General features: G+C 44.7%; 1 protein-coding gene and 1 pseudogene across 1 annotated transcript; one reads left to right on the top strand and one right to left on the bottom strand.

The window, feature by feature from the left end:
• Positions 1-57,036: 57,036 nt before the first annotated feature.
• LOC123446213 (lysosomal Pro-X carboxypeptidase-like) lies at positions 57,037-60,159 on the bottom strand. The gene is made up of 9 exons (XM_045122888.1): positions 59,627-60,159; positions 59,303-59,489; positions 58,866-58,999; positions 58,593-58,705; positions 58,370-58,490; positions 57,963-58,277; positions 57,702-57,781; positions 57,539-57,588; positions 57,037-57,401 (listed from the first exon to the last, which is right to left on the bottom strand). The coding sequence occupies exons 1-9, from the start codon at positions 60,026-60,028 to the stop codon at positions 57,268-57,270; spliced, it is 1,536 nt and encodes a 511-aa protein (XP_044978823.1). The 5' UTR covers positions 60,029-60,159; the 3' UTR covers positions 57,037-57,267.
• A 158,413-nt stretch (positions 60,160-218,572) lies between these two features.
• LOC123450142 lies at positions 218,573-219,127 on the top strand (annotated as a pseudogene).
• The last annotated feature ends 69,231 nt before the right edge of the window (positions 219,128-288,358 follow it).

Here is a 288,358-nt window from a genome sequence, read left to right as displayed (position 1 = left end):
CTTGACTTGATCCTCCCCGGCAACGGCGCCAGAAATTCTTCTGCTACGGCAACAAACGTTCTTCCCTGACAGTGGTGCCAGAAATCCTTCTGTCGTCTCTTGGGCTTGAGTTGGTTTTTCCCTTGAACAGGAAAGGGCGATGCAGCACAGGAGCAGTAAGTATTTCCCTCAGTTTGAGAACCAAGGTATCAATCCAGTAGGAGAATCTCGTCAAGTCCAGAGTACCTGCACAAACACAAAGAGCTTCACCCAACGCTATAAAGGGGTTGTCAATCCCTTCAAGATTGATTGCAAAGTGAGATATGAAGGCAGAAAGTGCAACGAAGTAAAAGTGTAAGGCTGAAAATATGGTGTGGAGTAGACCCGGGGGCCATAGTGTTCACTAGAGGCTTCTCTCAAAATAGCAAGTATTACGTTGGGTGAACAAATTACTGTCGAGCAATTGATAGAACGGCGCAAAGTCATGAGGATATCTAACGCAATGATCATACAAATAGGCATCACGTCCGAGACAAGTAGACCGATACTTTCTGCATCTACTACTATTACTCCACACATCGACCGCTATCCAACATGCATCTAGTGTATTGAGTTCATGACAAACAGAGTAACGCCTTAAGCAAGATGACATGATGTAGAGGGATAATCTCAAACCAATGATGAAAACCCCATCATTTTTCCCTTTATGGCAATAACATGATGCGTGCCTCGCTACCCCTTCTGCCACTGGGTGAGGTCACTGCACGGTATGAACCCAAAACCAAGCACTTCTCCCATTGCAAGAATCATAGATCTAGTTGGCCAAACAAAACCCACAACTCGAAGAGAATTACAAGGATATGATATCATGCATAAGAGAGATCAGAAGAAATTCAAATAAGATTCATAGATAATCTGATCATAAATACACAATTCATCGGATCTCGACAAACACACCGTAAAAGAAGATTACATCGGATAGATCTCCATGAAGATCATGCAGAACTTTGTATTGAAGATCCAAGAGAGAGAAGAAGCAATCTAGCTACTAGCTATGTACCCGTAAGTCTATGGTGAACTACTCACGCATCATCGGAGAGGTCATGGTGTTGATGAAGAAGCCCTCCGTATCCGAATCCCCCCTCCGGCAGGGCACCAAAACGTGCCCCAGATGGGATCTTGCGGAGACACAAGCTTGCGGCGACGAAAAAGTATTTTCGATGATCTCCTGATTTTTTCTGGGATTTCAGGAAATATATAGGCGCAAAACCTAGGGCAGAGGAGGTCCAGGGAGCCCACAAGCCAGGGAGGCCCGGCCTCCCCCCGTGGCTGGGGCTAGGGGGCTTGTGGGGTCCCTGGGGACCCCCTGCCTTGGGTCTCAAGTCTCTCGATCTTCTTTTGTTTCGGAAAGAAAATCTTTTCGGGGATTTTATTCCGTTTGGACTCCATTTCAAATCTTCCTCTGAAAAGGGTCAAAAACACGGAAAAAACAGGAACTGGCACTTGGCACTGAGTTAATAAGTTAGTCCCAAAAAAGATAAAAAGGCATACAAAACATCCAAAGTTTGACAAGATAATAGCATGGAACCATCAAAAATTATAGATACGTGGAGACGTATCAATAAGCTCGAACCCAAAGCTGATAAATGCATCTTCATAGGATATCCAAAACAGTTGGATACATCTCCTATCTCAGATCCGGAAGCAAAGTGTTTGTTTCTAGAAACGGGTCCTCTATCGCGGAAAGGTTTCTCTCAAAATAATTGAGTGGGAGGGTGTTGGAACTTGATAAGGTTAGTGAACCATCACTTCAACCAGTATGTAGCAGGGCACAGGAAGATGTTCCTGTGGCGCCTACACCAATTGAAGTGGAAACTGATGATGGTGATCATTGATCTTCGGATCAAGTTACTACAAACCTCGTAGGTCGACAAGGTCGCGTGCTGCTGTAGAGTGGTATGGTAACCCTATCTTGGATGTCATGTTGTTGAACAACAATGAACCTACGAGCTATGGAGAAGCAATGGTGGGCCCGGATTCCAACATATGGCTGGAGGCCATGAAATCCGAGAGAGGATCTATGTACGAAAACAAAGTGTAGGCTTTGGAAGAACTACTTGATGGTCGTAGGACTATTAAGTAAAGATGGATCTTTAAAAGGAAGACAGACGATGATGGTGAATATTCACCATTAAGAAAATCTCGACTTGTCGCAAAGATGTTTTCGACAAGATCAAAGAGTTGACTATGATGAGACTTTCTCACTCGTAGCGATGCTAAAAGTCTCTTGGAATTATGTTAGTAGTTGCTGCATTATTTATGAAATATTGCACATAGGATGTCAAAACATTGTTTCCTCGACAGTTTCCTTGAGGAAAGGTTGTATGTGATACAACCAGAAGGTTTTGTCGATCCTAAAGATACTAACAAGTATGCAAGCTTAAGCGATCCTTTTATGGACTCGTGCAAGCATCTCGGAGTTGGAATATAAACTTTGATGTGATGATCAAAGCTTTTGGGTTTGTGCAAGATTTATGAGAAACTTGTATTTCGAAAGAAGTGAGTGGGAGCACTATAGTATTTATGATAAAGTATATGTGGTTGACATATTGTTGATCGGAAGTAATGTAAAAAATTTGTGAAGCATAAAGGTTGTTTGAAAGGGTTTTTTCAAAGGAAGACCTGGATAGAACTACTTGAACATTGAGCATCAAGATGCTAAGCAGAACTTTCAAGTGAAATGCATGCCTTGACTAGTTTTTGAAGGAGTTCAGAATAGGTCAGCAAAAAAGAGTTCTTGGCTGTGTTGTAAGGTGTTAATTTGAGTAAGAATCAGAAGCCCGACCACGGTAGAAGAAAGAGAAAGGACGAAGGTCATCCCCTATGACTTAGCCATAGACTCTATAGTATGCCATGATGTGTACCGCACCTGATGTGTGCCTTGCTACAAGTCTGTTAAGAGGTACACAGAGTGATCCAAGATTGAATCATTGAACAGCGGTCAAAGTTATCCTTAGGAACTAATGGACTAAGGAATTTTTCTCGATTATGGAGGTGGTTAAATAGTTCATCGTAAAGGGTTACGTTGATGCAAGCTTTGACACTAATCCGAATAACTATGAGTGGTGAAACAGATTCATATAGTCGAGTAGATATTTGAAGTATTTTCGAATAGCACGTAGTAGCAGCATCTATAAGATGACATAAAGATTTGTAAAGCACACACGGATCTGAAAGTTTCAGAAACGTTGACTAAAACCTCTCTCACGAGAAAGACGTGATCAGACCCTAGAACTATATGGATGTTGGATTTGTTGAAATCACATGGTGATGTGAACTAGATAATTGACTCTAGTGGAAGTGGGAGACTGTTGGAAATATGCCCTAGAGGCAATAATAAATTAGTTATTATTATATTTCCTTGTTCATAATAATCGTTTATTATCCATGCTAGAATTGTATTAATTGGAAACTCAAATACATGTGTGGATACATAGACAACACACTGTCCCTAGTGAGCCTCTAGTTGACTAGTTCGTTGATCAAAGATGGTCAAGGTTTCTTGTCCATAGGCAAGTGTTGTCACTTGATAACGGGATCACATAATTAGGATAATCATGTGATGGACAAGACCCAAATTATATACGTAGCATATTGATCGTGTCATTTTATTGCTATTGTTTTCTGTGTGTCAAGTATTTATTCCTATGACCATGAGATCATATAACTCACTGGCACTGGAGGAATACCTTGAGTGTATCAAACGTCACAACGTAACTGGGTGACTATAAAGGTGCTCTACAGGTATCTCCAAAGGTGTCCGTTGAGTTAGTATGGATCAAGACTGGGATTTGTCACTCCGTGTGACGGAGAGGTATCTCGGGGCCCTCTCGGTAATACAACATCACACACAAGCCTTGCAAGCAATGTGACTAAGTGTAAGTCACAGGATCTTGTATTACGGAACAAGAAAAGAGACTTGCTCGTAACGAGATTGAAATAGGTATGCGGATACCGACTATCGAATCTCGGGCAAGTAACATACCGAAGGACAAAGGGAATGACATACGGGATTATATGAATCCTTGACACTCAGGTTCAACCAATAAGATCTTCGGAGAATATGTCGGATCCAATATGGGCATCCAGGTCCCGCTATTGGATATTGACCGAGGAGTACCTCGGGGCATGTCTACATAGTTCTCGAACCCGCAGGGTTTGCACACTTAAGGTTCGGCGATGTTTTAGTATAGTTGAGTTATATGCATGGTTACCGAATGTTTTAAGGAGTCCCGGATGAGATCACGGATGTCACAAAGGTTTCCGGAATGTTTCGGAGACGAAGATTGATATATTGGATGACTTCATTTGTTTACCGGAAAGTTTTCGGGCATTACCGGGAATATACCGGGAGTGACGAATGGGTTCCGGAAGTTCACCGGGAGGGGGGCAACCCTCCCGGGGGAAGCCCAAAGGACTTATGGGTGGCGCACCAGCCCTTAGTGGGTTGCTGGGATAGACCAATAAGGCCTATGCGCCATAGAGAAAAACCAAAGAAAGAAAAAAAAGGTGGGGAGGAAGGGAAGGACTCCACTTTCCAATCCTATTTTGAGTAGGATTGGAGTAGGAGTCCTACTCCTCCTCTTGGCCGGCGCACCTTGGGGCCTTGGCCCTCAAGGCAAGTCCTTCCCCTCCCTCCTATATATACTAGTGATTTGGGGCTGATTTGAGACAACTTTGCCACGTGTAACTCAGATCTAGACACCATAGTTTTACTTCTAGATCGGATTTCTGTGGAGATCGGGCGGAGCCGTGCAGGCGTAGATCCTTCACCACCACCGGAGCGCCGTCACGCTGCCGGAGAACTCATCTACTTCTCCCTCTTGCTTTCTAGATCAAGAAGGCCGAGATCATCGTCGATCTGTACGTGTGTTGAACGCGGAGGTGTCGTCCGTTCGGCACTAGATCGGAACGGATCGTGAGACGGATCGCAAGATGGTTCGTGCAACGGATCGCGAGAAGGTTCGTGGGATGGATCGCGGGACAGTTTGTGGGATGGATCACGGGACGGTTCGTGCAACGGTTCGCGGGGCGGATCGAGGGACGTGAGTACATTCCACTACATCAACCGCGTTTCTTAACGCTTCCTGCTGTGCGATCTACAAGGGTACGAAGATCCAAATCTCCTCTCGTAGATGGACATCACCATGATAGGTCTTCGTGTATGTAGGACAATTTTTGTTTCCCATGCAATGTTCCCCGACACAATCTCGTTACCGTAGTCTCTTTACTCGTTCCGTAATACAAGATCCCGTGACTTACACTTGAGTCACATTGCTTGCAATGCTTGTATGTGATGTTGTATTACCGAGTGGGCCCACAGATGCCTCTCTGTCACATGGAGTGTCAACTCTGAGTCTTGATCCATGCTAACTCAACGGACACCTTCGGAGATACCTATAGAGCACCTTTATAGTCACCCAGTAACGTTGTGACGTTTGATACACACAAGGTATTCCTCCAGTGTCAGTGAGTCACATGATCTCATGGTCATAGGAATGAATACTTGACACACAGAAAACAATAGCAACAAAATGACACGATCACATGTTACGTTTATAATTTGGGTCCTGTCCATCACATCATTCTCCTAATGATGTGATCCAGTTATCAAGTGACAACATTTGCATATGGTCAGAAAACCTTAACCATCCTTGATCAACTAGCTAGCCAACTAGAGGCTTACTAGGGATATTGTTTTGTCTATGTATCCACACATGTATCTATGCTTTCATTCAATACAATTGTAGCATGGATAATAAACGATTATCTTGAAACAGGAAATATAATAATAACTATTTTATCATTGCCTCTAGGGCATATTTCCAACAGAACGTCCCCGTCCCTCCCAGTTCCGTAGTTCATGCACTAGTCGGAGAGGCCTTCACCTGGAGCCGGGTGGACCACCCTATCGTAATGCCAAACCCCGGCAGCTACGCCCTCGTCCTCGACCCTAACTTTGCATCCGAAAGACTCACAGTCTGGTTCGTGCGAGTACTTGTCGACGACGGCAGCAACACCAACATCCCCTACCGCAACACCATGCTCAAGCTAGGCCTAGAGTAAAGCCACCTGCAACAAACCCGAATTGTATTCCACGGCATCGTGTCGGGGCAATCTTGCTCCCCCATCAGGAAGATCCACTTCGACATGCTCTTCGGCACCAAAGGTCACCTCCGCCGCGAGCCAATCTTGTTCGAAGTGGTGGACCTAAGCAACCCCTGTCACGCACTATTGGTTCGACCATCCCTGGCGAAGTTCATGGCGACCTCCCACTATGCCTACCTCAATATGAAGATGTTGAGCCCTAAGGGTATCATCACCCTCGATGGGGAGTATGAAAAGTCCATCAAATGCGCGCAAGCCCGTAGCCACCTGGTCGAGTCCCTCGCCATCACCGAAGAAAGGCGACAACTCGACCAGCTCGTGGCGCTGGTTGGGGCGCGGCCGGTAATCCTGGCTCCATCCAGCCAGCCGACCAATGAGGCGGTTTTCACTCCCTCCAAGGTCACCAAGCGGATCGTGCTTGATCTGGCCAACCCCAAGCAGTGCATCACCATCGACGCATACCTCACCAGCAAATAGGAATGCGAGCTTGTCGACTTCCTCCATGAGAATTGGGACATCTTTGCATGGTCCTCCAAGGACATGCCAGGTGTGCCGAGGAAGTACGCCGAGCACAAACTCCACGTGCGGTCGAATGCAAAGACAGTCAAGCGACCCCTCCACCACTTCTCGAAGAGAAGCGGTGGACCACATGCAAAGTAATCGCTCGGCTTCTCGCAGTCGGGTTCATCATGGAATGTTTTCATCAGGACTGCCTGGCCAACCAGTCCTGGTGCTGAAGAAGAAGAACACCTGGCGCATGTGCATCTACTACACCAGTCTCGATAAGGCATGCCACACGAATCATTTCGCTCTATCATGGATTGACCAGGTGATTGACTCCACCGCCGGCTATGATTTCTTGTCCTTTATGGATGCCTATTCTGGCTACCACCAGATCAAGGTGGATCCGGCGGACCAGCTCAAGACCTCCTTCATCACCCCTTTTGGGGCGTAGTGCTACATCACCATGTCGTTCGACCTGAAAAATGCCGATGCCACTTTCTAGCGCTATATGCAAAAATGCTTCATGCCCCCATTGGGAGGAATGTGCACGTCTACGTGGATGACAACATTGTTAAAACGAAGAAGCATTTCAGCCTCCTCGACGACCTCTAAGTAATCTTCGCTAACTTGCGTGAGTATGAGGTTTGGCTCAACCTGAAGAAGTGCGTGTTCGTCGTGCAAGCCGGCCAGCTCTATGTTTCTTCGTTTTTGCCCGTGGAATTAAAGGCAACCTGGACAAGATTAAAGCCATCGAGCACATGCATAAGCGGACCCAGCTGCGCGACGTCGAGAAGTTTGCCGGGTGCCTGGCGCCGCTCAGCTGGCTAGGCGAAAGGGCATTGCCCCTCTATCAGGTCATGAAGAAGACGACATCGTTCGAGTTGATGGAGTAGGCGGACCATGCTTTTCGCGACCTCGAGCGCGTGCACTCCACTGCGTCCGTCTTGGCTGTGTCGGATGAGAAAGAAGACATGCTCGTGTACATCACGGCAACCACACGCGTGGTCAGTGTCGTGTTGGTCATGGAGAGGCTAGAAGAGGGAAGGGTGTTGTCGGTCCAATGCCCCGTCTATTATCCGAGTGAGGTCCTCTCTAACTCCAAGCAAAACTACCCCCACTACCAGAAGATGTGTTACGGCGTGCACTTCGCCGCCAAGAAGCTAAAGCAATACTTCCAGGAGAACAACATCACCATGGTAAGCACGACACCGCTTTCAGAGATCATGGGTAACTGGTACGCCACCGGCCGAATCTCTAAGTGGGCCATGGCCCTTGCCGACCACGACATACAATACGAGCCCTGCATGACCATCAAGTCCCAAACACTGCCTATTTCCTCGTTGACTGGGTGGAGACCGAGTACGTGCCGCCGCCTCTGGTCTCGATGCACATGCGCATGTACTTCGACGGCTCGAAGATGCACACCGGCCTGGGAGCCAACATCATCCTGTGCTCTCCCAAGGTGGATCAGATCAAGTACGCACTGCAGATCCACTTCCCCGCCTCCAACAATATGGCCGAGTACGAGGCGCTCGTCCACGGCCTCCAGCTTACCAAGGAGATTGACATCTAGGGCATCCTTTGCTTCGGATACTTAGACCTCGCGGTGCATCAAGTCTTTGGTGAGTGGGACGCTAGGGATGCCAACATGGTAAGTTGCGGTTCCTTGTCCAGCAAATCACCGACTCCTTCGAGGCATGCGAGTTCCACCACATCCCGCGAGCGAACAACAAGGTGGCCGACACACTGGAAAATATTGGCTCCACCCGCGAGGCCATCCCATGAGGCGTCTCCCTTGAGCGGCTAGTAAAACCGTTGATCAAGCCCCCCTAGTCGGAGTCCATTTTCGTTCCTGCTGATCAAACCGCCGCCTTGGGCTGGGGGACACTGCTGGCACCCTCGACGACCCCCGGCTTCGACCCGGGGGTTGTCGGTGCACACCCAGGTGATGTCGGCTTCGGTCCGGCAACTGTCCTGGCCATGGGCGAGGTACCCCTGGCTCGCACGAACCCGGGGACTACCGGCTCAGGGATTATCGGCCCGGCTCCAGACTCTGTCGGCCCCTATGATGGATTGAGTGCCCTCTTGTGCTCAACCCAGCCTCGTGTTTCTCGCACATGGAGAGATCCCTTTCAACGAGGTTGCGGCCCGACAGGTGCAGCGCCGGGCTCCCGCCTACACCATCATCAACCGTGAACTCGTCAAGCGCGGCGCAACCGACATCTTCGAGCGTTGCATCGAGGCGGACAAGGGACGTGAGATCCTCAAAGATATCTACCAGGTCGAGTGCGGGCATCACGCCTCCTCGCGGGCACTGGTGGCCCAGGCATTCTGCCATGCTTTCTACTGGCCGACGGCGCTGGATGATGCCAAGGCGTTAGGGGACAAGTGCGAGGATTGCCAGCGTTTCAGCAATCAAAGCCACCTGCCGGTTGTGGTCCTCCGCACCATTCCAATCTCATGGCTTTCGACGTCTTGGGTCTCGATATGGTTGGACATTCAGAACCGCACGAGGTGGCATGATAGGTCTCGTGGTGGTCGTCGACATGTTCACCAAGTGGATCGAAGCCAAGGCCATCAACAAGTTGGACAACCCGACGTCCATCACATTTGTCAATAACACCATCATCGTTATGGCATCCCACACAACATTATCACCGACAATGACACCAACTTTACCAAGGGCGTGCTGGCTCATTTCTATTCTTCCCTGGGCATCAGGTTCGACCTCGCCTCGGTGGCCCACCCCCAGTCGAACGGTCAGGCGGAGAGGGCTAATGGCCTAATCCTCGACGGATTTAAGCCCCGGCTCATTTAACCGCTGGTACACTCGGTCGGTTGCTGGATCAATGAGCTTCCGACCATGCTATGGAGCCTGAGGACCACACCCAACCGAGCAACCGGCTACACTCCCTTTTTCCTTGTGTACGGGTCCAAGGCGGTCATCTCCGCCGACATCAAGTTCGACTCGCATCGTGTCACCCTCTACATGGAGATGGAGCCTAAGGAATCACGAGAAGATGGTGTCGACCTACTCAAAGAAGAACGAGAAATAGCACTCATCCGGTCGGCCAATTACCAGTCGAAGTTGCGACACTATCGCTACATGAAGATCTAGCCCCTCTCTTTCTGTGAGGGCGAATTTGTGCTCTGGCTGATCTAGCGGATGTTTGACCAGCACAAGTTGGTCTCCCCATGGTAAGGTCCCTTTATCATCAACAAGGCGCTAAAAACAACACATACCATCTCATAAACGTGCAAAAGCCACGGAAGCCCAAGAGGGACATCTCCGGTGAGGAGACGGAACGACTTTGTAACGCGACGCTCCTCTGTTCGTTTTACACCTAAAACCACTATATGAATTTACCCCCCACCTTTTGGGATTTATGAATGCAAAAGGTTCCCCACGAATCCCAGGGCTACCTTTTCACCATCTCTCTCGAGTATTTTTTACCGCCATTTCCCCTCATGGCACCCGAGTTTGGCTTGCCGGGCCTGGGGACACGTCCGCTAGCCCAAACCCCCCCCCCCCCAAACTGGCTGAGTAGCGTGCACGACGCCTAGGCCCACCCTTTTCCTGGGCACAAACTGGCTCCCGACTGTATGGTTGGCAAGAGTCCAAGACCTAGGATGCTACCATGCAAAAAATGACTGGAAGGGCCAACCGGCTCGGAGCCCACGACCCCAGCAATGTTATCCTTGATGTTCAATACCCACCGGCTACCCCAGCCGGCTCACCGCACGCTCTCCCTTTTACAAGTCCTAGGTCCTCAAGTATCATGATGCCTCCTTCGAAGTTGATGCCCTGTCCCAGTCGTAGACCAGCTGCTCGGCTGGCGCGGCGGAAACCGGCAAGAAGGACGTGTGAGAAAGAGGTGCAAAGACAAGGGCAACGGGCGAGACCATACACAATTCACTTATAGCAAACATGCATGCATATTTAAACACTAGCAAAAATGCCCGTGCGTTGCAACGGGAGAAAATAAATCAACCACCATACAAACACTCGATGACACCAAGAAATCATAAGAAATCTTTCACAATGCGCATATATAAAGGCGGGATGATTTTTTAAATAACTACAGTTGCATCGAGTTTATTAGACAACATAAATATCTACTTAGTTGCTGGTATCCATTCACGTCTTTGTGGTATTCCTTCTTAGTGATACCTAAAAATAATGTGTTGCCCGTAAATAAACTAAATAATGCATAAAATAGCAAAATTACACTTTAATATTCAATGGTAGCACGTGCATAAGCGAATTAGTTTTGCTTTGTTGATATGTGTGTTTGCAACTGTAATCCAAGGCAAGGCTTAATTTGCTTGCAATCATGTTAGATATCTTCATTGAAAACTATCAATCTGTAAGGACATGTATAACGAATAGGCATTTTGAAATACCCCATATGGAGAAAAGTGTTGATTAAGGGTGTAACATACAAGATAATATCATATCTGGAATGTATGCATTCTTTCAGTGTTTTCATACATAACTTTCTGAATTTCAAGTTAGAATTAGAAATATATGAATATTTTTTAAAATACTTGAATCTGCCTAAAAGGTTTAAGAAGAAAATGGGTGGGCCGAAATTGGGCAATTGCGTAGCCCAAGGGATAAGATGGCACTTGAACGAGGCCGTTCTATCTTGCGCTTGCATGTTGCATGCAATCAAGAGAAAATGGAGAAAATCGGGAGAACTTGGGATCGAACCCAGGTTTTGTGCCTGGGAGTGCACGTATCCAGCGTGCAGGCTGCTGGTGGGCTTGTGGTTTGTTGTGGGATAACATTATACAGGAGGAAGTACGATATAGCTTGTGGAGCGTGCAATTTACCGACGGTAACTTGAACTAACCCACAAACATGTGTGCTGCCCGCTCATCAGCGTCGTCTGTCGCCACAGCCATAGGCCACACCAACTCATCCATGCAGAAACCTCGATTATCTCTACAGACTACCGACCTAGCATGCCCGTGGTGCAGGGGGCAGAGGCATGCCGCACAGGCACCTGTTCGGATCGTAGCTCTCCGCCCCGTGCGCCGACATGAACCTCCCCGCCGGGATCTCGCCGCAGAGGCCGTTGTAGCTGACGTCGAAGTGCTCCAGCTTCACGTCCATCAGCGACTTGGCCACGCTCCCGTTGATCGGGTTATGGCTGAGGTCCAGGAACGTGAGGTGGTGCGGGAAACTGACTCCGGTCATGTCGAACTCGAGCTCGTTCCACGACAGGTCTACCTTGGCGACGGGCTTCGTGACGCCGAACAGGAACGGCGACGGGTCGCCGACGAGCCTGTCGCGGAAGAATAGCCGATTCAGGTAAAAAGGATATCGGGTTGAATAGACAAAAATCCAGGGGGTTTTGTGTAAGAACAAAACGTTTTCTCAAACATCCACTTAAAACAGGATTACGGGTTGAATACTCAGAAGCGGAGGGACTTTTGTGTAAAAGTGACGACGACGTACGGCAGATGCAGTCCCTGCTTTATTATTAGGGAAAGATAAGCAAAGAGGCCCGCGGCCATAGGTTCATTACATCAAATACACCCCCCCCAGTTGGTGGAACCATGCACTAACACACAAGAGTTCAAGGAAAAAACAATATTTTGCAAAGAACGGGAAAGATAAAGTCCCTAGGCGGCAGGCGCTCTAGCATCCTGCTCCGCGTGTTCGCTGGCCACCGTGGCCAGTTCAGACATCACGCTGGTGTCCAGGCCAGCAGCTGGTGGATCCGTGGCATCACCCACGATGCTCGAGCCGGTCCCTTCGATGACATCCTCAAGAGGAACACCGAACTGGTCCTCAAGGATCGGATCTCCGTCTTTGTCCATGCTAGGGATGTACGCGTCAAGGTTGACATACGACACCAACTCTCTTGCCCACATACCGATGGCCTTGTTGCGGGCTGCCAGATTAGTCACGGCACCCGAGTGCATGGTCGCAATCCGGTCGAAGTTCGTGCGAGGGTACCAGGACAAGACAAAAGTCAGGGCCATACGTGCGCCTGCCCGCGCTGTGGAGGCCTTCGAGGAATCAACGTGCCCCTCACTGTGTTCTAGCCACCTGGCCAGCCAGGAGCTGCGGATCAGTTCCGTCCATCTCGGCCAGAGAGCTTCGACGACTCCGATGTCGTGTAATGACTAAGATGCGGCACTTTTCTTATTTGGGGATGTGGCCTCAAAAGGAGAAAGGATCGCATATAAGCGTATCGCAAGCACGATAGCATTGTCATTACGTAAATAGAGCGATGAGTATAAGGTTCGGCTTACACTCGCCACATGCTAGATTACAATCCACACAAGCATTCTTTGTTCATACATAAGTTAGGGTCCGTCTACGGACAAGATAAACGGCAAAATCATGCTATCCCGCTTGCTAGTCCCATGATCACGATCATTCGTCTCTTGTCCTCGGGGTACATCACATACAGTCTGTCACTGTCTTCGTCGAACTCCCACCTCAGCTGGGTATCCTCAGGAACACCTGCATCTAGGATACCTATACGTGTGGTTGTTTGTAGTAAACTGTGAGCCACGAGGACTCAGCAATCTCATGACCTTGGTATCGAGTATAACTAAGTTAATGGGTGAGAGAGTATTAAGTGTTTGAGTTTGCAGGATTCTAAGCATAAATGATGGCTAACTTAGGAAGAACAGAAACGAAATATGGTGGTCTGCATAAGACGGTCGAAGACTAGGTTGATCACTAAGTGATCCTGAACACCTACTTACGCCATTCATAACCCTACCGTGTTCTCGATCAAAGAAGGAGCTCTGAAAGAAACTGTCACGGTTACGCACCCACTTGGCAAGTTTTATTTGAGTTACTTCAAGTTATATAGAACCGGATGTTAACAAAATATCCATGTTTGCTACATAACCGCGGGCACGGCTCTCCCAAAGATTTAACCATGCAGGGGTGCTCCAACTAGTCCATCACAAATTTCCATAGGCCTCATAGTAATCCTCTTCCACGAAACTCGTGATCTCGTCGGATTCCTTAGTAGAAAACCGCAACACCGAGAACCCAAAGTCTGACCGAAATCCCAATGCGTAAGATATTGCTAAGGTAAGACAAGTCCAGCAAGACCTCCCGACGTGTCGACGATCCCGATAGGAGCCGTTTATCTCGTTCTCAGGACACGACGGATGAGCACTACGTACAGTGGCCGGATAGAAATCCCCCGAGTTGCCCCGGGTGGCCCCGCAAGTGGCTCTAGTTTGGACCAACACTCATGAGGAGTACTAGACCGGGTTGTTGATTAAGTCCTCGGGGTAGCTATTCCCAATGTTTCTCATTAAGTTGTTAGTAGATTAACACCAAAGTTGGGTCTTGCCAGACAGGTCTTAACTCTAAATGATTTATCGAGGGGGTCCCCATAACAACCCCGAACGTGTTAGGAGCGCTCAGTTATGGAATAAAACACCGGTAGCTGAAACTAAGGCGGCAACAAGGGAACAAATCACCCGGCAAAAGGCTAGGCCTTCCGCTATTTACCAAGTATATAGGTGCACTAATTAAATAGCAATTAAATAAGATGATAACATATGCCCATGTTATCACATGGACCAGCTGACACCTGCAACTAGCAACGCTAACAATTAATGGTTGAGCAAGCCTAACTTAGCCAAACAATATTTCCTAGGAGGGGAGGTGTTTGAGGTTTCATGGCAATGTTTGATGGCTAATATATCATTTGGTAGGCAGCGGATATGTAACTAAAGAAACGTAGCACTAAGCATAACAAAGCTAGAAACGGTGTCAAGGTCACGATCATCTTTCCTGTGATTTCCTCAGAGTGGAACTGATCCTGATCTTCGTGCACGAACTCACCGGACACTTCGAACTCATTTCTGGCCCGAGTAGCTACCCAAAAGAAACAAGTAGGAAATAAATACCAGCAAAATGATGATGCCACAGACACAATGATGCATGCATACACAACTTCTAACCATGCACATAAACCACCCTACATAGATAAAACTAGTGCCACCTCACCACAAGGTGACTTTCTACAGAAATGCTCAAAACTAGATTCCAGTACCAACATTGGATTCCTTGGATTTTCAACCCCAAATCCATATATCGTATTGCCCATGTTGCATGCAGAAAAACAACACAAACAGTGTAAGAAAAATAGCACAGAATCAAACTACCTCTAGACAAGAACAGGAGTTGTTCTTGCATATGCCAGATTTGGCATATTCCTACTCTGGAAATATTCTAGATTTGGAAATACACAATTAACAGGGGACCCACTGGCCATATGCACCAGGACCCTAGAGTGTGTATGCAAGTGGGTCTTGACCCACCCACACACATACACACACTCATGCACATGGTGCACGCACACACACTCATGCACATGGTGCACACACACACACTGCCACAGCTGCACACACACATGCACTGTGCAATAAAAATTAAATACACACACACTCATGCACATGGTGCACGCACACACACTCATGCACATGGTGCACACACACACACACTGCCACAGCTGCACACACACATGCACTGTGCAATAAAAATAAAATAACAGAAAAGGTGTAGGAGAGGGGTTCAAACCCTCCACCTCCTACTCACACGCACACACAACCACAACTACGCTAGGCTCAGGGTTGCTGCTCTACTGGGGGAAGTAATTCCCTTACCTTGTCAACTCCGCGGGCAATAGAGGGAAAACCCAACAGAAGTGAAAACGGGGCGCACTGGGGGTCGAACCCACGCCGAAGCGCATCGCGGCTGGCTCTGTTACCAGTAGGCTAGGAGGGAATTCTGCTCTAAAGGGGAAGCCTCACTAGGTAAGCAAACGGAGGAGGGAGAACACTCTTCTCGCAGAGTGGCGCCGGAGACACTCGCGAGTGCAACACACGCATGCACGCGCCTGCAACTACACGGCTCTATGCGGGGAGGCTACACTGCACCGAGCCACATCTGCTACTGCTGCTGCTTCGCTGCTACCGAACCGAAGCCGCCACTGCTGCACACTGCATCTACTAAAGTTGTTGCTGCTCCGCGCGAGTAGAGCCACGGCAGCGACACTACATGGCGCGAGCGGGCCTACACAGCACGTCGGCTGCAGAAGGAAGGGGAGGAAGGAGAAGGAGCTGCGCTCACCCAACGCACGGTGAAGAGGAGGACGAGTGCAGAGGAGACGAAGAAGAGCTCGGGGGTGGCTCCGCGTGAAGCTTCTCTGCTCTAGCAACAGTGATGGCGGAGGTGATGCCAGAGAGAGGGATCCTCCCTCCTAGCGAGGGAATGGAACCAGCACCTCATCGGCATCCTCTTCCCCATCTTGGTCTCCACGGGGGAGCTGTCCGCAACGAGGGAGACGGCGGCGACGATCCTTTGCTCTCTCTCTCTCTCTAAACTTCTGTGAAGAATTACACAACCTCATCTGAGAGAGGGAAGAAGAGGGGGAAGAAGGAGATGGCGGCGGGGAAGGGAATGGCTCGCATCCCTAGATGTGTAGGGGCTACATATAGCCTCGGGGGCTCGCGCCAGGGCTGTCTGATGGAGGGTGGATGCACATCGGCGGTTGTCCCCTGGTCGTACAGGGTGACGTAGCATGAGGAGGATGAAGGGACACGCCCTGGGCTGGCTGGGCCGAACTGGTCTACAGGGCCTCCTCTCTCTCTCTCTCTCATAGAGAAATAAACACACGGGGTTCTTTTTAAATAAAACAAGCCTGGCTTTAATAATAACCCAGGGTTAAAAGAAAGGAAAAAAATAAAACCAAAAATAAATTGGGCTTCTAAAATGTTCCGCTTATTTATAAAAATAGGTGGGCCATTTTAGGTTAAAGTAAAATAATTTGTTTGATTTACAATTGGCTCTGTTTTAAATAGAAACAAAGGGAAAAATAAAACCAAATAAGAGAGTGTTGCCATCTACAATTAATAAAAGGATTTTTCACAGATGATGAACATTTTTAATTTGGCCAAAACTGAAACATTAAAACAGTCACAAAACAAATGGAAGAGAGGGGGGTTTATGGTCATGGTGCCACAAGGACTGAAGTGGCTCTTGTCGCACCCACCCTCCTGCCATGATCAACCCATTCACACATGCACTCTCATACACCATCAAGGTGACGCAACAACACAAGAATCAAAACAAAGAAGACAAGAATATGATGCTATGCATGATGAATGATGCACATGAAATGATGACACCACTAAGTCTCACATCCATCTCATTAACAATCCAAGGTTGCCAAACAACGAAGGAATTACAAAAGGGGAAGGAAAATGCATTGGGGTTGTCACAAGTCGGGTCTCAATGGAGAGCGACCAACCAGCGGCTTCGATCGTATCTTCTCCAAGCTAGGTTCGCCGGTTCACGACGGCCTGTCCCGCACGTTCCTGGGTCTTGGGAAAATGGCCTGGAGGAAAAGAGTAAAAGAAGAAGGGCAAGCAAGAAATCAAAACACCGAGAACCAAAAAAAGAAAGAAAACCAAAGGGACCAAACAAGGGTGCTCACCCTGGAAAGCGTCGTCAACCTCGACGGCAAAGTGGAGCGCCATCAATGTCACACCCTGTTTTTACTACAACTTCTCTGTAATGCAAAAATATGAGCTTCTTAAAACTTTTTCAAAACTAATGATGTGAGTGCCATGATTGTAATTGTATGCTTGTGTGTTTGATCATGTGATGATAAAAACCCCATTTCACAATATTAAATTATTTAAAAAAACCTTTACTTGTTTCTGATCAAGGTAAAACCCTACTTTGAGTTGCACTACATGCCCTTGATGGCAAGGAGTGTTTCTACCCAAAGTTGGTCATCTGATTTTAACTTCATTTTAGTGCTCCAGAACCACAAAATAATTATTTTTACAATTATTTTCCTAATTAAATTGCATGTCCATTTCTAAGGCCCGAATTGGTAATCCTACTTGGAAAAAAATACTTTTGTGCCTCAGAAAAATCTGATTAAATTTGCAGATGATCAGAAGGACATATATTTTCCATACATAAGATTGAGTAAAACCCTGAAAACCATTTCTGTCTGTTTTGACCTTTTGAAATATTTCCAAAGGAAATATTCTCAATTAAATCCTAGAAAATTCCAGTGGTATCCCAAAGCCATATTTGGTGTCCACATAAAGTTTCACCTTGATCAAAGGTGATTAAGGACCCCAAATAACCCTAAAACCCCATCTGTGTAGATTGGAGTTAGAGCAACTCTACATAGCAAAGTTTGTCCTATGATGCTGAAACTTTGCAGGAGTGCCTAATACCTCAAATAAGGGTTTCACACCAAAAATAGGATTTGTGGGACTTAGTTTGCCCACACTCTCTTTGGAAGAGACACATCTGTTGAAATGGTGGTGTTTTGAAGTTTACAAAGCTAAACTTGTCCAATGGTGCTCAAACTTGGTAAAACCCCATGTTTTAGCACCAAACCCAAACCTGTTAAGTTGCAGCACCAGTGGTGGGGTAAAAATGCCCCAAACCACTGTCGAACACGTTCTGACAGATGGGTAAAAGCCCCTTTAACCCATAGCTAAACCCAAACCCTTTGCTCCAAACTCTCAGATTAGGTGGCCAATATCAATGCCCAACCCTAGTCAACTGGCCCCTCACTGGTTCAAAGTGGAAATGACAAAAAACCCAATCTAAGCTTTAGTTCAAAGCTCACAGCACTAGTATTCCTTGTCTCCCTTGACCAGGCCAACCTCCCACAGGACCCCAATGGCTAGCCTCACTCCCAGCCAGTGCCAGGACATGCTAGACACATCCAAAGTGCCTCAGAGCGCACCAGCATGCCGTGGCATGCCAAAACCGCGCTCTGGGCGCGCTACAGGAAGCCACCAAGGTGGGGGCGACGCTCTCGGCCAGTTCGAGCCTCCCCCGAGGTGTCCAACATCTTCCCCGACAACCCCTCTGCATCGAGAAACCATGAGGGCCCCTCCACTCCTCCGCTAGAGCTCGTGCGACGCGTGCCCGCGCGCACCAGAACCGACCAAGGTTGTGCGGCCACGGATGCTCGACTCCTCTCTCTCCCCCTATATTGCAGATGGTTCTCGTAGTCCAAAATCACGTCCTGAGACCGTGGTTTTGACCCCAGCCCCAGCCCCTCTCTGCACCCCCATGCACGCCACGGTGAGTCACCGGCGCTCCCGAATTGGTTCACCGTCGCGGGCCTATAAACACCCCCTCTCTCCTCAACCCTGAGACAGCTTCGCCATGACCACTAGCACCCCCTAGCCATTCGAGCAAGCCAGTAGAGCCCCGGTGGTCGAGGTCGACCGAGGCCCCTCCGCCTCGGAGCTCCGATCGATCTGCGGCTACACGACGGCTCCTGTGTCCCTCGACCCACCAAACTGATCCCCTCGACCTCAGGAAGCTTTCCCCCATATTTCCCAAGCATTTCCGTGCCCCTAGCTACCCTCTCGACCACATCCCGAAACTCCTCCGCCGTGGCCTCCTCGTCGTCGGCAAACTCGTGCCTCTCCGTCGTTGTTCCGACCACGAGCAGGTAGGCGGCGATGAGCCGAACCCATTAATGTCCATGTTGGGGCTTGAGAACGTCGGCAGCCTCGCTGGCATGCTCCTCCTCCTCCTCTATGGCCAGAGGTAGGAGACGACCCCGACAGGTGAGCCCCACCTGTCGGTGGCCCAGCTCTCTCCCCCTCGCTGCCCGCAGCCACTGACCGCAGGGCCCCGCACGTCAGGTTCAAACCAGATGGCGCGCGCGCCTAGGCAAGCTGCCAGCTGGCCTTGGGCCGGCCCAGTTCTAGGCCGAGCCAGGCCAGGGACTTAGCCCATTTTTCTTTTGTTTTTAAAATCTGATTTCAAAGATTTTGAAAAAAATATTTAACCAGTGTAAAAATATAGTTTTTCAAGTGATATTCTTCTAAAAATATGTAGTATTTAATGAGACCATGGGATGAATTTTTCAGCAACTATTTGGTTTTACAATAATAAAAAGGACTAAATTGGAATAGTTTTGCTTCTGTTTGGTTGATTTTAAAAATGTTCCTTCATTGGAATCAGAGGCAAATATTTTTCAAAATAGCCACTTAGATTTATCAGTAATAAAGAACATTTTTAAAATGACTTTGTGATCTATTTTTGAGTGAGCTATTTCTTATTTATTCTTTTGACGACGATAGAAAATCCGTGTAACGAGGGAATCGGAGCGGAAGACCCCGGATACCTAGCTGACCAAGGCAAGAAGCCCTTTGACCATGACTGAGCATATGTTATATTGCATGCTAGAGTAGCAAATATTTATGTCGCATATGATCATAAGTGCCGGTAAATCATTGATGTGATGTTACCGATGGCTCCTCCGGAGCACATGCATTAAGCTTGATCCTACCACCTATGAGGGTCATGCTAATATCATGTTGACAAGTAAAGTTAGAATAGTATTAGCGTGAGCATGATGATGACATAAACCAAAGGTTTATTAAAACCCCGTCGGTTGCCACTAATGCCCGAAGGTGATGATGAGTTAGGTGGCCACTTTTGGTGAAGTGTTGCACCGGGTATTTGTGTGAGTATGGTTTCAGAAATGGGAATATATTTATGATGTGTCGATCGTCCCAACCATACATGTACGACCACATTACCCCTTTATGGGACGGGGCTTTGTTGATTACTCTTGTCGGTGCTAGCAAAGAGCCACATTACTAGTGGTGGGAGTGATATGTGGTTACTCTCGTGATGGGGTCGTGCCAGGTAGGGCCACTATGCCATTTTTATGAGTTCCAGGCACACCGTTGGTCCCCGCATGGTTGATACTGTCCAGAGTCGATGCTCGTAAGACGTACAACATGTGGGCTGGGTACCAACCGAGTGGACCTCTTTGTCTAGTATCGTCAGGGGAAAGGCATTGATCGGGTACTTACCTCGGGTATGTTATATACCGCGAGTGGTGGATGACACGGAAGTTTCCCGGATCTCGTGGGTCCAGCGTACTACCTCTGCAAAGTGTAAAACTATTCAAATAGTCGTGTCCACGGTGAAGAACAGTTGGGTAATCCTGCTTAAACTATGTCCAGTTGTTTCTGCATAAACCAAGTGTGTGTGAGATGTGATGAAAAGGAGTTATTATGAAAGTAATGATATGACCAAGTTCGGTGACTTGGCATATAGGGTGAACCCGGATGGTTCAGCCTTCGATAGATACGTTGATAGCTGTAACATGTTCTTCAAAAGTAGTTCTTTAACTTGATGCATATTCATGATCATTCCACCAAGATGAATTCCACCCAAGAAGCATGTTATTGTTATTCTTCACTTTCATTGTTCATATCATGGGCTGTTTGCGAGTACATTCAAAAGTACTCATGGGATTGCTACTGGTTGTATTATTGACCAGACAAGGAAGGACCGGAGTTTGGAGATGAGTACGTCTTCGGAGACGCCCCTGCGAACTAGGATGCTTCCGAGTCAGAATGCCTCTCGGTGTAGGCTTGATGGCATGGGCACCCGCTTAGCCCCTATGGTTTGCGCTATTAGTTGTATCAGTATGATTTGGCCTTAGGCCCAACCTTGTGAACTTGACTATTCGGTCACGTGATGTAGTAACTCAGTACTTGGATGTAGGAATCTTATTATTCAGTATTTGTGTGTTCGGTGAACATTGATCTCTAGGATCATTAAGCACGTTCATCCGACGATCTCGACTTGTAAGTCGGTGTCCCAACAGAGCTCGTATCAGAGCCATCCTGACTATAGGAAGCCTTAGGTAGCATGGACGATAGCCGAGACGACTAGTGCACTTAGACCTTAACCCAAGATTCTGCACCCACTAAAAACTTTCTAACCCTCTCCTCTACGCCTTGTAGATGGCCGCCGTACCTGAGATGCTTCTGGAGACGGGCTTTCCTCTACTTTTGAGTGGTAGCCTCGAGAAGTGCCAAGTACGCCGCACGCCCATCTTCCTCTACCACGAGAACTGGGTCAACGCCAACACCAAAGAATATCATGTGTACGTGATAGTGAAGGCTAATGACTCCCCGACTAGCTGGTTCTTGGAAGGACCACACATGGAGGATTCGATATTGGTAGTGGAGACAGCAGCACGAGAAGCGCTTGTGCGACTCCGCGACATCCTTCCCGAGATGGCTGACGAGCCAGCTACTCGTCACCTAACCTTTGTTAAGGATGGGATAGACGGGTGTTGGACACTTAACCCATCTCCCAAGGACGGGACGCCACTGAGGTTCCAGACCTACTTCAGTCTCTCCTCCGACACTTTGACGCACCTTTTGATCAAGGAGTCAACAAAGATTCGCCAAGAGCTGCACCAAGTCAAGGATCTACTTCGCATGGAGAAGATGAAGAATCGCAAGGTGAAGAAGGAAGGAGCACCCGAAGGAACACCTGGCATCGCTTTCCGAGGAGGAATACCACCGCTTCAGGCCACTCCTCTTTAGATTCGTCGCCTCACCGCGGAAGAGTACACCGAACTCTTCGCTACCTCACCAACCAAGACACGCCGCGATGGACCACTTCCTTCCCCTACTCCGTCCAAGAAGGGAAGCACTGATGAAGATGAAGATGAAGATGAAGACGAAGATCCCGCAACCCGCCTATGAGACCGTGCAGTCTGCCGCTTAGTATTATCGACGTAGGCAAGTAGGAGTTACTCCCCGAGCGTAGGAGTTCATGTATCGGTTCAGTGAACTATGAGTGTTGTGTAAGCATGTTGGATGCAAGTCGCATTCTGCCTTAGGCAGCTTGTGAGCGACTACATCGCTTGTTTCAATCTAATGCATCAGCTCTTTCAAAAACCTTTGGCTTAAAATTTTCACACTAGCACAGCACGAGACCCCCTTTTTACTAGAGCATCATCCTCGTGATTTCGGCCAGTTCGGCAAATTGGCATGTCTACTCCCCTGACATGATGGTGAATGCAACTCGCAACAGCACCTTCGGCAACCCCGACTCTGCCTCTTGAGGTCAGCAGCAGGGAACCGGAGGGGAAGCTCAAGCTGGAGATCACCACGAGCAGCAAGACGATGTTCCACCGCCACCGCCTCCTCTCGAAAGCTTGACTATGGCTCAGTTCCTTAAAGATCTTTGAGAGGAACGTCAAGCCAACAATGCCTCTATTCAGCAGCTGGCTCAAACCTTGGTGAACAACCCACCGCAAAACGAGAATGGCAATGGTCGCTCTACTCTCTCTGAGTTCATGCGAACTACGCCACCCATATTCACGGAGACGACTGAACCATTGGATGCCGATGACTGGATCTATACTATCGAAGACCTCCTCGCGCTAGTCAAATGCACTGATGATCGTGAGAAAGTCCTCTATGCTTCTCACTGTCTCGGAGGCACAGCCAGAGCTTGGTGGGATGGATTTCAGATCCTGCAAGAAGGGCAAGTCATCACTTGGGCTATGTTCAAAGATGGATTCCGCGCTGCTCATATTCCTCCTCGAATGATGACCATTAAGAAGCAGGAATTTCGAGCCTTGAGGCAAGGCAGTGGATCCGTCAAGGAGTATTTGCAGAAGTTCAACCTCCTGTCAAGATATGCACCAGAAGACGTCAACATTGAGGACGCCAAAGTGGAACGCTTTATGGAAGGACTGCAACAGTCACTCCAGTATCAGCTGGTTGTTTGTGAATGCCGGACCTTCAACGATTTGGTTAATAAGGTCCTTATGTTGAAGGATAAGCGTCATGCTATGGATGACACCTGTAAGTGCAAGCTAATGGGTAGTGGAGGACTGAGTAACCTGAAGCCACACCCATGGCAGTCAGCACCAGCAAGACCCAACTATCAACAGCAGCATTACAAGACTCTAACATTCTGCCAGAACTACCAGCCTCAAGAGCAAGTCGACACTAAGCCAACAATCAATCCACCGAACAACAGTGGAGTCAAGACCAATCTTCCAGCACAAGTTACCTGCTTTGGATGTGGGAAGACAGGGCACTATTCCAGGCAGTGTCCCAACAAGAAGCCCGACGCACCGCGCTCCAATGCATCAAATCAAGGCTAAGGAGCACCAGGCAGGAACCAAGCTCCCCGCAATCAGCAATATCACAGTAGGGGCGGATTAATCATATCTCCGCAGAAGAAGCACAAGTAGACCCAGACTGCATTCTGGGTATGTTCCTCGCCAACTCCACCCCAGCAACGGTATTGTTTGATTGTGGTGCTTCGCATTCTTTTGTTACACAAATATTTGCGGGAAAATGTGGTCTAAAACCTACTCTGCTTCATGGGCAGATGGCAGTTCAAACCCCGGGAGCAGTGTTGAGGACCAACCTAGGATGTAGGAAGGTCGGGACAGTTATCAATGGGACGAGCTTCTCAGCGGATCTCATTGTGCTTAAGTCGGAAGGCCTAGAAATAATTCTCGGCATGGACTGGTTGGCCAAGCATCAAACCATCTTAGACTGTGCCAACAGGGCCATTACCATGACAAGCGACCAAGGGGTCAAAGTCAAGTATGTCTCTGAGCCAGTACCCGCTCGAGTACCACGGGTCAACAGACTGTCAGAGGTAGAACTCGATCGAGTGCCAATAGTCTGTGAGTGCCCAGACGTCTTTCCTCATGAGCTACCAGGAATGCCTCCTGTCTGAGACATCGAGTTCCTCATTGAACTCATGCCCGCATCGAGGCCTATCTATAAGAAGCCTTACAGGATGGGATCCGAAGAGCTAGCAGAGCTGAAGAAGCAGCTGGATGAGAAACTCAGGAAAGGGTTAATTCGTCCAAGTGCGTCACCTTGGGGATCGCCTATTCTGTTCGTGTCCAAGAAGGATGGGACTATCAGACTCTGCATCAATTATCGTTCTCTCAATGAGGTCACGATCAAGAACAAGTATCCACTCCCCAAGATTGAAGACTTGTTTGATCAGCTAAATGGAGCTAAGGTATTTTCCAAGATCGATCTCCAGTCTGGATATTACCAACTGAAGATTCGACCTGAAGACATACCCAAGACTGCGTTCGTGAGCCGGTACAGTCTATACGAATGCACTGTCATGTCTTTCAGGTTGACTAACGCCCCAGCTTACTTCATGTACCTCATTAACAAGGTCTTCATGGAATACATGGACAAATTTGTCGTCGTATTCATCGATGACATATTAATCTTTTCCAAGTCCGAAGACGAGCATGAGCAACACTTGAGATTAGTGTTGGAAAAGCTTCGAGAGCATCAACTTTATGCCAAATTCAGCAAGTGCCAATTCTGGCTGAACGAAGTCGGATTCTTGGGTCATACCATGACAGCAAGTGGATTGACGGTTGATCCCTCCAAGATTACTATGGTAACCAACTGGGAGTCGCCAATTGATGTGAAGGAAGTGAGGAGCTTCCTCGGACTCGCGGGATATTACCGCAAGTTTGTAGAAGGATTCTCCCGCATCACTCGACCTATGACTCAGCTCTTGAAGAAAGTCAAGAAGTTTGAATGGACGCTGGAGTGTGAAGCAAGCTTCCAAGAATTGAAGAAGAGACTAACTACCGCCCCGGTATTGTTCACTCCAGATATCGACAAGGAGTTTGTGATATATTGTGATGCCCCCAGAACCGGGCTCGGTGGGGTTCTAATGCAAGACGACAGAGTTGTGGCATATCTATCACGACAATTGCGCCCGCATGAGGAGAATTATGCCACCGATGATCTCGAATTTGCGGCAGTAGTGCATGCCCTGAAGACATGGCGACATTACCTTCTGGGGAAACGATGTGAAATATACACTGACCACAAAAGTCTGAAGTATATTTTCACCCAAAGGGAATGGAATATGAGGCAATGAAGATGGTTAGAGTTAATTAAAGACTACGACCTCAACATTCAATATCACCCCGGTAAGGCCAATGTAGTTGCTGATGACTTAAACCGGAAGACCAGCACCTTGAACGTCATTCTCAAGGAAAGGCAACCTGCCTTGTATGAAGAATTGGAGAACTTCGGATTGGAGCTAGTAGAATCAGGATTCCTAGCTAACCTTGAAGTCAAACCAACGCTGGTTGATATATCAAGGAGGCCCAGAAGGGTCATAAGAGCATTAAAGGCATCAAGAAGAAGATTCAAGAAGGCAAGTCCCCAGGATTCTCGGTGGATGAACAATGAGTAGTGTGGTTTGGGAAACGTTTGTGCGTACTCAACAAGGCTGAACTCAAGGATTTGATCCTACAGGAAGCTCATGATACACCCTACTCTATTCACCTCGGTGGTACCAAGATGTATCAAGATCTTCGAGAAAGATTCTGGTGGCATGGCATGAAGAGGGAAATAGCGTTTTATGTTGCCAAATGCGACGTGTGCCGGCGAGTCAAGGCTGAGCATCAGCGACCTGCTGGATTCCTACAACCTCTCAAGGTGCCAGAATGGAAGTGGGACAAGATAGGCATGGACTTTGTTACCGGCTTACCAAGGTCTAGCAGAGGCCATGACTCTATATGGGTCATTGTCAACCATCTGACCAAGGTGGACCATTTCATTCTAGTCAACACCACTTATGATGGGGACAAGTTGGCTAGTCTCTATATTGAGCGTATTGTGAGCCTTCATGGAGTTCCCAAGGAGATTATATCTGATCGAGGCACGCAGTTCACCTCAAGATTTTGGAAGGACTTCCAAGAAGCCCTCAGAACAAAGCTCTCTTTCAGCCCCGCTTTTCATCCGGAAACGGGCGGACAAACGGAAAGGGTGAATCAGATATTTGAAGATATGCTCCGTGCTTGCGTCTTGGCACATGATGCCAAATGGGAAGACTTTCTGCCGTTCGCTGAGTTTTCATACAACAACACCTACTAGTCCAGCCTCCAAATGGCCCCATTTGAAGTGTTGTATGGACGAAAGTGTTGCACCTCACTCAAATGGTCCGAAACCGGTGAAGGTCTAATTTTTGGGCCGGAAGTTTAGCACAAGGAAGAAGAGAAGGTACAACTTGTCCAAGAAAATCTAAAGGCGGCCAAGTCGTGACAAAAGAGCTATGCGGATTCTCACCGTAGGGAATTGGAGTTTAACCTTGAAGACCAAGTGTACCTCCAAGTCACACCTCTCAAGGGAACCAAGCATTTCCATGTTAAAGGGAAACTCGCTCCAAGGTTCATTGGACCTTTTAAGATCACGGCAAGGCGTGGAGAAGTTGCTTATGAGTTGGAGCTACCTCTAGAATTTTCGGGTGTGCACAACGTATTCCACGTGTCACAACTCCGCAAGTGTCTTCAAGCGCCAAACCGTTCTTATATTTACAAGGACATTGATCATCACGCCATCGACCTTCATCCGGATCTCACCTACCGCGAGAAGCCGATCCGCATTCTGGATGAAGCTGAGCGTTGCACCAGAAGCCGCACCATCAAGTATTTCAAGGTTCAATGGAGCAACCACACCGAAGCCAAAGCATAATGGGAGCGTGAAGACTATCTCCGATATGAGTTTCCGAACCTTTTTAGCACCTAGCTTAGGAATCTTGGGGACGAGATTCTTGTAAGGGGGATAGGTTTGTCACACCATGTTTTTACTACCACTTCTCTCTAATGCAAAAATCTGAGCTTATTAAAACTTTTTCAAAACTAATGATGTGAGTGCCATGATTGTCATTGTATGCTTGTGTGTTTGATCATGTGATGATAAAAACCCCATTTCACAATATTAAATTATTTCCAAAAACCTTTACTTGTTTCTGATCAAGGTAAAACCCTACTTTGAGTTGCACTACATGCCCTTGATGGCAAGGAGTGTTTCTACCCAATGTTGGTGATCTGATTTTAACTTCATTTTAGTGCTCCAAAACCACAAAATAATTATTTTTAGAATTTGTTTCCTAATTAAATTGCATGTCCATTTCTAAGGCCGGAATTGGTATTCCTACTTGGAAAAATTCTTTTCTGCCTTAGAAAAATGTGATTAAATTTGGAGATGATTAGAAGGACATATATTTTCCATACATAATATTTTTAAATCCTATTAATATTATAATAATTTGAGTAAAACCCTGAACACCATTTATGTCTGTTTTGACCTTTCGAAATATTTCCGAAGGAAATATTCTCAATTAAATCCTAGAAAATTTCAGTGGTATCCCTAAGCCATATTTGGTGTCCACATAAAGTTTCACCTTGATCCAAGGTGATTAAGGACCCCAAATAACCCTAAAACCCCTTCTGTCCAGATTGGAGTTAGAGCAACTCTACATAGCAAAGTTTGTCCTATGATGCTAAAACTTTGCAGGAGTGCCTAATATCTCAAATAAGGGTACCACACCAAAAATAGGATTTGTGGGACTTAGTTTGCCCACACTCTCTTTGGAAGGGACAGATCTGGTCAAATGGTGGTGTTTTCAAGTTTACAAAGCTAAACTTGTCCAATGGTGCTTAAACTTGGTAAAACCCCATGTTTTAGCACCAAACCCAAACCTGTTAATTTGCAACACCAATGGTGGGGTGCAACTGCCCCAAACCACTGTTGAACACCTTCTGACAGATGGGCAAAAGCCCCTTTAACCCATAACTAAACCCCAAACCCTTTGCTCCAAACTCTCAGAGTAGGTGGCCAGTATCAATGCCCAACCCTAGTCAACTGGCCCCTCACTGTCTCAAAGTGGAAATGACAAAAACCCCAATCTAAGCTTTAGTTCAAAGCTGACAGCACCAGTATTCCTTGTCTCCCTTGACTAGCCGAAGCTCCCATGGGACCCCAACGGCTAGCCTCACTCCCAGCGAGTGCCAGGACATGCTAGACATGTCCAAAGTGCCTCAGAGCGCACCAGCATGTCGTGGCATGCGAAAACTGCACTCTGGGCGCACTACAGGAAGCCACCAAGGTGGGGGCGATGCTCTCGGCCAGTTCCAGCGTCCCCCGAGGTGTCCAACCTCTTCCCCAACAACCCCTCTACATGGAGCGACTATAAGGGCCCCTCCTCTCCCGCGCTAGAGCTCATGCAACGCTTGCCCGCGCGCACCAGAACCGGCCAAGGTTGCGCGGCCACGGATGCTCGACTCCTCTCTCTCTCCTCCTCTGTTGCAGATGGTTTTGGCAGTCCAAAACCATGTCCTGAGACCGTGGTTTCGACCCGAGCCCCTCTCTGCACCCCCATGCACGCCACGGTGAGTCACCGGCGCTCCCGAATTGGCTCACCGTCGCGGGCCTATAAATAGCCCTCCCCCTCGCTCCTGCACCCCTCAGACAGCTTCGCCACGACCACTAGCACCCCCCCTAGCCACCCCAGCAAGCCAGCAGAGCCCCGGTACTCGAGATCGACCGAGGCCCGTCCGCCTCGGAGCTCCGGTCGATCTCCGGCTACACGACGGCTTCTGCATCCCTCGACCCACCAAACTGATCCCCTCGACCTCAAGAAGCTTTCCCCCATCTTTCCCAAGCATTTCCGTGCCCCAAGCTACCCTCTCGACCACCTCCCGAAACTCCTCCGCCGCGGCCTCCTCGTCTCCGGCAAACCCATGCCTCTCCGTCGTTGTTCTGACCACCAGAAGGTAGGCAGCGACGAGCCGAACCCATTTTTGTAGACTCGCCGGCGTGCTCCTCCTCTCTGGCCAGAGGTAGGAGACGACCCCGACAGGTGTGCCCCACTGTCGGTGGCCCAGCTCTCTCCCCCTCGCTGCCCGCAGCCACTCACCGTAGGGCCCCGCACGTCAGGTTCAAACCTGACGGTGCGCATGCCTGGGCAGGCTGTCGGCTCGCCTTGGGCCGACCCAGTTCCAAGCCGAGCCATGCGAGGGACTTAGCCCATTTTTCTTTTGTTTTTAAAATCTGATTTCAAAGATTTTTATAAAAATAATTAACCAGTGTAAAAATATAATTTTCCCACTGATATTCTTCTAAAAATATGTAGTATTTAATGACACCATGGGATGAATTTTTCAGCAACTATTATGTTTTACAATAATAAAAAGGACTAAATTGGAATAGTTTTGCTTCTGTTTGGTTGATTTTAAAAATGTTCCTTCATTGGAATGAGAGGCAAATATTTTTCAAAATAGCCACTTAGATTTATCAGTAATAAAGAACATTTTTAAAATGCCTTTGTGATATGTTTTTGGGCGAGCTATTTCTTATTTATTGTTTTGACGATGATATAAAATCCGTGTGACGAGGGAATCGGAGCGGAAGACCTCGAAGACCCTGGATACCTAGCTGATCAAGGCAAGCAGCCCTTTGACCATGACTGAGCATATGTTATATTGCATGCTAGAGTAGCAAATATTTCCGTTGCATATGATCGTAAGTGCTGGTAAATCATTGATGTGATGTTACCGATGGCTCCTTTGGAGCACATGCATTAAGCTTGATCCTACCACCTATGAGGGTCATGCTAATATCATGTTGACAAATAAAGTTAGAATAGTATTAGCATGAGCATGATGATGACATAAATCAAAGGTTTATGAAAACCCCGTCGGGTGCCACTAATGCCCGAGGGTGAGGATGAGTTAGATGGCCAGTTTTGGTGAAGTGGTACACCGGGTATTTGTGTGATTATGGTTTCGGAAATGGGAATAGATTTATGATGTGTCGACCGTCCGAATGGGGCTTTGTTGATTACTCTGGTCGGTGCTAGCAAAGAGCCACATTACTAGTGGCGGGAGTGATATGTGGTCACTCTCGTGATGGGGTCATGCCAGGTAGGACGACTATGCCATTTTTATGAGTTCTAGGCACACCGTTGGTCCCCGCACGGTGGATACTGTCTAGAGTCGGTGCTCGTAAGACGTACAACATGTGGGCTGGGTATCAATCGAGTGGACCTCTTTGTCTAGTATCGTCAGGGGAAAGGCGTTGATCGGGTACTTACCTCGGGTATGTTATATACCGCTAGTCGTGGATGACATGGAAGTTTTTCGGATCTCGTGGGTCCAGCGTACTACCTCTTAGAGTGTAAAACTACTCGAATAGTCGTGTCCACGATCAAGGACAGTTGGATAATCCTGCTTAAACTACGTCCAGTTGTTTCCGCATAAACCAAGTGTGTGTGAGTTGTGATGAAAAGGAGTTATTATGAAAGTAATGATATGACCAAGTTCGGTGACTTGGCATATAGGGTGAGCCCGGATGGTTCAACCCTCGATAGATATGTTGATATCTGTAACCTGTTCTTCAAAAGTATTTCTTTAACTTGATGCATATTCATGATCATTGCACCAAGATGAATTCCACCCAAGAAGCATGTTATTGTTATTCTTCACTTTCATTGTTCATATCATGGGCTGTTTGCGAGTACATTCAAAAGTACTCATTGGCTTTCCATTGGTTATATTATCGACCACACACGGAAGGACCGGAGATTGGAGATGAGTACGTCTTCGGAGACGCCCCTGCGAACTAGGACGCTTCCGAGTCAGAATGCTTGTCGGTGTAGGCTTGATGGCATGGGCACCCGCTTAGCCCCTATGATTTCCTCTATTAGTTGTATCAGTATGATTTGGCCTTAGGCCCAACCTTGTGAACTTGACTATTCGGTCACGCGATGTAATAACTCGGTACTTGGATGTAAGACTCTTATTATTCAGTATATGTGTGTTCGGTGAGCATTGATCTCTAGGATCACTGAGCACGTTCATCCGGCGATCTTGACTTGTAAGTCGGGGTCCCCAAAATCGACTGCTTCTCCACTGCCAACTTCTCTGCTTGGACGCAAGCTGCCTCCTACTTTCGGAGCTCGTCTCCAAGCCGGGCCACCTCGCCCCGGAGTTGCACCACCTGTCGGCCTGCTTCATGGCATCCTCCTTTGCCGTCGTCTCCGCCTGCAAGGCGATGGTGTGGCGCTCGTGCGCGGACTGGCCATCAGCAACCAGCTGGCTCAGTCGGTCCTGGTCACCCATCTCTACCTCGAGGTCCTTGATTAGTCGATCCCTTTTGTCGTTGACATCGTCCCTCTTAAGCCGGACCTAGACCAAGGTGGCAATCTCTTATCCAAAATACAAGTGCCGTCAGTAAAACGGCTAGATGTCGCCAATAAAGATCTGGCTTGAGTGGGACTACACCCAGTGGGTCCGCTGGCGTGCCCCCATGGAAAAAAACATACCTCGCGTTTTCTTCAGCTCCTCCACGCTCTTATAGTAGGCGTTTTTAACGAGGCTATACATCGAGAGAGCTTTATTGAGGAGCGACTCCCGCCTGGCCTTTTTGAGCCTACCACGCAGTGGGAAGCAAAGGTGAGGGAACAAATTGCAAAAAGAAAAAGACCCGTCCCAGCATATGCGCGGTCGTGGAGCCATCCCGGTCTTGGGGACTACAACCAGTGCGTGCGTTGGCGCGCCCCCACTTCAAAGAAGAGAAAAAAGAAAAAAAATGAAAGCTCACCTTGATCGTCTCTTCCATGCGTTGGAAGTTGCTCTCCGCGGCCTTAGTGAACCAGGCGAGCCCGTCACGGCAGTGGGCCATGATCCGGGATGACTCGACCCGCACCAGAGTGTGCCCTCCCACCGGCTCATTCCGCATGGCCAGGCGGTCGGCCAGCTCCGCCCAATCCTTCTAGACGTCCAACATGCACCGCCTAGTCCGGTCTGACCAGCTAGCCGTCGGCCCCACCACACCGGCAACGGCTGAGCCGGGGCTCGCGGTAACAACAAGGGCCCGTGCGTGTGCCCCGGAATCCCTTAGCTCCATGCACAGGCGGTGTCGTCGCTGGTCGGCCTGCCTTGGCGCCCCTAGCGGCCGGCGTTCCTCCTCCTTCCTGCGCTGCCTCCGCCTTGGCCACAACGGGCCCGACCGAGGTTTCCCCAGCCATGGCCGGCTCACAGGGCTGGCCGGCCACGATTGGCTCAAGGTCTGGTCCACCCGCCGTCGGTTCCACGAACGGTTCAACAACCAGCTCCAACTCCGACACCCTGTCCAACTCAGCCTCCGTTGTTCGGGCCGGCTGCATCTCAGGCCTCGCAACACGCTTCGGCTCGTGTCGCTGCTTGGAGCGCTGCTCCGAAGGCGGTGCCGTTTACGCCAGCGTCCCCTTCGCCACCTGTCCTACAGCCTTCGCGGTGGCAAGTCGTTTCTTCTCCTCCCGCGCAGTTATCGTGTGTTCATGGAAGCAATCCGGTCGCGTATGTTATGCCCGGCTTGGGCAGCTCAATGGCGTCACTAAGGGGAATAAAGGGAGCACTCCATAAAAAAACGACTCGCCAATGAAGAAGAAAAGGCCCACAATGGAATAAGGACTTACCGACGGCCATTGGGATCTGGCGTCTGGCCCAAGGTGGCAAGACGACGGATGAATGCATCTTTTTCTCGGACGGTGGTTGTGCTCGTGGCTGCCTCGTGGCCGACCTCTTCTCACGCAAGTTCGCCTCAAGCGCCCGGCGTCCCGCCGGCTGCTCCTCGCTCCTCCCTTGCGGCTCCTTCCTTGTTATGGGGGAGGTGTGTCCAAGATCCGGACGTTATCGTCATCGTCATCATCATCATTCCAGCCCCTAATTGTGAGTTCAGGGTAGGAGTCACCAGCCGCCTAGGCCCTTGATGACCCACAAGTATAGGGGATCTATCGTAGTCCTTTTGATAAGTAAAAGTGTCGAACCCAACGAGGAGCAAAAGGATATGACAAGTGATTTCCAGCAAGGTAATATCTACAAACACTGAAATTATCGGTAAAAAGTAGTTGTGTGGCAAGATGATTCGTAGCAAGTAGCAAGTAACAAAAGTGACAACGATGCATAAAAGTGGCTCAATCCCTTTTGTAGCAAGGGACAAGCCTGGAGAAAGTCTTATAAGAGGTAAAACGCTCCCGAGGACACATGGGAATTTCTGTCAAGCTAGTTTTCATCATGTTCATATGATTCGCGTTCGCTACTTTCATAGTTTGATATGTGGGTGGACCGGCGCTTGAGTACTTCCCTTACTTGGACAAGCATCCCACTTATGATTAACCCCTCTCACAAGCATACGTAACTACGAAAGAAGAATTAATACAAAGTCTAACCATAGCATTAAACTTGTGGATCCAAATCAGCCCCTGACGAAGCAGCGCATAAACTAGGGTTTAAGCTTCTGTCACTCTAGCAACCTATCATCTACTTACTACTTCCCAATGCCTTCCTCTAGGCCCAAATAATGGTGAAGTTTTATGTAGTCGACGTTCACATAACACCACTAGAGGAAAAACAACATACAACACATCAAAATATCGAACGAATAACAAATTCACACGACTACTTATAGCATGACTTATCCCATGTCCTCAGGAACAAAAGTAACTGCTCACAAAGCATAATCATATTCATGACTAGAGAGGTAATGAATAGCATCAAAGATCTGAACATAAACTCTTCCACCAAGTAATCCAGCTAGCATCAACTACAAAGTGTAATTAACACTACTAGCAACCTTACAAGTGCCAATCGGAGTCGCGAGACAGAGATTGGTTACAAGTGATGAACTAGGGTTTGGAGATGAGATGGTGCTGATGAAGATGTTGATGGTGATGAGTCCCCTCCGATAATAGGAGTGTTGGTGATGAAGATGGCGACGATTTCCCCCTCCGGGAGGGAAGTTTCCCCGGCAGGATCGTCCTGCCGGAGCTCTAGATTGGTTCTGCTCAAGTTCCGCCTTGTGGCGGCGGCGAATCCTCCGAAAAGCCTCCTCTTGAATTTTTTCAGACCAAAACCCTTCTTGTAACAAAATGGGGGAGCCAGAGGACCAAATGAGAGCCCACAAGCCCCCTAGGCGCGACCAGGGGGAGGCCGCGCCTAGCAGGCTTGTGGCCTCCTGCTGGCGCCCCTCTGGTACTTCTTCGGCCCGGTATTTTTTATAAATCCCAAAAAAATCCTCGTTGATTTTCACGGCTTTTGGAGTTGCGCTGAATAGGTATCTCAAACTTGCTCCTTTTTTAGTCCAGAATTCCAGTTGCCGGTATTCTCCCTCTTCATGTAAACCTTGCAAAATAAGAGAGAAAAGGCATAAGTATTGTACCTTGAAGTGTAATTACAGCCCAAAAAACGATAAATATCAACATGAAAGCATGATGCAAAATGAACTTATCAGCCCTCCGGCTCCAGAGCCACCGGGGCGCGTCGTCGGGCCCGGCCTCCCGGTGGGACCCAACCTCTTTGTTGTCTGCCTCCCCCATCTCGAGGTCCAACGCGACGGACTCTGCGCGTTCCGTGGCAAAGATTTGTGGGTGCGGCCGGAGCCGGCACAACTCATAAATATGAGGATAAGGAAAGAATTCAAGAGCCATGGCTTGACGAAACATATCGTGAGCACATAATTGAACAGGTAGTACGGCGCCTTGCATTAGTGCCAAGTCATGTGGTCCAACTTGAAGTTGGTCATAAGGTTCACTAGTATGGCTACCTAGGCCAACGACACCTCGAAGGTGGTAAGCCGGCTAGGGTCCTGCCGGCCCCTGGTACGTCTCCATCGTATCTATAAGTTTTGATTGTTTCATGTCCATATTCTACAACTCTCATATACTTTTAGCAACATTTTATATCATTTTTGGGACTAACTTACTTATCTAGTGCCTAGTGTGAGTTCCTGTTTTTTGTGTGTGTTTTGTTTCATAGAAAATCCATATAAAGCAGAGTCCGAACACGATAAAAATTTACGAAGATGTTTTTGAAATATATGTGAATTTTAGGAAGAAGAATCAGTGCAATATGATGTGTGTGGGGACCACCATGCAATAGGGCACGGCTAGGGGGTTGGTCGTGCCTTGTCAACTCCTGGTCATGCCTTAAGTTGGTTGGGGCCCTTCTTTCGCTGCAAGAAAGGCATTTTTCTCACAATAATCCCCTCAAAGTTTCAGCGTGATCAGAGTTATGTTTCTCCGGATATTTAAGAAACGGTAAAGGGACTTAAAACAGCAGAAAAAAACAGGAGATAAACAGAGAGAAATCCAATCTCATAGGGGCTCTTGCCCTCCGAGAGCCATGGAGGCCATGCATGAGAGGATAAACCTCCTCCCATCTATGGTGGAGACCAAGGAAGAAGAAGAAGGAGGGGGCTCTCTCCCCCTCTCTCCCAATGGCGCCGAAGAATCACCAGGGCAACCATCTTGACGACGATCTACACCACCAACTTCGTCGTCGTCACCACCAACTCTCTCTTCACCTATGCAGTGGTACAAAACCTCTATTCCCTCCTATAGCCCCTACTTAAACACGATGCTTAATGCTATATATTATTATCCAATGATGTGTGGACATCCTATGATGTTTGAGTAGATTTATTTTTTCTTATGGGTTAATTGTGGTATGTTGTTATTTATATGAGTTTTATATTGATATGGTGTTGTCCTCACGTACCCTACGTGTCGCACACACGTGAGGGAATCCCGTTGGAGGGTTTGCAATATGTTCATGATTTACTTATAGTGGGTGGCTAGAGTGGTAGAACCTTACACCCGAGTAAGGGGAATGTTTGCGCATGGGAGTAAAGAGGACTTGATGTTTAATGGTATGGTTGGGTTTACCTTAATGCTTTCTAGTAGTTGTGATGCTTGCTAGAGGTGCAATCATAAGTGCATATGATCCAAATACGGAAAGTATGTTAGCATATGCCTCTCCCTCATTGCATACGACAAGTATTTATCATGTTATATTCAATTTCCTATGGACAGTCTTTCTCTTGTGTTACACAATTTTTTTTCTAGTAAACAACTAACTTAATTAATATGTATCTAAACAGCCCCTAAATTTTATTACTTGTTCTTTTTTACCTTGCAAACTTTTCTACTACACCTACTAAGTACTTCTAGTTTCCTCCCCGCAAAGTACATTCATACTTGTTCTAGGTAAAGTAAGCATTAGCGTGCGTACAGTTGTATTGCTAGTCGAGAGAACTCGAGAGAATATTAATTCTACCTATAGCTCCTTGTAGGGTTCGACACTCCTACTTATCGAAAAAGGCTACAAACAATGCCCTACACTTGTGGGTTATCAAGACCTTTTTTTGGCATCGTTGCCGGGGAGTAATAACGTAGCGGTAGATATTCTCATGTGTGCTTGTTTGCTTTATCATTGAGTAATTTTATTTTCTTCTCTAAATTTTTTATATCTTTAGTTATGGATATGTAACACGAAAGACAAAAAAAAATATTTGGACTTGCTACTCATGGAGATGGGGAACCTCCGAAAACCTTCTATGTTGGTTTTGTTACAAACATTAAATACTACTTTGATAATCTTGATAAATCCCCATTTAACTTGATAATGGGAGACATGTTGGATCAACGTGAGTACTTTAGGGATTATCACTTGTCTCAAAAGGGAGACACTTATAGGATTAAATTAAAGTATTCCGTTGGTATGCTTGGAATTTATGCTTGAGATTTGATTTTACTTGTTACTGTAAGATTAAGGGTCTACACCTTCCCTTTCAATGTTAATTTAATGATAATGAAACCTTGGATTCTTATATTAGTGGTATATATGATTACTATGATGTGGAATAATAGAAGAATTTGTTGCTTTCAAGGGTGCTTATGAAATTGAATTGTTCTTTGAAAAGTATGATAACTATGATGATGTTGCTTACAGACTTAAAAATTTAGCCATACTTAAATATTGTTTTCAGACTTATGAATACAATGTCGATATTAATTAATTTATTGAGAGAATGTCTGCTGCCTTGTAAGAGACTAATATTTTGCACGAATCTATGGAAGAGGAAATTGCTGAAACTCTGAGCTCATTAGTTGAAAAAGATGATGATGAGAGTGAAAAACAAAAGGAGGAAGACGAATTAGCTACTCGTGCCCACCTTCTAATGAGAGTAACTCTTCAACTCATACATTGTTTAATTACCCTTCATGCTTACCGAAGGATGAATGCTATGATGATTGATATGATACCTTGGGTTCATTTTAAATAACCCTTTTTGATGAAGTTGATGCTTGCTATGCTTGTAGCCATGATGCCAATATGAATTATGATTACAAAGATGAACTTGCTATATCTCCTTATGTTAAGCATGAATTTTTTTCTATTGCACCCACACATGATAGTCCTATTATCTTTCTTAATTTTCCCAACTACACCTTATCAGAAAAGTTTTCACTTATTACGTATTATATTTATGGGTTGTGTTTTACCATTAAACATTATCATTTTGATGAATATAATATGTATGTGCTTGCTTCTCCTACTTGCAATTATTATGAGAGGAACCAAATCTTCACCACTCTATGTTTCCAATATGATAATATTGCGAGAAACTGTTTATACTATGCATTGGCTTTACTTTGTCCAAATGAATTGTTCTTTTATGACATGCCAATGCATAGGAAGAGGGTTAGACTTTGTAGTCACATGATATATATCAATTTGTTCTCACTACTTAATTGCAAACCATTGGGATCCAGGTGGACCAATTACTTGAGCACTATATGCCTAGCTTAATGGCTTTAAATAAAGCGCTGCCAGGGAGTCAACCCGAAAGTTCTAGAGACTCATTGTATTCTATTGTGCGCTTTTCAAATAATTACAAACAAAAAAGCGAAGTGGGGAACCTAAAACGTTTAAAATAGTGAAAGTGAGAAGGACGAGCACCGTTGAAGTGGGGGCTAGCCTTGAACTTTGTTCATGCCCATGGAAACTTTGTGAAACTTCATTATAGAAACTTTTCAAAAAAAAACCCTTGTACAAATACACTTTATTATAAAAGTAGTGTGTCAAAATTTACCTTTAGGATGTTTAAATTGCTTGTTCGATATGTGTTGTGTAAAAAAGAAACTTTGGCTTTAGTGTTTGATTTTTTCTATTTTAATCATATGACAAAATATTCTACAATTTTTACACAATACTATTATGAAAAAAAATTACGACGTCCTAATTTTTCAGAATTTTCTGAGTTATGAAATTATATGTTTCATCTGCATCTTTACACGTTGTCCTATTTTCCACATATTGTTGTTATAGTTGCTTTATCTGCCTATGTTGGAGTTCTTGTTGAGCCCTCATATGTCCATTTTGCATCATGCTTTGATGTTGATATTTATTACTTTATGGGACGTTATATTACTTGTGGTACCATATTTATGCCTTTTTCTCTTATTTTGCGAGGTTTATTTGAAGAGGGAGAATTCAGGCAGCTGGAATTCTGGACTGGAAAAGGAGCAAATCTTAGTCCACTATTCTGCACATCTCCAAATGCCCTGAAAAGTTACGTGGAATTTTTGGGATTATATAAAAAATATTGGGAGAAAGAAGTACCAGAGGGGGGCCGCCAGGGTTCCACAAGCCCTGCCACCGCCACCCCCCCTGGTGGCGGAGGGCAAGCTTGTGGGCTGCCTGACAGCCCACTAGCTCCCCTCTTTTGCTATATGAAGGGTTTTGGTCCAGAAAAAAAATCTATCGGGAGCTTTTTCGTGGTTTCGCCGCCTCCACGAGGCGGAACTTGAGCAGATCCAATCTAGAGCTCCGGCAGGACGATCCTGCCGGGGAAACTTCCCTCCCGGAGGGGGAAATCGTCGCCATCGTCATCACCAACACTCCTCTCGTTGGAGGGGAGGCATCTTCATCAACATCTTCATAAGCACCATCTCCTCTCCAATCCCTAGTTCATCCTTTGTAATCAATCTCCATCTCACGACTCCGATTGGTACTTGTAAGGTTGCTAGTAGTGTTGATTACTCTTTGTAGTTGATGCTAGTTGGATTACTTGGTGGAAGAGTTTATGTTCAGATCCTTGATGCTATTCATTACACCTCTGATCCTGATTATGATTATGCTTTGTGAGTAGTTACTTTTGTTCCTGAGGACATGGGATAAGTCATGCTGATAATAGTCATGTGAATTTGATATTCGTTCGGTATTTTCATATGCAGTATGTTGTTTTTCCTCTAGTGGTGTTATGTGAACGTCGACTACATAACACTTCACCATATTTGGGCCTAGAGGAAGGCATTGGGGAGTAGTAAGTAGATGATGGGTTGCTGGAGTGACAGAAGCTTAAACCCCAGTCTATGTGTTCCTTCGTGAGGGGGTCATTTGGATCCACTAGTTTAATGCTATGGTTAGACTTTGTCTTAATTCTTCTTTTGTAGTTGCGGATGCTTGCGAGAGACATTAATCATAAGTGGGATGCTTGTCCAAGTAAGTGCAGTACCCAAGTGCCGGTCCACCCACATATCAAACTATCAAAGTAACGAACGCGAAACATATGAACATGATGAAACTAGCATGACAGAAATTCCCGTGTGTCCTCGGGAGCGTGTTTCCTCCTATAAGACTTTGTTCAGGCTTGTCCCTTGGTGCAAAAGGGATTGGTCCACTTGGTACTTTTTGCTTGCTACGTTTCACCTCACTACACAATCACTTGTTACCGCTCCTTTCAGTGCTTGCAGTTATTACCTTGCTGAAATTTGTTTATCAGAGCCTTCTGCTCCTCGTTGGGTTCGACACTCTTACTTATCGAAAGGACTACGATTAAATCCCCTATACTTGTGGGTCATCAAGACTCTTTTCTGGCGCTGTTGCCGGGGAGTGAAGCGCCTTTGGTAAGTGGAAATTGGTAAGGAAACATTTATATATTGTGCTGAAATTTATTGTCACTTGTCACTATGGAAACTGTTCCTTTGAGAAGTTTGTTCGGGGTATCTTCACCACGAACGGAAGCACGAGGAATTGTTGCTCGACCTGAGGTACCTACTGAAAATATCTTTATAAAATTCCTTCGGGTATCCTTGAGAAACTGCTGGCTAATCCTTTTACAGGAGATGGATCTTCACATCCACACTTGCGTCTAACCTATGTAGATGAAGTTTGTGATTTATTTAAGCTTGCAGGTTTGCCCGAGGATGAGGTAAAGAAGAAAGTCTTTCCTTTATCTTTGAAGGATAAGGTGTTGACATGGTATAGGCTATGTGATGATACTGGATCATGGGGCTACAATCGGTTGAAATTGGAATTTCATCAAAAGTTCTATCCTATGCATTTAGTACATCGTGATCGGAACTTTATTTGTAACTTTTGGCCTCGTGACAGGGAAAGCATAGCTCAAGCTTGGGGGAGGCTTAAATCAATGCTATATTCAGGCCCCAATCATGAGCTCTCGAGAGAAATCATCACTCAAAACTTTTATGCTCGGGTTTCTCACAAAGATCGTACCATGCTTGCACTTCTTGTACCGGTTCTTTTGTGAAGAAGGATATTGATCACAAGTGGAATTTATTGGAGAGAATCAAACGCAACTCTGAAGATTGGGAGCTGGAGGAAGGTAAGGAGTCAGGTATGAATTTCCAGTTTGATTGCGTTAAATCTTTTGTTGAGACAAACACTTTTAGAGATTTTAGCGCTAAGTATGGACTTGACTCTGAGACAGTAGCTTCTCTATGTGAATCTTTTGCTGCTCATGTTGATCTTCCCAAAGAGAAGTGGTTTAAATATCATCCTCCTGTAGAAAGCAACATAGCCAAAACCAATCTAGTTGAGGAGAAAATCATTGCTTTTAGTGATCCTGTTGTTCCTTGTGCTTACACTGAGAAACCACCATACCTGCTAGGATAAAGGATTATTCTAAAGCTCCAACTGTGATACGTAGGGGTTACATTAGACCACTTGCACCCCCTGAGGATATTAGAGTTGAACCTAGTGTTGCTATTACCAAAGATCTCTTAGCTGAAGACATAGTTGGGCATGTTATCAAATTCTGTGAGGACTCCGCTAGAATTGCTAAACCTCACGTGAAAGACAAATACGGACCTGCAGTTGGCTTGCCCGTTGTTTCTGTCAAGATAGGAGATCAATACCATGGTTTATGTGATATGGGAGCTAGTGTTAGTGCAATACCCCGTTCTCTATATGATGAAATCAAAGATGAGATTGCACATGCTGAGTTAGAACCCATTGATGTCACTATTACGCTAGCTAAGAGAGACACTATCTGCCCTCTGGGAATTGTGAGAGACGTAGAAGTCATGTGTGGTAAAACGAAGTATCGTACTGATTTCCTCATCCTTGGTACTGCGCAAGATAGCTTTTGTCCCATCATATTTGGTAGACCCTTTCTCAACACTGTCAATGCTCACATTGATTGCCTTAAGCAGACTGTCACAGTTAGTTTCGAGGGTGTGTCTCATGAATTTAACTTCTCCAAGTTCGGAAGACAACCCCATGAAAAAGAGTCGTCTGGTAGGGATGAAATCATTGTTCTTGCCTCTATTGCCGTACCTCCTACGGATCCTTTAGAGCAATATCTGCTTGAGCATGAAAATGATATGCATATGGAGGAGAGAGATGAGATAGATAAAATTGGCTTAGAACAATATCCTATTCTCAAGAATAATCTGCCTGTTGAACTGCTTGGGGATCCTCCCCCACCAAAGGGTGATCCTGTGTTCGAGCTTAAACAGTTGCCTGATACTCTTAAGTATGCCTATCTTGATGAGAAGGAGATATATCCTGTTATTATTAGTGCTCTCCTCTCAGAGCACGAAGAGAAGAAGTTACTAAGAACTCTGAGGAAGCACCATGGTGCTATTGGATATACTCTTGATGATCTTAAGGGTATTAGTCCTACTCTATGTCAGCACAAGATTAAAACCGATCCTGACTTTAAACCAGTTGCTGATCATCAAAGGATATTAAATCCTAAGATGAAAGAGGTCGTTAGAAAAGAAATATTAAAGCTTCTGGAAGCAGGAATCATTTGTCCTGTTGCTCATAGTGATTGGGTAAGTCCAGTACATTGCGTACCTAAGAAGGGAGGTATCACCGTCGTTCCTAATGATAAGGATGAACTAATCCCACAAAGGATCATTACCGGCTATAGGATGGTGATAGACTTCCGGAAACTGAACAAGGCAACCAGGAAAGATCATTATCCTTTGTCGTTTATCGACCAAATGCTAGAAAGGCTATCAAAACACACACACTTCGTTTTCTAGACGGTTATTCAGGTTTCTCGCAAATACCTGTTGCACAATATGATCAAGAGAAAACCACTTTCACCTGCCCCTTCGGTACCTTCGCCTATAGACGTTTGCCTTTTGGCTTATGCAATGCACCTGCCACCTTTCAAAGATGTATGATGGCTATATTCTCTGCCTTTGTGAAAAGATTGTCGAGGTTTTCATGGATGACTTCTCCATTTACGGGTCTTCCTTTGATGATTGCCTCAGCAACCTTGATCGAGTCTTATAGAGATGCGAAGATACCAATCTCGTCTTGAATTGGGAGAAGTGCCACTTTATGGTTAATGAAGGCATCGTCTTAGGACACAAAATTTATGAAAGAGGCATTGAAGTTGATAAGGCTAGGGTCGATGCAATTGAGAAAATGCCTTGTCCCACAGATATCAGGGGTATATGAAGTTTCCTAGGTCATGCTGGTTTCTATAGAAGGTTCATTAAAGACTTCTCTAAGATTTCTAGGCCTCTTACCAACCTCTTGCAGAAGGATGTTCCTTTTGTTTTTGATGAGGATTGTGAGGAAGCCTTCGAAATACTTAAGAAGGCTTTGATAACCGCACCTATTGTTCAACCACCTGACTGGAACTTGCCCTTTGAAATCATGTGTGATACTAGTGATTATGTTGTTGGTGTTGTTCTAGGACAAAGAGTTGATAAGAAGTTGAATGTTATTCACTACGCTAGTAAAACTCTAGATAGTGCCCAAAGAAACTATGCCACTACAGAAAAGGAGTTTTTAGCAGTCGTGTTTGCATGTGAAAAGTTCAGATCTTACATAGTTGACTCTAAAGTCACTATTCACTCTGATCATGCTGCTATTAAGTACCTTATGGAGAAGAAGGACGCTAAGCCTAGGCTGATCAGATGGGTTCTCCTTCTACAGGAATTTGATTTACACGTCGTTGACCGAAAGGGTTCTAATAACCCTGTAGCAGATAACTTGTCTAGGCTAGAGAATGTCCTTGATGACCCACTACCTATTGATGACAGCTTTCCTGATGAGCAATTAAATGTCATCCGCACATCACATAGTGCACCGTGGTATGCCGATTATGCAAACTATATTGTAGCCAAATACATACCACCTAGTTTCACCTATCAGCAAAAGAAGAAGTTCTTCTTTGATTTGAGACAATACTTTTGGGATGATCCTCACCTTTATTAGGAGGGAGTAGATGGTGTTATTAGATGTTGTGTACCTGAACATGAACAGGGACAGATCCTGCAGAAGTGTCATTCCGAAGCCTACGGAGGACACCACGCTGGAGATAGAACTGCCCATAAGGTATTGCAATCAGGTTTCTATTGGCCCACTCTCTTCAACGATGCCCGTAAGTTTGTCTTGTCTTGTGACGAATGCCAAAGAATAGGGAACATCAGTAAGCGTCAAGAAATGCCTATGAACTATTCACTTGTCATTGAACCATTTGATGTCTGGGGCTTTGATTATATGGGACCCTTCCTGAGTTCCAATGGGTACACTCACATCTTAGTTGTTGTGGATTACGTTACTAAGTGGGTAGAAGCTATCCCCACTAAAAATGCTGATCACCACACCTCTATTAAGATGCTTAAAGAAGTCATATTCCCAAGATTTGGAGTCCCTAGATATTTGATGACTGATGGAGGTTCACACTTCATTCATGGTGTTTTCCGCAAGATGCTAGCTAAGTATGATGTCAACCATAGAGTTGCATCTCCTTATCATCCTCAGTCTAGTGGTCAAGTGGAGTTGAGTAATAGGGAGATCAAATTGATCCTACAAAAGACCGTCAATAGATCTCGAAAGAATTGGTCTAGCAAACTTGACGATGCACTATGGGCTTATAGGACTGCTTATAAGAATCCCATGGGCATGTCGCCGTATAAAATGGTTTACGGTAAGGCTTGTCATTTACCTCTTGAGCTGGAACACAAAGCTTATTGGGCAATCAAAGAGCTCGACTTTGATTTCAAACTTGCCGGTGAGATGCGGTTGTTTGATATCAGCTCGTTAGATGAATAGAGGGCCCAGGCATATGAGAATGCCAAGCTGTTCAAGGAAAAGGTTAAGAGATGGCACGACAAATGAATACAGAAACGAGAGTTCAATGTAGGTGATTATGTCTTGCTATACAATTCTCGTTTGAGATTCTTTGCGGACAAGCTTCTCTCTAAATGGGAAGGTCCTTATGTTATCGAGGAAGTATATCACTCCGGTGCCATCAAAATCAATAACACGGAAGGAAATTTTCCTAGAGTGGTAAATGGGCAAAGAATCAAGCATTACATCTGTGGTACTCCCATAAATGTTGAGACCAATATCATCAATGTCATAACTCTAGAGGAGTACATAAGGGATGTTTATCAGCCTGTTTCAGACCCTGAAAACGAAGAGGTATCTGTTTCGGTAAGAAATTGGACTCCATTGCTATTCCAATAGGAAATTTCCTCCGTTTTGGAATTTTTGGAAAATTAGAAAAATAAAAAGCAGTCCGGAGAGCGCACGAGGCGGCCACAAGCTTGGACACCGCCCCAACCCCCTGGTGGCGGAGGGAGGGCTTTTGGGCACCTCGTGTGCCTCCCGGACTCTGTTTTCTTGCAAAGCACTCCTTCTGGTCCAGAAAAAATCAATATATACTCGCCCGAAGGTTTTGATCTCCGTATCGCGCAGTTTTCCTCTATTTTCGTTTCGAGCCTGTTGTCTGCAGCAGATCTAGGTCAAGATGTCTTCTCAGGATTCAGAGGGGGAGAGCTATGTGGCTGACTACCTTTCTAACCCCAAGGTCTATGGAGACTTGGAACCATATGGCTGGACCACTGATGAGGAAGAGGACTATGAGACCAAAGGGAAGGACCAAACGAGTTCCGATGAAGAGGAGGCTCCTCTACCTCAACCTGCAAACACCCATGTGGAGTTCAAGAAGTCAAGCCTCCCTGACCATAGGAAGAAGCCTAAGACCTTGTTTATCCCTTCTCGTTTCTTGCGGGAGAGTAAGCAGGAACTTTGCCATAGAGTGTTGAAACTTGAGGAAGAAAATGACGATCTAAGAGAGCAGAACTTTTTGCTCAAGTGGAAATTAGACAAGCTCAAGACTGCTCCAACAACACCACCATCACCACCAAAGGAAGACAACTAAGCATTGGTATGGGCAATCCCCTTGGCTTCTGCCAAGCTTGGGGGAGTTGCCCTGGTATCGTATCACCTTTATATCTTTTGCTTTTACCTTTGTTTTAGTTCTTTCCTTTTCAGTTTTTATTTCTTCTCTTAGAGGAATAAGTTTTAGTGTTTAGTTTGAGTCTTTTGCTTTTATCTCTCCCCCGATGTATGCGAGCTTACGAGCTATACAATAAAGAGTATCTTAGTCAAGGGCTTTGCTTTGTGCCATGATCAAAAGTATGAAAAGAACGATAGCATGAAAGATCATGAGACGATCTTATGGAAAGTGATAACTTCACTTATGACACGTATGATGATTGAAACTTGTTGAGAATAAATCAACATAGACCTCAGTCATTGTTGCAATTAATAAGAAGTAATAAGGAAAGAGAGGTTCACATATAAATATATCATCTTAGACACTTTTTACAATTGTGAGCACTCACCAAACTATTACATGCTTGGGAGTAGATGTTGGACAATGAAGACAACATAATGAATTGTGTTTGCTTGGTTCCAAATAATGTTATATGATTAGAGATCCCTTAGCATGTGACGATTGCTTCCACCTCATATTAGCCAAAACTCCCGCACCAAGTAGAGATACTACTTGTGCATCCATAAACCTTCAACCCAACTTTGCCATGAGAGTCCACCATACCTACCTATGGATTGAATAAGATCCTTCAAGTAAGTTGTCATCGGTGCATGCAATAAAAAATGCTCTCTAATATGTATGATCTATTAGTGTGTGGAAAATAAGCTTTGTACGAACCTGTGATGAGGAGGACATAAAAGCGACAGACTGCATAATAAAGTTCTTTATCACGGGAGGCAATATAAAGTGACGTTCCTCCGCACTAAGAGGACACGCATTCAAACCTCAAAAGCACATGACAACCTCTGCTTCCCTCTGCGAAGGGCCTATCTTGTACCTTTATTTTTTACCCTTGTAAGAGTCATGGTGATCTTCACCAATTCCCTATTTTTTCCTTTGTCTTGGCTACCGTCACATGCTTGGGAAAGATCTATATTCATATATCAACTTGGAGTTGAGTACTCATGCTTTATTATTGTTGACTTTACCCTTGAGGTAAATCGTTGGGAGGCAAAACTATAAGCCCCTATCTTCCTCTGTGTCCAGCTGAAACTTTGACACCATGAGTACCACGTGAGTTGTAACAATTGTGGAAAACAAAAGAGATGATTGAGTATGTGGGTTTGCCTTGCAAGCTATTATTTGACTCTTTCTGATGTTGTCATAAATTGCAATTGCTTCAATGACTATGTACTATTGTTGGTTACTTCTCAATAAGGTTTTTGCTTCATGCTTTGCTTTGTGAAGGAATTGTTACTTTCCCATAAGAATCTTTATGATGTATTGCTGTTCTATGTGCGATCATGATGCCCTCATGTCCATATTATGTTTTATCGACACCTTCGTCCCTAAACATGTGGACATGTTTATGGAACTTGGTTTTCGCTTGAGGACAAGCGAGGTCTAAGCTTGGGGGAGTTGATACGTCCATTTTGCATCATGCTTTCATGTTGATATTTATTGCTTTATGGGCTGTTATATTACTTGTGGTACCATATTTATGCCTTTCCTCTCTTATTTTGCAAGGTTTATTTGAAGAGGGAGAATTCTGGACTGGAAAAGGAGCAAATCTTAGTCCACTATCCTGCACATCTCCAAATGCCCTGAAAAGTTACGTGGAATCTTTTGGGATTATATAAAAAATATTGGAAGAAAGAAGTACCAGAGGGGGGCCACCAGGGCGCCACAAGCCCTGCCACCGCCACCCCCCTTGTGGCGGAGGGCAAGCTTGTGGGCTGCCTGACGGCCCACTAGCTCCCCTCTTTTTCTATACGAAGGGTTTTGGTCCAGAAAAAATCAATCGGGAGCTTTTTCGTGGTTTCGCCGCCGCCACGAGGCGGAACTTGAGCAGATCCAATCTAGAGCTCCGCCGGGACGATCCTGCCTGGGAAACTTCCCTCCCGGAGGGGGAAATCGTCGCCGTCGCCATCACCAACACTCCTCTTGTCGGAGGGGAGGCATCTTCATCAACATCTTCATAACCACCATCTCCTCTCCAATCCCTACTTCATCTTTTGTAATCAATCTCCGTCTCACGACTCCGATTGGTACTTGTAAGGTTGCTAGTAGTGTTGATTACTCTTTGTAGTTGATGCTAGTTGGATTACTTGGTGGAAGAGTTTATGTTCAGATCCTTGATGCTATTCATTACACGTCTGATCATGATTATGATTGTGCTTTGTGGGTAGTTACTTTTGTTCCTGAGGACATGGGATAAGTCATGCTGATAATAGTCATGTGAATTTGATATTGGTTCGATATGTTGTATGTTATTTTTCCTCTAGTGGTGTTATGTGAACGTCGACTACATAACACTTCACCATATTTGGGCCTATAGGAAGGCATTGGGGAGTAGTAAGTAGATGATGGGTTGCTGGAGTGACAGAAGCTTAAACCCCAGTCTATGCGTTGCTTCATGAGGGGCTGATTTGGATCCACTAGTTTAATGCTATGGTTAGACTTTGTCTTAATTCTTCTTTTGTAGTTGCGGATGCTTGCGAGAGAGGTTAATCATAAGTGGGATGATTGTCCAAGTAAGGGAAGTACCCAAGCGCCGGTCCACCCACATATCAAACTATCAAAGTAACGAACGCGAAACATATGAACATGATGAAACTAGCATGACAGAAATTCCCGTGTGTCCTCGGGAGCATTTTTCCTCCTATAAGACTTTGTTCAGGCTTGTCCCTTGCTGCAAAAGGGATTGGGCCACTTGCTGCACCGTTCTACTACTTGTTACTTGTTACTTTTTGCTTGCTACGTTTCACCTCGCTACACGATCACTTGTTACCGCTACTTTTAGTGCTTGCAGTTATTACCTTGCTGAAATCCGTTTATCAGAGCCTTGTGCTCCTCGTTGGGTTCGACACTCTTACTTATCGAAAGGACTACGATTGATCCCCTATACTTGTGGGTCATCAAGCCCCATTGACTTGGTAGCCATATAATTGTGATAGCATATATTAGGTAATGTTATATTATAATTGTACAATAATGTCATGGCAATAGATGATGGGATTTGATGTTATATGTACTAATCTTTCTAATGAAAGTTCTATTATGTTTTGTGTGGATGAAGTGTTCGAAGATCAAGGAGGTATCAATATGAGAAGAATAAGGAGAGCCAAGAGTTCAACCTTGGGGATGGCCAAGGCATCCCAACTAAATATTCAAGAAGACTCAAGCATCGAAGCTTGGGGATGCCCCGGAAGGCATCCCATCTTTCTTCTTCAACAATTATCGGTATGTCTTGATTTTGTTTTGTTCACATGATACTCGTAAATGCTTGGAGCATCCTGTGCCTTTTATTTTCCTTTTAGAAATTCACCATGCTCATATGGGAAATTCCATGGTTGATTTATATAATTCTCTTTGCACTTCACTTATGTCTTTTGAGTATGGCTTTAAAGAATGCTTCATGTGCTTCACTTATATAATTTGAAGTTAGATGCCTGTTTCTCTACATATAGAAAACTATTATTTGTAGAATGCTCTTTTGATTAACTTATATTTATTAGAGTGTGGTCTTTTTTAGAAACAAATAAACTCTCATGCTTCATTTAGAGAGTCAACAGGAATTGGTAATTTACATGGTTAGTCATAAAATCCTACATAAAACTTGTAGATCACTGAATATGATATGTTTGATTCCCTGCAACAGTTTTGCGATATTAAGATGGTAATATGTGGGGGTACTAGTGAATGATTGAGGTCTAGTAAAAATATTGATGTTAAGGTTTGTGATTCCCAAAGCATGCACGTATAGTCTCTAGTTATGCGATGAAGTTGGAGCGTAATTTATCCTTGATTGAAATTCTTTGTGCCGTTATAATAGGGGGGGGGTAGTTAACTCCTCCCAACCTCCTCCCTAGGACCATGCAAGAAGTACTTTTCTTCGAGAGAGATAATAAAACTTTGGAATAAGTATGTGAGTTATTTATAACTAATGTGAATCCATGGATGTACGCACTCTCACCACCTCATATTTGCTAGCCTCTTCGGTACCGTGCATCATCCATTCTCACCTCGAGGATCGGTGCAAACTTCACTGGTGCATCCAAACCTCTTGACATGATACGCTTTGTTGCATATAAGCCACCTTATATATTCCTCAAAACAGCCACCATGCCTACCTATCATGGCATTTCCATAGCCATTGCGAGATATATTGCCATGCAACTTCCATCTTCATCATATACATGACCTGATAATTCATTATCATATTGCTTTGCATGATCGTAAGATAGATAGCATGATATTTCCATGGCTTGTCCGTTTTTTGATATCTTTGCTATGCTAGTTCATTGCACATCCTTCTACACTGCCACATGCATTAATATAGATTCATATCATATCACCATTGAGTTATTATATCGATTCCCCCACAAGTCGGGATGAGACTCGAGATGAAGAATAAAAAAGGAGAAGAAAAAGAAAAAAAGAGGGGAAAGAAAGAAATAAAAAAATTAAGAAAGGGAGAAAAAGAATAAATAAATAAATAAAATGAGAGAATAGAGAGAAGGGGCGATGGTACTACCTCTTTTGACACACTTGTGCCTAAAAGTGGCACCATGATTTTCATATAGAGAGTCTCTTGCTTTGTCACTTTCACATGCTAGTGGGAATTTTTCATTATAGAACTTGGCTTTTATATTCCAATAACGGGCTTCCTCAAATGCTCGAGGTCTTCATGAGCAAGAAAGTTGGATGCACACCCACTTAGCTTCGGTCGAGATTTCATACACTTATAGCTCTAGTGCATCTTTTGCATGGCAAACCCTACTCCTCGCATTGATATCTATTCATGGGCATCTCCATAGCCCTTTGTTGCGTCTAGTTGATGCGAGACTTTCTTCTCCACTTTTAGTCCTTATAAACCTACCACCATACTCTATTCCACCTATATGCTATGTCCATTATTCACGCTCATGTATTGACTAAGTAATAAAAAGGTAAAATGCATTAAGAAGTACGATCCAATTGCTTGGTTTGACACTTAGGTGCTCATGATTTATACTTTATGCTAGGAAGACCAAGCATGACAGGCTATATGATTTTGTAGGGATAGCGTTCTTTAGCATTGTTATTTTGAAAGGACATGATTGTTTGTTTGTTAACCCCTGTATGGATGTATTTTTGTCAAATGATAGACGATTGACTTGAATCACTTGTATCTTAATATTCATGCCATGATTAGACATTTGTTCAAAAGATTATGTTAGGTAGCATTCCACATTAAAAATTATATTTTATCATTTACCTACTCGAGGAAGAGCAGGAATTAAGCTTGGGGATGCTAATATGTTTCCTCGTATCTATATTTTTTTGATTGTTTCATGCCAATATTCTGCAACTTTCATATACTTTTGGCAATATTTTATATTATATTCGAGACTAACATACTTATCCAGTGCCCAGTGCCAATTCGTGTTGTTTTTATGTTTTTTGTTTAACATAAAACTCATAACAAACGGGTACCAAACGTGATAAAAATGTACGAATATTTTATTGGGAATATATGTGAATTTTTGGAAGAAGAATCAACGCAATACGATGCCCGAGGGGAACCCCACGCAACAGGGCGCGGTCGCGCCCTGTTACTCGTGGTCACCCCATAAGTTTGTTGGGACCCTTCTTTCGCGACAAGGAAGATATGTTTTCGATAAAAATCCCCTCAAAATTTTAACCCGATCGGAGTTGCGGATCTTCAGTTGTTTAAATAACGGTGAAGGCCCAGAAAACAGTAGTGAAAACAGCAGAGAAACAGAGAGAGGGATCCAATCTCTGAGGGGCTCATGCCCTCTTGGAGCCATGGCAACCATGGAACATAGGAGAAACTCTCCTCTCATATAGGGTGGAGACCAAGGAGGAAGAATAATAAGAAGGCTTATCTCCCCCTCTCTCCCGGTGGTGCCGGAGCACCGCTCGGGACCCCATCGTGACGAAAATCTACACCAACAACTTAGTCGTTGTCACCACCAACTCTCTCCTCCTCTATGCAGCGGTTTAAAACCTCTCTTCCCTACTGTAATATCTACTTGAACGTGGTGCTTAATGCTATATATTATTATCCAATGATGTGTGGTTGTCCTATGATGTTTGAGTAGATTTCTTTTGTCCTATGGGTTAATTGTGGTATCATCTCATTGATATGATTTCTATGTTGATATGGTGCTCTCCAAATTAAGGTGCCCTACATGCCGCGCACACATGAAGGAATCCCGCTAGAGGGTTTGCAATATGTTCATGACTCGCTTATAGTGGGTGACTAGATTGACAGAAGCTTACACGAGATTAAGGGGATTGTTTGCGTATGGGAGTAAAGATGACTTGATATTTAATGCTATGGCTGGTTTTACCTAAATGATTACTATTAGTTGCGGATGCATGGTAGATATCCAATCATAAGTGCATATGATCCAAGTATGAAAAGTATGTTAGTGTATGCCTCTCCCTCATTGCATGTGACAATTATCTATCATGTTATATTCAATTGCCTATGAACAATCTTTCTCTTGCATTACGCAAAAAAACTTTCTACTAAACAACTAACTTAATTAATCTTTATCTAAACAGACCCTAACTTTTATTTACTTGTTCTTTTTTACCTTGCAAACCTATCTATTACACCAACTGAGTATTTCTAGTTTCCTTCCTGCAAAGTAGTTTCATACTTGTTTTAGGTAAAGTAAGAGTTAGCATGCATAGAGTTGTATCGGTGGTCGATAGAACTTGCGAGAATATTAATTCTACCTTTAGCTCCTCGTTGGGCTCGACACACTTACTTATCAAAAAAGGCAACAAATGACCTTCTACACTTGTGGGTTATCAACCCCCCCCCCATCCCGCACATCCTATCTGGCCGGTCCTGCAGTGGCGACACCCAACGGTAGATGGAGGTTGTCACCAGTTCCATGGAAACCAGCCTCTCACTGGCTCTCAAATCCTGCATCCAGCCAAGCATCCGGCTGAGTTCGTTATGTCTCTATTCATCGTCCAGTTGGTATCGATCGTAGGCATGTCAGTGAAGTCCGGCAGCTGGATGCAGTCCAGGGTCGGGTCGACGTTCTTCGCGTAGAAGAGCGACTTCTAGCACATCTTGACAGAATCAATAAGAGTGAGGTGTGGGTAGTACCCCCCCCCCCCCCCCGCACACATGAACACCACCGCCCCTACGCAAGCATACGACATGGTGTCGTTCTGCTGCCCCTTGAGGAAGAACAATTTCCTCCAAAGCTCGGGGAAGGGCAGAATTCCGAGGTTTCCTTCGCACAAAGCTATGAAGCCAGAGATCTGCAAGATAGAATTGGGCCCGAGATGGTGCGGCTGGAGCCCAAAGGTTTCAAGAAAGAGGCGGAAGAACGTGCTTGCCGGAAGGCCGAAACCTCGAAGATGTGTAAGGCGAAGACGACAAATTCCCCCTCATCGGGTTGTAGTACCTGCTCGGCGTCGGGGCCCGGACGGTGACACCATCCGTTACTGGGATCATCCCGGAGTGACGGAGGCTCTCGATGTCCTCCAGCGTGACGGAGGATCCCTCCCAACAAACGTGGGGAGGTCCGACCATCTTCTGGCTCAGCCGGCACAATGAGATGAGTACGGTGTGGAGAAGGGTCACGACAGTACCCATCGAGTCTTCGGCTGCCAACGCTGAGGGAGCACATAGGGAGGAGAGGTGGCGACAAGCACCGCGGGCGCAAGGAGGAAGAGGAGGTGATAGAATGTCGTCTAGGGTGCAATGCGAGGAATAAGACAAGAGTGGGAGGGCGAGTGCTAACTCCCTCATCCTCTCCTCCTCCCCTCCTATTTAAAGGGTAGGGAAGACGTGGGGGCGTGGGGATTAATTGCGCCCACGCCTCATCGTGGCTTGTGGCGCATGGGCACGATTGATAACCCACAAGTGTAGGGGATCGTTTGTAGCCTTTTTCGATAATAAGAGTGTCGAACCCAACGAGGAGCTAAAGGTAGAATTAATATTCTCTCAAGTTCTATTAACCACCGATACAACTCTACGCATGCTAATGCTTACTTTACCTACAACAAGTATGAAGCTATTTTGCGGGAACGAACTAGAAGTACTTAGTACGTGTAATAGGTAGGTTTGGAAGGTAAAAAAGAACATGGAAATAAGAGTTAGGTACTATTTTAATAAAGATTAATAAGTAAGTTGTTTAGTAGAAAACTTTTTGTGTGTCACAAGAGAAAGATTGTCCATAGGCAATTGAATATAATATGATAGATACTTATCATATGCAACGAGCGAGAGGCATATGCTAACACACTTTCCGTAATTGGATCATATGCACTTATGACTGGACCTCTAGCAAGCATCCACAACTACCAAAAATCATTGAGGTAAACCCAACCATAGCATTAAACATCAAATCCTCTTTACTCCCATACACACACAACTCCCTTATTCGGGTGTAAGAGCTTCTGTCACTCTAGCCACCCACTATAAGTGAATCATGAACATATTGCAAACCCTCCAGCATGAACCCTTCATGTGTCCACCTCACGGAAGGCACCTTAGGATAGCACCATATCAACACACAACTCATATCAATAACATCATATCACAATTAACTTGTAGGATAAAATAAATCTACTCAAACATCATAGGATAGCCACACATCATTGGGTAATAATACATAGCATTAAGAACCATGTTTAAGTAGATATTACAATAGGGAACAGTCGTTTTACCCCGTTGCATAGAGGGGGAGAGAGTTGGTGGTGATGGCGGCGAAGTTGTTGGTGTAGATCTCCGTCACGACGGTTACCCCGGCGGTGTTCCGGTGCCACTGAGAGAGAGGGAGAGAGAGCGCCCCTCTTTCTTCTTCTTCCTTGGCCTCCTCCCTAGGTGGGAGGAGAGTTCTCCCTCTGGTCCATGGCCGCCAAGGCTCCCGGAGGGCAGCAGCCCCTCCGATATTGGACTCTCTCTCTATTTATCTCCTGTTTTCGCTTGTGTTTTCTCACCCTTCACCGTTTCTTAAATATCCGGAGATCCATAAATCCAATCGGGCTGAAATTTGAGGGGATTTTTATCGGGAAAATATCTTTCTTGCGGCGGAAGGAGAGCATCAACCGACTTAAGGGCTGGCCACAAGCCATCTAGGCGCCCCCCAGGTCATGCACTGTTGACTTGTGGGACCCTCGGGCATCGTCTTGTGTTGATTCCGACTCCCAAAATTCACACATACTCCAAAGAAAATATTTGTAAATTTTTATCCCGTTTGGACTTCGTTTGATATGGAATTTCTGCAAAACAAAAAACACTCAAAAAATAGGAACTCGCACTGGGCACTGGATAAGTAAGTTAGTCCCAAAATATAATATAAAATGTTGCCAAAAGTATATGAAAGTTGTAGAATATTGGCATGCAACAATCAAAAATTATAGATACCATAGAGACGTATCAACATCGAATGCGGAATGCGGAGAGGACGCCAACCGTCGGTCCTCGCCAGGAAAGGATCCCGCTCGTGGACTGAGGCCTAGCGGGCTAGACCTGCGTCGCCGTTCTGTCGCGCGCATGGGGGTGGGGGCCGCCCCCTCCATGGGCCATGCGTGGCGCACCTTGGCTAATGTGAGAACCAAGGCAATGTTGCGCGGCTCTGGGGGTCAGCTGGCACGACGGCCCGCCTTCCTGGTTCGATCGACATTCTTCACCTACACGCGTATTTTCAAGAAAAGGGGCGAAGCCGCTGGCACACCTATGTCGAGAACCTCGGCCCCCATCAACTTCGGGGACAACTATTAGGGATATATCCCCAGGGTATACCAAAGCGATGGGGGTACCACTTCCAAAACAGTGGGCCCGACTGCCTTCTCTGTGTCGTCTGGTCACATGGTCGGCTGCCCACGTTGGCCGGCTCCCCAGACCACAGGCAGGCTAGCTGGTGCATGGCCCCTCCGTCCGGCTACAGCGGCAGCCGACGGGTTAGCACCCATCCCATCCGCTCGTAGCGACAAGCTATGACAAGACAAGACCCCGGCGAGGCCCGTGAGGCTACAGGGGTTGTTGACACAACATGAATGGGTACACAGCCTGCTGATGCGACCCGAACGGGGCAACAGTGTCGCGGGTACTGTCTGCCATGACCGAGTGTGCCGGTTCTGTAGCCAGCTTGCGCTCACCTACTCCATGACGCCGACCAAGCGTGGCTATAGTGGAGGCGGCCGTACCGCTGATCGGTGGCTACTCCGGTCGGGCGAGGTTGTGCGATGGCCGTGCGGTACGCTCTCCCGGTGGTGTCAAAGCACGCACCAATGAGCGCGACCAGCCAGGAGGCTGCCAGCCGGGGCCCGCTCCCAGTATACACGAATATTGTAAGCCGGGGGTTGGCCTATAAAACCCCCCGGTATCCCCCCATGCAGAGGGGTTGAGACATCTCGGCTTGGTCACCTTCAGTTGTATTCAGCCACATAGCTACACACTCGCACCAAAGAGGCGAAGAGGGCTAGCTAGACCCCTTCTTCCTCCTCCCAAATATAGCTCAAGGAGCACCATTGTTCCACTTTCCCACCACATACTAGATCAGGCGGGATTAGGTGTGTTACCTCCCACGGAGGGTGTACATCGTATGTCTCACACTACTTGTCCTCAATCCCGCTTCTGGAGCCCGACGACATCTTCTCGTCCCAACCACTCTCGATAAGCCACTCCATGTCATCTATTGTGACGAAACGACGACAACCCCCCCCCCCCATATCAACTGTATTCCTAGAAACGTTGTTATTGCTAAATAAACTGGAGCGGCTTTAGCCTAAAAATGTTTTTTTTTGAGAAACACATTGTATCACGTAGACACTCACAAGCAATTATATATACTCACCTCTATGAATGCATGTACCTACACCCTAGTTTTTTTTTTGACTCAAAGAGCTTTATTGATTAAATCATAGGATTACAATCATGCTGAAGTTCAGCATCAAGGAAGGGAAGGATGTAGTTTAGCACAAACATTTACGTCTACTCTGGCTCGCCTACATAGCAAAACAATGACATGTTATGTTAGCATCTCTTCCCATAAAGCTGAGTTGAAGATAGGTGGTATTCGAATACATCTCGCTGAAAACACATCGTACCCATATGAGTACGTCAGAAATAGTGAGCCATTGAGTATTGAGATTGACAAAGTTACGACACATACATCGCTATCGACGAAACTGTCACTTTCGATTGAAAGAATATCCGCATTTATATATAAGACACCAAAGCGTCCAACACGGAGTTTGATCCCTGGTGAGTCGAGGGTACTACTGCCTCCTAATCATCAACCACCATTTGGTTCTCTAACAGGTCATAACAAATTCGTATCATATATTTTTATTAGACCTTGCAGGAACTTCAATCTCCTTGGTGCGTGGCTCATCACATCGGACATACACATACACAGAATCACGACCAACGCGCAAGTTCCTATTGTTATTCTAATATAAGCTAGGATACATATGCTTGAAGAGATGATCTAAATATGTTATTAGTTTGTCCTTAATAATAACATAAAACAAATATAATGAAAAAAAGGATAACACAACATAAATTCCCTTTTTACACAAGGCATGCATGTGCACCTAGGACTTTATGGCTTCATCTTTGTAGTATTGATTGAGCCAATGCGCTATAATTCTGGTCTCCTTTTCCCTCACCTGCTTAAGCCAATGAGGGTCATCCTTGCTGGAGAATCTCAAGTCTACGTGATGTGAACCTGACCAACAATTCCAATAGCATTAGCGGAAGATAAAACGATTTGAAGATAAATGATAAAGTTAAAAAAACAATTTCCATTATGTTCAGTCCATGAGAAAATGAAGACTCAAATTAGTTTATGGTAAGATGACAAACCTTTTGGCTCAACCAGTGCAAGGATGCTTCTGGAGATGTCCTTCAGTACACTGTGCAGTATGTCCAACAAATACAAATTGTCAAGGCTTTAAAATGGACCAGCTGTGATAAACTCAATTAGTGAAATTCATCTCTACATATCTACATTAAATATTGTAATTACCCGCCACTGCTCCATGGATCCCGGAGCCCGTTGAAGAAGATGATGTTGCTAGCTGACCTCTTCAAAACATTCGCAATATCCTGAAACAGAAAGTAGTTTTTTTAGGGGGAAAACAAAGTTAGTAACTGGATCCGGCCTATGTATTTTCAGCCCAAAATCTGCCTTTATTAAGCCCAATATTTCAAAATAAAAATATTGAGACCAATTTGGAGAGAACCCAGCTGCCCAAAACAAGCTATTACTACAGTACAGTATACTTACGAATCCTCCGAACTCTGTGGGAATCCAGTATGGCCGCGGCGGAAGGCCGGTGGAGGCGCGGCAGCCGTCCAGGAGCTTTGTGAAGTTGAAGGGCTCCGGCGGGAGGACGCTGCGGTTGCGGACGCCGTAGCTCATGAGGATCATCTCCGTGCATGCCTGCCAGTCCCAGCCGTTGAACATGCCGTAGGGGTCGTCCTCGCTGGCGTCGCCGAAGCAATGAGCGTTGCCGGTGTAGTTGTAGTAGACCGTCAGGGCGTCCTTGATCCTCGAGAAGGTGTCCTTACCCGACTTGGGGTGGTCGATCGCGCGGCAGATCTGAATGAGGAGGACCAAATCAAGCAATCAATCAAATCCAAAACGTACGACGACATGAAAAGTTGAAGAGAGAGGTACGTATAACCACGAACCTCTTTGACGGGATAGGCCGGAAGGTGGGTGAGGAAGCCGGACTCCGTCGGGTAGTCCGTCATGGCGGAGTAGACGATGGCGGTGTCGAGCATATCCGGTATCGCTTCCACTGTACTACCTCTGCATGCGCCCGTACAGATAGATTCGTCAGCCGATCGATCGAAGAAACCAGCGATGATCATCCCGCGTCTCTAGGAGAGCATGCATGCATGCAACGCGTACCGGCACATCTTGAACGTTCTGTTGAGTTGCGCCCGGCCGGCGTCATTGGAGAGCGCGTTGTCCAGCTCTTTCCACGAGTTCATGAGTACGTCGTGGCAATTCTTGCTCTCGCTCTAATACATGCAAATCATGATGATCATATAACGTTACCAGCGAAATACAAAATGAGGGCTACGAGATTCTGCATATATATATATATATATATATATATATATATATATATATATATATATATATATATATATCCTAAATTTATGAGTTGCAGGTTATCACCTTGAAATCGTTCGAGATGATGTCGTAGAAGGCGTAGGGGTCGGCCATGCCGTAGAAGCCGAGGATTGGTGCCGACGACGCGACAGCGCCAATGACCACGTGCGGGTATTTCATCCTCATCCACGCCGCCAGCACTGTCCATCCGTAGAGTTCAGCGTCAGGAATGCATATACAATTTTGTAAAAATCCATGAGGCGATCATTGACACAATGACACTGCAACCACTTATTTTTCTGTCCTACGGATGCTATCGATTTTTTGTTTAGGTACAACAACTAGTAAAGAAAAAAAAAGGCTATTTGCGAAAATAACGCTGAAGTAACAAACTAAGATCCTTTCCGTTCGAAAAAATAACTAAAAAAGACATCCTTAAGGGTTTAGGTCTTGCATGCACATGCACGGTACTTGGTCAATGGTGATGCAATTAGTATACTTACTGCCGCCGTAGGAGCCGCCAAAGACGACGACGGGGGCGGCCGGTGCGCTGAGGTTGGCCTTGAGGCTTTGGACGAGCGTGGCGAAGTCGGCGACAGCCTGCGTCGTCGACAGGTACCCCATCGTGCTCGCGTTCTTGAATGCTGCCTCCTCGCTCCCGAACGGTACCGACCGCCCGTAGTACCGATGCTGCATGCATCGCAGAGACACATAAAAAAAAAACACACACACATCAACAATCATGCACGCGGGACGCAGCATCTCAATCTTATATAATCGTGCATCATGATCCGAAGAAAATCATCGACGGATGTAGTATGATTTACCTCGATGAAGACGAGCATGGCGCGGAAGCGGGGCGCGAGCTCCCACATGAAGCCAGTGTTGTTGGTGAAGAGCTCGATGCTGCCTTCGTTACCGGCGTACACGAACACCGGCGCCGTCTTGCCGCCCCAGTACGTACCGTTCACCAGGTAGCGCTGCGGGAACGTGCTGTAGCTCACCGGCGCCGCGTTGAAGTGGTCCAGCCGCTGTGTGTAGTACCGCGTCTCATAGCGCACCATAGCCGGCACCCTCGTGGCCGGCGCTGCCTCCGCCGTGATCACACGATGGCGACGCGACAGCGGCGACGAGTACCGTCGCTTGGCGGTGGCGCCGGCGGCGGATACATGGCACGAGAGGATGAGGCAGAGAAGTAGGGATAGGAGGACGATGATGTGTCTCTCCATGATCGAAGTTCGTCAGCGATGGAATTTGTAGAACAGTTGTTCGATATGCAGCACGCATATATATCTTGATCGATTAGTCGATTACAACAGTATATATCACAATCATGCAAAAAGTAACTAATTTTCAACCAACTCAGCTACAACCTAGCCAGCAACCGTGACTCCGTGAGACTAGGGCTAAGATATAATATAACGTGGACGTGATAACGCGGCTACAGAAGTATACAATGTTCTCTGTCATTAAGAGTCACAGCGGAAATCCGATGCCAGCTCTCTAAAAGAGTTCGTTGGGCTAGAGACCACCAGTGGAAAACGGGCTTTTGGCCGGGACTAGCCTCTGGATCGGGAATAAAGGTCCGGCCACGTCGCTTCAATTCTCAATGCCTCCCTCGAGGCTTTAGTCCCGGCCCGTAAGCAGCCTTTAGTCCCGGTTCGTGTTCCAAACCGAGACTAAAGGGCTACGCGGTGGGCAGTAGTGGTGGCTCAACCCGGGACTAAAGGACTAACACGTGGCTTGCCGTAGTGGTGGCGACCGTTGGTATACCTCTTTAGTCCCGGTTGGTGGCTCAACCCGGGACTAAAGACCCAAACGGTTTGCATCCCGCGTCGTTTCGGGTGATGAAAAGCACGAACCGAAGCGTACAGTCGCCATTTCTCTGTTTCTTCTTCTCTCTCGCTCTCCCTCTCTGTTCTTCTCCTCTCTTCTTCCCTTCTCTTCTTTCATCATGCCAACTAGCTTTCATGAGGTGCTCGCACATGGCACGACCAAGCTCCATGTCGTGTACACGAACCTGAGCAGGGAGGTGCCGTTTTTTCTTCAACAGTTGAAGGAACGATGGTTTGACAACGCAGTGGATCATGAGAAGTTCTTGGGGCTTGATCTAGAGTATACGGCCGATCAACGCGGTGTTGCCGTCATCCAACTATGCTTCGCACGCCATGTCTTGATCTTCCAATGGGCGAGGTAAGTTTTGAGGCTTTCTTTGATCCAAGATAATGACATTGTAAGTTTATTTGTTTCAATCATAGTTGGTTCCCTTCAAATAGTTGTAGTGAAACAATTTTGATTAGTTGAAGGGGAGCACAATCTAATTGGAATAGTGTTCCATAATCTGAAAAATCGTATTAGAATCAACTAGTGTTAATATGTTTCATTGGAATCATAGTTGGTTCCCTTCAAATAGTTGTAGTGAAACAATTTTGATTAGTTGAAGGGGAACACAATCTGATTGGAATAGTGTTCCATAATCTGAAAAATCGTATTAGAATCAACTAGTGTTTAATATGTTCCATTGGAATCATAGTTGGTTCGCTTTAAATAGTTGTAATGAAACAATTTTTATTAGTTGAAGGGAACACAATCTGATTGGAATAGTGTTCCACAATCTGAAAAATCTAATTGGTTTAATATGTTCCATTGAAATCATAGTTGTAGTGATACAATTTTATGCGGTGTTCTTTGATCCAAGGTTATGAAAATTGAATATAGCTAGTGATCTCTCTAGGTTCCATTGGATAGCAATATGATATGTCATAGTCATGAAAATTGCATATAGCTAGTGATCTCTCTAGGTTCCATTGGATAGCTATAGTGATCTCTCTAGGTTCCATTGCATATGTTCTATTTGAATCCTAAAGATAATTTTCTCTTTAGTTGTAGTGAAACATGTTTCCTTATTGCAGCAGTATGTAACATTTGTTCCATTTTAATTTGTTTCTATTGCAGGAGTGACAAGCATTGTCCAGAACTCATGGACTTCCTTCGCAGCGGCATCACTTTTGCTTCCGTTGACATAAGGAACGACAAGCTGAAGATGAGGCACAGCTTCGGTATTGAGATACCAGCTGGTTGCCTCGTTGATCTCCAAACGATATTCAGGCTTCGACATGACAGGACTTCGATGGCTCATATGGCAGTTGCCTTGATCGACGATTCATATGCTGATATGAAGACCAGTTTCCCAAAGTCTCAGCACAAACTTTGGGAGAAGGGCCCACTTGATGATATCAACATTGAGTATGCAGCAAAAGATGCATACGTTTCATACGAGTTGTACCGCAAGATTCGAGTCGTCCACTATGGACAGCGTCACCTCGAGGAAGGTGGACATTCTGATTTAGATGATTCAGACGAGTAGTGTTCTGAACGTCGAACACTTGTATATATATCTATGGTAGCTATTATTATGTACTGTTTGGACTAGTATCATGTACTTCTTGGACCAATTTATATATGTCTAGTTTCTGTTTGTGCAATTATAGTTTCCAAATTTGAATGGTTTAGCCCTTTCTAACTTCATTTGCTACTTTTGAATGGTTTAGCCCTTTCTAACTTCATGGTATCATGCATTTTGACCACATATATATACAAAAAGTCTTCAGTTCAAATAAGTTCAAAAAATAAAATCCCTTCTGTAACAGATCTGTTTTTGATTAAAACAGTCATTTAAAAATGAAAGACCATTAGTCCCACGTGGCGTGCAGCGGAACCACGTGGCGTGTCGTGGAACCACGTTTGTTGTGGGGGTCGCTTCTCCTTCTTCTCCTTGTGCTAGATATTGGTTATGCACTAAGGAAAGTAGGAGTAGCGACCATCATCGACGGTTGAAAAATCAGGTGAGCTAGTGTCCACCATATATGAGAGAAGAAGAATGTCGTCTCTTATTGTGGGGGTCGCTTCTACTTCGAGAGAGATTGTCCATTTTGTGATGTGCCTTTGAATGATGCATTTTGAACACACAAAAAGTATGGAGTTCAAATAAGTTCAAAAAAATGAAATCCCTTTGTAAGAGATGAGTTCTCGTTCGAAACCCTCCTACTTCGAGAGAGATTGTCCGTTTTGTACACGAACTGCATCCAGTTTTTGTCGTAGCCCTCTCAACTTTTTAACACATGCTATGTGGGTGAAATGATGATAGCATGCCAACTTTCAACATTTTCAGAGTTCATTTGTAGTGCTTTTCAATTTCAGGGTCAACTAGCTCAAAAAAATAAGCAAATGCACGAAGAATACCAAATGAAGTCACAAATTGTTGAAATTTTGTGATGTGCCTTTGAATGGTGCATTTTGAACACACAAAAAGTATGGAGTTCAAATAAGTTCAAACAAATGAAATCCCTTTGTAAGAGATGAGTTCTCGTTCGAAACCCTGCTACTTCGAGAGAGATTGTCCGTTTTGTACACGAACTGCATCCAGTTTTTGTCATAGCCCTCTCAACTTTTTAACACATGCTATGTGGGTGAAATGATTATAGCATGTCAACTTTCAACATTTTCAGAGTTCATTTGTAGTGCTTTTCATTATCATTCAATTTGAAACACTTTTCATTATCATAGTTTTGTCAAATTCTCAAATATGCAAAAAGAATTTTTAATAAACATAGTTTTTAATTGAAAATAACAAAATAGATAATAGTTTGGATAGTCAAAATTATTAATTATGAAAAAAAATAGTTTTGCATTATTTATTCAATTTGAAACACTTTTCATTATCATAGTTTTGTCAAATTCTCAAATATGCAAAAAGAATTTTTAATAAACATAGTTTTTAATTGAAAATAACAAAATAGATAATAGTTTAGATAGTCAAAATTATTAATTATGAAAATAAAAAATAGTTTTCCATTATTTATTCAATTTGAAACACTTTTCATTATCATAGTTTTGTCAAATTCTCAAATATGCAAAAAGAATTTTTAATAAACATAGTTTTTAATTGAAAATAAAAAAATAGATAATAGTTTGGATAGTGAAAATTATTAATTATGAAAATAAAAAATAGTTTTGCATTATTTATTCAATTTGAAACACTTTTCATTATCATAGTTTTGTCAAATTCTCAAATATGCAAAAAGAATTTTTAATAAACATAGTTTTTAATTAAAAATAACAAAATAGATATTAGTTTGGATAGTCAAAATTATTAATTATGAAAATAGAAAAAATTGAAACTATATTCAAAATCATAGAGAAAATTCAATCTAAATTCTCATTTGAATTTAGATTGAATTTTCCCTATAATTTCTAATATAGTTACAATTTTCAGTGAGTTTAGGCCCATAAGCCTGCTTTAGAGAGGAGCTCGATGAAGAAGCTGCGACGGGGCTTATAAACAAGTCTTAGTCCCCCTCGCTCGGCGAGGTGGGACTAAACTTATCGTACAGCCGAGGAGGGGCTTTAGTCCCGGGTGGAGCCACGCCCCGGGACTACAGACCCCCTTTAGTCCCGGTTGGAGCCACGCCCCGGGACTAAAGACCCCTTTTCGACAGGCGAGGAGGCGGGAAACGAGGGGCTTTAGTCCCGGGCTGTGGCTCCTACCGGGACTAAAGGGGGTCTTTAGTCCCGGTTCGAGCCACGCACCGGGACTAAAGATCCACCTATATAAGCGGGACTTCGAAAAATTCCAACCCAAATCGTCCATTTCTCTTCTTCTTCCTCTCGTTCTCTTGCCCGGCGCGGCACAGCGACGAACTCGACGACGCCGTCAGGCTGCCCGACGTCCTGCTCGCCGCCGCCAGCCGTCGCCGTCGTCCTCCTCGCCGTCGTCGTCCTCCTCGCCGCGCGCCGCCCTCCTCGCTGCGCGCCGTCGACACCTCCGGCCGGTAAGCCCCCCGGCCCCCTCCTCCCCAACACTCCCGCCAGTAGAAGAAAAGAAGAAAAAGGAGAAGAGAAGAAGAAAAAGGAGAAGAAAGGAAGAAAAAGGAGAAGAAAAGAAGAAAAAGGAGAAGAAAAGAAGAAAAAGAAAAAGATTTTTTTGTCATTTAATTCCTATTGTTATTAGGTTTGTGCTAGATTATTAGGGTTAGTAATATTTAGAATTAGGTTAGGGTTACAAGAAGAAGAAATATGAACACAAATAAGAAAATAAGATTAGGAAAAATGAAAATAAGAAGAGGAGGAGAAGAAAAGAAGAAAAAGGAGAATAAGAAGAGGAGGAGAGGAGAAGAAGAGGAAAAATAGAAGAAGAGGAGAAGTAGAAGAAGAGAAAAAATTAGAAGAGGAGGAGAGGAGAAGTAGAAGAATAGAAGAAGAGAAGTACTACAAGAAGAGGAGAAGTAGAAGTAGAAGAAGAAGTAGAAGAAGAGGAGAAATAGAAGAAGAGAAAAAAATAGTTTAGGGTTACAAGAAGAAGAAAAAATAATTGTCATTTAATTTTGCTATTGTATAGTGTATATGCTTAAGTGTTAATAGTGTTTCTTAGATTATTGCTTAATTTTGCTATTGTATATGCTTAAGTGTTAATAGTTTAATTTTGCTATTGTATATGCTTAAGTGTTAATAGTTTATTTTTAGCAAGAAAATTAATAGAACTAGTTTATTTTACGATGCCTATCCCGCATCCTCGTCGTCGTCTCGGCGGACGACACCTACTTGATCAGAGGGGCCCTGTCCGGGACTGGGCTCCGCCTGACTGGTATTGGGAGGTGCTACCTTCCGGGGGGCATAGGTTGGTGAGGAGCCAGCCCGTCGTTGACCCGATCCTTGTTTGGTGGCGGTCGCGTGGGCCAGTGAGGGTGCCGAGGCTTCCGGACACCGCGGAGGTGGTACGTCACCGTGTCAGCGAGGAGGATGAGCACGTCCGTCACTACATGGTTGCGTTGGAGGGCAGGTTCGAGCATACCTGGCAGGTTCTTTGGGGATCTCACTAGAGCTATGATCCTGTGATGGTTCCTTCTCTTTGGGTGTCCACCGCCCGCGCCGATACTCGTCGGGCGCTACGGTTCTAGATGTATGAGTGATGCTATATGTATGATAGTATTCGAAGAGTATTAGTGATAATATTCGACGATGTACGGACAAAAGTGATGATGTATTAGCTTATAATTGAATGCATGCTAATTTGAATACTACTTTATTTTACGATTTGGTTTTGCTTATTGAATGCTCAAATTGGAAAAGTACTCCTACTTTGAATACTATGTAGAAATCTAGGAGTCCCGGGTGGAGCCACGACCCGGGACTTAAGTTGTTTTGGAACGGAGTTCCTGATAGAATAATTCTTTTTTGGTACAAAGGTTAAGAGAATCCGTTTTTTGGAGAACTATGGATCCACATATCAGGAACCTCGAAGAGGAAGAACTTCTCGAAGATATAATCAACGACGGTCCCGACGTTGAACCAGCTGAATCTTCGTCGTCATATCTAAACCAGGACGTTGGAATGGAGGTCGAGCGACACGAAGATGAACTCGATGGGGCAGGAGATAGGTCCAATGACGGAGAAGGTGATAGCTCCACTGATGGAGAAGCCGGTGAAGAGGAGAAGTCCGGCGAGGTATACATATGAAGTTCGACAATCACTTGTAATATGTGAAAAATATTGGAGATAGCTCTATATTGTAAACATATACATTCATTTGACGAATGTTTCTCCCTCTTAGGCCTCCACATCGAGCAAAACTACGAAACGAGGCCCGACTAGAAATTTGGATGCACGGACGCATTACAGATTTGAGGTGATATTTCCTACAGGCGAACCCAAGCTTCCTAAGAATGCTGCTGACACATTCAAGAAGCAATGCAGAGTTCTCTTTAGGGATCACGTCCCGATCAGCGTTCGGAGTGGAACAAACGCAAAGGGGCAGCCGATAGTGACTATGTCGCCGAAAGGTACAAAGATAATCTTTGGAATGATCTCATGTCACATTTCAACCTGCCAGAATGTGAGAATGAAGACGCCGCAGACAAACTGAGGGCCAAAGTCAAGCAGTGGACTCTGAAGAAGATGGCCGAACTGTTCCGTAGCTGGAAGAAGAAGCTATGGAAAAACTATCTAAAGACAAAGAAAGTGCCAGTATTCGAGGGGTATCTAGCCAAGCAGGCGAATCACTGGAAGGAATTTCAAGAGTACAAGGAGTCAGAAGATGCCCAGGCATTATCAGAAAAGAACAAGATAAATGCCGACAAGAAGAAATATCACCACAAGCTGGGCCCAGGGGGCTATGAGACTGCCATCCCAAAGTGGGATAAGAAAGAGCAAGATCTGATAGATAAAGGCATCGTACCTAAACCACTCCGTGATGAGTGGGAATTGAGAGCAAGAAATTGGTTCCTTGCGCATGGTGGGTCGTACGACGAAACAACAGGGGACTTCATCTGCAATGACGATCTTAGGATACCCAGGGAGAATTGGAAAAGGATAGTGAAAGAAATTAAGGAGGGACAAAGAAAGTTCACTGCAGATAGAGATAAAGATTTGCTCACACTGGTCCTCGGCAATGACGAACATGGAGGACGAACGTGAGGCTTCGGTCCTTCTTACCCGTGGAGGCTTGGGTTTGCCAGGGACCAAGACACTTACAGAAGCCGAGAGAGAGCAAAGAAGCGGCAGCAGGATGAGGAGAATGACAAGTTCAACCAGTTGCTTCCCAGGATTAACGAGCAACAGAAGCAGATTGATGAGCTTAGAGGAGTACCGCGTCAGGAAGATCCTGCACTTGATATTACTGGCGCCCCATCTAAGCAGAAAAGCAGCGTGGCTGAATCTGAGGCCCCGCCCGACGATGAACGAAGAATGATAGAGGGTGGTCCCGGCTACCCCGTGGATGGAATCAAGGAGTCAACATCATGTGAACTCCATCAGAAATTCAAGAACATATCCATGAAGGTGGTCGTCGGACAAGCTTTACCTTCTGGCCCTGATGCACGCTGGCATGGCCGTGGGATTCCAGCTGGCTTTGCTAAAGTCGGGGTGGATGAAATCATGACGGGGTTTAATGATATGGAGCTCGACATAGCTGGACCCGAAGATGAGAGGACACTCGGAGAAGTACTCGGTGGAGTCATCCTATGGGACAAGAACTACATCAAACTTCCAGGCTCGGCCCCAAGGACAACACCGCCTCCGAGTCGTCGCAGGTCACCTACACCTCCATTACCTCCAAGCCCTCCACATGACGTCGGCCAGCACAACACTAGTCCATCTCGATCACCGCCGCCGAACTTGGATCATCTGTCTCCGCCGCCGCCCGCACATGATACTAAGCGGAAGCGTGCCAGCAAGAACGCTCCGTCGATGATTTCTAAGCGACGAAGCTCCCCAAAGCGCAAACTGTCGCCCCTCCCAAAGGTACCTCAGGCTAATCTTCCTATCAGACCTTATGATCGTAAACGCCAGGATAGCAAAGGAACAGCATGATGCGCAGATGAAAAAGAAGGAACCCGAGCCCCGCTCGGAATACACCGAGAAGCAAATAGCATGGGCAAAAGACTTCATAACCCTTTCATCACAGTATGACTTACACTATAAGCCTGATGACTATACACGCACATTGCAGAAGGAAGTGAAAAAGAGTAGATCACGTGCAAGTGCAAGTGGGATAAAATCAAGTTCAACTACAAGCAAGAAAAAATCAGACGTTCCTTAGCTTGGACAACAGGCCAAACAGTCGATCCCACCCCTCAAGGTGTTAACCGAGAATGTTCCCCCTCCGGTAGAGCAAAGGAGTTTGCGGCTGAATGTGGTATCTCGGTTGAAGAGTTGCTGGCTTCCCAAGACGACAGGATACCCAAGGCTGTGGTAGCCCCTAAGCCACAGTTTGTCATGGGAAGGCCTTTGGTCAGCAAAGATGATCTCCCAACAAATATGCGTTACTTGCATAAATGGTACTTAAGTGAATCAAAGAATGGGAGAACGATGATCGTGCTGAGTGTCCCACGGGAGTACTACGGCCGCTCTGAAGAAATCCATATCGACTTTGATGAACTCTTCCAGATGTACAATGGCGACGCCCTCGACAAATCGCTTATGAGTTGCTATTGTCTGTAAGTTTTTCAATTCGTTGTCTACATATAACTTGTTTAGTTATTTCAATTCATTGTCTATATATAACTTGTACTCTATTATGCAGAATGAAGATTCTGGATTGTAAAAGTAAGAGCATCCTAAATATTGGGTTTATTGACCCAGATAAAATACATATAGCGACGCTAACTGACAAACCCAAGGAGACGGAGGAAAACCTTCTAAGGTTTCTAATAGATCAAAATTTCTGTGACCACATACTGTTTCCATACAACTTCAGGTGAGGGTCTTTACTCTGTTGTGTCCATTCACTTATAAGTGTAATTGATAAGTTACTGACACACACACACACACACAGATATATATATATATATATATATATATATATATATATATATATATATATACACATGTGCAGCTTCCATTGGATTCTGTTGGACATTCAAACTGATAAGGAAGGAGTTGATGCCTTCGACCCATTATCGAGACCCTTGGAACAGTTCCAAAGCCTGCAGGACATGCTCCAAGGGTAATTTTAATCATTCTTGCGCTCTATCGGTCTCTTTCGATGATTTTCTGATATATCAATTAATGAAAAACTTAGCAAATCATTATCCTTGTCGGACAGGGTTTGGAAGCTGTTCAAGTGCGTGACTCCCGGTAACTTTCCTGAGAAGCTGACCTTTAGAGCGGCTCAGGTAAGTAGTAGTATGATATACTTCTATTATTTTTTAATACATTTATGATGCTAGATTATTATTTTGATTATATATATTCTATTCTCGTAAAGTGCGACTAGCAGCCACGGGGAACGCATCTATGCGGATACTATGTTTGCGAGACCATTCGCACGTTTACCTCTGAGTTCAAGGGTCACAGATTCGACGTAAGCAATGAACATTCACACCTCTATTTTTACCCGTCATTCTTTGTTATCATAATTGATATTCATATTCATCTCCTCTTCTTATATAGCACACGGCCATGAGGACGAAGGTCCTACCAGAGCAACGCGCGATTGCTGTTGTAGAGGAGCTTGCGGGATTTCTGAGGACGGGAGCTATAGAAGACAAATGACGATTTAGTGTAGCTAAGGGCCATTACTGATGTTCGTCCATGTAATCGAATAGACGGGCTCTAGTCCCGATAATTCAGTCCATATAATTGTATATATATGATCGCTTGTAAGATAAGTTAATCTTATATATATATATATATATATATATATATGCATAATTATTTCTATTTAAATTATATGAAAATAATTCCCGAACACCAAACGAGGCATCACGTTAATCTCCCGAACACCTAAACCCTAAAACCCTAAAACCCAAAAATAATTTCATTCAAAAAAAAACCCAAAAACCAGCAAAATCTGAAAATCTTTAGTCCCGATCCGTGTAACGAACCGGGACTAAAGGGCCTGCCCCTGGGGCGCTACGAGGCGCCCACGTGGAGCACCTTTAGTCCCGGCTTGTAAGAGGGCTGGGACGAAAGGTTAGGCCTTTAGTCCCGCCCCTTTAGTTCCGGTTGGTGAACCGGGACTAAAGCCCCTTACGGGCCGGGGCTAAATGCCCCGTCCCCACTAGTGGAGGTGCTTGTGGAAAAAGGCCAGTGCTAGGCGCCGGCGCGCCAGCCCGAAGGCTAGCGCCGGTCGTGTAGCAGCCGTTGGATCAGGGCCCCCTGACCGTCAGATCTGCTCGCGCGAGCCCCCAACGCCCCGTCCGCCTCGCCTGCGCCGACGCCCCAGCACGCGCCGACCGCCTCGCCTCCTCACCGCTGGTCGCTCTCACCGTCGGTCGCCGCCAGTCGTCGCCTCGGCCGCCCGTCGAAAGCACCATGGATGCAGCCCGTCGGTCTTCACCTCGTTTCGGTCGCATCTCACCTCCTGTGTTGCAAACGCTGGATAAAAAGTTTCAACCGTGTGTACAAAAAGCTTCAACCGTTAAAAAAAATCTTTAACGAAAAACTTCACGAGGGGAAGTTGCAAACGTTGACAGAAAAAGCTTCAACCGTGTATGAAAAAAGTTTCAAACGCCGCTCCGACTGCAGCATCTCGCGTGGTCACTCCTCAAAAAGTTTCAACCATGTATAGAAAAGCTTCAACCGTTAAAAAAAAGCTTCAACCAAAAACTTCACGAGGAAAAGTATGATTTGCCTTGCAGCTTTTTATATGTATGATTGCAACTTTTTTAATCAACGGTTGAAGCTTTTTTAAATAGTCGTTGCAGCAATTTTGATTGACGTTTTGTAAACACTTGTATACGTGCGCCCCGGCCATGGCGGGCAGACGACGAGGATGACGGGCGAAAGCTGGATCCGGTGATGCGGACGGTCGACGGTGGCGGGAACTGGCGATTCGGGCGGGCCGATGGGGGCAGGGACCGGCGCAACGACGGCGGCGGCGCAGGGGCGCGCGGATGATGCGGCGCAGCGCGCGAGCCGTTCGAGATGGGGAGGAAATCGCGGGCGTTCAGGATGAGGAGGAGCGCGTGAGATCCATGACGAAACGTTCCGCCGGGACACGGATGGTAAACGTTTACCGTGGCAAAATTACGACCAAACACCTTTTCTTTAGAAAAAACATTTTTTTTATTTTTTGAGAATAAAATCATTTATTTACTTGAGTTATATATATATAAGTTTGGTTTTTGTATTTTTGATTAAACTCCCGAATTTTTCTATTTTAAAGAGAAAACAATTCCTATTTTAAGTATTCTTTTTAAATGTAGATTTTTATTATAGATAGCATGGATAATTATTTTTTAATTAAAACATGACATTAGAAATGTTTTAGAAGAATAACATTTTTATTTCCATCATGGCAGTTTTTATCTTAAGATCATGATATTTTAATATTGCCAACATGACATTTTTATTAATAATGGGATGACAATTATATTATTAAGAACATGGCATTTTATCAATTAATAACATAGTATTTTATTAATTAATAACATGGTATTTTAATAATTAATAACATGTCATTTTTGTTAATAAGATGATGATGGTTTTATTATGAAGAATAAAGCATTTTGATAATTAATAACGTCACATTTTCTGATAGAATTAACATGACTGTTTTTATAACTTTTCGAACTATGTCCCATGGAAAATTTAATAGTTTTTTCTAAGGTTCACAAGTCAAGTTTGTTTTTGTACTTGGAATTTTTCTTATTAATAACATGTAGGAGTAGTTTTTTTATTAATAACAGGGATGTCAATTAATTATTGGGAGGCTATCCTTTTTTTACTTTATTGGCATGACATTTTTATAAATAATATTATTACATTACTATTATTGAGAGGATGGCATTTTAGAAGTCAAGGGGATGCCATTTTATTTTTAGTGGCATGACAGATTTCATTGGGTCTTATCCTGATAAAACTTGTTTTATTAAGTGGTTGGCAGTTTTAAAAATTAGCATGGCAATTTTCACATTTGTAGAGCATGGTATTTTATAAATTTCTCTGCATTTTTTGTTCATGACATTTTCTATCCAAAGGCTGGCATTTTTAACTATGTATAGATTTTTTTAGTTGAGCACCGTAATTTGTCATGTAGAACGTCCATGTTCGAGATGGAAGTTGTTTTCTGTGGCTTGTTAAGAATTTATTATTTTTGGGCCAAATGAGGTCGCGAGCGGAGGATCTATTTGACGTGGACGTGAAATCGTGGCTACAGACGTACGTATACAATGTTTTCAGACATTAAGAGTGGGAACTCCTACTTGCCGCTCGCTGCGGCAGGAAAATCACTATTCGTCGCACTCTGCGTTGAAATATTGAGAATTTGCACAGGGGCTCCCACGTAATGGGCTGGCCCATTTACATGCCAACACCACCGGTTTTGAGGTTTCCAGCCGGTTATTTCTGGTTTTGGGAACTTTTTAGAAGATCTCTTGAACCGGTTTTCTTTTCTTTTTTCTTTTTTCTTTTTGTTTCTGTTTCTGTTTTAAAAACATTCTGGATGTTCAAAAAATTTCCTAAATTTGAAAAAATGTTTCGAAATTCCAAAAAATGTTTTGGAATTTGAAAATTGTTTCGAAATTTCGAAAAATGTTTCAGAATTTAAAAAATGTTCAGGAATTTTAAAAAACTTATCCGAATTCGAATAATGTTCTGGATTTGAAAAAATGTTCCGAAATTGTAAAAAATGTTAGAAATTTGGAAATTTATTCCCGAATTTAGAAAAATGTTCCAAAATTTTAAAAAAATATTTTGTAATTTTAGAAAAATATTCTGATATTGTTACTGAAATGTTTCAGATTTTTCAACTGCTGGCCGCTAACTTCAGATTCTTTACTGGTCGCTATCTTGGGCCGGCCCAGTCGGGAAAACCCTGTGCGTCCGCTCGGCAGTTGCCACAACGAGCGGCGCATAGGAGGTCCCCTGCGGCAGGGTCGCTCCCACGCACAAGGAGCCGTCCTACTGGGCCGGCCTATCTTTTTTATATAAAAAACGAAATTTCCTCTTTTTCTGTTTTTTTTCCAATTTCTGCTTATTTATTTATTTTTGGCTCATGTTTCTTCCCGTTTCCCTTTTTTCCATTTTTTGTCAAAACGAACAAACGTTGAATTTCCCAATCATTTTGTGAAAACATAAATGATTTTTAAATCAGAGAACAAAAATAAGCATACTTTTTTTGGAAAAATCATGAGCAAATTTGGAAGCGCGGATAATTTCTTAAAGCACGAACGTTTTTTGAAGTTAGGCACAAATTAAAATTCGGAAGCGCGGACAAATATGCAGAGAGTGTCAAATAGGAAGCGCGGACAAATATGCAGAGAGCGGAAATCCGATGCCAAATCTCTAAAAGAGTTCGTTGGGTTAGAGAGGTGCTTTTGGAAAATTTACGCTCAAACGCCTTTTAAATATTTTTTGAAAAAACATTTATTATTTGACTTATATATATATATATGTTTGTTTTTTATTTATAAAAATCTGAAATTTTCAAAAATTTCCATTTTAAAAGAAAACAATCCCTATTTTTGAAGTATTATTTTTAAATTCACATTTTTTATTATAGATAGCAAAATTCGTTTAAATTAAAACCATGACATTAGTTTTCCCTTCAAATAATAGCATTTTTATTTCGCAGATGGCAGTTTTTATTGAAAGATCGTGCCTTTTTACTATTTCCAACATGGTCTTTTTTGATAATAGGTTCAAAAATTTATTATTAAGATCATAACATTTTAATCATTAACAACATGGTATTCTACTCCCTCTCTACCATAATATTTGTTGTTGGAGAGCTAGTTCTCTCCAACAACAAGTATTTAGGAACAGAGGTACTATTATTTAATAACATGTCATTTTTATTAATAAGATGATGATAGTTTTACAATTAGGAGCATGGCATTTTAATAATAAATAACATCACATTTTATAAAAGAATTAGTAGGGCAGTTTTTATAATTTTTTGAACTATGTCGAAATTTTAATCTTTTTTTAACGTTAACAAGTCAAGTTTGTTTTTGTACGTGGAGTTTTTCTTATTAATAACATATCATTTTTTAATAATATGGATGCCAATTAATTATTGGGAGGCTATGATTTTTAATTTTTAGTGGCATGTCATTTTTTTTAATAATAAGATGAGTTTTTTATTATTGAGAGGATGGCGTTTTAAATGTTGAGAGGATGCCATTTTGTTTTTAGTGGCTTGACAATTTTCGTTCGGTCTTATCCCGATACAACTTGTTTTATTAAGTGGTTGGCAGTTTTAAAAATTAGGACGACAATTTTCACATTTTCAAAGCATGGTATTTTATAAATTTGTGTTTCTTTGTTCATGACATTTTCTATTTAGAGAGTGGCAGTTTTAATTATGTATATATTTTTTTAGTAGAGTACTATACTTTTTCATGTAGAACGTCCATGTTCGAGATGAAATAGTTTTCTACGGCTTGTTAGAGCATCTACAAGTGAACGCCTCAAACAGTCTCTCATATCCACGCGGATGCGCCGAGTCAATGAGTGGACAAGAGGGAGAAGGAAAAAAGTGACCCAACCGGATCCCTGATATCATTCCTATATGTTCGGGCTATCCCCGGACCCTCATATTGAGGACAAAATATAGGGAGGATATAAGGGCTCGCGGACGCCCCCGGTCAGTCCGTCATGTAAGATGCGAGCCCACTTCGCGCAACCTTTTATTTTTCTTTATTCACTATTTTCTTTCTCTATTTTCCTCTCCATCAATCATGTGCAAGTGATCAGACATACAAGCAAGCAAACAAGGAGTGTGGTTGCGCGGACGGATAAATAGGGGTCTGATACGTCATTTGGCATCGTGATTTCTTATTGATATTTATGTTGTTCTTGGTCATTATTCCACTTTATGATACAATTCTAATGTATTTTCTCTCTTAATTTATAAGATCTATACAAAGAGGGAAATTACCAGAAATTGGAATTTTGGACCGGAAAGCCATGGAAAAAGCTGGAGGACTCCAAATGACGTGAAACTTCACAAAGTTTTTTTTATAAAATATATAAGAATTTTTTGGAATGAAGAAGTACCAGAGGGGGCCCACCTGTTGGTGCCAAGCCAACATGATGCGCCCACCCCCTCAGCATGCCCCAATGGTTGGCAGGCCCACGGGCGGCCTCCGACCCCCTCTTCTACTATATGATGGGTTTTGAGATAAAACAAAATCAAGAAGATACTTTCGTGATGAAGCGCCATCATCTCGAGGCGGAAATCTGGGCAGAGACCCTTTTGCTTTCCGACAAAATGATTATGCCGGGGAAACTTCCGTCCTAAAGGAGGAAATCGAAGACATTGTCATCACCAACGCTTCCTCCTTCATGGGAGGGCCAATCTTCATCAACACGCTCTCATCTCAAACCCTAGTTCATCTCTTGTATGCAATCTTTGTCTCAAAACCTCAGATTGGTACATCGGAGCTACTAGTAGTGTTGATTACATCTTGTAGTTGATGCTAGTTGGTTTACTTGGTAGAAGATAATATGTTCACATCCTTTATGATATTCATTATACCTATGATCTTGAACATGGTGATGATTTGTGAGTATTTGCTTTTGTTCTCGAGGACATGGGAGAAGTCTTATTATAAGTAATCATGTCAAGTTGGTATTCGTTTGATATTTTGATGATATGTATGTGGTTTGCTTCCTTTAGTGGCGCCACGTGAACGTCGACTACATGACACTTCATCATCGTGGGGCCTAGGGGAAGACATTGTAGAGTAATAAGTAGATGATGGGTTGTTAGAGTGACAGAAGCTTAAAATCTAGTTTATGTGTTATATGTAAGGGGCTGATTTGGATCCACATGTTTCATGCTATGGTTAGATTTATCTTAATTCTTCTTTTGTAATTGCGAATGCTTGCGAGAGGGGGTAATCATAAGTAAGTTAATTGTTCAAGTACGAACAACACCTAAGCACCGATCCACACACATATAAAATTATCAAAGTAACGAACGTGAATCAACTCAATATGATGAACATGACTAGAAGACAATTCCCACGTGTCCCCGAGGGCGCTTTACTTTATATAAGAGAACTTTCAGGCTTGTCCTTTGCTACAAAAAGGATTGGGCAAACTTGCTGCACATTTGCTACTATTGTTACTTGTTACTTGTTACGAATTATCTTGCTACAAAACTATCTATCATTGTTACTCACATCACACTACTACAGGATGGTTCAAACACGACACTACAATCAGAGACCTTTCGACGAAGCTGTGTGCAATGCATGAATCACAAATGGTATAGTTTAAGGTCCTTGGCCAATAACAAAAATTGTGTGCGATGGCGGATCGATCAAATACGATTGAGGAAAACGTTGCGTGTGTGATATAGGGTAGACAGTTAGTTCTAAGGAACTGTTTGCAATTAGCCAAGATAACAAAAACAGTTATAAAGATCGAGATGTGTGCGATGGAGGGCAGGCAGTTCACTATGAAAAATTGTGTGCGATGATACAGCAGAGCACACACGATTTAGCGTAACTATGCGTGTGTGATATGCAGCAAACATGTCAACAATCAGAGTCGTGTGGGAAGACAAATAATAACACAAACGAGTCATCCCAACAAACTATGTGTCTTGTGGGCAGACGGTTGCTGCCAAACAATTGTCACCGATTGATGAAAGCATTACCGACGCTATGTAGGGAAGTGTCATTTGCCCCTATTAATACCGTAGATGTTTTATTATTGTTACCCGTCTGACTCTGCATCACCCCCTCTTCCTCTCTCACGTCTTGTCCCCCGTTTTTGCCCAAGGACTCTAGTGCACTCATCGGCACCACACATGCGTTTCTTTTGACCACGCTCCCGCCCAGAACCGCGCAAGCTTCCCCATTGGTTTCCCGTCATAAGCAAATGAGCATAAGAGTCGGCGCGCCACACACACGGATGCACACCTAGTGTAGCCTAGCCCATCTACCAAGCATGCCAACCCGGCCATGTGTCACCTCTGCCATCAACCTCCTCGACAACAAAAATGATTCGGTGGACGCGCAACGGCCTGTCGAGGCCGCTGGTGTGCGTGGTGACGCGCCGGACAATGTTGTGATGCACGTCATGGCAATGGTTGAACAGACCCTTGGCACAGGGCGCGACAGCACCGCCGAGAAACATAGTCGCCTCACCGCCGAGAGGCTGCAGCACGCCGCACAAGAAGATCATCGATGGTGTTCCGTAGAGAAAAGCATGCTCGTCAACGCTTAGAGGGCAAGGCGCTGCCGAGCAAGAACGGCGGAGGGCCAGAGAGCGAGAGGCACGACGTACGGCAGAGCAAGAGCGGTTCCATACCTACTTGATTGCTATCCCACCCGACGTGACATTGTAGTTGTGTCCAAGGCACATCAGTAGCCCGATTACTCGCGAGGAATGGGGAGCAGCCTCATTCCGCCAGTGCCTAGCGGCCTCTGCCCACGGTCCTCCCGCGTCATGCCGCCACGCTGCCGTTCCTCACCTGCAACCCCGCGTTCCCAGCTATAAGGACAGATCAAGCCTCTGTTTTCTGATTTGTTCAGTCAGCGAGAGGTTTAGTTAGCACGCCACGAGCATAGGGACTTGGCTGCCTTCGGATGAAGCTGATTCCTTTTCGTTAGTTGAGCATATCGCCCAGGGATATGCTATTGAACTAAGAGATTGCTGGTGTTGTTTTATTTTGGTCACCGCCACACCGAGTTCCTCGGGGACCACCAAGACCGCGTGTAGCACTACCATCGCCGAAGACCCGTGTACCACTATGCCAAGTGTACGACTACCATCGACAAGATCGTGAGTACCACTACTTCCATGACGTCCATGACGACCCATGTACATCTACACCGCAACGAATCGACCCGCTCCGAGAGGAACGCTTCAGAGGTATACCGCAGAGACGATATCCGTGGATGAATGCATTGTTGTATGAGAGGTGATGTTGTCCGTTTCGTAGATGCCATGTTAGTTGCACATTGTCCCCCTTTTGCCGTGCCCGACACATGGGAACCCGGTAACCGGGATCACCCCATCATTCTTGGCATGACACGCACACGCTGCCAATTCGTGGCACCAGTACCTCATCGAGTTATCGGGACCGGAACGTTGCCGTGACATCGGTTCCGTTTTGCCGACATGGTTCCCTTTCGTTTGCCATGGCGACACATGCTTCATATCCTTCTTGCTAGTGTTTAATAAAATTTCAAGCATGCTGAATTCATGGCATAATATCCTATGTTGCCCGTATCTTTTAACCGTAGCTCTGTTCAATGTTCTTAGATGTTAACCGACTGGAATGCCATGTAGAATCACATGCTTCACCTCTTGCCATGTTAACCACATTTTAGAATTGCCTTGTACCTAAACGGGAGTGAACTAAATAATCCGTATGTGGGGTTTCGTCAATATGCAACTCGTTGCATATTGAGATTCACTTAATGTGTAGTGCTTGATTGTTGTGAATTGCCATGACATGCCTTGCATAATTGAAATGTACATGCATCATATTAGGTTGTGCATCTGATGACCCACAAGTATAGGGGATCTATCGTAGTCCTTTCGATAAGTAAGAGTGTCGAACCCAACTAGGAGCAGAAGGAAATGACAAGTGGTTTTCAGCAAGGTATTCTCTGCAAGCACTGAAATTACCGGTAACAGATAGTTGCGGGATAAGATAATTCGTAACGGGTAACAAGTAAAAATAGTAACAAAGGTGCAGCAAGATGGCCCAATCCCTTTTGTAGGAAGGGACAAGCCTGGACGAACTCTTATATAAGGTAAAGCGCTCCCGAGGACACATGGGAATTTCTGTCAAGCTAGTTTTCATCATGTTCATATGATTCACGTTCGCTACTTTGATAGTTTGATATGTGGGTGGACCGATGCTTGGGTGCTGTCCTTACTTGTACAAACTTCCCACTTATGATTAACCCCTCTCGCAAGCATCCGCAACTATGAAAGAAGAATTAAGACAATGTCCAACCATAGCATTAAACTGGTGGATCCAAATCAGCCCCTTGCGAAGCAATGCATAAACTAGGGTTTAAGCTTCTGTCACTCTAGCAACCCATCATGTACTTATTACTTCCCAATGCCTTCCTCTAGGCCCAAATAATGGTGAAGTGTCATGTAGTCGACGTTCACATAACACCACTAGAGAAAAGACAACATACAACACATCAAAATATCGAACGAATACCAAATTCTCATGACTACTTATAGCAAGACTTATCCCATGTCCTCAGGAACAAACGTAACTACTCACAAAGCATAATTATGTTCATGATCAGAGAGGTATTGAATAGCATTAAGGATCTGAACATATGATCTTCCACCAAGTAATCCAACTAGCATCAACTACAAGGAGTAATTAACACTGCTCGCAACCTTACAAGTACCAATCGGAGTCGCGAGACAGAGATTGGGTGCAAGAGATGAACTAGGGTTTGGAGATGAGATGGTGCTGATGAAGATGTTGATGGAGATGAGTCCCCTCCGATGAGAGAAGTGTTGGTGATAACGATGGCGATGATTTCCCCCACCGGGAGGGAAGTTTCCCCGGCAGGACGGCCCTGCCGGACCTCTAGATTGGTTCTGCTCAAGTTCTGCCTTGTGGCGGCGGCGTTTGTTCCCGAAAGCTCTCTCTTGCTTTTTTTGGGACGAAACCCTCCATATAGAAGAAGATGGGAGCCGGAGGGGTAACAGGGGGCCCACGAGCCCCCCAGGCGTGCCCAGGGGGTGGGGCACGCCTGGCAAGCTCGTGACCTCCTGGTGGCTCCCCTCCAGTATTTCTTCCGCCAAGTATCTTTTATATATTCCAAAATAATTCCTCGCTGATTTTCATGGCTTTTGGAGTTGTGTAGAATAGGTATCTCAAAGTTGCTCCTTTTCCAACCCAGAATTCCAGCTGCCGGCATTCTCCCTCTTCATGTAAACCTTATAAAATAAGAGAGAAAAGGCATAAGTATTGTACCATAATATGTAATGACAGCCCATAATGCGATAAATATCAATATAAAAGCATGATGCAAAATGGACGTATCAACTCCCCCAAGCTTAGACCTCGCTTGTCCTCAAGCGAAAGCCGAGATCAATAAATATGCCCACATGTTTAGAGATAGAGGTGTCCATAAAATAAAATACAGACATGCAGGCATCATGATCATATTTAGACCAACAATATCGTCATATAATCTCTTATGCTAAAGTGACAATTCCTTCACAATGTAAAGTATGGATCAAGAACCTTATTGAGAATTAACAACCAATAGTCTTTAGTCACTGAAGCAATTGCAATTTATCATAACATCGGAAAGAGTCAAATAAGAGCTTGTAGAGCAAATCCACATACTCAATCATCTTTTAGTCTTCTACAATTGCTAAAACTCACGCGGTACTCATGAGATCAAAGTTTCAGTTGGACACAGAGAAAGATATGGGCTGATAGTTTCGCCTCCCAACTATTTACCTCAAGGGTAATCTTAACAATAATAATTCATGATTACTTACTTCCAAGTTGATATATGAATATAGATCTTTCCCTAGCACATGACGCTTGCCAAGATAATGGCGAAATAAGGAATTGGTGTCGATCACCATGACTCTTTTTGAGATAAAAAGTAAAGGTACAAGATATGCCCTTCGCAGAGGGAAGCAAAGGTTGTCTTGCGCTTTTGAGGTTTGGATGTGTGATCTCTTAGTGTGAAGGAAGGTCACTTTATATTGCCTCCCGTGATAAAGAACTTTATTATTCAGTCTGTCACTTTTATGTCTTCCTCATACAGGTTCATACAAAACTTATTTTCCACACACTTATTGATCATACATATTTAGGGATCAATTTTTATTGCTTGCACCGATGACAACTTACTTGAGGGATCTTATTCAATCCATAGGAAGGTATGGTGGACTCTCATGGCAAAACTGGGTTGAGGGTTTATGGATGCACAAGTAGTATCTCTACTTAGTGCGGAAATTTTGGCTGATATGAGGTGGAAGCAAGCGTCACATGCTAAGGGATCTCTAGTCATATAACATTGTTCGGAACCAAGCAAACATGATTCATTATGTTGTCTTCCTTGTCCAACATCTACTTCTCAGCATGTAATAGTTTAATGAGTGTTCACAATCATAAACGGTGTCAAAGATGATATATTTATATGTGAACCTATCTTTCTTTATTACTTCCTATTACTTGCAACAATGACCAAGGTCTATGTTTGTCCACCCACAACAAGTTTCAATCAACATTCTTTTTATATGTGAAGCCACCACTTCCCATAGGATCATCACATGATCTTTCATGCTTTTGTTCTATTATTATTCTTTTCTTTAGATCATGGCATGAAGCAAAGCCTTTAACTAAAACACTCATTATTATATAACTCACGAACTCGATTACATTGGGGGTAACACAAAGCAAAACTCAACCCTAGATCATACTAAGAACTTTATTCTACTAGATAAAGATATTACCAAAAAGGATCGAACTAAGATAAACGTAAAGGCAAAAGATGTGATGGTGATACGATACTGAGGCAACTCCCCCAAGCTTGGCACAAGCCAAGGGGAATGCCCATACCCATGTGTTTAATTGTCTTCCTTCAGAGGTGATGGTGGTGGAGTTGTTGGAGTCTGGGGTTGATTCTCCGTCTTCCAAGGCATAGGTTCTCCATCACGGAAAGATGATCGAGTCTCCGGAATCCTCAAATCTACAGCCAACCGCATTGCTATAAATCTATAATCATATTCACAGTTTTGGTTCTGCAGGTCATAGGTCTGGGCTTGGAGATGATCGATTCTTTAATAGAGCTTGAAGAGGTGCTCCCCAATGTCCTTGGCATTGATCTTGTGCTTGTTGGTGAACTCTGTGATCATCATGTGGTTGGCGTTGAGTCCGCGTTCCACCATCCCTTGGCACTTGAAGACTTGCTGCTCCATTGCTTCGAGCCTCGCCTCTACGCTTCCAGTCCTCTTGGGCCCCTCAACATCACGGATGTGCATCACCCCTCATGCATCTCAATAGATTGAGGGTGTTGCAGCACCTCCGCGAGGTAGGGATTGATGACCTTCTCGAAGAACTTGTCCTTCAGAACTTTTGGGGACGCCATAGCGATCTGGACCTGTCTGCACAACAGCTCGAAACGAAAACAGAGGATATTTGCGTGATACAAGGGTCAGACCTTTCGGGAGATTATATAACGAATTTTTACCGACCATAAGGAGTATTCCATAAGAAAACGGAGTCTGGGAGACACACGAGGTGCTCACGAGCCCCCCCAGGCACGCCCAGGGGGTGGGGCGCGCCTGGCAGGCTTGTCACCTCCTCGTGAGCTTTTCGGACTACTTTAAATTTTTCTATTTTCTAAATATTCTAAAACGGAGAAATATTGCTATTGGAAAAGTTTTGGAGTCGGTTTACTTATCGTATCACATACCTCTTCGTTTTTGGAGTCTGAAACAAGCTGGTAAATATCCCTTATGTACTCCTCCGGAGTTATGATATTAATTATATTGCTTTCAACATTTATGGGAGTACCTGAGATATAATGCTTGATTCTTTGCCCATTTACAACTCTCGGAAAATTACCTTCCGCGTTGTTGATTTTTATGGCACTGGAATGATATACTTCCTCAACAATGTAAGGTCCTTCCCATTTAGAGAGAAGTTTGCCTGCAAAAAATCTTAAACGAGAATTGTATAACAAGACATAATCACCTACATTGAACTCACGTTTTTGTATCCTTTTATCATGCCACCTCTTAACTTTTTCTTTAAAGAACTTGGGATTTTCATATGCCTGATTTCTCCATTCATCAAGTGAGCTAATATCAAATAACCTCTTCTCACCAACAAGTTTGAAATCAAGGTTGAGCTCTTTGATTGCCCAATAAGCCTTATGCTCTAGCTCAAGAGGTAAATGACATGCTTTACTGTAAACCATTTTATACGGAGACATGCCCATGGGATTCTTATAAGAAGTTCTATAAGCCCATAGTGCATCATCAAGTTTCTTAGACCAATTCTTGCTAGACCTATTAACAGTCTTTTGAAAATTTAATTTAATTTCTCTATTACTTAACTCTACTTGACCACTAGACTGAGGATGATAAGGAGATGCAATTTTATGGTTGACATCATACTTAGCAAGCATTTTATGAAAAGCACCATGAATAAAATGTGAACCACCATCAGTCATTAAATATCTAGGGACTCCAAATCTAGGAAAAATGACTTCTTTAAGAATCTTAATAGAGGTGTTATGATCATCACTACTAGTTGGAATAGCTTCTACCCACTTAGTAACGTAATCAACAATAACTAGAATATGAGTATACCCGTTGGACTTTGGAAAAGGTCCCATATAATAAAAACCCCAACCATCAAATGGTTCAATAACAAGTGAATAATTCATAGGCATTTCCTGACGTTTACTGATATTACCTATTATTTGACATTCATCACAAGACAAGACAAACTTACGAGCATCCTTGAAGAGAGTAGGCCAATAAAAACCGGATTGCAATACCTTGTGTGAAGTTCTATCTCCCACATGGTGTCCTTCGTAAGCCTCGGAGTGACACTTCTGTAGGATCTGTCCCTGTTCATGCTCAGGTACACAACGTCTAATAGCACCATCTACTCCTTCCTTATAAAGGTGAGGATCATCCGAAAAGTAATGTCTCAAATCATAAAAGAACTTTTTCTTTTGTTAGTATGTGTAACTAGGTGGTATATATTTAGCAACAATATAATTAGCATAATCAGCATACCATGGTGTACTACGTGAAGAATTTATGACATTCAATTGTTCATCAGAAAAGCTATCATCAATAGGTTGTGGGTCATCAAGAACATTCTCTAACCTAGACAAGTTATGTGCTACGGGGTTCTCAGCACCCTTCCTATCAACAATATGCAAATCAAATTCTTGTAGCAAGAGAACCCATCTAATAAGTCTAGGTTTAGCATCCTTCTTTTCCATGAGATATTTAATAGCAGCATGATCAGTGTGAATAGTAACTTTGGAATCAACAATATAAGATCTGAACTTATCACATGGAAACACAACTGCTAAAAATTCTTTTTCAGTAGTAGCATAGTTTCTTTGGGCACTGTCTAGAGTTTTACTAGCATAATGAATAACATTTAATTTCTTATCAACTCTTTGTCCTAGAACAGCACCAACAGCATAATCACTAGCATCACACATAATTTCAAAAGGTAGGTTCCAATCAGGTGGTTGAACAATAGGTGCAGTTATCAAGGCCTTCTTAAGTATTTCAAATGCTTCTTCACAATCATCATAAAAAACAAATGGAATATCTTTTTGCAAGAGATTGGTGAGAGGCCTAGAAATCTTAGAGAAGTCTTTAATAAACCTTCTATAGAAACCAACATGACCAAGGAAACTTCTAATACCTTTAATGTTTTTAGGGCATGGCATTTTCTTGATCGCATCAACTTTAGCCCTATCGACTTCAATACCTCTTTCAGAAATTTTATGTCCCAAGACAATGCCTTCATTAACCATAAAGTGGCACTTCTCCCAATTCAAGACAAGGTTAGTATCTTTACATCTCTGCAAAACTCGATCAAGGTTGCTCAAGCAATCATCTAAAGAAGATCCGTAAACGAAGAAATCATCCATGAAAACCTCAACAATCTTTTCACAAAAGTCAAAGAATATAGCCATCGTACATCTTTGAAAGGTAGCAGGTGCATTACATAAAACAAAAGGCATACGTCTATAAGAAAAGGTACCAAAAGGGCAAGTAAAAGTGGTTTTCTCCTGATCAGTTTGTGCAACAGGTATTTGGGAGAAACCAGAATAACCATCTAGAAAGCAAAAGTATGTATGTTTAGACAATCTTTCTAGCATTTGATCAGTAAAAGGTAAAGGGTAATGATCTTTCTTAGTAGCTTTATTTAATTTCCTAAAATCAATTACCATCCTATAGCGAGTAACAATTTTTTGTGGGATCAATTCATCTTTATCATTAGGGACAACGGTAATACCTCCCTTCTTAGGGACACAATGCACTGGACTTACCCAATCACTATGGGCAATAGGATAAATAATACCTGCTTCGAGGAGCTTTAGTATTTCTTTTCTTACCACCTCTTTCATCTTAGGATTTAATCTTCGTTGGTGATCTGCAACTTGTTTGGAATCAAGATCAGTTTTAATTTTATGCTGGCATAGAGTGGGACTAATGCCCTTAAGATCATCAAGAGTATATCCAATAGCAGCACGGTGCTTCCTCAGAGTTTTCAATAATTTCTTTTCTTCATGCTGTGAAAGGTTAGCACTAATAATAACAAGATATATCTCTTTTTCATCAAGATAAGCATACTTAAGAGTATCAGGTAATTGTTTAAGCTCAAACATAGGATCACCCTTTGGTGAAGGTGGATCTCCAAGTAATTCAACAGGAAAATTATTCTTAAGGATAGGACGTTGTTCAAAGATAACTCTATCTATGTCATTCCTTTCATCCATATGCATATCATTTTCATGTTCAAGCAAGTATTGCTCTAAAGGATCAGTAGGAGGCACAACAATAGAAGCAAGAGAAATAATTTCATCCTTACTAAAAAATTCTTTTTCATGAGGTTGTCTACCAAACTTAGAAAAATTAAATTCATGTGACACACCTCCAAAGCCAACAGTAATAGTTTGTTTCTCACAATCTATTTGAGCATTAACAGTATTGAGGAAAGGTCTAGCAAATATGATGGGACAAAAGCTATCTTGTGTGGTAGCAAGAACGAGAAAATCAGTAGGATACTTAGTTTTACCACACAAGACTTCAACATCTCTAACAATCCCCACATGGCAGATAGTATCTCTATTAGAAAGTTTAATAGTAACATCAATAAATTCCATCTCGACAGGTGCAATCTCATCTTTAATTTCATTATATAAAGATTGAGGTATTGCAGTAACACTAGCGCCCATGTGACATAAACCATGATAACAATGATCTCCTATCTTAACAGAAACAACACGCATGCCAACAACAGGTTTATGTTTGTCTCTAGCATGAGGTTTAGCAATTCTAGCAGCAGCTTCACAGAATTGAATAACATGCCCATCAACATTATCGGCTAGGAGATCTTTAATAATAGCAATACTAGGTTGAACTTTAATTTGCTCAGGGGGTGTAGGTGTTCTAATGTAGCCCTTACGTATCACATTTGAAGCTTTAGCATGATCCTTTATTCTAACATGGAAAGGTGGTTTCTCAATGTAAGCACTAGGAACAATAGAATCATTATAAGCAATAACTTTCTCTTCAACTGGATTGGGTTTTACTACATTAAATTCTATGGGAGGATGATATTTAAACCACTTCTCCTTAGGGAGATTAATATGAGCAGGAAATGATTCACATAAATAAGCTACTATCTCACAGTCAAGTCCATGTTTAACGCTAAAATCACGAAAAGTATTTGATTCAACGAAGGATTTAACGCAATCGAACTTAAGATTCATACCCGACTCCTTACGTTCATCAAAATCCCAATCTTCAGATTTGCGTTTAATTATTTCCAATAAATCTCATTTGAAATCAATATCTCTCTTCATAAAAGAACCGGTACAAGAAGTGTCAAGCATGGTGCGATTGTCATGAGAAAGCCGAGCATAAAAGTTCATAATAATAATTTCTCTAGAGAGCTCATGGTTGGGGCATGAATATAACATTGACTTAAGACTCCTCCAAGCTTGAGCGGTACTTTCTCTATCACGAGGCCAAAAATTATAGATATAATTCCGATCATGATGTACCAAATGCATAGGATAAAACTTTTGATGAAATTCCAATTTCAATCGGTTGTAGTTCCATGATCTAGTATCATCACATAGCCTATACCATGTCAATGCTTTATCCCTCAAAGATAAGGGAAAGACCTTCTTATTGACCTCATCCTCGGGCAAACCTGCAAGCTTAAATAAACCACAAACTTCATCTACATAGATTAGATGCAAGTCGGGATGTGATGTTCCATCTCGTGTAAAAGGATTAGCCAACAGTTTCTCTAGCATACCCGAAGGAATTTCATAATAAATATTTTCAGTAGGTGCAGTAGGTTGAGGAGCAACTCTTTGTGCTTCCGGTCGAGGTGAAGATACCCCGAACAAGCCCCTCAAAGGATTAGTTTCCATAGTGACAAGTGACAATAAATATCAGCACACTATATCAATGTTTCCTTACCAAATTCCACTCACCAAAGGCGCTTCACTCCCCGGCAACGACGTCAGAAAAGAGTCTTGGTGACCCACAAGTATAGGTGATCTATCGTAGTCCTTTTGATAAGTAAGAGTGTCGAACCCAACGAGGAGCAAAAGGAAATGACAAGTGGTTTTCAGCAAGGTATTCTCTGCAAGCACTGAAATTATCGGTAACAGATAGTTGCGGGATAAGATAATTCATGATGGGTAACAAGTAACAATAGTAACAAAGGTGCAGCAAGATGTCCCAATCCCTTTTGTAGCAAGGGACAAGCCTGGACGAACTCTTATATAAAGTAAAGCGCTCCCGAGGACACATGGGAATTTATGTCAAGCTAGTTTTCATCATGTTCATATGATTTGCGTTCGCTACTTTGATAGTTTGATATGTGGGTGGACCGGTGCTTGGGTGCTGTCCTTACTTGGACAAACTTCCCACTTATGATTAACCCCTCTCGCAAGCATCCGCAACTACAAAAGAAGAATTAAGACAAAGTCTAACCATAGCATTAAACTGGTGGATCCAAATCAGCCCCTTGCGAAGCAACACATAATCTAGGGTTTAAGCTTCTATCACTCTAGCAACCCATCATCTACTTATTACTTCCCAATGCCTTCCTATAGGCCCAAATAATGGTGAAGTGTCATGTAGTCGACGTTCACATAACACCACTAGAGGAAAGACAACATACAACACATCAAAATATCGAACGAATACCAAATTCACATGACTACTTATAGCAAGACTTATCCCATGTCCTTAGGAACAAACGTAACTACTCACAAAGCATAATTAGGTTCATGATCAGAGAGGTATTGAATAGCATTAATGATCTGAACATATGATCTTCCACCAAGTAATCCAACTAGCATCAACTACAAGGAGTAATTAACACTACTCGCAACCTTACAAGTACCAATCGGAGTCGCGAGACGGCGATTGGGTACAAGAGATGAACTAGGGTTTGGAGATGAGATGGTGCTGATGAAGATGTTGATGGAAATGAGTCCCCTCCGATGAGAGGAGTGTTGGTGATGATGATGGCAAAGATTTCCTCCTCCGGGAGGGAAGTTTCCCCGGCAGGACGGCCCTGCAGGAGCTCTAGATTGGTTCTGCTCAAGTTCCGCCTCGTGGTGGCGGCGTTTATTCCCGAAAGCTCTCTCTTGATTTTTTCTTGGACGAAACCCTCCATATAGCAGAAGATGGAGCCGGAGGGGTAACAGGGGGCCCACGAGCCCCCCAGGCGCGCCTAGGGGGGTGGGGTGCGCCTGGCAGGCTCGTGACCTTCTGGTGGCTCCCCTCCAGTACTTCTCCCGCCCAATATTTTTATATATTCCAAAATAATTCCTCGCTGATTTTCACGGGTTTTGGAGTTGTGCAGAATAGGTATCTCAAACTTGCTCCTTTTCCAGCCCCAAATTCCAGCTGCCGGCATTCTCCCTCTTCATGTAAACCTTATAAAATAAGAGAGAAAATGCATAAGTATTGTACCATAATGTGTAATAACAACCCATAATGCGATAAATATCAATATGAAATCATGATGCAAAATGGACATATCAGCATCATATCGTGCATGTGCCGTGGTGAATACTGTGTGTTGACTCTTGTTTCCAGTTTGCTTCTTCTCGATAGAGTTTCCCAAGCGTGTCGGAATGTGTGTGATACGTCTCCAACGTATCTATAATTTTTGATGATTTCATGCTATTAACTTGTCAAACTTTGGATGTTTTGCATGCCTTTCTTATATTTTTTGGGACTAACTTATTAACTCAGTGCCAAGTGCCAGTTCCTGTTTTTTTCATGTTTTTGACCCCTTTCAGAGGAGAATTAGAAACGGAGAACAAACAGAATAAAATCCCCGAAAAGATTTTTTTCCGTAACGGAAGAAGATAAAGGGACTTGAGAGCCAAGGCAGGGGGGCCCCAGGGGCCCCACAAGCGCCCACCCCGCGGCCAGGGGGAGGCCGCGGCCCTCAGGCTTGTGGGCCCCCTGGACCTCCTTTTCCCTAGGTTTTGCGCCTATATATCCCCAAAAATTGCACAAAAACTCAGGAGATCATCGAAAGTACTTTTCCGCCGCCGCAAGCTTCTGTCTCCGCAAGATCCCATCTGGGGCACGTTCTGGTGCCCTGCCGGAGGGGGGTTTTAGATACGGAGGGCTTCTTCATCAACACCATGACCTCTCCGATGATGCGTGAGTAGTTCACCATAGACCTACGGGTCCATAGCTAGTAACTAGATAGCTTCTTCTCTCTCTTGGATCTTCAATACAAAGTTCTCCATGATCTTCATGGAGATCTATCCGATGTAATCTTCTTTTGCGGTGTGTTTGTCGAGATCCGATGAATTGTGGATTTATGATCAGATTATCTATGAATCTTATTTGAGTTTCTTCTGATCTCTCTTATGCATGATTTCATATCCTTGTAATTCTCTTCGAGTTGTGGGTTTTGTTTGGCCAACTAGATCTATGATTCTTGCAATGGGAGAAGTGCTTGGTTTTGGGTTCATGCCGTGCGGTGACCTCACCCAGTGACAGAAGGGGTAGAAAGGCACACGTCATGTTGTTGCCATCAAGGGTAAAAAGATGGGGTTTTCATCATTGGTTTGAGATTATCCCTCTACATCATGTCATCTTGCTTAAGGTATTACTCTGTTCGTCATGAACTCAATACACTAGATGCATGCTGGATAGCGGTCGATGTGTGGAGTAATAGTAGTAGATGCAGAAAGTATCGGTCTACTTGTCTCGGACGTGATGCCTATATGTATGATCATTGCCTTAGATATCATCATGACTTTGCACGGTTCTATCAATTGCTCGACAGTAATTTGTTCACCCATCGTGATATTTGCTATTTTGAGAGAAGGCTCTAGTGAACACTATGGCCCCCGGGTCTACTCCACACCATATTTTCAGCCTTACACTTTTTACTTCGTTGCACTTTCCGCCTTCAGATCTCACTTTGCAAACAATCTTGAAGGGATTGACAACCCCTTTGAAGCGTTGGGTGCAAGCTTGTTTGTGTTTGCACAGGTACTCTCGACTTGACGAGACCCTCATACTAGATTGATACCTTGGTTCTCAAACTGAGGGAATTACTTATTGCTCCTGTGCTGCATCACCCTTTCCTCTTCAAGGGAAAAACCGACGCAAACAAGAGAAGCAGCAAGAAGAATTCCTGGCATTGCTGGGGAAGGACTTTTGTTGCCGTAGCAGAAGAATTTATGGCGCCGTTGCCGGGGAGGAAGATCAAATCAAGAACTCATCCAAGTAGGTGTCGCAAACTCATCTCTTGCATTTACTTTGTTTGCTAGTTGCCTCTCGTTTTCCTCTCCCCCACTTCACCAATTTGCCTTTTTCGTTTGCCTTTTTTATTTCGCTTGCTTTCTATTCGCTTGTGTGCTATGTGCCTTCATTATTCTTGCATCTTCGCTTGCTGAAAATCTAGTGATATGGATCCTCATCCACTTGCTAATCTCTTTAAGAGATCCAATTATGTTGATCCAACTGCTAGTGAGTTGAGTGCACTTGACTTTCTCTATGGAGTTTTGCTTGAGATGCGTGAATCTGAAAATCGTGATGAAGAAATTTATGAAGTGATTCACGAGGGCTCCTTGAATGAAAAGCATGATTGCAATGGTTTCACTATAAATTCTATTAGTGACAATCATGCTAAAAATATGCAAAATCCTAAGCTTGGGGATGCTAGTTTTGCTATGTCCCCTACTTGTTGCAATGATCATGATTGGGGTGATGATTTTTCTTACGATCTTGAAGATTTGTTTAAGCCTCATGATGATTATGATATTTGCAATATTATTGAAAGTGGGTTTTGAGAAGTCATGACTTTAGTTGATGATAATCCCACTATTTTTGAAGAGCGTCAACTTTGCATGCATGTGGATCATGAAAAGAATATCTTATGTGATAGTTACATTGTTGAATTCGAATATGATCCCACATGTAATTATTATGAGAGAGGAAAATATGGTGGTAGAAACTTTCATATCACTAAATCACCTCTCGTTATGTTGAGATTGCTATTGTCTCTTTCTTCTTCCTTGCATATGGTAACTATTGGTTGTCTTGACAATCTGTTTTCCTATAAAATTTCTATGCATAGGAAGTATGTTAGACTTAGATGTGATTTTCACATGTTTCATGATGCTCTCTTCGTGTCCGATTGCTATCTTTTATGTGAGCATCATTAAAATCCTTATGCCTAGCTAAGGGCGTTAAACAATAGCGCTTGTTGGGTGGCAACCCAATGAATTTATCTTTTTCTTTCTGTTTTGTTGCGTCCACACCATCATAATTCTGTTGTGATTGTGTTTTTTGTGTTTCTTTTTGTGTTTGAGCCAAGCAAAACCTTTATGACTAGTCTTGGTAATGGTTGTTTGATCCTGCTGGAAAAAGACAGAAACTTTTTGCTCACGAGATGATTTTTCATTTTTATTCAGAAAGATCATTTGAGTTGATTATTTTTTCTTCTGGTTTATATGCCTTTTTCCCAGGCAGTCGTAATTTTTCAGAATTTTTGAGGTATCATAAGTATACGAAGTATACAGATTGCTACAGACTGGTCTGTTTTTGACAAATTCTGTTTTTGTTGAGTTGGTTGCTTGTTTTGATGAAACTATGGTTAGTATCGGGGGGGGGGGGGTACTAGCCATGGAAAAGTGAGAATACAGTATCCCAACACCAATATAGATAGAATTCAAGTTTGCTACAGTACCAAAAGAGTGGTAGTTTGTTTTCTTGTGCTAATGTTATCACGAGTTTCTGTTTAAGTTTTGTGTTGTGAAGTTTTCAAGTTTTGGGTGATGTTCTCATGGACAAAGAGATAAGGAGTGCAAAGAGCTCAAGCTTGGGGATACCCAAGGCATCCCAAGCCAAATTCAAGGACACCAAAAAGCCTAAGCTTGGGGATGCCCCGGGAAGGCATCCCCTCTTTCGTCTTCAATCCATCGATAACATTACTAGGAGCTATATTTTTATTCACCACATGATATGTGTTTTGCTTGGAGCGTCTTGTATCTTAGGAGTCTTTTCTTTTTGTTGTGTCACAATCATCCTTCCTGCACACCTGTTTGAGAGAGAGAGACATGCACTCATCGTGATTTTGCTAGAATGCTCATAGTGCTTCACTTATATCTTTTGAGCTAGATACTTTTGCTCTATGTGCTTCACTTATATCTTTTAGAGCACGGCGGTGCGTGACTTGGTAGTTGGCTTATGCTATGAAAGTAGTCCCAAAGGTGATAGGTACCCAAAAGAGGATGCAAAAACCTCCATCTTCATGTGCATTGAGTAGAAAGAGAAGTTTTGATTCCTCTCAATTAGTTTTGAGACGTTGCTACTGCAACAAAAGACGTTCCAACGGCGCCAGAAACACGTGCTGACGGGAGACTGTTCTTGTCTTGATTCTCCTCAGCAACGGCACCAGGAATCCTTCTGCTATGGCTACGCCTTTAGGGACTTCCAAGGAAAATATGCAAAGTATTTCCCCGTGGCCTTGGAGCCTTGCGTTGGTGTTCCCTCGAAGCGGAAAGGGTGATGTAGCGTAGCGGTGATAAGTATTTCCCTCAGTTTTGAGAACCAAGGTATAGATCCAGTGAAGGAGTATCACAAGTGCCTGCACAAACACAATGAACCTACTCCCAACGCTATGAAGGGGTTGTCAATCCCTTATAGATTGTTCGCCAAGTGAAAACTGGAAGCAACAAAGTAACAAAGCAAAGTAAGAGCGGAGGTGTAAACGATAGATGTGAATAGACTCGGGGGCCGTAGTGTTTACTAGTGGCTTCTCTCATGAAAGCAAGTAGACGGTGGGTGAACAAATTACTGTCGAGCAATTGATAGAACCGCGCAAAGTCGTGACGATATCTATGGCAATGATTATATCTATAGGCATCACGTCCAAAACAAGTAGACCGATACTTTCTGCATCTACTACTGTTACTCCACACGTCGACCGCTATCCTGCATGCATCTAGTGTATTAAGTCCAAAAGAACAGAGTAACGCCTTAAGCAAGATGACATGATGTAGATGGATAATCTCATATCAACGACATAGCCCACCTTGTTACCCTTGATGGCAACTACTCAATGTGTGCCTTGCTGCCCCTACTGTCACTGGGAAAGGTCACCACATGGTAAGAACCCAAAACCAAGCACTTCTCCCATTGCAAGAATCATAGATCTAGTTGGCCAAACAAAACCCAAGACTCAGAGGGACTTACAAGGATATCAAATCATGCATATAAGAAATGAGCAAAGACTCAAATATATATCATAGATAATCTGATCACAAATCCACAATTCATCGGATCTCGACAAACACACCGCCAAAGAAGATTACATCGGATAGATCTCCATGAAGATCAGGGAGAACTTTGTATTGAAGATCCAAGATAGAGAAGAAGCCATCTAGCTACTAACTACGGACCCGTAGGTCTGAAGTCAACTTCTCACGAGTCATTGGAGGGGCGATGATGATGATGAAGAAGCCCTCCAACTCCATAGTCCCCTCCGGCATGGCGCCGGGAAGGGTCTCCAGATGAGATCTCGCGGAAACGGAAGCTTGCGGCGGTGGAGAAGTATTTTCGAGGCTCCCCAGATTTTTTTTTCTGATTTTTAGGGTATATATAGGCGCAAGATCTAGGTCAGGGGGCGCCAGGGAGGTCACAAGCCTGCCCACCGCCGCCTCCCCCTCGTGGCGGAGTGGGGGCTTGTGGGCTCCCTGTAGCCCTCCTGGCTTGGCCCACATGCCCCCTGATCTTCTTCCGTTGGGGAAAAAAATCATTTGGGGGATTTTATTCCGTTTGGACTGTGTTCCAAAATCAGATCTGAAAAGAGCCAAAAACACAGAAAAAACAGGAACTGGCACTTGGCACTGAATTAATAAGTTAGTCCCAAAAAAGATATAAAAGGTACATAAAACATCCAAAGATGACAAGATAACATCATGAAACCATCAAAAATTATAGATACGTTTGAGACGTATTAGACGTGTATTTGGTAATATTAAGAGCTATGTTAGCAGGGTGTTGCGAATCTAGAAATGCTTGTGTTGAAGTTAGTAATTCTCGTAGCATGCACGTATGGTGAACCGCTATGTTAGGAAGTCGGAGCATAATTGATCTATTGATTGTCATCCTTTGTGTTGAGGTCGGGATCGCGCGATGGTTAACACCTACCAACCCTTCCCCTAGGAGTATGCATTTAGCACTTTGTTTCGATTACTAATAAAAACTTTCACAACAAGTATGTGAGTTCTTCATGACTAATGTGAGTCCATGGTATAGATGCACTTTCACCTTCCACCATTGCTAGCCTCTCTAGTGCCGCGCAATTCTCGCCGGTACACAAACCCACCATATGCCTTCCTCAAAACAGCCACCATACCTACCTACTATGGCATTTTCATAGCCATTCCGAGATATATTGCCATGCAACTCCCACCGTTCCGTATCATGACTTGTGTCGTCACTCTCATATTGCCATTGCATGATCGTAAGATAGCTAGCGCAGATGTTTTCAACATCATACGCCATGCTAGATCGTTGCACATCCTGGTACACTGCCGGAGGCATTTCCTATAGAGTCATCATCATTTTGAGCTTTGAGCTGTGAGTAAATAAAAGTGTGATGATCATCATAATTAGAGCATTGTCCCATGTGAGGAAAAAAGGCCAAAGAGCCCAAATAAAAAAGAAGAAAAGATAGAAAAAGAGAGAAGGGACAATGCTACTATCTTTTTCCACACTTGTGCTTCATAATAGCACCATGTTCGTCATGATTGAGAGCTTCTTGCTTTGTCACTACCATATGCTAGTGGGAATCTTCATTATATAACTTGGCTTGTATATTCCAATGATGAGCTTCCTCAAAATTGCCCTAGGTCTTCGTGAGCAAGCAAGTTGGATGCACACCTACTAGTTTTCCATTTGAGCTTTCACATACTTATAGCTCTAGTGCATCTCTTGTATGGCAATCCCTACTCATTCACATTGATATCTATTAATGGGCATCTCCATAGCCCTTTGATACGCCGAGTCGATGTGACCATCTCCTCCTTTTTGTCTCACAACCACCAGCACACTCTATTCCACCTATAGTGCTATATCCATGGCTCACGCTCATGTATTGCGTGATAGTTATATTTTTTTTGAGAAAGTAAGAGTGTGAAAACAATTACTTGGCCAATACCGGGGTTGTGCATGATTTACATTAGTTGTGTGAGGATGATGGAGCATAGCCAGACTATATGATTTTGTAGGGATAACTTTCCTTGGCCTTGTTATTTTGAAAGTTCATGATTACCTTGCTTGTTTGCTTGAAGTATTATTGTTTTCATGTTAATAGTAAACTATTGTTTCGAATCTTACGGATCTGAACATTCATGTCATGTGAAAGAAGTTGCAAAGGACAACTATGCTAGGTAGCATTCCACATAAAAAAAATCATTCTTTATCACTTCCCTACTCGAGGACGAGCAGGAGTTAATCTTGGGGATGCTTGACACGCCTCCAACGTATCTAATTTTTTTATGGTTTCATGCTATTATCTTGTCAAACTTTGGATGTTTTGCATGCCTTTTATATATTTTTTGGGTAACTTATTAACTCAGTGCCAAGTGCCAGTTCCTGTTTTTTTCATGTTTTTGACCCCTTTCAGAGGAGAATTTGAAACGGAGTCCAAACGGAATAAAATCCGTAACGGAAGAAGATCAGGAGACTTGAGAGCCAAGGAAGGGGGGTCCCCAGGGGCCCCACAAGCCCCCACCCCGCGACCAGGGGGGAGGCCGCGGCGCTCAGGCTTGTGGGCCCCCTGGACCTCCTTTGCCCTAGGTTTTGCACCTATATATCCCCAAAAAATTCCACAAAAAATCAGGAGATCATCGAAAGTACTTTTCCGCCGCCGCAAGCTTCTTTCTCCGCAAGATACCATCTGGGGCACGTTCTGGTGCCCTGTCGGAGGGGGGATGCAGATACGGAGGGCTTCTTCATCAACACCATGACCTCTCCGGTGATGCGTGAGTAGTTGACCATAGACCTACGGGTCCATAGCTAGTAACTAGATGGCTTCTTCTATCTCTTGGATCTTCAATACAAAGTTATCCATGATCTTCATGGAGATCTATCCGATGTAATCTTCTTTGGCGGTGTGTTTGTCGAGATCCGATGAATTGTGGATTTATGATCAGATTATCTATGAATCTTATTTGAGTTTCTTCTGATCTCTCTTATGCATGATTTCATATCCTTGTAATTCTCTTCGAGTTGTGGGTTTTGTTTGGCCAACTAGATCTATGATTCTTGCAATGGGAGAAGTGCTTGGTTTTGGGTTCATACCGTGCGGTGAGCTCACCCAGTGACAGAAGGGGTAGCGAGGCACGCATCGTGTTGTTGCCATCAAGGTTAAAAAGATGGGGTTTTCATCATTGGTTTGAGATTATCCCTCTACATCATGTCATCTTGCTTAAGGCGTTACTCTGTTCGTCATGAACTCAATACACTAGATGCATGCTGGATAGCGGTCGATGTGTGGAGTAATAGTAGTAGATGCAGAAAGTATCGATCTACTTGCCTCGGATGTGATGCCTATATGTATGATCATTGCCTTAGATATTGTCATGACTTTGCGCGGTTCTATCAATTGGTCGACAGTAATTTGTTCACCCACCGTGATATTTGCTATTTTGAGAGAAGCCTCTAGTGAACACTATGGCCCCCGGGTCTACTCCACACCATATTTTCAGCCTTACACTTTTTACTTCGTTGCACTTTCCGCCGTCAGATCTCACTTTGCAAACAATCTTGAAGGGATTGACAACCCCTTTGAAGCGTTGGGTGCAAGCTTGTTTGTGTTTGTGCAGATACTCTGGACTTGACGAGACCCTCCTAATGGATCGATACCTTGGTTCTCAAACTGAGGGAAATACTTACTGCTCCTGTGCTACATCACCCTTTCCTCTTCAAGGGAAAAACCGACGCAAACAAGAGAAGTAGCAAGAAGAATTTCTGGCATTGCCGGGGAAGGACTTTTGTTGCCGTAGCAGTGAGCATCCGTTCGACTATGTCGGTTCTTCTGCTTCACAGATTCATTCTTATTCCAAGCGTGATCTCAAGGAAGGTGATCATTTCCCTAGATACCATTACTATAACGGCATGCTAGCCATTTCGTTTCTATCGCTATGTCTCGATGCCTACCACCTGTTTAATAAGCCTCCCAACATTGCCATGAAAACCTTCAACCTTTCTATAACCTAGCAAACCACTGATTCACTATTTTACCACTTGCTTAACCATTGGATAGCGTTGCTAGTTGAAAGTGTAGTTGCTTCCATGTGAATAACATGGGTTCCTTGTTATATCACCATATTACTTGCTATTTAATTTAATGCACCTATATACGTGGTAAAAGGTGGAAGGATCGACCTTTCTAGCATGGTGTTTGGTTCCACCTTTGTCGCCGTAGTTTCGGCTACCGGTGTTATATTCCATAATTGAGCGCTCCTGACACGCTCGAGGTTGTTATGGGGACCCCCTTGATAATTCGTTTCAGTTTAAGACCAGTCTGGCAAGGCCTAACTTTGGTACTATTTGCCTAATAGCTAATGAACCACGTAGGGAGTAATTAACCCGAGGAAAATTAGTCAACAACTCGGGCCAGTGCTCCTCATGAGTGTTGGTACACCCACCAAGCAGTCGAAAGTGCCACCTTGGGGCAACTCGAGGCGTCTGGCTATCGTCCACTTTGCATAGACGGTCGATGCCCGTAGATAGAGAGAGCGCAGCTCTAGATGCGGATTTTTGGAAATTGGCCCTAGAGGTAATAATAAATTGGTTATTATTTTATTTCCTAGTTCATGATAATTGTCTATTATTCATGCTATAATTGTATTAACCGGAAAACCGTAATACATGTGTTAATACATAGACAACAATGTGTCCCTAGTGAGCCTCTAGTTGGCTAGATCGTTGATCAATAGATGGTCATGGTTTCTTGATCATGGACATTGGATGTCATTGATAATAGGATCACATCATTAGGAGAATGATGTGATGGACAAGACCCAATCCTAAGCATAGCACTAGATCGAATTGTTCGTCTGCTAAAGATTTTCTAATGTCAAGTATCATTCCTTAGACCATGAGATTGTGCAACTCCCGAATACCGTAGGAGTGCTTTCGGTGTATAAAACGTCACAACGTAACTGGGTGATTATAAATATGTACTACAGGTATCTCCGAAAGTGTCTGTTGGGTTGGTACGAATCGAGACTCAGATTTGTCACTCCGTGTTACAGAGAGGTATCTCTGGGCCCACTCGGTAATGCATCATCATACTGAGCTCAATGTGACTAAGGAGTTAGCCACGGGATGATGTGTTACGGAAGAAGTAAAGATACTTGACGAAAATGAGATTGAATAAGGTATAGGGATACCGATGATTGAATCTCGGGCAAGTATCATACCGGTAGACAAAGGGAATTTGGTACGAGATTGATTGAATCCTCGACATCGTGGTTCATTCGATAAGATCATCGTGGACCAAGCGGGAACCAACATGGATATCTAGACCCCGCTGTTGGTTATTGACCGGAGAGGTGTCTCAGTCATGTCTGCATGGTTCCCGAACCCGTAGGGTCTACAGACTTAAGGTTCGATGACGCTAGGGTTGTTATGGGAATAGTATACATGGTTACCGAAGGTTGTTTGGAGTCCCGAATGAGATCCCGGACATCATGAGGAGTTATGGAATGGTCCGGAGGTAAAGTTTCATATATAGGAAGTGGAGATTTGATCGCCGAAAGTGTTTCAGGAATCACCGGCAATGTACGGGGACCACCGGAAGGGTTCCGGGTGTCCACCGGGAAGGGCCACCAGCCCCGAAAGTCCACGTGGGCCAAAAGTGGAAGGGAACTAGCCCATAGATGGGTTGGTGCGCCTCCCACTTCAGACCAAGGCTAAGAGAGGGCAAATGGGGCCAACCCTAGGGCATGGGGGGCTGCCTTGGGTGGCAAGCCCACCCCTAGGGCGTGCCCCTCCTCCGCTTGGCCGCCGCCCCTCCCCATCTAGGGCTGCCGCACCACCTAGGGGAAACCCTAGGGGTGGCACACCCTCCTCCCTCTCCTCCTATATAAACCCGAGGGGTTTTGGGGCTGCAACACATAAGTTCTTCCTCCCCTCGGCACAGCCCTACCTCTCCTCCTCCTCGTCCTTCGCAGCGCTTGGCGAAGCCCTGCCAGAGTACAATGCAGCTCCACTGTCACCATGCCGTCGTGCTGCCGGAGATCTACCTCACCCTCTCCTCTCTCTTTGCTGGATCAAGGCGTAGGAGACATCACCGGGCTACACGTGTGTTGAAAGCGGAGGCGCCGTCGGTCGGCATTTAGATCGAAATATTCCACGATCTGAATCGCTACGAGTCGACTCCATCAACCGCATTCTAGTAACGCTTCTGCTTAGCAATCTACTAAGGTATGAATATGCTCCACCCCCTTGCTCGTTGCTGGTTTCTCCTAGATAGATCCTTGTGAGACGTAGGATTTGTTTTGAATTACTACTACGTTCCCCAACACTGGCATCCGAGCCAGGTTCTATGCGTAGATTCTATGCACGAGTAGAACACAAAAGTTGTGGGCGATGATTTTGTCAATTGCTTGCCGTTACTAGTCTTATCTTGATTGAACGACATCATGGGATGAAGCGGCTCGGACTGACTTTACACGTAATCTTACATGAGTTTGGTTCCACCGACCGACATGCACTTGTTGCATAAGGTGGCTAGCGGGTGTCTGTCTCTCCCACTTTAGTCAGATTGGATTCGTTGAAGAGGGTCCTTATGAAGGGCAAATAGCATTGGCATATCAACTTTGTGGCTGTCACGTAGGTAAGAAACATTCTTGCTAGAAACCCAAATCAGCCACGTAAAACTTGCAACAACAATTACGGGACGTCTAAGTTGTTTTTGCAGGGTATGCTATGTGATGTGATATGGCCAAAAGCATGTGATGTTACATATGTTATGTATGAGATTGATCATGTTCTTGTAATAGGATTCACTTCTTGCATGTCGATGAGTATGATAACCGACAGGAGCCATTGGAGTTGTCTTAATTTATTGTATGAGATGCAACGCCATGTGATTACTTTACTTTATTGCTAACCGTTAGCTATAGTAGTAGAAGTAATAGTTGGCGAGACGACTTCGCAAAGACATAATGATGGAGATCATGATGATGGAGATCATGGTGTCATGTCGGTGACAATGATGATCATGGTGCCCAGTAGATGGAGATCAAAGGAGCAAGATGCTATTGGACATATCATGTCACGATATGATTGCATGTGATGTTTATCATGTTTTTCATCTTATTGCTTAGAACGATGGTAGCAAAGATAAGATGACCCCTCATTAAAATTTCGAGATAAGTATTCCCCTAAGTGTGCACCATTGCGAAGTATTGTTGTCTCGAAGCACCACGTGATGATCGGGTGTGATAGATTCTAACGTTTGAATACAGCGTGTGTAAGCCAGATTTACACACGCAAAACACCTAGATTGACTCGACGAGCCTAGCATGTACAAAAATGGCCTCGAATACGGGAGACTGAAAGGTCGAACATGAGTCGTATGGATGATACGATCAGCATGGAGATGCTCACCATTGATGACTAGTTCATCTCACGTGATGATCAGACACGGGCTAGTCGAACTGGATCATGTAACACTTGGATGACTAGAGGGATGTCGATCTAAGTGGGAGTTCATTAAATAATTTGATTATATGAACTTAATTATCATGAAACAAGTCTAAAATTTTATTTACAAATATTGTAGATACAATGGCCAACGCAAATGTCCCATTCAACTTCAACACGTTCCTAGAGAAAACCAAGCTTAAAGACGATGGCAGCAACTATGCGGACTGGGCTCGTAATTTAAAGCTCATCCTCATGGCTTCCAGGAAGGCATATGTCCTTGATGCGCCGCTAGGTGACCCTCCCATTCCTGCGGCAACCCAGGACATTCGGAATGTCTGGCAGTCGCGGAGTGATGACTACTCTCTGGTTCAGTGCGACATGCTTTAAAGTTTAGAACCGGGGCTCCAAAGGCGTTTTGAGCAACATGGAGCATATGAGATGTTCAAAGAGCTAAAACTAGTCTTTCAAACTCATGCCCGTGTCAAGAGATAAGAGGTCTCCGACAAGTTCTTTAGCTGTAAGATGGAGGAAAATAGTTCTGTCACTGAGCACATACTCAGAATGTCTGTGTTGCACAACCGCTTGACTCAGCTGGGAGTTGAACTTCCGGATGACGTCTCATTGACAAAATCCTCCAGTCGCTTCCACCTATCTATAAGGGCTTTGTGCTGAATTACAACATGCAAGGGATGGAGAAGACCATTCCCGAGTTGTATTCAATGCTGAAATCAGCAGAGGTGGAAATCAAGAAAGAACATCAAGTGTTGATGGTGAATAGGACCACCTGTTTCAAGAATGGAAAGAGTAAAAAGAACATCAAGAAGGAATGCAAAGTAGTTGCTGCGCCCGGTAAACCAGTTGCCGGGAAGAATCCAAAGAAAGGACCCAAGCCTGAGACTAAGTGTTATTATTGCAAGGGAATCGGTCACTGGAAGCGGAACTGCCCCAAATACTTAGCGGATAAGAAGGCTCGCAACGTCAAAGGTATATATGATATACATGTTATTGATGTGTACCTTACTGCTACTGCAACAAAAGACCTTCCAACGGCGCCAGAAACACGTGCTGACGGGAGACTGTTCTTGTCTTGATTCTCCTCAGCAACGGCACCAGGAATCCTTCTGCTACGGCTACGCCTTAAGGGACTTCCTAGGCAAATATGCAAAGGATTTCCCCGTGGCCTTGGAGCCTTGTGTTGGTGTTCCCTCGAAGCGGAAAGGGTGATGTAGCGTAGCGGTGGTAAGTATTTCCCTCAGTTTTGAGAACCAAGGTATCGATCCAGTGAAGGAGTATCACAAGTGCCTGCACAAACACAAAGAACCTGCTCCAAACGCTATGAAGGGGTTGTCAATCCCTTATAGATTGTTCGCCAAGTGAGAACTGAAAGCAACAAAGTAACAAAGCAAAGTAAAAGCGGAGGTGTAAACGATAGATGTGAATAGACCCGGGGGCCGTAGTGTTTACTAGTCGCTTCTCTCATGAAAGCAAGTAGACGGTGGGTGAAAAAATTACCGTCGACCAATTGATAGAACCGCGCAAAGTCGTGACGATATCTATGGCAATGATTATATCTATAGGCATCACGTCCAAAACAAGTAGACCGATACTTTTTGCATCTACTACTATTACTCCACACGTCGACCGCTATCCAGCATGCATCTAGTGTATTAAGTCCAAAAGAACAGAGTAACGCCTGAAGCAAGATGACATGATGTAGATGGACAATCTCATATCAACGACTGAGCCCACCTTGTTACCCTTGATGGCAACTACTCAATGTGTGCCTTGCTGCCCCTACTGTCACTAGGAAAGGTCACCACATGGTCAGAACCCAAAACCAAGCACTTCTCCCATTGCAAGAATCATATATCTAGTTGGCCAAACAAAACCCAAAACTGGGAGCGACTTACAAGGATATCAAATCATGCAAATAAGAAATCAGCAAAGTCTCAAATATATATCATAGATAATCTGATCACAAATCCACAATTAATCGGATCTCGACAAACACACCGCCAAAGAAGATTACATCGGATAGAGCTCCATGAATATCATGGAGAACTTTGTATTGAAGATCCAAGAGAGAGAAGAAGCCATCTAGATACTAACTACGGACCCGTAGGTCTGAAGTGAACTACTCATGAGTCATTGGAGGGGCGATGATGATGATGAAGAAGCCCTCCAACTCCAAATTCCCCTCCGGCAGGGCGCCGGGAAGGGTCTCAGATGAGATCTCGCGGAAACGGAAGCTTGCGGCGGCGGAAAAGTATTTTCGAGGCTCCCCTGATTTTTTTCTGATCTTTAGGGAATATATAGGCGCAAGATCTAGGTCAGGGGGGCGCCAGGGAGGCCAGAAGTGGCCCACAGGCCCCCTGATCTTCTTCCGCTCGGGAAAAAATCATTTCGGGGATTTTATTCCGTTTGGACTCCGTTCCAAAATCAGATCTGAAAAGAGCCAAAAACACACAAAAAACAGGAACTCGCACTTGGCACTGAATTAATAAGTTAGTCCCAAAAAAGATATAAAAGGTACGTAAAACATCCAAAGATGATAAGATAACAGCATGATACCATAAAAAATTATAGATATGTTTGAGATGAATCAAGCATCCCCAAGCTTAACTCCTGCTCGTCCTTGAGTAGGGAAGTGATAAAGAATGAATTTTTGATGCTTTCATGCTACCTAGCATAGATGTCCTTTGTAACTTCTCTTATGTGACGTGAATGTTCAGATCCATTAGATTCAAAACAATAGTTTGCTATTGACGTGGAAACAGTAATAATTCAAGCAAACTAGCAAGGTAATCATGAACTTTCAAAATAACAAGGCCAAAAGAAAGTTATCCCTACAAAAGCATATAGTCTGGCTATGCTCTATCATCATTGCACAACGAATTTAAATCATGCACAACACCTGTATTGGCCAAGTAATTGTTTCACACCTTTACTTTCTCAAACCTTTTCAACTCTCACGCAATACATGAGCGTGAGCCATGGTTATAGCACTATAGATGGTGTGGAGTGTGGTGGAGGTTGCAAGACAAAAAAGGAGACGATAGTCACATTAACTAGGCATATCAATGAGCTGTGGAGATGCTCATCAATAGATATCAATGTGAATGAGTAGGGATTGCCATACAAATGATGCACTAGAGCTAAGAGTATGTGAATGCTCTTAAAGAAAACTAGTGGGTGTGCATCCAACTTGCTTGCTCACGAAGACCTAAGGCAATTTTGAGGAAGCCTATCATTGGAATATACAAGCCAAGTTATATAATGAAAATTTCCCACTAGCTATATGGTGGTGACAAAACGAGAGACTCTCAATCATGAAGATCATGGTGCTTAATATGCACAAGTGTGGAAAATTGGTAGCATTGTCCCTTCTCTCTTTTTCTCTCATTTTTTATTTTTTTATTTTTTTGGTGGGCTCTTTGGCCTCTTTTTTTTGGTGGGCTTCTTTGGCCTCTTTTTTTACTCACATGGGACAATGCTCCATCAATGATGATCATCACACTTTCAACTCAAAACTTAGAGCAACTATGACTCTCTATGGAATGCCTTCGGTAGTGTACTGTGGCAATGATCTAGCATGGCACGGACATTAATGGAAACATCATGCTAGCTATCTTACGATCATGCAATGGCAATGTAGACATGGTGGTACATGTCATGGTGGTAGTTGCATGGCAATATATCTCGGAATGACTTTGAAAAAGCCATAGTAGGTAGGTATGGTGGCTGTTTTGAGGGAGGCTAATGGTGGGTTTTGTGCACCGGCGAAAGTTGCACGGCACTAAGAAGATAGTGATGGTGGAAGGTGAAAGTGCATCTAAACCATGAACTCAACATTAGTCATGAAGAACTCATATACTTCTTGCAAAAGTTTTATTAGTAATTGAAACAAAGCATTCAATGCATACTCCTAGGGGAAGGGTTGGTAGGTATAAACCATCGCGCGATCCCGACCGCCACGCAAAGGATGACAATAAATAGACTAATCTTGCTCAGATTTCATCACATATCGGTTCACTATACGTGCATGCTACAGGAATCACTAACTTCAACACAAGTATTTCTAGATCCACAACACCTTCCTAGCATGACTTCAATATTACCATAACCACAACTCAAAAATAATTGAGATGAATCTAACTTTTCTAACTATCCAATGCACATGAAGGTGGAAGTTTTCGTATCCCTTTGGATAACTACCCCTTTTGAGACTACTTTCAAAGCATAGATCAACTACCAAGCCACGCACCGCCGTGCTCTAAAAGATATAAGTGAAGCACATGTGAGCTAAATTGTCTAACCAAAGGATATAAGTAAAGTTCGACAAAATCACGGTGAGTGCATGTCTCTCTCTCTAGGTGTGCAACAAGGATGATTGTGAAACTACAAAAATAAAAGACTCCTACGATACAAGACGCTCCAAGCAAAACACATAACATGTGGTGAATAAAAATATAGCCCCAAGTAACGTTACCGATGGATTGAAGACGAAAGAGGGGATGCCTTCCCGGGGCATCCCCAAGCTTAGGATTTTACGTCATCCTTGAATCATCTTGGGGTGCCTTGGGCATCCCCAAGCTTGAGCTCTTGCCACTTTTTATCTTTTTGTCCATAAGAACTTCACCCAAAACTTGAAAACTTCACAACACGAAACTTAAACAGAAACTCGTGATAACATTAGTACAAGAAAGCAAACCACCACTTCCTTAGGTACTGTAGCAAACTTTAATTCTACTTATGTTGATGTTGGGTTACTGTATTTTCAATCTTCCATGGCTAATACCCCCCGATACTATCCATAATTTCATCAAAATAAGCAACCAACACAACAAAAACAGAATCTGTTAACAGCAGACCAGTCTGTAGCAATCTGTATACTTCGTGTACTTCTGGTACTTCAAAAATTCTGGAAATTACGATAGTCTGAAGAATTTGCGTAGCAATCAGCAGCGAAAAGAATCAACTCAAAAGCTCTTACAGAAAAAAATGAAAATTCTTTTCGTGAGCAAAAAGTTTCCGTCTTTTCCAGCATGACGAAACGATCATCCCCAAGACTAATCATAACGGTTTTGCTTGGCACAAACGCAAAAAGAAACACTAAAAACACAATCATAACAGAATTATGAAAGTGTGGAAAACACAAAACAAAAAGAAGAAGGATAGATTCGTTTGGTTGCCTCCCAACAAGCGCTATTGTTTAACGCCCTTAGCTAGGCATTGATAATTCAATGATGCTCACACAAAAGACAAGAATTGAAGCACAACAAGAGCATCATAAAGCATGTGAAAATAACATCTAAGTCTAACATACTTCCTATGCATAGGCATTTTATAGGAAAACAGATTGTCAAGACAACCAATAGTTACCATATGCAAGGAAGAAGAAAGAGACAATAGCAAACTCAACAGAACGAGAGGTAATTTGGTAACATGAAAGTTTCTACCAGAATATTTTCCTCTCTCATAATAATTACATGTGGGATCATATTCTAATTCAACAATGTAACTATCACATAGGATATTCTTTTCATGATACACATGCATGCAAAGTTGACGCTCTTCAAAAATAGTGGGATTATCATCAACTAAAGTCATGACTTGTCCAAACCCACTTTCAATATTATTGCAAATATCATATTCATCATGAGGTTTGAACAAATTTTCAAGATCATAAGAAAGATCATCACCCCAATCATGATTATTGCAACAAGTAGTGGACATAGCAAAAATAGCATCCCCAAGCTTAGGGTTTTGCATATTTTTAGCATGATTGTCATTAATAGAATTTATAATGAAATCATTGCAATCAAGCTTTTCATTCAAGGAGCCCTCGTGAATCACTTCATAAATTTCTTCATCACGATTTTCAGATTCACGCATCTCAAGCAAAACTCCATAGAGAAAGTCAAGTGCAATCAACTCCCTAGCAATTGGTTCCACATAAGTGGATCTCTTAAAGAGATTAGCAAGTGGGTGAGGATCCATATTAATGGACTTTTAGCATGCGAAGATGCAAGCATATTGAAGGCACATGGCACACAAGACAACAGAAAGCAAGCGAGAGAAAAGGGAAAAAGAGAACGGCAAAAAGGCAAATGAAAACGACAAAGGAAAAAGGCAAATGAAAACGACAAATGTGAAGTGGGGGAGAGGAAAACGAGAGGCAACACGCAAAAAAGAATAAATGCAAGAGATGAGTTTGTGAGACCTACTTGGATAGATCTCTCCTTCCCCTGCAACAGCGCCAGAAATACTTCTGCTACTGCAACAAAAGACCTTCCAACGGCGCCAGAAACACGTGCTGACGGGAGATTGTTCTTGTCTTGATTCTCCTCAGCAACGGCACCAGGAATCCTTCTGCTACGGCTACGCCTTTAGGGACTTCCTAGGTAAATATGCAAAGGATTTCCCCATGGCCTTGGAGCCTTGCGTTGGTGTTCCCTCGAAGCGGAAAGGGTGATCTAGCGTAGCAGTGGTAAATATTTCCCTTAGTTTTGAGAACCAATGTATCGATCCAGTGAAGGAGTATCACAAGTGCCTACACAAACACAAAGAACCTGCTCCCAACGCTATGAAGGGGTTGTCAATCCCTTATAGATTGTTCGCCAAGTGAGAACTGAAAGCAACAAAGTAACAAAGCAATGTAAAAGCGGAGGTGTAAACGATAGATGTGAATAGACCCGGGGCCATAGTGTTTACTAGTGGCTTCTCTCATGAAAGCAAGTAGACGGTGGGTGAACAAATTACTGTCGAGCAATTGATAGAACCGCACAAAGTCGTGACGATATCTATGGCAATGATTATATCTATAGGCATCACGTCCAAAACAAGTAGACCGATACTTTCTGCATCTACTACTATTACTCCACATGTCGACCGCTATCCAGCATGCATCTAGTGTATTAAGTCTGAAAGAACAGAGTAACGCCTTAAGCAAGATGACATGATGTAGATGGACAATCTCATATCAACGACAGAGCCCACCTTGTTACCCTTGATGGCAACTACTCAATGTGTGCCTTGCTGCCCCTACTGTCACTGGGAAAGGTCACCACATGGTAAGAACCCAAAACCAACCACTTCTCCCATTGCAAGAATCATAGATCTAGTTGGCCAAACAAAACCCAAAACTCGGAGAGAGTTACAAGGATATCAAATCATGCAAATAAGAAATCAGCAAAGACTCAAATATATATCATAGATAATCTGATCACAAATCCACAATTCATCGGATCTCGACAAACACACCGCCAAAGAAAATTACATCGGATAGATCTCCATGAAGATCATGGAGAACTTTGTATTGAAGATCCAAGAGAGAGAAGAAGCCATCTAGCTACTAACTACGGACCCGTAGGTCTGAAGTGAACTACTCACGAGTCATTGGAGGGGCGATGATGATGATGAAGATGCCCTCCAACTCCAAAGTCCCCTCTGGCACGGCGCCGGGAAGGGTCTCAGATGAGATCTCGCGGAAACAGAAGCTTGCCGTGGCGGAAAAGTATTTTAGAGGCTCCCTTGATTTTTTTCTGATTTTTAGGGAATATATAGGCGCAAGATCTAGGTCAGGGGGGGGGGGGACAGGGAGGCCACAAGCCTGCCCACCGCCGCCTCCCCCCTGGTGGCGGAGTGGGGGCTTGTGGGCTCCCTGCAGCGTTCCTGGCTTGGCCCATAGGCCCCCTGATCTTCTTCCGTTCGGGAAAAAAATCATTTCGGGGATTTTATTCCGTTTGGACTCCGTTCCAAAATCAGATCTAAAAAGAGCCAAAAACACAAAAAAAACAGGAACTGGCACTTGGCACTGAATTAATAAGTTAGTCCCAAAAAAGATATAAAAGGTACATAAAACATCAAAAGATGACAAGATAACAGCATGAAACCATCAAAAATTATAGATACGTTTGAGACGTATCACTTACCAGCGCTCGTAGTAGCTCCTGGGTATTTGATACTCGTGCCATTGCTCACATTTGCAACTCAAAACAAGAACTACGAAATAAGCGGAGGCTGGCTAAGGACGAGGTGACGATGCACATCGGGAATGGTTCCAAGGTCGATGTGATCGCCGTCAGCACGCTACCTCTACATCTATGTTTGGGATTAGTTTTAAACCTTAATAATTGTTATTTAGTACCATCTTTGAGCATGAACATTGTATTGGGATCTCGCTTGATGCAAGATGGTTACTCATTTAAATCTGAGAATAATGGTTGTTCCATTTATATGAGTGATATGTTTTATGGTCATGCGCCGCTGGTCAATGGTTTATTCCTGATGAATCTCGAACGTGATGTTACAAATATTCATAGTGTGAGTACCAAAAGATGTAAAGTTGATAATGATAGTCCCACATACTTATGGCACTGCCGCCTTGGTCATATCGGTGTCAAGCGCATGAAGAAACTCCATACAGATGGACTTTTGGAGTCTCTTGATTTTGAATCATTTGACACATGCGAACCGTGCCTCATGGGCAAGATGACCAAGACTCCATTCTCCGGAACAATGGAGCGAGCAACCAACTTGTTGGAAATAATACATACCGATGTATGCGGTCCAATGAGCGTTGAGGCTCGCGGTGGCTATCGTTATGTTCTCACCCTCATTGATGATTTAAGTAGATATGGGTATGTCTACTTAATGAAGCACAAGTCCGAAACCTTTGTAAGGTTCAAGGAATTTCAGAGTGAGGTAGAGAATCAATGTGACAAGAAAATAAAGTTCTTGCGATCTTATCGTGGAGGAGAATATTTGAGTCATGAGTTTGGCACGCACCTAAGAAAATGTGGAATTGTTTGACAACTCACGCTGCCTGGCACACTGCAGCGTAACGGTGTGTTTGAATGTCGTAATGGAACTTTATTGGATATGGTGCGATCTATGATGTCTCTTACAGATTTACCGTTATCATTTTGGGGATATGCATTGGAAACTGCCGCATTCACTTTAAATAGGGCACCGTCTAAATCCGTTGAGACGACACCGTATGAATTATGGTTTGGCAAGAAACCTAAGATGTCTTTTCTGATAGTTTGGGGCTGCGATGCTTATGTGAAGAAACTTCAACTTGAGAAGCTCGAACCCAATGCAGAAAAATGCGTCTTCATAGGATACCCTAAGGAAACTATTGGGTATACCTTCTATCTTAGATCCGAAGGCAAAATCTTTGCTGCCAAGAACGGATCCTTTCTAGAGAAAGAGTTTCTCTCGAAAGAAGTAAGTGGGAGGAAAGTAGAATTTAATGAGGTAATCGTACCACCTCTCGGACCGGAGAGTAGCGCAGCACAAGAAGGTGCGTGCATCGGCTAGAGAAGAAATTAATGATGATGATCATGAAACTTCAGATCAAGTTGTATGTGAAGTTGCTTCCATGTGAATAACATGGGTTCCTTGTTATATCACCATATTAATTACTATTTCATTTAATGCACCTATATACTTGGTAAAAGGTGGAAGGCTCGACCCTTTCTAGCCTAGTGTTTTGTTCCAACTTTGCCACCTTAGTTTCGGCTACCGGTGTTATGTTCCATAATTGAGCACTCCTAACACGCTCAGGGTTGTTATGGGGACTGCCTTAATTCGTTTTAGTTAAAGACCGGTCTGGCAAGGCCCAACTTTGGTACTATTTGCCTAATAGTTAATGAACCACGAAGGGAGTAATTAACCCGAGGAAACTTAATCAACAACCCGTGCCAGTGCTTCTCATGAGTGTTGGTCCACCCACCTAGCAGTCGACAGTGCCACCATGGGGAAACTCGAGGCATCTCTTCAGAATCTTGGATAAGGTCTGGACCAAAAAGTTTTCGGTCTCCAACACCATCCCACATCAATGGCGTCGTGTATCTTCTTCTATATAGAGCTTCGAAAGGGGCCATCTTCAAACTGGTCTGATAGCTCTTGTTGTATGAGAACTCGGCGTAGGGCAAGTTATCGTCCCAGCTAGACCCATAGTCTAGCGCACAAGCTCTCAACATGTCCTCCAAAATCTGGTTGACTCTCTCGGTCTGTCCATCTGTCTGCGAATGAAAAGCCGTACTGAACTCCAGCCTCGTACCTAAGGTTTCATGTAACTGATGCCAAAACATTGAGGTAAATTGTGTTCCCCTATCTAACACGATACTCTTCGGAACTCCATGTAGACATACTATCCTGGTCATATATATCTTGGCTAACTTAGCACTGGTATAGGTAGTCTTTACGGGTATGAAGTGAGCTACCTTGGTCAAGCAATCGACCACTACCCAGATGGAATCATAACCTAAACGGGTCCTGGGTAATCCTGCGATGAAGTCCATACCAAGCTTCTCCCATTTCCACTCGGGTATCGGCAAAGTATGAAGTAGCCCTGCTGGCTTCTGATGTTCTCCCTTTACTCGTTGACAAACATCGCATATTGCAACATATTCGGCAATATCCTTCTTCATGCCTGTCCACCAGAAACTTTCCTTCAAGTCCAGATACATCTTGGTGTTGCCTGGGTGTATCGAGTATGGTGAATCATGGGCCCCTTGAAGTATCAACTTCCTGAGCTCTAGGTCATTGGGTACGTAGATACGGTCCTCAAACCATAGAGTTCCATGTTCATCCTCAAAAAAACCTTTAGCTTTCCCATCTTTCATTCTTTGCTTTATCTCGGCTATTTCCTTGTCCACTTTCTGGGCTTCAAGGATCTTTTCGGTCAAGGTGGACTAAACCTCCAATGTGGCAACATATCCTCTTGGAACTATTTCCAATTTGAGCTCTCAGAGATCGTTAGCTAACTCCTGGGGTAATCCTCCCACTATGAGTGTGTTCACATAACTCTTATGGCTCAAAGCATCTGCTATGACATTTGCCTTCCCTGGGTGATAATGCAATCTCATGTCATAATCCTTGATCAACTGTAGCCATATCCTCTGTCTGAGGTTCAACTCTTTCTGCGTGAAGATACACTTCAGGATCTCGTGATCTGTGTAAATATCACAACTATTTCCGATTAGGAAATGTCTCCAGGTCTTGATTTCGTGCACTACGACTGCTAACTCCAAATCATGTGTGGCATATTTCAACTCATGAGGTCGTAGCTGCCTCGACGCATATGCTACAACTTTTCCCTCATGCATAAGCACTCCTCTAAGTCCTTCACGTGAGGCGTCACAATAAGTTTGGAAGTCCTTCCAAATGTTCGACAAAACCAACACTGGGGCTGTAATCAAACGTTTCTTCAATTCCTGAAAACTGGCTTCACATTCCTTGGTCCAAAGTACTTAGACTCCTTCTTCCATAACTCCGTCATGGGCTTGGCAATCTTCGAGAAGTTCTCGATAAACCTCCGATAATATCTGGCAAGTCCGAGAAAACTGCGGATCTCCTTAACTGTGGTGGGTGCCATCCATTCGCTGATTGCTGCAACCTTGGTAGGATCCACTGTTATTCTGTCTCCAGAAATAATGTGTCCGAGGAACTCGACTTCCTTCAACCAAAATTCACATCTGCCGACCTTGGAATATAACTGATGCTCTTGAAGCTTCTCCAAAACTAAACGCAAGTGTTCCTTGTGTTCTTCCTCGTTCTTGGAAAATATTAGTATATCATCGATGAACACTATGACAAACTTGTACAGATATTCCATAAATACCTTGTTCATCATACTCATAAAATATGCAGGAGCAATAGTCGAACTAAATGACATGATTGTGTACTCATATAGACCATACCTTGTGGTGAAGGCTTACTTGGGTATATCCTGATCACGAATTTTCAACTGATGATACCCTGATCGAAGATCGATCTTGGAGAATACTCTGGCTCCAACTAGCTGATCAAATAAATCATTAATAATTGGTATAGGGTACTTGTTCTTGATAGTCACCTCATTCAGTGCACAATAATCAACTACCATCCTCAAGATTTTATCCTTCTTCTCTACCAAGAGAACTGGGGCTCCCCAAGGTGACGAACTTGGGCGAATGTAGCCTTTCTCCAATAACTCCTTGATCCGCTTCTTGATTTCCTCCAAATCATTTGCGGGCATCCGATAGGGTCTCTTGGATATTGGGCCTGTCGCTGGCAATAACTCAATCAGAAACTCAATTTCTCTATCCGGTGGCATGCCTGGCAATTCCTCCGAGAATACATCTGGGAAGTCTTGTACAACGGACACTTCCTCCTGAACAACTCCCATGAGGGAATTCACCCGAGTACTCTTCGATGTTTGCCGGGATACATACTTAATCCTCGTTTGCTCTTGGGTGGTGAGCAAAATAGACTTACTAGCACAATCAAGGTTTCCTTCATACTTGGTCATCCAATCCATGCCTATGATTATGTCCAATCCCTGTGACTCTAAGACGATGAGGTCGGTAGGAAATATATGGTTTCCAATGTTGAGGTTCAATGCGTGGCATCCTATCCTACCGTCATCATGCCTCCTAGGGAACTCACCTTAATAGGCCGACTAATGGTTCTAGTGGGCAAACCGTACTTTTCCACAACTACCCTTGATATGAATGAATGTGTTGCACCAGAATCAAAAAGAACCAGTACTGGACGTGAATCTAACAAAAACTTATCAACCACAGTCTCGAGTTGATTATAGACTTCCTGCACATCAGTGTTGCTGGTGAATTGTCGTTGCCGTTGTCGTTTCCATTTCCCTGCTTGTTGTGGGGACATTCAGTGGCATAGTGCCCCGTCTTCTGGCACTTGAAGCAGGTGATATGGCTCAGACCCTTCTGAGCTGGAGCGGGATGGTGCTGACTGCCATGAACTCAATTGCCATTCTTTAAGTTGTTGCTGTTGCGGTTGTTCCCATTTCCTCCACGGTTATGGCCTCCATGGTTGTGCACGGCATGGGTGTGGTGGGTGTGTCCTCCAAACTTACTGGATCCTGTTCCGGTGTTCCCTCAATAAGGAGAGTGACGGGGCTTCTGCTGAGCTCCACATCTATACTTCCCATGCCCATACTTCCTTTTGCGGTTCTCGATATGCTGCTGCTTTCCCTCTAAGATGAGGGCCTTATATACCAGCTCCTGGTAGTTGTTGAAGGTAGCCACGGTCAACTGAAAGCTCAACTCATTGTTGAGTCCTTCCATGAACTTTTTCTACTTGGCCGCATCATTAGCCACATCTCCACGTGCATATCGGGCCAACATGCTGAATTCATTGATGTCTTCTACGCAACCTTCTCCTTGTAGATGTTGTTGGGCCTCCAAGTGCAGAGGTTTGTAGGACAGTAGCAATTTCCCCTCAAGTGGGTGACCTAAGGTTTATCAATCCGTGGGAGGCGTAGGATGAAGATGGTCTCCCTAAAGCAACCCTACAACCAAATAACAAAGAGTCTCTTGTGTCCCCAACACACCCAATACAATGGTAAATTGTATAGGTGCACTAGTTCGGCGAAGAGCTGGTGATACAAGTGCAATATGGATAGTAGATATAGGTTTTTGTAATCTGAAATTATAAAAACAGCAAGGTAATTAATATTAAAAGAGAGCACGAACAGTATTTCTATGCGTGGAAACAAGGCCTAGGGTGCATACTTTCACTAGTGAAGTTCTCTCAACAATGATAACATAATTGGATCATATAACTAGCCCTCAACATGCAACAAAGAGTCACTCCAAAGTCACTAATAGCGGAGAACAAACGAAGAGATTATTGTTGGGTATGAAACCACAACAAAGTTATTCTTTCTGATGATCTATTCAAGAGTCCGTAGTAAAATAAGACGAAGCTATTCTTTCCGTTCAATCTATCCCAGAGTTCGTACTATAATAACACCTTAAGACACACATCAACCAAGACCCTAATGTCACCTAGATACTCCATTGTCACCTCAAGTATCCGTGGGCATGATTATATGATATGCATCACACAATCTCAGAATCATCTATTCAACCAACACATAGAACTTCAAAGAGGGCCCCAAAGTTTCTACCAGAGAGTCAAAACGTGTGCCAACCCATATGCATAGGTTCCCGATGTCACAAAACCCGCAAGTTGATCGCCAAAACATACATCAAGTACTCACATGAATATCCCATTCTCACCACAGATGGACACGTGCAAGACATACATCAAGTGTTCTTAAAGACTCAATCCGATAAGATAACTTCAAAGGGGAAACTCAATTCATTACAAGAAGGGAGAGGGGGAAGAACATCACAGGATCCAACTATAGTAGCAAAGCCCGCGGTACATCAAGATCATGACATCTCAAGAACACGAGAGAGAGAGAGAGATCAAACACATAGCTTTTGGCACATACCCTCAGCCCCGAGGGTGAACTACTCCCCCCTCGTCATGGAGATCGCCGGGATGATGAAGATGGCCACCGGAGATGGATTCCCCCTCCGGCAGGGTGCCGGAACGGGCTCCCGATTGGTTATTGGTGGCTACAGAGGCTTGCGGCGGAGGAAATGCCGTTCTAGGTTTATTTCTGGAGGTTTCTGTATTTATAAGACCGGATGGCATCAAGAACAAGTCAGGGGGACCCAGGAGGGAGTCACGAGCCCCCCAGGCACACCTAGGGGGGTGGGCACGCCTCCCTGGCTAGTGGCTTCCTTGGGACTCCTCTCCGGTATCTTTTTCTTCTGGTATTTTTGATATTTTCCATAAAAAATCATGGCGAAAGTTTTATTCCATTTGGACTCCGTTTGATATTCCTATCTGAAAAGGTCAAAAACAAGGAAAAAACAGGAACTGACACTGGGCTCTAGGTCAATAGGTTAGTCCCAAAAATAATATAAAATATCATATTCATGCGTATAAAACATCCAAAGTTGATAATATAATAGCATGGAACGATCAAAAACTATAGATACATTGGAGACGTATCAAGCATCCCCAAGCTTAATTACCGCTCGTCCTCGAGTAGGTAAATGATAAAAGCAGATTTTTTGATGCAGAATGCTACCTAACATATATTGTGGCATGAATATTCAGATCCATATGATTCAAGACAAAAAATTTAATGTTGACATAAGAACAATAATACTTCAAGCATACTAACAAAGTAATCATGTCTTCTCAAAATAACATGGCCAAAGAGAGTTATCCCTACAATATCATATAGTCTGGCTATGCTCCATCTTCCCCACACAACATATTTAAATCATGCACAACCCCGGTATTGGTCAAGCAATTTTTTTCACACTTTTACTTTCTCAAACCTTTTCAACTCTCACGCAATACATGAGTGTGATCCATGGACATAACACTATAGGTGGAATAGAATATGGTGGTGGTTGTGAGGCAAAAAGGAGGAGATGGTCACATCAACTAGGCGTATCAACGGGCTATGGAGATGACCAACAATAGATATCAATGTGAGTGAGTAGGCATTTCCATGCAAGAGATGCACAAGAGCTATATGTTTATGAAAGCTCAATAAGAAACTAAGTGGGTGTGCATCCAACTCGGTTGCTCACGAAGACCTATGGCAATTGAGGATGCCCATCATTGGAATATACAAGCCAAGTTCTATAACGAAAATTCCCACTAGTATATGAAAGTGACAATATATGAGGCTCTCTATCATGAAGATCATGGTGCTACTTTGAAGCACAAGTGTGGTAAAGGATAATAGCATTGTCCCTTCTCTCCTTTTCTCTTTTTTGTTTGGGCTCTTTGGCCTCTCTTTTTTCATTTTTTAATTGATTTTATTTTTGGTGGGCTATTTGGCCTCTTTTATTTTCTTTTTATTTTAAGTCCGGAGTCTCATCCCAACTTGTGAGGGAATCATAGCTTCCATCCTTTTCTCACATGGGACAATGCTCTAATAATGATGACCATCACACTTTTATTTACTTACAGCTCGATACTTAGAACAAAGATATGACTCTATATAAATACCTCCGACAGTGTACCAGGATGTGCAATGACTCATGAGTGACATGTATGAAAGGTAACAGTGTCTTTGCCACAAATACGATGTCAACTACATGATCATGCAAAGCAATATGACAATGATGATGCGTGTCATAATAAACAGAATGGTGGAAGTTGCATGGCAATATATCTCGGAATGGCTATGGAAATGCCATGATGGGTAGGTATGGTGGCTGTTTTGAGGAAGGAATATGGTGGGTTTATGCACCAGCAAAAATTGCGCGGCACTAGAGAGGCTAGCAATGGTGGAAGGGTGAGAGTGCGTATAAACCATGGACTCACATTAGTCAGAGAGAACTCACATACTTGTTGCAAAAGTTTTATTAGTAATTAAAACAAAGTGCTATACGCATGCTCCTAGGGGAAGGGTTGGTAGGAGTTAACCATCGCGTGATCTCGACCGCCATACAAAGGATGACAATCAATAAAAATATCATGCTCCGACTTCCTAGCATAGCGGTTCACCATACGTGCATGCTACGGGAATCACAAACTCTAACACAAGAATTTCTACCAATCCATATTTACTCACTAGCATGACTCTAATATCACCATCTTTATATCTCAAAACTACATGCAAAGAATCAAACTTCTCATAGTATTCGATGCACTCTATATGAAAGTTTTTATTATATCCCTCTTAGATGCCCATCATATTAGGACTAGATTCATAACCTAAGCAAATTACCTTGATGTTTAAGACTCTCAAAATAATATAAGTTAATCATGAGAGTTCAACTATTTCTATAAAATAAAACCATTTCAATGCTCTACAAAGATATAAGTGAAGCACTAGAGCAAAAGACAAACTACTCCACAAGATATAAGTGAAGCTCAATGAGTAGTTGAATAATTCTTTGGCTATGTGAATACTCTCCCATCTAATAATTTCAGATCCTAAGTACCTTATTCAAACAAAATAAAAAAAACTTCAAGTATAGCAGGAAACATGTGAAGAAGCAAAAACTTAAGTTCAACCGATACTAACCGATAATTGTTGTAGAAGAAAGGTGGGATGCCAACCGGGGCATCCCCAAGCTTAGACACTTGAGACTTCTTGAAATATGGATTGGGTATGACTTGGGAATCCCCAATATTGAGCTTTTTGTGTCTCCTTAATTCCTGTCATATGACGGTTCCCGAAATCTTAAAAACTTCATCCACACAAAACTCAATCAATAATTCGTGAGATAGGTTAGTATATATCAATGAAAAACTTTATCATCCTCTACTGTAGCAAATCAATAAAATCATTATTTGTCATTGCATACTAAATGCCTGTGCATATTTAAAACTCACATACTCAAATGGAATCATTAAACAAGCAAACATATGCGAACAATGCAAACATAACAACAATCTGCCTAAACAGAACAGTCTGTGAAGAATGCAGCAAGATCCATACTTAATTAACTCCAAAACATCTGAAACAATTCGACGCTGTATAGAATTTATAAGAGCATACTGTGTCCAAATTTCAAGTAATTATGACATACAGAAAATTCTAGGGAATTTTTGCACTACAAGCAAACTTTCTGTTTTGGAACAGCAACTCCTAAACTTGCAAATTAAGCATGGTAAAGGCTATCCTTGACATTTTTATTGAAATAAATGATGCAAAAAATTAATATAAATAACATCAAACAAGTACTAATAAAATAAAATAATGATCCAAGCAAAACACATATCATGTGGTGAATAAAAGTACAGCCCCAAGTAAAGTTACCGATGGATTGAAGACGAAAGAGGGGATGCCTTCATGGGGCATCCCCAAGCTTAAGCTTTTTGGTATACTTGAATATGGGTTGGGATGCCTTGGGAATCCCCAAACTTAGGCTCTTGCCACTCCTTGTTCCTTTGTCCATCCGAACTTTACCCGAAACTTGAAAACTTCACAACACAAAACTTAACGGAACTTCGTGAGATGGGTTAGTATAATGAAGACAAATCATTCATTTTGGTACTGTCAAGACAAGATTCATAAATATCCTCACACAATTACTACTGTATCTTATCATTTCCACAATTTATATCACTTAATATAATCTATGGAAACACTAAAACAAGCAAACTATGCATTGAAAACAGAATCTGTCAAGAACAGAACAGTCTGTAATGATTTGAATAATAACCATACTTATGCACCTCCAAAAATTCTGAAACAATTATGAAAATTAAGGAAATTTGTATATAAATCAGCAGCAAAAATAATCATCTCAATATCTCTCTCTGGATAGGAATTAAAAATAATTTCGTGAGCGCAAAGTTTCTGTCTTTTTCAGCATGATCAAACAACTATCACCCAAACTAATCATAAAGGCTTTACTTGGCACTTTATTGAAACTAAGGTAATAAAACATGATTAATACAATAGCTTAATAATGTGAACACACAAAAACAGTAAGGATATATATTGGGTTGTCTCCCAACAAGCACTTTTTTAATGCCTTTCAAGCTAGGCATGATCATTTCAATGATGCTCACATAGAAGATAAGAATTGAAACATAACGGGAGCATCATGAAGCAAATGACTAACACATTTAAGTATAACCCACTTACTATGAATAGGGATTTTGTGAACAAATCTTGATAACCCACAAGTATAGGGATCGCAACAGTTTTCGAGGGTAGAGTATTCAACCCAAATTTATTGATTCGACACAAGGGGAAGCCAAAGAATATTCTCAAGTATTAGCAGTTGAGTTGTCAATTCAACCACACCTGAAAGATTTAGTATCTGCATCAAAGTATCAGTAGCAGAGTAGTGCGATACCAACAGTAGCAACAGTAACCAGTAGCAGCAAAGTGACAGCAGTAGCAACAAAGTAACAGCAGTAGCAACACAGTAACAGTAGCAACAAAGTAACGTAGCAAGGACCAGTAGGAAAAACTAGTAGGTATTGGATCGGTGATAGATGATTATGCCGGATGCTATTCATCATGCAAAAGTTATAACACGGAGAGATATGTAACTAGCTCCAGTTCGTCAATGTAATGTATGCATGTATTCCGTATGTAGTCATGCGTGCTTAGGGAAAAGAACTTGCATGGCATCTATTGTCCATCCCTCCCGTGGCAGTGGGGTCCTAATGGAAACTACGGGATATTAAGGTTCTCCTTTTAATAAAGAACCGGACCAACGCATTAACACTTGGTGAATACATGAACTCCTCATACTATGGTCATTTCCGGGAGTGGTTCCGGCTATTGTCACTCCGGTGTTGCCGGGTCATAACACATAGTAGGTGACTACAACTTGCTAGATAGGATCAAGAACACACATATATTGGTGACAACATAATAGGTTCAGATTTGAAATCATGGCACTCGGGCCCTAGTGACAAGCATTAAGCATGGCAAAGTTGTAGCAACATCAATCTCAGAACATAGTGGATACTAGGGATCAATCCCCGTCAAAACTAACTCGATTACATGATAGATCTCATCCAACCCATCAGCGTCCAGCAAGCCTACGATGAGATTACTCAAGAACGGTGAAGAGCATCATGGAATTGGCGATGAAGGAAGGTTGGTGATGACGATGGCGATGATCTCCCCTCTCCGGAGCCCAGAACAGACTCCAGATCTGCCCTCCAGAGGAACAAGAGGAGGTGGCGGCGCCTCCGTATTGTAAAATGCGATGAACTCTTCTCATTGATTTTTTCCGGACGAAAGGGACTAAATAGACCTGAGATTGGAGTCGGTGGAGCAACGTGGGACCCACAAGCCTGCCAGGCGCGACCCGGGGGGGGGGGGGGGGCGCCTGGTGGGCTTGTGGGCTCCACGCTCCACTTCCTCCGTTGATTCTTGCGCCAGTATTTTTCATATATTCCGCAAAAATTCTCTGTAAATTTCCAAGTCATTCCGAGAACTTTTATTTCTGCGCAAAAACAACACCATGGCAATTCTGCTGAAAACAACGTTAGTCCGGGTTAGTTCCATTCAAATCATGCAAATTAGAGTCCAAAACAAGGGCAAAAGAGTTTGGAAAAGTAGATACGACGGAGACGTATCAATTCCCCCAAGCTTAAAACCTTGATTGTCCTCAAGCAATTCAGTTGACAAACTAAAAGAGACAAAAGAAAACTTTTCCCAACTCTGTTTAATCTTGTTGTTGCAACTATGTCTAACTCATATCCAGAATTTCAGCAAGATCACAAGCTAACCACATAAGCAAATGACATCTAGGTCTCATGGTAAACTCATATCAATGGCATAATCAACTAGCGAGCAAATAATAATAAGTCTCAAACGTCAACAATTCACTCAAAACAATCATGAAGCAGTACGAACAGATGGTATCTCGCTAGCTCTTTCTGAGACCGCAAAACATAAATGCAGAGCACCTTTAAAGACCAAGGGCTGACTAAACATTGTAATTCATGGCAAAGAAGATCCAGTCACAGTCATACTCAACATCAGTAAAAAGCAAAGCATAAAATGACAGAGGTGCTCTCTAATTGGTGCTTTTATAAGAAGAGTATGACTCAACAGGAACATACATAGATAGGCCCTTCGCAGAGGGAAGCATTGATTTGCAGAGGTGCCAGAGCTCAAGCTTTGAAGACAGAGATAAATAATTTTGGGTGGCATGCTTTCATTTTCAATGTAATGACCAAGAGTTTTCATCATCTTCCATGCTACACATACTATAGGCGGTTCCCAAACATAAAAGTAAAGTTTTGACTCCCCCACCACCGATCAATCACACTCCACGACTAGCCGAATCCTCGGGTGCCGTCCATACCAACATCAATCCAGGGGGAGTTTTGTTTCCAATTATCTTTTCGATTTGAGCATGGAAGTAGGCATTCCAATTACCGGCCCCTTTCTCGTGAATGATAGTGAATAAACACATATCGAGGATAACATGCCTAGCATGGAAGATACTGATAGCCCCCTGTCACCACATGAGCGGTTCGGGCATGCAAAACAGATTATTTCTTGAAGATTTAGAGAGTGGCACATGCAAATTCACTTGGAACGGTAGGTAGATACCGCATATAGGTAGGTATGGTGGACTCATATGGAACAACTTTGGGTTTATGCAAGTGGATGCACAAGCAGTATTCCTGCTTAGTACAAGTGAAGGCTAGCAAAAGACTGGGAAGCGACCAACTAGAGAGCAACAACAATCATCAAAATGCATTGAGACTAACCAACATTGAGGGCAAGCATGAGTAGGACATAAATCACCATGAACATGAATATCATAGATGCTATGTTGATTTTGTTTCAACTACATGCATGAACATGCGCCAAGTCAAGCCACTTGAATCATTCAAAGGAGGATACCATCCTATCATATTACATAACAGTCATCTCAAAATTCATGTTGGCATACAAGACAACCCATTATAAGCTCCTAGCTAATTAAGCATGGCATGAGAAACTATGATCTCTAAGTTGTCATTGCAAACATGTTTCTCTCACAACAAAGCTGAATCAGGAATGATGAGCTAGTCATATTTACAAAAACAAAATTGATCGAGTTCATACCAGCTTTTTCAGGCTCAGTCACTTCATCATATATCGTCATTATTGCCTTTCACTTGCACGACCGAACGATGTGAACAATAATAAGAGTGCTCGTGCATTGGACTAAGCTGGAATATGCAGGAAAACACAAAGGAGAAGACAAAGTAATATGGCTCTTTAACATATAAACAGGTATGCATGCGAGCGCCAATAAACATTGTAGCCATGGTCTTCTACCTTGAACCAAAGCAAAAGAAAACTATTTACACGGGAAAGCTCCCAACAAGCAAAAGAAGAACAAGAAAATCTTTTTGGGTTTTCTCAAACTAGATAGGCACACGAAAAGAAAACAAGAAAAAGAAATAAACTAGCATGGATGATACAGTGGCAAAGTGTGAACACCGACTAACAAAGTGAAAGCGCAAGCAAGAATATAAAGTCGATGAGAAACACGTACTCCCCCAAGCTTAGGCTTTTGGCCTAAGTTAGTCTGCTCCCAAGGAGGGAAATAACCAGCTCCGGGGTACTCCGGAGTGTACTGAGGATGCCACTGCTGTGTGAGCTCCTCTGGCTCCCACTGATAAACTGGCGTCTGGTACTCGACTGGTGGCTCCGGCACGGGCACCTGTGGTTGGGCTATGCCCCAATATGCGTAGATGTCTGAGGGCATAATAATGTACCTTCCTGCATGAAGATTGAACAAAGAAGGAGCAGGCAAAGTAATAGTCTCACGAGTACCGTGACTAAATACCAGGTTATAAATCATCCTTCTATTTATATCTCTATCAAGAAAGTCATGGCGAACCATGCTATCATAATATAGATATCTCTCGGGAAGAAGAATCTCTTCTTCCTCGTCCAGTCTAATAGGTATCTCAAAGTGTCTGGCAAGACGGGTAGCATAGATACCTCCATAGACCACGCCTTCAGAACGGTTCGTGTTCAATCGTTGAGCTACTATAGCGCCCAAGCTATAAGTTTTATCATTATAAAGGGCGTCGCGCAAGACCGCAAGATCTGGGGAGCTAAGGGACCAAGCTTTCCCACGGCCAATCAAACATTTTCCCACAAATAATGAGAAGTACCGAAGCACAGGAAAATGTATGCTAGCAGCTCTAGCGCAAGACACTCCTCTCTTCTCTCCTACAACAATTGTATCTATGAAAGCCTCCAAATCCCGTGGACGAGGTTCATGAATATCCCCAACAAAAGGCAATTTGCAAACATTGCAAAAATCCTGGAGTGACATGCGCGGGGGGATATCATATAATTTGAACTCAACCATAAGAGGATTCTTCCTTGGATAGAAGTTAAAGCTTTGCACGAAAATATTAGTAAGGAGGAGGTATTGCGGACACTTATCTTCAATGAAGGCGGTAAGGCCTGCGTTCTCCACCAAGTAATAAAAGTCCTCATAAAGTCCGGCGGCACGTAAGAACACATCGCTTGGCCATTTGCACGCTCGAACTTTTGCAACTCGGGGGACCGGATACTTGGGTTTCTTCTTCTCATTCCCATCATCCTTGGGGTCACGGCTTGAAGAGACTCTTAAGAAACTCCTCATCTTTTCCCTTTTCTATATCTGAAATTTTCTGAAATTTTAGTGACTCTAAGGAAAAGTGAATAAGGCCCAACAAAAATCGTAGCAATTACTCCCACAAGTGCCTAGAGGCCATATTACGCATCAAAACTACTTGGGACCAGCTAAAATTAGCATGCAAAGCTCAAGAACAGGGTCACCAAGGCAGCAAAAATACGCGAAGTATAAGGCACTAGAGCAAAAACTAATTGGACCAATGGAGGAGTCACTTTCCAAGGAGCAATTTCCCCAAAACAGTTTGGTGAATGGTGACCAAGGAGATCGAAAATCCCAGCAAAAAGAGCAAGAACACGGGTTTGAGCTGCGAAACAATTTTTTTTGGAGGTAGGAGAAGCAGATGGGAGCTAGAATGAGTGGAGGGGGTGCACGTGGGCCCCACTAGCCTGGTAGGCGCGGCCAAGGGGTGCCCGCGCCTCCAGGGCTTGTGGCTCACTGGTGCAGCCCCCTGACTAGATCTTCGTCTCAGTATTTTTCAAAATATCCAGAAAAAATCATACTTGATTTTCAGGACGTTCGGAGAACTTTTATTTTCGGGGTACTTTTCTATGGGACGCTAAAAGCAGAAAATAGGGAAAACTAAACTAAATCTATCATTTTTCTTCTAAGCAACCGAAGGTGAAAGCTTGGAACAGAGGTTTGTGACTCCTCGATTCATCCATCTCATGGTCATCAAAAGAAATATGTCAATGAGGTTGATCAAGTCTCCTTGAAAAACTTTTTCGAATCGCAAAAGAAGCCGGAGAATTTTTGAATAGCCACTAGGTTACCTCAATGGGGATGGGAATATCCCCAACAAGCAAATCAGACTTCATCTTGACAATAGGTATAGGGCATTCGAAGCTCCCAATAAGAATCGATGAAGTTTTTTCGATAGCATTGACGCAATGTACTCGATATTGTTTCTTCGAAAAGTGCACCGTATGCTCATTACCGTTGACATGGAAAGTGACATTGCCTTTGTTGCAATCTATAACATCCCCTGAAGTGTTTAAAAAGGGTCTTCCAAGGATGACCGCCATGGCATCGTCCTCGGCAATATCCAGAATAACAAAGTCTGTTAAGATAGTCACGTTAGCAACCACAACAGGCACATCCTCGCAAATGCCGATAGGAAAAGCAGTTGATTTGTCGGCCATTTGCAGAGAGATTTTAGTGGGTGTCAACTTATCCAGTTCAAGTCTACGATAAAGAGAAAGAGGCATAACACTAACACCGGCTCCAAGGTCGCATAAAGCAGTTCTAACGTAGTTTCCTTTAATGGAGCAAGGTATAGTGGGCACACCAGGATCACCTAGTTTCTTAGGAGTTCCACCCTTGAAGGTATAATTAGCAAGCATGGTGGAAATCTCAACCTCAGGTATCCTCCTCTTATTAGTCACAATATCCTTCATGTACTTAGCATACGGAGACATTTTGAGCATATCTGTCAAACGCATTTTCAAAAAGACAGGTCTGATCATTTCAACAAATCGCTCAAATTCCTCATCATCATTTTTCTTAGATGGTTTGGGAGGAAAGGGCATGGGTTTCTGAGCCCATGGTTCCCTTTCTTTACCATGCTTCCTAGCAGTGAAATCGTTCTTATCGTATCTCTTATTCTTAGGCTGTGGGTTATCAAGATCAACAAGTTCAATCTCTACATCCTTATTATTACTAGGTTAAGCATCATCATGAACATCACTATTGATAATGTCATTAGGCTCATGTTCATCACGAGATTGTGTATCGGCATCAGAGACAGAGACATCGTTTAGACTCTCAGGTGTAGGAGCATCTGGGTTGCTAGCGTGCAGGTTCCTATCATCTCTTTTCTTCTTCCTAGGATGACTAGGTGCATCAATGCTAACTCCTTGAGAATCTTGTTCAATTCTTTTAGGATGACCCTCAGGATACAAAGGTTCCTGGGTCATTCTACCGCTCTAGTGACGACTCTGACAGAGTTGTCATTCAACTCATTGAGCAAGTCATTTTGAGCTTTAAGTACTTGTTCTACCTGAGTAGTAACCATAGAGGCATGTTTACTCAAGAGCTTAAGATCATTGACATTTCTGTCCACACAAGCACTTAAATGACTAAGCATACGAGCATTCTGTTCCAATTGTCTGCTGACATAATCATTGAAACTTTGTTGTTTGGCAACAAAGTTATCAAATTCATCTAAGCATAAGCTAGCAGGTTTATCAAAAGGAATATCACTCTCATCGAACCTACGCAGAGAATTTATTTCTACTACCTGTATCGGGTTATCAAGACCATGGATCTCTTTGATAGGTGGTAGATTTTTGACATCTTCAGATTTAATGCCTTTCTCTTTCATAGATTTCTTAGCTTCTTGCATATCGGGACTGAGGAATAGAATACCTCTTTTCTTAGGAGTTGGCTTAGGAGGTGGTTCGGGAATAGTCCAAGCATTCTCATTGCACAGGATATTATTCAATAGGATCTCAGCTTGTTCTACGGTTCGTTCCCTAAAAACACAACCAGCACAACTATCTAGGTGGTCTTTAGAAGCATCGGTAAGTCCATTATAGAAGATATCAAGTATTTCATTCTTCTCAAGAGGGTGACCAGGCAAAGCATTTAGTACCTGGACGAGCCTCCCCCAAGCTTGTGGGAGACTCTCTTCTTCAACTTGCGCAAAGTTGTATATTTCCTGCAAGGCAGCTTGCTTCCTATGGGCAGGAAAATATTTTTCAGAGAAGTAGTAGATCATATCCTGGGGGCTATGCACACAACCAGGAGCAAGAGAAGTGAACCAAGTCTTAGCATCATCCTTTAGCGAGAAAGGAAACAACTTAAGGATATAGTAGTGGCGGATCTTTTCCTCACTAGTGAATAGGGTGGCTATATCATGTAGTTTGGTAAGATGGGCTACAACCGTTTCAGACTCATAGCCGTGAAAAAGGATCAGATTCGACCAGAGTGATTAACTCAGGGTCGACAGAGAATTCATAATCCTTATCGGTCACAAAGATAGGCGAAGTAGCAAACTTCGGGTCGTATTTCATCATAGCGTTCAGAGATTTTTCTTTCCACTTGTGCAGTAAATTCTCAACATCATAGCTATCCTTACAAGCAAGAAAGATCTCAACTATCTCTCCCTCCATTATATAACACTCAGGCATATCAGGCTATTCACATCTAGGAGAGCTAGCTCTAACACGCGAAATAGCAGGTTCTACTTCAATAGTATCAACAGTTTCAAAAGTATCATCACATCTAGAAGCAACTCTAGCAATTTGTGCATCAAGGAATGCACCAAGTGGCAAAGTAGTATCAAGCATAGCATCATCATAAGAATCATGGGAAACAGAAGTAGCATCATCAAGCACAGGCGTCATATCAAGATTTCTAGCACGAGGAGGTGTCGCAAACTTACTCATAACTGAAGGTGAATCAAGTGTAGAGCTAGATGGCAGTTCCTTACCTGTCCTCGTAGTTGAGGGCAAGACTTTAGTTCTTGGATCATTCAGATTCCTCATAGTGATCAGCAGACGTAAATCCCAAGTGACTCAGAGAATATTGCTAGCCTTCCTCGGCAACGGCGCCAGAAAAAGGTCTTGATAACCCACAAGTATAGGGGATCACAACAGTTTTCGAGGGTAGAGTATTCAACCCAAATTTATTGATTCGACACAAGGGGAAGCCAAAGAATATTCTCAAGTATTAGAAGTTGAGTTGTCAATTCAACCACACCTAAAAGATTTAGTATCTGCAGCAAAGTATCAGTAGCAGAGTAGTGTGATAGCAACAGTAGCAACAGTAATCAGTAGCAACAAAGTGACAACAGTAGCAGCAAAGTAAAAGCAGTAGCAACAGAGTAACAGTAGCAGCAAAGTAACGTAGCAAGGACCAGTAGGAAAAACTCGTAGGCATTGGATCGGTGATGGATGATTATGCCAGATGCTATTCATCATGCAACAGTTATAACACGGAGAGATATGTAACTAGCTCCAGTTCGTTAATGTAATGTAGGCATGTATTCCGTATGTAGTCATACATGCTTAGGGAAAAGAACTTGCATGACACCTATTGTCCATCCCTCCTGTGGCAGAGGGGTCCTAATGGAAACTACGAGATATTAAGGTTCTCCTTTTAATAAAGAACCGGACCAACGCATTAACACTTGGTGAATACATTAACTCCTCATACTATGGTCATCTCCGGGAGTGGTTCCGGCTATTGTCACTCCGGGGTTGCCGGGTCATAACACATAGTAGGTGACTACAACTTGCAAGATAGGATTAAGAACACACATATATTGGCGACAACATAATAGGTTCAGATCTGAAATCATGGCACTCGGGCCCTAGTGACAAGCATTAAGCATGTCAAATTAGTAGCAACATCAATCTCACAACATAGTGGATACTAGGGATCAATCCTCGTCAAAACTAACTCAATTACATGATAGATCTCATCCAACCCATCACCGTCCAGCAAGCCTACGATGAGATTACTCACGAACCGTGAAGAGCATCATGGAATTGGCGATGAAGGAAGGTTGGTGATGACGATGGCGACGATCTCCCCTCTCCGGAGCCCAGAACGGACTCCAGATCTGCCCTCTAGAGGAAGAACAGGAGGTGGCGGCGCCTTCGTATCGTAAAACACGATGAACTCTTCTCCTTGATTTTTTCCGGACGAAAGGGACTAAATAGACGTGAGATTGGAGGTGGTGGAGCAACGTGGGCCCCACAAGCCTGTCAGGCATGGCCAGGGGGGCCCGCGCCTGGTGGGCTTGTGGGCTCCACGCTCCACTTCCTCCGTTGATTCTTGCGCCAATATTTTTTATATATTCCAAAAAAATTCTTCGTAAATTTCAAGGCCATTCCGAGAACTTTTACTTCTGCGCAAAAACAACACCATGGAAATTCTGCTGAAAACAACGTTAGTCCGGGTTAGTTCCATACAAATCATGCAAATTAGAGTCCAAAACAAGGGCAAAAGAGTTTGGAAAAGTAGATACGACGGAGACGTATCAACAAACAACTTATTGGAGCAAGAATCATCTAGCATAGGAAGGCAAAACAAGCATAGCTTCAAAAATTTCAACACAAAGAGGGGAAACTTGATATTATTGCAATACATAGAATCATATGATCCTCTCTCATAATAATTTTCAGTAGCATCATGAATGAATTCAACAATATAACCATCACCTACATCATTCTTTTCATGATCTACAAGCATATAAATTTTACTACTCTCCACAATAGCGAATTTATTCTCATGATTAATAGTGGGAGTATCGTAAAAGACTTGAACACTATGAATTGTTTCCACACTAAAAGAGTAATGTTCAGTAAAAGGGTACTCATAATTGTGACAAGTTTTATCATCTTTCTTCTTTATAGCATAAGTATCATCACAATAATCATCATAGATAGGGGGCATGCTTTCATCATAATAAATTTGATCATTCAAAGTGGGGGAACTAAAAAGATCATCTTCATTAAACATAGCATCCCCAAGATTGTGGCTTTGCATATCATTAGCATCATGGGTATTCAAAGAATTCCTACTAACAACATTGCAATCATGCTCATCATTCACATATTTTATGCCAACCATTCTATGTAATTCTTCTTCTAGCACTCGAGCACAATTTTCTTTTCCATCATTTTCACGAAAGACATTAAAAAGATAAAACATATGAGGTAACCTTAATTCCATTTTTTTGTAGTTTTGTATTAATGAACTAAACTAGTGATATAGCAAGAAACTAAAAGATTCAATTGCAAGATCTAAAGATATACCTTCAAGCGCTAACCTCCCCGGCAATGGCGCTAGAAAAGATCTTGATGTCTACTACACAACCTTCTCCTTGTAGACGTTGTTGGGCCTCCAAGTGCGGAGGTTTGTAGGATAGTATAAATTTTCCCTCAAGTGGGTGACCTAAGGTTTATCAATCCGTGGGAGGCGTAGGATGAAGATGGTCTCCCTCAAGCAACCCTGCAACCAAATAACAAAGAGTCTCTTGTGTTTCCAACACACCCAATACAATGGTAAATTGTATAGGTGCACTAGTTCGGCGAAGAGATGGTCATACAAGTGCAATATGGATAGTAGATATAGGTTTTTGTAATCTGAAATTATAAAAACAGCAAGGTAATTAATAATAAAAGTGAGCACGAACGGTATTGCTATGTGTGGAAACAAGGCCTAGGGTTCATACTTTCACTAGTGAATTCTCTCAACAATGATAACATAATTAGATCATATAACTAGCCCTCACCATGCAACAAAGAGTCACTCCAAAGTCACTAATAGAGGAGAACAAACGAAGAGATTATTGTCGGGTACGAAACCACCACAAAGTTATTCTTTCTGATCGATCTATTCAAGAGTCCGTAGTAAAATAACACGAAGCTATTCTTTCTGTTCAATCTATCCTAGAGTTCATACTAGAATAACACCTTAAGACACACATCAACCAAGACCCTAATGTCACCTAGATACTCTGTTGTCACCTCAATTATCCGTGGGCATGATTATACAGTATGCATCACATAATCTTAGAATCATCTATTCAACCAACACATAGAACTTCAAAGAGTGCCCCAAAGTTCCTACAAGAGAGTCAAAACGTGTGCCAACCCATATGCATAGGTTCCCGATGTCACGAAACCCGCAAGTTGATCACCAAAACATACATCAAGTACTCACATGAATATCCCATTGTCACCACAGATAGACACGTGCAAGACATACATCAAGTGTTATTAAGGACTCAATCCGATAAGATAAATTCAAAGGGGAAACTCAATTCATTACAAGAAGGGAGAGGGGGAAGAACATCATAGGATCCAACTATAGTAGCAAAGCCCGCGGTACATTGAGATCATGACATCTCAAGAACACGAGAGAGAGAGAGAGATCAAACACATAGCTACTGGTACATACCCTCAGCCCCGAGGGAGAACTACTCCCTCCTCGTCATGGAGATCGCCGGGATGATGAAGATGGCCACCGGAGATGGATTGCCCCTCCGGCAGGGTGCCAAAACAGGCTCCCGATTGGTTATTGGTGGCTACAGAGGCTTGCGGCGGCGGAACTCCCGATCTAGGTTTATTTCTTGAGGTTTCTGTATTTATAAGACCAGATGGCATCAAGAACAAGTCAGGGGACCCACGAGGGAGTCACGAGCCCCCCAGGCGCGCCGGGGGGGGCGCCTCCCTAGCTCGTGGCTTCCTCGAGACTCCTCTCCGATATCTTTTTCTTCTGGTGTATTTGATATTTTCCATAAAAAATCACGGCGAAAGTTTTATTCCGTTTGGACTCCGTTTGATATTGCTATCTGAAAAAGGTCAAAAACAAGGAAAAAACAGGAACTGGCACTGGGCTCTAGGTAATAGGTTAGTCCCAAAAATAATATAAAATAGCATATTCATGCATATAAAACATCCAAAGTTGATAATATAATAGGATGGAACGATCAAAAATTATAGATACGTTGGAGACGTATCATTCATCAACATACCGGGCCACAGAGAGATTTCCCTGGCGTAAGTTGCAAAACTCACGCTTCTTCAGACTCATGGCTCCAACTGAGACACGAGTAGTGCGGAAGGCCTGCTTGAACTGCTCCCAAGTCACACAGGGAATGGGTTATGTGGTGGTGTAGTTCTCCCACCATGGAGCTGCTGGTCCTTCAAGTTGATGTGCGGCAAAGCGCACTATCTCTGCTTCATTGCATCCGGCAGTGATCAGTTCCCTCTCCATCTTGCGGAGCCTGTCATCTGCCACAATGGGCTCAGTGCTGCTGGAGAAGGTCGGGGAATTCAGCCTCAGAAAACGGGTGAGGTTGTCGGCTTGGGGTGGAGGGTGGTTGTTGTTATTGTTGGCCTGGTTCTGAATGATCAACTACATCAGGGTATTCTACTGCTGGATCAGGTGGGTGAGTCCGGGCGAGAAGTTGGAAGCAGGGTTACATATCACAGGCATCTGGTGTTTTAGAGTGATGAGAATTAGAATAGAACAAGTGTATAAAGAGAAATACACTACACAGATGAAATGCAACCAACATCATTACACCAAATATTCATTCATTAATTCAACTCAAGGTTCAAACATGAAGATACAAGCTTTGCGGTAACCTAAACATCGGCCTAAACGTCTAACGGTAAGGTAAACATAACTTGGTGGTCTTGACTATGTGTCCTCCTCAGAAGTACATGGTGGTGGGTCCGTTGGTAGAGATCTCTTCATAGTCCTCCTCGTTGCTGATCAAGGGGGCCACGTCGCCTTCTGGGTGAAGATTTTCTCCCATGTCCAATTCCTCCTCTAGGTATGCAACGTGAATCTTCATCTTCTCGATCCTCTCCAGGAAGTCCTTCACTTCTTGTTCGTGCTTGTAGTGGGCTTCTCGGGCTTCTGCTTCGAGGTCAAGTTCATGGAGCATCAGTTGCTTGATCTTCTTCGTGTCTTTGCTTACACGGAGCTCCAGAGTCCTGATGTGTGTCTCCAATTTTTGGGCATAGGAGAGTATAGAGTCTTCAGTCTTGGTCTTTATGATTTCTCCATATTCTCCTCCCTGGAGACCATGTAGAGGTCCGTAGAAATAGGGCATCCTTTGTATACCTCCTTGATACGCCCGAGTGCACAGTGAATCACCATGTCCCTACCGAGAATCCAACTGGGTGCGATAAACTTCAAGTCAATGGGCTCTGTGCGATTCCCGAAGGTCCTTCCAGGGATGTGCACCTCAATCCTGTAGCGAGCGTCTACGGGGAAAGACCTGATTGGTTTCCCGGTGATGGTTAGCACAACAATCCTTATGTCCTTGGCGATCTGCACCAGCTCTTTGCCGAAGGGCATTGTTGCGTCGGGCTGGCAAAACTCCGTGACAAAAAATGGGTTGAAGGTGGCCATCTAGAAATATTGGAAATCGGAGAGAAGTCTGAAATGAGCAGATGAGAATATAGAAGTTTTTATGGACATAAGTAATATGGTTTTTTTACTAAGGCTTTTCCAATCCTAGAGGTTACGTCCTACGGTCAGCATGTGCTCTAATACCATCGCTGTAGCGACCCGACTTGAAACGGTCAAGTCTCTGGTGTTTTTGTACCATCCCAAGATCATGCTGGTACACACACAATACATCAATATATATATCGAGATTTCAATCACACTGCTTTATTAAATCGAAATCTCATATGGAGTCCATTATTACAATAAAAATTACAATAAAGTGGCCGAAGGCCAACTCATGAGATAAAACTAATCAAAAACTAGCAGAAGCTTCGAAGGTAGTTGAGTCCATCTGACTCCGAGGGCATATCACCGAGCGTAGATCGTGTCCTCACTCTTGGTCGGAAAATTACTCTGCAACATGACACGTTGCACCCGTATAGGCCAGCATATTGAATATGCCGGCAAGTCACAAAACAAAGGGGTGAAAATATCATCGATACTATATGCATATATGGCAGGTGGGGCTGTAAGTTTTAGCGGAAAGCAAATTTTTCCTACAACAAGAGAGGGAGCAAAAGCAAAAATAATTACTACATGTTGGTTGTTTAAAGAGAAGGTTCCACCAACCATTTCTCATACCCAAATAATAATTCCCACACCATTAAATTATTTCTGTCCAGAATTCCTGATAGTTTCAGTTCCTTTGGATCAAGTTGTCCGTAACCGTGGACATGACTAATCGATTAGGTTTGGTACTGTGCAGAGTTTTGCACACGTTCCCCAACAGATTTGGTCGCCTCCGTTGAAGTCCTCGCACTACAGGGTGTTTAAGAACCGGATGATCAAAACATGGTCTTCCAACGGGTTCCTCTGAGCCATTGTCAGTGCCCATCCATTCCTACCGTTTTTCTACATCACGTAGCACCGCCTGTCCAGAGTCACCAGGATGTGCAACCAAGCAAGAGCCCATAATGGCTTGTGGCTGTGCAGGTAAGCCTCGGGTCTTGAAGTATCCATCCTTCTCTTCGTGCCTGGGTGGAACTTTCTACGTGAATACTGGCACTTCTCCAGCAACACCTAGGCTACCACTAGGTACTCCAGGGTGCCGTTCAACCAATTTCTACCCAGTGGTATACTGCATCATGAGGTCTTGAAAATCTTGAAGTCTTGATATCTTGGTCATTAATTAAGTCTTACGACTATCATGATAAACACTCAACCAACCCCGTCTACTAAAAGCATAGCACAAATAAAATAACGTCCCGAGCCGAAGTAACAAGGGTTGATGGGTGCCTACCACATGATACTACATCAAGAACCAAATTTCCAAGTACCTACTTTGCATGTAATGGATGGAGAAGATTGAACTAATACAATAAAACCATACGTAAAAACATGATCAACGTGAACTTGCCTTGCTGACGGTCTTCAAACTCGAGTGAGTCTAAATAGCAAGCCTCGCACTCCGGATGATCTAACGAACAAAACATTCACATAATAAGCACAACATAAACATAACAACAAGTAAAACTAAGTTTTAAAGAAACTAACAGGAAGTATTTCACCTAAACTTCTCTACACAAAAGAATCAAATAAAAAGGTTTTATAAAACAAAAGTTATGGCCTAATTAAAATAGACCTTGAATATGTCCAGATCAAGTTTTTCATAAAAACAAAATTACTTTTATTCGTTCTCTGGAAAGATACAAGTAACAGAAATCAGCAGCAAAAAGAATTACTCAAAAACAAAATTTTAAATAAAAGTTATACCTAAATTAGTGTTTAATACATATCTGTTTGAACTCGAAATTTAAAAGGTTAAAAATATTTTTTGATGGTTCCACGTGATAGAGGTGATTTTTTTGAATGAGTAGCAAAAAGAATCAACTGAATCGAAGTTATAAAACTAAAGATACAAAAAAATAACAAAATTGAGATCTAATTTAAAACATGATTTTTTTCTAAAGACGTTAGATTTTGGACAGATGGCAAGTGGCGCAATGTGAATGGTTGTTGGACGTTTGTTGAGGTGCTAAAAAGTGGACGATCGATCCTAAACTATTGCACACATAGACAACTAACTAATAGAAAACCGCTAGTCGGTTCGGTCTAACCAGAGTAAAACCGATCTATCAGATTCCGATAAAAAAACGAACACAGGGGCTCTCGTTGCTTAAAGAGAAGAAACTGGAGGTGGCAGGGAAGAAGATGATGGTGGTGTGGCGGCTCCGAAGATCAACGGCTTCTGGGAGGTTGTCCAACAGATGCGGGACGTCGAAGGCGACCGATTTTTGCTGAAGGTGAAGGTTGGTGGCGACCAAAACGAGCGGGGCGTCCAGATGAAGTCCGTGAACTACGGCGGCGTTACGAGCTCGAGGTGGTAGCTGTAGATGGATAGAAGAGATTAGACATTGTCAGAAAGAAGATATGAATCGAAAGGAGTCAGACCGCAGAAGATGGAGGCCCGGGATGTCTCACGGGTGTCGGAATCCGGCGATGAAATGCAGCTTCTGCCGCCAGATCCAAATAACGAAGGCTTCGCGTACAGGGGTTTTGGCGTGGGGTTTTTAGGGGAATCGGTCGAGGAAGACCCCACGTATTTATAGGACATCTTTCTTGGACAAGAGGAATACTAGAGATAGGATTAGATCTCAATTTCGTTTCGAACCGCATGGAAATCCTAGAGATAGGATTTGACTTTCGAAAGCCATGTCTTGTACGCTCTTTCGTCATCCTTGTCGGACCACTGCCCCCTCCTCCTTTCCAACCAGAGTGGGCCCCGTAAACCTGCGACTTTCCGCTTTGAAACCTTCTGGACTAAAATGCCGGGTTTCCAAGAGACGGTTCTACAGGCATGGTCAGCGCCCTCTTCTCACACTCAGCCGGTGCACGTATTCAACCACAAGCTCAAGACCACCGCGCTCAGCTTGCGATCCTGGAGCAGGGGTCTCTTCTCTAACTGCAAGCTTCAGCTCTTCATGGCTCTGGAGGTCATTCTCCAGTTAGATGTCGCCCAGGATTCTCGCCCCCTGTCCACGGAAGAGAGGGCCCTCCGTGCTGGCCTTAAAAGACGGATTCTAGGGTTGGTGGCCTTGGAACGCTCTAGAAAACGTCAGGCCTCCAGAATCAACTATCTTCGCGATGGAGACGCCAACACAAAGTTCTTTCATCTGCGGATTAACTCGAGGAAACGCAAGAACCATATCCAAAGGCTCAAACATAATGATGGTTGGCTGGCAACACATGAAGATAAGGAGAACGTCATTCTCGAACACTTCTCCAAGACCTTGGGTCGCCCTCCCCTCCGGCAGCTAGACTTCATTTGGATGGTCGTTGATCCTAGCACCCATGCTTTGGAAGATCTCGACCTCCCCTTCTCTGAGTTGGAAATTAAGGAGGCGATCGATGATATGCCTTCAGAAAAGGCCCCCGGCCTCGATGGATTTTCCATTGCTTTCTTTCAATCATGCTGGGATATTGTCAAAGATGATCTCATGAGGGCCATCACTTCTTTCTCCGAGCAGTCAGCTTCTAATTTCGCCATCCTCAACACAGCTAACATCGTCCTCATTCCAAAGAAGGACGGTGCGGAAGCCATCACGGATTTCAGGCCAATAAGCCTCATCCACGTGGTCCCGAAGATTATCGCTAAAGCTATGGCTCGCCGGCTCGGTCCGAAGATGGATGCTATTGTTTCTCGCTGCCAAAGTGCCTTCATCAAAACAAGAACCATACATGACAACTTTATGTATGTCAGAAACACCGCTCGCAGTCTCCATCGCAGCAAAACTCCGGCTCTCCTCATAAAGCTGGACATTGCCAAAGCTTTCGACACAGTTCGCTGGGACTATCTACTCGACCTTCTGCGTCGTCTCGGCTTTCCTCCTAGATGGCGTGCTCTGCTATCCAGCCTCTTCTCCTCGGCCACGTCTAGAGTAATCCTTAACGGTATCCCCGGTAAGGACATTGCTCACGGCCGAGGACTTCGCCAAGGAGACCCGCTATCCCCCCTGCTTTTCGATATCGCCATCGACCCGCTGCAACAAATTCTGGATAAAGCAACTGCGTCTGGTCTGATGAGCGAAAGTCCTGGAGGTTCACAACATCCTCGGATCTCTCTTTACGCTGATGATGCTGCCATCTTCATTGCCCCTTCGGTGCAGGATATATCCTGCCTGGCAAATATTCTTCAAGGCTTCGGGGAGGTTACGGGCATGGTGACCAATGTGGCTAAGAGCTCTATTGCCCCAATTCGCTGCTCCGATGTTGACCTCACCGCAGTTCTGGCAAACTTCTCGGCGGCTATCACCCAGTTCCCTCTCAAGTATTTGGGGTTGCCCTTGTCGCTTGGTAGACTCAGAAGGACCGACCTTCAGCCATACATTGATAAAGCTGCGTCAAGGTTGAACCCTCTGAAAGGAAGATTCCTAAATCGGGCGGGGTGCTGCACTTATGTGAAATCTGTCCTTTCTTCCATGCCGATCTTCCTCCTGACCGCTATCAAAGTGGATAAAGGCTTCCTAAGGGCTATGGCCAAGATCTGTCGCGGTATGCTATGGGACTGCAAGGAATCTGTCAGCGGTGGGAAATGCAAGGTCAACTGGCAGAAGGTCTGCCGCCCTAAGGAGCTTGGTGGATTGGGGATCCTAGATTTGGAAAGGTTCTCCCGCGCCCTTAGACTTCGCTGGCTTTGGGACGAATGGAAGGCTCCTGAAAAACCTTGGGTAGGTTTTGAAACTCCTAACGATGCCTCAGATAGACAGCTCTTCAACGCCGCGACTCGTGTTACTATCGGGGATGGCAAGAAGGCCTCCTTTTGGTCTTCCTCATGGCTTGACGGCAAGCCACCGAAAGATATGGCACCTCTGATCTTCAAAGCTTCGAGGAGGAAAAACCGAACGGTCCATGATGCCCTTACTGACCATACCTGGGTAGCGGATATTGCGGTGGAGGCCTTCACGGCAGAGCACATTGGCCAGTTCGTCCAGCTATGGGATCCCATCTCAGATATCCAGCTCTCCCCAGATATAGAAGATTCCATCATCTGGACCCTCTCCCCAAATGGATGCTACTCTGCGAGCTCCGCCTATAAGGCGCAGTTCATGACCGCGCTGCCTTGCTCCTTCGGCTCGATCGTCTGGAAAACGTGGGCGCCTCCCAAATGCCGCTTCTTCGCTTGGCTCGCCGTCCAAAATCGCCTCTGGACCGCGGATCGCCTGGCCAAACGTGGATGGCCACACCAGCCCTCCTGCCAGCTATGCCGGTGCTCCCCTGAGACGGCGAGACACATGCTCTTTGAATGCCGTTACTCCAAGAGGATCTGGTCCGCGGCGGCATCCTGGCTCTCCTGCCCGGAATTACTGCTTAGCATGGGCTCTGGTCGCCCCAAGGTGGTGGACTACTGGCAGGCCTTAGCTAGGTCGCCCTCTTCCTCTCCCAAAGGTCTAAAAACGGCTATCATGCTCATCACCTGGGAAATCTGGAAGGAAAGAAATGAGAGAGTCTTCAACAAGAAATCCTCTCTGCCGGTGGTGGTCATGCACAAGATAAGAGAGGTAGCAAAAGATTGGATTCTAGCGGAAGCAAAAAACTTGGCGGATCTTGTGGGCTGATCTGTTTGTTGTTTTTGTTTTTTTCCTTTTCCTTTGGGATGGCCTAAGCCATCCCCACCTTGCTGTTGTTCTTGCTCCTTCTTTATCAATATAAGGCAAAGCTTTTGCCTCGTTTCAAAAAAAAAAGAAACGAAATCGGCGCCGGTTCATGCGTGGAGTTGGACTCTGTTTCGTTTTCGTGCAGGGGAAAAAGATGTCGCGGGTCCCAGCATCAGAAAGAGAGTACGAGAGAGAGGGAAATCAGGAGGAGAGAGATGACGTGGGGATTGTTGCCCTTTTTTCTGAAAAAATAACAACCGGCGGCGGCTGGGAGGAGCGCTGATGGGTGACCTCGCTCGTGGCATCGCTAGGACAACTCCCACTGTGCGTGCGGGGTGGGCTGGGGCACTCGCCCGCGGGTGGCTGGGGGACGGCCGGTGCGCTGGCCCGGCCAGCAGTTTTTTTTAAATTCATTTTTTTCTTTTGTAGAAAAACAAAGGGACAAAATATATATTAAAAAAATAATATATAGGGTATTATATATCAAAACGATCGAAAAAATAAGTCCTACAACGTGAACATTTTCTTAGATACAAAATAAAAACTTTATAAAAATGTATTTTTTTGATTTCAAATAAAAATCAAATTTGACCTTCAAATAAATTGGCACTATTTTTCTTCTGACTTTTGGGGTGTCATGTTACCTCCTCTCATACTTGTTGGACAAGATATTTTGTCTGGGATTTGTGAATGAAATTCACATGCCAATAAAAATGAATTCTAATACCAAATGAAAATTCAATTGCCACATTCATTGCAATCAAAATGCATAGATGCTTAGCTATAACTGTAAACATTCCAAATTGAAAATTTGGGATGTTACATCCACCCACCTAGCAATCGACGGTGCCACCTTGGGGAAACTCGAGGCGTCTGGCTATCGTCCAATTTGCATAGACAGTTCATGCTCGTAGATAGAGAGAGCACAACTCTAGATGCGAATCTGGTTCACCAGGTGGCCTTGGTGGACTTGTTTTATATTTTACGCAATATCTTGTGCATCGGGATTTCGGTGATGCTTTGGGCTATCTCAGAGTTGAGGTTTTTCCACTAAGGAATCTGAGGAGATCACGAGTTTCGCGATTGAGGCTTTCTATGCGGCTTGTGGTAATTTGTGATCGACTAGTTGGAGCACCCTTGGAGGGTTAAATCTTTCGGAAACCCATGCCCGCGGTTATGTGGCAACATGGAAACTTTGTTTAACATCCGGTTCTAGATAACTTGACGTAAGCTTAATTAAAATATGTCAACTGTGTGCGTAACCGTGATTGTCTCTTCTCGTGAGTTCTGTATCACAAAGAGGACACTGTACAATTATGTCTGACGTAAGTAGGTGCTAGGGATTATTCATTTCATCATCAGTAGTTCACGTCCGTTATGCGTAGCTCATACCCCGCTTTTAATCTTGTACTCGTAAGTTAGCCACCTCAAATAAATGCTTAGTCGCTTGCTGCATCCTCACCCATTAGGCTTTGCTAATCTTGATACCTTTGGAAATGAGATTGCTGAGTCCGTGTGGCTCACAGATTACTACAATGCGAGTTGTAGGTGCATGTAAAGTGATATTAAGACGTGAGCGCGATGATTGTGCTATTTGGAGTTTCTTCTTCATCTTCTTCATCGATCTAGGATGGGTTCCAGGCCGGTAGCCTGGGATAGCAAGGATGGACATCGTTCTTTTATCGTTTGTTTACGTCCGTATTCGGACCCTGCTCTTCTTCATGATGACTGTATATTGGTGTATTGATGTGATATTGATGTAGCTTGTGGCGAGTGTAAACCAACTCCTTATACTCATCTTTTCAGTATATGTACTTGTAACGATATCCATTCTTGCGAAACGATGAGATGCATTTCTATCCCTGTCGAGGCCCCCGCGCCAAAGTAAGGATAGGATCGCATTTTGGGCGTGACAGATCAACTCCCAGTTGATTGAACCGATTGTAGTACCGAGACAATCTGAGCACATGCTCAACTATTGAGCTTTTCTCCCTTACTTTGTAGACAAATAATCTTGTCGGATGTCTTATACTTCTCAACACGGGCACACGCCTGAAATCCCAATTTCATCTCTTGGAACATCTCATATGTCCCGTGACATTCAAAACATCTTCGACGCCTCAATTCTAAGCCGTTTAAGCATTACACACTGAACTATCATGTAGTCATCAAAAATGTGTGTGTCAGATGTTCGCAACATCTACAGATGACACTCGGGGTTTAGCAAACCTAGCAATGCATTAAGGACATAAGCCTTCTGTGCAACAATCAGAACAATCCTCTGTTTATGGATCGAGTCCGCATAATTGCTACTAACATCTTTCAACTAAGTTTTCTCTAGGAACATATCGAAAACAGTAGAGCTACAGCGCAAGCTACAACATAATTGGCAAAGACATTTTAACTATGTTCATGATAATGAGTTCAATTAATCATATAACTTAAGAACTCCCACTCAAATTTACCTCCCTCTGGTTATTCGAATGGTACATGATCCAAATTCACCAACTCAAGTCCAATCATCATGTTAGTTAAGTTGGCTTCAATGGTAAACATCTTTATGTTGATCATATCCACTATAGGACTCATGTTCGACCTTTCGGTCTCTTGTGTTCCGAGGCCATGTCTGTACATGCCAGGCTCGTCAAGTTTAACCCGAGTGTTCCGCATGTGTAACTGTTTTGCACCCGTTGTATGTGAACGTAGAGTCTATCACACCCGATCATCACGTGGTGTCTTGAAACAACGAACTGTCGTAACGGTGCACACTCGAGGAGAACACAATTTTATCTTGAAATTTTAGTGAGGGATCACCTTATAATGCTACCGTCGTCCTAAGCAAAATAAGGTGTATAAAAGGATAAGATCACATGCAAATCATAAGTGACATGATATGGCCATGAGCTTGTGCTTCTTGATCTCCATCAGGAAAGCACACACATGATTTCCTTCGTCATTGGGGCCACACCATGTTCTCCATCATCATGATCTCCGTCATTGTGGTTCCATCGAGGTTGCCGCACCACCTATGGTATTACTACTAAAGCTACTGAACTAGCGATAAATAAAGCATCACCGGGCGCATTAATAATTAAAGATAACCCTATGGCACCCGCCGGTTGCCGTAGCATCGACGTGCAAGTCGATATTTAACTATTACAACATGATCATCTCATACACCAAATATATAATATCATGTCTTTGGCCATATCACATCACAACATACCGTGCAAAAACAAGTTAGACGTCCTCTAATTTGTTGTTGCAAATTATACGTGGCTGCTATGGGTATCTAATATGATCGCATATTACTTATGCAAAACCACACCAATGATATGCAAGTTGTTATTTTTTGTTATCCAAGGACCGCCTCGGTCAAATCCGATTCAAATAAAGTTGGAGAAACAGACACCCGTGAGTCAGCTTTATGCAACAAGTTGCATGTCAGTCGATAAAAAACGGTCTCTCATAAGCGTACGAGTAATGTTGGTCCGGGCCGCTTCATCCAACAATACCGCTGAATCAAGAAAATACCAAGGAGGGCAACAATCTGAATATCAACACCCACAAACTCCTTTGTGTTCTACTCGAGATGTCATCTACGCATAGACCTAGCTCATGATGCCACTGTTGGGGAACGTCGCATGGGAAACAATTTTTTTCCTATGCGCACATAAGATCCATCCATGGTGATGCCATCTACGATGGGGGAGAGTGCATCTACATACCCTTGTAGATCTCTAAGAGGGAAGCGTTAATAAACACAGTTGATGTAGTCAAACGTATTTGTGATCCAAATCGCAAGCCGTCCGACGAACTTCGTTCCGATCTAGCGACGAATGGACGACCCCTCCAAGTTCAGCACATGTGCAACTCGATGCTGATCTTCGCCTTCTTGATCCAGTAAGAGAGACGAAGAGGTAGCTGAATTCTATGGCATGACGACGGTGTGGCGGTGATGGTGGTAGAGCTACTCCTGCAGGGCTTCGCCGTACCGTACCGACCTAGCTACGGGGTGTCACAAAGTGGTGGAAGGAGGAGTCTCTTCCCCAATTCGGTTTGGCCCACCTCTCCTTTCCTTCTACTATTTGGCCAAATAGGCCTCCTTGGGCTGGCGACAAGCCCACCAGGGGATGGTGCGCCACCCTTGGGCCTCTTTGGTTCTCTCCCGGGTGGGTGGCCCCTCCCGGTGGAACTCCGGAACCCATTCGTCACTCCCGGTACTTTACCGGTAATGTTCGAAAACCTTTCAGAAGCCAAATTGATACTTCCTATATATCAATCTTCCTCTCCGGACCATTCTGTAATCCCTCGTGACGTATGGGATCTCATCCGGGACTCCGAACAACCTTCAGTTACCAACATCAATAATTCAACTATACCGAAACATCACCGAACCTTAAGTGTGCAGACCCTGCGGGTTCGAGAACTATGCGGACATGACCTGAGACACTCTCCGGTAAATAACCAATATCGGGACTTGGGTGTCTATATTGGCTCCTACATATTCTATGAAGATCTTTATTGGTCGAACCTCTGCGTCAAGGATTCAGTTAATCCCGTACGCTATTCCCTTTGTCCATCGGTATGTTACCTGCCCGAGATTCGATCGTCGATATCTCCATACCTAGTTCAATCTTGTTACCAGCAAGTCTCCTTACACGTTCCATAATACAAGATCGCGTTACTAACTCCTTAGTTACATTTCTTGCAAGGCTTGTTGTGATGTTGTATTACCGAGTGGGCCTTGAGATACCTCTCCGTCATACGGAGTGACAAATCCCAGTGTTGATTCACGCCAACCCAACACACACCTTCGGAGATACCTATAGAGCACCTTTATAGCCCACTTACGTTGTGACGTTTGATACACGAAAGGTATTCCTCTAGTGTCCGGGAGTTGCATGATCTCATTGTCATAGGAACATATACATTGACATGCAGAAAACAGTAGCAATAAACTGACACGATCATATGCTACGTTATGGTTTGGGTTTTGTCCATCACATCATTCTCCTAATGATGCAATTTTGTTATCAAACGACATCTCATGTCTATGGCCAGGAAACCTTGACCATCTTTGATCAACGAGCTAGTCCTTCAAAGGCTCACTAGGGACAATGTGTTGTCTATGTATCCACACATGTATTTGACTTTCCTATCAATACAATTCTAGCATGGATAATAAATTGTTTTCATGAACATGGAAATATAACAATAATCAATTTATTATTGCCTCTAGGGCATATTTCCAACAGGTAATGGTTGCGAGAGTCCACAGAGGGCTCCACCTACAAGGGGTCCATGAAGAAGCGGTGTTGTCTATTCCAACATGGCTTATGTCCACGAAGGACTAGCCTCACTCAGGGTAGATCTTCACGAAGTAGGCAATCTCCTTTCCTGTACAAACTTCTTGGTTCAACTCCACAACACGAAGTAGGAGGCCCCAAGCGACACCTAACCAATCTAGGAGGCACCACCCTCCAAAAGTAATATATGTGGTAGAACGATGAACCCCTTGCTCTTCTGCTTCAAAAGATAGTCTCCTCATGTTATGACCGGTACAACGTACCAACGGAGGAGGCCCAATGGGCAGGGTTAATTACGGGCTTAGCCCAAGTTATCTTACCTATCTTAGAAGTCCAAGTTATATTAGAGTCCAAGTTAGAGTCCAAGCTATCTAGGGTTTAGTGGAGGCTGTCCTCCTTTATAAACACATGTACCCCTTCGATATTAATCAGACAATAAACAATATATTCTGTTGTCGTCTCCCTCAGGAGACGAGAGCCCCAAACCCTAGCCGCCTCCCTCTCTCTCTCACGCCGCGACAGCGCCCAACCGCCGGCGCCGGCGTCCCCAACCTCGCAGCCCGCACTTCCACCCCTACAACCTACGTCCGAGACCTGGTAGAACCCTAGCCTCTACCAATTTGGTATCAGGTAGCTTGGGTTCGATGAGTTTGTCGGACCTTCCCACCACCACCGCCGCCGCCACCACCGCCTTCGCCGCCACCTCACAGCAGCCGCCGTCGCCGCACCACTCACCGCCGCCAGCCACCTCAGGTCCGGCCGCCTCCGGTCCCGCGGCCCTGGTGGCCGAACCCGCCCCGTCCTCTCCCCGGTGGAGATGTCCTCGGTGATCCGCGACCTCAACCTGGCGGTCTCGAACCTCCGGACTCTCCTCCAGGCTCTGTACGCAACCCCGCCACCACCGCCTCCGCCCGCGGCGCCCTTCGCGCCACCGCCCCCGGCGACTGTCGTGCCCGAGGGCCTGCCGATCACCAAGGTCCGGTGGCCGCCGTCACCGTCCCCGCTACCGATGTGGATGGACACGCCGACCTACATGACGGCGCCACTACAGCCGACGGTGTTGCAGCCACCCGCCCCCACCTTCGGGGGGTTCGGCGGGTACACTGATCCGTACGCCGGGAGCTCCATGGTGCCGCAACACTCTCCTTCCGCCGCACTGGGCCGTCACGAGGGCACCTACGCAGCCTCACCACACGTGCAACAGCAACCCCGCTTCACCAAGATGGAGTTCGCCACCTACGACGTCACCCTCGACCCCCTGAACTGGCTCAATCAGTGCGACCAGTTTTTCAGGGGGCAGCGGACCATGGCGTCCGACCGCACGTGGATCGCCTCCTACCACCTCCGTGGCGCCGCCCAGACTTGGTACTACGCCCTCAAGCAGGACGAGGGTGGGATGCCTTCATGGGAGCGCTTTCGCGACCTGTGTCTCCTCCGGTTCGGCCCACCATACGTGGGAGCCGCTTGGCCGAGCTCGGTCGCCTTCCCTTCACCACCTCGGTGCAGGACTTCGCCGACCGCTTCCAGACGTTGGCCTGCCATGCGCCTGACGTCACGGCTCGCCAACGCGCCGAGCTCTTCGTCGGCGGCCTTCCCGACCACATCCGCATCGACGTCAAGATGCGCGACCCCTAGGACCTGCAGACGGCCATGTATTACGCACGCGCGTACGAGCAGCGCGCCAACGCCCTGCAGCAGGCGTTCCCGGGCCGCGACACGCGTTCCCCGACCCGACCCGCCCCGGCGGCCGCCACCCCGACACGCCCCGCCCTGCCGGCCGCTATGGCGGTTGCCCCCGCGCCAACACGCACCTTCCGGCTCTTGACGTCGGCCGAGCAGCTCGAGCGGCGCCGCAAGGGCCTGTGCTTCAACTGCGACGAGCCGTATGCGCCGGGTCATACCTGCGCCCGCCTGTTCTACTTGGAGACCATCGACGACGCGGAGGTGGAGGCCCTCACTGCGGAGCTCGACGCCACCACACTCTCCGAGGCCGGCGTCACGACCTACGGGCCGGTCGACGCGACCGCCTTCGTCGTCTCCCTTCATGCCATGGCTGGCATCAAGACGGAAAAGACGATGCTGCTTCCGGTGACGATCAACGGGGAGCGTCTGACCGCGCTCGTGGACACGGGTTCGACGCACAACTTCCTGTCCGGGGACGCCATGCGCCGCCTCGCACTCCAACTGGCGGGCTCGGAGAAGTTCAGCGTCACCGTTGCCAACGGGGACCGCCTTGCTTGCCAGGGGGTGGCGCGACAGGTTCCCGTCCTCATCGGCGACGAGCCGTTCTCCATCGACTGCGTGGGCATCGACCTGGGCTGCTACGACTTCATCCTCGGCATCGACTTCCTGTCCACTCTCGGCCCCATCCATTGGGACCTCGATGTGCTGTCCCTCATCTTCTGGCGCGAGGGCGGCCGTCGCGTTCAGTGGACAGGCATCGGCGGCTCCGGCGCCGTGACTCCACAGCTCCAGTTGATGGCGTCCGCACTGGACGAGGCGCATCCCCTCCTAGCCGACCTCCTGCAACAGCACAACGACATCTTCGACGAGCCACAGGGCCTCCCTCCCGTGCGGCCCTGTGACCACCGCATCCACCTGCTGCCGGACACAGCACCTGTAGCCGTGCGTCCGTACCGATACCCTCAGCTGCAGAAAGACGAGCTCGAGCGTCAGGTGGCGGTCATGCTCGCGCAGGGCATCATCCGGATTTCGACATCGCCGTTCTCCGCCCCGGTGCTCCTTGTGCGCAAGTCCGACGGCACATGGCGCTTCTGCATCGACTACCGCGCCCTCAACGCCCTGACGTCCAAGGACAAGTTCCCCATCCCCGTCGTGGATGAGCTCTTGGACGAGCTACACAGAGCACGCTTCTTCACCAAGCTCGACCTTCGCTCGGGCTACCATCAGGTGCGCATCTACCCTGACGACATCGAGAAGACGGCGTTCCGCACTCACCATGGCCACTTCGAGTTCTTGGTGATGCCGTTCGGCCTCTCCAACACGCCGGCGACCTTCCAGGCCCTGATGAACGACGTGCTCAGCCCATACTTGCGCCGCTTTGTGCTTGTTTTCTTTGATGACATTCTCATCTACAGTGCATCTTGGGCGGAGCATCTACAACATGTGGCCATCATCTTCAACGAGCTTCGAGCGCATCGTCTTCACCTCAAGCGCTCGAAGTGCTCATTCGGCATGACCTCCGTCGCGTACCTGGGGCACGTCATCTCGACGGACGGGGTAGCGATGGACGCGGACAAGGTCGCCGCCGTCGCCGCGTGGCCGATCACACGGTCACCGCGGGCACTCCGCGGCTTCTTGGGCCTCGCCGACTACTACCGGAAGTACATCCGGGACTACGGCCTCATCGCCGCGCCACTGACGCGTCTCCTTCGACGCGACGCCTTCTCCTGGGACGAGGAGGCGACTACGGCATTCGAGGCTCTCCAGCGGGCGCTCATGACGGGACCTGTCCTCCAGATGCCGGACTTCGATATGCCGTTCATTGTGGACTGCGACGCCTCTGGCATCGGCTTCGGCGCCGTCCTTCACCAGGCCGAGGGACCGCTCGACTTCTTCAGCCGCCCCTTCGCCGCTCGCCATCACAAGCTCGCGGCCTACGAGCGCGAGCTTATTGGGCTGGTTCAGGCGGTGCGCCACTGGCAGCCTTATCTTTGGGGCCGGTCATTCCGTGTGCGCACGGACCACTACAGCCTCAAGTTCTTGCTGGACCAGCGCCTCTCCACAGTTCTGCAACACCAGTGGATCAGCAAGCTCTTTGGCTTCGACTTCACCATTGAGTACCGCCCCGGCCGTCTCAACACGGTCGCCGACGCCTTGTCCCGCCGCGACACCGAGGATGTCGCGGACGACATCGCCATGGCTGGCACTATCATGTGCATTCGCTCCGGGCCATCTTTCGCCTTCATCAACGACATTCGCCGGGCAACGTCGACGGCCGTGGACGCCCAGGGCCTGCGCCAGCGCCTTGACGCCGGCGAGCTGGACGCGCCCTGGCGCTTGGACAAGGCGCTACTCCTACATGGCCGCCGCATCTTCGTGCCCGACCATGGCGACCTGCGCCACCAGGTCCTGACCTTGGCGCACTCTGCAAGGCACGAGGGCGTGCAGAAGACTCTCCATCGTCTCCGTGCTGATTTTTACATCCCCGGTGATGGCGCGATGGTCCGCGACTGGGTGCGGTCGTGCGTGACGTGCCAGCGGAACAAGACGGAGACACTACGACCCGCGGATCTACTGGAGCCGCTGGACGTACCCTCCCAGGTGTGGGCGGATATTTCCATGGACTTCATCGAGGGCCTTCCCAAGGTGGGCGGCAAGTCCGTCATCCTCACGGTGGTTGACCGCTTCTCCAAGTACGCGCACTTCATCGCCCTGGGTCATCCATATACAGCCTCCTCCGTGGCGCGGGCCTTCTTCGACGGCATCGTCCGCCTCCACGGTTTTCCGTTGTCTATCGTCAGTGATCGTGATCCCGTGTTCACGGGACATGTCTGGTGGGATCTCTTTCGACTGGCGGGCGTGAAGCTCCGCATGAGCACGGCGTTCCACCCTCAGACAGACGGCCAATCCGAGGTGGTCAACAAGGTGATCGCCATGTACCTGCGCTGGGTTACGGGTGATCGTCCACGAGCTTGGGTGGACTGGTTGGCATGGGCGGAGTACTGCTACAACACCTCCTATCACTCCGCCTTGCGCACCACGCCTTTCGAGGTGGTCTACGGGCGCCCACCTCCGGTGATGCACCCTTACGAGCCTGGGATGGCTCGATCCGAGACGGCGGGCGACTTACTCCGCACCCGCGACGACATTCTGGCTGAGGCACGCCAGCGTCTTCTCCAAGCACAGCAGCTGGCTTGGAAGTACTACGATGCTCATCATTGCGATGCGGAGTTCGCGGTGGGCAATTGGGTGTGGCTGCACCTCCTCCACAGGACCACACAGTCTCTGGACCCGCGCTCCAAGCGCAAATTGGGACCTCGCTACGCCGGTCCCTTTCGTGTGCTGGAGCGTGTCGGCACACTCGCATACCGCTTGGAGCTGCCAGCTGGTTCTCGCCTCCACGACGTCTTCCATGTCGGCTTACTGAAGTCCTACCGCGGGGACCCTCCTGCAGCGACACCGGCCCTTCCTCCTACTTCGGATGGCTGCCTCCTTCTAGCTTCCGCACAGGTGGCAAAGGTGCTACAGGCGCAACAGCGTCGCAGCGTCTGGCATGTCTTGGTACAATGGACCGGCCTGCCAGAGGAGGAAGCGACTTGGGAGAAGCTCGACGATTTCCGCCAGCAGTTTCTAGATGTTCAGCTCGAGGACGAGCTGTTTGAGAAGGCGGGGAGAGATGTTATGACCGGTACAGCGTACCAACGGAGGAGGCCCAATGGGCAGGGTTAATTACGGGCTTAGCCCAAGTTATCTTACCTATCTTAGAAGTCCAAGTTATATTAGAGTCCAAGTTATATTAGAGTCCAAGTTAGAGTCCAAGCTATCTAGGGTTTAGTGGAGGCTGTCCTCCTTTATAAACACATGTACCCCTTTGATATTAATCAGACAATAAACAGTATATTCTGTTGTCATCTCCCTCAGGAGACGAGAGCCCCAAACCCTAGCCGCCTCCCTCTCTCTCTCTCTCACGCCGCGACGGCGCCCAACCGCCGGCGCCGGCGTCCCCAACATCGCAGCCTGCACTTCCACCCCTACAACCTACGTCCGAGACCTGGTAGAACCCTAGCCTCTACCACCTCAATACTCTATCACTCTCTCACGGATTTGGCATGGGTAGGAGAGATTGATTTTTTGGAAAGCAACTTGGGGATGCTAGAGATCAAGTTTCAGATGAAAGGATTGGAATATCTTGCTCTCAACACATGAGTAGGTGTCTCTCTCTCAGAAAAATGGATCTGGCAAGTGTGTGTGTGTGTGTGTGTCTTCAGAGTACTTCCTCTATGAGTGAGAGGTGGTGTAGAGCTATATATTGGCATCTCCCAAAATCCTACCGTTACAACATTATAGCCCAACTCGGTGACACCAACATGAATCTTGGTGGTATCAAGGTGCACTAAATGTTACCACTTTTAAATTGTCGGTGAGATTGATATATGAATCTCGGTGGTATCGATACGATGACCTAGAGCAGTTTCCAAATCTCGGTGAGACCGATTTCAAAACTTAGAAATTCCGATTCTTTAAATTGACACACTAGGAACTTGGTCACTGATCTTGGTGGCACCGATATGAAAGTTGGCGATACCGAGAGATTAGGGTTTGGCAAAGGATCTGTCACTCGGAAAATAGGTAGGGCTGAATGGAGAAACTTGGTGGCACCAATTTTGTTGTTTAGGCTTGGGACAGAGATTTTGTGAGAGAAATGCTCAGTATTTTTTGTGGCTATCTCTCAGCAGTTGAGCAACCAATTCATCATAAATACCTCACCCCTTTTAATAGTATTGGCTTTCCTTTTGACTCAAAAGTGATTTCTCACAAATATAAAATGTAGAGTCCTCTTGCTTGAAGCTTGGCAAATCCTATTTCTTTCCTTGCATCAAGGGGTTTTTCCTCACAATCCTTTAGCCAATGCTTTGTGTGGACTATACCTGAAATATACCAGGTAAAAGTGTTAGTCCAAGAGACAATGTATGTTGTCATGAATTATCAAAACCACCAAGGGAGCATATGTGCTTTCAATCTCACCTTTTTGGTAATTGATGACAACATACAATCAAAGCTTCAAATAAATATAGTGATTAGAATATTACAGCTTTGAGAGATACATAACTAATACAAGATCCCCCTAAATGTGTGCAATCCCTTTTTAAAGGATAGTTGCTTTGGACTGCATGGGCACACACATGGTAGAAAGGACAAGATAAGTCATTTAAATCTTGGCTATATGCATAAGTCATATGTGAATGAAGGATTTCCATGTTCAAGACCCGCTCTTGCAAAATAGTATGTGCAAGAAACAAGAGATCATCATGAACAAGGATATGATGCATATACTTACCTTGATGTTCTTGAGCATCTTAGTAATAGGAGTACACTTGGGAAAAGAAATGTTAGATAACACAAGAGTATTCTATTGTAAAGATGCAAAGAGCTTCAAAAGTACCAAGATATGGAGAACATATGAGAAATATGATTGTTGATAGATATGTCTCTAAGAACATGTAGAACTTTCTACCCTAAGCATGAATATGTAAGATTACCTCTCCCCCTGAATCATAGCATGTAGATATTGGGAGTGTGTAGGGTGAGACAAGTTCAATCCAATGTAGGAAATAAAACAATTTATTTGAGTTTTATATCTTTCCCTCTTAATGGTATCTCTCCCCCTGAATGTGTAAGGTTTGATATATCTCCTTTGGTAGATCTCCCCTTTGGCACTTCTTCCATTCTGATGTAAGAGGCTTTCATATATCTCCCCCTTTGGCTGAAGCTTATTGGAAGCTTTGATATTCCCACCCCCATGGCATTAATTTCCAAAAAGGTCAGAGAATAAGGTTCATTGTGAGTAAGGGATTCTGGATTCTTCTCTTTCTCATAAGGGTTCTTTGAATTTTTCTACCCCTTAAGTACACCTAAGAGTTCCTTGATTTATCTCCCCCTTTCCTAGGGATCATAGAAGTTTTTCCCTCTTACATTGTAGGATCATTGAAAGTTTCTCCTCCTTGGAATTTTTCTCCTCCTTTAAAATTATGGTTAACCAAGATTATGTCCTCCTTTTGGCATAAATGGAAATGATCAATAAGAGCTCAGAAGGGATCAATAGAAGGGATCACTGTAAAACTTTCTCCCCCTATGGAAAAAATCCACAAATTCAAAAAGATCATAGACACTGATAATATTCGGAGTCACCGAGGCAATATGGTTCATTAGAACCAAGAATAATAGTTGGCCTCTCGAAGAAATCGGTTTGACCAAGTTTACGAAATCCGTGAGATCGAGTTGCAATGAAATTCAATTGCTCAACTTCATATAGAAGGAAAACAGCCAAAATCCTTGAATAAGAAAAATAAAACTCAATTTTTTATTAAATATATACATACATATATGAGAATTGAATGGTTCCAAGAATTCAAGCAACAATAACATGAACCATACACAAATCTTCATCTAGATGTTGGGTGTTGACTAGGTCACCTATATTAGAGTATATTGACTTGAGGAGTCAAGCAAGAATGCTTGATCATAGGTCATGCTCATCGTTAAGCGTAAAATGGGGTTGTCATTTTGTGATTAAGCATTTTCATGTCTTCATATCTCTTGAGTTGTTTTATCTCATGACTTGGAGTAAAGCTATATGAAGGATATGAGTATATACCTACGAATGATGTTGATGACGTGGCATGTAGGTGAACTTGTTGTGGATGCTCAATGTTGATGAAGATCATCTTGAGTTGGGAGAAATCCTTGTCGTTTTTGGTTTACTTTTCACCTACATTGGTTAGTCATGCAAGGAAGAACATAATATATCCAAATGACAAGATTGAACTTATTCATCAAATAGTTGCCAAGGATATGATTTTGTTATCTTCTTCCTTCATCTCCGAAGAATGGGTTGTTGATACTTGGCCATGTCAAGATTGCTTTTGATGTGATTTGATGACAATCTTGTGAAGTGTAGTTCTTCCAAGTACCTACAATAGGTTAGATGCAATACAAGGGAACATAGTTTTCCAAGATATAAGATAGTGTCATATCAATAGCGTCATGGAATAATCAAGTAAGATCATGCCCTTGCATGCATCCGAGTGAGTTTAGCTCAAGTTTGGAGCATCAATGATGTCCAACTCACTCCTCAAATCACAAAACACTTTGTCATCAAGTGTTTTGCTAAATATAGCAGCCAATTGTTTGTCGGTACGAACATGCTTGAGATTAGTATCTCCTTTACCAACATGATCATGAATGAAATGATGTCACACTTGAAAATGTTTAGTTCGTGAATGTTGCACGGGATTATAGGCAATTTTAATAGCACTTCCATTGTCACACAACAACGGAACATGTTTCACATGAATGCCATAATCCTTAACAATTTGCGTTATCCATAGTAATTGCGCACAACATGATCCTACGACAATGTATTGCGCTTCGACAGTAGATAAAGATGCCGAATTTTCTTTCTTGTATGAGCAAGACACAAGAGATCTCCCAAGAAATTTACATGTACATGAGGTGGATATTCTATCAACCTTGTCTCCTGCATAGTCCGAGTCAGAATATCCAACAAGATCAAAATAAGATCGCTTGGGAGACCGTATGCCAAAGTTTGGTGTATGTTTCAAGTATCTCACAATTCTTTTCACATCATTTAGATGACTCTCCTTGGGTGCCGCTTGATATTGGGCACATATGCAAACACTCAACATGATATCAGGACGAGAGGCACAAAGATATAGCAACGAACCTATCATTGATCGATAAACATTTTGATCAACCGGTTTGTCCTACTTAGTGAGGTCAGCATGTCCACTAGTAGGCATGGGATTTCTCATACCTTTGAACTCTTGCATGTTGAACTTCTTGATTAAGTCCTTGGTGTACTTAGTTTTAGAGATAAATGTACCTTCTCTCGAATGTTTGATTTGCAAACCAAGGAAGAATTGCAGCTCACACATCATGGACATCTCATACTTCTTAAACATCAATTTTCCAAATTTCTCACTAAAATGTGGGGTAGTAGACCCAAAGATATTATCATCCACATATATTTGGCACACAAATAGTTCTTCATTAACTCTTTTAGTGAATAAGGTTGCATCAATTTTACCAATCTCAAAACCCTTTTCAATGAGAAACTTTTATAGGCATTTGTACCAAGCTCGAGGGGCTTGTTTAAGACCATATAAAGCTTTACAAAGTTTGAAATATGATCAGGTTTCTTAGGGTTCACAAAGCTCGGAGGTTGTTCGACATAAACTTCCTCCTCAATTTTACCGTTTATAAAAGGACTTTTGATATCCATTTGGTAAAGAGTAATATCATGGTGATTGGCATATGCGAGAAGAATACGAATGGCTTCAAGTCCAGCAACGGGGCATAGGTCTCACCGTTGTCCATACCTTCGATTTGCATGTATCCTTGGGCTACGACATATGCGTCTTGTTGCATACAACTTGAGCATCTTCATTTTGCTTGTTCCTAAACACCCATCTTGTACCGATGATGTTGTGCTCCTCCTTTGGTTTTTCCACGAGTGTCCACACTTCATTCCTCTTGAAGTTCTATAGCTCCTCGTGCATGGCAATTACCCAATCCGAGTCTTGAAGTGATTCTTCTACCTTCAAAGGCTCAATGCTAGAGATAAATGGGTAATGCTCACAAAAGTTAGCTAAACGAGATTTAGAGCGAGTGATTCTCCCAGTTTGTATGTGATACGTCTCCGTCATATCTATAATTTTTTTTATTGTTCCATGCAAATATTATACAACTTTCACAAATTTTTGGCAACATTTTATATGATTTATTGGACTAACATATTGATCCAGAGCCAAGTGTCAGTTCCTGTTTGTTGCATGTTTTTTGTTTCACAGAATATCCATATCAAACGAAGTCCAAACATGATCAAAATTTAAGGAGAATCATTTTGCAATATATGTGATTTCGGGGAGGCGGAATGAACACAAACGGGGGCGATATATCCATATCAAACAAAGTCCAAACGTTGGATGGTTTGCAATATGTTCATGATTCACTAATAGTGTGTGGCGAGAGTGATAGAATCTTACACCCAAGTAAGGGAGTTGCATGCTTATGGGAGTCAACATGACTTGATGTTTAATGCTATGGTTGGGTTTACATTAATGATTTCTAGTAGTTGCGGGTGCTTGCTAGAGGTCCAATCTTAAGTGCATATGATCCAAGTAAGGAAAGTGTGTTAGCATATGCCTCTCCCTCATTGCACATAATAAGTATCTATCATTTTATATTCAATTGCCTATGGACAATCTTTTTCTTGCGTTACACAAAAATCTTTCCATTAAAAAGACCGAAACTTTTATTTGTTTTCTCTTTATTTTTTTGCAAAATAGTTTCATACTTGATCTAGGTAAAGTAAGTGTTTGCGCGCGAAGAGTTGTATCAATGATCGATAGAACTTGAGAGAATATTAATTCTACCTTTAGCTCCTTATTGGGTTCGACACTCTTACTTATCGAAAAAGGCTACAAACAATCCCCTACATTTGTGGGTTATCAAGATCTTCTTCTGGCGCCATTTTCGGGGAGCAATAGCATGGGGTGAATATTCTCATGTGTTCTTGTTTTCTTTATCACCAAGTAATTTTTATTTTCTGTTCTAAGTTTTTCTCTATATTTAGTTATGGATATGGAACACGAAATACCAAAAAATTAGGTCTACTTGATACTCATGGAGACGGGGAACCTCCTAAAACCCTTTATGCTCGTTATGTGGAAAATATTAAACACTACTTTGATAATCCTGAGAAAACCCCATTCAACTTGATAACGGGAGTAACGTTGGATCAACGTGAATACTTTAGAGATTATCGCTTATAACAAAAAGGGAAACTCTTATGGGATCAAATTAGAATTTTGCATTGGTTTGCTTGGGATGCATGTTTGAGATGTGATTATACTTGTTGCTCCAGGATTAAGGTTCTACACCTTCTGTTTCAATGTGAATTTAATGATAATAAAACACTGGCTTGTTATGCTAATGGTATACATGATTACTATGATGCTTATGAAAAGTTTTTGGATCCAAGAGGTGCACACGGTTGGGGGCACGGGGGAGATGGACGGGATCATGATGGTCGAGGAGGCGGACGAGCAGGCGGCCGGTGGAAGAGGACAACGAAAGGGCAGCCGATGGTCCATCGCCATGGAATCGCTCCAGCGCCAGGACAGGTAGGAGGAGCGCGGGATAAGGAGACAGGGTGATGGAGGAAGAGGCCGGGGGAGGAGGGTGCAGGCGGCCCGCAACGGCGGGTGGAGGCGGCCTCCGGTGGCGGCGGCTAATCTAGCGTGCATGTAGGCAGTCCTTGTCGCCAGGTAGCGGGGCCGGCTAAGAATAAAACCCGATGTGTGAAGCCTAAACCCATATATCCTAAACCTGAACGAATAAAAGAATTTGTTGCTTTTAAATGTGCTTATGAAATTGCTTCTTTGCTTAAAAAGTATGATGATGTTCCTTACAAATCTGAATTTTCTTCCATACTTAAATATTGCTATGATAATTATGAATATAGTGCTAATATTGATGAATTTATTGATAGAATGACGCATTCCTTGGAAGAGATTAATATTTTCAGGAATCTATGTGAGAAGAAATTTCTGAAACTGTGATCTCTTTAGATGAAAACGATGAGGAGGAGAGCAAAGAACAAAAGGAGGAAGAGCAGATTAGCTATCCGTGCCCAACTTCTAATGAGAGTAACTCTTCAACTCATACATTGTTTAATTTCCCTTCGCACATAACGAAGGATGAATGCTATGATGATTGCTATGATCCCTTGGATTCATTTGAAATATCCCTATTCGATGAACTTGATGCTTGTTATGCTTGTGGACAAGATGCGAATATGAATTATGCTTATGAATATGAAACTTGTTGTAGTTCCTTACGTTAAGCATGAAATTGTTACTATTGCACCCACACATGATAGTCCTATTATATTTTTGAATTCTCCCAATTACACTATATCGGAGAAGTTTGCACTTATTAAGGATTATATTGATGGGTTGCGTTTTACCAATTCACATGATGATTTTGATGGATATAATATCCATGTTCTTTCTGCTCCTACTTGCAATTATTATTAGAGAGGAACTGCATCTTCACCTCTTTATGTTTCCAACACGATAAAATTGCAAGAAACTGCTTATGCTATTTATTGGCCTTTACTTGTTGTGCATGAACTATTCTTTTATAACATGCCGATGCATAGGAAGAGAGTTAGACTTTGTCATTGCATGATATATGTTGCTTTGTTCTCACTACTAAATTACAAATCATTGTTAAATAAAATTGGCTTTGATATGCCTTGCGATCGAGGTGGATCCATTACTTGAGCACTTTATTCCTAGCTTAATGACTTTAAAGAAAGCACAACCAGGGAGAAAACCTGGAAGTTTTAGAGAGTCATTTATTTCAGTTTTGTGCTTTTAGAAAGTTAAAAAAAGTGGGGAACTTAGAACTTTTTCAAAAAGAGAAGTGAAACTGAGAAGGACGAGCACCGTTGAAGTGGGGGCTAGCCTTAAACTTTGTTCATGCCCATGAAAACATTGTGAATCTTGATTATAGAAACTTTTCAACAAAAGTAATTATCCCTTTGTATAAATACCATTTTATTATAAAAATAATGTGCCAAGATTTGCCTTTAGGATGATTAGATTGCTTGTTGGTATGTGCGGTGCAAAAACAGAAACTTTGGCTGTAGTGCATGAATTTACGTATTTTACTCGAATGTCAAAAGTTTCTGAAATTTTTACACAGTAATGCCATACATTTTTTTTATTTCTTCCTAAGTTTTCAGAATTTTGTAAGTTACATAATTATGGTCAGTGTTCAGATTACTAAATACTTTTCTCTTTTTGATAGATTCTGTTTTTTGATGGATTGTTTTGCTCGTTTTGATGAAACTATCGATTGTATCGATGGTATAAGCCATGGAGAAGTTATATTACATTAGCCAAAATGCAAACAAAAAATATGAATGGTACTTAAGGTAGTAATTTTCATTATTATCCTAACGGATCTCACGAGTTTCCTGTTAAGTTTTGTGTGGATGAAGTTTTCAAAGTTCGAGGAGGTCTCTATATGAGGAGATGGAGGAGAGGAAAGAGTTCAAGCTTGGCTATGAACAAGGCACCCCAAGTAAATATCCAAGGAGAATCAAGCGCCTAAGGTTGGGGATGCCCCAGAAGGCATCCCATCTGTCTTCCACAAGTATCCTTATGTTTTCGTCTTTGTTTCCTTCACATGATATGCGTAAATCTTGGAGCGTCTTTTGTGTTTAGTTTTTACTTCTATTTTATTAACTATGCTGGCATGAGATAGTCCATGGTTGATTTATAGATCACTCATTGCACTTCATTTATATCTTTTGAGTATGGCTTTATAGAATGCTTCATGTGCTTCACTTATATCATTTCAAGTTTGGATTGTCTCTTTCTCAAAAACCGTTATTTGTAGAATGCTATGTTGCTTCACTTATATTTATTAGTGCATGGTATTTTGTAGAAAGAATTAAAATCTCATGATTCAATTATATCTATTTAGAGAGTCAAAAGGAATTGGTTATTTACATGGTTAGTCATAACATCCTACATAAAACTTGTAGATCACTCACTATGATATGTTTGAGTCCTTGCAATAGCTTTGCAATATTAAGATAGTAATATGTGAGTGCACTAGTTGATGATTGTCGATTAGTAAGAATAGTGATGTTAAGGTTTGTGATTCCTGAAGCATGCACATATAGTCTCTAGTTATGCGATGAAGACGGAGCATAATTTATCCTTGATTGAAATCCTTTGTGTTGTTATAATCGGAGTCGCATGACGGTTAACTCCTCCCAACCTTCTACCTAGGGGCATGCAAGTAGTGCTTTGCTTCGAGCGAGATAATAAAATCTTGCAATAAGTATGTGCGTTCTTTATGACTGATGTGACTCCATGGATATACGCACTCTTAACTTTCCACTATTTGCTAGCCTCTACGGTACCGTGCATTGCCCTTTCTCACCTCAAGAGACGGTGCAAACATTGCAGGTGCATCCAAACCATGTGATATGATAAGCTCTATCACACATAAGCCTTATTATATCTTCCTCAAAACATCCACCATACCTACCTATTATCGCATTTCCATAGCCATTTTGAGATATATTGCCATGCAACTTTCACCGTTTCTGTTGTCACGACTTGAGCATTCATTGTCATATTGCTTTGCATGGTCATAAGATAGCTAGCATGATATTTTCATGGCTTGTCCATTTTTTGATACCTTTTGCAATGCTAGATCATTGCACATCCCAGTACACTGCCAGAGGCATTCATATAGAGTAATACCATTGATGGGGTTATAGTCCTAGGGTAGGGTCATAGGCCTGCCCTATGGGTCCTACCCAAGGACTACCCTTCATAAAGGATAAGGCCCTTAGTCAGTTCCGACTGAATTAAGGACTTCCCATCATCCAGTCAGTGACGATTCCTCCATCATCCAGTCGGAGATGAGCATTCGGAGCGTATCAAACTTACCGACTGGATTCCACTCTGTACATCGTAACCCCCCTGGAGGGCAACGGTCATATGTTTCCATGTACCTTTATTAGCATTTAAGACATACGTTACCTGTAATGTAGGCATTTATTCGCCACTACTCCACCCCTGTGCACCGAACCGTTGTGAAGGGCAACGCACTCTATATAAGCCGCCCTTCTCCACTGGTGCAGGGGTTAGCAATTCACTGTAATCCATATTCCACTCGACAACAAGCTCCAAGAGCACTGAGATGTAGGGCTTTTACCTCCACCGTAGAGGGGCCTGAACTCATACAACCTCGCCGTAGCTAAGGCTCTGCCCATCCTTTCGTACCCTACACATCTACTGTCAGACTTATACCCACGACAGTTGGCGCCCACCGTGGGGCAGGCGTCTAAGCGACTTTTCGGCGAGTTTGCGACTACATCTTTTCGTCATGTCGTCTGGTGGTGATTTGAGCATGTGTCGCGAGATCCTCTTTGGCGCTCTCTCCTTCATCGTCGACGATTCGGCATGGCTTCGAGATGCTCCTCTCGACGTCGAGGCGCTCCCAGTCGCGGGGCTACGCACTTTCGTGCCGGCGCCCGCGGCGTCCTTCTTCTTCAGCAGTCGGCTCCGGTGTCGACCTTCACCCCTGTCGCGCACCGCAACAAGCGGTCTCGCCATCTGCGGCTCCAGCGTTGAGTGCAACACGCCCAGGCGTGCCAGAGCGCGTCTTCACAAGTGGCGGTCCTCGAGTCGGTTGTAGTAGCGCCGCCGTCCCAGCGCTCGGACTTAGTTCTGACTGAGTTTCCTTCTAAGTACGTGGGTCGCGGGCTTGCAGCCGAAGTGCACATGGCCAACTCCCATGAAAGTCCCCGCCAAACCGACCGGAACGAGCACGAGGTCGGCGAAACCTCCGGCGCTCGCCGTCAGCCTCGCCGTTCTGCCAGTCAGCGCACTCGTCAGAGCAACGTGGAGGTGTTCTGCACACCCGTCATCAACCTGGCTGCCGTCGCCAAGATAGCCGATTCCCTCCAGCCGACTGATTCAGAGGCTGGCAGAGGGATCAAGCAGATCCGTGCCCTGCTGCACACGGCGCAGCAGCAAAATTCGGCGGTCTGCCAGTCGCACAACAGGATCCACAATAGTTCTGTTCGTGCGAACACACATCGGTCAGTTCACAACCCCGGTTCTCATCAGCGACACAGGGGAGGCAGCCGTTCCATGAATCCCGAATATCGTCGCCGTTCACGCACCCCTCCACGGTGTGGGCCCTACGGGCCCCGACATCATGATGATCGGCGTTCGGTCGGTGACACTTATGATCCAAGACCTGACGCGAGGGGGCATATCGCCCAGAGGAGGGTCGACAGGGGCCGGACCCACCGCGATGGCCACAATGTGGACCGTCCGAGTGGAAGCAGGACCATCGTCTCTGGCCCCGAGTGTTTCAGTCGAGTCATCCGTTCGGCTAACATCCCTCCCGACTTCCGATTAGCGACGAGAATCAGCAAGTTTACAGGAGAATCCAAGCCAGAAACGTGGCTGGACGACTACCGAGTGGCAGTCCAGATCGGAGGAGGGGACGACCATGTCGCCATGAAACACCTCCCTCTGATGCTCGACGGCTCGGCACGAGCATGGCTGAACCAGTTGGCTCCCTCAAGCATCTACAGCTGGGCAGATCTGGCCCGAGTCTTCATCAGGACCTTCGAAGGGATGTGCAAACGCCCTGCTGGTCTCGTGGAGCTCCAGCACTGTGTCCAGAAGCCGAATGAGCCCCTGCGCGATTTCATTCAGCGTTGGACGGCCGTCTACCACACGGTGGAGAATGTCACAGACCACCAAGCAGTCTGCGCCTTCAAGGCAGGCGTGCGGTACAGAGATCTGTATTTGAAGTTCAATCGAACGTGCGACATCTCCATGAGTAAGATGATGGAGATAGTGGCATGCTATGCAAATGGCGAAGAAGAGGACCGCATTCGTAGCGGTAAGCACAAATCAGTCGCCGATGGAGATGGGAACAACACTCGGAAGCAGAAGCAGAAAGCTCCGTCCACTCCGCAGACAGAGGCCGCAGCCGTTACCAATGCCAAGTTCAAAGGCAAGGGGAAGTCTCAGTTCACCCCCAAGAAGAAATAGTTCGGAAACCACATCCTGGACCAGCCATGTCCAATCCACACGAAGATGGATGAAGAGGGCAACGCCATACTCCCGAAGCATACCACTCGGCAATGTCGCCTCCTGATCCAGGGGTTCGGCGAAGGGCAGCTGAGTGAAAAGGACAATGAACAGGATGAGGAGGACAAGGAGGATCCGTTCCCCCAAGTCCATGCAACACTGATGATTTTTGCTGACGTTGAAAGAAAGAGTCGACTGAAGCTGGTGAACAGGGAGGTGAACATGGCCACCCCAACCAACCCCACGTTCCTCAAATGGTCTGAGACATCGATCACCTTTGACCAGTCGGATCATCCAGCACACGTACCCACCCTAGGGAGGCAGGCCCTGGTCGTCGACCCGGTGGTGGAAGGAGTCCGACTGCGCAAAGTCCTCATGGATGGCGGCAGCGGCCTGAACATCATGTACGCTGACACTCTCAAGGGGATGGGCATTCCGATGTCCAAACTTAGCGAGAGCAGCATGCAGTTCCATGGAGTCGTCCCTGGACGGAAGGCCAGGTCACTCGGCCAGATCGCGTTGAACGTCGTCTTCGGCTCCGACAAGAACTTCCGCAAGGAGAAACAGACGTTCGAGGTGGTGGACTTCCAGAGTGCGTACCACGCGATTCTGGGCCGCCCGATGTATGCGCGTTTCATGCCCTGTCCATGTTACGTGTACCTGAAGCTGAAGATGCCAGGTCCAAAAGGTGTGATCACTATCACCGGAAATCGGCAGCGGGCCGAGGAGTGTGTGCAGCAGGGATCGAGGATCGCCGATCAGCTGATGGCTGTCCTCGAGCTTGACGAGTACAAGAAAACAGTCGACCCCGCCGACTTGATGCGTTCGAAGAAGCCAGCTTCGGAGTCCGCATTCCAGTCGGCGGGAGAGACGAAGAAGGTCAGCATCTACCCGACGGACGACACCGCTGCCCCGACGAACATCTCCACCACCCTCGATCCTAAATAGGAAGCCGAGCTCATCCAATTCCTCCGTGAGAACTGGGACATTTTTGCATGGAAGCCCACTGACATGCCAGGTGTACCTAGGGAGTTGGCTGAGCACCGACTGTTGGAATTATGCCCTAGAGGCAATAATAAATATAGTTATTATTATAATTCCTGTATCAAGATAATCGTTTATTATCCATGCTATAATTGTATTGAGTGAAGACTCATTTACATGTGTGGATACATAGACAAAACACTGTCCCTAGCAAGCCTCTAGCTGGCTAGCCAGTTGATCAAAGATAGTCAGTGTCTTCTGATTATGAAGAAGGTGTTGTTGCTTGATAACTGGATCACGTCATTAGGAGAATCACGTGATGGACTAGACCCAAACTAATAGACATAGCATGTTGATCGTGTCATTTTGTTGCTACTGTTTTCTGCGTGTCAAGTATTTATTCCTATGACCATGAGATCATATAACTCACTGACACCGGAGGAATGCTTTGTGTGTAACAAACGTCGCAACGTAACTGGGTGACTATAAAGATGCTCTACAGGTATCTCCGAAGGTGTTAGTTGAGTTAGTATGGATCAAGACTGGGATTTGTCGCTCCGTGTGAACGGAGAGGTATCTCGGGGCCCACTCGGTAATACAACATCACACACAAGCCTTGCAAGCAATGTAACTTAGTGTAAGTTGTGGTATCTTGTATTACGGAACGAGTAAAGAGACTTGCCGGTAAACGAGATTGAAATAGGTATACGGATACTGACGATCTAATCTCAGGCAAGTAACATGCCGAAGGACAAAGGGAATGACATACGAGATTATATGAATCCTTGGCACTGAGGTTCAAACGATAAGATCTTCGTAGAATATGTAGGATCCAATATGGGCATCCAGGTCCCGCTATTGGATATTGACCGAGGAGTCTCTCGGGTCATGTCTACATAGTTCTCAAACCCGCAGGGTCTGCACACTTAAGGTTCGACGTTGTTTTATGCGTATTTGAGTTATATGGTTGGTTACTGAATGTTGTTCGGAGTCCCGGATGAGATCACGGACGTCACGAGGGTTTCCGGAATAGTCCGGAAACGAAGATTGATATATAGGATGACCTCATTTGATTACCGGAAGGTTTTCGGAGTTACCGGGAATGTACCGGGAATGACGAATGGGTTCCGGGAGTTCACCGGGGGGGGGGGGGGGGAACCCACCCCGGGGAAGCCCATAGGCCTTGAGGGTGGCACATTAGCCCTTAGTGGGCTGGTGGGACAGCCCAAAAGGGCTCTATGCGCCAAGAAGAAAAAATCAAGAGAAAAGAAAAAAAAGGAGGAGGTGGGAAGGAAGGGGGACTCCCTCCCACCAAACCAAGTCCAACTCGGTTTGGGGGGGGGAGTCCTCCCCCCTTGGACTCGGCCGACCCCCTTGGGGATCCTTGAGCCCCAAGGCAAGGTCCCCTCCCTCCCACCTATATATATGGAGGTTTTAGGGCTGATTTGAGACGACTTTTCCACGGCAGCCCGACCACAGACCTCCACGGTTTTTCCTCTAGATCACGTTTCTGCGGAGCTCGGGCGGAGCCCTGCTGAGACAAGGTCATCACCAACCTCCGGAGCGCCGTCACGCTGCCGGAGAACTCTTCTACCTCTCCGTCTCTCTTGCTGGATCAAGAAGGCCGAGATCATCGTCGAGCTGTACGTGTGCTGAACGCGGAGGTGCCGTCCGTTCGGTACTAGATCGTGGGACTGATCGCGGGATTGTTCGCGGGGCGGATCGAGGGACGTGAGGACGTTCCACTACATCAACCGCGTTCACTAACGCTTCTGCTGTACGATCTACAAGGGTACATAGATCACTCATCCCCTCTCGTAGATGGACATCACCATGATAGGTCTTCGTGCGCGTAGGAAATTTTTTGTTTCCCTTGCGACGTTCCCCAACAGTGGCATCATGAGCTAGGTTCATGCGTAGATGTCTTCTCGAGTAGAACACAAAAGTTTTTGTGGGCGGTGATGTGCGTTTTGCTGCCCTCCTTAGTCTTTTCTTGATTCCGCGGTATTGTTGGATTGAAGCGGCTTGGACCGTCATTACTCGTACGCTTACGAGAGACTGGTTTCATCGTTACGAGTAACTCCGTTGCTCAAAGATGACTGGCAAGTGTCGGTTTCTCCAACTTTAGTTGAATCGGATTTGACCGAGGAGGTCCTTGGATGAGGTTAAATAGGAACTCATATATCTCTGTTGTGGTGTTTGCATAAGTAATATGCGATCCTACTAGATACCCTTGGTCACCACGTAAAACATGCAACAACAAAATTAGAGGACGTCTAACTTGTTTTTGCAGGGTATGCTTGTGATGTGATATGGCCAATGATGTGATGTGATATATTGGATGTATGAGATGATCATGTTGTAACAGAAATATCGACTTGCACGTCGATGGTACGGCAACCGGCAGGAGCCATAGGGTTGTCTTTATACTAACGTGTGTGCTTGCAGATGCGTTTACTATTTTGCTAGGATGTAGCTTTAGTAGTAATAGCATGAGTAGCACGACAACCCCGATGGCAACACGTTGATGGAGATGATGGTGTGGCGCCGGTGACAAGAAGATCATGCCGGTGCTTTGGTGATGGAGATCAAGAAGCACGTGATGATGGCCATATCATGTCACTTATGAATTGCATGTGATGTTAATCCTTTTATGCACCTTATTTTGCTTAGAACGACGGTAGCATTATGAGGTGATCTCTCACTAAAATTTCAAGACGAAATTTTGTTCTCCTCGACTGTGCACCGTTGCTACAGTTCGTCGTTTCGAGACACCACGTGATGATCGGGTGTGATAGACTCAACATTCACATACAACGGGTGCAAAACAGTTGCGCACAGCGGAACACTCGGGTTAAGCTTGACGAGCCTAGCATGTGCAGACATGGCCTCGGAACACATGAGACCGAAAGGTCGATCATGAATCATATAGATGATATGATTAGCATAGGGATGCTTACCACTGAAACTATACTCAACTCACGTGATGATCGGACTTGAGCTAGTGTAAGTGGATCATGAACCACTCAAATGACTAGAGAGATGTACTTTTTGAGTGGGAGTTTAGCGAATAATTTGATTAAGTTAAACTCTAATTATCTTGAACATAGTCTAAGTCCACTTTGAATATATTTGTGTTGAAGATCATGGCTCACGTGACAGTCATCCTGAATTTTAATACGTTCCTAGAGAAAGCTAAGTTGAAAGATGATGGAAGCAACTTTGTAGACTGGGCTCGTAATCTTAAGCTAATCTTACAAGATGGGAAGAAGGATTATGTCCTTAATGCTGCGTTAGGAGATGAACCACCCGCTACGGCTGATCAGGATGTTAAGAACGCTTGGTTAGCACGTAAGGAGGATTACTCAATAGTTCAATGTGCAGTCTTGTATGGCTTTGAACCGGGACTTCAACGTCGCTTTGAGCGTCATGGAGCATTTGAGATGTTCCAGGAGTTGGAGTTTTTCTTTCAGAAGAACGCCCGGATCGAGAGGTATGAGACCTCCGATAAATTCTATGCCTGCAAGATGGAGGAAAACTCATCTGTCAGTGAACATGTGCTCAAAATGTCTGGGTACTCAAACCGTCTAGCTGAGCTGGGGATTGAACTCCTGCAAGAAGCTATCACTGACAGAACCCTTCAATCACTGCCGCCAAGCTATAAAGGCTTTGTGTTGAACTACAACATGCAAGGGATGAACAAGTCTCCCGGCGAGTTGTTTGCGATGCTGAAAGTCGCAGAGTCTGAACTCCGTAAAGAGCATCAAGTGTTGATGGTGAATAAGACCACTAGTTTCAAAAGAAACGGCAAAGGCAAGAAGGGCAATTCGAAGAAGAGCGGCAAGCCTGTTGCCAATCCGACGAAGAAACCCAAAGCTGGACCTAAGCCGGAAACGGAGTGTTACTATTGCAAGGGTATGGGTCATTGGAAGCGCAATTGCCCCAAGTATCTGGCAGATAAGAAGGCGGGCAAAGAAAAATCAGGTATATTTGATATACATGTTATTGATGTGTACTTAACCGGCTCTCGTAGTAGTGCCTGGGTATTTGATACCGGTTCTGTTGCTCATATTTGCAACTCGAAACAGGAACTGCGGAATAGGCGAAGGCTGGCGAAAGATGAAGTGACGATGCGCGTAGGAAATGGTTCCAAGGTTGATGCAATCGCCGTCGGCATAGTGTCACTTCAGTTACCGTCAGGATTAGTGATGAATATAAATCATTGTTATTTAGTGCCTGCATTGAGCATGAACATTATATCTGGATCTTGTTTATTGCGAGACGGTTACTCTTTTAAGTCAGAGAATAATGGTTGTTCTATTTCTATGAGTAACATCTTTTATGGTCATGCACCGAATGTGAGAGGATTGTTCATATTGAATCTTGATAGCGATACGCATATACATAACATTGAGACCAAAAGAGTTAGAGTTAATGATAGCGCCATATTTTTGTGGCACTGCCGCTTAGGTCATATTGGTGTAAAGCGCATGAAGAAACTCCATGCTGATGGACTTTTGGAGTCACTTGACTTTGATTCACTTGACACGTGCGGACCATGCCTCATGGGCAAGATGACTAAGACTCCGTTCTCAGGAACAATGGAGCGTGCAAGTGACTTGTTGGAAATCATACATACCGATGTGTGTGGTCCGATGAGCGTGGAGGCACGCGGCGGATATCGTTATTTTCTCACCTTCACTGACGATTTAAGTAGATATGGTTATGTCTACTTGATGAAGCACAAGGCTGAAACATTTGAAAAGTTCAAGCAATTTCAGAGTGAAGTGGAAAATCATCGTAACAAGAAGATCAAGTTCCTGCGGTCTGATCGTGGGTGTGAATATCTGAGTTTCGAGTTTGGTGCTCACTTAAGACAATGTGAAATTGTTTCACAGTTAACACCGCCTGGAACACCACAGCGTAATGGTGTGTCCGAACGTCGTAATCATACTCTATTAGAGATGGTGCGATCTATTGATGTCTCTTACTGATTTGCCGTTATCATTTTGGGGCTATGCATTAGAAACAGCTGCATTCACTTTAAATAGGGCACCATCAAAATCCGTTGAGACGACACCATACAAATTGTGGTATGGCAAAAGGCCAAAGTTGTCGTTTCTTAAAGTTTGGGGATGTGATGCTTATGTCAAAAAGCTTCAGCCTGAAAAGCTGGAACCCAAAGCGGAAAAGTGCGTCTTCATAGGTTACCAAAAAGAGACAGTTGGGTACAACTTCTATCTCAAATCCGAGGGCAAAGTGTTTGTTGCTAAAAACGGAGCTTTTCTCGAGAAGGAGTTTCTCTCGAGAGAATTGAGTGGGAGGAAGATAGAACTTGACGAGGTTGTCGAACCTCTCATCCCTCTGGATGGTGGCGCAGGGCAAGGGGAAACCTCTGTCATTGCGACGCCGGTTGAGGAGGAAGTTAATGATGAAGATCATGAAACTCCAGTTCAAGTTTCTGTCGAACCACGCAGGTCGACGAGACCACGTACTGCTCCAGAGTGGTACGGTAATCCCGTCTTATCAATCATGTTGTTAGACAACAACGAACCTGCGAATTATGAAGAAGCAATGGTGGGCCCAGATTCCAACAAATGGCTGGAAGCCATGAAGTCCGAGATAGGATCCATGTATGAGAACAAAGTATGTACTTTGGAGGTACTACCTGAGGGCCGCAAGGCTATTCAGAACAAATGGATCTTTAAGAGGAAGACGGACGCTGACGGCAATGTGACCGTTTATAAAGCTCGACTTGTGGCAAAGGGTTTTTCACAAGTTCAAGGAATTGACTACGATGAGACATTCTCACCCGTAGCGATGCTTAAGTCCGTCAGAATCATGTTAGCAATAGCTGCATTTTTCGATTATGAAATCTGGCAGATGGATGTCAAAACAGCGTTCCTTAACGGTTTCCTTAAGGAAGAGTTGTATATGATACAACCCGAAGGTTTTGTCGATCCTAAGAATGCTAACAAGGTGTGCAAGCTCCAGCGATCCATTTATGGACTGGTGCAAGCATCTCGGAGTTGGAACAAACGCTTTGATGAGGTGATCAAAGCATTTGGGTTTATACAAGTGGTTGGAGAATCTTGTATTTACAAGAAAGTGAGTGGTAGCTCTGTGGCGTTTCTAATATTATATGTGGATGACATATTACTGATTGGAAACAACGTAGATTTTTTAGAGAGCATAAAGGATTACTTGAATAAAAGTTTCTCTATGAAGGACCTAGGAGAAGCTGCTTACATTCTAGGCATTAAGATCTATAGGGATAGATCAAAACGCCTGATAGGACTTTCACAAAGCACATACCTTGATAAAGTTTTGAAAAGGTTCAAAATGGAACAGTCCAAGAAAGGGTTCTTGCCAGTTCTACAAGGTACGAGATTGAGTAAGACTCAGTGCCCAGCAACTGATGAAGATAGAGAGCATATGCGCTCCGTCCCCTATGCATCAGCCATAGGTTCTATCATGTATGCGATGCTGTGCACTAGACCGGATGTTAGCTTGGCCATAAGTATGGCAGGTAGGTTCCAGAGTAATCCAGGAGTGGATCACTGGACAGCGGTCAAGAATATCCTGAAGTACCTGAAAAGGACTAAGGAGATGTTTCTCGTGTATGGAGGTGACGAAGAGCTCGCCGTAAAAGGTTACGTCGATGCAAGCTTTGACACATATCCGGACGACTCTAAGTCACAAACCGGATACGTATTTATTCTTAATGGGGGTGCAGTAAGCTGGTGCAGTTCCAAGCAAAGTGTCGTAGCAGATTCTACATGTGAAGCGGTGTACATGGCTGCCTCGGAGGCGGCTAAGGAGGGTGTCTGGATGAAGCAGTTCATGACGGATCTTGGAGTGGTGCCAAGCGCACTGAATCCAATAACCTTGTTCTGTGATAACACGGGTGCCATTGCCTTAGCAAAGGAACCATGGTTTCACAAGAAGACCAGACACATCAAACGACGCTTCAACCTCATCCGCGACTACGTCGAGGGAGAGGACGTAAATATATGCAAAGTGCACACGGATCTGAATGTAGCAGACCCGCTGACTAAACCTCTTCCACGGCCAAAGCATGATCAACACCAGAACTGTATGGGTGTTAGATTTATTACAACGTAATTCACATGATGATGTGAGGGTTGGATTATTGACTCTAGTGCAAGTGGGAGACTGTTGGAATTATTCCCTAGAGGCAATAATAAATATAGTTATTATTATAATTCCTGTATCAAGATAATCGTTTATTATCCATGCTATAATTGTATTGAATGAAGACTCATTTACATGTGTGGATACATAGACAAAACACTATCCCTAGCAAGCCTCTAGTTGGCTAGCCAGTTGATCAAAGATAGTCAGTGTCTTCTGATTATGAAGAAGGTGTTGTTGCTTGATAACTGGATCACGTCATTAGGAGAATCACGTGATGGACTAGACCCAAACTAATAGACGTAGCATGTTGATCGTGTCATTTTGTTGCTACTGTTTTCTGCGTGTCAAGTATTTATTCCTATGACCATGAGATCATATAACTCACTGACACCGGAGGAATGCTTTATGTGTATCAAACGTCGCAACGTAACTGGGTGACTATAAAGATGCTCTACAGGTATCTCCGAAGGTGTTAGTTGAGTTAGTATGGATCAAGACTGGGATTTGTCGCTCCGTGTGAACGGAGAGGTATCTCGGGGCCCACTCGGTAATACAACATCACACACAAGCCTTGCAAGCAATGTAACTTAGTGTAAGTTGCGGGATCTTGTATTACGGAACGAGTAAAGAGACTTGCCGGTAAACGAGATTGAAATAGGTATACGGATACTGACGATCGAATCTCGGGCAAGTAACATGCCGAAGGACAAAGGGAATGACATACGGGATTATATGAATCCTTGGCACTGAGGTTCAAACGATAAGATCTTCGTAGAATATGTAGGATCCAATATGGGCATCCAGGTCCCGCTATTGGATATTGACCGAGGAGTCTCTCGGGTCATGTCTACATAGTTCTCAAACCCGCAGGGTGTGCACACTTAAGGTTCGACGTTGTTTTATGCGTATTTGAGTTATATGGTTGGTTACCGAATGTTGTTCGGAGTCCCGGATGAGATCACGGACGTCACGAGGGTTTTCGAAATAGTCCGGAACAAAGATTGATATATAGGATGACCTTATTTGATTACCGGAAGGTTTTCGGAGTTACCGGGAATGTACCGGGAATGACGAATGGGTTCCGGGAGTTCACCGGGGGGGGGGGGGAACCCACCCCGGGGAAGCCCATAGGCCTTGAGGGTGGCACACTAGCCCTTAGTGGGCTGCTGGGACAGCCCAAAAGGGCTCTATGCGCCAAGAAGAAAAAATCAAGAGAAAAGAAAAAAAAGGAGGAGGTGGGAAGGAAGGGGGACTCCCTCCCACCAAACCAAGTCCAACTCGGTTTGGGGGGGGGGGGAGTCCTCCCCCCTTGGACTCGGCCGACCCCCTTGGGGCTCCTTGAGCCCCAAGGCAAGGTCCCCTCCCTCCCACCTATATATATGGAGGTTTTAGGGCTGATTTGAGACGACTTTTCCACGGCAGCCCGACCACATACCTCCATGGTTTTTCCTCTAGATCGCGTTTCTGCGGAGCTCGGGCGGAGCCCTGCTGAGACAAGGTCATCACCAACCTCCGGAGCGCCGTCACGCTGCCGGAGAACTCTTCTACCTCTCCGTCTCTCTTGCTGGATCAAGAAGGCCGAGATCATCGTCGAGCTGTACGTGTGCTGAACGCGGAGGTGCCGTCCGTTCGGTACTAGATCGTGGGACTCATCGCGGGATTGTTCGCGGGGCGGATCGAGGGACGTGAGGACGTTCCACTACATCAACTGCGTTCACTAACGCTTCTGCTGTATGATCTACAAGGGTACGTAGATCACTCATCCCCTCTCGTAGATGGACATCACCATGATAGGTCTTCGTGCGCGTAGGAAATTTTTTGTTTCCCTTGCGACGTTCCCCAACAGTGGCATCATGAGCTAGGTTCATGCGTAGATGTCTTCTCGAGTAGAACACAAAAGTTTTTGTGGGCGGTGATGTGCGTTTTTCTGCCCTCCTTAGTCTTTTCTTGATTCCGCGGTATTGTTGGATTGAAGCGGCTTGGACCGACATTACTCGTACGCTTACGAGAGACTGGTTTCATCGTTACGAGTAACTCCGTTGCTCAAAGATGACTGGCAAGTGTCGGTTTCTCCAACTTTAGTTGAATCGGATTTGACCGAGGAGGTCCTTGGATGAGGTTAAATAGGAACTCATATATCTCCGTTGTGGTGTTTGCGTAAGTAAGATGCGATCCTACTAGATACCCTTGGTCACCACGTAAAACATGCAACAACAAAATTAGAGGACGTCTAACTTGTTTTTGCAGGGTATGCTTGTGATGTGATATGGCCAATGATGTGATGTGATATATTGGATGTATGAGATGATCATGTTGTAACAGAAATATCGACTTGCACGTCGATGGTACGGCAACCGGCAGGAGCCTTAGGGTTGTCTTTATACTAACGAGTGTGCTTGCAGATGCGTTTACTATTTTGCTAGGATGTAGCTTTAGTAGTAATAGCATGAGTAGCACGACAACCCCGATGGCAACACGTTGATGGAGATGATGGTGTGGCGCCGGTGACAAGAAGATCGTGCCGGTGCTTTGGTGATGGAGATCAAGAAGCACGTGATGATGGCCATATCATGTCACTTATGAATTGCATGTGATGTTAATCCTTTTATGCACCTTATTTTTCTTAGAACGATGGTAGCATTATGAGGTGATCTCTCACTAAAATTTCAAGACAAATTGTGTTCTCCCTGACTGTGCACCGTTGCTACAGTTCGTCGTTTCGAGACACCACGTGATGATCGGGTGTGATAGACTCAACGTTCACATACAACGGGTGCAAAACAGTTGCGCACGCGGAACACTCGGGTTAAGCTTGACGAGCCTAGCATGTGCAGACATGGCCTCGGAACACATGAGACCGAAAGGTCGATCATGAATCATATAGATGATATGATTAGCATATGGCCCCGATGAATTAAAAACAGCCTTCATCACCCCATTCGGGTGCTTCTGCTACATCACTATGCCATTTGGTTTGAAGAATGCAGGAGCAACCTTTATGCGCATGATCCAAAAATGCCTCCTCGACCAGATCGGTCGGAATGTGGAGGCGTATATGGATGATATCGTAGTCAAGTCACGCAAAGGTTCCGACCTGCTGACTGACTTGGCAGAAATATTCGCCAACCTTCGCAGGTACAATATCAAGCTCAACCCAGCCAAGTGTTCATTCGGCGTTCCCAGCGGAAAGTTACTCGGTTTCTTCGTTTCCGAACGAGGGATCGATGTCAACCCCGAAAAGATCGGGACCATCGTCCGAATGGACCGGCCGGTCAGAATACACGATGTTCAAATACTCACAGGTTTCCTAGCGGCTTTGAGCAGGTTTATCAGTCGACTCGGCGAGAAGGCACTTCCTCTGTACCGACTCATGAAGAAATCAGATACTTTCGAGTGGACAGACGAAGCCCAAATCGCATTCGACGACCTCAAAGTCCTACTTTCCACCCAGCCGGTTCTTACTGCTCCGCTCAGTAAAGAACCCCTTCTTCTTTACATCGCGGCTACAAATCAAGTCGTCAGCACTGTTCTCACAGTCGAACGGGAAGAAGAAGGCAAAGCATACAAGGTTCAGCGACAGTGTATTATGTCTCCGAAGTCCTCACTCCTTCCAAGCAGAGGTATCCCCATTATCAAAAACTTATCTATGGGATTTACATGACTGCGAAGAAGGTGGCTCATTATTTTCAAGACCACTTGGTGTCCGTCGTTTCTGATGCTCCGTTGTCGGAAATCCTACACAATCGGGACGCATCGGGCCGAGTGGCGAAGTGGGCAATGGAGATGTTATACTGCGACATCAAGTTCGAGGCCAAGAAAGCTATAAAGTCTCAAGCTCTGGCTGATTTCATAGCAGAATGGGTAGAACAACAACAACCGACCCACATCTACTCGGCTCATTGGACAATGTTCTTCGATGGGTCCAAGATGTTGAATGGCTCCGGCGCTGGCATTGTGATCATATCACCAAAGGGTGACAAACTCAAGTATGTGTTGCAGATACACTTTGATTCCTCCAACAACGAGGCAGAGTATGAAGCTCTCCTTTATGGACTGCGCATGGCCATCGCACTCGGTGTCCGTCGCCTGATGGTCTATGGCGATTCGGATTTGGTGGTTAATCAAGTGATGAAGGAGTGGGACGTCAGGAACCCCACCATGACCACATACGCAATGCAGTGAGGAAGCTCGAGAAAATTTTTGAAGGTGTGGAACTCCACCATGTTCCGCGACTGAAAAACCAAGAAGCCGATGAGTTGGCAAAACTCGAATCCACTCGGAGACCAGTCCCGAGGGACATCTGCCTCGAGCACCTCCACCTCCCCTCAGTTAAATAAGATCCTTTCACAGAGGAACCAGTACAACCAAAGAGCTCGACAGATCCGACTGAAGTCGAAGTCCCTGCTATGGTTGATTTGATCATGGAGATTCTTGCTATCATCCCCGATTGGACTGTGTCGTTTATTGCATACATCCTAAGGCAAGAATTACCAGAAGACGAAGTCCAAGCCAGAGAGATCGTCCGCAGGTCAAAGTCGTTCACTGTCATTGATGGCCAGTTGTACAAAGAAAGCGTTTCAGGCGTCCTTCAACGATGCATCTCCCTTGAGGAGGGACAATTAATCCTGGAAGAAATTCACTCGGGAACCTACGGTCATCACGCCTTCTCAAGGGCAATCGTCACCAAAGCATTCAGAGCTGGCTTCTTCTGGCTGCACGCGAATGAAATGGTGAAAGATATGGTCGACCGATGTGAAGGCTATCAGTTCTACTCTGACAAGTCCCACAAACCAACATCTGCGTTGAAGACAATCCCTCTTGTTTGGCCGTTTGTAGTATGGGGATTAGATACAGTCGGTCCATTCAGAACAGGCCAAGGGGGATTCACACATCTATTGGTGGCAGTCGACAAGTTCACAAAGTGGATTGAAGCCAAGCCCATCAAAAAGCTCGACACCCTTACGGCCATCAAGTTTGTCAGGGACATCATCTCTAGATTCGGGGTACCTCACAGCATAATCACCGACAATGGAACAAACTTTGACTCGGACAGATTCAAAGGTTTCTGTACAGGCCAAGGTATCCGAGTGGATTTTGCATCTGTGGCGCATCCCCAAACAAACGGGCAAGCAGAGCGGGCGAATGGACTTATTCTGCAAGGTTTGAAGCCTCGACTCCTGCAAGAAGTGGGACATGCCGCCGGTGCATGGGTCACCGAGCTGCCTTCAGTGCTTTGGGGTCTCCGCACAACCCCAAATAGATCTATAGGGCGATCCCCGTTCTTCCTCGTTTACGGAGCACAGGCAGTCCTTTCGAGTGACTTGCTTCACAACGCTCCACGAGTTGAACTCTTCTCCGAAGCTGAAGCAGAGCAAGCAAGGCAAGACAGAGTGGATCTTCTAGAGGAGGAGCGCGAGATGGCACTGACTCGGTCAACCATTTATCAACAAGACTTGCAGCGCTTTCACGCGCGACACGTCAGGAGTCGTACATTTCAAGCAGGTGACCTGGTGCTCCGAGTGGATCAGCAGAGACCTCACAAGTTGGCTCCCGTCTGGGAAGGACCCATCATCATCTCCAAGGTGCTGAACAATGGAGCATATCGACTCTACAACCTCGATAGGGAAACGGACGAGCCGCGAGCATGGAAAGGAGATCTCCTGAAGCGTTTCTACACGTGACCGTCGACTGAAGCAATGTAAAGAACAAGTATCGTTGAAGTAATACAAAGCAGTTTGAGTTTTCTTAGATTCAAAATCCTTCTGCGTTCGCAGACTCCGGTCTTAAAAAAAACATAGCTGCGACCCAGAATCGCCTAAGTATAAACTTTCTCCGAGTGTGCACTAAACGTCGCACTCGGAGACTTAGCTGCGATCCAGAATCGCCTAAGTACTAACTTTCTCCGAGTGTGCACTAAACGTCGCACTCGGGGACTTAGCTGCGATCCAGAATCGCCTAAGTAATAACTTTCTCCGAGTGTGCACTAAACATCGCACTCGGGGACTTAGCTGCGATCCAGAATCGCCTAAGTAATAACGTTCTCCGAGTGTGCACTAAACGTCGCACTCGGGGACTTAGCTGCGATCAAGAATCGCCTAAGTACAAACTTTCTCCGAGTGTGCACTAAACGTCGCACTCGGGGACTTAGCTGCGATCCAGAATCGGCTAAGTAATAATTTCTCCGAGTGTGCACTAAACGTCGCACTCGGAGACTTAGCTGCGATCCAGAATCTCCTAAGTAATAACTTTCTCCGAGTGTGCACTAAACGTCGCACTCGGGGACTTAGCTGCGATCAAGAATCGCCTAAGTACAAACTTTCTCCGAGTGTGCGCTAAACGTCGCACTCGGGGACTTAGCTGCGATCAAGAATCGCCTAAGTACAAACTTCCTCCGAGTGTGCACTAAACGTCGCACTCGGGGACTTAGCTGCGATCTAGAATCGCCTAAGTAATAACTTTCTCCGACTGTGCACTAAACGTCGCACTCGGGGACTTAGCTGTGATCTAGAATCGCCTAAGTAATAACTTTCTCCGAGTGTGCACTAAACGTCGCACTCGGGGACTTAGCTGCGATCAAGAATCGCCTAAGTACAAACTTTCTCCGAGTGTGCACTAAACGTCGCACTCGGGGACTTAGCTATGATCTAGAATTGTCTAAGTAATAACTTTCTCTGAGTGTGCACCAAAAGTCGCACTCGGGGACTTAGCTGCGATCAAGAATCGCCTAAGTACAAACTTTCTCCGAGCGTGCACTAAACGTTGCACTCGGGGACTTAGCCGCGATCCAGAATCGCCTAAGTATTAGCTTTCTCCGAGTGTGCACTAAACGTCGCACTCGGAGACTTGTCTGCGACCAAGAATCGCCTAAGTAGAAAGCTTCCTTCCAGTGTATCCTACATATCTACTCGGAGACTCAGCAGACCCTCAGTGAGGCTCATGCAGATGTCAAGACAACTGACAATTACATGAGTGCCAGAACCTCATTGAGGATCATGTATATGTCAAGACAACTGACAATTACATGAGTAACAACTCGCTCCGAGTACGACCCTACAGTCGCACTCGAAGACTTAGCCGCGATCATGAATCGCCTAAGTACACAATTGCCTTCGAGTGTATCCTACAGATCCACTCGGAGACTCAATAGACCCTCAGTGAGGCTCATGCAGATGTCAAGACAACTGACAATTACATGCTCCGCATGTTTGCCATTGGCTTCACCAAGAAACGCGAAACAAAAACCACGAGCCAAAATCGTGTCAACAACTCTTTGGCAAAGGAAGAGCAAAAGATTCGATTCAAATTCAAAGTTGGTTTAAAGGTAGTCGGTTTGGTGTAGATCAAGCTTATCTACACCGAACCACGAATGTGACGGCCAACAGCAGTGGCCAAAGTTTGAGACAAGTAACACTCGGCATACCGAGGTAAAAGTTTTCTCAAGCGTCGTCAGGACTGGCACTGGGACTGGCAGGCTCCACGAAAGTGTCAAGGTCGATCCCGTCCGCGATACGAGTGGCGCTCTCAAGGAAGGTCTCCATGAAATCTTCGAATCGAAGCTTCTTGGTGTTTGCAACCTGCAGCGCCTTCAGCTTCTCTTCGCGAGCCTCTTTGCAGTGCACTCGGAGCAGCGACAGCGCCACGTCCGCACCACAGCGAGCAGCAGACTTCTTCCACGCCTGCACTCGGTTTGGGACGTCCTCCAGCCGAGTCATCAACCCTTCCATTTCCTGCCGAGACTCGTCTTCGGACCACAGATCCTTGTCGATTCGGCCGACGACTTCTCTCAGTCGACCGATGAAAGGTCCCACTTTGCCCAGGCGAATGTGCGCTCGGAGCATGTCTCGATTGGCGTCCTCGCCGAGTGGAACGTTCGGAATAACCTACCGCTCAACGTCAGCTGCTTCAGCCTCAGTGTCCATACAAAAATCTGCAAAGACAAGACGAGCAGAAAGTAAGCGCAGAATGAAATACACAGTCAAGAAGCACTCGAAAAAACATAACTTACCACCGAGAAGCGCAATCATGTTCCTTGCCGAGTCACTGACGTACTTCTCCTGTGATATGAACCACCTATTCATCACCTTCATCTGCCCCATCAGCTCGGTTCTTTGTTTCCCCATTTTCTCCATTTCGGCCACCAATGCCTTGTTTGCCTCACAGGACTCCTCCAAGGACTTCTCTCGTTCAGCCAGAACACCCTTCAGACCAGCCAAGGCAAGCATTGCTACAACCAGTTCCGCAGCAAACTGAATCTTTTCAGCCTTCACAACATCGTACGCCGATCTCATCTCGCAAGTCCTCTGCAAGTCAGCGCAAAGAGACGATTAGACAAGTTCAGCAAGGAAAACAATAAAAACTCGAAGTTCTTCAGACCCGTGCCGACGCAAGTAGTCGACAGCGGTCTCGGGGACTACACCCAGTGGGTTCACTAAGAGTGACCCCACTGGCATGAAGCTCAAACAGGTCCGCCCTATTGAGATACATAACAAAAACAAGCCTATGAGGCTACTACTACCCGACCTGAGTAAAATTACTCTCGGGGACTAATCCAGTAGGTGCACTCAGAGTGCCCCCACCGATAACATTCGAATATATTAGTTTTGATCTGATCAACTTAAAGAAAATGTATATAAAGACAACTGCCGGTGCAAGCACTCGACAGAAGTCTCGGGGACTACACCCAGTGGGTTCACTACGAGTGAACCCACTGCAAAATAATCATCCTGCATCCGAGTATATTGCTTAAACACCCACTGGGTTACAAGGGGCAAGCAAATACTTACTAGCCCACTTACTCGGATATCGTCCCGGAGTTCTAAGCTTCGCTTGTATACATACGCGATGGAGTCGTACTGTGACAGCCCGATGCCGACGTTCCAGAAGATTCTCCCTTCTTTTCCGTTTCCGTCGTGTGATTAGTTTTATTTGTGCCTCGTCATTTAGTTTGCATCGTCGCATCATGCATGGCATCATGTCAACTGTGTTTTGTCGGTGTTGCTTGTTGCTCCGTGTTGTTGGGTGTTAGTGCTTTGTGAGTGTGACGTCGTTTGTTGGCGTGATGAGAATGCGTGCGTGAGAGCCACCGCTAAACCCTTTTGCACCGAGGACCTAAAACCTTTAGTCCCCTCCTCTCCTCTTTTATCTGTTTTTGCGGTTGCTAAGGTTTCCCGTTTTAAACCTCTATTTAAAAAAAGATTCATCTTCTTCTTTCAATAAAAGATCCTTTTATTAAATGTGGGGGCAACCCTTGGGTTTTCTTTATTTTCTCCTTTTGTTTTATTTTAAAACCCTCTCATTTTCTTTTCTCTTTAAAGGGTTTTTATTTTATTCTTTAAATAAAGAGGATTTATTTAATCCTTCAAAGGGGCTTGATTTTAATATTTTGTAAAAAAGGGTTTAATTTTATTCTTCAGAAGATTTTAGTTTTATTTGTTAAAAGAGGCCCAACCTATTTCTTAAAGTTGGGGTTTTATTTCCAAAGGAGTCAAAAGAATTTCTTTTATTTTTGTTAAATCCTTTTTATTTTTATTTCTTTTTTTGGGTGTGATGTTTTCTGTTTTAAAAGAAAAAAAAACAAAGTTTAAAAAAAACTCAAGAGAGAGGGGGAGCCCAGCCGGCCATGCCCAAGGCCCAGCCAGCCCCCTCCCCTCCCCTAGCGACCGCCCCGAGCGCCCTCGATCCCGTGTCACCCCCTCGCGCCGTCGTTCCTCTCCTCCCCAGCGCCTCTTCTCCCTGCTCGCCATGACCCCGTGCCGAACCCGCATCCCGCAGTCGTGGCCGTGCGCCGCCGCCGGCTGCCCCTGCGCCGCGCCCCGCTGTTACCGTTTCCCTCTCCTGCACCGCCACCGAGCAGCTCCCACCCCACGTGCTCGCCCTCTCGTCCCATCTCCCCCTCTGGCCGAGGAGCCCCGAGTCCCTGCGCCGCCGCCGCCAAGTTCCGGAGCTCGCCGCCCTGGCCACCGGCAGCCTCGGCGCCAGTCGCGCTGTGCCCCGTCCTGCTTCGCTCGCTATGGCCGCGCCGCCGCCTGCAGGTTGCCCTCGCCCTCGCTATGGCCGCACCGGCCGCCTCCTCTCGCCGTGGACGCCTCCCTGCACGAGCCGGTAGCCAACAGCGCGCCCCGCCTGCGTCGCGGTCGCCGCGCCGCCCGCCGTGGCCATTCCCTCCAGGCCCCGTGCGCGCCAAGTCCTCCAGGCTCGGCCTCCCGCTCCTCCAGCCGATCTGTTGACGATGTTGTTGCTTGCTTGCTGCTGCTAGATAGCTGCTAGCATAGCTTTGCTACTGCTGTCCCGAGGTCCCCTGCTCGATTTGCATGCTGCTGCCCTGGTTGCTGCTGCAGCCGCTGCTCGTCGCCGTTAGCTGTTGCTGTGCATGTTGTCGCGATGCTAGTATGATGCTGTCGCTGTTGCCGAGCCTGCATTTGTGTTGTTCTGGTGTTTGTTGCTTGACGCCATGTCGTGTTGTCCGCCTTGCTGTATGCTGCTGCTTGCGCTTGCTGTTGCCGAGTTGGCCTGATATGGTGGCTAGCCTGCCTTGCTGTTAGATGCATGCTAGGCTAGTTGCTCTAGTTGCTGCTAGCTTGGCTTAGCTGCTGCTCTTGTTGCTTGCCCGCCTGATGCTTTGCTGCTCGCTAGCTGCTAGCTGTAGCTTGCCTGCTGAGCCGATTGTTAGATAGCAGCTAGCTTGCTTGATGTTGGATGCTAGACTAGTTGCTAGTTGCCGCTAGTCTGCTACCGCTGCTAGCTGCTGCTTGCTGGTTCCTTGCTTTCGCTAGCCGTGTTGCTGCCGCTTGCCGTCGTCGTGTAGACCATCCCCGCCACCGTGGAATCAACAAGTTCACGAGATCCACGACATCCTCGACGACCCCGACCATCTTCGGAACGTGTTCGACTACCGTCGACGAGACTCGAGTTCCTCGACGACCACGACTTCCACGACGACCGTTGTTCTCCTTGAACGAACCGATCCGCTCCGACATGCACGCGTCAAAGGTATACCGATGGGACATGTCATGTACCGTGTACTAGTGATGTACGAATGTATGTGTTGTATGAGTTGAATGCATGTATGCACCGTATGTATGCACCGTATGTTTGACTGTTGCATGTTGTCCCTCTATGTTGTGCCCGACACATGGGAACCCGAGGTACGGGATCACCCCATCTTTATTTACCGTTCCGCACGCTTCCAGATAGTGGCACCGATATCTCGTCGAGTTATCGGGATAGGAACGTTGCCGTGGCTTCGTTTCCGTTTTGCCGCCATGGTTCCCTCTCGCTCGCCGTCGCGACATATGTTTCTTCTCCTCTTGCCGTGGTGTGATGACTTGCATGCATGACGCATTCATGGCATAATTTTCTTGTGTTGCATGTCTCTTGTTACGTAGCTCTCATCTTTGTCTCGCGTGTTACCCTACTAGGATGCCACGTAGAACCGTCGCTTCACCCCTTGCCATGTTAAAACACATTTAACCTTGCCGGTAAATTAACGGGAGTGAACTAATAATTATACGTGGAGTTTCTTCGATATGCAACCGTTGCATATCGAGCTTCACTTAATGTGTAGAGTTTGTGTGGGTTGTCATGCCGTGACTTGCATGTTTTCAGCTGCTCATGCATCATTTGTGTTGTGCATCGTGTGGTGAATTCCATGTGTTGATTTGTGTTTCCGGTTTGCTTCGTCTCGATAGAGTTCCGCAGCATGCCGGATTGTGAGGACCCGTTCGACTACATCAGTTCGTCTGCTTCACGGAGGCATTCTTCTTCCAAGCGGGATCTCAGGCAAGAAGATCATTTCCTCAGATACCATTACTATCATTGCCATGCTAGTCTACTGTTTCTGTCGATTATGTCTCGTTGCCTACCACATGTTAAATACCAGCCTCTCAACAATGCCATGTTAACCTTCAACCTGTTCGACCTAGCAAACCACTGATTGGCTATGTTACCGCTTGCTTAACCCTGTTGATAGCGTTGCTAGTTGCAGGTGCAGATGCTTCCATGCGAAAGCATGGGTTCCTTGTTATATCACCATATTAAATGCTATTTAATTTAATGCACCTATATACTTGGTAAAGGTAGAAGGCTCGGCCTTTTCTAGCCTGGTGTTTTGTTCCACCTTTGCCCCCCTTAGTTTCCGACTACCGGTGTTATGTTCCATAATCGAGCGCTCCTAACACGATTGGGGTTGTTATGGGGACCCCCTTGATAATTTGTTTTATAGTAAAGCTGGTCTGGCAAGGCCCAACTTTGGTACTACATTTGCCTAATAACCTAATAATAATGCATAGGGACCCATCGGCACCCGCGGATTATTTTAATCAACCCCCGAGCCAGTGCTCCTCATGAGTGTTGGTCCAAAACATAGCACCGAGCGGGGCCACCGCGAGGAAACTCGAGGTTTGGTACCCATACGCTTCGCTTATCCGTCGTGTCCTGAGAACGAGGTACGCGATTCCTATCGGGATCGTCGACACGTCGGGCGGCCTTGCTGGATTAGTTTTACCTTTGACGAGATATCTTGTGCATCGGGATTCCGGTGATGCTTTGGGTAATCTCAGAGTTGAGTTTTTCCACTAGGGAATCCGACGAGATCGCGAGCTTCGTGATTGAGGACTTCTATGCGGCTTGTGGTAATTTGTGATGGACTAGTTGGAGCACCCCTGCAGGGTTAAATCTTTCGGAAAGCCGTGCCGACGGTTATGTGGCAACGTGGAAGCTTTGTTTAACACTGGTTCTAGATAACTTGAAGTTAACTTAATTAAAACTTGCCAACAGTGTGCGTAACCGTGACTGTCTCTTTCGTGAGTTCCTTCTCCGATCGAGGACACGGTGGGGTTATGTCTGACGTAGGTAGGTGTTCAGGATCATTCATTTGATCATCAGTAGTTCACGTCCGTTATGCGTAGATCTTCCCCCTCTTATTTCTTGTACTCGTAAGTTAGCCACCAAATATATGCTTAGCCGCTGCTGCAACCTCACCACTTAACCATACCTCACCCATTAAGCTTTGCTAGTCTTGATACCTTTGGAAATGAGATTGCTGAGTCCCCTGTGGCTCACAGATTACTACAACACCAGTTGCAGGTACAGGTAAAGGTTACTTGACGCGAGCGCGTTGATTGTGCATTTGGAGTTGCTTCTTCTTCTTCTTCTTCATCGATCTAGGATGGGTTCCAGGCCGGCAGCCTGGGATAGCAAGGATGGACGTCGTTCTTCTTTTGTCGTTTGTTTTCGTCCGTAGTCGGACCCTGCTCTTACTCTTGATGATAATGTAATGTACTGATGTGACTCTGATGTAGCTTGTGGCTTGTGTAAGCCAATTCTGTATATATATCTCTTCTTTTCAGTACATGTACTTGTAACGATATCCATTCTTGCGACACGACGATGTGAGACTACAGGAAAAAGGACAAGACCAAAGACAGAATTCGTGAAACAATAATGTAAGCTCTCGGAGTCGCCATGACGTACCTTGCTAGGATGTGACGACGTTGTCCATAACCATGGGATCGTCCCCCTGGCGTGGTAGAGAAGTGGCAGAGGTGGCAGCTTTGTCGAGTAAAATTCACTCGACCAATAAGCATGAGTTCAATCAAATACTGGAAGAAGATATAAGAACAATACACTTACGCTGAGGCAATGGGAACGGCGATCCTCATCCGCGGCAAAGCCTTCCGAGGCTTGGATCCACTCGGTTTGGCCACCTTAGAGGGCTGGCCCGCGGGCTCAGCAGCAGAGTCCCTGGTCCTCTTTGTGCTCCGAGCACTCGGAACCACGGGAGAAGCTGGCAAGGCACTCGGAACCACAGGAGGAGCTGGCGGGGCACTGGAGGCCGCTGGAGGAGCCGACGGAGCCACGGGTTCGTGCGGCGTTTAGTTCGAGGCTCTGGTGGTGGGGGTGGCGAGTTCTGTTCCTCATCTTCCCCCTCTTCTTCTTCGGACTCCTCCTCCGTCTCCCCACTGTCAGAGACGTACTCGATGCTCTCCACGCTGCCCTCCTGGCTGCCTTCCTCTTCCTCAGCCGGATTCCCGTTCGAGACGGGAGAAAACCAGTTGGTCCACGGCTGCACGAGATACAGTCGACAACATCAGACGTCAGACAGTGATACAAGAAAAAGCGATAAATCTAAGACAATTGTGTGCACTCGACAAGTTATACTCACCTCATTCGGAGGAGGGTTGTCCGCGCGGAAGGGCTTCACTCGTCGGGCTCCTCTGGGGTTGTCGCAGGCGCCTGTGATGTTGCGGACCCATGACGTCACAAGCTCCCCGGTCACGCACTCCGGGTTAGTCCGAGTGGAGTCCTCAAGCCCCGCGTAGTGCCACATGGCATGGTGTCGAGCTTGCAAAGGCTGGATACGCCGACCCAGAAAAATCTCCAGCAAATCTATGCCAGTGACTCCCTTTCGGACGACCTCTACGAGCGCATCGACCAGAGGCTGGATCTGGATCTTCTCCATCTTCGTGAGCGCAAGCTGCCTAGGCGGAGCCGGACGGTCTAGGCTAAAAGGTGGCAGTCCAGTTGCGGCATTCGTACACGCAACATCCTGGCAGTAGAACCATGTCGACTGCCAGTTCCTAACGGATTCAGACAACTGAAGAGCGGGATAGCTACTTTTACTTTTCTTTTGGAAGCCTAAGCCTCCGCAGAGCTGGAGGAGGTGAGTTTTGTCGTCGGACTGGCTAACTCTTTTGATGGTTTGAGATCTAGCAGAGAAGATGTGCTTGAAGAGCCCCCAATGGGGAGGACAGCCGATAAAACACTCGCACAGCATGACGAAGGAAGAGAGATGAGCTATTGCGTTGGGAGGAAAATGGTGGAGCTGCGCCCCGAAGTGGTTCACTATACCTTTGAAGAAGGGATGAGGAGGCAGAGAGAAGCCTCGGTACACGTGGCTGAGCAGCAGGACGCGCTCCCCCTCCTGGGGCGCCGGCTCCGTCTCGCCCTCCGCCGGCAGCCTCCACGTCTTGTGCTCGATCATGCCTTGCTCCACCAGCTCCAGCATGTCCTTCGTCACCGTGGAGGGGAGGAAATCCCCCTGGATCCAACCCGCCGGCAGTGCTCGCTGCCGCCGCTGAGCAGGAGCCGTCTCCTTTTTCTTCTTCCGCGCCTCGAGCTTGCTCGTCTGCCCCTTCGTCATGGTGGAGGATGTAGATCCACGGTGGAGGAGGGGAAGGAAGGATCTTGGGATGCGTAGGAGATCGCGAGAGAAGCAAGACAAGTGCGAGCTATGAGGCGAGTGCAACGAAAAACCCTCGCTGTAGAGGTTTAAATAAGGTTCCGACTGGGTCACTAGCAGGTGGCCCTGAAATCTTATCCCCCGACCGGTTGCTGCGATATTAGTGGAGAAGATGAAGGCGCAGAGATCGAGGCGGCAGATACTACTCGATTGCGATGTCGTCATCCCCGCTGAGCGCGCGGCAACCGAAATTTGAGGATCCTAGAAAATCCGCCGCTGTTAGTTGACTGGTCACGTCAAAAGATTCCACGGAAGCACTCGGTCCCTCACGGTTCGTTTCACAGATACATCCACTCGGATCACTGGTCAAGGAGATAAAATGGATCAAGGCAGACAACGCCAAAGTCGCATCCATACCAGTCGGATCCGTACTCCAAGCATCGCTTCGTCGTTCCAACCCTAATCCATTTGGGGACTAATGATGGGGTTATAGTCCTAGGGTAGGGTCATAGGCCTGCCCTATGGGTCATACCCAAGGACTACCCTTCATAAAGGATAAGGCCCTTAGTCAGTTCCGACTGAATTAAGGACTTCCCATCATCCAGTTGGTGACGATTCGTCCATCATCCAGTCGGAGATGAGCATTCGGAGCGTATCAAACTTACCGACTGGATTCCACTCTGTACATCGTAACCCCCCTGGAGGGCAACTGTCATACGTTTCCATGTACCTTTATTAGCATTTAAGACATACGTTACCTGTAACGTAGGCATTTATTCGCCACTACTCCACCCCTGTGCACCGAACCGTTGTGAAGGGCAGCGCACTCTATATAAGCCGCCCTTCCCCACTGGTGCAGGGGTTAGCAATTCACTGTAATCCATATTCCACTCGACAACAAGCTCCAAGAGCACTGAGATGTAGGGCTTTTACCTCCACCGTAGAGGGGCTTGAACTCATACAACCTCGTCATAGCTAAGGCTCTGCCCATCCTTTCGTACCCTACACATCTACTGTCAGACTTATAGCCACGACAATCATCCTATCGGTTTTTCATATCAAGTTGTAAGTAAATAGAAGTGTGAGGATCATCATTATTTGATCATTTTCCTGGTAAGGAAAGGATGATGGATAATATGATTCCCCCACAAGTCGGGATGAGACTCCAGACGAAAAATAAAAAATGGGGGAGGAAAAATGTGCCCACCACAAAAATAAAAAGAAAGAAAGAAGAAAAAAAATAAGAAAACAAGAAAAATAGATGAATAAAAAAGAAGAAGAAAAGAATAAAATAAATGATGAGATAAAAGAGAGAAGGAGCATGCTAATTCCACACTCGTGCTTCAGAGTAGCACCATGTTCTTCATATAGAGAGTCTCTTGTTTTGTCACTTTCATATACTAGTGGGAATTTTTCATTATAGAATTTGATGCACACCCACTTAGTTTTCATATTGAGCTTTCATACCCTTATATCTCTTAGTGCATCCATTGCATGGCAATCCCTACTCCTCGCATTGATATCTATTGATGGGAATCTCCATAGCGCGTTGATACGCCGAGTTGATGCGAGACTTTCTTCTTCAATTTTATCCCTTTGAAACCTACCATCATATTCTATTCCACCTTTATGCTATATCCATGGTTCACACTCATGTATTGAGTGAGTAATAAAAAGCTGAAGCATGTTAAAAAGTACAATCCAATTACTTGATTTTACACCGGGGTGCTCATGATTTATACCTTATGCTAGGAAGACCAAGCATGAGAAGTTATATTATTTTGTAAGGATAGAATTCTTCAAGCATTGTTATTTTGAGAGGACATGATTGTTTGCTAGTAAACCTGAGTATGGATGTATTTTTGTAAAATGATAGAATATTGCCTTGAATCACTCGTATCTTAATATTCATGCCATGATTAGATTTATGATCAAAATTATGCTAGGTAGCATTGCACATAAAAAAATATCTTTTTTATTGTTTACCTACTTGAGGACGAGCATGAATTAAGCTTGCGGATGCTGATACGTCCCCATCATATCTATAATTTTTTTTGTTCCATGCCAATATTATACAACTTTCACATATTTTTGGCAAAATGTTATATGGTTTATTGGACTAACATGTTGATCCAGTGCCAAGTGCCAGTTCCTGTTTGTTGCATGTTTTTTATTTCGTAGAATATCCATATCAAATAAAGTCCAAATGCGATAAAAATTAACATAGAATTATTTTGGAATATATGTGATTTTTGGGAGGCAGAATCATCGTAAACGGTGGCCCACGGCCTCCACTAGACACTAGGGCGCACGTGGTCACCCTGGTGCGGGGCAGTGTCTAGTGGGCACCCCTTAAGTCGGTTGGGGCTCTTCTTCTTGCACAAGAAATATAATTTATGGATAAAACTCCCCTCAAAATTTCAGCCCGATTGAAGTTATGGATCTCTGAGAATTTAAGAAACGGTGAAGAGCCAGAAAATAGGAACGCGAAATAGAAGAGAAGAGAAAGAGAGATCCAATCTTGGAGGGGATCCCCCCCGCCCCCCTCCCCCCCACGCCATGGATGCCATGGACCAGAGGCGGAACTATCCTCCCATCTAGGGGGAGGTCAAGGAAGAATAAGAAGGAGGGGGGGGGGGCTTTTTCGCCCTCTCTCCCGGTGGCACCGGAGCGCCGCCGGAGCAAGGAGCATGACGTCGATCTACATCAACAATCTTGCCACGGTAAATGCCAACTCTCTTCCCCTCTATGCAGCGGTGTAACACCTCTTTTCCCGCTGTAACTCTCTACTTAAACATGGTGCTCAACACTACATACTATTTCCCAATGATATCTGGCGATCCTATGATGTTTGAGTAGATCCGTTTTTTCCTATGGGTTAATTATGGTATGATGTTATTGATATGAGTTGCATATTGATATGGTTCTGTCCTAAGGTGCCTTCCGTGATGCACACATGTGAAGGATATATGATGGAGGGTTTGCAATATGTTCATGATTCACTTATAGTGGGTGGTGCGAGAGTGACAGAAACATACACCCGAGTAAGGGAGTTGTGCGCGTATGGGAGTAATGAGGACTTGATGTTTAATGCTATGGTTGGGTTTACCTTAATGATTTATAGTAGTTGAGGATGCTTTCTAGAGGTCCAGTCATAAGTGCATATGATCCATGTATGGAAAGTGTGTTAGCGTACGCCTCTCCCTCATTGCACAAAATAAGTATCTATAATGTTATATTCAATTGCCTATGGACAATCTTTTTCTTCTGTTACGCAAAAAGCTTTATACGAAACAGCCCCAAACTTTTATTTACTTGTTCTTTATTTTTCTGCAAAATAGTTTCATACTTGTTGTAGGTAAAGTAAGCTGCGCGTGTAAAGTTGTATCGATGGTCGATAGAACTTGAGAGAATATTAATTCTACCTATAGCTCCTCTTTCGTTCGACACTCTTACTAATCAAAAAAAGGCTACAAACGATCCCCCACACTTGTGGATTATCAGTATGTCACCAAAAATTTGATTCATCGGATGATCCTTGTCCACTCTTGCTTGAACTCGTGACAACTTTTTCTTGTTGGATGGTGGAGCTTCCTCATCATCTTCTTCTTCTTTGTTGTCGTTGACGATGTCATATCCTTGAGGTGGTGGTGAGAAATGTTGAGGTGGATCTTCATGATGTACTTCTTCCTCCTCTTTATCAGGTCGTGTACTACTTGTGGATGCCTCCATGTCTTTTTGTGTTTCGCCTTGACACGAAGTAGGATCTTCCACTTGTGTTGATGAAGTACTTTCCTTCACCTTCATGGGACGAATCTTGCCGATAGGTAGATCTTGGATGGCTTCTGAAGGTTCCATATCTCCTACATCATTTGGCAATTGTTCGACTTGCTAACCATTAGATTCATCAAACTTCACATCTACCGTCTCTTTAACTTTTCGAGTGAAGTTGTTGTAGACACGTTAAGTGTGAGAGTTTGATCTGTAACCAAATAGGAAACCTTCATAAGATATAGGAGCAAATTTAGAACGATGATTCTTATCAAGAATGTAGCACCTTGAGCCGTTTTACCGAGAAGCTTGTGTAAGAAGAGTCGGTTTGTGGCATGACAAGATATTTCCATGATTTGTGCCCAAAAGTGTCTTGGCGTCTTGTATTCGTCAAGCATCGTTCTAGCCATCTCTATGTGAGTTAGGTTCTTCCTCTATACAACTTCATTTTGTTGAGGTGTGTACGTCGCTGAGAACTCATGTGAGATACCCTCTTCATCAAGAAAAGTATCCACATTTGTGTTCTCGAACTCCGATCCGTTATCGCTCCGAACTTTCTTGATCTTCACTTCAAGCTGATTTTGAGCTTTCCGAGCAAAGTTCTTGAAGACCTTTTGTACCCGCGACTTGTCATCAAGAAAGAATACCCACCTGAATCTAGAAAAACCATCAACAATGACTTGACCATAAGATTTTCCACTGAGGATCTTTTAAGCATTGGGACCAAAGAGATCAGTGTGAAGCAGCTCGAGTGTCCTTCTTGTAGTCATGATGTTCTTCACGAGATAACTTCCACCGACTTGTTTTCCTTCTTGACAAGTATTACGAAGTCTATCTTTGTCAAAGATAACATCTTTAACACCAAGAATATGATCACCTTTGATAAGCCTGTGAAGCTTACGCATACCAACATGTCCTAGCCTTCTATGCCATAACAAGCTTTAGAAGATTTTGTAATAGCACATGTACGAGGTTTGGATCTTTTAGTGAAATCGACAATGTATAGATCACCTCTACCAAAACCAGTAAAGACCATGTCATGATTATCACGGCAAACCAGTTGGCAATCAACCTTCGTAAATAGCACATTGAAACCAAAGCCTGCTATTCTAGATACGGAAAGAAGATTGTAGCCAACAGATTCAACAAGCATGACATTTTGAATGGAACTATCATGAGATATGACCACCTTACCGAGACCAAGTACATTACCCTTGGAGTTATCACCAAAGTTCACATACCTTTGTGGTCTATGGTTTGGTCTGATCTCATGAAACATGTATTTATCTCCGGTCATGTGATCGGTACATCCACTATCAGGTATCCACTCCTTTCTTCCAGCCATGTAGTCTCTGAGGTTTTCCATAAGACTAAGGTTCCTCATGGTCTTCTCATACTCGATGTCAAACTCTTCTCATGGTTTTCCATAAGACTAAGGTTCCTCATGGTCTTCTCATGGTTTTGACCATCACAATGTTCAAGTTTACACACTGGAATTGTTTCTAGAATGATGTTATTAATGGTAATGACATCTCCTTTAGCACGCATGAGGTCACAAAGATCAAATACACATTTATCAAAATTAGGATCATTGTGCTTCGTTTTGTGAAAGGCAATGCATTTATGGAAAATGATATCAATATTTTTAAGTAATAGTTTGGATATCTTTTCTCTAAGTTTTTCCACAAGGTATAAGCACACTCAAAATTCTGCATTTGATTAAGCACATTTTTCAACAGTCCTCTAAAGATGAGATTACCTGTTTTAAGATTGCCAAGCATATCAAGTTCTTCATTATGAGAAGGATGTAAGGGATCAATGGGAGGAACATAGGGATATTCAACATACTTTCTTAAATGCAATTCAACAAATATATTAAGCATTTCATCTTTCCATTGTCTATAGTACTCCCCATTGAGAATAGGCACTCTACAACCAATATTCCCCAAACTAGGCACATCCATCTTCCTCCAATGGTGATTAAACGAAGGCTATGGAGACCAAAGTTCTGATACCAATTGTTAGATCACTAGAAGGGATGTCTAGAGGTGGGGGGGGGGTAAATAGACTACTTGCATTTATTAAAACCTAGCCTTTTCCCAAATTAGATTGTTGGCAGATTTTACAAATTCTCAAAAGTCTAGTGCACCCTACACATGCTAGTCAACATATATGGCAATGAAAAGTAAAGATATTGCACATGTAAGTAAAGAGTAGAGTTTAGGAAGATCAAACACAAAGATGGACACAACGATTTTTGGCGTGGTTCCGAAAAGTGGTGCTATCATTCGTCCACGTTAGTGTAGACTTGAACCCACAGAGGGTAACGACTGCAAGAGTCCACGGAGGGCTCCACCCACAAGGGCTCCACAAAGAAGCGGCCTTGTTTATTCCAGCATGGCTTAGGTCCATGAAGGAGTAGCCTCATTCGGGTTAGATCTTCACGAAGTAGGCGATCTCCTTGCGTGTACAAACTTCTTGATTCAACTCCAGAACACGAAGTAGGAGGCTCCCAAGCGACAGCTAACAAATCTAGGAGGCACCACCCTCCAAAAGGTAATAGATGCGGTAGAACAATGAAATCCTTGCTCTTGTGCTTCAAAATATAATATCCTCAACACTCAATCACTCTCTCACAGATTTGGCATGAGTAGGAGAGATTGATTTTGTGGAAAGAAACATTGGGCGGCTAGAGATCAAGTTTCAGATTGATGGATTGGAATATCTTGATCTCAATACATGAGTAGGTGTCTCTCTCTTGGGAAAATGGGTATGGAAAGTGTGTGTGTGTGTGTTCTGAGTGTTTCCTCTACGAGTGAGAGGTGGTGGAGGGGTTATATATAGGAATCTCCCAAAATCCAACCGTTACAACATTATTTCCCAACTCAGTGACACGGACATGAATCTCGGTGGTACCGAGTTGCAACAAATGTGGCAACTATTAAATTCCCAGTGAGACTGACATACGAATCTCGGTGGTACCGATACGATGACCTAGAGCAGTTTCCAAATCTCGATGAGACCTGTCGGATTTCGGGCTCCGCAACACCCTAATGATTCGAACACACGGGAGTGTACGTCAATCTCTCCCGGCTCGACCTTACCTAGTCCGCTACTCGATGGAAACGGCGAAGGACTCACTCGATGGCGAGGGGAACACAGAACACAACAGTTTACCTAGGTTCGGGCCACTGCGAAGCATAAAACCCAATTCTTGATTTTGGTGGATTGCCTCTAACAGAGTTTGGTGGATGAACTAGTACAACACTCTCGAGCCCCTAGAGGCCATGTGGCTAGGTGTGTTGCCCTACGGTTGGAATGAAATCTCTTCCCTCTGAATGATCCCCCTCTCTCAAGTATCCTACTCCCTATATTTATAGTGGAGGCCCGGGTCCTATTCCCTTATCGTTCGCGGGAAGGGATCCCACAACGGCCAGTTTCGATGGGGGACAAGGGAACATGCTTCCCCTATCAAAAGTGGTCTTCGCCTGCAAAGTAACTGCCAGCGCCACAGAGGTGGGCGTAGGGATGACGCTCGTCCTGCCGGCGGGCCGCCGTGGTCTTGTTGCACCGGAAGGGAAACCTTTGGAAGAAGCCTTTGGAGCCCTGGTACGCTCCCACCTCCTTTGTAACAAAGGCGAAACTGTCCCGTCGTGCCATCTACTGCTCGCCTGTCCTTCCATGGCATCACCCTTGACTCCTGAGGCCCGGCCTTGCCTCAAAATATCTGCCGCTCCGGAGGGTTCCTGAGGAGGTCCCAGCGGGTCTTGGTGTCGCTCTTCCTCGCGAGGCTTGGCCCCTCGCGAGGGTCTTGTGCCGGGTGGTGTTGTTCCAGTCGATCTTGTGTTGATGAAGTGGGCCAGCCCCGGGCCGCAGGCAGGCAGGTCTCGGTACCCCCATTCTCAGAACACCGATAGTAGCCCTCGGGCCCAAGGCGCACCTGGGTTGGCTTCTCGGCGAAGCCTTGAAGGCGACCCGAAGCATCACGGGCCCCATTTGCCTGTGGACGAGGCGGCACACGTGTCCTGCACCCGCGTCGTGACGCTCTCGCCCCTCGGGGTACCCTGGTGCCCGTATCCAGTGAGGGGGAGGGTTCGGATGATGAGCCTGCGGACGTCAAGGGAAACACCGGTAACCTCTCCCCTTACCTCCCCCCGAGCTCTTTTCTACCCGCTCCTGTGAAACTGGAACAAGAACTCTACCCTGTTGGGCGTTAAGCTTTTGCTGTTATTACCTTTGCTATTCTCCTATTTTCTTTTTGCTCCTCAGCTGATGGCTTGCATGTTGGTGGTCGTTGCGGCCGGGCTGCAAACTTAGGGCCCGTCGCTGCACCTGTCGTGGCTTGGGATGATGGGGAAGCATGACCTTTTGGAGGTCCTGCCCTCCCGAGGCACCTCTCGTGCCTCCGCGTGCTTGGGAATTGGACTCGCCCCTTGCTTCCATCTAATCCTTAGGCCCTACATCCCTTCGTTAGTGCGCATGTTTTTAATTCACCGTTAGTTTCTCATAAAGGGAGAGGGTCCCAGTCGGGGCCTGTGAGGCACTTAGCTCGTGGGTTTGTGTCCCTCCCTTGCGTAGTTCCTCCTGTGGGGTTCCTATTTCTAAGTTGGACGAGGTGAAGACCCTTTCGGCACTCTATGTCTGCAGGTCCTGGTCCCGCACATTTCTCTGCCGCCGTGAGGTACGACCCGTTACCAAGGCTGCTCCTCACGGGGCAAATCCCCGGCGCCGTGGGGGCCGAGTGGCTTTGCAACCAGTAAGGCCCCTGTAACACCCCAGATGTAATCCTTGCCATATTGGGATACTTTTCTATTTTGTGAACCACGTTTGGATGTTATAAAGTTGTCATTTCAGGTGGATCATCTCATGTCATCATCTTGCATCATGGCATCCCTCTCAAGTGCATTGTGTTCAACTCCATATTGGTTGTGATAGCTTGCCTTGGTGTGATGAGTGTTGTGGTGTTCTTATACAATGATTCCAAACATGCTTTCAAACTTCAATGTTTTTCAAAACAATGCAAAGCTCTCCCCCCTTTGAATTTTAAAACTTGTGTGTCAAACCTTGATTGAACCTGATCTAAAAATGTTATACATTCAGAGTATTAACTTGTGGTTGAGGGGGTAATTGTGCTGTTGTTCTTAAGCTTTAAGTCTTGTGGGGTTTTTATTAAAAGAGCACTATAATCCCTGTTTTGAATATAATTTACTTGTTCTAAAAATCAGTTTTTGCATTTTATTTAAATAGGGCATAAATCCCTCATGCCCTAGGTGTTTTTATTTTATTTTCAAAACCCCTCTGTTGCTCTGGGTATTTTGCTTTCTGTTTGGTTTATTTAAAATAGGAAAACCCTTTTAATTCTTTTCTGTGTTATGAGGCGCCCCAGGTGGGCCGGCTCCCTCCTCTTAGCTGGGCCTCGCCTCACCCCTTCGCTAGCTCAGCCCGCTCGGCGTCCCTCTTCTTCCCGTGACACCGTTATTTTTCCCCCTCCTTTCCGTCAGAGAGAGGGTCGTCGTGAGAGAGAGTGCTCCCAACGCCGTGGCTTCACGAACGTCGAGACCGTCCCTCCCCTCGCCTATTTATTCCCTTGGCGTGCGAGCCCCTCATCTAGGGTTCCTCCTCCTCCGCCACCTCGTTCCCATCTCTCTCCCTCTCCCTCTGCAGGTAAGATTCAGAGAGTGCGAGAGATTCAGAGAGAGAGCCGCGCCGTCGCCGTCGTCCCTCCCCTCGTCGCCGGTGCGTCCCCGTCCAGCCCGAGGCGTCCGTGAGGATGGGGGTTCTCCCCCCGTTCCATTTTCGTCGTTAGTAGAGCCGATCCCCCTCCCTGGCGTCTCCTCCGCGTCGACGTCGCTGAAGCAGAGCTGCGGGTCGTCGCGGGCGCTCCTTCCCTTCTTCCTCGTCTCGGTAGCAAGCTGTTCTCCGAGAACCCCTGGGTGAGTAGCTCCTCCTCCTCCTTCCTTATTCCCCTCTCCTGAGAGCCGTTGCTCGCTGTAGCGTAGTTGTCGCTGCCGACGTGCTCTGCCATGGCCAGGAGCAGCAGCTCTGTTGCGCCGCCGATGCAGCCGTCCTCTCGCCTAGTTAGGCGCGGGAATGGAACCCCCAGGGCTCCCCCTTCCCCCTCGTGGTGCTAGCTGTAGGGATTAGCCGCCGGAGTGTCGCCGATGCGCCTCCCCTGTTCCGGCCACCACGTTAGGTGCAGTTAGAGCAGAGGGTGTTGCTCAATAGAGCACGCTCCCCCTCTCCGTTGAGTTCCGCATCAGTAGCGCAGTGGCAACTGAGCGGCGCGTTGTCGCCAACGTAGTGGGTTCGATCCCCCGCGGGCGCCCCTTTCTTTTCTATTATTCGCTAGGGTGTAGTTGCAGGTGCAGAGAGGGCTTAGCTTGCTTAAAGCCCCTCTCTGGTTAAGTGCCGACGCCGTAGCCGAGTGGTGCATGTGTGTGTAGTCTTGCACGGGGGTTGTGGGTTCGATCCCCATGGCCTCCCCTTTTTCTTTTCCTTGTTTTATTTTTTATTTTGCTTCATATTGTTGTTTTGTTTCTCCTGAAAAACCAGGGGGTGTTGTTTTATTTCTTTCAGGCATAGGGTGTAGTGTATGTGTGAGTGTATGCACTTAAGTGTGTGTGTGAGCACATGTATGTGTGTGTGTGAGTGCTCATGTATGTGAGTGTGTGTGCATGGGTGCATATGCACTTGTGCATGAGGGCCTGACCCCTCATGCTTGCCACTATGCAAGTGGTGTTGTTGTGAATAGTGCTTGTGTGTGTGCATGTGTAGGTGTAGATGGTGTGGTGTGCGTCCATATACACATGTGCATGTGTATGTGAGTGCACATGTATATGTGTGTGTGGGTAACACCTATTTATGTAAGTAGTGTGACATGTTAGTGACTCCATGCTATGCCTAGTTGGGTTGTTCTTGCCCTAGTGATGTGTATGTGTAGGTGATGCAATATGTGCTAGTTTTCACATGAGATGATAGTCATTTGTAGTTTGTAGGATTCTATGTGATATTTTTGAGCTAGCTTTGTGCATTGTTGTTACATGCAAGTACCCATGTATGATATATTATTTTGGGGTAGAATCATCCCAGGAATCCATTGGTGCAATCAGATTTCATTTTAGAGCAACTTCATAAAACTGTTATTTTCTGATATGATGCTATGTTTAGAGCTTTACATTAGGTTGTTTTATGACCCTTTGTGGTCGATTACGTGCTCCTATGTCTAGGAATCTGATGTTATTTGCTTCCCCTGTTGTCTTGTGTGAATTAGCTCCTATGTTGGGAATCAGCCCATGAAACATAATTAAGTTTGTGAGCTTTTATGTTTGTTTAGCTTACTGTTAAATTTCATGCTTAGGCACTTCCTGTAGATATCATTTTGGAGGCTGCCAAAATGCTTCAGAGCATAAACAGCTGGTGAATATCTATGATTTTCACTAAGTCCCAGAAATTGTGATATTTTGTCCAAGGTAGTGTCTATAGATCTGCTCATGGGTGAGTCCTTTGCATTAGCTTCTTGTTCAGGGTTGTAGAGATTTTGGATGGCTTCTACCTCATATCTTGTTTGATTCTTTTAGAGGGTTGTAGCTACTTTAAATATTGTAGACAAACTGCTATGTTGCTGTGGAAAACAGATTGTAGGTTTGTGCTGAGTCGAGGCTTGTGTGGGCATTGTTGATGGTGTGGTGTGTTCCCATACACCACCCCACTTATGTTTCGTTGCTTGATCATGTGGCAACCTGGTTACACCAGGGGAGTGCCCATTAGAGTGTGTTTGTGGTTGTTTTGAACCGTAGGCCTTTTGAAACTTGTTTTTATAGTTTCCGGTTGATCCGTAACTCCGTTCTCTATGTTCTTTATATGCTTTTGCATCGTTTTCTCGTGATTCACATGTTCATGCCATATTCATGCATGTCAAGATAACTTAACATGAGGTTCTGTCCAGAATTCAACTAACTCAACTAATGCATGTGAAAGTGACTAGAATAGTGGTGCACGCTTCCTTCTTCATACATGCATCATATGGCTTGTTGCATTATGTTGTGCTGGTGTTCATTGGCTGTTATCTTCCCTTGGGTAGCATCAGGATCGGAGAGCGAGTACGTGGATTCTGGAGAGTACGTGCAGAAAGAACAAGAGCAGTTCCAAGCTGAAGAAATCACAGGCCAGATGATCGTGACCTTGACACCGTTTCTAGCTTTGTTATGCTTAGAATCACGTTTCCTTCATTATATGCTCGCTGCCTACCACTTGATATAAATGCCACCTGTCTTTGCCGTGAACCCAAACACTTCCCTATCCTAGCAAATGTTGTTTGGCTAAGTAGGCTTGCTCAACCTCTAATGTATAGCTTTGCTAGTTGCAGGTGCCAGCTGTCTCATGTGATAACATGGGTATTTTGATATCATTATGTTTAAATTGCTATTTAATTAATGCACCTATATACTTGGCAAACAACGGAAGGCCTAGCCTTTTGCCGAGTGATTTGTTCCGTTGTTGCGGCCTTAGTTTCGGTTACCGGTGTTTGATTCCATAACTGATCGCTCCTAACACGTTCGGGGTTGTTATAGGGACCCCCTTGATAAATCGTGTAGTGTTAAGGCTTGTCTGGCAGGACCCAACATTGGTTTTTAATATACTATTCACCTAATAATAATTTGCATAGGGACTAGCTACCCCGAGGATTTAATCAACAACCCCGGGCCAGTGCTCCTCATGAGTGTTGGTCCAAATTGCGCAGACTGCGGGGCCATGATTGCAATCCCCGGCAACGGAGCTAGAAAAATGCTTGATGTCAACTGTTCTTTCCCTTGCAAGGGCACCAGAAGAATGCTGCTAGCACTCTCCGGCAATCGAAACTAGAAGAATGTTGTTGACGGCCCACCAGCGCGTGGGATTGTAGGAGTTTTCGAGGGTAGAGTATACGACCCTAATTTGTTGGTACGCCTATAGGAGGTGAGAGGATACTCTCAAGTATTAGCAGCTGAATATGTCAAATTCAACCACACTTGAATGATTAGTATCTACAAGCAATGTAGTAATAGCAAAGTACTATGATAACAACGGTGTGAGAAACGATCTGTTGACGGCAGACTATTCCTAACGATTGTATCAATGGCGCCAAGTTGCCTCGTTGACGGAAATTGTCAGTTCCCATCAACGACCAGCGAACCAAAATCGTAGCAGGTAGCAGTAGTGTAACGAGCAATAGCAGCGTCAAGGAAAAGAAGTAGTGACAGCAGTAGCAAGTAGCAACAGTAGCAAGCGACAGTAGTAGCAATAGTAGAAGCAGAGCAAGACAAGTAACAGTAGTAGCAACAGTAGGAACAACAGTAGCAGAGCAAGACAAGTAACAACAACAGTAACAGTAGCAACAGCAGCAGCAGAGCTAGACAACTAACAGCAGTAGTAGGACAAACTCGTAGGCAATGGGTCGGTGATTTGTTTGGATGATATTCATCATGCAAAAGTTATAACACGGAGAGATATGTGGCTAGCTCCCGTTCGTCAATGTGATGTAGGCATGCATTCCGTGTGTCGTCATACATGCTTAGGGAAAAGAACTTGCATGACATCTATTGTCCATCCCTCCCGTGGGAGCGGGGTCCAAAAGGAAACTACGGGATATTAAGGTTCTCCTTTTAATAAAGAACCGGACCAACGCATTAGCACTTGGTGAACACATGAACTCCTCAAACTATGGTCATCACCAGGAGTGGTTCCGGTTATTGTCACTCCGGGGTTGCCGTATCGTAACACATAGTAGGTAACTACGACTTGCAAGATTGGATCTAAAACACACATATATTGGTGACAACATAATAATTTCAGATCTGAAATCATGGCACTCTGGCCCTAGTGACAAGAATTAAGCATGGCAAAGTAGTAGCAACATCAATCTCAGAACATAGTGGATACTAGGGATCAATCCCCATCAAAACTAACTGGATTACATGATAGATATCATCCTACTCATAACCGCCCAGCGAACCTACGAATAGATTACTCACGAACGACGAAGAGCTTCATGGAATTGGAGAGGGAAGAAGGTTGATGATGACGATGGCGACGATTTCCCCTCTCCGCAGCCTAAGACGGACTCCAGATCTGCCCTCCAGATGAAGAACAGGTGGTGGCGGCGGCTCCGTATCGCAAACACGACGAAAACTTCTCTTTTTATTTTTTCTGGGACGACAGGGAAGTTATAGACCTGAGGTTGGGGGCGGCAGAGCCGTGTGGGCCCCACAAGCCTGCCCACCGCCACCAGGGGTGGTGGTGGCGGAGCCAGGTCTTGTGGCCCACTGGCCCACCCCCTCAGGTGGAACTTGGCGCAGATATTTTTCATATTTTCCAAAAATGCTCCCCGTAAATTTTCGGGACGTTTGGAGAACTTTGATTTTTGCACAAAAATAACACCAAGGCAATTCTGCTGAAAATAGGGTTAGTCCAGGTTAGTTCCTCTCAAATCATGCAAATTAGAGTCCAAAACAAGGGCAAAAGAGTTTGGAAAAGTAGATACGATGGAGACGTATCAACTCCCCCAAGCTTAAAACCTTGCTTGTCCTCAAGCAACTCAGTTGACAAACTGAGAGAGAAAGAAAAACTTTGACAAACTCTGTTTGATCTTGTTGTTGCAACTATGTCTAACCCATAAGCAGAATTTCAGCAAGAGCACATGTTAACCACATAAGCAAATGACACAAAGGTCTCACGGTAAACTAATATCAATGGCATAATAATGAGTTTCAAATACCAACACTTCAATCAAAACAAGCATGAAGCAATATGAATAGGTGGTATCTCGCTAGCTCTTTCTGAGACCGCAAAACATAAAAGCAGAGCTCTTTCAAAGATGAAGGGCAGACTAAACATCGTAATTCATAGCAACGAAGATCCAGTCATAGTCATACTTAATATCAATCAAAAGCAAAGCATAAAAATGACAGAGGTGCTCTCTAATTGGTGCTGATATAGGAGGAGGCTGACTTGACAGGAAAATAAATAGGCAAGCCCTTCGCAGAGGGAAGCACTGATTTGCAGAGGTGCGAGAGCGCAAGCTTTGAAAACAGAGATAATAATTTTGGGTGGCATGCTTTCATTGTCAACGCAATGACCAAGAGTTCTCAATATCTTCCATGCTACTCATGCTATAGGCGGTTCCCAAACAGAAAGTAAAGTTTTAACTCCCCCACCACCAATGAATCACACTCTAGGGCTAGCCGAATCCTCGGGTACCGTCCATACTAACATCAATCCGGGGGGAGTCTTGTTTTACACTTATGTTTTCGATTTAAGCGTGGAACTGGGCATTCCAATTACCGGCCCCTTTCTCGTGAATGACAGTGAATAAACACATGCCGAGGATAAAACTCCTAGCATGGAAGATACCAATAGCCCCCTGTCACCACATGAGCGGTTCGGGCATGCAAAACAGATTATTTCTTGAAGGTTTAGAGAATGGCACATGCAAATTTACTTGGAACGGCAGGTAGATACCGCAAATAGGTAGGTATGGTGGACTCTCATGGAAAGACTTTTGGGTTTATGGAAGTGGATGCACAAGCAGTATTCCGCTTAGTACAAGTGAAGGCTTGCAAAAGAGTGTGAAGCGATCAACTAGAGAGCGACAACAGTCATCCAGATGCAATGAGTTTGACTAACATTGAATGCAAGCATGAACAGGATATAAATCACCATGAACACGAACATCATAGAGGCTATGTTGATTTTATTTCAACTACATGCATGAACATGCGCCAAGTCAAGCCACTTGAAACATTCAAAGGAGAATACCATCCTATCATACTACATCATAGTCATCTCAAAATCTATGCTGGCAATCAAGACAAGCCATTATAAGCTCTCAGCTAAATAAGCATGGCATCAGAAACTATGATCTCTAAGTTGTCATTGCAAACATGGTTCTCTCACAACAAAGCTAAATCTGGGTCGACAAGCTAGTCATATTTACAAAAACAAAATAGATAGAGTTCATACCAGCTTTTCAGTCTCAGTCACTTCATCATATATCATCATTGTTGCCTTTCATTTGCACGATCGAACGATGTGAACAATAATAAGCGCATTAGACTAAGCTGAATCTGCACGCAAACACAAAGGAGAAGACAAAGTAATATGGCTCTTTGAAAGCTAAACAGGTAAGTATGTAAGAACCAATAAACATTGTAACCAATATCTTCTACCTTGACACAAAGAAAAAGAAAGCTATTTACACGGGAAAGCTCCCAACAAGCAAAAGAAGAAAGCAAAATCTTTTTGGGTTTTCTCAAAAGGACACAAAACAAGAAAACAAGAAAACAAAAATTAACTAGCATGGATAATACAGTGTCAAAGTGTAAACACCGGCTATCAAAGTGAAAGCATAAGCATGAATGTAAAGTCGGTGAGAACACGTACTCCCCCAAGCTTAGGCTTTTGGCCTAGCTGGGTCTACTCCCAAGGTGGGAAATAACCAGCTCCAGGATACTCCGGAGCAGACGGTGGATGCCACTGCTGTGTGAGCTCCTCTGGCTCCCACGGATAAACCGGCGTCTGGTACACGACTAGCGGCTCGGGCACGGGCGCTTGTGGTTGGGCCAAGCCCCAATATGCGTAGATGTCCGAGGGCATAATAGTGTACCTGCCTGCATCAATATCGAACAAAGAAGGAGCAGGCAAAGTAATAGTCTCTCGAGTACCCTGACTAAATACCAGGTTACAAATCATCCGTCACCTTTGGAACGGTTCAGGTTCAACCGTTGATCTACTATAGCACCTAGGTTGTAAGTCTTATCGTTATAAAGGCCTTCGCGCAAAACCGCAAGGTCTGGAGAACTAAGTGATCCAGCCTACCCACAGCCAATCAAACATTTTCCCACAAATAATGAGAAGTACCGAAGCACAGGAAAATGTATGCTAGCAATTCTAGCGCGAGACACTCCTCTCTCTTCTCCAACAGCAATAGAACCAATGAAATCCTCCAAGTCCCATGGACGAGGGTCACAGATATCCCCAACATAAGATAATTAGCATACATTGCAAAAATCCTGCAGCGTCATGCACTGGGGGACATCGTATATCATGAACTCAACCATGGGAGGATTCTTCCTCGGATAAAAGTTGAAGCTTTGAACGAAAATATTGGTGAGGAGGAGATATTATAAGCACTTATCTTCAACGAACGCAGTAAGTCCTGCGTTCTCCACCAAGTAATAAAAGTCTTCATAAAGTCCGGCGGCGCGCAAAAATTCATCACTTGGCCACTCGCACGCTTGAACTTCTATGACTCGAGGGACTACGTACTTGGGGTGGTTCTTCTCATCCTCCTTGTGGTTACGGCTTGAAGAGCCTCTCAAGAACCTCTTCATCTTTTCCCTTTTTCTAGCTCTAAAAAATTCTGAAATTTTTAGAGACTTCGAAAGAAAAGTGAATATAGATTAACCCAACTTGTAGCAACTACTCCTACTAGTGCCTAGAGACCGCATCACGCGCTAAAACTACTTGGGACCAGCTAAAATCAACCTTTCAAGCTCAAGAACAGGGTCACCAAGGTAGCAAGAATACGCGAAGGATAAAGCACTAGAGCAAAAACTAATTGGACCAATGGAGGATGCACTTACCAAGGAGTAATTTCCCCAAAACGGTTCGGAGAATGGTGCTTTGTGCAAGGAGATCGAAAATTACAACCAAAAGAGCAAGAAGACGGGTTTGAGCTACGAAACAATTTTTTCTGGAGGTGGAAGAAGAGGCTGGGAGCTGGAATGAGTGGAGGGGGTCCCTGTGGGCCCAACAAGCTTGCACTCTGCCACCAGGGGGGTAGGTGGCGGTGGCAGGGCTTGTGCCCCCTGGTCTGGCTCCCAGGCCAGCTCTTAGGCCCAGAAATTTTCAAAAATTCCAGAAAAAATCATACTAAATTTTCAGGACCATGGGAGAACTTTTAATTTCGAGGTATTTTTCTCCGGGACGCTAAAACAGAAAACAGGAAAAAGTAAACTAATTCTATCATTTTTCTTCTAAGCAAAAGAAAATGAAAGCTTAAAACAGAGGTATGTGACTCTTTGAATTATCCATTTCATGGTCATCGAAAGAAATTCGTCAATGGGGTAGATCAAGTCCTCATGACAAAACCTTCTCGAATCGCAAGAGAGAACAGAGAATTTTCGAATAGCCACTAAGTCACCTCAATGGGGATATGCATCTCCCCAACATGCAAATCATAGTTCATCTTGACACGAGGAATAGGGCATTCAAAGCTCCCAATAAGAATCGATGAAGTCTTTTCAATAGCATTGATGCAATGTACTTGATATCGTTTCTTCGGAAAGTGCACCGTGTGCTCATTACCGTTGACGTGGAAAGTGACATTGCCTTTGTTGCAATCTATAACAGACCCTGCAGTGTTTAAAAAGGGTCTTCCAAGGACGACAGCCATGGCATCGTCCTCAGGAATATCCAAGATAACAAAGTCTCTTAAGATAGTGGTGTTAGCAACCACAACAGGCACATCCTCGCAAATGCCGATAGGGAAAGCAGTTGATTTGTCGGCCATTTGCAGAGAAATTTTAGTGGGTGTCAACTTATCCAACTCAAGTATACGATAAAGAAAAAGCGGCATAACACTAACACCGGCTCCAAGGTCACATAGGGCAGTTCTTACGTAGTTTCCTTTAATAGAGCAAGGTATAGTGGGCACTCCGGGATCACCAAGTTTCTTAGGAGTTCCACCTTCAAAAGTGTAATTGGCAAGCATGGTGGAGATCTCAAGATCTGGTATCTTCCGTTTATTAGTCACGATATCTTTCATGTACTTGGCATACTGAGACATCTTGAGCATATCAGTTAACCGCATCTGCAGAAAGATGGGTCTTATCCTCATCATCATCATCATCCTTTTTCTTGGATGGCTTAGGAGGAAAGGGCATAGATCTCTGAACCCATGGTTCCCTTTCTTTACCATGCTTCCTAGCAGTGAAGTCATTCTTATCGTATTTCTTAGGTTATGGGTTATCAGGGTTAACCGTAGGTTCCATCTCGACATCCTCATCATTGCTAGGTTGAGCATTATTATGAACATCACTGTCCATATTGTCACTAGGTTCATGTTCATCACCAGATTGTGTTTCTGCATCAAACGCAGAAATATCATTAGGTTTTTCCGGTGTGATAGTTTTTGGTGAACTGGCATGGAGGTTTCTATCATCCTTCTTCTTCTCCTTAGGATGACTGGGTGTATCAGCATTGATTCCTTGAGAATCTTGATCAATTCTCTTAGGATGACCTTCAGGATACAAAGGTTCCTGAGTCATTTTGCCTCCTCTAGTAATGACCCTGACAGAGTTGTCATTTAATTCATTGAGCAAGTCATTCTGAGCTTTAAGTACTTGTTCTACCTGAGTAGTAATCATAGAGGCATGTTTACTCAGAAGCTTCAGGTCATTGACATTTCTGTCTACACAAGCACTTAAATGGCTAAGCATACGAGTACTTTGTTCCAAATGTCTGCTAACATAATCATTGAAACTGTGTTGTTTGGCAACAAAGTTGTCAAATTCATCAAAACATAGGCTAGCAGGTTTATCAAAAGGAATATCACTCTCATCAAACCTACGCAGAGAATTCACTTCTACTACCAGTATCGGGTTATCGAGACCATGGATCTCTTCGATAGGTGGTAGATTTTTGACATCTTCAGATCTAATGCCTTTCTCTTGCATGGATTTCTTGGCTTCTAGCATATCTTCGGGATTGAGGAATAGAATACCTCTTTTCTTAGGAATTGGCTTAGGAGGTGGTTCGGGATTAGTCCAAGCATTGTCGTTGATCAAGATGTTATTCAGTAGAGTCTCAGCTTGTTCTACAGTTCGTTCCCTAAAAACACAATCAGCACAACTATCTAGGTGGTCTCTAGAGGCATCGGTAAGTCCATTATAGAGGATATCAAGTATCTCGTTCTTCTTAAGAGGGTGATCAGGCAAAGCATTCTGTAGCTGGACGAGCCTCCACCAAGCTTGTGGAAGACTCTCTTCTTGGAGTTGAGCAAAGTTGTATATTTCCTGCAAGGCAGCTTGCTTCTTATGGGCAAGGAAATATTTCTCACAGAAGTAATAGACCATATCCTGGGGACTACTCACACATCCAGGAGCAAGAGAGGTGAACCAGGCTTTAGCGTCATCCTTTAAAGAGAAAGGAAACAACTTAAGGATATAGTAGTGGCGGATCTTCTCGTCATTAGTGAAAAGGTTGGCTATATCGACTAGATTCGACTAGAGAGATTATCTCAGGATCGACAGAGAATTCATAATCCTTATCGGTGATAAAGATAGGTGAAGTGGCAAACTTCGGGTCGTATTTCATCCTAGCTTCCCGATATTTTTCCTTCCACTTGAGAAGTAATTTCTCAGCGTCATAGGCATCCTTACACGCAAGAAAATCCTCAGCTATCTCTCCCTCCATAACATAACCCTCAGGTATATCAGGCAATTCATATCTAGGAGACCTAGATCTAGCAGGAGCAAAAGCAGGTTCTATCTCAATAGTATCGGCAGTATCAAAAGCATCACGAGCATTGGCAGTAACTCTAGCAATACGAGCATCAAGGAACACTCCTAGTGGAACATCATGCAAAGGAGTATCTCTAGCAGTATCAAGCATAGCATCATCAGGCAAAATAGCATCTCTAGCATCATCAGGCAAAGCAGTATCAAGCATAACATCTTTACCAGAATCAAGCATGTCATCTCTAGCAGTAGCATCATAAGCATCATCAAGCACATGCGACATATCAAGATTTCTAGCAGGAGGTGATGTCGCAAACTTTCTCATAACTGAAGGTGAATCAAGTGCAGAGCTAGATGGCAATTCCTTACCTCCCCTCGTAGTTGAGGGCAAGAGTTTGGTCTTCGGATCCTTCAGATTCTTCATAGTGATCAGCAGATATAAATCCCAAGTGACTCACAGAATATAGCAATACATCCCCGGCAACGGCGCCAGAAAAATGCTGATTGCAAACCCCGGCAACAGCGCCAGAAAAATGCTGATTGCAATCCCCGGCAACGGCGCCAGAAAAATGCTGATTGCAATCCCCGGCAACCATATCGTAGCAGTTTGCGAGGGTAGAGTATTCGACCCAAATTTGTTAGTACGCCTATAGGAGGTGAGAGGATACTCTCAAGTATTAGCAGCTGAATATGTCAAATTCAACCACACCTAAAAGATTAGTATCTGCAAGCAAAGTAGTAACGACAAAGTAGTATGATAACAACGGTGTCAGAAACGATCTGTTGACGGAAAAATATTCCTAACGATTGTATCAATGGCACCAAGTTGCCTTGTTGATGGAAAGTGTCAGTTCCCATCAACGACCAGTGAACCAAAATTGTAGCAGGTAGCAGCAGTGTAACGAGCAATAGCAGCGGCAAGGAAAAGCAGTAGTTACAGCACTAGCAAGTAGCAACAGTAGCAAGCGACAGTAGTAGCAACAGTAGCAGCAGAGCAAGACAAGTAACAGCAGTAGCAACAGTAGTAACAGTAGTAGCAGAGCAATACAAGTAACAGCAGCAGTAACAGTAGCAACAGCAGCAGCATAGCAAGACAAGTAACAACAGCAGTAGGACAAACTCATAGGCAATGGGTCGGTGATTTGTTTGGACGATATTCATGTTGGAATTATGCCCTAGAGGCAATAATAAATATAGTTATTATTATAATTCCTGTATCAAGATAATAGTTTATTATCCATGCTATAATTGTATTGAATGAAGACTCATTTACATGTGTGGATACATAGACAAAACACCATCCCTAGCATGCCTCTAGTTGGCTAGCCAGTTGATCAATGATAGTCAGTGTCTTCTGATTATGAACAAGGTGTTGTTGCTTGATAACTGGATCACGTCATTGGGAGAATCACGTGATGGACTAGACCCAAACTAATAGACATAGCATGTTGATCGTGTCATTTTGTTGCTACTGTTTTCTGCGTGTCAAGTATTTATTCCTATGACCATGAGATCATATAACTCACTGACACCGCAGGAATGCTTTGTGTGTATCAAACGTCGCAACGTAACTGGGTGACTATAAAGATGCTCTACAGGTATCTCCGAAGGTGTTAGTTGAGTTAGTATGGATCAAGACTGGGATTTGTCACTCCGTGTGACGGAGAGGTATCTCGGGGCCCACTCGGTAATACAACATCACACACAAGCCTTGCAAGCAATGTAACTTAGTGTAAGTTGCGGTATCTTGTATTACGGAACGAGTAAAGAGACTTGACGGTAAACGAGATTGAAATAGGTATGCGGATACTGACGATCGAAGGACAAAGGGAATGACATACGGGATTATACGAATCTTTGGCACTGAGGTTCAAACAATAAGATCTTCGTAGAATATGTAGGATCCAATATGGGCATCCAGGTCCCGCTATTGGATATTGACCGAGGAGTCTCTCGGGTCATGTCTACATAGTTCTCGAACCCGCACGGTCTGCACACTTAAGGTTCGACGTTGTTTTATGCGTATTTGAGTTATATGGTTGGTTACCGAATGTTGTTCGGAGTCCCGGATGAGATCACGGACGTCACGAGGGTTTCCGGAATGGTCCAGAAACGAAGATTGATATATAGGATGACCTCATTTGATTACCGGAAGGTTTTCGGAGTTACCGGGAATGTACCGGGAATGACGAATGGGTTCCGGGAGTTCACCGGGGGGGGGGGGGGGCAACCCACCCCGGGGTAGCCCATAGGCCTTGAGGGAGACACACCAGCCCTTAGTGGGCTGGTGGGACAGCCCACAAGTGGTCTATGCGCCAAGAGAAGAAAAATCAAGAGGAAAAAAAAGGAGGAGGTGGGAAGGGAGGAGGACTCCCTCCCACCAAACCTAGTCCAACTCGGTTTGGGGGGGGGAGAGTCCTCCCCCTTGGCTCGGCCGACCCCCTTGAGGGTCCTTGGACCCCAAGGCAAGGCCCCCTCCCTCCCACCTATATATACGGAGGTTTTAGGGCTGATTTGTGACGACTTTTCCACGGCAGCCCGACCACATACCTCCACGGTTTTTCCTCTACATCGCGTTTCTGCGGAGCTCGGGCGGAGCCCTGCTGAGACATGGTCATCACCAACCTCCGGAGCGCCGTCACTCTGCCAGAGAACTCTTCTACCTCTCTGTCTCTCTTGCTGGATCAAGAAGGCCGAGATCATCGTCGAGCTGTACGTGTGCTGAACACGGAGGTGCCGTCCGTTCGGTACTAGATCGTGGGACTGATCGCGGGATTGTTCTCGGGGCGGATCGAGGGACGTGAGGACGTTCCACTACATCAACCGCGTTCTCTAACGCTTCTGCTGTACGGTCTACAAGGGTATGTAGATCACTCATCCCCTCTCGTAGATGGACATCACCATGATAGGTCTTCGTGCGCGTAGGAAAATTTTTGTTTCCCATGCGACGTTACCCAAGAGTGGCATCATGAGCTAGGTTCATGCGTAGATGTCTTCTCGAGTAGAACACAAAAGTTTTTGTGGGCGGTGATGTGCGTTTTTCTGCCCTCCTTAGTCTTTTCTTGATTCTGCGGTATTGTTGGATTGAAGCGGCTTGGACCGACATTACTCGTACGCTTACGAGAGACTGGTTTCATCGTTACGAGTAACCCCCTTTGCTCAAAGATGACTGGCAAGTGACCGTTTCTCCAACTTTAGTTGAATCGGATTTGACCGAGGAGGTCCTTGGATGAGGTTAAATAGCAACTCATATATCTCCGTTGTGGTGTTTGCGTAAGTAAGATGTGATCCTACTAGATACCCTTGGTCACCACGTAAAACATGCAACAACAAAATTAGAGGATGTCTAACTTGTTTTTGCAGGGTATGCTTGTGATGTGATATGGCCAACGATGTGATGTGATATATTGGATGTATGAGATGATCATGTTGTAATAGAAATATCGACTTGCACGTCGATGGTACGGCAACCGGCAGGAGCCATAGGGTTGTCTTTATACTAACGTTTGTGCTTGCAGATGCGTTTACTATTTTGCTAGGATGTAGCTTTAGTAGTAATAGCATAAGTAGCACGACAACCCTGATGGCAACACGTTGATGGATGATCATGGTGTGGCGCCGGTGACAAGAAGATCGTGTCGGTGCTTTGGTGATGGAGATCAAGAACCACGTGATGATGGCCATATCATGTCACTTATGAATTGCATGTGATGTTAATCCTTTTATGGACCTTATTTTGCTTAGAACGACGGTAGCATTATGAGGTGATCTCTCACTAAAATTTCAAGACGAAATTGTGTTCTCCCCAACTGTGCACCGTTGCTACAGTTCGTCGTTTCGAGACACCACGTGATGATCGGGTGTGATAGACTCAACGTTCACATACAACGGGTGCAAAACAGTTGCGCACGCGGAACACTCGGGTTAAGCTTGACGAGCCTAGCATGTGCAGACATGGCCTCGGAACACATGAGACCGAAAGGTCGATCATGAATCATATAGTTGATATGATTAGCATAGGGATGCTTACCACTGAAACTATACTCAACTCACGTGATGATCGGACTTGGGATAGTGTAAGTGGATCATGAACCACTCAAATGACCAGAGAGATGTACTTTTTGAGTGGGAGTTTAGCAAATAATTTGATTAAGTTGAACTCTAATTATCTTGAACATAGTCTAAAGTCCACTTTGAATATATTTGTGTTGTAGATCATGGCTCACGCGACAGTCATCCTGAATTTTAATACGTTCCTAGAGAAAGCTAAGTTGAAAGATGATGGAAGCAACTTTGTAGACTGGGCTCATAATCTTAAGCTAATCTTACAAGCTGGGAAGAAGGATTATGTCCTTAATGTTGCGCTAGGAGATGAACCACCCGCTACGGCTGATCAGGATGTTAAGAACGCTTGGTTAGCACGTAAGGAGGACTACTCAATAGTTCAATGTGCAGTCTTGTATGGCTTAGAACCAGGACTTCAACGTCGCTTTGAGCATCACGGAGCATTTGAGATGTTCCAGGAGTTGGAGTTTATCTTTCAGAAGAACGCCCGGATCGAGAGGTATGAGACCTCCGATAAATTCTATGCTTGCAAGATGGAGGAAAACTCGTCTGTCAGTGAACGTGTGCTCAAAATGTCTGGGTACTCAAACCGTCTAGCTGAGCTGGGGATTGAACTCCCGCAAGAAGCTATCACTGACAGAATCCTTCAATCACTGCCGCCAAGCTATAAGGGCTTTGTATTGAACTACAACATGCAAGGGATGAACAAGTCTCCCGGCGAGTTGTTTGCGATGCTGAAAGTCGCAGAGTCTGAACTCCGTAAAGAGCATCAAGTGTTGATGGTGAGCAAGACCACTAGTTTCAAGAGAAACGGCAAAGGCAAGAAGGGCAATTCGAAGAAGAGCGGCAAGCCTGTTGCCAATCCGCCGAAGAAACCCAAGGCTGGACCTAAGCCTGAAACAGAGTGCTTCTATTGCAAGGGTATGGGTCACTGGAAGCGCAATTGCCCCAAGTATCTGGCAGATAAGAAGGCGGGCAAAGAAAAATCAGGTATATTTGATATACATGTTATTGATGTGTACTTAAATGGCTCTCGTAGTAGTGCCTGGGTATTCGATACCGGTTCTGTTGCTCATATTTGCAACTCGAAGCAGGAACTGCGGAATAGACGAAGGCTGGCGAAAGACGAAGTGACGATGCGCGTAGGAAACGGTTCCAAGGTTGATGCAATCGCCGTCGGCACAGTGTCACTTCAGCTACCATCGGGATTAGTGATGAACTTAAATCATTGTTATTTAGTGCCTGCGTTGAGCATGAACATTATATCTGGATCTTGTTTATTGCGAGACGGTTACTCTATTAAGTCTGAGAATAATGGTTGTTCTATTTCTATGAGTAACATCTTTTATGGTCATGCACCGAATGTGAGAGGATTGTTCATATTGAATCTTGATAGCGATACGCATATACATAACATTGAGACCAAAAGAGTTAGAGTAAACAATGATAGCGCCATATTTTTGTGGCACTGCCGCTTAGGTCATATTGGTGTAAAGCGCATGAAGAAACTCCATGCTGATGGACTTTTGGAGTCACTTGACTTTGATTCACTTGACACGTGCGAACCATGCCTCATGGGCAAGATGACTAAGAATCCGTTCTCCGGAACAATGGAGCGTGGAAGTGACTTATTGGAAATCATACATACCGATGTGTGTGGTCCAATGAGCGTGGAGGCACGCGGCGGATATCGTTATTTTCTCACCTTCACTGACGATTTAAGTAGATATGGTTATGTCTACTTGATGAAGCACAAGTCTGAAACATTTGAAAAGTTCAACCAATTTCAGAGTGAAGTGGAGAATCATCGTAACAAGAAGATCAAGTTCCTACGGTCTGATCGTGGGGGTGAATATCTGAGTTTCGAGTTTGGTGCTCACTTAAGACAATGTGGAATTGTTTCGCAGTTAACACCGCCTGGAACACCACAGCGTAATGGTGTGTCCGAATGTCGTAATCGTACTTTGTTAGAGATGGTGCGATCTATGATGTCTCTTACTGATTTGCCGTTATCATTTTGGGGTTATGCATTAGAAACAGCTGCATTCACTTTAAATAGGGCACCTTCAAAATCCGTTGAGACGACACCATACGAACTGTGGTATGGCAAAAGGCCATAGTTGTCGTTTCTTAAAGTTTGGGGATGTGATGCTTATGTCAAAAAGCTTCATCCTGAAAAGCTGGAACCCAAAGCGGAAAGGTGCGTCTTCATAGGTTACCCAAAAGAGACAGTTGGGTACACCTTCTATCTCAAATCCGAGGGCAAAGTGTTTGTTGCTAAAAACGAAGCTTTTCTCGAGAAGGAGTTTCTCTCGAGAGAATTGAGTGGTAGGAAGATAGAACTTGACGAGGTTGTCGAACCTCTCATCCCTCTGGATGGTGGCGCAGGGCAAGGGGAAACCTCTGTCGTTGCGACGCCGGTTGAGGAGGAAGTTAATGATGATGATCATGAAACTCCAGTTCAAGTTTCTGTTGAACCACGCAGGTCGACGAGATCACGCGCTGCTCCAGAGTGGTACGGTAATCCCGTCTTATCAATCATGTTGTTGGACAACAATGAACCTGCAAATTATGAAGAAGCAATGGTGGGCCCAGATTCCAACAAATGGCTAGAAGCCATGAAATCCGAGATAGGATCCATGTATGAGAACAAAGTGTGGACTTTGGAGATACTACCTGAGGGCCGCAAGGCTATTCAGAACAAAAGGATCTTTAAGAAGAAGCCGGAAGCTGACGGTAATGTGACCGTTTATAAAGCTCGACTTGTGGCAAAGGGTTTTTCACAAGTTCCAGGAGTTGACTACGATGAGACTTTCTCACCCGTAGCAATGCTTAAGTCCGTCAGAATCATGTTAGCAATAGCTGCATTTTTCGATTATGAAATCTGGCAGATGGATGTCAAAACGGCGTTCCTTAACGCTTTCCTTAAGGAAGAGTTGTATATGATGCAACCCGAAGGTTTTGTCGATCCTAAAAATGCTGACAAGGTGTGCAAGCTCCAGCGATCCATTTATGGACTGGTGCAAGCATCTCGGAGTTGGAACAAACGCTTTGATGAGGTGATCAAAGCATTTGGGTTTATACAAGTGGTTGGAGAATCTTGTATTTACAAGAAAGTGAGTGGGAGCTCTGTGGCGTTTCTAATATTATATGTGGATGACATATTGCTGATTGGAAACAACGTAGAGTTTTTGGAGAGCATAAAAGGTTACTTGAATAAAAGTTTCTCTATGAAGGACCTAGGAGAAGCTGCTTACATTCTAGGCATTAAGATCTATAGGGATAGATCAAAACGCCTGATAGGACTTTCACAAAGCAGATACCTTGATAAAGTTTTGAAGAGGTTCAAAATGGAACAGTCCAAGAAAGGGTTATTGCCAGTTTTACAAGGTACGAGATTGAGTAAGACTCAGTGCCCAGCAACTGATGAAGATAGAGAGCATATGCGCTCCGTCCCCTATGCTTCAGCCATAGGTTCTATCATGTATGCGATGCTGTGCACTAGACCGGATGTTAGCCTGGCCATAAGTATGGCAGGTAGGTTCCAGAGTAATCCAGGAGTGGATCACTGGACAGCGGTCAAGAATATCCTGAAGTACCTGAAAAGGACTAAGGAGATGTTTCTCGTGTATGGAGGTGACGAAGAGCTCGCCGTAAAAGGTTACGTTGATGCAAGCTTTGACACAGATCCGGACGACTCTAAGTCGCAAACCGGATACGTATTTATTCTTAATGGGGGTGCCGTAAGCTGGTGCAGTTCCAAGCAAAGCGTCGTAGCAGATTCTACATGTGAAGCGGAGTACATGGCTGCCTCGGAGGCAGCTAAGGAGGGTGTCTGCATGAAGCAGTTCATGACGGATCTTGGAGTGGTGCCAAGTGCACTGGATCCAATAACCTTGTTCTGTGACAACACGGGTGCCATTGCCTTAGCAAAGGAGCCACGTTTTCACAAGAAGACCAGACACATCAAACGACGCTTCAACCTCATCCGCGACTACGTCGAGGAAGAGGACGTAAATATATGCAAAGTGCACACGGATCTGAATGTAGCAGACCCGCTCACTAAACCTCTTCCACGGCCAAAACATGATCGACACCAGAACTGTATGGGTGTTAGATTTATTACAATGTAATTCACATGGTGATGTGAGGGCTGGATTATTGACTCTAGTGCAAGTGGGAGACTATTGGAATTATGCCCTAGAGGCAATAATAAATATAGTTATTATTATAATTCCTGTATCAAGATAATAGTTTATTATCCATGCTATAATTGTATTGAATGAAGACTCATTTACATGTGTGGATACATAGACAAAACACCGTCCCTAGCATGCCTCTAGTTGGCTAGCCAGTTGATCAATGATAGTCAGTGTCTTCTGATTATGAACAAGGTGTTGTTGCTTGATAACTGGATCACGTCATTGGGAGAATCACGTGATGGACTAGACCCAAACTAATAGACATAGCATGTTGATCGTGTCATTTTGTTGCTACTGTTTTCTGCGTGTCAAGTATTTATTCCTATGACCATGAGATCATATAACTCACTGACACCGGAGGAATGCTTTGTGTGTATCAAACGTCGCAACGTAACTGGGTGACTATAAAGATGCTCTACAGGTATCTCCGAAGGTGTTAGTTGAGTTAGTATGGATCAAGACTGGGATTTGTCACTCCGTGTGACGGAGAGGTATCTCGGAGCCCACTCGGTAATACAACATCACACACAAGCCTTGCAAGCAATGTAACTTAGTGTAAGTTGCGGGATCTTGTATTACGGAACGAGTAAAGAGACTTGCCGGTAAACGAGATTGAAATAGGTATGCGAATACTGACGATCGAATCTCGGGCAAGTAACATACCGAAGGACAAAGGGAATGACATACGGGATTATACGAATCCTTGGCACTGAGGTTCAAACAATAAGATCTTCGTAGAATATGTAGGATCCAATATGGGCATCCAGGTCCCGCTATTGGATATTGACCGAGGAGTCTCTCGGGTCATGTCTACATAGTTCTCGAACCCGCACGGTCTGCACACTTAAGGTTCGACGTTGTTTTATGCGTATTTGAGTTATATGGTTGGTTACCGAATGTTGTTCGGAGTCCCGGATGAGATCACAGACGTCACGAGGGTTTCCGGAATGGTCTAGAAACGAAGATTGATATATAGGATGACCTCATTTGATTACCGGAAGGTTTTCGGAGTTACCGGGAATGTACCGGGAATGACGAATGGGTTCCGGGAGTTCACCGGGGGGGGGGGGGGGGGGGCAACCCACCCCGGGGAAGCCCATAGGCCTTGAGGGAGACACACCAGCCCTTAGTGGGCTGGTGGGACAGCCCACAAGTGGTCTATGCGCCAAGAGAAGAAAAATCAAGAGGAAAAGAAAAAAAAAGGAGGAGGTGGGAAGGGAGGATGACTCGGTTTGGGGGGGACAGTCCTCCCCCTTGGCTCGGCCGACCCCCTTGAGGGTCCTTGGACCCCAAGGCAAGGGCCCCTCCCTCCCACCTATATATACGGAGGTTTTAGGGCTGATTTGTGACGACTTTTCCCCGGCAGCCCGACCACATACCTCCACGGTTTTTCCTCTAGATCGCGTTTCTGCGGAGCTCGGGCGGAGCCCTGCTGAGACAAGGTCATGACCAACCTCCGGAGCGCCGTCATGCTGCCGGAGAACTCTTCTACCTCTCCGTCTCTCTTGCTGGATCAAGAAGGCCGAGATCATCGTCGAGTTGTACGTGTGCTGAACGCGGAGGTGCCATCCGTTCGGTACTAGATCGTGGGACTGATCACGGGATTGTTCGCGGGGCGGATCGAGGGATTGTTCTCTAACGCTTCTGCTGTACGGTCTACAAGGGTATGTAGATCACTCATCCCCTCTCGTAGATGGACATCACCATGATAGGTCATCGTGCGCGTAGGAAAATTTTTGTTTCCCATGCGACGTTACACAATAATTCATCATGCAACAATTATAACACGGAGAGATATGCGGCTAGCTCCCAGTCGTTAATGTGATGTAGACATGCATTCCGTGTGTCGTCATACGTGCTCAGGGAAAATAACTTGCATGACATCTATTGTCCATCCTTCCCGTGGCACCGGGGTCCAAAAGGAAACTACGGGATATTAAGGTTCTCCTTTTAATAAATAACCGGACCAACGCATTAGCCCTTGGTGAACACATGAACTCCTCAAACTATGGTCATCACCGGGAGTGGTTCCGATTATTGTCACTCCGGGGTTGCCGGATCGTAACACATAGTAGGTAACTACAACTTGCAAGATCGGATCTAAAACACACATATATCGGTGACAACATAATATTTTCAGATCTGAAATCATGGCACTCAGGCCCTAGTGACAAGCATTAAGCATGGCAAAGTAGTAGCAACATCAATCTCAGAACATAGTGGATACTAGGGATCAATCCCCATCAAAACTAAGTCGATTACATGATAGATCTCATCCTACTCATCACCGCCTAGCGAGCCTACGAATAGATTACTCACGAACGATGAAGAGCTTCATGGAATTGGAGTGGGAAGAAGGTTGATGATGATGATGGCGATGATTTCCCCACTCCGAAGCCCAAGACACACTCCAGATCTGCCCTCCAGATGAAGAACAGGTGGTGGCGGCAGCTCCGTATCGCAAACGCGACGAAAACTTCTCCTTTTATTTTTTCTGGGATGACAAGGAACTTATAGACGTGAGGTTGGGGGCGGCAGAGCCGTGTGGGCCCCACAAGCCTGCCCACCGCCACCAGGGAGGTGGTGGCAGAGCCAGGGCTTGTGGCCCTCTGGTCCACCCCCTTAGGTGGAACTTGGCGCAGATATTTTTCATATTTTCCAAAAATGCTCCCCGTAAATTTTCAGGACGTTTGGAGAACTTTGATTTTTGCACAAAAATAACACCAAGGCAATTCTGCTGAAAACAGCGTCAGTCCAGGTTAGTTCCATTGAAATCATGCAAATTAGAGTCCAAAACAAGGGCAAAAGAGTTTGGAAAAGTAGATACGATGGAGACGTATCAGGCCACCACAAGGAAACTTGAGTTATGGTTTCCTGTAGGCTTTCCCATCCGTCGTGTCCTGAGAAGGAGATACGCGGCTCCTATCGGGTTCGTTGACACGTCGGGAGGTCATGCTAGATTTGTCTAACGTTAGCGATATATTTTGCGTATAGGGATTCCGGTGAAACTTTGGGTCTCCTCAAAGTTGAGGTTTTCCTCTAAGGAATCCGACGAGATCATGAATTTCGTGATAGAGGATTACTTTGCGGCCTGTGGCAGTTTGTGATGGACTAGTTGGAGCACCCCTGCAGGGTTTAATCTTTCGGAAAGCTGTGCCCGCGGTTATGTGGCAGATGTGGATATTTTGTTAACATCCGGTTCTAGACAACTTGAAGTAACTCTAATAAAACTGCCAACTGTGTGCGTAACCGTGACCGTCTCCTTCGGAGATTGTTCTTCGACCGAGAACACGGTGGGGTTATGTTTGACGTAAGTAGGTTCAGGATCACTTAGTGGACATCTAGTCTTCAATCACTCGCGTAGACCACCACATGAGTACTCTGATCATCGTAAGTTAGCCACCATATATGCTTAGGTTGCTGCAAACCCATACACTAAACCTTCCTCACCTAATAACTTGGCTAGATTCGACACCAAGGTCATTTGATTGCTGAGTCCCCATGGCTCATAGATTACTACAAACCCCAACAGGTACAGGTACGCCCGACGCAGGAGATCCTGATGACAACCAGTTGAACTAGGAGTTTGATGAGGACTCTGGCCGTCTGTATGTGAACTATCCGGAAGACCGAGGCCATGGTCGTGATCGTGGGCCAGCATACGGGATGTTTTATTTCATGTGTTTTCTGTTTATGTCCGTAGCTGGACCTTCTGCTACTCTGAATAATGTGTGTCTGTAAGCTATATGCTATATTCTTAACAGACGGCAAATGTATGCCCTACTTGTTACTCTTTTAATTATGCATTGTGATGATTATCCCGTTTGCGAAACGCATATATGCACCCCTTTCCCCTTTTGAGGCCTCGCCCCCAAATAAGGAAAGGGCCGCATCTTAGTCGTTACAAGTTGATAATCAGAGCCTTAAGACCATAGGAGCCTTTGTGTGATCGAACTTGGCCGACTCGAGTCTGGTAAAATATTTTTGAGTCTTAGTTATATCGTAGAGTAGGTTTCTTTTTTCTCCTCTTCTATGCTCTGGTCAGGTTGTCGACTTAGGAAATCTTAATTCTACTCCTCTTCTCGCTCAATTTTTTTTAGGATCACGCGAGTATTTTGAAATCTATATGATATCGATGTGGCGGAGTTCTATCTTGGTGCCTCCTGTCTGACTGGATTTCTTCCGGGGAGTTGTGCTCCAGTGGATTCTTGTGCACATCGCCATCATTCAGATTTCTTAGTATCTCAGTACGGAGGATGTTCGTAATTGCTTCAATAATAGTTGTGACGAGAGGAGTCCGGTTTCCCTAGTACTGGTGCAGAAAGTTCCGGATGTATCTCCACACTTTGTATCATTGTGATTACGAGGGTCTGTAGTAGATGAAGGTCCGAGATTCTGGTTATGTGTTGACGGATGTGATACATTGGACAGGCTAGTATAGGAGTTGTTTGACATATTACTCCTTGTACCCGTGTACCCGATTGCATGACCAGATATTTCGGGAATTCATAGGTGGGATATCAGGTAGTGACTTATAGGACAATCTTCCTACAGATGCATGATGTGAGGTTGGGATTCGACATTCAGTGGGTACGTTTGTTCACGGTTGTCTTACAATGGTTCTTGTTGTGTCTTAAAGAGTCATTGTAGCTTGCTACGACTCGGGGACGCTTCGTAAGTCGTGTGCACTGCCTTGCACATGATGGCTACTGTAAATTCGAGCCCGTGCGATCATATCCACAAACATATCGGATGGAATATCTATCATACGTTTGTTCCGAGAAGTTGTAGCTCATACTTGGTATGCAAGTGGTCTTTAATCAGATTTTGTCGACAGTCACTTTGAGGAAGCATTCTTACTATTTTGTTCGAGTGCAACTGCTAAATATTCTTGTTCAGATATTCCTGCCTTTTTTGATTCAGCTTTACCTTGAATGTTATTCTCTGGGCTAATGTGTTGTCCGTCTTCAGGATGGCTCCACCAACTTGCCAGAATCCAGGTCGCGAGGGTACTGATGCTCCGCCACCACCACCTCCGCCTCCTCTGTCTTTGCCTTCTCCTAGAGAGGCTTGGCAAGTGGTGATGGCTGCAAGAAATGCTAACACCCACATGTTAATCCAGCTGTTGCAAGAGAGGACCAATCAACAGTAGGGCAGTTTCAACCATGGTGGTAATCAGTTTGCTTCTCTGAATCAATTCCTGGCGAACCAGCCGAAGACCTTCACATGTTGTGATCAGTAGTTTGACGCTGAGAACTGGATTCGGGACATGAACAAGCATTTTGAGTGCAACAATGTCCGTCCGGAGGACTTCGTCAAGTTTGCAACGTTTCAGCTCAAGGGGCAGGCAGGAGTCTGGTGGCAGTAGTTAAAGGACTCCAGGGGAGACAGAATGATCAGTTGGGACGATTTCTGTAGAGATTTCAGGTCTCACTATATCCCGTCTAGCTTTGTGGAAGAGATGTGTGAGAAGTTCAAACGCTTGAAGCAAGGTGGATCCTCTATGTACAAGTACAACGTCGAGTTCCATCAGTTTGCTCGATATGTTTGTAGGACATTACAGATTAGAAGAGCAAGATCTATCAGTTCAGAGGTGGTGTGAGAGAGGACTTGCAGCTGGCCCTCGCCTTGCACGATCCCGATGAGTTTGATAAGTTCTATAACTTGGCTCTCAGGGCTGAGGCAGCTTTGCTCAGGGTGGAGAATTCGAGGAAGCGTTTCAGAGAGTCCAGTTTGTCGCCTTCAACTCGGGTGGTCCAGAAGCAGCAGAAATACCAGGTGTCTCCTCCTCCTCCTCGGCAGACTCAGCAGTTCAAGCAGTTAGGTGGTCGTGGTTCTTCCCACCCACCCAACCCAGCTTTCCAGTAGAGGTTTCAGTAGCAGAAGCAAGGGAATCCTCAGGTGCAGTTCCGTCCGCTGACACATGTTACTTGTCACAAGTGTGGGCAGAAGGGTCACTATGCCAACAAGTGCACCTCTCAGCAGCGTCTTCCGCCCCTCCTCCGGGGAAGCCTCCATGCAATGCTATGGTGAAGTTCATCCCCAGGTGTGCGAGAGTCCATATGGTGAATGTAGCTGAAGCAGAAAACTCCTCAGACGTGATTATGGGTAATCTTTCAGTTAATGATATTCCTGATAAGGTTTTATTTGATTCTGGTGTTTCGCATTGCTTCATATCATATCCATTTGCATCCAAGCATAATCTGCATCAGGAGCAGTTGTCTAAGCCGTTAGCATTTGTTTCCCCTAGGAAACATATGAGTTCTAGTTTGGTGGTTCCGAATAACACTGTCAAGATGGGTGATTATGCCTTTCTGGCTTCTCCTATTGTCCTTGGCAACTCTGATATTGACTTAATCCTTGGGATGGATTGGTTGGCTATGAACAAGGCGTCTATTGATTGTGAAGCTAAAGAAGTGAAGCTAACTCATTCTTCGGAGGACGTGATTATCTTCACAGCAAGTGATGACACGGTCCGCCAGTTTTCCTTGAATGAGAAGGGTGAGATCTCTCCAATTTCGCAAGTCCCAGTGGTCTGCGAGTATGAAGATGGTTTTCCGAAAGAACTGCCAGGAATGCCTCCACACCGAGCAGTTGAGTTTGTAATTGAGCGTCAACCGGGTATTGAGCCTGTGTGTAAACGGCCATACAAACTGGGTCCAGAAGAGCTGAAGGAGCTGAAGGAACAACTTGATGAGCAAGAGCGTCTGTGTCTAATCAGACCAAGCTCATCTCTTTGGGGTTGTGGAGTTATTTTCGTCAAGAAGAAGGATGGTACGGAACGACTCTGTGTCGATTACCATCCATTGAATAAGAAGAAGATCAAAAACAAGTATCCACTTCCTAACATCAATGAGTTGTTTGAGCAATTGAAAGGGGCTAAGATCTTCTCGAAGCTTGATCTCAGGATGGGTTATCATCACATTCGCATTCACGAAGAGGACATTCCAAAGACTGCATTCAGAACAAGCTTTAGCTCATATGAGTACACAGTGATGTCTTTCGGTCTGGCTAATTCTCCACCGACCTTCTGTCGGAGGATGAATTATATCTTCTCCCCATTCAAGAATGAATTCCTCTTGTTGTATCTCGATGATATTCTGGTCTTTACGGAAACTGAGGAAGAGCATGAAGAACATCTCAGGCTTGTGCTTGATAAGCTAAGAGAGCATAATTTCTATGCTAAGTTTTCCAAATGTGAGTTCTGGTTGAAGGAACTTGTCTACCTTGGGCACATCATCTCAGCCGAGGCCATCAAAGTTGATCCGTCGAAGGTGCAGGCCATTGTTGAGTGGGAACCTCCGCAAAATGTGAAGCAACTTCGAAGCTTTCTCGGGCTAGCAAGCTATTTCATAAGATTCGTTGAGAATTTCTCCAAGATTGCTAAGCCTCTATCAGGTCTTCTTTAGAAGGGTGTGAAGTATGTCTGGTCTCCAGAGTGTCAGTTGGCTTTCTACACACTCAAAGATAATCTCACTTCTACTCCAGTCTTGGTTCCTCCTGATGACTCCAAACCTTATCAAGTGTTCTGCGATTCCTCTCTTCAAGGCCTTGGTGTAGTGTTCATGCAAGACAAGAAAGTGGTAGCTTATACCTCGAGGTAGTTGAAGCCAAGTGAGAATAATTACCCCACTCATGATCTTGAGTTGGCGGCAGTGGTACATGCTCTCATGAGTTGGAGACACCTCTTGTTGGAAAGAAAGGTTGAAGTGTTAACCGATCACAAGAGTCTCAAGTACATGTTCACCCAGCCTAACCTCAATATGTGACAAACTCGTTGGGTGGAAATGCTCCAAGATTTTAATCTGAGCGTTGAGTACACTCCAGGCAAAGCTAATGTCGTTGTAGATGCATTGAGCAGGAAGGCTTACTACAACAGTCTCATTCTGAAGCCTCTCCGGCCTGATCTTTGTGAATCTTTCAGGAAGCTCAACCTTCAGTTAGTACCTTATGGATTTCTTGCTAATCTTCAGATTTCTCCAACCTTGGAAGACCAAGTCCGACAAGCTCAACTTCTTGATGCAATGGTGAAGAAAGTTAAGATTGGCTTGGTAAAGGGAGTTCCCAAATATAAGTTCTTCAGTGTTGATGCCAGAGATACTTTGTTCTTTGAGGATCGCCTTGTCGTTCCGGAAGGGTATCTCAGAAAGGTTGTCATGGAAGAAGCTCATAACTCTCTTCTATCCATACATCCAGGAAGCTCCAAGATGTATCAGGATTTGAAATAGACCTTCTCGTGGACTCGCATGAAGTGTAAAATTGATCAGTTCGTAGATGAATGTGATGTTTGTCGAAGGGTGAAAGCAGAGCATCAATGTCTAGTAGGTATTTTGCGTCCCTTGCCCATTCCCGAGTGGAAGTTCGACCATGTTGAGATGGACTTTGTCATCGGGTTTCCGAAGTCCAAGAAGGGTAACGATGCCATCTTCGTCGTCATCGACAAGTTGAGCAAAGTCGCTCATTTCCTTCCAGTCAAGGAGACTATCTCGGTAGCTCAGCTTGCAGAGCTATATACGTCAAGGATAGTTTTTTTGCATGGTGTTCCAATGCTGATTTCTTCGGCTCGAGGAAGCATCTTTACTTCCATGTTTTGGGATTCATTTCAGTCTGCGATGGGTACTAAGATTCTATTCAGTACAGCCTTCCATCCTCGCACTAGTGGGCAAGTTGAGAGAGTCAATCAGGTCCTCGAGGATATGCTAAGAGCCTGTGTCATTTCCTTTAGCATGAAGTGGGAAGACTACCTACCTTTTGGTGAGTTTTCATATAAAAACAACAATCAGGCAAGTTCAGGAAAAGCTCTATTCGAGATTCTCTATGGCAGGAAGTGCCGTACCCTGCTCAATTGATCAGAGACTCGTGAGCGTCAGATTCTTGGGGATGACATGATTGCTGAAGCAAAACAAATGTGTCATGTCATTCGGGATAATCTCAAAGCAGCGTAGTCCCCTCGGAAGAGCTACTATGATAGCAAGCATCGTGACATGGTTTATCAGCTCGATGACTTCGTCTATCTCAAAGTGTCTCCTATGAAGGGCACTCAATGCTTTGGCATCAAAGGGAAACTTGCTCCTCGTTTTGTTGGGCCTTTCAGAATTGTTGGCAAGATAGGCGACTTTGCATATCGATTAGATCTCCCTTCAAACTTTGCAAATATTCTTGACGTGTTTGATGTCTCTCAGCTCCGAAGATGCTTCAAGACTCCCGAGTGAACAGTTGATCTTCAGGATATCGACCTTCAACCCGACCTATCCTATCGTGAGCATCCAGTTTTAGTTCTTGAGACGACTGAGCGCAAGACTCGCAATAAGTCAATCAAGTTTCTCAAGGTGCAGTGGTCACATCATTCCGATAAAGAGGCCAGTTGGGAATGCGAGGATCACCTCTGTTCCGAATTTCCAGAGTTCAATTAGTCCTAGATCTTGGGTCGAGATCTTCTAGTAGTGTGGGAGAGTTTGTAACACCCCACATGTAATCCTTGCCATATTGGGATCCTTTCCTATTTTGTGAACCATGTTTGGATGTTATAAAGTTGTCATTTCAGGTGGATCATCTCATATCATCATCTTGCATCATGGCGTCCCTTTCAAGTGTATTGTGTTCAACTCCATATTGGTTGCGATAGCTTGCCTTGGTGTGATGAGTGTTGTGGTCTTCTTATACAATGCTTCCAAACATGCTTTCAAATTTCAATGTTTTTCAAAACAATGCAAAGCTCTTCCCCCTTTGCATTTTAAAACTTGTGTGTCAAACCTTGATTGAACCTGATTTAAAAATGTTATACATTCACAGTATTAACTTGTGGTTGAGGGGGTAATTGTCCTTTTGTTTTTAAGCTTTAAGTCTTTTGGGGTTTTTATTAAAACAACACTACAGTCCCTGTTTTGAATATAATTTACTTGTTCTAAAAATCAGGTTTGCATTTTATTTAAATAGGGCATAAATCCCTCATGCCCTAGGTGTTTTTATTTTATTTTCAAAACCCGTGTGTTGCTATGGGTATTTTTCTTTCTGTTTGGTTTATTTAAAAATAGGATAACCCTTTTAATTCTTTTCTATTGAATCAGGCGCCCCAGGTGGGCCGGCTCCCGCCTCTTACTTGGGCCTCGCCTCACCCCTTCGCTAGCTCAACCCGCTCGGCGTCCCTCTTCTTCCCCTGACGCAGTCGCTTTTCCCCCTCCTTTCCGTCAGAGAGAGGGTCGTCATGAGAGAGAGTGCTCCCGACGTCATGGCTTCATGGACGTCGAGACCATCCCTCCCCTCGCCTATTTATTCCCTCCGCGTGCGAGCCCCTCCTCTAGGGTTCCTTCTCCGCCGGCACCTCGTTCCCATCTCTCTCCCTCTCCCTCTGGAGGTAAGATTCAGAGAGAGAATCGTGACGTTGCCGTCATCCCTCCCCTCGTCGCTGGTGCGTCCCCGTCCAGCCCGAGGCGTCCGCAAGGATGGGGGTTCTCCCCCCGTTCCATTTCCGTCGTTAGTGGGGCCGATCCCCCTCCATGGTATGTCCTCTGTGTCGACGTCGCCGGAGTAGAGCTGCGGGTCGTCGCGGGCGCTCCTTGCCTTCTTCCTCATCTCGGTAGCAAGCTCTTCTCAAAGAACCCCTGGATGAGCAACTTCTCCTCCTCCTTCCTTCTTCTCCTCGCCGTAGATCCGTTGCTCGCCGTAGCATAGTTGTCGCCGCCGACGAGCTTTGGCATGGCGAGGAGCAGCAACTCCGTTGCGACCCCGATGCAGCCGTCCTCTCGCCTAGTTAGACGCGGGAATGGAACCCCCAGGGCTCCCTCTTCCCCCTCGTCGTGCTAGCCGTAGGGATTAGCCGCTCGAGTGTCGCCGATGTGCGTCCCTGTTCCGGCCGTCACATTAGGTGCAGTTAGAGCAGAGGGTGTTGCTCAATAGAGCGCGCTCCCGCTCTCTGTTGAGTTCCGCATCAGTAGCGCAGTGGCAACCAAGCAGTGCGTTGTCGCCAACGTCGTGGGTTCGATCCCCCGCGGGCGCCCCTTTCTTTTCTATTTTTTGCTAGGGTGTAGTTGCAGGTGCAGAGATGGCTTAGCTTGCTTAAAGCCCCTCTCTCGTTAAGTGTCGACGTCGTAGCCCAGTGGTGCATGTGTGTGTATTCTTGCACACGGGTTGTGGGTTCGATCCCCATGGCCTCCCCTTTTTGTTTTCCTTGTTTTATTTTTTTCTTTTCCTTTTTATTTTGCTGCATATTGTTGTTTTGTTTCTTCTAAAAAACCAGGGGGTGTTTTTTTATTTCTTTAAGGCATAGGGTGTAGTGTATGGATGAGTGTATGCACTTGAGTGTGTGTGTGAGCACATGAATGTGTGTGTGTGCTCATGTATGTGAGTGTGTGTGCATGGGTACATATGAACTTGTGCATGAGGGCCTAACCCCTCATGCTTGCCACTATGCAAGTGGTGTTGTTGTGAATAGTGCTTGTGTGTGCATGTGTAGGTGTAGATGGTGTGGTGTGAGTCCATATACACATGTGCATGTGTATGTGAGTGCACATGTATATGTGTGTGTGTGGGTAACACCTATTTATGTAAGTAGTGTGACATGTTAGTGAATCCATGCTATGCCTAGTTGGGTCGTTCTTGCCCTAGTGATGTGTATGTGTAGGTGATGCAATATGTGCTAGTTTTCACATGAGATGATAGTCATTTGTAGTCTGTAGGATTCTATGTGATATTTTGGAGCTAGCTTTGTCCAATGTTGTTACATGGAAGTACCCATGTATGATATATGATTTTGGGGTAGAATCATCCCAGGAATCCATTGGTGCAATTAGATTTTACTTTAGAGCAACTTCATAAAACTGTTATTTTCTGATATGATGCCATGTTTAGAGCTTTACATTAGGTGGTGATATGGCCCTTTGTGGTTGATTCCTTGGAGGAATGGTAGTGGGTGAACCTCTCTATAGCATGGGGTATTTGTTTTGTTCTTAGGAATTTGTATGCACCTATCGTGCCCTGTCAAAGTGGACACTTGGCTAAAACTCACAGATTTGTGAAACCTTGTGATTTTCACTAAGTCTAGGAATCTGATGTTATTTCCTTCCCCTGTTGTCTTGTGTGCATTAGCTCCTGTGTTGGGAATCAGCCCATGCAACAAACTAAATTTTGTGAGCTTTTATGTTTGTTTAGATCCCTGTTAAATTTCATGCTTCGGCACTTCTTGTAGATATCATTTTGGAGGCTGCCAAAATGCTTCAGAGCATAAGCAGCTGGTGAAAATCTATGATTTTCACTAAGTCCCAGAAACTGTGATATTTTGTCCAAGTTAGTGTCTATAGATCTGCTCATGCGTGATTTCTTTACATGAGCTTCTTGTTGAGGGTTGTAGAGCTTTTGGATGGCTTCTGCCTCATATCTTGTTTGATTCTTTTAGAGGGCTGTAGCTACTTTAAATATTATAGACAAACTGCTATGTTGCTGCTAAAAACAGATTGTAGGTTTGTGTTGATTTGAGGCTTGTGTGGGCATTGTTGATGTTGTGGTGTGTTCCCATGCACCAACCCACTTATGTTTTGTTGCTTGATCATGTGGCAACCTGGTTACACCAGGGGAGTGCCCATTAGAGTGTGTTTGTGGTTGTTTTGAACCGTAGGCCTTTTGAAATTTGTTTTGTAGTTTCCGGTTGATTCAAAACTCCGTTCTCTACGTTCTTTATATGCTTTTGCATCGTTTTCTCGTGATGCACATGTTCATGACATATTCATGCATGTCAAGATAACTTAACGTGAGGTTCTGTCCAGAATTCAACTAACTCAACTAATGCATGTGAAAGTGACTAGAATAGTGGTGCATGCTTCCTTCTTCATACATGCATCATGTGGCTTGTTGCATTACGTTGTGTTGGTGTTCATTGGCTGTTATCTTATCATGGGTAGGATCGGGATCGGAGAGCGAGTAAGTGGATTCTGGAGAGTACGTGCTGGAAGAACAAGAGCAGTTCCAAGCTGAAGAAATCACAGGCAAGATGACCCTGACCTTGACACCGTTTCTAGCTTTGTTATGCTTAGAGTCATGTTTCCTTAGTCACATGCTCGCTGCCTACCACTTGATACGAATGCCACCTGTCTTTCTCATGAACCCAAACACTTCCCTATCCTAGCAAATGTTGTTTGGCTAAGTAGGCTTGCTCAACCTCTAATGTATAGCTTTGCTAGTTGCAGGTGCCAGATGTCTCATGTGATAGCATGGGTATTTTGATATCATTATGTTTAAACTGCTATTTAACTAATGCACCTATATACTTGGCAAATAACGGAAGGCCTAGCCTTTTGCCGGGTGATTTGTTCCATTGTTGTGGCCTTAGTTTCGGTTACCGGTGTTTGATTCCATAACTGATCGCTCCTAACATGTTCGGGGTTGTTATGGGGACCCCCTTGGTAAATCGTGTAGTGTTAAGGCTTGTCCGGCAGGACCCAACATTGGTTTTTAATCTGCTAATCACCAAATAATAATATGCACAGGGATTAGCTACCCCGAGGATTTAATCAACAACCCCGGGCCAGTGCTCCTCATGAGTGTTGGTCCAAATTGGGCACACTGCGGGGCCACCACAAGGAAACTTGAGGTATGGTTTCCTGTAGGCTTTCCCATCCGTCGTGTCCTGAGAACGATATACGCGGCTCCTATCGGGTTCGTCGACATGTCGGGAGGTCCTGCTAGATTTGTCTTACGTTAGCGATGTATCTTGTGTATAGGGATTCCGGTGAAACTTTGGGTCTCCTCAAAGTTGAGGTTTTCCTCTAAGGAATCCGATGAGATCACGAGTTTCGTGATAGAGGTTTACTTTGCGGCTCGTGGCAGTTTGTGATGGACTAGTTGGAGCACCCCTGTAGGGTTTTATCTTTCGGAAAGCCGTACCCGCAGTTATGTGGCAGATGTGGATATTTTGTTAACATCCGGTTCTAGACAACTTGAGGTAACTCTAATAAAACTGCCAACTGTGTGCGTAAGTTATTTTGACGTAAGTAGGTGTTCAGGATCACTTAATGGTCATCTAGTCTTCGATCGCTCGCGTAGACCACCACATGAGTACTCTGATCATCGTAAGGTAGCCACCATATATGCTTAGGTTGCTGCAAACCCATACACTAAACCTTCCTCACCTAATAACTTGGCTAGATTTGACACCAAGGTCATTAGATTGCTGAGTCCCCGTGGCTCACAGATTACTACAAACGCCAACAGGTATAGGTACGCCCGACGCAGGAGATCCTGATGACAACCAGCTGAAGTGGGAGTTCGATGAGGACTCTGTCCATCTGTATGTGAACTATCCGGAAGACTGAGGCCGTGGTCATGATCGTGGGCCAGCATACGAGATGTTTTTTGTCATATGTTTTCTATTTAAGTCCGTAGCTGGACCTTCTGCTACTCTGAATAATGTGTGTCTGTAAGCTATATGCTATATTCTTAACAGATGGCAAGTGTATGCCCTACTTGTTACTCTTTTAATTATGTATTGTGATGATTATCCTGTTTGCGGAAGGCATAGATGCGCCCCTTTCCCCTTTTGTGGCCTCACCACCAAATAAGGAAAGGGCCACATCTTAGTCGTTACAGCTCCTTAAGCGCACTGCTCAGGAGCCCCCTTGACACTCAAGCTGCTCTGCGTCGTCAGGCCCCGGCCCCATACCCAAAGGCCGGTAAGGCTCCCGAGGCGCGCCCAGGAACCCCCTTTCTGGCGCCCGAGCGATTCCGCACTTTGTACCTTTGGTCATCGCCCCAGGCGGCCCTGAGGCCTCCCAAGACTCTTTGTGGTGGTATCAAGTTTCGGTCCGGACGCCCGAGGGGGGTTGACTACTGAAAAACGTTGCCCCTGGGGTGGCAAGTCCATGCTTTCATGCTTCTTGACTGCTAGGGGTGGCGCGGAGCGGTTATCTCCAAACACGTCCTTCGGGCGGGAGGTTTTGAAGCCAGTGAAATAAGAAACGCCACAGAAAGTTTCCCCCCTTTCTATTTTTCAAACGTCGGGCATCAAGACTGAAAAAAAACCAACTTTTGAAATCGGTCACTTCAAACTCAACAGAAGATAGTTTGAATCCAAGAAAAAGCAAGCAAGTGTCGCGTCTATATGGGTTTCCTTGCCAGTTGCGTGCATGGTCATTGGCGGACTATATGGGTTTTCTTGGCAGCTGCGTGCATGGTCATTGGCGGACCATGCTGATTGCCTTCGTCTTCTACCCAGCGCGGAGCATAGGTCTTCCACTAGGCATGGGGTGGACGCCTTCCGCGTCCTCAGGGGGCCCTTAGCATATACAACCTCGGCTCATTACAACGTGACAGTGTCACGGTGGGGGTGTATATGGGAGGTCGCGAGGACGCTTTGGCCTCACGAGGGTCCGTGCCCCCGAGGCATTGGGGCCTGAGCTTCGGGAAGTCATTGGTGGATTGTGTTGATTTCCTCTGTTTGTAGCCCGCGCGGAGCATAGGTCTTCCACTAGGCATGGGGTGGACCACTTCTGCGTCCTCGGGGGGCCCTTCACGTATGCAGCATCAGCTCGTTATTACATGAGAGTGTCACGGGATGAAGTAGGTTCCAGAAGGATTGAAGGACGACGCAGAGGTGCGACGAGTTGCTACAGATCTTGCGTGCTCCTTCCCCGGAGGCTAGTTAAGGGATTTTTATGGCTCTACGTTGACAGGTCCCGTTCCCGCACATTTCACTGCCGTCATGAGGCACCTCACGGGGCAAGGACCCCACATCTCCCGATACCGACCAAGCCTGGACGACAGCAGGGTGGTCAAGTGGCTTTGTGACCGGTAAGGCTCCTGAGGCACGATGCTTGGGAGACCCCTTTAACGCTAGAGTGGCTCTACGTCGCTAGGATCCAGTCCTGCACATTTCCCGATTGTCGTTGCATGGGACCGAGCGAATGGATGTAGCTACGGGGTTGGGCCCTGCTACCCCTGACAACGACCATAAACCGAGGATGCTGTCAAGGGTGGCAGGTGGCCTTGTGGCCGGTAAGGCCCATGAGGCACGATGCTCATGAGCCCCCTTTTGACGTTCAACTGGCTTTGCCTCGCAAAGACCCAATCCCGCACATTTCCGGACCAATGTTGTGTGGGACCGAGTTAGCCACGGGGTCAGGCCCTGCCACCCCTGATAACGATCGAATGTCCGTGGACGATATCAAGGGAGGCAGGTGGCGTTGTGACCAGTAAGGCTCCTGTGGCACCATGCTCAGGACCCCCCTTTGATGCTCAAGCGACTCTGATTTTATCCTGTCGATCGTGGTCCTGGGGAGCTGCAGGACTTCCCAGCCCCCACATCAGGGTGACGCGCACAGGCCGGAGCCCCCGAGCAAGGGAGGTAGATTACCCAAAGATGTAAGCAAGGTAGTGTGTCAGGTCGCTAAGTGGATGCAATTGAAATTATAAAAGATTGCACAAATGATACGACATGCAGAAGTATGTCCTGAAGAGTTGAAGTCCCCGCCGTCAGCCGATACCTCTTAAGGCAGTAAATCCAAAAAATTGCCTCGAATAGCTCCCTTGCTCCCGAGGAGCGCCTCGTGAGGCCTGGCCCCCGACGCCCACGCCTGCATCGTGGACGTTGCGGGCGATCCGTGCCACTTGTGTCTCGTCGAGGCATTCGACTCGTCCTCCTGAGGCCCGTGGTTTTGGCCTTGTGTAGTTCTTCCGCGGGGAAGGCGGCACGTGCCGAGCCCCGCGGCTTGAGGGTTCCTCCCTGCCCGCACCTCTTGGGCCCATCTCAAGGAGGGGCCCCAAAACATTCCTCACTCCTGAGGAGGATAGACGCTCAAGGGGGGGGGGACGCCTGAAGCTCTTCGTCATCGGGAGGGTCAGGTGGTGCCGCATACTTCGGTACGTATGGCTCCATGTAGGCGGTCGACCATCCCCCGTGGCCGGTCAGCAATGCGACGGTGGCGGTCCCCCTTGGTGGCGGAGGAGGGTCTCCCCGACCATATTGGTCGGAGTTCTTCCTGCGAAAGGATTCCGCATGAAGTCGCTTGTTCGTGTTGCTGCCGTTGGCTGGTCCCGGCGCCACCCGGTGCTGACTCCCCCCTTGATGTCCTGTCATGTCTCAGCTATCGTAGTTCGTCCGCGCCATCGCATCCCCCATCTACTGGCTGCGCTGGAGGGAGCACTCCTGTCTAGCCACCCGAGTTATCGAGGCCGACTTGGTCTTGGTGATGCGCGCCAGCGTGTGCGCCAGTCGTCCCACCATTCTCCTCGCGTCCCTGGTGGTTGTCGGCGTGGTGTGCCTCGGGACAGTCGCTGGGGTATGGAGAAGGTGGAGGGCTGCGCGAAGCGCGTCTCTCTCGGCCCACCCAGAGAGGGTAGGGCCCCGAAGCTTGCAGGCCAGGGGACCGGCACGCAGTGCGAGCCCCCAGCACCCGACGCGTGTGGCCTTGAGGATGCACCGGGTTGGATGGTCTTCTGGGCGATGGTGATCAGCTCCATGATGTGGTCCGCCCAGGCGTCGAAGCCCCCTCGTGTCAGTCGTTGGCGGAGCATCACTCTTGCCATCCGCAACGCATCATGTGCCCTGAGGTCTCCCAAGTAGATGCAGCGCGCTGCGGATGCCTGGGCCGCCGCCCAGCCACCATGTGCCTGGGTGGCATGGGTGGCTGATACGTCTCCAACGTATCTATAATTTTTGATGGTTTCATCCTATTATCTTGTCAAACTTTGGATGTTGTGCATGCCTTTTATATATTTTTTGGAACTAACTTATTAACTCAGTGCCAAGAGCCAGTTCCTGTTTTTCCACGTTTTTTACCCCTTTCAGAGGAGGATTTTGAACGGAGTCCAAACAGAATGAAACTGCCAAAAAGATTTTTTCCGGAACAGAAAAAGATTGGGAAGTCGGAGAATCAGGGCACGGGGCCACCAGGGACCCCACAAGCCCTCATGGCGCGGGCAGGGGGGCCCGCGCCCCCTGGCTTGTGGGCTCCCTGAGGCTCCTTTGCCCTAGGTTTTGCGCCTATATATTCCCTAAAATCCCGTAAAAATGAGGAGATCATCGAAAGTACTTTTCCGCCGCCGCAAGCTTCTGTCTTCACAAGATCCCATATGGGGCACGTTCTGGTGCTCTGCCGGAGGGGGGATTCGGATACGGAGGGCTTCTTCATCAACACCATGACCTCTCCGATGATGCGTGAGTAGTTCACCATAGACCTACGGGTCCATATCTAGTAACTGGATGGCTTCTTCTCTCTCTTCGATCTTCAATACAAAGTTCTCCATGATATTCATGGAGATCTATCCGGTGTAATCTTCTTTTGAGGTGTGTTTGTCGAGATCCGATGAATTGTGGATTTATGATCAGATTATCTTTAATCTTATTTGAGTTTCTTCTAATCTCTCTTATGCATGATTTCATATCCTTGTAATTCTCTTCGAGTTGTGGGTTTTGTTTGTCCAACTAGATCTATGATTCTTTCAATGGGATAAGTGCTTGGTTTTGGGTTCATACGGTGCGGTGACCTCACCTAGTGACAGAAGGGGTAGCGAGGCACGCATCGTGTTGTTGCCATCAAGGGTAAAAAGATGGGGTTTTCATCATTGGTTTGAGTTTATCACTCTACATCATGTCATATTGCTTAAGGCGTTACTCTGTTCGTCATGAACTCAATACACTAGATGCATGACAGATAGCGGTCGATGTGTGGAGTAATAGTAGTAGATGCAGAAAGTATCGGTCTACTTGTCTCCAACGTGATGCCTATATGTATGATCATTGCCTTAGATATCGTCATGACTTTGCGTGGTTCTATCAATTGCTCGAAAGTAATTTGTTCACCCATCGTGATATTTGCTATTTTGAGAGAAGCCTCTAGTGAACACTATAGCCCCGGGTCTACTCCAAACCATATTTTCCGCCTTACACTTTTTACTTCGTTGCACTTTCCTCCTTCAGATCTCACTTTGCAATCAATCTTGAAGGGATTGACAACCCCTTTAAATAGTTGGGTGCAAGCTCTTTTGTGTTTGCACAGGTACTCTGGACTTGACGAGATTCTCCTACTGGATTGATACCTTGGTTCTCAAACTGAGGGAAATACTTACTTCTCTTTTGCTGCATCACCCTTTCCTCTTCAAGGGAAAAACCAACGCAAGCTCAAGAGACGACAGAAGGATCTCTGGCACCACTGCCGGGGAAGGACTTTTGTTGCCGTAGCAGAAGGATTTCTGGCGCCGTTGCCGGGGACGGAATTTTATTGCCGTAGCAGAAGGATTTATGGCGCCGTTGCCGGGGAGGATCAAGTCAAGAACTCATCCAAGTAGGTGTCTCCAACTCATCTCTTGCATCTACTTTGTTTGCCAGTTGCCTCTCGTTTTCCTCTCCCCCACTTCACAATTTGCCTTTTTCGTTTGCCTTTTTCATTTGCCTTTTTTCGTTTGGCTTTTTCGTTCGCCCTTTTTCTCGCTTGATCTTTGTTCGGTTGTGTGCTTGCTTGCTTGCCGAAGTCACCATGAATGAAAACACCAAACTTTGTGCCTTCTCGAATACTAATAATAATGATTTTATTAGTACTGCGATTGGTCCCGCCACTAGTGCGGAGTCATACGAAATCAATGCCGCCTTGCTGAATCTTGTTATGAAAGAGCAATTCTCCGGCCTTCCTAGTGAAGATGCCGCATCCCATATCAATACCTTCATTGAGCTTTACGATATGCAAAAGAAGAAAGATTTGGATAATGATGTGATTAAATTGAAGCTTTTTTCCTTTCTTCTTGCGAGATCGCGCAAAAACTTGGTTTTCTTCTTTGCCCAAAATAGTATCGATTCTTGGGATAAGTGCAAAGATGCTTATATATCCAAGTATTTTGCGCCGGCTAAGATTATCTCTCTTCGTAATGATATCATGAATTTCAAGCAACTTCATCATGAACATGTTGCACAATCTTGGGAGAGAATGAATGTCCCGCTCATGGCTTGAGTCTTTGGATGATTATTCAAATCTTTTTTGCTGGCTTGAATTTCGCTTCTAGAAATATATTGGACTCCGCCTCAGGTGGAACGTTCATGGAAATCACGTTAGGGGAAGAAACAAAGCTCCTAGACAATGTCATGACGAATTACTCTCAGTGGCACACTGAAAGGTCACCTACTAGTAAGAAGGTACACGCTATAGAAGAAATTAACTCGTTGAGTGCTAAGATGGATGAGTTAATGAATTTGGTTGCTAGTAGAAGTGCTCCTTTAGATCCTAATGATATGCCCTTGTCTTCTTTGATTGAGAGTAGCAACGCTAGCTTGCACGTTAATTTTGTTGGTAGGAATAATTTTGGCAACAACAATGCCTTTAGAGGAAACTATGTTCCTAGGCCTTTTCCTAGTAACTCCTCTAAGAACTTTGGCAACTCCTACAACAATACTCATGGAAATTACAATAGATTACCCTCTCATCTAGAGAGTAATATCAAAGAGTTCATCAACTCCCAAAAGATTTTCAATGCGTCCATAGAGGAAAAACTACTCAAAATTGACGATTTGGCTAAGAGCGTTGATAGAATGTCTAGTGATGTTGATGCTTTGAAAGTTAGATGTGCTCCTCCAAAAATCAATATGGATGAAACTTCGAAAGCTATGCGCGTTTCCATGATTGAGAGCAAATAAAGAACCGCCCAAATTCGTGCTAGACATGAATGGGTTAAAAGGGCGTGTTCTCGTGATAAGAATCACGAAGATCTTAAAGTGCTTGGGGTGACTCCCATTGATTCTTTGTTCTCTTGTGATAAACCTAATGATTTTGGGGCTGGATATGAATCCACTTTGGTTGAAAAGTGCCCCAATGATTTGGAGTCCATCTATCTTGATGCTAAAAGCAGTAAAAGTGGAGTAGAAGATATTAAAGCTTTGAGTAGTAATGAAATTACTACCATGGATTCCACTGTCGGGGAAGGACTTTTGTTGCCGTAGTAGAAGGATTTCTGGCGCCGTTGCCGGGGAAGGACTTTTGTTGCCCTAGCAGTGGACGCCACGACGGAGACGATGTTGATGACCTGGTATGAGCCGCCTGGTACTGTGACGCCGTCATGCGAGCTTCCAGCCATTGTGATGTGGTGGTCGGAGACCGTCTCGACGAGGCTCGGAGAAGCTGGTTGGTCGCCTGTCATCGGTGCAGCGGCCTGGGAAGGAGGAAGCTAGGAGAAGACCTTCACATGCCCCCCACCTGGTGCTCCAAATGTCGGATTTCGGCCTTCGCGAAACCCTAAGGATTCAAACACAGGAGCGTGTACGTCAATCTCTCCCCGCTCGACCTTACCTAGTCCACTACTCGATGGAAACGACGAAGGACTCACTCAATGGTGAGGGGAACACAGAACACAACAGTTTACCCAGGTTCGGTCCGCTGCGAAGCAGAAAACCCTACTCCTTCTTTTGGTGGATTGCCTCTCATAGAGGTTGGTGGATGAACTAGTACAACGCTCTCGAGCTTCCGGAGGCCAAGTGGTTAGGTGTGTTGCCCTACGGTTGGAATGAACTCTCTTCCCTCTGAATGAACCCCCTCTCTCAAGTATCCTACTCCCTATATTTGTAGTGAAGGCCCATGTCCTCTTCCCTTATCGTTGGCGGGAAGGGATCCCACAATGACCAGTTTCGGCGGGGACAGGGGAACATGCTTCCCCTGTCAAAATTGGTCTTCGCCTGCAAACTAACTGCCAGCGCCGCAGAGGTGGGCGCAGGGATGACGCTCGGCCTGCCGGCGAGCGGCCGTGGTATTGTTACACCGGAAGGGAAAACTTTGGAAGATCCTTTGGAGCCTTGGTACGCTCCCACCTCCTTTGCACCAAAGGGGAAACTATCCCGTCCTGCCATTTACTGCTCGCCTCTCCTTCCCTGTCGTCACTCTTGACTCCTAAGGCCCGGCCTTGCCTCGAAATATCTGCCGCTCGGCAGGGGTCCTGAGGAGGTCCCCTGCGGGTATTGGTGTCGCTCTTCCTCGCGAGGCTTGGCCCCTCGCGAGGGCCTTGTCCCGGTTGGTGCTGTTCCGGTTGATCTTGTGTTGATGAAGTGGGCCAGCCCTGGGCCGTAGGTAGGCAGGTCTGGGTACCCCATTCCCAGAACGCCGACAAGACCAATTTCGAAACTCAGAAATTTGATTCTTGAAATTGACACACCAGCAGCTTGGTCACTAATCTCGCTAGCATCGATATGAAAGTTAGTGATACCAAGAGATTCGGGTTTGGCAAAGGATCTGTCACTGGGAAAATCGGTAGGGCCGAATGGAGATGCTTGATGGCCATGATTTTGTTGTTTAGGCTTGGGACAGAGATTTTATGAGAGAAGTGCCAAGTATTTTTGGTGTCTATCTCTCAGCACTTGAGAAACCAATTCATCATAAATAACTCACACCTTTTAATATTATTGTCTTTCCTAGGGACTCAAAAGTAATTTCTCACACATATAAAATGTAGAGTCCTTTTGCTTGAAGCTTTGCCAATCCTATTTCTTTCCTTGTATCAAGGGGTTTCTCATCATAATGCTTTAGTCAATGCTCTCTGTGGACTATACCTAAAATATAGTCAGTAAAAGTGTTAGTCCTAGAGACAATATATGTTATCATGAATTATCAAAGCCACCAAGGAAGCATATGTGCTTAAATAAGAGGCTAACAACTAGAGCGAGGAATTAGTACGAAAACAGATAAAATTGGAACTAATAATATATATTAATTGTTCAATAGCTCATTGGAATACACACATATATATATTTGACCATCTCCAGCATGCATGTCAAGTGATAAAAGGCAGTTCATTATATATATCACAGGAAAACAAAATTAACATTTATTGAGTCCTTATATAGCATTTATTGATTCATAGAATAAATTACTAGGTATGTACATATATGTATATGTACATAACTTTATTAGTAGGCATGTGTATACCTGCGCATATCTAATTTCGTTAGTAGGTATATACATATCCGCGTATGTGCATAATTTTTTCACTAGCTAAAAATTACAATAAATCATTGGATATGTTTACCTGTGTATGTACATTATTTTGTTAATAGGTATATCATATCCACGTATGTACATAATTTCGTTAGTAGGTATACATATATGTATCCCCATACATATATAATTTTTGTAGTAGCTACAACCTAAAATGAATCATTAAAAATATATACCTATGTATGTACATAATATCATTACTAGGTATTATAGGCCATGGGTATGTCTCTATGATTTGGAATTGATGCATAATTAATTTGTTGGTTTTAAATAATAAAAATATTTTCTCTTGAAGACCTAAAGAAATAATCAACGTGTGTGTATACATATATTCATCTATGCGTAAAAGATTAATTGATGGACGAGTCACATTAAGCATACATGCATTTATACCTTGATTTGAAAAAGATGCGTGTAAACATGTATATCTCTTTCCTTTCCTTTTCTTATTCTCTCTCAACCAATTAATGTGTGTTTTACTTTCCAAATCGATGAATGTCAATGCATTGACATGCAAGCTATCAAATGCTAGGTGCCAAGGCACATAGGTGCACCAAACAATTTATATATATGGCTTGTAACAGAACTAGTTATGGTTTTCGACGGCGTAGAACTTTCTAAAAATTCTAGAAAAAATATAGAAACACCATTATAATATAACATGATCCAACGGAGTGATTGAAAAAAATACAATTTTATTTGTCCTGGACAAAAAGAACAAGTAGGTTAGTATATATTTTATGTCGGTGCAAGCTGAAATGCTTATTTTTTTGCCAAGGACACATAAATGCATATTTTCACAATTCCTCCGTTGGATCATATCTTGTTACATTAGAGAGATGCTATAGTATTTATTCATATTTTTTGATAACTTTTAAACCGTTAAAAGCTTAGCGAGCATAACTTAGTTTTGTGGCAAGCTATGGTATACACAATATATATATATAGGCAAAAGCGAAGATAAAACAGTTTCGTTGGAGCGACTGCAATCAGTGCTGCATGTTATGTGTTGGGATCTGGTCCCTTATCTTTCCTATTTTTCATAGGAACCTTATCTACAAGAAAGTTCAGACCTCGATGCAAAGAAAGGGTTCACATAGCAACCACCCTAGCTAGTGTTGATAGCAAATCTATGCTCATATGGGTCTATTCTACAAACAACCATTAAGACCCTTATTCTACTTATTCTGCTAACACTTCTACAATGCTCCGTCCTCCGTACCCGGACCGCATAGCAATCCAAAAAAACTACCTCCACCTCTGACCACATGCCCACAAACCCATCCATCCCCTCCGTCTTCCTCCTGCCACAACCCTAATTCTGATGTTGCCTCCTTCCTCCCTGCGTAGGCGGATACCCACCCCACCATGCGCCGCTGGAGCCCCACTTACCCAAACCCCCGCCTCCCACCCGACTCACACCTTCTTCCTCTCACCCGCAGCGACGCAACCAAACCCCACCTGCAACTGCCTCGCGCCAATCACCTTCCCCGGGATCCAAGCAACCAGCCCATGACCCACCAACCCCCTGCACCACCAGCCGGAGTGAACTCCGCCACGCCTAACAACCACGGCGTGGTGCCTCCGAGATCTGCCGCCAATGCTCCACCCTTCCTCCACCCCACCTCCCAACCGCTTCATGTGCACCCCCGCCTGAGTCGTCGGGTTCATCACACCTCCACCCCACATCAGCGCCCCCCAAGCCATCCCACTCCACAACGACGATGGTGCCTCCTACGTCGACCCCAACACGTGCCTCCATCCACTCTATTTGCCCTAAGGTCGACGCTGCCTCCTCCACCTTGCACCATGCCCACCTCGGTGAACCCAGGTGCATGGCCAGGGAGCAGCGGGTGTGGATGATGGCGAAGCAGATCCATCGGGAGCTAGAGGACATGCTAACCCGCGACCCCGTGATGTAGTGCGCCATCCTCCCCGAGGCCGCCCTCGGCGCCGATCACTACTTCTCCTCCCTAACCACCATTGACGATGTCGAGCTCTCCAACGACCTCCAGGTCGATCCCCGCGAGATCTGCGCGATGGAGAGCCTCCACCATCAGATTCCATGGTACCCTCTCCTCCTTCTCATCTCGTGCCGGAAATGAGGGATCTCGCTGGGCGGGGTTCGTGAGCACAGGAGGTGCTCCATCATGCCCCGATGGCATGGCCGCAGAGGCTCCCGTGTGTCTTCCCCGATGACAAGCCGCCACCCGATACCTTCGAAATGGTCCCCAAACATTGTTCTTGCAGTTTGCTACCACAAACAGGTACCAAACAATCCTGCAAACAATCCAATGAGCCGAAGCTGAAGGTCAATGACGACAACGATGCCCTATGCATTTTAGAAAATATTTTTTTGGCTGCCTTTCTTTTGCCTTGGATACAGTTCGCCATAGCCTTGCACAAGGTCCGGTGGCATGATTGTTTTAGTACTTGCGTGCGCCAGGAGCATCCCATGTGCTTCGATCATACCTTGGTGCGGTTCCTGGTGCATGTTAGTTTATAGGTTTGGCCACCAGAAAACTCCCCCCTTACATTTCTATATTGCAGCATGCAACACACATTGCTTTCCCGACAAAACTACAATTTAATTGTCTTTTGACGGCGGCGGGAAACAACTATACTGCACTAGGGTCTCGGCGATCACTGCAGCTCACTACGGAAAAAGATGCGATGCAGATGACTCTTTTTTGAAGTTCGGGATGTTTTTCCTTCTTCGGGTTACGCTTTGGCATGAAATTGCAGATTGCCTGGGTATTTAGTGCGATTCGACTGAGAGGGCGACGAGCGTGCAGTTCCCTAGAGCATGGGAGATCAATTTTGGCTCGGCCTAGCAATGTTGCAGTACGGATGCGTGCTGCATGCAATTTACTTGGTCTGGTGGAAGCAAGATTTTGTGTACTTATTTTTTTGTTCTCCCTTGGTTTGCTATTTTTCTTTGGGAAATGTGGTGTGGTTCACTTGTCCTGGCGAGGCAGTTCTTGATGTACGTGTGCACCATATAAAATCAAACAAAAAGAAAAACAAGTAACAGCACAAAGAAGGAAAAAGCGTGATGCAGTTATCTTATTGCCTATTTACGATTTGTTTTGTATTTTCATGGTTTGCTTCCTCCCAATATGAAGTACAGAAAAATGTTAAAGAGACGACAAAAAATAATAATGCGGTTTACTTCTCGGTAATGTTGTAGTTTACTTACGCCCAAATTAAGCTCACTCCACTTCCTGATCTGGAAAAAATTTTACTTCTAAGAAAAATCATGAAGTTTTCTTGACCGTGCGATGTAGTGCGGTTCTCTCATCTAGAGCAGTCTGTTCTTCTACCGGATGCGGTTTACTCATCGATCTGGTTGTCACGAAAAACAGAGTGTCCGCGTTTCGGTAATTTTAAAACCGCTCTTAAACCGTTAGGAATTGGAGAGCATGTTGTACATGAAAAATATGCGCCTTATCGATATCTTTCCAATGTCGTATCATTTGCATCGTTCCGACAAGCAGTTTGCAAAAAATTATGAAAATACACTTGCTAACACTACTAGGCAGCCACACTGTTTTCAAAATTCATTTAAAACCACAAGGAATCTCCACAAATGGCCAACATATGAAAGTTGTGTATATTTCACAGATTTTTATCTCCGTATCATACACATCATTCTGACGAATGGTTTAAAAAAGGCAGCGAAAACAGTCGCAAAAACGAAAACTTTCAAAAAAGAGAATTCCGTTTTTAGTAAATTTGAAATTACTCTCAAACCGTAAGGAATTAGATAGAGTGATCTACATCAAAAATATGTGGCTCGACGATATCTTGCCAACGCTATATCGTTTCTTAATTCCGACGAGCGGTTTAGAAAAATCACGAAAATACGCTCGCTGCAGCCCATCATGCGCCCACCATTTTGGAAACTTCTCTCATATCGCGAGGAATCGTGAAAAATGTTCAACATGATAAAGTTGTGGATTTTCCATAGCAATCCAATATTATACAATACGCCTTATTCTGACAAACGGTTTAAAAACTGAAGCCAAAACGATATCAAAAAACGTTGCGGTGTTGCGTTTGATAGGGATGCAGTGCACTAATGTTGAGCGTGTAGTTGGGAAGTGTGTGAAGAATAATTATTCTGCTAATATTAGCAGAATAGACGGGCTTTATATATATTTATATTTATATTTATACATACATACATACATACATACATAAACACTATTCTAATCGTGGGATCAGAATAATATTTTGATCCTGGGTTGAACTTCCTTTGTTGTTCTACATGACCTTCTGTCTATACGAAGCCGACCTTCGTGCTATCTTCATACGTGTGGCACCTCGCACTTTTTGTTCTCTTGTGTCGTGTTGGTGATGTATTAGTAATCCCTATACGTTTTATATTATTTAAATTGTCTTCTTTGTTCGAAATCTCGCTCATTAGCGGATCTCCTGTCGGGGACGTGATGAACTTGTGCGTTTTAGAGGTTTAATGCTTTTCTCAATGTTCTACAACATCTAACACGATTGTAATTAGATTTACTTATGAGTATCATAGATAATTTCTGGTTATTTCTCGTAGATTTTACTTCGTTTTGGGTTCTTCGTCCGTGGTAGTGGTTTCATCCTCTTTCCGTCGTATTCGTGTTTTACTGTGTAGATTGAGTGATGATTTGCGTACTTTAGTGAATTTATGCATTACTTTGTCGTCAATTTATGTCGGTTTTGTCCGTGCACTTCGAATTCGGGTGATTTGGTGTTTGTTCCGCCCGTGGGGCTGTTGCATGTTTTCTTTTTGTTTTTAGTTTTTAAGAAATTGATTTTGTGTCGTTCTTGTTGTGTGAGTTATTTGTCAAATCGCTTCAAATTTTTGGCAGACGTGTTTTAGGTTGAAGCACAAGATTTGTGATTCTTACAAAATTGTTCGTGCTCAGCTATTGGTTAATCCATGTTTTGTTGTAAAACTTGGACTGTGTTGTTAGTCATGGTTAAACTTGTGGATTCTTCACAATTGCAGAATGATGCAGCATTGTGCTCCATTTTTTAATTTTTGTGTTTTGGTGTTCTTACTTGTAGCTTTTTAAAATTGTGCATTTTTATTTGTAGCGTTGTTGAAAAATGTTGCGTTTTTGTTATAATTGATGTTTTTAGGGTGGATGAGTTAATGTTGTATTTACACCTGTGTCTGTAGTTGTCTCTTGGTGTCTCTAGAAGACCCTTCGTCAGAAATCTGCTCCTTTTTGCATTCACTCGACCAAAAAACCCATATGCTTGCTCGCTCTCTTTGAGCCTCTCTCTCTTATGATCCCCTGCTTTAACTTCCAATGAAATCTCCGCCGTAGTTCCTTGCGTTTGTCGGTGGAGTAACCGGCGCGCACGCCCTGCTCTTATTTCTGCCCGACGACGCTCTCTCCCTCTCTCGGGGCCATTTTTTTGGATTGAAGCGAAGGCGACAACCATCTGGCATCGTGGGGGGTGAAAAAATGCTCCATATCTGTTCTTCAGCATCGTTTGGCGAGGTACATGTGTCGCCTTCCCTCCCAACGCTCTCTCTTACAATTCACCGGAACCAACGCATTTCTTGTGTGTGCTCTAGCATCCGTGTGCCCCCTTTCTCTCCTGATGTTTGGATGCAAGTGTAGGTAGGGATTTTCTATTGTGTAGGTGGTGGTTAGATTCTTAGTTTTCTTATTTGTCTTGTAGTATTGTGTGGATTCCATTTCTGTGTGTGTATTTAGATGTGAGAGTTATGTAGCAAAGGGTGCATTATCTCGTTGGCCGTTGCTGGATCTGTTGTAGATTTACCCTTTCTTCTTATTTATTTCACAGTCTAGCTTGCGTATGTGACATAGTAATAGTTTTCTCAATACTATTTTTTCTGTTCATGTGCTTTTCCTTGATGTGCTTCTGTTCACCTTCAAAGGTTGTGTTTTCCCCTACGTTTCATGTGTTTTGTTTTTTGTAGGTGGATATAGGGCTGGCAGTATCCTTACACGTGTGAGTGGTGTTGTCATGGCTTCAGATCCTTCTTCACGTATATTTATGCATATGCATCTTTGTCTGTTTGAATATGAGTTTTCTTTAATATTGCTTCCCTTATCTTGTCCTTGTTATGTTGTTGGACTGCCGATGTTTGACATGTTGAACTTCTTATATGAGTTTATTGTTGATATGGCTACCTTTACCTTCACCTGGTTATGTTGTTGGATTGCCGATGTTTGACATGTTGAATTACTTATATACTTGATGTAACTTAGATAAAGTAAGCAAAGTTTTTCTTAGTGCATTTTTGGTGGAATTAGCAGTTAACAATCTCATTTAGTGTGGTTGTATTTTCTGGCATTTTTAAATTTAGTACTTTGCTTCTGTTTACATTTTATGTACACAGTTATCTTTTTCCATGGTAACTTCATACTATGCTTCTGCTTCAGGTTATTCTTTTTTGTTTTCCTTTCTTGTTAGGTCTAGTTGAACTTCTCATTCACTTCTTTTGCTTTGTTTTTGTTCAACTCCTTGTTGTTTTCAGTTTATGGATTGTTTTATATGGAAATCAATTTTGTTATTTTTATAGTACTGCATTTGGCTTTTTGTGTTTTCACAAGTAATTTTAGTTTCTCTTTTAAAAACATGCTTCGATTTTTTTCCTATTTCCCTGTAGTTGTTGATTGATACGTCTCCAACTATCTATAATTTTTTATGGTCTCATGCTATTATCTTGTCAAACTTTGGATGTTTTGTATGCCTTTTATATCTTTTTTGGGACTAACTTATTAACTCAGTGCCAAGTGCTAGTTCCTGTTTTTTCCGTGTTTTTGACCCTTTTCAGAGGAGGGTTTTAAACGGAGTCCAAACGAAATAAAACTTCCGAAAAGATTTTTTCCGAAACAGAAGACGATCAGGAGACTTGAGAACCAAGGCAGAGGGTCACCAGGGACCCCACAAGCCCTCATGGCGCGGCCAGGGGGGCCGCGCCTCCCAGGCTTGTGGGATCCCTGGGCCTCCTCTGCCCTAGGTCTTTCGCCTATATATTCCCTAAAATCCCAGAAATAATCAGGAGAGCCACGAAAACACTTTTCCACCGCCGCAAGCTTCTGTCTCCGCAAGATCCCATCTGGGGCACGTTCTGGTGCCGTGTCGGAGGGGGATTCGGATACAGAGGGCTTCTTCATCAACACCATGACCTCTCCGATGATGCGTGAGTAGTTCACCATAGACCTACGGGTCCATAGCTAGTAGCTAGATGATTTCTTCTCTCTCTTGGATCTTCAATAAAAAGTTCTCCATGATATTCATGGAGATCTATCCGATGCAATCTTCTTTTGTGGTGTGTTTGTCGAGATCCGGTGAATTCTGGATTTATGATGAGATTATCTATGAATCTAATTTGAGTTTCTTCTGATCTCCTATATGCATAATTTCATATCCTTGTAATTCTCTTAGAGTTGTGGGTTTTGTTTGGCCAGTTTGATCTATAATTCTTGCAATGGGAGAAGTGCTTGGTTTTGGGTTCATACCTTGCGAGGGGTTTTCATCGTTGATTTGAGTTTATCCCTCTACATCATGTCATCTTGCTTAAGGCGTTACTCTGTTCGTCATGAACTCAATACACTAGATGCATGCTGGATAGCGGTCGATGTGTGGAGTAATAGTAGTAGATGCAGAAAGTATCGGTCTACTTGTCTCGGACGTGATGCCTATATGTATGATCATTGCCTTAGATATCGTCATGACTTTGCGCGGTTTTATCAATTGCTCGACAGTAATTTTTTCACCCACTGTAATATTTGCTATTTTGAGAGAAGCCTCTAGTGAACACTATGGCCCCCGGGTCTACTTCACATCATATTTTCAGCCTTACACTTTTACTTCGTTGCACTTTCCGCCTTCAGATCTCACTTTGCAATCAATCTTGAAGGGATTGACAACCCCTTTATAGCGTTGGGTGCAAGCTCTTTTGTGTTTGCGCAGGTACTCTGGACTTGACGAGATTCTCCTACTGGATTGATACCTTGGTTCTCAAACTGAGGGAAATACTTACTGCTCTTGTGCTGCATCACCCTTTGCTCTTCAAGGGAAAAACCAACGCAAGCAAGTGTCCGTCAACGTGTCAATTTCTGGCATTGTTGTTTGAGAAGTAGCATTGATGAGTTTAAGGATTCTAAAAAAAGTGGTTGTGACCAAGATGGTTGAAATGAAGTTATTGTTGTTGATCGAACGTCTGATGGAGCTGAATCAAGTGCCACTTTGTGTTTAGTTGCTGATGTTGCATCGAGTATCGACAAAAGTTTAAATCTCCACAATCTTGCATCTGCACACACGTTGCTTCATCTAGTATGTGCATCTCCTTTTAATTTTTTTTTGAATTAGTAGAGCTATATTTTTGTGCTTGCTTATATCATGTTTATTGTTTTATTTTTTTGTTGAGTCTTTCCCTTTTTTAATTTGTTTTTCTTGTGATTTCTATAGATGCAGCCAATGATGTTCTGTTTGGCGTGTGCGGTGCCGAGAAGACTGCTGAGGCTTGATACGTCTCCGTCGTATCTACTTTTCCAAACTCTTTTGCCCTTGTTTTGGTCTCTAATTTGTATGATTTGAACGGAACTAACCCGGACTGACGTTGTTTTCAGCAGAATTGCCATGGTGTTGTTTTTGCGCAAAAATAAAAGTTCTCGGAATGACCTTGAAATCTACAAGGATTTTTTTCTGGAATATATAAAAAATACTGGCGCAAGAATCAACTGTAGGGATGGAGCCATGAGCTTACAAGCCCACCAGGCCCGCCCCCCCCTGGCCGGGCCTGGCTCGCTTGTGAGCCCCCCGGAGCTCCGCCGTCCCAATTCCAGCTCTATATATCCTCTTTCGTACGGAAAAAAATCAAGGAGAAGAGTTCATCGCGTTTTACGATACAGAGGCGCCGCCACCTCATGTTCTTCCTCTGGAGGGCAGATCTGGAGTCTGTTTTGGGCTCCGGAGAGGGGAGATCGTTGCCATCGTCATCATCAACCTTCCTTCATCGCCAATTCCATGATGCTCTTCACCGTTCATGAGTAATCTCATCGTAGGCTTGCTGGACGGTGATGGGTTGGATGAGATCTATCATGTAATCGAGGTAGTTTTGACGGGGATTGATCCCTAGTATCCACTATGTTCTGAGATTGATGTTGCTACTACTTTGCCATGCTTAATGCTTGTCACTAGGGCCCGAGTGCCATGATTTCAGATCTGAACCTATTATGTTGTCGCCAATATATGTGTGTTTTAGATCCTATCTTGCAAGTTGTAGTCACCTACTATGTGTTATGACCCGGCAACCCCGGAGTGACAATAGCCGGAACCACTCCCGAAGATGACCATAGTATTAGGAGTTCATGTATCCACCAAGTGTTAATGCGTTGGTCCGGTTCTTTATTAAAAGGAAAACCTGAATATCCCGTAGTTTCCATTAGGACCCCGCTGCCACGGGAGGGATGGACAATAGATGTCATGCAAGTTCTTTTCCCTAAGCACGTACGACTACATACGGAATACATGCCTACATTAGATTGACGAACTGGAGCTAGTTACATATCTCTCCGTGTTATAACTTTTACATGATGAATAGCATCCGGCATAATCATCCTTCACCGATGCGATGCCTACGAGTTTTTCCTACTGGTCCTTTCTACGTTACTTTGCCGCTACTGCTGTCACTACTGCTACTATTACTTTGTTGCTACCGCTGTTACTTTGCTGCTACTGGTTACTGTTGCTACTGCTGCTATCATACTACCTTGCTACTGATACTTTGGTGCAGACACTAAATCTTTCAGGTGTGGTTGAATTGACAACTCAACTGCTACTACTTGAGAATATTCATTCGCTTCCCCTTGAGTCGAATCAATAAATTTGGGTTGAATACTCTACACTCGAAAGTTGTTGCGATCCCCTATACTTGTGGGTTATCAAGGCTGATCAGGTGGATCCATGAGCTGAACACGGCGATTGCATTGAGGATCCTTTGTGCTCTCTTCAGTTGTCAGTGACGCAGTCCCAATATGTTGATGGAACTGAACAGGTCACGCAAGAAGTTGATGTTCCCTTTCAGCTTATTTTAGAGGATCAACACAAGAAAAGAAAGCTAGCAACATTCGAGAGGAAGAAGGCGGACATAAATGTTCCAAAGCTTCTGAATCTGTTGATCTTGTAGAGCCCATGCTCGACAGTGATAACTTGGTTGTCCCTATGAAGAAGAAGTTCAAGCGCACTGTATTGAAGAAGCGTCCCGTTGCTGTAGTTACTCCTCGGAAGATCCCACGTCTTGTTGGTAAAGTTGCTAGTCCAAGTTTAGGAGAACTTCCTAGAAGTGGTTCTGAAGCTGTTGTTGTTACCCCACGTCGTAGTCATCGCGTTCTTGCCTATGCGAAGCCTTCACCTCCGATTGGTTCTAGCTTTTCTGCTCAGGCCAAGAGATGTGGCGTTAACCGCAGGGGTGCGACGGCAAAGGTTAACAAGGGTTGCAAGAAGCGTTCTCGTGTTGACGCAGATGGCCAGGATGTTGTTGATGAGGATTCTCATGATGCATGTGTTGATCAGTGTAACTGTTTGTTTTCCCTTATATTCATTTGTTCTAGTTTTTCTTATTTTTTGAATGATCTTTTTGCGTTTGTAGTCCTGCATTACGTTTCACATTGTTGAACTGCTGAATATACTTGATTTTGAACTATGATGTTATGCATTGTTGAACTTCTTGTATTTGTGTTCTTGTTAATATGTACGCTCCCAGAGACGATAAAATGTATGAGTGTTGTCGGCAGTTCATCAGGGAAAACAATAGAATTTTTTGCTTATTTTCCGTTGAACTGCTTTTTTATACATTCCTGAACTTCTTTGTATTTTATGAATTCATGAACTTTTTTACTTTTCTTTATTTGTTTATGTAGTTTTTCCTGTTTTAACTTTTTGTTGAACTTATGGATTATTTTGATGAATAATTTTTCATGTTGCTTATTTATTTCTTTTTTATATTTTTTCCAGTATTTGCTTGCGGCAAGACATTTGAGGAGGCAAAGAGGACAAAAGCCAATGGAAGGAGCTGCTGAAGGAGAAGTTGATGTGATACGTTTTAATTAAACGGTTTGCTGCTCTCTTAAAGAGGTGAAGGTGTGCGCAAATTATCTGCAAACTAGGCACAAGGCGAGGGTTGTGAAGTCTGGTTTTGGCTGTGTTTTTTATTTGAAGATTGATTCGAACATCGCTCATCCTTTGATGGGCCACCTTTACACCAAGATTGATCCTTCAACTATGATCTTGGACATGGGCGAGTCTAACAAGAAACTACACACTACAAGTGATTCTATCCATCATCTCTTTGGTTTTCCTCAAGGTGATTCTACCCCACCCAAGCCCTTAGAGGATGGTTTTTATGATGATGTTATGAGGCTGAAGGCCAAACTTAGCTAGAAGAAGAGTTGTCATATCAAGACAAATGAGTTGAGGAATATCCTTAAGGATCTTGTGAAGGATGAGAAGAATGATGATTTAGCTCTCCAAGTGTTTTACGTGATTCTTTTCATGCAGGTTGGTAGCCCTGGGACGTCTACATGTGTTTCCTCGGAGGCAGCAATGGCTGAGAATCTTGTCTCCCAGGATATGTCCCAATTGGACTACTGCGTGTTGCTTGTTGATGATCTTAAAAGGGCTGTTATTAGGTATCAACAAGGTATTACGAGGGGAAAAGCTGTTACATGTTGTGGCATTCCTCCGCTTCTGATGTATATGGACTGCCTTATCCATGGCAAGAAGCCCGTTGTTGATTTAATAACTCCTCTCATAAATTTCATGGACCAGGGCAAGCTATGTGAGATTGCTTCTGCTGACTTGGTTAAGAAGGGTTATGATGACCTGATACGTCTCCGTTGTATCTACTTTTGCAAACTCTTTTGCCCTTGTTTTGGACTCTAATTTGCATGATTTGAATGGAACTAACCCGGACTAACACTGTTTTCAGCAGAATTGCCATGGTGTTTTTTTGCGCAGAAATAAAAGTTCTCGGAATGACCTGAAAATTTACGGAGAATTTTTGTGGAATATATAAAAAATACTGGAGCAAGAATCAACGGAGGAAGTGGAGTTGTGAGCCCACAAGCCCACCAGGCGCGGGCCCCCCTGGCCGCGCCTCGCAGGCTTGTGGGGCCCACAAAGCTCCACCGCCTCCAATCTCAGCTCTATTTAGCCTCTTTCGTCCGGAAAAAATCAAGGAGAAGAGTTCATCATGTTTTACGATACGGAGGCGCCGCCACCTCCTGTTCTTCCTCTGGAGGGCAGATCTGGAGCCCGTTCTGGGCTCCGGAGAGGGGAAATCATCGCCATCGTCATCATCAACCTTCCTTCATCACCAATTCCATGATGCTCTTCACCGTTCGTGAGTAATCTCATTGTAGGCTTGCTGGACGATGATGGGTTGGATGAGATCTATCATGTAATCGAGTTAGTTTTGACAGGGATTGATCCCTAGTATCCACTATGTTCCGAGATTGATGTTGCTACTACTTTCCCATGCTTAATTCTTGTCACTAGTGCTCGAGTGCCATGATTTCAAATTTGAATCTATTATGTTGTCGCCAAAATATGTGTGTTCTTGATCCTATCTTGCAAGTTGTAGTCACCTACTATGTGTTATGACCCGGCAACCCCGGAGTGACAATAGCCGGAAGCACTCTCGGAGATAAAGATAGTATAAGGAGTTCATCTATTCACCAAGTATTAATGCGTTGGTCCGGTTCTTTATTAAAAGGAGAACCTTAATATCCCGTAGTTTCCATCAGGACCCCGCGGCCACGGGAGGGATGGCCAATAGATGTCATGCAAGTTCTTTTCCCTAAGCATGTATGACTACATATGGAATACATGCCTACATTACATTGACGAACTGGATCTAGTTACATATCTCTCCGTGTTATAACTGTTGCATGATGAATAGCATCCGGCATAATCATCCATCACCGATCCAGTGACTACGAGTTTTTCCTACTGGTCCTTGCTATGTTACTTCGCCGCTACTGCTGTCACTTTGCTGCTATTGGTTACTCTTGCTACTGTTGCTATCACACTACCTTGCTACTGATACTTTGCTGCAGATACTAAATCTTTCAGGTGTGGTTGAATTGACAACTCAACTGCTAATACTTGAGAATATTCTTTGGCTTCCCCTTGAGTCGAATCAATAAATTTGGGTTGAATACTCTACCCTTGAAAATTGTTGCGATCCCCTATACTTGTCGGTTATCGAGACGTTTTTCTGGCGCCGTTGCCGGGGAAGCACAACTATATTCTCTGAGTCACTTAGGATTTACGTGTGCTGGTCACTATGAGGAATCCGAAAGATCCAAGAACTAAAGTCTTTCCCTCAACTACGAGGACAGGTAAGGAACTGCCATCTAGATCTGCACTTGATTCACCTTCAGATATGAGTAAGTTTGCGACACCACCTCCTACTTGAAATCTTGATATGTCGCATGTGCTTGATGATGCTACTTCTGCTGCACATAATGCTTATGATGATGCTATGCTTGATACTGCTTTGCCACTTGGTGCATTCCTTGATGCACAAATTGCTAGAGTTGCTGCTAGATGTGACGATACTTCTGAAACTGCTGATAATATTGAAGTAGAACCTGCTATTTTGCCTCGGAGCTGGTTATTTTCGATCACCTTGTGAAAAGCACCATTCACGAAACTGCTTTGGGGAAATTGCTCCTTGGTAAGTGACTCCTCCATTGGTCCAATTAGTTTTTGCTCAAGTGCCTTATACTTCGCGTATTTTTGCTGCCTTGGTGACCCTGTTCTTGAGCTTTGCATGCTAATTTTAGCTGGTCCCAAGTAGTTTTCATGCGTAATATGGCCTCTATGCGCTTGTGGGAGTAGTTGCTACGAGTTTCGTTGGGCCTTGTTCACTTTTCCTTAGAATCACTAAAAATTTCAAAAAAATTTAGAGGTAGAAAATGGAATAGATGAGGAGGTTCTTAAGAGGCTTTTCAAGCCGTGACCCCAAGGATGTTGGAAGTGAGAAGAAGAAACCCAATTATCCGGTCCCTCGAGTTGCAGAAGTTCGAGTATGCGAGTGGCCAAGCGATGTGTTCTTACGCGCCGCCGAACATTATGAGGACTTTTACTACTTGGTGGAGAACGCAGGCCTTAGTGCCTTGGTTGAAGATAAGTGTCTGCAATACCTCCTCCTCACTAATATTTTTGTGCAAAGCTTTAACTTCTATCCAAGCAAGAATCCTCCTATGGCTGAGTTCAAATTATATGATATCCCCCAGCGCATGTCACTGCAGGATTTTTGCAATGTTTGCAAATTGCCTTTTGTTGGGGATATTCATGAATCTCGTCCACGGGACTTGGAGGCTTTCATAGATACTATTGTTGTAGGAGAGGAGAGAGGAGTGTCTTGCGCCAGAGTTGCTAGCATACATTTTCCCGTGCTTCGGTAATTCTCACTATTCGTGGGAAAATGTTTGATTGGCCGTGGGAAAGCTGGGTCCCTTAGCTCCCCAGATCTTGCGGTCTTGCGCGAAGCCCTTTATAATGGTAAAACTTATAGCTTGGGCGCTATAGTAGCTCAACGGTTGAACACAAACCGTTCTAAAGGCGTTGTCTATGGAGGTGTATATGCTACCCGTCTTGCCAGACATTTTGAGATACCTATTAGACTGGACGAGGAAGAAGAGATTCTTCTTCTTGAGAGATATCTAGATTATGATAGCATGGTTCTCCATGACTTTCTTGATGGAGATATAAATAGAAGGTTGATTTATAACCTGGTATTTAGTCAGGGTACTCGTGAGACTATTACTTTGCCTGCTCCGTCTTTGTTCAATCTTCATGCAGGCAGGTACATTATTCTACCCTCGGACATCTATGCATATTGGGGCATAGCCCAACCACAGGTGCCCGTGCCCGAGCCACCAGTCTAGTACCAGACGCCATTTTATCAGTGGGAGCCAGAGGAGCTCACACAGCAGTGGCACCCTCAGTACACTCCGGTGTACCTCGGAGCTGGTTATTTAACTCCTTGGGAGTAGACCAACTTAGGCCAAAATCCTAAGCTTGGGGGAGTACGTGTTTCTCACCGACTTTATATTCTTGCTTACACTTTCACTTTGTTAGTCGGTGTTCACACTTTGCCAATGTATCATCCATGCTAGTTTATTTTCTTTTTCTCGTTTTCTTTTCGTGTGTTTGTCTAGTTTGAGAAAAAAACCAAAAATATTTTATTTTTCTTCTTTTGCTTGTTGGGAGCTTTCCCGTGTAAATAGTTTTCTTTTTCTTTGGGTCGAGGTAGAAGACCATGGTTACAATGTTTAGTGGCTCTCTCATGCATATATGTTTATCTGTTATAGAGGCATATTACTTTGTCTTCTCCTTTGTGTTTGCTTAAAGATTCCAGCTTAGTCCAATGCACGAGCACTCTTATTATTGTTCACATCATTCGGTCGTGCAAGTGAAAGGCAATAATGACGATATATGATGAAGTGACTGAGCCTGGAAAAGCTGGTATGAACTCGATCTATTTTGTTTTATTAAATATGACTAGCTCATCGTTCCAACTTCAGCTTTTATTGTGAGAGAAACATGTTTGCAATGACAACTTAGAGATCATAGTTTCTGATGCCATGCTTAATTAGCTAGGAGCTTATAATGGTTTGTCTTGGATGCCAACATGAATTTTGAGATGACTATGATGTAGTATGATAGGATAGTATCCTGCTTTGAATGATTCAAGTGGCTTGACTTGGCGCATTTTCACGCATGTAGTTGAAACAAAATCAACATAGCCTCTATGATATTCAGATTCATGGTGATTTATGTCCTACTCATGCTTGCACTCATTGCCGGTTAATCTCAATGCATTTTGATGAGTGTTGTCGCTCTCTAGTTAGTTGCTTCCTAGTCTCTTAATAGCCTTCACTTGTACTAAGCGGGAATACGGCTTGTGCATCCACTTCCATAGACCCAAAGTTGTTCCATATGAGTCCACCATACCTACCTATATGCGGTATCTACCTGTCGTTCCAAGTAAATTTGCATGTGCCACCCTCTAAACCTTCAAGAAATAATCTATTTTGCATGCCCGAACCGCTCATGTGGTGACAGGGGGCTATCAGTATCTTCGATGCTAGGCGTGTTATCCTCGATATGTGTTTATTCACTGTCATTCACGAGAAAGGGGCCGGTAATTGGAATGCCCAGTTCCATGCTAAAATCAAAAAGATAATTGCAAACAAAACTCCCCTGGATTGATGTTGGTATGGACGGCACCCGAGTATTCGGCTAGTCGGGGAGTGTGATTGATCGGTGGTGGGGGAGTCAAAACTTTACTTTTCTGTTTGGGAACCGCTTATATCATGTGTATCATGGAAGATGGTGAGAACTCTTGGTCATTGTGTTGACAATGAAAGCATGAAATTATTATCTCTGTTTTCAAAGATTGAGCTCTGGCACCTCTGCAAATCAATGCTTCCCTCTGCGTAGGGCCTGTCTATTTATGTTCCTGTTGAGTCATCCTCTTCTTATAAAAGCACCAATTAGAGAGCACCTCCGTCATTTTTATGCTTTGCTTTTGAATGATGAATAGCATCCGGCATAATCATCCATCACCGATCCAGTGCCTACGAGTTATTCCTACTGGTCCTTGCTATGTTACTTTGCCGCTACTGCTGTCACTTTGCTCCTACTGGTTATTGTTGCTACTGTTGCTATCACACTACCTTGCTACCGATACTTTGCTGCAGATACTAAATATTTTAGGTGTGGTTGAATTCACAACTCAACTGCTAATACTTGAGAATATTCTTTGGCTTCCCCTTGATTCGAATCACTAAATTTGGGTTGAATACTCTACCCACGAAAATTGTTGCGATCCCCTATACTTGTGGGTTATCATGACCCAGCCAACTGGGTTTTTGGGAATATGCCGGTGAGTCTTATTTATGCATTTATCATTTTTTCTTGTGGAGTTTAACTTAAAATTCTGATATTTATGTTCCCCTTCATTATGTTTTTGCATTTTTGTTGTTCCTATGTAGTATAACTTGAACATCTGATACTTTCTTCACCTTCATTTTTTTTTCATTTTTGTTTTTCTTGTGAAGCATAGTTTGAACTTCTGATTCTATGCTCATCTTTGTTTTTTTGTCCCTTCTTTAATTTTTTGACCCTTTCTTGTTTTGTTTACGTGTAGTGGAAGACACAGGCTGAGGTTGTGTTCTTTGTTCAAATTGAATGACCTATTTTTACCATGCCCCATGCTAGTGGCGTTCGAAGTGAAGGCCCCTAGAATTGTATCCTCCCAGGATGCCCCCGCTGGTGTTCCCGATGAAGTACCTCGAGGTTCTTCTGCCCGTATGAAAGCTTCAGCTGGTATTTATTCAGAGGCTACAAAGTGTTCCTTTGATGACGCTAGTGTTTCCCTTGGTAGGATTGAAGGTCTTTTGAGAATAGTTTGTGGGGAGATTGAACGTGTTCCAACGACAATTGAGCGTCTTACTCGCGTAGATGATATTCTTCCACCCGACAGTGGTTTTGATGCGGAGTCTTCTAAAGATGCTTTGTCTATTAAGGCTGAAATTCTTGCTGAGATTCGACAGAGCATCGTGCACCTTCGTACCAGCTTTGGAATGTTCAAGCAGCCGCAGGATGCTCGTTGCATGCCTTTTAAAGATGAGGCTAGGGTTGTTATTAGTCAGCTTGAAAGGCCTGGTGATGTTGATAAGGGTCATGGCCGAGGCAACGAAGATCATTCTGGAGAGGTTATTTTATTTTGATTTTGATTTTGTTTCTTTTAGATTTAATGTTTGATGTTATTGTCTAGTTCTTCATTGCTTTCAGTAGGTGGCCTTACTATTTTCGCTTGTTTGAACTTCTTTTTTGTTAAGTATTAGTGTTCGTATGTGGCCCTTCTTTTCTTTTGCATTATTTGAACTTCCTCATTTACAAGGTAGAGTTAACAGCCGACCTTCTATATTTAATGTATATGAACTTCCATGATACGTTTTGTTGTCATACATTTTTCCTTTTTTATTGAGAGTGTCTGAACTTCGTTGTTCAGTGTTGTTGCTCAAAGTTGACCATCTTTTCTTACTATCATTGGACTTCTGATAATCTTTTTTTCTATTTTTTATTGTGTGGTGTTTGAAGTATATTGCTGATGGTGGTAGAGACGATAATAATTTTGCTGAAAATGCAAGTGCCCGTGTTGAAGAACCCGCCCTTGCAAGCAATTATTTTGTTGCTAGGGTTGATGATACTGTTGCTAAGGTAGCATCTTACTTATACTTTTTGTGTATTTTCCTTCTTTTTTAGTGCATTTTTTGCTAGGTGCACATCCTTTGATTGGGATTTGTGGTTTGTAACTGTTTCATGGTGTGAGTGTTGATTATGAAAATCTTGCAAACAAACATGCGTCAAACATTGGCTGTTTAGATGGTTTGGACCGAACTGATCATAAATGTTCCACGAGTGACGGGGTTTTTGATAGTGAGCAGAGCAAGTCAACTGGAGGTGATACCATCATTAACTCCCCATTCCTGAGAAAGTTTCCACGGAGGTAGTGATACGTCTCCATCATATCTAGTTTTCCAAACTCTTTTGCCCTTGTTTGGGACTCTAATTTGCATGATTTGAATGGAACTAACCTGGACTCACGCTGTTTTCAGCAGAATTGCCTTGGTGTTATTTTTGTGCAGAAATCAAAGTTCTCCAAACGTCCTGAAAATCTACGGGGAGCAGTTTTGGAAAATATAAAATATATCTACGCCAAGTTCCACCTGAGGGGGTGGGCGAGTGGGCCACAAGCCCTAGCTCCGCCACCACCCCCCTGGTGGCGGTGGGCAGGCTTGTGGGGCCCACACGGCTCTGCCGCCCCTAACCTCAAGTCTATAAGTCCCATTTCGTCCAACAAAAATTAAAAAGAGAAGTTTTCGCCGCGTTTACGATACGGAGGCGCCGTCACCACCTGTTCTTCATCTGGAGGGCAGATCTGGAGTCCGTCTTGGGCTCCGGAGAGGGGAAATCGTCGCCATCATCATCATCAACCTTCTTCCCTCTCCAATTCCATGAAGCTCTTCGTCGTTTGTGAGTAATCTATTTGTAGGCTTGCTGGGTGGTGATGAGTAGGATGAGATCTATCATGTAATCGAGTTAGTTTTGATGGGGATTGATCCCTAGTATCCACTATGTTCTGAGATTGATGTTGCTACTACTTTGCCATGCTTAATGCTTGTCACTAGGGCCGGAGTGCCATGATTTCAGATCTGAAATTATTATGTTGTCACCAATATATGTGTGTTTTAGATCCGATCTTGCAAGTTGTAGTTACCTACTATGTGTTATGATCCGGCAACCCCGTAATGACAATAACCGGAAATACTCCCGGTGATGACCATAGTTTGAGGAGTTCATGTGTTGACCAAGTGCTAATGCGTTGGTCCGATTCTTTATTAAAAGGAGAACCTTAATATCCCGTAGTTTCCTTTTGGACCCCGCTGCCATGGGAGGGATGGACAATAGATGTCATGCAAGTTCTTTTCCCTAAGCACGTATGATGACACACGGAATGCATGCCTACATCACATTGACGAACAGGAGCTAGCCACATATCTCTCCGTGTTATAGCTGTTGCATGATGAATATTATCCAAACAAATCACCGACCCATTGCCTACGAGTTTGTCCTACTACTGCTGCTACTACTGTTGCTACTGCTGTTACTTGTCTTGCTCTGCTGCTGCTACTACTGTTGCTACTGCTGTTACTTGTCTTGCTCTGTTGTTGTTACTACTGTTGCTACTGTTGTTACTTGTCTTGCTCTGCTGCTACTGTTGCTACTACTGTCGCTTGCTACTGTTGCTACTTGATACTTCTGTCACTACTGCTTTTCCTTGCCGCTGCTATTGCTCGTTACACCGTCGTTACTCGCTACTTTGTTGTTACTACTTTGCTTGCAGATACTAATCTTTCAGGTGTGGTTGAATCTGACAATCAACTGCTAATACTTGAGAGTATTCTCTCACCTCCCGTCATGCGAATCAACAAATTTGGGTCGAATACTCTACCCTCGAAAACTGCTGCGATCCCATGCGCTTGTGGGCCGTCAACAACATTCTTCTAGTTTCGATTGCCGGAGAATGCTCGCAGCATTCTTCTGGTGCCGTTGCAAAGGGGAAGAACAGTTGGCATCAAGCATTTTTCTGGCGCCGTTGCCGGGGATGTATGTCACGCCCAAGATGCGACCCTATCCTCAATTTGGCACGAAGGCCTCGTCAGGGATAGAAGCTCATCTCGTCGTGTCACAAGAATGGATATCGTTACAAGTACATGTACTCAAAAGAAGAGATATATATATAGAATTGGCTTACACTCGCCACAAGCTACATCAGAGTCACATCAGTACATTACATAAGCATCAAGAGTAAGAGCAGGGTCCGACTACCGACGAAAACAAACAACAAAAGAAGAACGACGTCCATCCTTGCTATCCCAGGCTGTCGGCCTGGAACCCATCCTAGATCGATGAAGAAGAAGAAGAAGAAGAAGCAACTCCAAATGAACAAACAACGCGTTCGCGTCGAGTAACCTTTACCTGTACCTGCAACTGGTGTGTTGTAGTAATCTATGAGCCACAGGGGACTCAACAATCTCATTTCCAAAGGTATCAAGACTAGCAAAGCTTATTCAGTGAGGCATGGTTAAGTGGTGAGGTTCCAGCAGCGGCTAAGCATATATTTGGTGGCTAACTTACGAGTACAAGAAATAAGAGGGGGAAGATCTACGCATAACGGACGTGACTACTGATGATCAAATGAATGATCCTGAACACCTACCTACGTCAGACATAACCCCACCGTGTCCTCGATCGGAGAAGGAACTCATGAAAGAGATAGTCACGGTTACGCACACAGTTGGCATATTTTAATTAAGTTAACTTCAAGTTATCTAGAACCAGTGTTAAACAAAGTTTCCACGTTGCCACATAACCGCGGGCACAGCTTTCCGAAAGATTTAACCCTGCAGGGGTGCTCCAACTAGTCCATCACAAATTACCACAAGCCGCATAGAAATCCTCGATCACGACACTCGCGATTTCGTCGGATTCCTTAGTGGAAAACCTCAACTCTGAGATTACCCAAAGCATCATCGGAATCCCGATGCACAAGATATTCCGTCAAAGGTAAAACTAATCCAGCAAGGCCGCCCGACGTGTCGACGAACCCGATAGGAGCCGCGTATCTCATTCCCAGGACACGACGGATGGAAAAGACTACAGGTACCAAACCTCGAGGTGCCCCGTGGTGGCCCCGCAGTCTGTCTTTTTGGGACCAACACTATCAGCACTGCCCCCCCCCCCCCCCCGTTTATGTAAAATTACTCCTCGGGTAGCGCTAACTCCCTATGCATTTCAGTGTTAACAAAATTAGTATGTTGGGCAAATGTAGAACCAATGTTGGGCCTTGCCAGACCAGCTTTAAACTAAAACGAATTATCAAGGGGGTCCCCATAACAACCCCGATCGTGTTAGGAGCGCTCAATTATGGAACATAACACCGGTAGCCGAAAATTAGGGGGCAAAGGTGGAACAAAACACAAGGCTAGAAAGGCCGAGCCTTCCACCTTTTACCAAGTATATAGGTGCATTAAATTAAATAGCATTTAATAGGGTGATATGACAAAGAACCCATGTTTTCACATGGAAGCAACTGCACGTGCAACTAGCAACGCTAACACAAGGTTAAGCAAGCGGTAACATAGCCAATCAGTGGTTTGCTAGGTCGAATAGGTTGAAGGTTTTCATGGCATTGTTGAGAGGCTGATATTTAACATATGATAGGCAACGAGACATAAACGATAGAAGCGGTAAAACTAGCATGGCAATGGTAGTAATGGTATCTGGGGAAATGGTCATCTTGCCTGAGATCCCGCTTGGAAGAAGAATGTCTCCGTGAAGCAGAGGAACCGATGTAGTCGAACGGGTCCTCACAATCCGACACGCTGCGGAACTCTATCGAGACGAAGCAAACCGGAAACACAAATCAACACACGATATTCACCACACGATGCACAACACTTATGATGCATGAGCAGCTGAATACATGCAAGTCACGGCATGACAATTCACACATTAAGTGCAGTTCAATATACAACGAGTTGCATATTGACGAAACTCCACGTTTAATTATTTAGTGCTATCCCGATTAGATACACGACATTATTAAATGTGGTTAAACATGGCAAGAGGTGAAGCGTAATTAAACTATCTATCTAGGCATTTTAAATGGGGTCGGAAATGACATATAGCACCTCCGAGACGACCTCACATGTTAATTTACAATTCTGTCCAGATCTGAACTAACACATTTAATTAGTTGTTAAACAGCAAAACAAATAGGTTCACGTGATTCTACGCGTCAATCCAACGGAGCTACGGATCAAAAGATACGGACACCGCAAGATATGATGGCATGAATGCAATATGTGTGTATCGACGGTCACGAGCACTTCAAAACATACAACCAGCAAGAGAAAATGAAACTACACGAGATTATAAGCAAGTTTGATGTAGGACACGATCAAATCGGAGCTACGGTTCAACAACTACGAGCAAAACAAGAAATCACCACAATCTGCCAAAATCAGCCACATAGCATTTTCTACACCCCACAACTACGAGCTACACAACTACGATATACTCAACCAACGCATGACACGAAAGAGAGCAAGAAGCACTACTACAAACAACTAACAACAACTAGCATGGCAGCATGGATCACAAGGAAAAGAAGTCACAAAATGGCTTCTCACACACTATTTCAAACTTAGTGAGGATTACACTTCATGGAAGTGCAGTTTTCGATCTGAAGCCGTATTGACAGCAGCAAAACCTGTAGCTACAGGACTCCAAATGGCATGAAAATTCACAGCATTCTAGAGAAACACAAGGGCTACAACTAACTCCATTGTACTAACCTCAAAAGAGCTACAGATCAAAAGATAGAAGCAAGACAAGACAGCAACAAAATATAACAGATCTAAGACTTAGAAATATTTCAGCACCTCCAAATCAGCACTATTTCTAGCAACTTCAGAGCAAGCAAACCACACCTAAACATGCATTTCTATTGCAACTAAAAATACCAGGGACTAGACTAAACATCAAAGAACAACTCTCTAGTTGACAACTACCTCAAACGAAGCACGGAATAACTCCTACGAAATAGACAAGAGGGCAACATGGCAAAATATCTCGCGAACCAAGTTTCTCAAAAGATAAAAATAATTGCACAGAAAAATCCCATGGTTTTTTCTACCCCGAAAACATATAAAATATGTGAGGTTGCGCAACAAAAATAATGCCACACGAAAATGCGAGAAAATAACCTAGACATGGAAAAATAAACTAGCGCAATACCTACATGCTAAAGTACCAATGACCGCTCTAAAATACGTGGCAAAGGTGTCCCTAAAACATGGGCATTTTATCTAAGCCATACGGGCTATCCGGACATGCGCGAAAAATAACTACGACCATAAACATATCAAGACAACACACTAAACTAGGCATTAGGCACGCAAACGACGTCAAACAATTATGCAAGTAGTAAAAACGGATTCTACACGAGAAACTACGCGAAAATCATATACTACACGTCGCGAACCGACTAACGGAAAATAAACTACGGGCATTGTAATATATCTATTTATCTGGAATTTATATAATTCCAGAAAAAAAATCCCTAATAGAAAATAAGCTACCGGGCTATTCTAAACTCATGGGCTACACACGGGGCGCAAAATATCTAACAAAACCTGGGGCGGGGAATAGCCTCACCTTTGCTTGGGCTGGCATGGAGGTGGGCCTTCTGGTCAGACGCCGAAGGAGCTGGCCACCTTGCGCTGGGCCTCGGGTCAGACAGAGCTGGCCCAGGGGCTGCCTGCTGCTCGGCCGGGGCGAGCTGGCCCACGCAGCCAAGGCGAGGCCGAGCAGCTCCTCGTCATGCCCGTCGTGTCGAGGCACGGGACAGGGGCGGCGGCGATGCCTGCACGCGGGACGGGAAGGGGATCCCGTCGAAGGTCGGAGAGGTGGCGGCGTGAGTCCAGCAGGGGGTGCGGCGGCCAGACCCGGGCGGTGGCTCGCCGGATCTGGCCGGGGCGACGACGCAGGGCTCTAGCAGCGAGCGGCATATCCCGAGAGGACCTGGCGAGCGACGAAGGCGGGCAAGGCGGCAGGGCCGGACGAGGACGGGGCCGGCGGCGAAGGCAGCCAAGGCTGGCGGCTGCGGCGAGTCTATCCGGCCAGGAGAGGCTCCGGCGGCTCGATTTCGGGAGGAGGTCGGCGGGCACGGGAGATGCTGGGTGCGGGAGGAGCCTCGGGCAGGGGCTCGGGAGGCAGAACGGGGCGTCGGCCGCATGGGCTTCGGGCGGGCCACGCATGGGCTTCGGGCGGGCCACGCATGGGCTTGGGCGGGCCCGACGGCTGGGGGAGGAGAGAGAGGTGGAAGAGGCAGTTAGGGTTTCGGGGGTAGGTGGCGCGGATTTCGAGGCACGGAAGAGGGCTGTCTAAAAATGCACTAGGGAACTATATATAGACAAATGGGGGGGGCTAGGTTTAGCGAAATTTCGACCCGGACACAACCGTGCGGTCGGATTCGACTAATTCCGAACGCGTGACGGACGGCAACAATTTTTAAAACACCGAGAGACGTCCGACGATAGACCGAATACGGTGCCGCTACGGTCGACCATTCGGGTAACAGACGAACTCCGATCGCGACGAAATTCGACAGGCGGCCTAGCTATATAAAAATAAGACCGCACAGCAAATTTCACCCTCATCGAAGAAAGTTTTTATGCACCCTTTAAAACAGGGTTCGAACGATGACACGGGTGCGTGCATGTGCGGTCGGGCTCACAACGAAAATCGACGAGAACCGGCAACTAACAACGGATGCAAGTTTTTTTGAAAACTGGCGGCAATAGGGTGCCGATGCAATGCTGATGATGCGCATGATGCGATGATGATGCGACAAAAGAAAATAGACACACGACGAAAACGGAAAGAAAAGGGAATCTTCTCGGGCGTCGGCATCGGGCTGTCACAAGGTATTGCTATATTCTCTGAGTCACTTGGGATTTATATCTGCTGATCACTATGAAGAATCTGAAGGATCCTAAGACCAATGTCTTTCCCTCAACTACGAGGGGAGGTAAGGAACTGCCATCTAGCTCTGCACTTGATTCACCTTCAGTTATGAGTAAGTTTGCGACATCACCTCCTGCTAGAAATCTTGATATGTCACCTGTGCTTGATGACGCTTATGATGCTACTGCTAGAGATGATATGCTTGATACTATGCCTGATGATGCTATGCTTGATACTATGCCTGATGCTATGCTTGATACTGCTAGAGATGCTATGCTTGATACTGCTTTGCCTGATGATGCTAGAGATGCTATTTTGCTTGATGATGTTATGCTTGATACTACTAGAGATGCTACATTGCCTGATGTTCCACTAGGAGTGTTCCTTGGTGCTCATATTTCTAGAGTTACTACCAATGCTCGTGATGCTTCTAAAACTGCCGATACTATTGAGTTAGAACCTGCTTTTTCTCCTGCTAGATCTAGCTCTCCTAGATATGAATTGCGTGACATACCTGAGGGTTCCGTTATGGAGGGAGAGATAGCTAAGGATTCTCTTGCGTGTAATGATTCCTATGACGCTGAGAAATTACTTCTCAAGTGGAAGGAAAAATCTCGGGAAGCTAGGATGAAATATGACCCAAAGTTTGCCACTTCACCTATCTTTATCACCGATAAGGATTATGAATTCTCTGTCGATCCTGAGATAATCTCTCTAGTCGAATTTGATCCTTTTCACGGTTATGAGTCTGAGACGGTCATAGCCCATCTTGCCAAACTACACGATATAGCCAACCTTTTCACTAATGACGAGAAGATCCGCCACTACTATATCCTTAAGATGTTTCCTTTCTCTCTAAAGTATGACACTAGAGTCTAGTTCACCTCTCTTGCTTCTGGATGTGTGCGTAGTCCCCATGAGCTGGTCTATTACTTCTGTGAGAAATATTTCCCTGCCCATAAGAAGCAAGCTGCCTTGCAGGAAATATACAACTTTCCTCAACTCCAAGAAGAGAGTCTTCAACAAGCTTGGGGGAGGCTCGTCCAGCTACAGAATGCTTTGCCTGATCACCCTCTTAGGAAGAACGAGATACTTGATATCCTCTATAACGGACTTACTGATGCCTCTAGAGACCACTTAGATAGTTGTGCCGGTTGAGTTTTTAGGGAACGAACTATAGAACAAGCTGAGACTCTACTGAATAACATCTTGATCAACGATAATGCTTGGACTATTCCCGAACCACCTCCTAAGCCCACTCCGAAGAAAACAGGTATTCTATTCCTCAGCCCCAAGGTATGCAAGAAGCCAAGAAATCTATGCAAGAGAAAGGCATTAGATCTGAAGATGTAAAAAATCTACTGTTGGAATTATGCCCTAGAAGCAATAATAAATATAGTTATTATTATAATTCCTGTATCAAGATAATCGTTTATTATCCATGCTATAATTGTATTGAATGAAGACTCATTTACATGTGTGGATACAGAGACAAAACACTGTCCCTAGCAAGCCTCTAGTTGGCTAGCCAGTTGATCGAAGATAGTCAGTGTCTTCTGATTATGAACAAGGTGTTGTTGCTTTATAACTGGATCACGTCATTAGGAGAATCACGTGATGGACTAGACCCAAACTAATAGACTTAGCATGTTGATCGTGTCATTTGTTGCTACTGTTTTTTGCGTGTCAAGTATTTGTTCCTATGACCATGAGATCATATAACTCACTAACACCGGAGGAATACTTTGTGTGTATCAAACGTCGCAATGTAACTAGGTGACTATAAAGATGCTCTACAGGTATCTCCGAAGGTGTTCGTTGAGTTAGTATGGATCAAGACTGGGATTTGTCACTCCGTGTGACGGAGAGGTATCTCGGGGCCCACTCGGTAATACAACATCACACACAAGCCTTGCAAGCAATGTAACTTAGTGTAAGTTGCGGGATCTTGTATTACGGAATGAGTAAAGAGACTTGCCGGTAAACGAGATTGAAATAGGTATGCGGATACTGACAATCGAATCTTGGGCAAGTAACATACCGAAGGACAAAGGGAATGACATACGGGATTATATGAATCCTTGGCACTGAGGTTCAAATGATAAGATCTTCGTAGAATATGTAGGATCCAATATGGGCATCCAGGTCCCGCTATTGGATATTGACCGACGAGTCTCTCGGGTCATGTCTACATAGTTCTCGAACCCGCAGGGTCTGCACACTTAAGGTTCGACGTTGTTTTATGTGTATTTGAGTTATATGGTTGGTTACGAATGTTGTTCGGAGTCCCGGATGAGATCACAGACGTCACGAGGGTTTCCGGAATGGTCCGAAAACAAAGATTGATATATAGGATGACCTCATTTGATTACCGGAAGGTTTTCGGAGTTACCAGGAATGTACCGGGAATGACGAATGGGTTCCGGGAGTTCACCATGGGGGGCAACCCACCCCGGGGAAGCCGATAGGCCTTGAGGGTGGCGCACCAGCCCTTAGTGGGCTGGTGGGACAGCCCAAAAGGACCCTATGCGCATTGGAAGAAAAATCAAAGAGAAAAAGAAAAAAAAGGGAGGTGGGAAAGGAGAGAGGGACTCCACCCACCAAACCAAGTAGGACTCGGTTTGGGGGGGGAGTCCTTCCCCCCTTGTCTCGGCCGAACCCCTTGGGGCTCCTTGAGCCCCAAGGCAAGGCCACCCCCTCTCCCACCTATATATACGGAGGTTTTAGGGCTGATTTGAGACGACTTTTCCACGGCAGCCCGACCACATACCTCCACGGTTTTTCCTCTAGATCGCGTTTCTGCGGAGCTCGGGCGGAGCCCTGCTGAGACAAGGTCATCACCAACCTCCGGAGCGCCGTCACGCTGCCGGAGAACTCTTCTGCCTCTCTGTCTCTCTTGCTGGATGAAGAAGGCCGAGATCATCGTTGAGTTGTACGTGTGCTGAACACGGAGGTGCCGTCCGTTCGACACTAGATCGTGGGACTGATCGTGGGATAGTTCGCGGGGCGGATCGAGGGACGTGAGGACGTTCCACTACATCAACCACGTTCACTAAAGCTTCTGCTGTACGGTCTACAAGGGTACGTAGATCACTCATCCCCTCTCGTAGATGGACATCACCATGATAGGTCTTCGTGCGCGTAGGAAAATTTTTGTTTCCTATGCGACGTTCCCCAACAGTGGCATCATGAGCTAGGTTCATGCGTAGATGTCTTGTCGAGTAGAACACAAAAGTTTTTGTGGGCGGTGATGTGCGTTTTTCTGCCCTCCTTAGTCTTTTCTTGATTCCGCGGTATTGTTGGATTGAAGCGGCTTGGACCGACATTACTCATACGCTTACGAGAGACTGGTTTCATCGCTACGAGTAACCCCGTTGCTCAAAGATGACTGGCAAGTGTCGGTTTCTCCAACATTAGTTGAATCGGATTTGACCAAGGAGGTCCTTGGCTGAGGTTAAATAGCAACTCATATATCTCCGTTGTGGTGTTTGCGTAAGTAAGATTCGATCCTACTAGATACCCATGGTCACCACGTAAAACATGCGACAACAAAATTAGAGGACGTCTAACTTGTTTTTGCAGGGTATGCTTGTGATGTGATATGGCCAATGATGTGATGTGATATATTGGATGTATGAGATGATCATGTTGTAATAGATAATATCGACTTGCACGTCGATGGTACGACAACCGGCAGGAGCCATAGGGTTGTCTTTATACTAACGTTTGTGCTTGCAGATGCGTTTACTATTTTGCTAGGATGTAGCTTTAGTAGTAATAGCATGAGTAGCACGACAACCCCGATGGTGACACGTTGATGGATATCATGGTGTGGCGCCGGTGACAAGAAGATCGTGCCGGTGCTTTGGTGATGGAGATCAAGGAGCACGTGATGATGGCCATATCATGTCACTTATGAATTGCATGTGATGTTAATCCTTTTATGCACCTTATTTTTCTTAGAACGACGGTACCATTATGAGGTGATCTCTCACTAAAATTTCAAGACGAAATTGTGTTCTCCCCGACTGTGCACCGTTGCTACAGTTCGTCGTTTCAAGACACCACGTGATGATCGGGTGTGATAGACTCAACGTTCACATACAACGGGTGCAAAACAGTTGCGCACGCGGAACACTCGGGTTAAGCTTGACGAGCCTAGCATGTGCAGACATGGCCTCGGAACACATGAGACCGAAAGGTCGATCATCAATCATATAGATGATATGATTAGCATAGGGATGCTTACCACTGAAACTATACTCAACTCACGTGATGATCGGACTTGAGCTAGTGTAAGTGGATCATGAACCACTCAAATGACTAGAGAGATGTACTTTTTGAGTGGGAGTTTAGCAAATGATTTGATTAAGTTAAACTCTAATTATCTTGAACATAGTCTAAGTCCACTTTGAATATATTTGTGTTGTAGATCATGGCTCACGCGACAGTCACCCTGAATTTTAATACGTTCCTAGAGAAAGCTAAGTTGAAAGATGATGGAAGCAACTTTGTAGACTAGGCTCGTAATCTTAAGCTAATCTTACAAGTTGGGAAGAAGGACTATGTCCGTAATGCTGTGCTAGGAGATGAACCACCCGCTACGGCTGATCAGGATGTTAAGAACGCTTGGTTAACACGTAAGGAGGACTACTCAGTAGTTCAATGTGCAGTCTTGTATGGCTTAGAACCGGGACTTCAACGTCGCTTTGAGCGTCATGGAGCATTTGAGATGTTCGAGGAGTTGAAATTTATCTTTCAGAAGAACGCCCGGATCGAGAGGTATGAGACCTCCGATAAATTATGTGCTTGCAAGACGGAGGAGAACTCGTCTGTCAGTGAACATGTGCTCAAAATGTCTGGGTACTCAAACCGTCTAGCTGAGCTGGGGATTGAACTCCCGCAAGAGGCTATCACTGACAGAATCCTTCAATCACTGCCGCCAAGCTATAAAGGCTTTGTGTTGAACTACAACATGAAAGGGATGAACAAGTCTCCCGGCGAGTTGTTTGCGATGCTGAAAGTCACAGAGTCAGAACTCCGTAAAGAGCATCAAGTGTTGATGGTGAATAAGACCACTAGTTTCAAGAGAAATGGCAAAGGCAAGAAGGGTAATTCAAAGAAGAGAGGCAAGCCTGTTGCCAATCCGATGAAGAAACCCAAAGCTGGACCTAAGCCTGAAACAGAGTGTTACTATTGCAAGGGTATGGGTCACTAGAAGCGCAATTGCCCCAAGTATATGGCAGATAAGAAGGCGGCCAAAGAAAAATCAGGTATATTTGATATACATGTTATTGATGTGTACTTAACCGGCTCTCGTAGTAGTGCCTGGGTATTCGATACCAGTTCTGTTGCTCATATTTGCAACTCGAAACAGGAACTGCGGAATAGACGAAGGCTGGCAAAAGATGAAGTGACGATGCGCGTAGGAAATGGTTCCAAGGTTGATGCAATCGCCGTCGGCACAGTTTCACTTCAGTTACCATCAGGATTAGTTATGAACTTAAATCATTATTATTTAGTGCCCGCTTGAGCATGAACATTATATCTGGATCTTGTTTAATGCGAGACGGTTACTCTTTTAAGTCACAGAATAATGGTTGTTCTATTTCTATGAGTAACATCTTTGATGGTCATGCACCCAATGTGAGAGGATTGTACATATTGAATCTTGATAGCGATACACACATACATAACATTGAGACCAAAAGAGTTAGAGTTAACAATGATAGCGCCATATTTTTGTGGCACTGCCGCTTAGGTCATATTGGTGTAAAGCGCATGAAGAAACTCCATGCCGATGGACTTTTGGAGTCACTTGACTTTGATTCACTTGACACGTGCGAACCATGCCTCATGGGCAAGATGACTAAAACTCCGTTCTCCGGAACAATAGAGCGTGCAAGTTACTTGTTGGAAATCATGCATACCGATGTGTGTGGTCCGATGAGCGTGGAGGCACGCGGCGGATATCGTTATTTTCTCACCTTCACTGACGATTTGAGTAGATATGGTTATGTCTACTTAATGAAGCACAAGTCTGAAACATTTGAAAAGTTCAAGCAATTTCAGAGTGAAGTTGAAAATCATCGTAACAAGAAGATCAAGTTCCTATGGTCTGATCGTGGGGGTGAATATCTGAGTTTCGAGTTTGGTGCTCACATAAGACAATGTGGAATTGTTTCACAGTAGACACCGCTTGGAACACCACAGCGTAATGGTGTGTCCGAACGTCGTAATCGTACTTTATTAGAGATGGTGCGATCTATGATGTCTCTTACCGATTTGCTGTTATCGTTTTGGGGTTATGCATTAGAAACAGCTGCATTCACTTTCAATAAGGCACCATCAAAATCCGTTGAGACGACACCATACGAACTGTGGTATGGCAAAAGACCAAAGTTGTCATTTCTTAAAGTTTGGGGATGTGATGCTTATGTCAAAAAGCTTCAGCCTGAAAAGCTGGAACCCAAAGCGGAAAAGTGCGTCTTCATAGGTTACCCAAAAGAGACAGTTGGGTACACCTTCTATCTCGAATCCGAGGGTAAAGTGTTTGTTGCTAAAAACGGAGCTTTTCTCGAGAAGGAGTTTCTCTTGAGAGAATTGAGTGGGAGGAAGATAGAACTTGACGAGGTTGTCGAACCTCTCATCCCTCTGGATGGTGGCGCAGGGCAAGGGAAAACCTCTGTCGTTGCGACGCTGGTTGAGGAGGAAGTTAATGATGATGATCATGAAACTCCGGTTCAAGTTTCTGTCGAACCACGCAGGTCGACAAGACCACGTGCTGCTCCAGAGTGGTACGGTAATCCTGTCTTATCAATCATGTTGTTGGACAACAATGAGCCTGCAAATTATGAAGAAGCAATGGTGGGCCCGAATTCCAACAAATGGCTAGAAGCCATGAAGTCCGAGATAGGATCCATGTATGAGAACAAAGTGTGGACTTTGGAGGTACTGCCTGAGGGCCGCAAGGCTATTCAGAACAAATGGATCTTTAAGAGGAAGACGGACGCTGACGGCAATGTGACCGTTTATAAAGCTCGACTTGTGGCAAAGGGTTTTTCACAAGTTCAAGGAGTTGACTACGATGAGACATTCTCACCCGTAGCGATGCTTAAGTCTGTCAGAATCATGTTAGCAATAGCTGCATTTTTCGATTATGAAATCTGGCAGATGGATGTCAAAACGGCATTCCTTAACGGTTTCCTTATGGAAGAATTGTATATGATACAACCCGAAGGTTTTGTCGATCCTAAGAATGCTAACAAGGTGTGCAAGCTCTAGCAATCCATTTATGGACTGGTGCAAGCATCTCGGAGTTGGAACAAACGCTTTGATGAAGTGATCAAAGCTTTTGGGTTTATACAAGTGGTTGGAGAATCTTGTATTTACAAGAAAGTGAGTGGGAGCTCTGTGGCGTTTCTAATATTATATGTGGATGACATATTGCTGATTGGAAACAACGTAGAGTTTTTGGAGAGCATAAAGGATTACTTGAATAAAAGTTTCTCTATGAAGAACCTAGGAGAAGCTGCTTACATTCTAGGCATTAAGATCTACAAGGATAGATCAAAACGCCTGATAGGACTTTCACAAAGCACATACCTTGATAAAGTTTTGAAAAGGTTCAAAATGGAACAGTCCAAGAAAGGGTTCTTGCCAGTTTTACAAGGTACGAGATTGAGTAAGACTCAGTGCCCAGCAACTGATGAGGATAGAGAGCATATGCGCTCCGTCCCCTATGCTTCAGCCATACGTTCTATCATGTATGCAATGCTGTGCACTAGACCGGACGTTAGCCTGGCCATAAGTATGGCAGGTAGGTTCCAGAGTAATCCAGGAGTGGATCACTGGATGGCGGTCAAGAATATCCTGAAGTACCTGAAAAGGACTAAGGAGATGTTTCTCGTGCATGGAGGTGACGAAGAGCTCGCCGTAAAAGGTTACATCGATGCAAGCTTTGACACAGATCCGGACGACTCTAAGTCGCAAACCGGATACGTATTTATTCTTAATGGGGGTGCAGTAAGCTGCTGCAGTTCCAAGCAAAGTATCGTAGCAGATTCTACATGTGAAGCGGAGTACATGGCTGCCTCGGAGGCGGCTAAGGAGGGTGTCTGGATGAATCAATTCATGACGGATCTTGGAGTGGTGCCAAGCGCACTGAATCCAATAACCTTGTTCTGTGACAATACGGGTGCCCTTGCCTTAGCAAAGGAACCACGGTTTCACAAGAAGTCCAGACACATCAAACGATGCTTCAACCTCATCCGCGACTATGTCGAAGGAGATGACGTAAATATATGCAAAGTGCACACGGATCTGAATGTAGCAGACCCGCTGACTAAACCTCTTCCACGGGCAAAGCATGATCAACACCAGAACTGTATGGGTGTTAGATTTATTACAATGTAATTCGCAAGATGATGTGAGGGCTAGATTTTTGACTCTAGTGCAAGTGGGAGACTGTTGGAATTATGCCCTAGAGGCAACAATAAATATAGTTATTATTATAATTCCTGTATCAAGATAATCGTTTATTATCCATGCTATAATTGTATTGAATGAAGACTCATTTACATGTGTGGATACATAGACAAAACACTGTCCCTAGCAAGCCTCTAGTTGGCTAGCCAGTTGATCAAAGATAGTCAGTGTCTTCTGATTATGAACAAGGTGTTGTTGCTTGATAACTGGATCACGTCATTAGGAGAATCACGTGATGGACTAGACCCAAACTAATAGACGTAGCATGTTGATCGTGTCATTTTGTTGCTACTGTTTTCTGCGTGTCAAGTAGTTGTTCCTATGACCATGAGATCATATAACTCACTAACACCGGAGGAATACTTTGTGTGTATCAAACGTCGCAACATAACTGGGTGACTATAAAGATGCTCTACAGGTATCTCCGAAGGTGTTCGTTGAGTTAGTATGGATCAAGACTGGGATTTGTCACTCCGTGTGACGGAGAGGTATCTCGGGGCCCACTCGGTAATACAACATCACACACAAGCCTTGCAAGAAATGTAACTTAGTGTAAGTTGCGGGATCTTGTATTACGGAACGAGTAAAGAGACTTGCCGGTAAACGAGATTGAAATAGGTATGCGGATACTGACGATCGAATCTCGGGCAAGTAACATACCGAAGGACAAAGGGAATGACATACGGGATTATATGAATCCTTGGCACTGAGGTTCAAACGATAAGATCTTCGTAGAATATGTAGGATCCAATATGGGCATCCATGTCCCCCTATTGGATATTGACAGAGGAGTCTCTCGGGTCATGTCTACATACTTCTCGAACCCGCAGGATCTGCACACTTAAGGCTCGACGTTGTTTTATGCGTATTTGAGTTATATGGTTGGTTACCGAATGTTGTTCGGAGTCCCGGATGAGATCACGGACGTCACGAGGCTTTCCGGAATGGTTCGGAAACGAAGATTGATATATAGGATGACCTCATTTGATTACCGGAAGGTTTTCGGAGTTACCGGGAATGTACCGGGAATGACGAATGGGTTCCGGGAGTTCACCGTGGGGGGCAACCCACCCCGGGGAAGCCCATAGGCCTTGAGGGTGGCGCACCAGCCCTTAGTGGGCTGGTGGGACAGCCCAAAAGGGCCCTATGCGCATTGGAAGAAAACTCAAAGAGAAAAAGAAAAAAAAGGGAGGTGGGAAAGGAGAGAGGGACTCCACCCACCAAACCAAGTAGGACTCGGTTTGGGGGGGGGGGAGTCCTTCCCCCCTTGTCTTGGCCGAACCCCTTGGGGCTCCTTGAGCCCCAAGGCAAGGCCCCCCCTCTCCCACCTATATATACGGAGGTTTTAGGGCTGATCTGAGACGATTTTTCCACGGCAGCCCGACCACATACCTCCACGGTTTTTCCTCTAGATCGCGTTTCTGCGGAGCTCGGGCGGAGCCCTGCTGAGACAAGGTCATCACCGACCTCCGGAGCGCCGTCACGCTGCCGGAGAACTCTTCTACCTCTCCGTCTCTCTTGCTGGATCAAGAAGGCCGAGATCATCGTCGAGTTGTACGTGTGCTGAACGCGGAGGTGCCGTTCGTTCGGCACTAGATCGTGGGACTGATCGCGGGATAGTTCGCGGGGCGGATCGAGGGACGTGAGGACGTTCCACTACATCAACCGCGTTCACTAACGCTTCTGCTGTACGGTCTACAAGGGTACGTAGATCACTCATCCCCTCTCGTAGATGGACATCACCATGATAGGTCTTCGTGCGCGTAGGAAATTTTTTGTTTCCCATGCGACGTTCCCCAACATCTACCACCTATCAAAAAGATCCATGGTTTCGATAACCTGATACAGGTAGTAGAAGTGAATTCTCAGCGTAGGTTTGATGAGAGTGATATTCCTTTTGATAAACCTTCTAGCCTATGCTTTGATGAATTTGACAACTGTGTTGCCGAACATAAGTGTTTCAATGATTATGTTAGCAGACATTTGGAACAAAGTATTTGTATGCTTAGCCATTTAAGTGCTTGTGTAGACAGGAATGTCAATGATCTGAAGCTTCTGAGTAAACATGCGTCTATGATTACTACTGAGGTAGAACAAGTACTTAAAGCTCAGAATGACCTGCTCAATGAATTAAATGAAAACTCTGTCAGATTCATTACTAGAGGAGGCAAAATGACTCAGGAAGCTTTGTATCCTGAGGGTCATCCTAAGAGAATTGATCAAGATTCTCAAGGAATCAATGCTGATACACCCAGTCATCCTAAGGAGAAGAAGAAGGATGATGAAAACCTACACGCTAGTTCACCAAATACTGTCACACCTGAAGAACCTAATGATATTTCTGCGTCTGATGCAGAAACACAATCTGGTGATGAACATGAACCTGGTGAAAATATGGACAGTGATGTTCATAATAATGCTCAACCTAGAAATGATGAAGATGTGGAGATTGAACCTTCGGTTAATCCTGATAATCCACAACCTAAGAAGTACGATGAGATCGACTTCACTGGTAGGAAGCATGGTAAAAAAGAGAGCCATGGATTCAAAGACCTATGCCCTTTCCTCCTAAGCCATCCAAGAAAAAGGATGATGAGAATTTTGAGCGCTTCGTTGAGATGATAAGACCCGTATTTCTGTAGATGCGGTTAACTGATATGCTCAAGATGTCTCTGTATGCCAAGTACATGAAAGATATCGTGACTAATAAACGAAAGATACCAGATCTTGAGATCTCCACCATGCTTGCCAATTACACTTTCCAAGGTGGAACTCCTAAGAAACTTGGTGATCCCGGAGTGCCCACTATACCTTGCTCTATTAAAGGAAACTACGTAAGAACTGCCTTATGTCACCTTGGAGCCAGTGTTAGTGTTATGCCGCTCTCTCTTTATCGTAGGCTTGAGTTGGATAAGTTGACACCCACTAAAATTTCTCTGCAAATGGCCGACAAATCAACTGCTTTCCCTATCGGCATTTGCGAGGATGTACTTGTTGTGGTTGCTAACACCACTATGTTAACAGACTTTGTTATCTTGGATATTCCCGAGGACGATGCCATGGCTGTCATCCTCGGAAGTCCCTTTTTAAACACTGCAGGGGCTGTTATATATTGCAACAAAGGCAATGTCACTTTCCACTTCAACGGTAATGAGCACACCGTGCACTTTCCGAAGAAGCGATATCAAGTACATTTCATCAATGCTATCGAAAAGACTTCATCGATTCTCATTGGGAGCTTTGAATGCCCTATTCCTCGTGTCAAGATGAAGTATGATTTGCTTGTTGGGGAGATACATATCCCCATTGAGGTGAGTTAGTGGCTATTCGAAAATTCTCCGTTCTCTCTTGTGATTCGAGAAGGTTTTGTCATAATGACTTGATCAATCCCATTGACGGATTTCTTTCGATGACCATGAAACGGATGAATCAAATAGTCACATACCTCTGTTTTGAGCTTTCATTTTCTTTTGCTTAGAACAAAAATGATAGAATTAGTTTAGTTTTTCCTGTTTTCTGTTTTAGCGTCCCAGAGAAAAATACCTCGAATATAGAAGTTCTCCAATGGTCCTGAAAATTTAGTATGATTTTTTCTGGAATTTTTGAAAATTTCTGGGCCTGAGAGTTAGCCTGGGGGCCAGACCAGTGGGCCATAAGCGCTGCCACAGCCACCTACCCCCGTGGTGGCGGGGTGCAAGCTTGTGGGGCCCACAGGCACCCCTCCCCTCATTGCAACTTCCAGCCTCTTCTTCCACCTCCAGAAAAAATTGTTTCGTAGCTCAAACCCGTGTTCTTGCTCATTTGGCTGTGATTTTCGATTTCCTTGCTCAAGGCACCATTCTCCGAACCGTTTTGGGGAAATTACTCCTTGGTAAGTGACTCCTCCATTGGTCCAATTAGTTTTTGCTCTAGTGCTATATCTTTCGCGTATTCTTGCTACCTTGGTGACCCTGTTCTTGAGCTAGAAATGTTGATTTTAGCTGGTCCCAAGTAGTTTTAGCGCGTGATACGGTCTCTAGGCACTAGTAGGAGTAGTTGCTACAAGTTGGGTTAATCCTTATTCACTTTTCTTTCGAAGTCTCTAAAAATTTCAGAATTTTTCAGATCTAGAAAAAGGAAAAGATGAGGAGGTTCTTGAGAGGCTCTTCAAGCCGTAACCCCAAGGAGGATGAGAAGAACCACCCCAAGTACGTAGTCCCTCGAGTTATAGAAGTTCGAGCGTGCGAGTGGCCAAGTGATGAATTTTTGCGCGCCGCTGGACTTTATAAAGACTTTTATTACTTGGTGGAGAACGCATGTCTTACTGCGTTCGTTGAAGATAAGTGCCCACAATACCTCCTCCTCACCAATATTTTTGTTCAAAGCTTCAACTTTTATCCGAGGAAGAATCCGCCCATGGGTGAGTTCATGATATACGATGTCCCGCAATGCATGATGCTGCAGGACTTTTGCAATGTATGCAAATTACCTTATGTTGGGGATATCCCTGACCCTCGTCCACGGGACATGGAGGATTTCATTGGTTCTATTGCTGTTGGAGAGGAGAGAGGAGTGTCTCACGCTAGAATTGCTAGCATACATTTTCCTATGCTTCGGTACTTCTCACCATTTGTGGGAACATGTTTGATTGGCCATGGGGAGTCTGGATCACTTAGTTCTCCATACCTTGCGGTTCTGCGCGAAGGCCTTTATAACGATAAGACTTATGGCTTGGGCACTATAGTAGCTGAACGGTTGAACCTGAACCGTTCTAAAGGTGTCATCTATGGAGGTATCTATGCTACCCGTCTTGCCACACACTTTGAGATACCCATTAGACTGGGAGAGGAAGGAGAGATGCTTCTCCCCTGAGAAATATCTAGATTATGACAGCATGGTTCGCCATGATTTTCTTGATAGAGATGCTAGTAGACGGATGATTTATAACCTGGTGTTTAGTCAGGGTACTCGAGAGACTATTACTTTGCCTGCTCCTTCTTTGTTCGATCTTCATGCAGGCAGGTACACTATTATGCCCGCGGACATCTACGCATATTGGGGCTTGGCCCAACCACAAGCGCCCGTGCCCGAGCCGCCAGTCGAGTACCAGACGCCAGTTTATCAGTGGGAGCCAGAGGAGTTCACATAGCAGTGGCATCCATAGTCTGCTCTGAAGTATCCTCGAGCTGGTGATTTCCCACCTTGGGAGTAGACCAAGCTAGGCCAAAAGTCTAAGCTTGGGGGAGTACGTGTTCTCACCGACTTTACATTCATGCTCATGCTTTCGCTTTCTTAGCCGGTGTTTACACTTTGCCACTGTATTATCCATGCTAGTTTATTTTTGTTTTCTTGTTTTCCTGTTTTGTGTCCTTTTGAGAAAACCCAAAAATATTTTTCGTTCTTCCTTTGCTTGTTGGGAGTTTTCCCGAGTAAATAATTTTCTTTTTCTTTGGGTCAAGGTAGAAGATATTGGTTACAATGTTTACTGGTTCTTGCATGCTTACCTGTTTAGCTTTTAAAGAGCCGTATTACTTTGTCTTCTCCTTTGTGTTTGCCTGCAGATTTAGCTTAGTCCAATGCGCTTTTTATTGTCCACATCGTTCGATCGTGCAAATTAAAGGCAACAATGATGATATATGATGAAGTGACTGAGACTGAAAAGCTGGTATGAACTCTATCTATTTTGTTTTTTTAAATATGACTAGCTTCTCGACCCAGATTTAGCTTTGTTGTGAGAGAACCATGTTTGCAATGACAACTTAGAGATCATAGTTTCTGATGCCATGCTTATTTAGTCGAAAGCTTGTAATGGTTTGTCTTGAATGCCAACATAGATTTTGAGATGACTATGATGTAGTATGATAGGATGGTATTCTCCTTTGAATGTTTCAAGTGGCTATACTTGGCGCATGTTCATGCATGTAGTTGAAACAAAATCAACATAGCATCTATGATGTTCGTGTTCATGGTGATTTATATCCTGTTCATGCTTGCATTCAATGTTAGTCAAACTCATTGCATCTTGATGACTGTTGTCGCTCTCTAGTTGGTCGCTTCCCAGTCTTTTGCTAGCCTTCATTTGTATTAAGCGGAATACTGCTTGTGCATCCACCTCCATAAACCCAAATGTTTTTCCATGAGATTCCACCATACCTACCTATTTGCGGTATCTACCTGCCGTTCCAAGTAAATTTGCATGTGTCATTCTCTAAACCTTCAAGACATAATCTGTTTTGCATGCCCGAACCGCTCATGTGGTGGCAGGGGGCTATTGGTATCTTCCATGCTAGGAGTGTTATCCTCGACATGTGTTTATTCACTGTCATTCACGAGAAAGGGGTCGATAATTGGAATGCCCAGTTACACGCTTAAATCGAAAACATAAGCAAAAACAAGACTCTCCCGGATTGATGTTAGTATGGACGGTACCCGAGGATTCGGCTAGCCGTGGAGTGTGATTGATTGGTGATGGGGAGTTAAAACTTTACTTTTCTGTTTGGGAACCGCCTATAGGATGAGTAGCATGGAAGATATTGAGAACTCTTGGTCATTGCGTTGACAATGAAAGCATGCCACCCAAAATTATTATCTCTGTTTCCAAAGCTTGAGCTCTGGCACCTCTGCAAATCAATGCTTCCCTCTGCGAAGGGCCTGTCTATTTATTTTCCCGTTGAGTCATCCTCCTCTCATATAAGCACCAATTATAGAGCACCTCTGTCATTTTTATGCTTTGTTTTTGATTGATATTGAGTATGACTATGACTGGATCTTCGTTGCTATGAATTACAATGTTTCGTCAGCCCTTGATCTTTGAAAGTGCTCTGCATTTATGTTTTGCGGTCTCAGAAGAGCTAGCGAGATACCACCTATTCATATTGCTTCATGCTTGTTTTGATTGAAGTGTTGGTATTTGAAACTCATTATTATTTCCTCGTTAGTTGACAATGCCATTGATGTTAGTTTACCGTGAGACCTTTGTGTCATTTGCTTATGTGGTTAACTTGTGATCTTGCTGAAATTCTGGTTGTGAGTTAGACATAGTTGCAACAACAAGATCAAATAGAGTTTGTCAAAGTTTTTCTTTCTCTCTCAGTTTGTCAACTGAGTTGCTTGAGGACAAGCAAGGTTTTAAGCTTGGGGGAGTTGATACGTCTCCATCGTATCTACTTTTCCAAACTCTTTTGCCCTTGTTTTGGACTCTAATTTGCATGATTTCAATGGAACTAACCTGGACTGACGTTGTTTTCAGCAGAATTGCCTTGGTGTTATTTTTATGTAGAAATCAAAGTTCTCCAAACATCCTGAAAATCTACGGGGAGCAGTTTTGGAAAATATAAAAAATATCTGCGCCAAGTTCCACCTGAGGGGGTGGGCCAGTGGGACACAAGCCCTGGCTCCGCCACCACCCCCTTGGTGGTGGTGGGCAGGCTTGTGGGGCCCACACAGCTCTGCAGCCCCCAACCTCAGGTCTATAAGTCCCCTTTCGTCCCAGAAAAAATAAAAAGAGAAGTTTTCGCCGCGTTTACGATACGGAGGCGCCGCCACCACGTTTTCTTCATCTGGAGGGCACATCTGGAGTCCGTCTTAGGCTCCGGAGAGGGGAAATCGTCGCCATCGTCATCATCAACCTTCTTCCCTCTCCAATTCCATGAAGCTCTTTGTCGTTCGTGAGTAATCTATTCGTAGGCTCGCTGGGCGGTGATGAGTAGGATGAGATCTATCATGTAATCGAGTTAGTTTTGATGGGGATTGATCCCTAGTATCCACTATGTTCTGAGATTGATGTTGCTACTACTTTGCCATGCTTAATGCTTGTCACTAGGGCCCGAGTGCCATGATTTCAGATATGAAATTATTATGTTGTCACCAATATATGTGTGTTTTAGATCCGATCTTGCAAGTTGTAGTTACCTACTATGTGTTATGATCCGGCAACCCCGGAGTGACAATAACCGGAACCACTCCCCGTGATGACCATAGTTTGAGGAGTTCATGTGTTCACCAAGTGCTAATGCGTTGGTCCGGTTCTTTATTAAAAGTTGAACCTTAATATCCCGTAGTTTCCTTTTGGACCCCGCTACCACGGGAGGGATGGACAATAGATGTCATGCAAGTTCTTTTCCATAAGAACGTATGACGACACACGGAATGCATGCCTACATCACATTGACAAACGGGAGCTAGCCACATATCTCTCCGTGTTATAGTTGTTGCATGATGAATATCATCCAAACAAATCACCGACCCATTGCCTACGAGTTTGTCCTACTGCTGCTGCTACTACTGTTTCTACTGCTGTTACTTGTCTTGCTCTGCTGCTGCTACTACTGTTGCTACTGAAGTTACTTGTCTTGCTCTGCTGCTGTTACTACTGTTGCTACTGCTGTTACTTGTCTTGCTCTGCTGCTGCTACTACTGTTGCTATTGCTGTTACTTGTCTTGCACTGCTACTGTTACTACTGTTGCTACTGTTGTTACTTGTCTTGCTCTGTTGCTACTGTTGCTACTACTGTCGCTTGCTACTGTTGCTACTTGCTACTGCTGTCACTACTGCTTTTCCTTGCCACTGCTATTGCTCGTTACACGGTCGTTACTTGCTACTTTGCTGTTACTACTTTGCTTGCAGATACTAATCTTTCAGGTGTGGTTGAATCTGACAATTCAACTGCTAATACTTGAGAGTATTCTCTCACCTCCCGTCGTGCGAATCAACAAATTTGGGTCGAATACTCTACCCTCGAAAACTCCTGCGATCCCATGCGCTTGTGGGCCGTCAACAACATTCTTCTAGTTTCGATTGCCGGAGAGTGCTAGCAGCATTCTTCTGGTGCCCTTGCAAAGGGGAAGAACAGTTGGCATCAGGCAGCTGCTGAGCCCGCTAGCACTCAAGCGGTACCTTTGTATCCTCTTGCAATAGAGCCTTTAGTGGTTTCTGGCGTTTGTTCTCCATCTCGTGCTACTCCAGCAGAACTACCTGTTGTTCGTATTTCAAAATTGCCATACGCTACTGGCACAACTCAACATGATAATACGGTGCGTACCGGAGATTGCGATGATTCAAAAACTGAAGCTGATATTTGTGGAAAGGAGGAAGATGTTTCAAGATTTGATGCTGATTTAGGCAAGAATCCTTAGAAGAGACAATCACGCTTCTCTCTTATTTTCCCCATCCTGATCCCTTTTTGTTTTTGTGCATGGCTTTTTGTAATGTCCGTGTTGTACTGCCTGTGTGCTTGAAGTTGAACTTTTGTCTTTTGTCACATACTGTCCTAATGTTTTCTATGAATGTAAATAATTTGTAGTGTAGTTTTGTTTCCATGTCGTGTATTTTTATGTATTACATGGGGTTGTCAAGTTTTACAATATTTTTTTTGGGTTATCTTTGGTGTAGCAGATTATTTTGTTTGTGTTATTCCTAGCTTCAGCGGCGATATATGTGTGTTGAAAATTGCTCTTTTGGTTATGTGTGTGCATCGCAATATCTTCATCTTTTTTAGGTAGCACTTCATGGCTCTTATTTTGTGTACTCGTTTTTTGCTGAGTAGACAGTAATGTTGCGGCTGTGAAAAAGAAGGTTGATGACTTTTACTACAATGTAAATAGGCTTAGGACTCATTGTACTAAGAGGTGAGCCCAGGCATTTTAGAATTTTAAGGCATCCAATTTTTGAACTGCTTCCGGTTTTATAGCTGAACTTCCTTTTATTTCTTTTTGTGTATCTATGATATGTTAGTTATTAAAGCTCTAGCTTTTAATATAGGAAGGTAATCCAACTTATGAACTACCTCAGGTTTTATAAGTGAAATTCCTGTCTTCTTTTGTGTATATAAGAAGGTCATCTAACTTATGAACTGCCTCATGTTTTATAGCTAAACTTCGTGACTTTATTTTTTAAATGTCCAACTTTGAATGTAAGAAGGGTAGCTTTTCATAGATGAAAACTAATTTACCTTTGATTTGATTGATTTCATGTTTTTAGATAAAAGATTATGTTCCAAAACATTGAGTGTTGATGACGAGTTGATGGATATACTTCTCGCCCCTTGTTGTTTACCCCAACTCGAAAGTGGAGATGTAGTCAGCAGCACATTTCAATTACACAGAGACTGTATGGATTATCGACCCAGGAGGACGGTGTCTTCCACCCTGGCGCTAGCAGAAGACATGGACCTTCACACACAACAAATAACTTTGCTCCCAACGAGTACACAGAGGTTGTCAATCTCTCCGGCCTTGTAGTTTGCAAAGGATCAAAACACAAGCTGAAAAGTAATAGTGATTGCAATGGAAAAGTAAATGAAAGCGGTAAAAGATGGAGGTGTAAACAATGATGGTGATATGGACTGGAGTCACATGATGTTCACTAGTGATGTCTCTCTCCCAAAAGACGATAAACAACTATGCTTGGGTAAACAAATCACAGTTGGGAAATTGACAGAATTATGATTGTACAACAATGCTAATTATGCTACTTGATAGTTAGAGATTCAATAGTAACCGACAGTACGCCAAGACAACTAGACCATTTATTCATCAGCATCTACTTACTAATCATACACCTTGAGATATTTATCCAGAACATCTCTCTCGTATTAAGTTGCGAGCCCCACCCAAAGTGTAAACTCAAAGCAACGAACAACTTTATCAACGAACTATGCGTAAGGTAAACAATCCTTGCAACCGTGGTCACACGCACCATTGTTTTCTCCCTGGTGGCAACAAGTACATCCCCTAGTATCATGTTTCTGTCACTCAAGCTAGACATCGAGGGGCATGAACCCACAATCATGCATAACGCTCCCTCTTGCAGTTACAATCTACTACTTGGCCAAAGCAATAAAAAGCAACGCAGAACATGCATGAATCACTAAGAAACATAATATAAAAGTATAATCAAATATATAACTCATAACAATCTGAACATAATCTCATAATCCATTGGATCCCAACAAACCGAGCATACTAATAGCAAAAGAATTACATAAATTCCTTGATCATGTAGGGCAGCTCACAAGGACTAACCATTGAAGCACAAGATTGGAGAGAAGAAATCACATAGCTACTGGTCATGGACTCATGGTCCAAGGAGGACTACTCACGACACGTCCGGAAGCGTCCATGGTGGTGGAGAAGCTCCCGGAGGTCAATCCTCCCTCGGGCGGGGTGCCGAGAAGAGGTCTTCTGGTGCTCCCGATCTCGGAAGCGCTGCAGCGGCGCAACGTTGGAGAAATTCACGATTCTGAATCTATCCTCGATTATTTCTGTCCTAGGGGTACATATAGGCCAAAGGAGGACGCCAGGGGGTGGACCCTCCCGGAGGTATAAGGAGGACCACTCACGGCACGTCTGGGAAGCGTCCATGGCGGTGGAGAAGCTCCCGGAGGTCAATCCTCCCTCCGGCAGGGTGCCGGGAAGAGGTCTCCTGACGCTCCCGATCTCGGAAGCACTGCGGCGGCGGAATGATGGAGAAATTCGCGATTCCAGAAAGTCTGCGAGGGTTTCCTCTCGGGACTCTAAATATAGGCCAAAGGAGGGCACCGGAGGAGGTGGGACCCACCCAAGTGACCTCCTAGCGCGGCCTAGGGCCTAGACACGCCTGCAGGCCACCTGGGAGGCCCCTGGACCCCCTCTGGCCCTTCTTTGGTGATCTGAAAGCTTCTGTTTCGGTGATTTTTTATATGTTTTTTTTCTGGATTTATTCGGGGTTCGGAAAATTGGGTAAAAGCCCCTGCAAAAATAGACCTGAGCAGACAGAAACTGGCACTGGGTGCACTGAGTTAGTAGGTTAGTCCAAATATGTGTAAAATAATATAAAAGTGTAGCAAAACATATAACAATGTCACACAAAAGATCATGGAACAAGCAGAAATTATAGATATGTTTTGGACGTATCAACATCCCCAAGCTTGATTTCTGCTCGTCCTCGAGTAGATAAATGATAACACAATAATTTCTGTGGTGAAATGCTAACACACATATAAGAACTTCAAAGTAAAGCAAGTGAGATATGCAATTGAAGTCAAGACAATAACAAGAAAGAGTCTATCTAGTATTGAATTTAGCAAAGTAAGTACGTAAAGGTGCAAGAGCTCTCGCTGTCTTGGCTCGAATGTCTCCAAATGGTGTTTGCGTGCAAGAAGTGCGAGATGGGTTCAGATCATAAAATATTTTTCTAATTGAGAACTCAATCTACTAAACCTCACACTTTGTCTCCTTCGAAATCTTATTTTGACTCATCCCTAGACCACTAGTCAGGCACAAGTCAAAATAATCTTCTCCCTTTCGACTTTGAGCACTCATGCAATGGATGAGCGTAAGCAAGATATGTTGGGACTTAGGATGGCAAATAGAATAATGATGGGGAAGGAAGACAAAAAGGTGTGAAAGGCTGACATCAATGAGGACAATCATAGGCGAGAGAAAGCCAAATGATCGATATGATGTGAGGAGTAGGGATTACCATGTAACGGATGCACATATGAGCTAAGGTAAGCTCTCCAATGGAACTAGTGAGGATGCATCCAACTTGTTTTGTCATGAAGACCTAGAGCTCATTTGAGGAGGCTCATCATTGGAATATGCAAACCAAGTTCTATAATGTAAGGGTCCCCACATAGTTATGCATGAACGATAATCTGTATGTAGTACCAATAGAGTAATGGAGTACGAGTGTGGATCTTTCAAAACGAATAGTAGTGTTGCCCCCTTCTCTTTTTTTCTTTTTATTTTTTATTTTATTTTGTGGCCTCTTTGGCTCTTTCTTTTATCTCTCATTTGTCCTCTTTGGGATCTTTTGTTTTGTCCACTTTGGAATCTTTTCCTCACTTAAGGGAAACAATCTATGTTTTACATGAATAAAAATAAAATTCATCACACTTTATAAGAAGTACTCAACATAAATACAAGTGAAAACTATCATGATGTATGAAAATGAATGCATCTGCTAGTGTAGCAGGATATGCAATGATACTAGCACGTCATGTAGAAATAATTTGGGCAAAGGCCCAACTATCATGCGGCTCTACGATCAAGCAAAAGCATGTATGGCATGAAGATCAAGTCATGAGATGGTGGATGTTGCATGGCAATGTATCTCGGAAAGGCTATGGAAATGCCTTAATAGGTAGGTATGGTGGCTGTTTTGAGGAAAGATATAATGAGCCTTATGTATGACAGAGCGTATCATGTCATGGGTTTGGATGCACCGACGGAGTTTTCACCAACTGTCAATGTGAGAAAGGGCAATGCACGGTACCGAACAGGCTAGCAAAATATGGATGGTCGAAGTGCCAACAATCGAATACTCACATTAGTACGAAGAACTCATACACTTATTATCGGTAACTCTCTATCTAGTTAGGAAATTCACAAAGAGACAAGTACCCCGAGGAGGAGTGTTTGGGGGTTTGGTTATCCTTGTGCATCCTGGACTCATGGTAACGTGAGGGTACTCTATATATTCCAACCCATCCAGAGGTTAGCGATCAATTTAGTAGCTAGAGTTCTCAACTAATTTGTAGTTTTTGAAAAACACACATATTTCCCAAAATACGACACCTATCACTAATAGGCTCAAGCTCTTGGCACCAATAGTCCAAACATTACTCAAATCAATACCTCAAAACTATTACAGGTTACTACTATACTTAAATAGCAATCTTAATTACCTACTCATGCAAGACACACAACTCAGTGCAACGAGCCAACTCTCTAAACAAGATAAGCATGAAACTCAAGAGAGTCCAAAAGCAACCTAAATAAAAGCTCTTAAAAATATAAGCATGAAAACCAAGAGCTAAGCATGAGAGTAGCTACGAAAAGATGAAGAACACACAAAAAGATAAGCATGAAAACCTATGTTGTGTTCTAGAGTGGAATGGAGCGTGTATCTCTCCCAAACAAGGTAGGCTAGGTTCCGACTTGTTATGAACAACAAGAAAAACTAAAACAAACTAAAAAGTAAAGAGCGGGACGCTCCAAGCATAGCACATAACATATGAAGTGATAAAAATATAGCATGGAGATGGACGAACTGATGATTGTTGATAGAGAAGGGGATGCACGGGGGTACCCCCAAGCTTAGACGCTTGAGTCTCCTTGAATATTTCTTGGGGTGCATGGGGGAATCCCCAAGCTTGAGCCCTTGATACTCCTGTATCTTCTTTAATCATCTTCCATCGCATACTTGAAAACTCCCTTCATACGAAACTCGTCATAAGCTGATTAGAGTGGTTAGTACCCTTAATAAAATAATTCATTACCTACTCGAAATAAAGATTTTCATGAAAAGCTACTGTTTCTCATGATTGCCAAAAGATTTTTGCAAATAAAATGTAAGCTTAGGATTTGCAAAGCAATGGAAACGCAAAACATGGTAGAATCTGTGAAAAACAAAACAACATGTAGTAAATAATTTATTCGGGGCACTTCTGCAACTCAAATAAAAAAACTCTGAACAAACGCCAGAAAGTCAATTATATAGAGAATGTTTTCAAAACAATTCATATCAAAAAGATGATCTGATGGTTTTTGGCGAGTTTTTCCATCAAACAGACAGAATTTGTTTCTTGACAGCATGTCACAATTTTTGAACTTTCTTGCAATCGGAGGCTATAACTTGGCACAAAGCTTAAAAATAAAGATACAATGATGTTGATACAGTAGTAACAAGCATCAAGACCACTAAAGACTGAAAGTAAAAAACTCAAAGTAAAGATAAAAAGGGTTGTCTCCCTAGAGCTCTTTCTTTATAGCCATAAAGATAGGCTTAATATTTTAATGATGCTCTCGTAGGAATAAGAGTTGTAGAACAAAACAAAGCATCAAGAAGCATATACCAAACACATTTAAGTCTAACATGCTTCCTATGAATAGGAATATTACAATAGAATAATTCATTGAAGCACAAAGCAATAAGCATAGGAAGGCAAAACAAGTGCAGCGAGGAAACTTGATATTATTGAAATATCAAAACCTTCAACATAAAGCGAGGGAACTTGATATTATTGAAATATCTATAAGCATATGTTCCCTTCTCATAATAATTTTCAGTTGGACCATGAATAAACTCAATAATATAAGTATCACATAAAGTATTGTTACCATTATCCACATGGATTTCACGAAGAGGATAAAACTTGGAGTAAAAGAGAGACTGAATCTCTTCCCAATCCCGTAGGTGAGGATCATCTAGTAGCCTATACCATTCCAATGCTTTTCCTTCTAGTAACAAGGCAAATAATTTCCTCATGAGTTCATATCTTATCAAACCTGAAATGTTAAACAACTCAGAAAGTTCTGTAAGTTTCAACAAATGAATACTAGGATTGACTGTTCTATATATATCCTGCATAACAATCATTCCTAATTATTTCAATTATCCCAAGTGGTATTTTGAATGGGATACATTGAGTAGGTAGAGGATAGTTCTCTACCACGGGTGTGGTAAAGCGGCCTTCCCCAAGAAACGAACTATGAGTGCACTTTTCCATAAGCCTAACTAGTGAAGTCACACAACTTAGTGTTCTCAGTGGAACCCGTAGCAGAAGCAACAAGCAAGAATGAAGCAACTATTTTTTTTGTGGTTTTTGGTATATTACTCTAAAGCAAAAAGTAAAAAGCAAACTAACAAGACTAAAAAGCAAAGGTAAAGGATAGCGTGCAACTCCCCTATCTTGAAGACTGGAGTCGCCGGCAACGGTGCCAGAAATATGCTTGATGACGAGTTGATGGATATACTTCTCGCCCCTCGTTGGTTACCCGAAGTAGAAGGTGGAGATGTAGTCAGCAACAGATTTCCCTTACACGGAGACTGTAAGGTTTATCGAACCAGGAGGACTCCTAGGCTCAACAAGTAGGGTTCTTCCACCCTGGCGCTAGCAGAAGACGTGGACCTGCACACACAACAAATAAGTTACCTCCAAACGAGTACAGAGAGGTTGCCAATCTCTCCGGCCTTGAAGTTTGCAAAGGATCAAAACACAAGCGGGAAAGTAATAGTGATAGCAACGGAAAAGTAAATGGAAGTGGTAAAAGATGGAGGTGTAAAGAATGATGGTCATATGGATCGGAGTCACATGATGTTCACAAGTGATGTCTCTCTCACAAAACATGATAAACAACTATGCTTGGGTAAACAAATCATAGTTGGGGAATTGACAAATTTATGATCGCACCACAATGCTAATTATGCAACTTGATAGTTAGAGGTTCAATAGTAATGGGCAGTACGCCAAGACAAATAGATCGTTTATTCATCAGCATCTACTTACTAATCATCCACCTTGAGATATCTATACAAAACATCTTTCCAGTATGAAGTTGCGAGCCCCACCCAAAGTGTAAACTCAAAGCAACGGACAACTGCATTAACGAACTATGCGTAAGGTAAACAATCCTTGCAACCGTGGTCACAAGCACCATTGTTTTCTCCCTGGTGGCAACAAGAACATCCCCTAGTCTCATGTTTCTGTCACTCAAGCTAGACATCGAGGGGCATGAACCCACAATCATGCATAACGCTCCTTCTTGGAGTTACAATCTACTATTCGGCCAAAGCAATAAAAAGCAACGGAGAACATGCATGAATCACTAAGGAACATAATATAAAAGGATAATCACATATATAACTCATAACAATCTGAACATAATCTCATAATCCATCGGATCCTAACAAACCGAGCAAAGCAATAGGAAGAGAATTACATAGATGCCTTGATCATGTAGGGCAGCTCACAAGGACTAACCATTGAAGCACAAGATTGGAGAGAATACATCACATATCTACTGGTCATGGACTCATGGTCCAAGGAGGACAACTCACGGCACGTCCAGGAAGCGTCCATGGCTGTGGAGAAGCTCCCGGAGGTCAATCCTCCCTCTGGCAGGGTGCTGGGAAGAGGTCTCCTGATGCTCCCGATCTCGGAAGCGCTATGGCGGCGGAACGATGGAGAAATTCACGATTCCAAAAGTCTGCGACGGTTTCCTCTCGGGACTCTAAATATAGGCCAAAGGAGGGCACCGGAGGAGGTGGGACCCACCCAGATGACCTCTTGGCACGGCCTAGGGGCCCTTGGCCGCGCCAGCAGGCCACCTGGGAGTCCCCTGGCTGACCTCTGGCCCTTCTTCGGTGATCCATAAGCTTCTGTTTTGCTGATTTTTTATATATTTTTTCTGGATTTTTTCGGGCTTCCGAAAATTGGGTAAATGCCCCTACAAAAAAGACATCAGTAGACAGAAACTGGCACTGGGTGCACTGAATTAGTAGGTTAGTCCAAATATGTGTAAAATGATAGAAAAGTGTAGCAAAACATATAACAATGTCACCCAAAAGATCATGGAACAAGCAGAAATTATAGATACGTTTGGGACCTATCAAGTGTGAAGCTACTGTTGAAGATATTGCATCGTCTTTTGGTCCTCGTGGAATGCTTCGATCTAATGTCGCTGAGATTCCTCTTTTTTGTCTACGTCGCAAATACAATGGATCAGACAAGCTTATCATGTCGTACTGGGTTTGTGTAAGTGAACCGTACATTTTTTCTTGTTCCTCCTTTTGATTTTCTCTTTTTTGTACTTGTTAGTCTCAAAATATGTATATGTATCTCCTTTGTCATAGTTATCTCTTTATTTTTAGGCGAAGATTTTGAGTGGGCAATTTGATAGGCGTGTGCGCAAGTTCTTTAATGCGACCCGTCCTGAAAGCATGGATGCTCATGAATCTATAAGAAATACATTTTGTTGTTTCTTTCCTATTTTCCTTTTTTTTCTTTTATCTTAGTATCAGTTTTATTGAGTGTACGTGTGTGTTTAACTTCCTGTAGGTTATTTTCCCTACTTTCAACCCACCCGAACTCCAGTTAACATGGGCGGTGTGGGGCATTGGGTGTCAGTATTTCTTGAATTGAAAAACGAATGGTTCCAGCTTCTTGACTACCATTACGGACCAACCGATGAATCAGCAGTGTGTCTGTTTCAGAAGATGACTAATAACATCAAGAAGCTTTGGAGCGATGCTAGTAATGACAGGGAAACACCACTCAATCCATTGTCTATTGACCACTTCCCCTTGGATTGGATTGATGTCCCGCAAGAGCATAACAAGTATGATTTCCACCTTATCTCTATTTTTATTTATTTTTTCTTACATGCCTGAGTATTTTTTGTTGTAGCATTTTGTTATTGTTTTGTATATGTTTTCCTTTTTTACATTGTTTCGTTTTGTTGGTTGCAGCGTCGACTGTGGCTTCTTAATGCTCACGAATGTTATCTCATTTCACCACGGTGATCTTGCAAACTATACACATAAAGATATCTTTGATATAAGGAAGACATGGTTGTATGAAATTGCTACTTCTAACCTGTTTGAAACAGATTTCATGGAGCCGTTTGGCTTCCATACATCTAAGTCTTTGTTGTTGCAGTTTTGGTAGTTTTTTCTACTACATAAATGTTTCGTATCCATTTCTCTTTTTTGAGCT

The sequence above is a fragment of the Hordeum vulgare genome, chromosome 4H (assembly GCF_904849725.1).
Source record: "Hordeum vulgare subsp. vulgare chromosome 4H, MorexV3_pseudomolecules_assembly, whole genome shotgun sequence".
NCBI classification, from domain to species: Eukaryota; Viridiplantae; Streptophyta; class Magnoliopsida; order Poales; family Poaceae; genus Hordeum; species Hordeum vulgare.
This window is presented reverse-complemented; position numbering and strand designations above follow the sequence as displayed.

Bases quoted from the DNA above. Each gene is read 5' to 3' on its own strand.
- LOC123446213 (XM_045122888.1), bottom strand. From the start codon at position 60,028: ATGGAGAGACACATCATCGTCCTCCTATCCCTACTTCTCTGCCTCATC. The intron at 59,000-59,302 runs GTAAGTATACTA...ACGGATGGACAG, and splicing joins TGGCGGCTCCTACGGCGGCA to TGCTGGCGGCGTGGATGAGG. The intron at 58,278-58,369 runs GTTCGTGGTTAT...CTCCTCATTCAG, and splicing joins CGGCCTATCCCGTCAAAGAG to ATCTGCCGCGCGATCGACCA.